The 243,793-nt window shown below is 37.3% G+C and overlaps 1 protein-coding gene and 1 pseudogene across 5 annotated transcripts; one reads left to right on the top strand and one right to left on the bottom strand.

Moving 5' to 3' along the window:
- Positions 1-2,324: 2,324 nt before the first annotated feature.
- Positions 2,325-202,509, bottom strand: RAP1GDS1 (Rap1 GTPase-GDP dissociation stimulator 1). Of its 5 annotated transcripts, none has more exons than XM_074228074.1 (15): positions 202,294-202,509; positions 151,030-151,137; positions 90,904-91,026; positions 86,367-86,492; positions 57,337-57,483; positions 45,698-45,826; positions 33,644-33,769; positions 28,261-28,404; positions 27,888-28,019; positions 26,891-27,025; positions 24,617-24,742; positions 23,490-23,626; positions 14,414-14,540; positions 10,398-10,526; positions 2,325-3,005 (listed from the first exon to the last, which is right to left on the bottom strand). In XM_074228074.1, the coding sequence occupies exons 1-15, from the start codon at positions 202,295-202,297 to the stop codon at positions 2,878-2,880; spliced, it is 1,821 nt and encodes a 606-aa protein (XP_074084175.1). In that variant the 5' UTR covers positions 202,298-202,509; the 3' UTR covers positions 2,325-2,877. The 5 variants fall into 5 exon arrangements, with proteins under 5 accessions (XP_074084175.1, XP_074084174.1, XP_074084177.1 ...); XM_074228073.1 differs by having other exon boundaries at positions 23,490-23,629; positions 202,294-202,508; XM_074228076.1 differs by lacking the exon at positions 57,337-57,483 and having other exon boundaries at positions 202,294-202,508.
- On the top strand, positions 159,024-159,438 carry LOC141517242 (cytochrome c oxidase subunit 5B, mitochondrial pseudogene; annotated as a pseudogene).
- Positions 202,510-243,793: the final 41,284 nt, after the last annotated feature.

Genomic DNA, 243,793 nt, shown 5'->3' with positions numbered 1-243,793 from the left:
AGCCCACTGAAGTATGTAATTCAATCAATCAGCACTGTCTGTAAAGGTGGCAGGATATAGAAACAAAACCAGAGTTCACACCTTGGCTTGCCACTTAGTCACCTTGTAACCCTGGGCTAATGTTTTCTTTTTGAGCTCGTTTTCCTTTAGAAAGCAACAGAAAAAAAAAAGCATTTATTATTTGCCAGGAACTCTGCTAAGTCCTTTTCAAGTATTATCTTACTTGCTCCTCACAACAATGTAAGGAAGTATTATCATCCCCATTTTGCATATGAGGAAACTGAGTCAGACAAACTAAGTGAACGGGGTTATACAGCTAAAAGTGTCTGAGATCACAGTGGAACTTGGGTCTTCTGATTACAAGGCCAGAGTCTTATTTACTTGTATCATCAGACTGGAATGGATTTGATGATCTCTTCTAACTCCTTTAGTTTCTGCATAATTTGACTCTATGACGATGGAATTAGTAAAATGGAGAAATAGATTAGGGTATGGATAGGACATGCATTGTAGAGATGTTGTATATGACTGAATGAGTAGATCACGTGATGCTAATCCAGTTCTGTAGCATTAATTTCTTGACATATTATCACTATAAATCACACTGATATAGTCTGCTTCTAAAGCAAGATTCTTTTTTAAAATTTTCAATTTACACATTACTTCTTGTTTAAGAGTAAACATAATCCCCCCTCCCCCACAAAAATATGAAACCTTATGAGAAACAAAATGAAAGAAAGAGAAAAACAATGCATTTCAGTCTGTGTTCCAATACCATCAGCTCTGTCTCAGATGGATCACATTCTTTATCCTAAGTCCAGCAGAGAAGTTCCTTCCATACTTTTCCACGGTTGCTGTTGCTGATTGCAATCCCTTCCCATCCATTCCTCCCCACCACCATCTATTATATTTTCTCTCTCCTTTCACTCTGTCTCTCTTCTAAAATGTGCTGTGAGGTGGGTCGAGTGGCACAGTGGACAGAGCACCCACCCTGGGGCCAAGAGACCCCAAGCCTATATCACATTCCAGAGATCCAGCAATGACCCAACAACTACTCGGCCCTGTGGCCCAGAGAGACCACCCAACCCCACCACCTTGCAAAAAGTAAAAATGAAAATGTGTTCTATTTGACGATCCTCTATGATCCAACCACTCCTCTGTCACCCACATGCCCCCTTCCTTTCCCCCGTCCCCCTTCTCTCCTTTTTCTTCTAGATGTCTATACCCTATTGAGTGTGTAGGTAAAGCAAGAATTCTAAACCAGAGGTCTATGAACTTGCTTTTTAAATATTCTGATAATTATTTAAATAGCATTGTTTATCTTTTTTAACCTATATATTTTATTTATTTAAAAATGTTATTGAGGGAAATCAAAGGAGTCGATGACAGCAAAAAGATTAAGGACCCCCACTGTATACTGATACCAACGTTACTAATACCTTCCCCAAAGGGCAATAAATGTTGCTATTGTTGCCTGACACAAGGGAAGGAAATAAAAGTTTTCCTCAAAGAAGTCACTTCTGCGGACATCAAAGAACAACCAAGAGACTTTTTCATCTTGTGTGGGACTTAACTTCTTTAAATTACCTTTATTTTAGAGCCAGAACCAAGGACTGCCCCTCCATCATCCCAGAGAGAAGTATGTATGCTATCCTCAGTATACTGTCTCCCCTCCTCCGATAGCCCATTCTGGGGCTTTACAACCACTTTTGGGGTAATCCTCCAGTTTGACCTTTGTATTTTCCAACCTATAGGAAGGCAATAGGAAAGGAGCCAGCTAGCATCAGGAGGGAAAAGGAGAACTACTAGGGTGTTTCTGAGTGACATGCAGGGGTTCCAGGGTCCTCTGCCAGTAACAGTGATGGAGAGTGGACAGAAGGAAAGAATCACCTGAGGGGCAAGTCTGCAAGGCTCCCCAGAGAAGGAAGGGTGGAGGAGGCTTATAAAATGAATCATGGGCTGTGTTTTATTATCTTTCTCACACCTCAAGTATTCTAGCTCTTACTGGCTGTTCTCCTCAGTCTTTATTCTTAATCCTATCAAGTTCTGTTCCAAGGGTATCCAGAAGGACACTGCGGGAGAGATGATTGGAGATGCTATGAATACATGAATAGCTAAGTGATAAAGATTAGCATAAGATGTTGTCATACATCAACAATGTGTTCTAATCAGAGCCCCTCAGAAAGCCAGTGGGGAAGCCACCTAGATGTTGAGCACCAGGCCATGGCTGGTATGATCCATTGGGGCACCACGAATCCCATGGGTAGCTTGGCCAAGTCAGTGCCAGGAGAGATTCTAAGAGGTCAAGAATGCAAGTCACAGGCTCAGGTGTGGACCACTTGGATTTTATTGGTTAGTTCTAGGTACCATGACTTTGACATTAAGAGGCAAGACCAGTGACTAAGCAGCAACACATTTCTTTTGTCATTGTGCTTCCAAAGCACCAAAAATGGAGCTATTTATTATATTATTATTATTTTTACTATTTCATCCTATCTTTCACATACTAGACAGATCTTGCTGTATACTGGATTGTTTCTAATTTATCATTAAATTATAATGCAGTTTATGGGGGTTGGGGGGCTGTCATGGAGTACCACATTGACATCATTAGAGGGTTTCAACATGCACTTTCTACTGATGGAACTCAAGCCACAAGAATACAAGTAGAACGGTTATGGGCAGACTGGTCTGGACAGGTTCACATTCACACCAACTATGGGTTGAGAAACCTCAATGGGAAGGTACCTATGGCAGTTCTTCCATTGGTGTGGGAACATTACACGCATGCACAAGTGATACAGTGGAGGACGTGGCAGGAGCTGGACGAAGGACGAAGGTGAGGGAAGGGCCGCTGGCAGTGGGCAGGGGCTGCTTTCAGCTATCCACAGTCAGTCTCTGCTCGGTGAGGGAGGCCTGCTGGGCGACCGTTTTATTCTCATGGCTGCGCAGTTTGGATACAACTTCTAGAAATGCCAAACTCTGTACCTCCTTGTGAAGGGTTTCTACAAGAGAGAATTCATATGAATTGGAAATGCATCTCCAAACCCCCAAAGACAAATACCTTTGGTTCTCCTTTTCCTTCCTTGGTACCCTAAGGTAATAGTCAGGAATGAACCTGGCCCCAAAGAAGCACACGAAGGAATCCTCCAGTTTTCTGTGGAATAAATGTTAACCTTCAGCTTGAGGTTGCAGATCTCCTATGTGGAAGTCAGAATGTACACCTAGATTCTATGACTCCAAATCTGGTTCTCTTTTTACAATTATGTACTGTCTCCCTTTGGTCGCCACATTCTCAATCATCGCCAGATAGCTGAGGTCAAGTGTGAGCCCTGATATGTGTATACAGGCTTCGCAACATGAAGACTCCATCCACAAAAGGTCTTGCCCAGATAAAGCCTGAGTAAGGAGGCAGTCCTGCCTTCTTAAAGACCAAGCTTAAGCTGGTAAAATGCCATTTCTGGCAAGTTCTCTATGAAGTCAAGATGACTGGGTTTGGTGTTTGAGGTCTAATTTCAGCAAACAGCTTGGCTGCTGGGAGTTGAATTCCTTGGCTACATGATCCAGATAAAAATGCAAAATGGCAATCAGTCTTGGCTGGCTACCTTCCACTTCTGCAATGATGGGGTTAGAGAGGTACCAAAAGGAATAGAGGCTGTTAAAAGTCATACATATTTGATTCTACTAGTAGGCATATACCTCAAAGGAAGCTGCTGATAAGAAAGTCCCCAAGATACCAAAATATATATAGTAGCACTTTTGTGGTAGCAAAGAATTGAAAACAAAGTGGATATCTATTGATTGGGGAATGGCTAAACAAATTGTGGTACATTAATATAATGGAATATTTCTGAGTAGTAAGAAAAGATGAATAGAGAGAAGCATGTAAAGATTTGTAAAATGGTGCAGAGTGAATTAAGCCAAGAAATCAATACAAACAGTGACTACAACAATGTAAATTAAAAGAACTACATAACAATCAAAAGTGAATGTTTTGAAAATATAAAGAAAAAGCATGGCTCCAAAGAAATGGCATGAGAAGATACTTCCAACTCCAACTCCACTTGTTTGAAGATCTCAAAGGTCCATGTTTATGGATGTGATATGGTGCATTTGCCCATATTTTCAGACTTTTTTTGATGTAGTGAACAATTTGGTGTTTTTTCTCTTTTTCTTTAAAAATTCTATTTGGTATATGGAATGGCTTTCAGGACTAGGCAAGAAAGGCTTATAAGAGGAAACTGTGATAATGGAAAAAACAGATAATAAAAATATTTTAAATATTCAGCTTTTAGGCCATGTACAAAAACCAAGCTGTTGGTCATCTAAAGGTAAGTAAGCACTGAACCATAGCCAAAGAGATATTATTTCGATAAAAGGAATCCAAAGACAGAAAGAAACTTCAGCTCGATGGAAGGCCAAATAGCTCCTACCCAAGATGACCCAAACACAACCACAAAAAAACTCCATTTCATCCTGAAGTCTCATGTCTGTATATCATTAATATTCTCATAAAGAAAGATTTAAAAGACACTGGAATTAGAAAACAAATCTGAAAATGAGTTTATCATATAAGAGAGGAAACAAGGGGTTACTAACATGGAAGACAATTCAGAATTAAACTGCAATCAGATCACTGACTGGTTAAAGCAAAAAAGTCAACAGGAACACCAAATACAAAACATAAAGAAAAAGGCACTGTATTTATACTAGCACCAAGCCAATTTATTTACATTATTAATCCTGAAAAACAAGAAATAAATAAAAGTAGACACCAACCCTAACCAATTTTTAGAGACCCTAATCATTATGAAGTTATCACAATAGGGAGACTTACAGAACACAAAAACTACCTTATGTGACAAATATTATTACTACTTTAAAAAAGTGGAGAGACAAGGTAGACAGCAGCAACACTTGTTTAGAACCTAATTTGCAAAAATATCATGGAAGAAAAGTATAAAGAGTTAAGAGGAGTATTATTTCACAAAACAGTAAGAAACAATTAAAGGGAAAATGAATCTAACCAAAAGAGATGCCAGTGTTCTCACAGTGTATAATCAATTGTTAGTAATAAAGGAGACATTGTTTGAGTTCTATGCTAGCACCTTAGCTCCTGATATAATATGTAAAGTAGAAATGGCTTGAAGATGAAGCTTAGCATAGACCTAACACTCCACACAGAAGAAATAGCTGGAGAAAATGACATAATATTAAAAGTATTCAAGGGGTGGCTAGGTGGCGCAGTGGACAGAGCACCGACCCTGGAGTCAGGAGTGCCGGAGTTCAAATCCAGTCTCAGACAACTAATATTACCTAGCTGTGTGGCCTTGGGCAAGCCACTTAACCCCATTGCCTTGCAAAAAAAACCCCCAAACCAAACAAATCTAAAAAAAAGTATTCAAAGATGAATTTCCAAAGTATCCTGAAGAGGAGAAAGATTCAAAAGAATGGAAAAGAATTACAGATGGCCTTATTATCCCTAAAAAGGTGACACCTCTCTACATTTAAAAAAAAAACCTCTATAAAATCTTGACCAATACAAATGTGAAAACAAAGGAAAATTTAAAATGGCCCTCAGCATTGTGTGACACCTTGTGGGACTGGGAATGATAGGTTGAGGCAAAAGCACAGAGGGTATTAAGGATCATACTTTTTTTTAGTCCAACTTTAATTTGACTTTTGGTACTTCAAAAGTGCTATCTATGTTCAAATACCAATGATAGGTTGATAGAATAAATTATATCAATCTCGACATTCTTACTATAAGCTAAACCAGAAGAAAGTTGCAGCTACAATGGAAGGACTGATTGCCCACAAATACTTCTGAGAGAAGCAGAGAAAGGAGTGGCAGAGAAGACTTTATTGTAAGCCCCAAAGATAGCAGAATTGGTATTTCTTGATTTTTATTGGTCGATTTTTACTGTAGTGCCAGTGATAAGTATTTGTACTGGACAGAGTACAGCAACATTACAAAGAATGAAAATGAACATATTTTAACTGCCAGTAAGACTTCTTATGGCTATGGAAATTATCATTGAGTCAGAACAGTCAACTCATTTATTCATCCCAGGTAAGATCAAATTTATAATAAAAAAGTAGAAACAACAATAATGAGAAAAAATAAGGTGCACAATTAGGAAGATTTGCTCAGACTACTGAAAGCAAATAAAGGGGAAATGCATAACAGAAATGATACTGACACTCATTTCAATAATTTCATTCATATATTAAACAGATTTAAATTATTTGCCACAACAAAGAGATCCAAAGACCCCAGGAAGCAAACACTTAAGATACTTTAACAAATGTAGAAAGAAGGTTGCCAAAGGGAACATAGGGTTAGAATAAAAAATTCCTCTATAAAATCTTACAAAGAATGCTGGAAGATCATAAACAATCTTGTCTCATAAATCAAAAGCAGATTAAAGAAAGCTTAGCAAGATAATATAACATGCAATGTGGTCTCAAGAGCATCTCTAAGATGAAAAGAGAAAAAGGAATATAAACAGAAGAAAAAAGAAAAAAATTTGCAAAAAATCTTTTCAACAAACTTACCTATTAGAGATGGTGGAATCAACTACTTGGAACCCCAATTTCACAGTCCCTAAGGTGAGAAGGCAAAAATGGCACCAAAAAGAATAAAGATGGGGAAAATAAAATAGATGGAATCAAATAGAAATAGAGAAGATCTGCTTGAAACAAATAATGATGGCATTGAAGGATTGATATACAAAGTATCTGAATAAAGGGAAGAAAACAAAGGCATGAGGAAAAAAATACCTCAAACCTTGCTAATATCTAAGAAAAAGTGACAGAAAATATCAGCCATTGAAGACCTATGTATTTATTCTCCCATCTATTCAGAATCATTATGAAGCCATGTTTATATAAGGACTGAAGGCAACACCCATGAAGTTATTAGGAGAAAGTAGGATTTTACAAGTGAGGTGTCTGCCTCTGTTCTGGAGGGCATTGAGCACAGAGGCAGGGTCAGGGAAAGATTCCCTATGGAGGGGGGAGTCTGGTGGTACAGAATACTGTGCTGATTAATCAAGTTCTGAGACACGACAGAGCCTCATGGCCAAGATCACTCAAAGGAGTTTAGCCTATCCATCTATGTCCATCCATAAAAAACAAAATGGATTAAAGATGTCTATTAAACCAGTTTCAATATGCATTTGAATGTATATCCCATAGAGCTTGTCCAATGGTATGGATGCTGAGAGTTGAGGAGGAAGAAAGGGTTAGATTGCTTTTCAGAAACTGCAAAACACCGCCCCCCCAATGGTTCCCATAATAACAAGATCAATTATACAAACATTACATGGAATTGTATGGCATTGAGACCTGAAATGCCACTGCTTCTGAAGAACCAAAGATGAGTATCATACAGAAAATAAGGGAGAAGTGGGCATGAGCAGACTACAACATGTCCCCAAAAAGGACTTCCTTAGAAGTACAGATTGTCAAGGATGGGATGACAGAATGAGCAGATGGACTGGTCATGTGTGAAAAAGTGAGAAAGACTTCCAGTAGCGGAGGACCCTATGGTAAATTTCTGGGAGCATATGAATGAAAATCAAACAAAATAGGCAGGAATGAAGAAGTTGAGGTCTGAATTTTCAGAGGTAATTTCAAATCAAAGAGATCACAGATCACTGAAATTTTAAGATATCCTTCATGAAAACATGAGAAGAAACAAGCAGGCTTCCACAGATGGTTTTCTGTGGCAGATCCTCTATGGAAGACTTATGGGAGGACATGGAAAGGTAGCAAGATGAGGTGTTGGGATGTGCATCAAAGGAGAAAGAGCCAAGCCAGAGGAGGTGGCAGAAACATGAAGCACTTGTATAAGCTTTAGTTGGATTTTACCATGTCAGGCAAAAGGGGAGAGTCTTGAAAATTTCAAGAAAATATTATGAAGAACGTAGGGATGGAAAAAAAAACATAGGATGCAAAAAAGACCTACATGCACAAAAATATGCATAGTAGCTCTTTTTGTGGTAGCGAAGGATCAGAAATTGAGGGGACACCCATCTACTGGGTAATGGTTTAACACTTGTGGAATATTATTGTGCTATAAGAAATGGGCAGGCAGATTTCAGAAAAACCTGGAAAAACTCATATGAACTGATGCTCAGTGAAATGAGGAGAATGAGCAAAATATGGAACACAGTATCAGAAACATTATATAATGATCGACTATGATCAACTTGGGACTTTAAGCAACACAATGATCCAAGACAAGTACAAAAGATTCACAAAGCAAAATGCTATCCATTTCCAGATAAAGAATTGATGGATTCTGAATGCACATCAAAGCATATTTTTTTCACTCTATTCTTTCTTGTGACTTTTTTTTTGAACTGTTTCTTCTTTCATGATTATGACTAATGTAGAAATAAGTTTTACATATGTTTTCACATTCAACCTTATCAAATTGAATACCATTTTAGGAGGAGGGGAGGAGGAGGAAGGGAGAAAAATTTGGAACTCAAAATCTTGTAAAAATGTATGATAAATGTATAACAGATATTAGATTAGATTGCTTTTTGACAGGAAGAGGGGAGGTAGAAAAAGATAAACCTCAAAACAAATGATTGTTGAAAACTACCATTGTATGTCATTGGAAAAATAAATAAAATATTTAATAAAAAAATTAAATAAATCACAATAAATGAGAAAAAAAGTATGACAAAAATTGTCTTGACATGAAATTGGGAAAAATACTAAAAAAGAATGCAAGGGAAACTATTAACATAATTGATTATATCATCAGATGCAAAAAAACACCTTTAGATAAAGTGTAAAACTTTCTAATTTAAAAAACTTAAAAGTGGGTGGCTAGGTGGCACAGTGGATAGAGCACCGGCCTTGGAGTCAGGAGTACCTGGGTTCAAATCCAGCCTCAGACACTTAATAATTACCTAGCTGTGTGGCCTTGGGCAAGCCACTTAGCCCCATTGCCTTGGGAAAAAAAAATCTAAAAAACTTAAAAGTATTGGTATAAATTAATTTTTCTTTAAATTGACAAAAAAGCATTTATATAACATCAAAGCATTATTTGTAATGGGTATGAGCTAGAAGAAATCTGAGTCTGTCTTAGATTAATCATATGATCACTAAACATTTCTATTTCATTTTTTGGGCTACATTGGTTTCCCTTCCAGTTTTTCTGTTTTAACTCTCAATAATATATAAACCAAAAACTGAAATTGGATCTTAACTTAAGATCCTATGGATACTAAGCCTATTATATCTTAGGATGTTGGAACAGAGTAAAATGAGCAGGGGTCAGGATTCAGGAAACCTGGGTTTTTATCATCTTTGCTACTTACTGACTCTTACTTTTCATGCCTGGGCTCCATGTCCTCATTTGTAAAATAAAGGGATTGGACTTGACATCTCTAGAATCCCTTTCAGGTCTAAATGTTCTCACTTGCTAGCCTAGATTCTGAAAGCAAGCCAATGCATCCAGTAGTTACTGATGCCAGTCACTCAACATGGGACATGCCACAGTTTTCTACAACTTGGATTTTTCCCCCTTCATATTAAATTCACCAAGTTTTTCCTCAGTATCTGCCCTATTCTAAGTGAGGCACTGAGGATATGAAGATGAGATGGGGCATGTTCCCATGGGTGCCTATTTAGTAAAAGGCACAATACAAATACTCAACTAACTATAATACAAGTATAAAATACATGAGAAGAAGTCCAAAGAGAATGGTAAGAGATTCCAGAAGGGACAGAGCTGGGAGGGGCTCACCCCTGGCTGTTCAAGAGCTACCTTTACTACCTGCCGGGAAGCAACCTCTTCTATGGGGAGAGACATAAAGCATCAACAACCTAGAAGGCGGGAGTCCAGTACTAAAAAAGGATCTTGGTGGCTGTAAATTCTAATCGTGGCCCTGCTGGCACCTCCCTGGATGGAAGTCTTCTCATGGACCCATCTGACCCTGTGTAACTAGGCCAAGTGTCCTGAGAGGGCAGCTCTGGGCAACACGACTATAAATGATAGGGAATATAGAAATGCTAATTGTGATTTCCAGTACAATATTCTCCCTGGATACTGGTATTTTAGATGGGTGCTGAACATTGTTTTTATATCAAAGAAACACATATTGGAGCTAGGCTATGTCAGTGAAAAGGTTGCTCATTATTTTTATTTAACATTGATTTTTTTTTTTTTTTACCTAGCTTTGGTTATTGACGAGACTTGTTCAGACTTCAGAATCATATTAAAAGTGTTCTGAGGACATTACCAAAACAAAAGTCACCCCATGTCAATCTCAAACCATCATTTAATGGATTTTACAATCCAAAGTCATTGCTCACTTCTCTGTATTTTATACTTAATTGTTAACCACAAATCAAACAGTAGAGAAAACACTCACCAGATCCCATGAGAGCACAGATCAAGACCATGGAGTTATATTTGATTTCAGGAGCACTTCTCTCATCTGCTAACAGTCTGTGTAGGATCTGCACAAGCTTCGCATTTTCTAGATCCTTCTCAGCAGTGACTGGAAGTGAATACAATTTATGCGTTAAGTCACATCCTTTAAATAGCTTTTCCCCAACCTCGCCGAATATTTTTCTTCCTCTAGAGTGGGTTTGTGAAACCTTCCAACACAATATGACAAATAAGGAGATGGATAATAGGGTATTTATCTCAGATTTAATGAACAGAAGAAGAATGGCTTAAACAAGTACCTCAGGAGTTGTTTCTGAATTCAGCATCAAAAAAAGGTCAATCTGAAGATTAAAATGTTTCTTTATGTGAAATATTATTTTGAAAGACATAAAGTACCTACTTAGTTAAAATGATCAATTCCATTTGAGAATTGAGGTGTACTGGAAGAAGACCATCTCATGAGAAAAAGACCTTATGATGGATTTAGACATTTAAAAAGGAATTTTAACATTTAATATATGAATAATAATAATAATAATAATAAAAAAGAACAGCCCAAATTTAGCTTGGTTTTAGGATTCTTGGAATTTTTCTATATAGAAAAACTTTATCCAGGACAAATATAGCATTGTGAAATACAGTTCCTCAAGCTTTCGAGGACTACATATTCTCCATAAGTCTTGGGAGATAGGTATGTGGCATCATTATACACATTTTAAGATGAGAAAGACTCAGAGAGAGTCATGGTGTGGTTGTATATAACCAATAGTGGTTGTCAGTGGTTGTTTCCTGTCTTCAGATTCAAAGCTCTTCTCATTGCACTTGACCCATCCCCTAAACTCCTGAATAGGCTCCTACTTTCTACCTGAATTTTTTTCTGGGGAGAGGTGAGGCAATCAGGGTGGTGACTTGTCCAGGACCACACAGTTGGTGAGCATCAGGTGTCTGAGGCCAGATTTAGATGCAGGTCCTCCTGACCCCAGGGCCAGTGCTCCATTCATTGAACCACCTCTCTGGCCCCCAAAGAGTTTAACAGTCCCTTTGTATCTGCCATTCCCAAACCTCTACATTTTAATGCAAGGTTCTTGATCTTTTTTTGTTTTGTGGATTTCTGGTGGAGTCTGGTGAAAATTATGGACCTTTCCTCAGAATAAAGTTTTGAAATGCATACAACAAAATACATAATCACAAAGAATACCAATTATGCTAAGTACAGGTAGCTATCTATAAAGCTCAAGTTCATAAATCTCATTTTTAAAAAAAAGCCTGTCTGCATTTTAAAAGTATCTCTCAAAAGTCTCATTTTCCAGAAATCAACTTAGATCCTAGCAATAGTGAAGTCTGCTATCTTCTGGGGTATGTAGCCAGGACCTGGGTGAAAGGCTACCCAGCATGACAAACACTAACTCTTTCTGTTAACTCTTAGAGAGATAACTCATATTACAGGAAAGAACCTGGAAAGCATCAGTAGGGATTATGAAATCTGGGCAAGAAACTAAAGACCCTCATTCATGGCTGCTGAATGAAGACAGTGGAGATTTGAAAAGTGAACATCTAACTAAATTATAGACGTTATTAACTTGTTTTTTTTTTTTAAACAAAGAAAATATTTTGCTACTTCTTTTTCTTTGGGCTGTGTGTGTGTGTGTGTGTGTGTGGCAATCAGGTTTAAGGGACTTGCCCAGGATCATATAGCTAGTAAACTTCTGAGATTGGATTTAAACTCAGGTCCTTCTGTTTCCAGGACAAGCAACTTTTCCACTGGTCTCCTAGCTCCTCTACTAACTGAATTTCCATATAATTGGTTTCCTTTATAATTAGAGACAGTTAATTGGCATTGTAGATAGAGAACTGTCCTTGAGTCAAAAGACCCAAGTTTAAATCCAATCTCACATCCTTATTAGTTTTTAGTCTAGATTTCCTCATCTGTAAAATGTGAATAACAATAGAATCTAGCTTCCAGGGTTATTGTGAGGAGAAAATAAAATTTGTTTAAATGAAACAATATTAATGTTAGTAACTATAAGATTTTGCAATGCTAGCTGTATAATACTGTGTACTTTTTTTACATTTAAAAATGTTATTCTGAGAATGAGATATTTATTGGACATGACTAATATGAAAATCTCTTTCATTTGAACATATGTCTAGTTATACTTCTTAGAAAGATTTTGTTTTCTTTTTTTTTTCCCCCTCAAAGGGAGAAGAGGGAGAGAGAGAAAATAGATTTTTGTTTATTGAAAAAAAATAAAAAGGTTTAGAGGTCTTCACCAGATTGTCAAAGGGCTCCCTTTCACAAGAGGGCAGAAAGCGTGATACAATGAACACTGGACTTGAAGTTCAGAGATCTGAGTTAGAACAGGAGCTCTAACATGATCATTTGTGTGATTACAACCAAATACGTTAACACCTCTGAGCTTGTTTTCTTGCCTAAAAAATGAGGATGACAATACTTGCATTACTTATCTCACAGAGTCGAAAGTCTATCAAGTTTTAGATGGACTAAAAACATGATATTTGAGATTGGAATATCAACTTCTGTACTACAGATTAGAATAAAACCATGGAAAGGAATGTCTATAAGGACTGTAAATTAAAATGGGGAGAGGCAAGACAATTTACTTAACTATATCCAATCCTGGGAGACCATCCTAAAGGATGGTAATTATATATATATATATATAGTAGAACAACCAAAAGGACGCTCAATACTATATAGGAGAAAAAAAAATCCAAGAAAAAAGCCAGTAATAAAATTCATGGCTTTAGATGATTATTCACAAGTGTATGATATGAGTAATAAGTAAAGTGAACTACAGATCCTAACATAAGAAGATAAAGGTGAATCCATGGCTATCACTAAGACAGATGGAATGGGACTCAGAACTCAAAGACAAATTTGCAAGAGCAGAGGTTATTCAAAGGAGCAGAATAAAGTCTGACAACAGAGGATTTATTTAGGAACATGAGCAGAGCAACATTATGAAGAGTATTTACCTGAAGATCAAAGGGGGAAGAAATGGAAGTAATGTTGACTGAATATTGATGAATTCAGAAAGCATCCCACCCAGGGAGGGCAGAATGATCTAGGAGGAATGAAAAGACTCCGAGTATTCTTAAGTCTTTTAGTGTTTTCTTTTTTCCAATGCAGACTAAGTAGGAAATGTCTAACTGGACTTAAATCCTTCAAAAGATAGAACTAAAGAAAAGAACCAAGAGATCCTAATTTTCATTAATAAGGAGGAATTGGCAGTTGAAGGAAAACTGGTGAGAGCCCTGAGGAAAGGGAATATTCCTCCCTTAGAATTTGTTCTAAGAACAACAAATCCTTAAGTTTTTGGAGAACAGCCCCAAGGGGTTCAAAGAGAAGGGATATCTAGGCCCTCATGGATTAATATTCTACAGAACCTGAGGGGCAAAGGATGGGAAAACTTCCATGGATAAAATCCTTAAGTTAGAAACAGAAACAATTCAAATCAAAATAAAGGGAAAGTGAAAAGACTAAATTTTTTGGCTGTTTTATCTTTTTTTACAGGTGGCCCCATTTGAGTTCATTTTGTTGACTAGCTTGTAAATGACTTTAATAAAATTGTATGTATTGTGTGCTGATCCATAAGAGAGCTCATAGATGTGGACTGCCAAATACCCAAGGACTTGTCAAATGATTTTTATCTAATTTTTCAGAGAGGGTTCCAAGGCAGATAGCTCAAGGGGGTGGGAGAGACATAGCTTACTTAAATTTTAGTCATTTGCCATTATCTCCTACACTTTCTAGTGGAGAAGACGAAGAAATGAAGGGGCTTGGAACCCATGAGATGACTGACCTTGAATGCCTCGAGGTCAACCCAAAGAAAGTGATTTTTCTTTTTTTTTTTGAAAGTGATTTTTCTTAAACATGGAAATGTTGGTTCAGATTCAGCAAAGTCCTACCTGTAGTCCAGTCCAGATTTTAGAAATAGGTGAGAGAAAAGTAGAATTTGCTACAGAGGTACTTACCTAATTCTAAAGCTGCTATAAGCGCCAGTGCAACAAGGGCTTCATTCTGCATTATTACATGTTCACTAGTTGCCATGGTTACTAGATGCTTTACACCACCATTCTGCACAATGGTTTTAATTACATCCTACAATTAAAAGTCACAGAAATATTAAAAAGATTCACATTTATACTTAATATAAATATATTACATTACTATATAAGTAAATATAAGCAGATTACATTATAATCAGTCAATTTATTGTTTAGTTGAATAGTTCTTTGACAGGGGTTCAATATGACTCATTGAATTTATCCATTTAAAAAATATTCTTGGCAGGAAGGAAGAGGCTTTTTAGCTATGAATAAGTTTATCAAATATGACAACTTAAATTATTTATATGGAAAAGTAAAATCTAACTTCAAGACTACTTATGTCAAGTATCCATTTTAAACAACAGACATGTCCAAAATATAAACCAAATAAATATGGCTGCTGATCTAAACTCTGATTTTCTTTTTGATCAACCAAGGAAAGAGTTGTGGAACAAAAGTTTCACCATTAATTTAATTAGTTGGTCATCTAACTTTCTCTCAAGTGATTCTGGGTAATGATCTCTTATTTAGTAACTTTACTGAGTGACTTTTGGACTGGGGTTGTATAATGTATATCATGTGTAGCTGAAATATAATTATGCACTTGAAATAAAACATATACGATTTTCCCCTGAACAACAAATAGGAGACTCACAACACAGAAGGGGAGAGGATCCAGATTTGTTTCTTCTACTGCTCATTATTTTACCCTCTTCCCAGAGAGATTTTCAAGGTTGTATTCATTTACTAAAGAAAAACTTTACCAACTGGAAGTGAATGTGACTCAATAAAAAAAAAAAATCTAAATTATAGAATAAATTGAAAACTTTGCAGTATTACTTTCAAATATTTTTAATTAGCTAAAATACTTATGATTGCCTTCCAATATGTTTATTTTATGACAAGATTTATGGTTTATAAGAAAAAAGAATCATGAGATCATAGCTTTAAATATAGAAGGGGTCTAAGAGGTCATCTATTTTACAAGATAAGAAAACTGAGGCCTGAGGGATGTTTGGTGGTCTGGCCAAGGTCATCTAGGTAGCAAACGATAAAGGCATGCTCTGAACACACAATCTCTGATTCCCAACCCAACCACCTTTCTGTTGCAGTTCCCCCCCAGCCCCCACTGCCTCCCTCATCCATACTTATGTTCTAAAAACAGTGTATTCTTTGGTGATTTCAATACGCCTCCATTTTGTTTACACTACTTAATGAGCAAATCTTTCTTCCTAAATAAAAGATAGGCTCTAGTCCATTGCACAGCAAAAGATTCTAACTTCCCAATTCTGGAGGCTCTGATGTAGTTCTATTCTAACACCTAAGGGTGGAAGCAAAAGCCCAGGCCTATCTCAGATATTTCTAGAGACTGACATTACTGCAAATGCCTACCCAGAAGAAAGCCTAGGGAAATATATTCCTATGGGAAAGAATGTCCCCAGGGAAGACAATGCTCCACCTGCAATGCTCTGTCACAGAATATTCTCATCACAACTTGGCCCTCTGTGTTTTGTTGATCATTACAACTTACCTTCATCTACCTCCTAACTTTGGACTTCCGTCTTGCAGCCTCATATTACCATCTATTCACTGTTCGATCCTCTAGAGTCCTGAATTTATCATTTGTCTTCTCAATTCAGAGGTAAGACTAGGAGGAAGTGACCAGCTATATTTCATTTGGGGATACTTTGGGGGAGAACATCATGACTGCAAAACCTGATTTTCCCTTTGTGTATACAAGCAATAAAAGGCTAAACTTGAAAGATGCACAGTATTGACTTAATTCTTCCACATTAAGTCTTTTCCCTTGTTAGCCTCTTTGAAAAGCTGAGAAAATGTTCATTTCTGATGAAAAGAAAGTATCCCAGGGTATTGTATCATAAATGACAAGTTCATTTAGTTGAAATTATAATACTGAAATCCTTAAATGTATAAATAAAGCAAGGGACTTAAAAAGGAAATCAGTGAAAAAGAAAATCAAGACAGACAACTATGAGAAGTTCAACCTGCAAATTATTTATGGATCCTTGAGTCCACATCTCATATTCCATGGTTTGTGGTATGTCCTGTAATGTCTTTGGGCACGAGAAAGGAGAAAAAAAATCTTCAAAAGCGCCTTACAGGTTTGGACATGGAGAGAAGCACAAGCCTAAACAAGTTTAGGTTCCTTTGGGAGAGATAAGGTATTTGGTTTGTATTGATGATATCTTAAAAAATTAACCTTTAAAATTTTCATTAAAAAAAATCTTAACAAGCATTGCTTTTCTTTCCTCCCTCTTCTGACTTCCCCCTTTTTGGGGGGGAAGGGGAAGGGGAGAAAAACAAAGCCCCTATAACAAATATACATCATACAAGCCTACTCTCCCCCTCCTCTACAATTTCATTAGCCCCGTACTTAACGTATTTGGTATTACCCAGGATGCTGTGATAGCAACAAAGATACAGAAGACTTGTGCTCAGGGAGCTTATGGTTTTGTGGAGTTCTACCCTGGAATACAGGTAAGTAAGACAAACTACAAACCACATATGCTATTGTTATGTCATCCATGTGACACACCTGCAAGAATCTAGGCCTGAATAGATAGGCAATCTCAAGAAAAACGAAAATGTTGGCATTCAATAGCAAACACCCTGATAAAGTAAACAATGTAAGGGTGTCTTTCTCCTCAACTTTCCCACTATAACTAGCAAGACTAGCCACAAACTGGGTTAGCTCCCTTTTCATTTGTCCACCTAATTATGAGACCCACAGTTTTAATCTAACATTTTTTTAAGGTTTTTGATTTTGCAAGGCAAATGAGGTTAAGTGGCTTGCCCAAGGCCACACAGCTAGGTGATTATGAAGTGTCTGAGACCGGATCTGAACCCAGGTACTCCTGACTCCAGGGCCGGTGCTTTATCCACTGCACCACCTAGCTGCCCCTTAATCTAACATCTTGAAAGTGAAGTAATAACGATAATACCTCAGAAGAAAAGACACTCAGAGACCAAGGCAGTCTCTGTGATGTACTCAGCATTGCTCAACACAGCCTTGGGAGATTAGAGAAATGCAAATTTAAGCCATTCTGAGACTCCATCCCAGACTCACCAAAGTGGCAAAAGAGCCACAAAAAAGAAATATGAGGGGCGGCTAGGTGCCATAGTGGATAAAGCACCGGCCCTGGAGTCAGGAGTACCTGGGTTCAGATCCGGTCTCAGACACTTCATAATCACCTAGCTGTGTGGCCTTGGGCAAGCCACTTAACCCTGTCTGCCTTGCAAAAACCTAAAAAAAAAGAAAAAAAAGAAACGTGAAAAGTGCTGAAGGGGCTGTGGGAAAACCAGGCACATTGATGCACTGTTGGTGGGCATGTGGACAGTTCTGGACTATCAACCAAACCAGAAAGCAATCTGGAGTTGGACCAAAAGTTCCCAAACTCTGGATGTCCTTTAGCCCAGTTTTAAACCTATATACCTGAATTGAAGAAAGGAAGAGGTTGCATACAAAAATATTTACAGCAGTTCCTTTTGTGATGACACAACATTGAAAACTAATGGGATGTTCTTCAGTGGCAAAATGACTGAATAAGCTGTGGTGAATGAATGTGATGGAGTAGAGTTGGACTAAAAAAATGAGGAAGTAGATGATTTTAAAAAGATGTGAAAAGACATCTGAACTGATGCACAGTAAAGGAATAAAAATCAGAACAATTTATACAATTATAACATCTAAGAAACACAACTTTGAAAGCTTTAAGAATAATGATCACTACAATGACCAGGATTCCAGAGGATTGATGATGAAATATACAACCTACTGCTAGGAGGTGACACATTGGGGGGGGGGGGGGGGGGGAGGAATAAGATTTATATTTTTGCACAAAGCCATTGAGGGAAATTTTTTGTTTGACTAAGCAAATTTCTTAAGAGAGAAATTCTTTCTTTTTTTTCTTCCCAAACAGCATACAATATTCCATATGGGGAAAGAAAATAGACTTCTACTATTTTTTTAAAAAAAGAGAGGTGGAGGCAGTGCCAAAGGTATAAAATGTTGCCAGCACAATCAAATGAGGTCATTATAGTCTTAGTTTTACTTTGCTATAAGAGGTCTCTCATAAAATGGGAATAATCTGAAAATATTTGTAATGGAAAAATAAAATATCAATAACATTTGAAGATTAAAAAAAAGAAACTGGAATAAGCAAAAGATGGAGGATAAGAAAGACCCCATCTCATTTTGGATTAATGATCATGCATCCTTGTAATTAATTATCACTAAATAAAAGTGGCATGAAGGCCCTGGAGTATGTGTGTTAATCTCCCTATAAAGGAAGTGTGTTTTTTTCACTGCTGTTTGGAGGAGACGGGGCCTGACTCTCCCCCACACCTTGGCAAGAGAGCTCGATCCATGCCCAGGGTGCAGGTCCTCCAGGGCAGGCCAACAGCCGCTTGCTAGACCAAAACCCCTTCCCAGCTCCTCCTGGGCTACAGCAAATGTGATTGGATGAATAAGATATTGAAAACAAGAATTGCTGTAAATCAGCCCAAGTGCAGGTGATCCACATGCAGATAATGAAAAGCTGGCTGACTGCACATCCAAACAATTCATTAGTTCTTGGGATATACATAATTTAACAGAGCTTGACTATTAAAGCTTGAGAGTTTCATTTCTGTTACTAATGTCTTTTCAGTAAAATATGGTGCCATTTCTATTCTTAATACAGATCATAACTCATTAAAAGAGACAAGAGTTCAGGACATCCAATCTTTAAAAACTCAGCCTTTGTATTAAGCTGTACAGAGGAAGGAAACAATTCCAACTGATTCTGGAACTTTGAAACCTTCTGGATAACACACACTCACTGATAATGCACAACTGAAAGAAAAGAAAGCCTCACTAGGCACTGCAGTTGAATGGGAACTTTGCAGTCTACAAACATTTTCAATTTAATGAAAAACAGGAACTTGAAAACAAGTGTAACCATTTTTTGGTTTTGCGGCATTGGACCTATTTTAATGAATCATCTTCCTTTAGTACTGTGAAACCTTAGCTGAAGTAATAGAGAAAATGGCCTTTCTAAGGCCTGGTTATCCTTAGGGACACTGATAAAATTAGGAACAAGTATTCTATATAAAGAGGAATGGGACCTAAGGTATGCAGAGGTACCTAAATGAGCAAAGGAGCCAGGTCCAGATTGTCTTTCTTTGGCCAGTTGTAGAAAGAGCTCGGTTATTTCCCTCTACTGTCAGTGGCATCATCATGGGAAAATGAAGAAGAGACCATGACCATTCACTTAGTGACATAAATATGCTTGTTTTAGAAAGGACTGCAAATATTTCCTTCTTTAATGGATAGGCATTTGTGATAATGAGTCGGAGAGGCAGAGTTGACAGGGGTCTGGCCTTGGCTTCAAGAGGAGCTGGGCCCAGGCCCTGTTTCATGCTGGTCTGTGACTCTGGAGGAAATCACTTAGTCTCAATGTTGGGTTGTTGCCTATCCAATGACGTTTCAGGTCATCTTTCCTGCTGAACCATCCCTCCCACTTAACTCATCTCCATTTTGATGGATGGCACTTCCATCTTCTCCATCAGCCTGGTCTGCTGCTCTCATTACCTTCCTCTTGCCTGCTCCACTGTCCTTCCATCTCGCTCCAAGTCTTCCCTCCTTCCAGTCTGTCCTTTGAGCTCTCATCCAAGTAACACTTGTAATGTACTAAAGTTTCCTGGGCTTTCTCCTGCCTTCCAAGTGGGGTGAAAAACCTTTTCCTTGGCAATCCAAGGCCTTCCCAGCCTGGCTCTAACCATATAACCTGTAACACAGGGTCTTAAGTCCCAGCTAGGTGGGCCAGCTCCCATCTTTCCTTCTCAGTATAACTTCGCCCATCTGGGGCACCTTACTCTCATCCCCCTCCCCACCCTTCCTTCCTCCCCCTCCAAGGCCAACATCTTTCTTAAGTCCTGCAAGGGCTGACCCTGATGCTACCTCCTCTGGGAAGGCCCCCCTGGAGGCCAGTAGGTGCTCAGTAACAGTGATGAGAGCCCATGGGTCAGTGGAAGGAGAAAGGAAGGGCTAGAGATGTGGAGACAAGGGTTCGACAAGAGAGGTTGCATGTGTGGTGAGAAGGGTGAGGTCTGGAAGATGAGGAGGTGTACAATGGAATAAGATCTGCAACAGAGCCCATAGACGATCTGTGCCTGGTCCATCTGATTAAATGAATTCTCCAGGAGTCAATGAGGATGTGTAAGTTTTAACCTTGATCAATGAGGAGTTTAGGAGAAGAAAAGCATTTTTACAGCTCTCTGTAAAGATAACAAGCTTTAACTGTCATCAGCAAAGAGAGTTTTTTTCCCTTGTTATGGTTGGAAGGAGACTGCAAGAGGACTAAGAGGAAGATCTCATTTCCTAAGGGAACTCAGTTTAACCTTTTAGCTAGTTAATAAATAAGAAAGGAATCCTTGAGAAGAGACTATAATTGGTATCCTGAATGGAATGAATGCTAAGACTTTAAGAAGTGAGAAACCAAGAGTAGAAGTGATGATTTGAAGTGATCTAGCTATTAGCTTTTTCACAGTTAAAATATTGTAAATAATTACGATGATGAACTTCTTCCTCCAAAGAAGGGCAGCACTTTATAATTTATAATCTTAAAGAATGACCAATGGCCCCAGGGGTCACTAAGCCTATAATATATCCATGTACATACAGTATAGAATTTCAAAATTGATCACACTCATTCTTGGCTTATATGGATGCAGTGGTCACTCCTTATTCACCTAGCTTAATTTATTACCATATCCATTCTCCAGAGTTCTAAGGTGTATATACACAAAGAGCTATGGAAAAGGAAAAGATTAATAAGGAATAGAGTAAACAGAGAATATTAGCACTGAAGACAGAATCTTAGTGAAGAAAAGAGGTAATCAGGAGACTATGTTGTGATGGAATCTGGGAGAGAAGTGTTTTTGTAGATATTTATAGCAATTCTTTCTATGGTGATTAAGAATTAGCAACTAAAAGGATGGCCATCAATTGGAGAATAGCTGAATGAGTTGCAGTAAATGACTGTAATGGAATATTGTTGTGCTGTAAGAAATGATAAGATGACTTCAGAAAAATGTGGAAAGACATATGAAAAGATGTAAAGTGAAGTGAGCAGAACACTGTACACAGGAACAGCAATATTGTATGATGAATGGTGAATGTCTTAGCTATTCTCAGCAATATAATGTTCTAAAACTGATATGGAAATGTTTTACATGCTTACACATAAATAACGTATAGCAGATAGTTACCATCTCAGGAAGGGGGAGTGGAAGAAAGAATTGGATGAAATTTGAAATTTAAAACTTAAAAAAAATTAATGTTAAAATTATTTTTACATGTAATTAAGGAAAAAATAAAAATACTATTTTAAAAAGTGTTTTTGTAAAGAAATAGGGATTAATAGTACCAGAGTTAGGCATGAGTTACAGAAGTGGTAGCATTGCATAAATGATCAAGTGTTTTTGAACAGCTGATGACGATCATCATGAGATCCAGACTATTTTATTTGACAATGAAAAGAAAAAGGACAGAGTGGTCAACAGGAGACTTATTATACTCTTGGTAAGGTATATAGCCTTTGCAGTTGCTTTCTTTGTTCTCTGCTAAATGAGGCAGAGAGAGAATTGAATTTCCTAACTAATTAGGCATACTAGAAAGGCAAATTAAGGCTGTCTCTTTAATTTATTCTAATAGTTTAAATACTGTGAATAGACTGTGACTGAGAAAGAGAGAAACCATAACAGTTGGAGACAATGATATCAAACAATCTTGAAACTTGGTGGAGTCTGACTCCAAGATATGATTCAAAATGGGGTAGAAAGGAACACTTAAGTGTAAGTGTATGAGAAAGACAAATGCTATAGGCAAGCTATGATTAACAACAAGGATGAGTGAGAAAGGTGCCATTTGAATCTGAGTAATTACTTCCTTGAAGAGCTTCCTTCACATGAATTTGTTGATTGATATTTATTTGCTATATTTAGGGGAATAAAACAGAATGAAAATATTTGTTAAGTACTTTAAAAAATAGCCTAGAAAAGTCTTGCTAATCTCAGGGGGAACTCTTCAACAAAGACTAAGAATATTAAGGCATCTGTCACTCAGTGGTGACACATACTAATTGCAAATGTGTACACACACACACACACACACACACACACACACCCCCCCCTTCCCCATGTGAAAACCTGCTTGGATGTTAAATCTTACTTCATATTACCAACAGATCACCAAATCCCCACAATTTATTTCCACACGCCATTTTCTAGTGTACTCCTCTATCCCTTAATGGGGTGACCAGGATGGGATCATGCTGAATTTCTCACATCCCCCTGCACCAGCACTAGTAAGTACAAGATGGACTGGCAGAAGGAAAGAGAAGATCCACTGATGATCCCAAGTCTCCAATCAGTCTTTGGTTCCGACTTTCTTTGCTGACTAACAATACTTGAAAGACAGAAGCTCGAGACTATCTTTCTTCCCTCGCCTTTATTCCCCATGCCAGGAAAGAACTAAAAAGGGGGATCCAGGAAGTAGGAGAAACACAAAAGAAGAACTAAGAACACCCCCCCCAATGGCCCAGCCTGTGCATTGCCATTTCCAAGTGTTTCTACAGTGAACAAATGATTGGCAAACCTCTCCCCTTCACACCTTTAACATTGCTTTTTTGGTTAGTGTGAGAGAAATTATAATAAATTTTGACAGACAATGGCAACAGGTCAGACAATTATGTAAAAGGCCTTGCTGGCTGCCATTTTCTTTTTTTTAAAACTGAAGCCCAAAGAAAGGTATTGGGATGACAGAAATAGACACTTGACATGACCTACTGGAGCCGCTCTGTCAGAGAACAATCACAAAGAGGCCCACTCTTTCAGGATCATTGATCCGGACTCTGCTTCTCTGCCGGGCTGGTCCGGCCCACACTGGGCTCCCAAAGTCCTGGCGCCCACAGCTTCAAAGTCCTCCTTTCACACTTACTTTTGATTTGCTGTGTCGGATGAGGGCAGAGAGGAGTCTGTTGGACTCCCCCATGACACCGGCATGATCTTTGGCTTCGCACCACTCCACCAAACGTTGGACTAACTTGACATTTTTCCCCAACTGCTCAGCAGCTTCTACTATAGAGAAAAGAAGGCAGAGGACAAAAGGGCAGAACACCTTCAGAGATACAGCTGAAACTATGCAAATAGCATGAAGCGGGAAGAAAGCCCAAGCTTAGAAAGCAGGACTATTTCATGAAAATGAGACCTCAGAACAATTGACCCAGTTGGGTTGTCTGGTCTGCATCAAAATAGCATGCCCTGAAATGCAAATGATTAGTAACTGATAATGTCTTCTGGGAGAAGTTCATGTCCCTGAGGTCCCTGGGCACCCTGGCCGTGAGGGAGACAAAAAGGCCTCTATTCAAGGAAATGTGCTCTTAGTTTAATTCTACATTCCAAAATATTACAAGTAATGTAGATTACTGAGTAGTGCACAAATACTAGTCCTTGGAAAAAAGAAAGTTATTTATTGTGCTTATAATAAGAACTTAGCAAGTTAGGCAGCTAGATGGCTTAGTAGATAAAGTACTGGCCCTGGAATCAGGAGGACCTGAGTTTAAATCTAGTCTCAGAGACTTAATTACCTAGCTGTGTGACCTTGGGCAAGTCATTTAACCCCATTGCCTTGCAAAAAAATACAAACAAAAAAAGATTTTAGCAAGTTTATCAAGTTTTAACCTATTTAATCAGGGTAGAAAGGAAAACAAAGTGAAAATTGACATAGTATAGGATAAAAAGAGTATTTTTCCTGATTTGCTTATAATGAATGTCTGATGGATTAATAGTTTAGTTATCTAAAGAAATGAAGTATAATATTGATCAAGAGAGTTTGATTTTAAAAACTCAGAATAATTGCTGGGAATATCCAAGGCAAAACAAAACTTACATTCAAGCATGGGGAATTTATTTAAGATAATTGTCTTTATCTTTCATTTGATATAGTTACCTCAATTCTTTTTAATAAATGTGAATATGGAATAAAATTCATTTTTTTCAACTAGAAACCACAATAAAAGATCACCAGGCCAAAAAGAGTTCTTTAAGTTGGAAACTAATTTTTACCTTGTGCATCTATTAACATTCTTAATGTTCCCAGGAGTTTGAACTGCACAGGAGGCATCTCAGATTTGAGGAATTTCAGTACTGCTTCTGCAACACCAGCTGACAACATCTTAGCTTTATTTACAACTAGGAAGAGGAAAAAAAAATTCTTTAATAAAAGTGGAATTTGGAATCTACATGACTAAATATATTATCCTATTTTCACTTCCAGAGGTAGTCCTGACCCTTTTCTATGACTTAAAATAATAAAGCATACTTAAAAAAACAAAACTATTTTAGGCAAATCATTTATCCTCTCAGACCCCCAAGAAACTCAAAGAGAACAGTTGCTACTATTTCTGAAGATCATTTCAGAGAAATAAAAATGAAACATATTTTTTGCTTCTTGGCAGATAGATGACAGATTAGACGGGCAAATCAAGACCTTTCCAGACAGGAAGAATATTGTTTGCTGGGCTATAATTAATTTTTACAGGGGAAGACTTCTAGTTCATGGGGAATAATTTAGTGGCTAGTGAGCAGAGAAGCAAAGAAAGAAAAGACTCAATTCAATATCAGAAAATATACAGAAGAGGGGTGGCTAGGTGGTGCAGTAGACAGAGTACCAGCCCTGGAGTTAGGAGTCCCTGAGTTCAAATCCGGCCTCAGACACTTAATTACTTAGCTGTGTGACCTTGGGCAAGTCATTTAACCCCATTGCCTTGCAAAACAAAAATAAAATAAAAAATAAGAAAACAAATTCAGAAGCAGACACAAACTGGGTAATTTTGTTTTTGTTTAGTTTAATAGTACTTTAGAAAAAATGCACCCAACATAAACTCCTGGCTTTATACCTAGTCCTCTATTTGGTTTTGGTTTTTTGGAATGTTTCTATTTGTTAATGATCAAATTCCTAATAGCAATGAAAATTCAAGTTCAAAAAAAAAAATTGTTGTCAATTTGCATTGGTCGAGGGAGCACCAATAAAATCAATCTGAAGTCTGTATGCTCACACCCCCCCCAAACCAAAATCAAAGAACTACAAGTTCATGTGAACTCATTCACATCCAGATAAATCCATGCAGAAATTTAAGAGAAAATAAATTTAAAACTCAAACTTGGTAGCTAGAAATCCTTTAGTCCCAAAGGACAGTACTAGTGAGTGTTTTTCCTCCTTGATTATTTTTTTTTCTTTTCTTGAGACCACGTCTTTCTATTTTCCTATCTAGTCCAGGTGGGAAGAATGAGGGCTACTCCTGAGCCTAACCCCATTATTGATGAACACAAGAGTTTCACCTCCCCCATTTATACTGACCTGGGCCAGTTTACTCCTCCTCAGGAAGTCTGGTGGTCCCTTGTTCTCAAGGATTCATGGGGACTTTCAAAGGTTGGGTGCTCATTATGTATAGAGTTGGTAAAAACCCATTATATTTCAACCCCAATTTTGTATCCTAATTTTTCTAGGATAACCTAGGATCTTATCAAAGAATAAACCCTGTAGGACATGAACATAGCCAAATCTCTAGCTTGTGTCTCTGTCGATGCTACCACAGCCAGTAACAAGAGCACAATATCAGGGTAGGGCATTCTTATAATTCACCTCAATATGCATTAACCAAGTGAGTACAAAACACTCTCCTAAACTAGGGGCACAAAGACAAGAAATATGGCCTGTAAGTAGAGAAGTAAATGCAAGGTAATCTGATGAGGGGAGCAGCATTAACAGTGCAGGGGCCAGAAGGGGAGCATTCCAATAAAATAAAGCTGAAAAAGCAGGTGAGGACTAGACTGTGAAGGGCTTTAAAAAAGCAGTCTGAAGAGATTAGACTTTATCCTTAGGATAATGGGCCATTAAAGGCTTTTGAGCAGAAGAGTAGACCAGATAGAACTGTGCTCTTTTGGGAAGCATTGTAGATAAGAGAAGCAGGAAGCAGGGGGCCCAGGAGGAGGTGAGGAAGGAGGATTCTGACTAAAACGGGGTCATGGAAGTGGACAGGAGATGTCAGATATAAATAATAAGTCAGATGCAAGGACACAGGGTTGGACAGTGAACGAGAGGGAAGAGGAGGTCCATGGAGGGATAGATTCATTGGGAGGAGGTCTGGGGATCTGAACCAAAGCCTGGCCAAGCACACACCCTTGGTCTGGGGTCCAAGCGGAGTCACTTCATGTAATGCCTCAGTTTCCCTTAGTGCATGTTAAGGAGAATCATGTGTATGTATTTGTTGAGGTAGGTGGTTCAATCAGTCCCACACAACAAGTGCCTTGCAAAGACTTCTTAAACCTGAGGCTTACCTGGAATTGCCAGGTTTCGCAGGGCACTCAGGGCTGCATGCTGAACGGTCACATTTCCATCTTCCACATGCCTATCTAAGAGGTCCATGAGTTTTTGCACAATTCCATTGTCTACCATATGAATGCAATTTCCATCTGAACAAAATGAAAGCATCATATTGTTTCATATCCTAGTAGAGTTCACATGCCTGACATTATGATCATATTTATAATCAAGGTATTTCCCCCAAAATAGGAAATGAAAATGGAATACATCACCCACCACTTATATTGCCACTTAAGCCAGAGCAAAACCAGAAGTGAACGCCTCAACCCTAGCCCCAAATTTCCTAAACACAGCATAAAAAAACAAACACACACCAGACTAATGACAAGTCCAATAGGTCCTTGGGCGGCTACAGAGTGTTGGATCTGGAAATCAGGAAGACCCAAGTTTGCATTCTGCCTCAGATGTTTCTATGATGTGTGATCCTAGGCAAATTATTTAACCTGTTTATCTCAATTTCTTCCTCTATAAAATGAGAATAATAACAGCACCTACTTTTCAGGGTGGTTGTAAGGATAAAAAGGGGTAGTATTTTTAAGTGCTTCACAATCCAGAGACCTGTAACCAAGTTGTAAAGATGGAACACAATACTTAGGTTCCAGTGATTTGCAATCTGGGAGTTTAACATCTGAAAGATGATTCTACTCTGACTATTGGGTCTCCCAAATCTGAGGATCCTAAACATAAAAGCCAAAGAATATTTCCCCTAAACCATCTATCTAAGCTCTCTCAGCAAAAAAAAGGCAAATCATCTATACAGCATGTCCTCAGGTTATGAAAAGAGTCTTGTTTAACATCCTGGTTCCCCTGGGAAAGTCATTGATTTAGAAACAATGCACAGAAATGTTGGGTCTTTCCTGAAGAGTGTCAAATTTCATGCTGGTAGGGAAATTCATTGAGACAGTGCGGATCCTCAACAAGTGAAAGTTAAAAAAAAATAGATCAACTCACCATTCCTGGCAAAATTTGCAATAGCCAAAGCTCCTGCCAGTTGTAACTGATGGTTATTGGAAGGAACCCAAGAAAGGACCCTTTGGAACACGCTGCCTTTTCCTCCTTCAAACAGTTTCTGCATGGACTCATCTGCACATACACAATTGAACAAGCGGAAAAGTTTTAATGGCTATCTCAGAGACTAGAGGAGCAGCTTAATTAGAAGCAGCCTATTTCTAGATGATGAGCAGCTCCTATTCTGATGCCAACATTTTTGCAGATCAGTAGGAGGGGCTGTGGGTTTAATAAACACCACTGGAGGAAAATCAAAGAAAGTCAACTGAAGCAAACCTCTTCTCTGGGGGGCATGGAAAGCCTCTTTGCCTCTCACCTCCAAGCAGGAGGAGAACCATCAGATCCGAGGCTGTCTTGAGCTCAGCCATGTCTTCTTCTCTCTCGCTGTCCACGGTCTGTTGAACGATCTCGAGGAGGCATTCTACGAGGCCTGCTTCGACCAGCTGCAGCTTAATAGCATCTGAGGAACAGGAGGAGTCAATGAATCCACAGGCACCTAACGAAGTGGGCCGACTGACTGGCAGCTGGCTAGCTGGGGGTGCAGGGGAGAGAGGGCCAGAAGACCCGGCAAGTGTGGGACCCGAGGCAAGGCTCTGAGCCCCAGTCTCCAGCTGCCTCAAAGGGTTGTGGGGAGGATGAAGTGAGGTAGTAATACAGTGTGCAACAATAAAAGCAGCATACAGATGCTGGGCTTGTGTGACTGGGCCAGGGGCTGGAGATATGAAGCTAAAGGGGCCAGTCTCTTCCTTCCATAAGCTCATATTCCAGTGGGGAAGTGTACTTATGTGGATGGATAGTAAAAATATACAAAGAAAATACAAGGTAGCTTTGGTGAGCTCAGGTGCCCGCACCAGTGGCTGGTGGAGAAAAGGGAGGAAGCCCCGCAGAAGAGGGTTTGAGCCAAGTCTGGGGGAGACCAGAGGCTTCAGAGGTGAAGGGCTACATGTTTGAGCTTGAGACCAAGAGTCTTATTAACAACTAATATGTATAGACCATTTAAGGTTTGCAAAAGTACTTTACAAATAGTATCTCTTTTTATCCTCACAACAACCCTGAGTGATAGATGCTATTATCATCATCCTCATTTTATAAGATGAGGAAACTGAGGCAGACAGGTTAAAGTGACTTGCCCAAGTCATCCAGCTGATAAGTGTTAGATTTGTGAGGTTAGATTTGAACTTGGGTCTTCCTGACTCAAGGGCCATAGATCCTCAAGTATCCACTGCACCACCTAGCTGCCTTGGGAAGAAAAAAGGGAAGTCCAGTACTTTGATAATAGCACTGTTGAAGAGATTTAAAGAACTCCCAAGAAGTGGACAGCTAGGTGGCACAGTGGATAGAGCACTGGCCCTGGAATCTGGAGGACCTGAGTTCAAATGCACATAATAATGGCCTAGCTGTGTGACCTTGGGCAAGTCACTTAACCCCACTGCCTCGGATAAAAACAAAAAAAAAAATTAAAGTACGCCTAGAAGAATAGGAAATAACAATTCCCTCCACATTTTTCCCATTAAAAATGTGTGTACATTTCTATTTCACCTCAATGTGATCCTAACCAAGTTTTTTTTTTACCTCTATTATTCAGAGATGGTTCAAAAGGACAATTTAACTCCTTAAAATCATTTTATGTAGACTAGAATTAAAAAATATCACTAATGAATACAAATTTGTATTTTTTAATCTGTTTTAAAGAAACTATGAAAGGGAAGCGACTATCTCTAAATTTCAATTTAGAACAATCTACCCAATCAGTTAATGGAGATTTCTGCTGCTAGGTGTTCTTCTAATCAAATAACAAATCCACCCATAAGCCTTCATTTGGCTCCTTGTGTGCACCAGGTCTGGGCTGGGCCATAGTTAGTAAATACAGAAGGGACAGTAGACATCCCATCCATCTAGCCATAGTTTGTCAGCACAAAGCTGGAGCTATAGTGTCTCTCTTCCATCAGACTGGGAGCTCCCCAAGATCAAGAACTGGTGGTTCACCTTTCACAGCTTAATACAATGTCTGGTCCATAGAAAGAGACTTAATCTGACTGACATTTGATTCACAGAGAAGTAAATACAAGAAACACAAAAAATTCAAAGTGACTTCAGGGGAGGTATTTACAACTATGGACCATCAGAAAAGGGATTTCCCACTGGGCCTTTAAAGCAGCCAGGTGATTCAAGAGAGTGGACAGAGAGTGGAACGGCAGGGACAAGGTCTGAAGACAGGAGATGGACCATGGATGGACTCTGGACTAGAGGAGAATATATCATCAGCCTAGAAAAGACAGAATCAGATTGGGAAAGGCTTGAAGTGCCACACAGAGGAGATGAAGTTTATTCCAGAGACAAATTAAAGCCCCCAGGGGCTTCTTAGAGATTAACATCGCCCATAGGATGATTAATTGGGGGGGGGCTGGTGTGGGTGCCTTAGAGGATGGGCTGGCAGCAAGATGGGAGGACCCACTACGTCTTTTTCTGAAAAGACAGAGAAACTCCTCCAGATTTAACAGGCTGAGGACTCAGGCTGGTTGAAGGAATACAAAAGCCACAAGGAGCTGGTACTAGGTACTGAGGAAGGAGGGGCAGAGGGGTGCAGAATCGAGGGAGCCTCTGTGAGCAGAGGCTAGGCTAGGCTGAAGGAAGGGCCATCACAGACTCCAAGGTCCTTTTAGTCTAGGATGGAGCCTGACCTGGTCAGCACTGGCCTGGCCCTCAGAGAAGGAAGAGGCTTGGAGAGTAGAGGGTAGCTACTCTGGGGAGCACAGCTGTGGGAGAGAAAGGGGAGCAAGTCAAAGGCTTCCAGTCAACAAAGTTCCTCATTTCTCCCAGGATTCTTCAGCTCCTCAGGAACAGGAAGAAGGAAGGTATGTGACAGCAATCATCCATGGTTAAGACTCGGCAAATAAAGGGAAAAGGGGGGCATTATTTTAAGTCCTGACCACAGGATAAAGACTGGGCAGGAAAGTAAGAGAAGAGAACAAGAACAAGGACCAATGGTTATACTTAAGGTAAAAAGCCCATTAACCTCAATGGGTTCTAAGGGGTCCTGGGCCATAGGAAGGGGTGGGGAGGGAAAAGAAAGGTGGAGGGGAACACTTGGTGGCTTCAAGGGTCATTCTGGGGGGAACTGGAGCTGGGGGAGGAAATGGGGGGAAGGCAAGGGATAAAGCTTGTCCTCATAATTACAGGTCTTCTGCCACCTAGTTGTCTAGGATTGGTTTTGAGTTGGGATTGGAAGGAAAGGAAGAAGGAAACTGAGGAAAATTATAGTTAGAAAGGAGAATGTCAACATTCGGGATCATAGAGCTTCTCTCTCTGTGTCTCCCCCGCCCCCCGTCCCATCTCTCTTGATCCTTGTTTCTGTCTCTCTCTCCCTCCCTCTGTCTTTCTGTTCTCTCTCTCTCTCTCTCTCTCTCTCTCACTTATCTGTTTCTATGTGTGCTGCATCCTCCCTCAGCAGCTTGTAACTTCCTTGGGGATATAAGCTGTCTTCCATTTCTGTTTTGCCCATGATGGGTGAGTTAATAAATCATGGCTGAATTCAAGATGTTGAATGCTTCCCCCACCCCCAAGAAGGCAGGAGGCTCCAGGAGCAGGGATGCATTGGCCTTTTCAATCTTTAAATCCTTAATGAAAGTCAGTCCTTAATGAACATTTGTGGAATCAAATGCTATGAATCCTACAACCCCTGTATTTGTGCTGAGTGAATCATGACACTCTATTCCACCCACAGATCCCCTTTGTCAGTTCCCTTCAAAAGAAAGACCAGCATTTCTGCTGATTTTCTAAGAGTTTCTCAAGTCACCAACATTTGTTGGGTAGGCAAGTCTTTAGAAGGAAGGGCAGGGCTCTTCATCGTGCTGAGCAATTCTGATCTCCCTCCTCAGCATCTTCTTCCCTACAGAAGGACCATGACTAAGGAAAATCATGAAGAGGGAACAGTTATTGATGCTTTTCACAGTTACCTACCTGGTTAGTTCCTGGTACAAAATTTCTGCCTTTCCTGCCCCCTAAATCAATGATTTAAAGTTCATATAAGAATGTGGAGAATGTTCAAGCAGGATAGTTTTTTAATAGGTGTGTTTGCTCCGAGTTGCACTGAAAGTAGGGCGTTTCCTTGGTTACAGAATACTGGACTGTAAAAGTGCTCTGACTCGAATTAAAATTTATGATGGGAGAGGTCTTTCTGAAATAAAATCTAGAATATACAAGTTATACATAATACTTTTTAGGCTGGTGATTGGACCACCTTCTGCCTACTTAAAGACTGTATCACAAGTAGTAATGTATTATAGGGGCCTAGAGATGGAGGTAGGATTCTTAACGAGTTTACAAATGCGCAGCCCATTGCAAAGCTGTAAAACAGGCCAGGACAAGATGATGACAAGGAAATGAAAATGTCATGATTCTAAAATATTCTAGGGAATGTTGGATGCAGTACATGTGCATGAAATTCAAATCTGGGAAAAATAATTTGTATATCCTAAGGTTATCAAATTAGCATCAGGTCTAAATCCAACAAGAAAAAGTCTTCATGCAATTAAAAACATAAAATGCTATCAATCTTTTTTTTCCTATAACCACATAAATAATATGGGAAAAAACTTGATTTGTTTATGAGTGATAGGATTAGTAAGAGATTTACATGAAGATATTACAGTGAAAATTATCCTATTTATCTTGCCCAAGAATTTTAGTCCTAATCAATATTTCAGGTCTTTTTTAAAGGAAAGAACATTTTTCCTTGCAAGTTTTCTTTTCATGAGCTATTCTTTTCATAGGTCAAACCCAATAAAGAAACTAATTTTCACTTGCAATGACAACAGAGTGGTTTCCAGGTCTGAAGGTCCTGATATATGATACTGCAAAGTGCAAACTTTGTTAAAAAGCAACATCCCAGGGGCAGCTAGGTGGCGCAGTGGATAAAGCACCGGCCCTGGAGTCAGGAGTTCAAATCTGGTCTCAGACACTTAATAATTACCTAGCTGTGTGACCTTGGGCAAGCCACTTAGCCCCATTGCCTTACAAAAACTTAAAAAAAGAAGTGAATAATCTACCAGAGGACCAAGAATTATGGGATAAACTAAAAATGATTAACCTGATGGTCTGTTTGACCGTCATGCAGTATGCTAACTGGGGGACCTTGGGCATGTTTCCATCTCTCTTGATCTGAGGCTTCTCATGGGTAAATTGAGGGGTTGGATTAGATTAACTCTAAGATCTCTCCCACCTCTGGATGACCCTGTGAATTCTTCTTACTCTCTAACATTAAGTATTCATTCTTGAAGCATGAAAAATATAGATTTATTCTGGCACAGATGAGACAAATGAACCAAAAGGCTGATCTAAAGTGGCTGCTCTATTTGTTCAGTCTAGAATAGCTAGTGCAGACCATCCTAGAAGTAAAGGGCAAGTGGAATACAGAGTAAAAAAGACCTTGCATTTGGTGCCAAAGAACTGAGTTCAAATCTTACCTTGGATAAATCACTTAACCTTTGCAGTCCACATGTGTCTGAACTAAAACAATGAAGGTTTGGCCTCAAATAGGCCTAATTATCACTTTTTAATTCTAAATTGATGGTGATATGGGAAATAAATCAAGATATTAATACAGCACAGAAGGCCTTAAATAATTGACAACTCAATCAGAATTTAGCAGAGAGACTGAAAAAGACCTGATCACCAAGGAAGGTTCATCTATTTCTCACCATTTTCTGCCAAAGGAGCCAAAACTTCAAAAATCATTTCCTTTTTGTCATGTTCTATCTGCTTCTTGAAGAGCTTTACCAACTCTTCGGCAACATTTGTATATGCAAACTGTTCTTTACTTGACTCTGCGAAATAAGAGAAGAAATGAAAGGACAATTAAATAAGTAAAGTTCTAAAACTGTTGACTTCATTCATTCATTCTCAGGTCATTCTGTACCATGAATCATAGACATACATGTTCTTTAAAAGACAGGAACAATTCAGTCTGCTACTGAATGCTGCTGAATGAAAGGGAAGATGTTTGAGGTTTCAGGGAAAAACGTACTGACCCAGATCATCATCTTCAAGGTTTAAGATTTCTACAGTCACATAACTATAGGTCATCAGAACCACAAAGAGATTATAAAGTCATAAATTCAAACTTTCAAGGCTTTCCATCAAAGAGGAAAAAATAAGCCATGCCTGAATTCCTTTTGCTTTGCTAAGATTCAAGATGAACACTCTTCTCTGGTGCCATTCATGGATAAGCTGCCAGGCCACGGTCATATGGATTCTAACCCCCTTACCTTCTGGGAACCCATTCCTCCAGGGAAAGAAGACAGAGCTCTGCTGTACCTTAAAAAGTACTGCTACTAATAGGAATCAACCAATCAACCAGCATTTATTAAGTGCTTAGTCATGTATCAGGGACTAAGAATAAAAAGTGGTCTTGGTGCCCCCAGGGAGACATACACATTAAAATACATGCACATACCTATACACAACTGATACAACAACTAGAGTAAGGGAAGGGATTGAGAGAAGGGACCAAGAAAAACCTTTGCTTTTAAAGTGAATCTCAAAGGAAGTCGGGGATTTTTGAGAGCACAAGTGGAGTGCTTTGCAAGGATGAGGAACCCTAGAACAGGTCTGAGCCTCATCACTGCTCCCCTGCTTTGAGTAGGCTGAAAAATTTGGCAAAAGAGGGTCAGTGTGATGAAAACTAGCTCCTTGTGTTCCTTTCCCAAATTGGGGTAAGAGGCAAAACTGAAGAGGGGGGGAGCTTTTTCAATAAATTTCCCCCACCCCAGCTTTCCAGTTTAAGCTCTTTAAAAACCACAATTTCTCTAAAGGAGACAGTTTGTTCCAGAGGAGGAAGATGTGAAGCCTACATATTGCCTACTGTTATTCTGTTTCTGGCAACTTCTGAAATGAAATTAATTTCAGAAGCATGGAATCAATTCTGACATGGCTGAAGGAATCTCATATGCAGTTAGGGGCTTTCACTCCTCTATCAAAACACAGCATTAACATCCTTGAATTCCTACATCTCCAATCGGTATCCTGGTGCCCCAAACACAGATCAAACTGAAACCCACATAAAAACTTCACAAGCTCCCCAGGGATTGTCACTTAGCTTGTGTCTGACAGCAGGGAGCCACAGGATTCTGTTATTTAATATGGGAGTTAAAGGATTTCATCTCCCACAGATCCTTCAGGGAAACTCAGGTGGGCAGAGTGATAGGACCAGCCTGGAACACAGCCAGGACATTCTGACATTTGAACAAAATGTCACTAGATTTTTACCAGTCCTTCAACAAGAAGCTTCATTTCTAACATGATTTCAAGGCTGAATGAAAAATAAGCATTTTAGGGGCCCTGTCTTGGAAAGGAAAAAGGATCTGTTTTCTAGGAATGAGCAACTTTGTATTTTCTTCAAATAATTGTTTCTTAACCTTAAAACAGTCTAATCAAAAACTTATTTATTTTTAAATGTATATATATATGTATACGTATGTATATTATTTCTATCAGCCATTTGAGATGACCTATCAACATAGATTTCTCTTAATTATCTAAAATTTCAAAATAAAAATGCACATCATTTTGAGCAGGACCAGTTTACATTAGATTCATATTTTATCTACCTGATCTTTAGAAAAGAGGAAGTTGCTTGGACAGATAGATATTCAGACTGAAAAGAGAGATGATCCAATGAAAAAGTAAATTATCTTATTGACCCAGCTTGTTTCAGACTCTAGGTCTATGCCTCGAGTGATTCATCACCACCGCAGTGCTTTGTAAAGAGAAACTGAAGAGTCACAGGGCTTGGATTTGAATCCTGAGTCTGACGTTTACTGTCTATGAGACTTCAGACAGATCATTAAACCCCTCTGGGTCTTAGTTTCCATCTCCAAATGAGGGAGCTGGACTAGCTGGCCTCTGGGGCCAGGGGCAGAACCCTGGATTCTCCCTTTCTCTCTCTTTCTTGAAAGAACAACTTTACTTTCTTAGTCCCACTCACCCTGGGAACCTTCTAATGTAGCATCCATTCAGATGGCCACCAGTAACCTTCTCTCGGCCAGATCCCAAAGCCTTTCCTCAGGCTCATTACCTTACTTCTTAGAGATGAAGTAAATTACTTGAATGACTCCTTTACTTCAGATAGAGTCAGATTTTTGTGAATAATCAAAGTTGGAAAGAACAGGTGATGAAAAGATTTAGGATGAAAAGGAGTTTGTTCAAAAGAAAGTAGGGACTCCACTAAGGGAGTGCCCTGCCCCCCCCCCCCAACTATGAGAGAAGTGCAGCAATTAAGTTCTGGAGGTCCGGGAGGATTGGGCTCATACTTGCCCACTGGGTCATATATGGAAGACAAGGAGGTGTTGAATAAAAGGCTCAGTGAATGTTAGCTTGTTTGAGGAGAACTATGAATTAAATCAGAAGTTCAGGACAGGAACAGGTTACCTTTATTCTCTGCATGAATTCATGACAACTTGTGTAGGGGAGGGCTTCTCAAAAACTTGGCAAAAGTCATAGAAAATAGGCTCATCCCTGCCTGAGGACAGACAGGTTCAAAGTCATCCCTGGCAAGAGTTAAGATTCTTTTCCCCATAACCCCTTTTTTTTTTTCCCCATTAACCAATCATAATGCTCAAAAAAGATAGCTCTGGGGGCAGCTAGGTGGTGCAGTGGATACAGCACCGGCCCTGGAGTCAGCAGTACCTGAGTACAAATCTAGCCTCAGACACTTAATAATTACCTAGCTGTGTGGCCTTGGGCAAGTCACTTAACCCCATTTGCCTTGCAAAAAACCTAAAAAAAAAAATCTAAAAAAAGATAGATCTGGAAATGATGGTAACAGATACACACCTTGCTTCCCCATCAATCACTACCATCACCACCCACAGAGACCTGGAAAAGTAAAGAAGGATCCCAAATATACACTGGAGACAGGACTTTCCCTGTATAAAAGGAGAATGGTAGGAAGTCATTTTAGGGGCTGCCACACTATTTTAATCTGGATACTTTTGGAGGATCATAGCATCCCTTCCTTCCCCCTATCATCAACTCTCCAGAAGCCTGAATTGGTGGAATGCATATAATTCCCTTTTACAATATCTCAAAAGGACAACAAAGTTGTTGTTGTTTTGTGTGTGTGCATGCGCGTGCACGTGTGCACATGTGTGTTTCTTTTCACTCCCCCTTACAGACCTTGATTTACTGCAAAAAATTCATTTAGGGAGGCCTTTGTCATCAAATGAAAGACTTGAAACAGACTGAGTTTTTTTCATTTTAGAAAGCCTAAAACTCACAGAAAATTGCCTTCGCTAAAACTGATACAATAGGTGGTTCTAATTTAGGGGTCCTAATACTGTACTAATAATTAAAAAGAAAAAGGAAGTGTATATGTTGGGAGGAGGGTGGGTGCATGTTCATGTTTTACATACTTCCTGCCCTCTTATTACCTGACTGAAGGGGTGAGAATTGAAGAATCACTAGTCTGAGTTGTAGGACTCTGAGTTAGACTTTCTAGTCTAGTCACTTAAATTTCTGCACCTGAATTTCCTTATTTGTAAAACTAATTAATTATACTTGCATTAACCATGAATATAGTGTTTTGTAAACCACTAGACACTCTATGAATATGACATTTTCGTATTTTTCTCACCACTTTCAGCATAAACTGAGAAGCCTAAAGTGGTGATAGCAACAGACTAACTCTTTGTAAAGGAAGGTAGTTTTTCCTTAAAAAATGCTGAGATCCCCCTGAGTCTTGGTTGGTTCAGGGGACTAAAGGGTTGGGGCTGCTGAATAGAAAACAGCCACAAAGACCTCCCTGAAATCTCTGAGCTTGAGCCACATGAGTCACATTGGGCAAGCCAGGTCAGGGGGCTTCTCTCAGCTCAATCAACCAGAGTATCCCCTCTATGCAAATCCCTATTGAATCTCCTTCTTCCACTTAGAGCTAAGTGAATTTCCCTTTGTTAACTTTGCTCAATGACCAACAAGTGTCTTAAATTGTTCTAAGATCAAATATCAACGATCAGGGACCTGAAGGAGCTCATTCACTGGAAGGATCGGTAGTGTGTACCTGTAGATTTGTAGACTAAACTACGGCCATTCGGCAAAGAGGGAGATTGAGGGGAAGCTCTGGAAGAATTTAAGATAATTGTGACGAACTGTTTTCAAATCCTTTAGCTATGTTGCCCTTGGGCCTCCTCTGTCTACTGAAAGAGGGCTCCTCCTAGTTTTAAAGGAGTCATATTTGTGTAAACTGCTTCGTTTTGAATGGCTTTGTGGAAATGACAATGGATCCAAACAAGTAGTATTAGTCTAATAACTATAGATAATAAAAATAAATATAGACTGACAGCTAAGAGGTAGCATAAGAGAATCCAACAGTGTTGGAAATGTGTTCAAACCTAAGGAGATCCTTGGAATTTTAGAACTAACAACTGTGCCAAGGGAACTGTTTCAGGGTTATTTTATTTTAATTTGGTATTTGAAGCACCAATTAGAATTGTATCTCATTGACTTGGTTATGATTCTTTTGTGCCAGTCATTGTGGAAGGCAGTTGGGAAGTCATGGAATCCAGGGATATTTCTGGGATTGAGGTTATGGACAATTGTGCCAATTGTACCCAGTTAAATGACTGGGCACAGGCAGAAGTGCTGCATCAGTTTAAAAAGGTTTCCCTGTCAATCTTGTTTCTGGTGAGGGACCCTTGCACAGCACAGACATCTTTCTGGACCCTGGTAGCAACAGCTTCCACTTGCACATGGACGGCAGACAGAACAAATGGATTGGCCTAGAGGTCTTTCGCTTTATGTCTTTCCTTGAACCTAGCTGTCAAATTGCAGCGGGAGGGTTACCACTAACAGGAAGGGGAACTGAGGCCCTGGATGCTTGGTCAGAGTTCTCTGGAGATGCCAAGTGTCTGGTGTGGCAGTTTGACATTATCAACTATGGTGGCCCAGGCAGGGCCAGGGATACTCTGGACAACCAGGCCCACGCCAGGAAGGTAGAATTAGGGTCCAGAAGTAGCAGCAAGTACAGGGCTCCTGTCAAGCACAGAAAGACAGGGACGAGGCAAGCTGGCGACAATTCCTCGCACAGAGGAAAACAATTCAGGCATGAGTATTTGGGGGGAAACTGGGTCTCCGCAAAGCAATAGGGTTCAAACTCAAGGCAATACTCTGTCCTAGCAGAGAGGACAGTCAGGCCCTGACAACAGAAAGGTATAGGCAGGGCAGTGAAGCTCAAGCCCCATAGATGGCAGTTGTCTTGCACTGACAGAAATGGAACAATGTCAGCACCCAAGACAGTATTCAAGACCTTGGCACAAGGACAGCAGGGTAGAAAGTGATCTGGGCCCTAGTGGTGGTAGTCAAAGAGCTGTGGACAGAGATGAGGGCTCTGGTGGCAGCTGGCAGAAGACTGGTGGCAACCCAGAGGTAGAAGCCTGGGCACAAAGAAGGGCAAGAGCAAGAGGCTGTTTATTATAGTCGAAGCCCCTGTACAGTTCCTCTCCATGAAGGTTTTTGAGCACCAAGGAGTGATGCTGTTGGCAGGGAACAGTGCTTTTTTGCAACAAGAAAGGAGGGTGGATCCTCCAAGACCACTCATGGGGTCCCTCTCCAACTGAGAAAGTCCTGGCCGGTGGTATAGGGCAATGCTCTCAGACCTGAAGGCATCAGTGTTGCTATTCCTAATGATGGTCACCAATTACAACAACAGAATACAATAATACAAAGATTTGGCATCACCCTATTGAGATGTAGGTCTTGTTCCAAGGGATAAAGGGAACTGGGGTGCAAAGACTGAGATTTCTAGTCTTTGTTCTTCCATTATTCATTCAATCACTCCTCAGAATGCCAATCTGTGTTTCTGCTATATCCCTGAAGAGTTTTTCTTTTCTTCCCTCAATGCTGTCTGTATCAGAATTCTTGAATACTTGAGGTCGGGCTGCCTAGTAACAGTCCTAAAAAAAACCAGTCCTATCATTTATATGGAAGAAGAACACTGGGGTCAAGCTCAAGGTCCTTTTATATATTTTGTTAAACATTTCTCTCAATTACATTTTCATCTGGTTTGGTTGTGATAGTTGGGGGGTCTGGCTGGACTCTAGAAAGCTTTAAAGACAAGGCATTGTGCACATGTAATATCCTAACTCTAGCTCCCACACAAGAGAGGCCAAATGTTCCTTAAAAGGTATTGAAAGCCCTCTGAGGAAACCTGATTAACTCAGCTGCAGATATCCATTTGAGGTATGGCTAGCAGACCACAAAGGGGGACTCAGGCCAGGGAGTTCAACTCACCCGAATCACCTCAGGTGTCCTCACTGTCAACCCCAGCTGGCCATCCCATTACTAGGGCTAAATAAATCTTCCTTTGTTAACTGCTGAGTGACCTACAAGGGTCTCATTTTGTTCCAATAAACTACCAGCTTGGAACACCTGGGTTGAATTGAGGAGTGTTAGATTCCTGCCTTCCAAATGAAGGCTGATATATCAATTCAGGCACCACCTAAAGGGAGCTCAGGAAATGATTTTCATTAGCACAGCAGCTACTATTAAGGCCCCAGATAAAACTGCAAAGCAGTCAAAGTTTATTTTTAGTATTCTCCTATTTCTTTTTCTCTGCCCCCAAGTATCCAGTATCCTTAAACTGTTTTCTAGCTAGCCATCCTGAGGTACCTTCTTTGTAGCCCAATCAAAACTCCTTTTATTTGGTCCTTATTGATCGACCTTACCTACCTGACCATCCATCCATTCATTCAATGACTTACTCTCTATGGTTAAAGCACTGTGTGAGGGATTTAAAAAAGAAATCACAAGCTTAAGAATAAAAATCATTTTAAGTATTTCATAAAAAGGCATGATTGGTCAGTTGGCCGTTTTCAGATGAAGAAATCAAAACCATCAATGGTCAAACGAAAAGAAAACTATTGATTAATGTAAATTAAATGGCTCTGAGGTACTGCCTCACACCTATCAGAAAAAGAAAAGGACAAATCTTGGAGAAGATGTGAAAAAAACTGGGACATCAATGCACTGTTGGAGTTGTGAACTGATCCAACCATTCCAGAGAGCAATGTGGAACTATAACCAAAGGGTTATAAAACTGTGCATGCCTTCTGACCCAGAAATACCACTTCTAGGTCTGTATCTTAAAGGCATCAAAGAAAAAGTAAAAGGACCTATATGTATAATAAGCAGCTCTTTTGTGGTGGCAAAAAACTGAAAATTGCAAATTGTGGCTAGGGAATGGCCAAGCAATTTGTGGCATATGATTGTGAAAGAATACCATTCATTGTGCTAAAAACAAATATGATGAACAAAATGGTTTCAGAAAAACCTGAAAACACTTGTATGATGATCCAAGACGAATCTGAAGGATTTATGATTAAAAAAAAAGTTATCCACCTTCAGAGAAGGGAATGATGCAGTCTGAATACAGACTGAAGCTTTTTTTAACTTTATTTTTTCTTCCTTTTTTCTTTTTGTGAATATGGAAATATATTTTGCATGATTTCACATGTATAACTGATATATTTCTTGCTTCCTTAATGAATAGGGAAATGGTTTGAATGAGGGAGTGAGAAAATTCAGAACTCAAAAATTTTTAAGAATGCTAAAAATAAATAAGTAATAAATTGTAAATACAATCAATTAAAAAAGGAAAAGCAGGGGTGGCTAGGTGGCACAGTGGATAAAGCACCAGCCCTGGAGTCAGGAGGACCTGAGTTCAAATCCAGCCTCAGACACTTAATAATTACCTAGCTGTGTGGCCTTGGGCAAGCTACTTAACCCTATTGCCTTGCAAAAAAAAAAAAAAAAGGAAAAGCTGTGAATGAAAAATAGGCTTAAATCTATTGAAAGGCAATATGATATAATCTAAAGAATACCGCACCTGGGAATCAGAATATTGAACCTGCTACTTATTATCTGTATGACCTCAAGAAAAAAAATTATACAAGCACTCATTCACAATTTCTTCATCTGTAAAATGAGAATAAGTCTACTTTCCCAAGGAATAACATTGTGAGGATCAAATAAGACATATGATAATTCAGGCAAAGCTCCTGCAACCCTATTTGAATGTACAAAATGTTTGGTGTGTTAAATCATTACCATACTATTATTAATCATCATCATTACAATGGAATTTGAAACATCCTCGATTATATGGTAGGAGCACTAATGCAAACTGTTGGTCTACCCTTCAAGAACTGAGGGTCATCACAAAAAGACATTGACTGTAGAGATCACCATCACTCTTCTCTAGGTTAGGGGTAAGTGGGAGTGGTATTTGAGTTTAAAAGAAGTTTTTAAATCTTAATGATTCATAAATGCTCTCCACCATCCCTAAAGTGTGTCAGGGAATACAAAACACAGAATAAGCCTATAGTCAGTCACACATCATTCTTTCACCTCCAGACTCACTGTTTGGGCAACACTCTGTATCAGTCAGTGCACATTTGAAACAAGAAGTCTTTTTCTTTCTTTCTTCCTTCCTTCCTTCCTTCCTTCCTTCCTTCCTTCCTTCCTTCCTTCCTTCCTTCCTTCCTTCCTTCCTTCCTTTTTTCCAGAAGGCTGTAGGTTGTTCCGGAATGCATTACAAATACCCTAAACCAAACTCGCAAATCTCAGATTGCATGGGGCCTCTTCTATTTTGGGGCTATTTTCTAGGCAAAGACCCTCTCAGAATAGTATAAGTAGTCAAATACTACAGGTGAATTCCTGCTATCTCTAATACATTTTTAAGTGCTGCTTTGAAGTCAGTGATGAGGACAACAGTAGTTGATTCCAAATTTTAGTTATATTCACAACAGAAAGATAAGCCATATATGATTATTCTCTACATAGAGTGTATAAGGATATGCTCACATAAAAAGTAAAAAAGAAACTTAAAAAATCATTAAGGGTCACTTACTGAGAGATAAGTGGGGGGAAAGTTTGTTTAAAAAATAATAAAAGTCATAATATATAGAAAATTTTCTGTAATTTCCCCAGATGCTGACTTGAAACTCGGGAGTTCCAGCTCCTTTCTCCCATTCTTCATATCCAGTTAATTACCCTGCATGCTCATTGATGTAACACTGAATTAGGCTCTCATTATCTCAAACCTGGACCATTAAAATAGTCTTCTAATAAGCCTCTCAGTCTACAGTCTCTTCCCTGATTCTCCCTGGTAAAAATGACTTCTCCCATCTCAAATTTTTAATATCACTCTGTTTTACTCTGTCTGATGCGCTTATTATTAAGCTATGGTTTTTTCCCCTCTATATTTATTTCTTTCATTAACCTCCCCTCCCTGAGACTGGATAGAGGGTTCCATGACAGAAGAAGTATGTCTTGTTTCAGGTTTATATAACCCTCACATTTAACATTCTACATTTCCTCTATAAGATGATTGAAATGTAATTTGAAATTATTTTCCACATATTAGACAAGGCTTTGTACTATATCAAACATGAGTGTAGGCTGGAAATGACTTATTTATATATTTTTATAACTATAATAATTACTCAATGAATCAATTGATTTGAATGAACTCAAGGCTATCAATGAGACCAATTTAATTCATCAATTCAGATCATCTATTAATTCAATAGATTTAGTAGATACTATCTACTAAAAATAGTTAATTCTCTTCTCAAACTTCTCCCAGGAAGCAGCTCATCTGTTCGAGCAACCAAATGTTTCAGATATAAAACGAAGTCTACTTTTAATGAGGTCTGCAAAAAAATGTCTTGCCAAACTGTCAGATAATTTTTAGTTGGGAATCCAATTGTCATATTTTTGTCCTTGCATCATCAATTACAAGTTTGGACTGGCCATGAAGGACTAGAAGGTGCTAATCATGGAAGAAGGAACTTGTAGAAGACCTGGGGCCTTTCTATGAAAGAGGAAAGGTGCCTCCAGTCAAATGCCCTTGGACCCACTGGCTTTGGATAGGGTCTGCCTTTGGTTCTTTTTCCTGGATTCTTAAATGAGAAAAGCAGTAGTTTTTGCTTGGGTCAAGAGAGGTATGAACTGTGATAGGATGCACCTGGAGCTGAAGGGAGGATGGCAGGCAGTCACCAAGTGCTATGGGCAGCTTTTCAATTTGGGTCATACATGGGGAAAAAGAAGCTCAGTATGCAATTGTGGAGACATGAGCTCTTAGGCATCATTGCTTCTTCAAGGGATTACTGTTATTTCCCTTCATATTTTTAAGGTGATAATTTTGAAAAAAAAATCATTCTACAGAATAAAAGGGTCGTGCTTTGTGAATTGGTGACAGAGGCAGAGGGCAGGAGCTGAACACAGAGGGACTAGAAACTTAGCTTCAGCAGTAGATACAAAGTCCCACTTTCCACCGTAATACTGAAGAATGGAAACTCTGCCTCACTGAAATGATGGACCAAGGATGGCTGGGGAAGTGAGAGGGGGCAGAGGAGGAAGGGACATATAGGCAAACTATTCACATATTAAACTTTAGGAGATGCCAAGAATCAATAATCTCCAGTTCTACCACTGAGACAAAATAAAAGTATTTTTTTTCTTTTTTAAAAGAATTCAATTTTTTAAAGGTTATTGTCTATTTGGGTGTACAGATTCATTTCCTACATAACAACAGTGTATGCAAAGAACAAATGTCTTAAATATCTAGCTAAAATTATAGCAATCACTTGCCTTTGGCTGTTCTCTATAATTAACTAGCTATTGTTACAACAGTAAAGTTTTAAGCTGCTTGTTTAAAAAAAAATGAATGCATCCCTAAAGGAATGCAATGGGACCAATGGGGTTTATCATTTAGAGAGAAGAAAACTGAGCTTCTATCATCTGTCTTTAAAAATCTTCAAACTCTTCAATTCTGTTCCATTCACTTAAATTCAATAATATTTTTAGAGTCTCTATCACATGAGGCATTGTGCTGAGCCCTGGGGAGAGGATGACAAAAAAGAAACAGTTACTGCCCTCAGAAAGCTTCCATGAACATCTATGGATGGAGAGGTGGGTGTCCATCACAAGAGATGCAGAGATGAAGAAGGATGCAGGAAGTCAGTAAAAGGGGGATCCAGGAGCTCTGAAGGAGGGTGGGGACTTTTAGAAGGGGAGGTGATTCCAGGACTAGACATCAGTCTGTGCAGATGCATTCAGGTGGAAGAGGCAAAGCCAAGGGGAGGGGGCATCCAGTAGGCAAGTATGGCCTAGAGGTTCTCTAGAGGTTAAGGATGACTGCTTAATCCTCTAAATTGGAAATAAGGAACAAAAAATTGGTGGAAGAAAGAGTACAAATAAACAACCCTGACCCAGGACCAATGATACTGAAGGTCAAATCAAATGATTCTTTTCAAGGACAGGATAAGGGAACTCAGAACATATTCTACAGGAATACTTATCTTTTGGTTTTGAGTGGTACTTTTCATCAGCTATCTCCTTTCTTTATGCTTTTTTATTTGAAATTTTAAAGCCTCATATTCTTAGCTGATAATTCAGATAGAGGTTTATTAGTAACATCTTTCTCTAATTTCTGGGAACAAAATTGCTGATTATAGGCTCAACCTTAAGTAGGAATGCTAAGGTAAATTATTTAAAATATAATGTCATTTAGAATGTAAAATATACCTCATGGCGAGTAAACAAGTACAAAGTGTAAGACAGTCAACTACTCAGTGTTAAAAATATACTATAATCATAAAAAAGGAATATTTACATACAATTACATGTTTAATCTAATACATGCATTTTCAATTCATCAATTCATTACTAAATGCTTTGACTTGTAACTAAAGACTTACCAAGTTCTGCTAAATTGCCAAATGCAACAAGGCACATCTCTGTAAGAGCTGAGTTTTGACAGTGGATGCCTAATAATTTCACTAATGTAGGAATAACACCCATATTGATAAGCTGAGCTTGCAGGGAATCTACAAAAAAGAAAATATAGTAAAAATCAGGGCAAGTTATTAAACAAAATGTTAAAAACATTGGGAACTGATTGAATAGTACAAACAATCTATAAGCTATGCAAAAATAGACAGTCTCCCATTTTTCCTACTGAGAATCCAATGTTATTTAATTTGAAATAGTATGCTGAAGCTCATATAGATATAAAGAGAAGCATCTGTATCTATATGACTCTGCCTTCAGAGTTTGAAGGTCACTGGCTCAAAAATCTCAAGCCCTGACTCTTGCCAAAAATAAATGGAAATTTAATTCAAGAAGGATGTCTATAGTAGACCCAATTACCATGCTAGTTTCATCAGGCTCTGTTAAGAAGCATTGGTGTGCAATGTTACCATTTGGGATGTAAATGAAATTGCAGGAAATCACGAAGAATATGAAAAGCTTAGAGAAAAAAATCAAGTTTAATAAAGGCCAGAGGAAAAAAAAAGAAAGAAAAGGAGAAAAGCTCTCAGAACCCTCCAAAGTAGTATTTTATAATGAGTAATGAAAAAGGCATAATAAAAAGGATTAAATTGTTTGTTCTGGGTGTCTGCAAGTAGAACTTTCAGGAATGTTAGGAAGAAGCATAATTTTGAAAAAGAAAACAAATGGGTTATTTACAAGTGTTTTCATATTGTCCATTTAATCCATTTACAATGACATCTTGGCAATAAGAGAAAAACAATGATATATAAGTGAGAAGAGTTAAAAGTCAATAGGGACCTGGTACATTTGTCAGTGGTCATCTTTTCCTATGCAACTAACTGGTTTAACATCCCAATATGTGGCTCACATTTCCACAGTGGCTCTTCCTTGAACAATGAGAGAATAAAGCACCTAGATTAAAGCAAAAGGGAGGGAAAAAAATCCAACAATGAAAAATCCAACACATTCTCCCCTAGAAAATGTTAAATGGAAGGAGGATCACATATCCAAGTTTACACAATATGCCTTCCTTCATTAGTGGCTACAATATTATTTTTCAAATAACTTAAATGCTATTTTAAAATTACTTTCTTGTTAACAGAAGGTAAAAATCTATGGTTCTTTTTTTTCAACAAAACAACTTCTCTTCACAGCATGCATTGCCTCAAAGAACATCACGGTCGATCTGTATTTGCAGATAAAGGATGGGACGGGAAGCAGGGATGTTCGACTGTGAAGAGGAATGGGTCCTTAGGATGCAGCATTGTTTGGAGGAAAGAGTACTGGGGTTCAGAATAGGAGGATATGAGGTCCAATCCAAGCTTTGCAGCTCACTACACATAGGACCTCAGACAAGTTGTCATTCTAGGTCTGTTTCCTTATGAGGGTTTTGGTCCCTTGCATTTCTAAATATATGACTTTAGGATCTTTCTGGTGTGAACTCTAGAGTAATGGGCTGGTTGTTCTTTTTCTGATTTTTTAGAAGGGGTTTCTAGAGAGAAGAGCAGTCAACCATTTCTGAAAACAACCAAATAGACCACTTACCCTAATGAGCTTCTGTGAAAATTTTTTAACCTTATTAGGTGAGTGTGAAGGAAGGGAAGTACTTGATTAAAAAGGAGTCCTTTATATAAAGATCTTAGATCAGAAAGAAGAGGAAAATTAGATTAGCATTAGCTCTAAACTCAAATTGTAAGATGGGATTAGACATTAGAATTAGAAATCTTTAAAAAGGAGTTCCAGAAAAAAAAGAACATAATATTAGTGGAAGTAAATTATTTAGGAGGTACGAGGGAAATAAAAGGAGTGATATATTAGGCATGGCTTTTCTTAATATAAAAACTGTAAAGTAAGGATAGGGGTTAGCCTTGAAGATGACCTAGGTTCAGTTCTACTACTGAAAATAGCTATCTGACCAAACAATAAATCATAGAACTGCTTCAGATCTGCCTTGGTAGGGAGTTTCCCATCCAACTCAACAACAAGCCTAGTTTAAAAAAAAAATTTAGGAAAATGAACACAAAATTGGCAAATGATTGAATTCAGCTACCATAGGATTCAGCATTTTCAGAAATCATGCACTATGTGGCTTTGCACATTGGAAAAAGATTCAGTTACTTACCAGTCACTAGAGTTCTTTCCTATTGGGTCATCTCTGCAGATCCTTGTTCTTAAGTAATATTTTTGTGGTTTTTGGTTTCTTTTAGATTTGGGGGGGGGGGACACCACCTCAAATATCACAGAGCTTTGAATCATCAAATTTCAAGTACGTAAGCGTGAGCACTAGCGCATGCATTGAGTGTCAGACTCCACCCTGTATGTGTGTGTGTGTTTGTGTGTGTGTGTGTGTTTGTTTTGTGTACAAGTGTGTGTAAGAGCATTGCATACCCCCTCAGTTCTGCTGGCACCACTTCTAAAAATTCACTGCTCCAGGAAAATCAAGGAGTACAAGTTCTTTGGGGGGGAAAAGTCCAAAAAGAGAATGCCATATATCAATGGTTCACTGTTCACCTTACCTTGGTATTTATTGCCAGCATAGATTCCTTACTCTCTTAAGATGAGATTTTGTTCCCAGGGAAAATGAGGACTAATGGATTAGGAAAAGCAGAAATGCTGCATACAGGTTCAAGCAGCAATGCTTATGGTTGTGGCAGGGGAAAAAAATTAACACAGCCACCTGCCAAATGCTATAAATGGCTGCAATCCAAAGAAATCAATTAGCTTTTAGAAAATAATGTGCTTTGGAGCCTCCTGGGAACCAGATTAGTTATATACTCACATACAACAAACATACCACACACAAGTAAAAAGGAAAAACAGGCAGTCATCCAGTTGGACAGACTCATGTCAGACCAGCTTTTATTCTGTCCACCTAAAACAACCCAATTCTACCCGACTCAAGTCCAGGACAGGGAGGATGGCTTTCTCCCTAAGGGACAAAAAGAACATGTTTCCTATCACATGAGTTAATTCTAGGCATCTTCAAAGATTATCTAATTTTTCTGGAAGCCAAGCACATCTTAGGAAAGAAATTCTGAGGTTTCATTTACTTCCTGGCAGATGAGGCAGTGAGCAATCAAATGAAGTCAGAGCAAATTGGGGCCACAGGTGTTGGTGCTCAACTGTTTCAAGGGAGATGGCAATGTTGGATACACCCCTCTAACATCCTTTACCTGGAGATCTCAATTTACTTATTGAGTCAGGACTCGAATCACCTCTAAGAAAAGTTTCCAGTATAAGGTCTTTACCCTGAATTATATACTTTAATACTATTGTCATTAAGCATTTTTATCAGAATGATTGCTGTGCACATTCATTTGCAAGAAAGACATTGACTCATAATTCAATAAGAAAAACAAATCTTTAATATTTTCCCCTGATATCCAACAAAACCACATTAATGGCAGTCAAATGGGTAACAACTGTCACCCACACTGGCACTATGATTTATTTTTAAGGGTCATCTCTGAACAAAAAACTCATTTACCTTAACCTATTTTATATATATTTTTGCAACATCTGAAGAGAAGGTGTTCTTCTCTCTCCTTGCTAATGATAAGGAGAATTCTTTTAGAACCAGAAACAGTTCATTATTGTCCTCAACACCACTGAAGGAGCCAATAAAATCATAGCAGCACTGAGACTCTTGGGCCAGTGAGGGCTGGCCAGAGAACTCAAGGTGGATGTATTTTGGAGCTCAACAAACACGATACTTCACAAATGCAACCCAGGCCCATACATAGCAAACACTTATTATGTATGTGAAAGACAGTCTCTGGACAGACAGCACAAGGTCATTAAAGTCTTAAGACTTGTTCTTGATCCTGACACACACCACACACAAATACTGACAAAAATACAGTATTACAGAATTACATGATGTCAAGATGACAAAGGCCCTACATGGTCTATGGGGAGGAAGAAAGGGGAAGGCACTGAGGGGGTGCAATACAGATGCATATACAGGGAGATAGAAGGCAATCAACACATGCGCTGGTGTGAACACTTACCTACCTACATTTGAATTTCAATGGTTCCATGTTCTTCAGGTGACACTCATGGAAACTCCAAAGAATGGGGATCTGGAGAGAAGATCCCAAGTTGAAGAACCCCTTTTTTTTTAAAAGTAAGTTCTAAGTTTAACACACTAATTTAGACTAGATCACAGTTCCAGGTAAAGATTTAGAGGTATTTCATAGCACCCTTGATATTATGCTGGTTAGCTACAAAAAAAAGAACAAATGGTTTGGAAATGCCAAAATATGTTTATTTCACCCACCCAAATAAGGTTATTAATAGGCAATGTTATGTTTAAATTACTGACATGTTATTAACTAGGATCTAGTGATCTAGGATCTACTTCAATTAATTTTTTAAAATATAGTTTTCTATTCAAATCTGGTATTAAAAATTCTAGGTTATTTTTATTATGTGTCAAAACAAAAAATATAGATATTAACTAGGATAAACTTAATTATTTATGAAAGAAAATTAATATAAAATTCATGGGTGATGCAACCACAAAAGTGAAAAACCAGGAAAGATGAGTCTTAGTGAGGGGACATCTTAATAACTGCTAATGTGATTACTTGGTTCTAATAAAGCCTGAAGAACATTTCTCTTGATAGTTGGCATACTTTTAAGTCTCCCAAAAGAAAAGTAAATCAACTCAAAGAATTCTAATCACAAAGTTTAAGAAAGATTCAGCTCATATATTAACAAAAACAATAAGAAAAAAAAAAAGAAAAACTTTGAGAAGCTCAAAATGAGGCAAAGATTAACAATAAAATGGATAGTAACTATAAAATGGATAGTAACTATAAAAGGGCAGGTAAGCACCTAAGCACCCTTCTCATTAGGTGTTATCTTTAACTTTCATTCTTCCCCCAAGCATAGAATTTTGCATAGAAATCCATTTACAAAGTCTTTGAAAATTAATTTAAAATAAATTTTCTTGAAGACCCTTCCAAAAAACATGCATATCACATGTATTTTGAATGACTAAATTATGCCAGTGATTTAGCACATTTCATTTCAGTGGTCTACAGGAAAAAACTGGACTACTAAGCTTTAATAGTTAAGCATTGAAAAGACCCATCCATGAAGCAAATTTTAAAAATTGTATTAGACTATGGGAACACTTTGAAGTCCATAAGTAATTACTATTCTCTAAATTAATAATTCACAGAAAGACAAAACTCAAGGTTTCTCTGTAGATTTGGAAAACACTTTATAAATGACTAAATTCATTTTATCCTTCATTAAGATAAATGGGTAATACTGGAGGGAGAGAGGGAGGATGAAGGAGAGAGAAAAAAGGAAGGTGGGGAGGTGCAGAGGGAAAAGGAAGTCATGGGGGGAGGAAGACAAAACAACAGTGAGGGAGGGAGGGGGAGAGAGAGAGAGAGGGAGAGGGAGAGAGAGAGTGCATGCGCACATGTGCACAGGGTAAGGGAGGGAGGATGACATCCATGTCAGATTCAATTATTCTAAGGCATATTCCATATAAAATTACGATTTACCAAAATTCATTTGAGGGAATTATTTATATAGAAATAATTCTTAGCTTTTTAAATGATTCCACACTATGGGGGTCCCTTAATATTATTATTATTATTATCATTCTATTTCAAATGATTCAATTTACAAGTTCTGTATTTCACAAACTTCTTAAGAATATACTCACTCTAAGCAGGAAATCTCTGTGTACAAATAATCAAAAAAGTCCAAGTTCTAGCCAGTGTCCTACTCATTTTAAACATGAAAAATTTCAGTAAACAACGTAGACTATTCAATATTCACAAAGGTTCACCTGCTCAAGACAGTTTTTCTGTTCAAAGCTTCTCTATGAAATGGCTTTTTTAAACGGCCAAGACATCAAATTCTCCATCTGCACATATATTGTCATCATCAATACAACCCAAGTAATCTAATCTGTTTGATTTATTAAATGGAGTAGAAAACATAAGAACAAATGCTCTACAGTAAAGTGTTTGCTTTCAAAAACATTTGTGGCAAGTCTCCATGTAGGCTATCTTATATTGTTTTAAATACTAACCACAAAGTTTGTTTCATGCACATGAGAAAAATCTAGAAATTGGCCAAAAAGATGCTACTTAGAAAAGAGAACACTCTACTTCTTTAAAAAAACAAATCCACAGTTTGGATGTCCCCCCAAAACAAAAGGCTTTTAATTTCTAATAGACAAGAATGAGCACACAACTTAGTATATTTCATTGTAAAAAGCTGTGTTCGAAAAACAAGATGGAAAGAGAGATGGAAAGTACTTCTACCTATGAACAGAAAAGATGAGGAGGGACTGAAAAAATTAAACATACTAGAGAAGGCATATTGATTAACACGAAGGACATTTGTGATGTGGAGGTATAGAAGACAAATATAAATATATCAATCAACAAATGATCTTGAGCACCAACTCTTTGCTAGACAGCATCATATTTAAAATGGATTATATAAGCTCACATCTTAGAGAATTATCTCTTTAACCCCTTTGTGTCACAAATGATGAAACTGGAGAGCAGGGGAGGTTAGTGATTGATCTGGGGTCACACACACATGGCTGCCTGCATTTTTTAAGTGGTTGTGGTGACATTTTTGGAGCAAAAACAGTTATAAAATGATGGAGGAAGTGTTAGGGTTGAAAGCTATCACAAAGGTTTTAAGGCACTGCTTCATTGGGGGAGTCAAAATAAGTTTGCCTCCCAGTCAATTTTAATGAAGCCATGGGTGCAGAGAAAGCTATCTCAGGACACCAGCACAAGAGATCCTCTCCTCACTGCACTGGCATGACCCACGGTTCCCCTCAAGGTGATGACCTTCTTGCCACCAACCCAGTGCCAAGACTACTTTGTATTTGCATGTCATGTAATCTCTTTGAGGAAGGTCCCCCTTCATCTCCCTCAGTCTCTGTCTCTCTGTCTCTTTATCTGAATTTTGAAATTCTTTTGAAGGTTGCAGAGAACTTTTTCCTCTCTTCTTTTTAGTCAGTTGCTTCTTTCAAAAGGTTTTATTTTTAACTTTAATGAGTGAACTTAATGAGTATCAAGTTTTTTTTCGAAATGAAGTCTTGCTTTATGCTGTTCCTTTTGATATGAGTTCCAATCAATCTCATTTGCACATATTCCTTTGCATGATGCTTCATTAGACTGTAAACTCCTTGAGGCATCCACAGCATTCTAGCACCTTGCTGGCCCATAACAGGCACTTAATACTTATTGATATGACGCACAGATTTAAAGCTGGGAGGGGACCTTAGAGTCCACCTCCCTCAAATTCTAGAGGAGGATCCGAGGCTGAGATGTCAGGGTGGAACATAAGTGTTTGAGGCAAGATTTGAACTTGGGTCTTACTGACCCAAAACCCAGCACTCCAACCACTGTACCAACTACATAAGAAAATCTTATTTTATCTGAACTTAAAGGATCTTGTTCTTCCTTTCTAGCCTATCGTATTCTATTTATCATAGATGTATTTATTACCTACATTTCACATCTTATCATTTCTACCAAATTATAAGGGCCAAGACTTTGCCTGACTTACCATCATATCTGCCCTAGGACAGAGCAGAGTGCTTCAACCTTGAATAAAATGTTGAAGAGAAACTGGAGATGATTACCTCCTTGAGAGGATTCAATATAGGATTCTTTTAAATAGCTGTCTTATTGCATTTTATTATGATTTAATTTACCAAAATATGACTTCCAAATCTGCAGAATGGTGCTGCATTTCTAGGACCACATCTATTGCCTCTATATAAGCTACAAAATGGCAGACAGTGTGTGATGTCCCTAGAACATATTCCTCATTTAATTATTTAAATATATGGAAAGAGTCTTGAAAGTATTGGAAAATAAATACTACAACACTACATTAGACTGAGACTTTTGGAGTGATCAAAAGCCTTAAAGCATATATGTTATATATTATTACTTTCACAACCTACTTCTCAAGTAGACTGGAGAATTAATATAATAAAGTTTCAGTTGACAGATTCAGAAATTAGATTTGCCCAAGTCATTAAGTCAACCCAGCCCAGACAACAACCTAGACCTAAATTGCTGCCTGGGGCTTATTTATTAAAGGGACAAACAGCCAAAGGGTAGAGGTGCTTTAGAAAAGCTATATTGAAGACTCTTCTGGTCAATTTTAATACTTTCATTTCCATAAGCATTTAACTGGTTCCACAGAGAACAACAGGGAATGACAGACAGTTCCTTAGCACCTGTAAGACTCTTGATAGTCTGTAGCAGAACAAATTTTCCATCTTGGAACAAGTAATTGTCATACAAATAATCTTTGCTTACACTAGTGCAAGCTAGACTAGTTCTCCAGGTCCTCTTCCTCAGGAGGAATTTCTGGCAATTCCCTCCCATAGAACTTCACTTTCTTTTCATCCTTCTGACTTTTCCACATTCCAGGCACCTTCCCTTTCTGGTTCCTTTTATGTGTGGTCTCCTTCCTTTCATTTGTATCCACAGTGCCTGTCACATAATGAGTCTTTGATAAGTGCCTTATTTTTTCTATCTATCTTTTGTATTGGAAGACAGTAATGAGTATATTTAAAGAGAAACTTCCTGAAGGAGAGAGAGCTAATTAAGATTAGGTCCTTAATTTCTGAGAGTTCCATTGGTAGAGAAATCTCCTCCAGGTACAAAGAATAATTTAATGACAGGTAAAGAAGGATAGATTTTGATTTGGAAAATCACTTTATCTAAAATCCTTTAGGTAAAATAGTAGGCCCTGGAGCAAAACTATTTAAATTATCTCACAAACTGCCAATCTACATATAAAAAGCATATTAGATCAAAGAAATGGAAAAGAGACAGGTGAATCAGGACTGGAGTACTTGATTTTGGGGACAATAAACTGAACATAAAAGTCTTTCTAAATCATCTTTATAAAATTCTGAATGCTGAACTTGAAATCAGCATTAATCCTTTCAGATCACATTACAATTTAAATATGATCTAATGCAACCTTTGAAATAAGGTTAAAATTATTTCAACAGAGGATCTTCTATATTGGAAAAAGCTGGTTTAAGGATAATTTATTAAAGCAGATTATGAACTTATGAATTCTCTACCTGGTGCTCAGCACACCGCTGTTTGAGCTCCTTTATTTCATGGGTGAAATGGCTCTCAGAAGTCATCAACTTGTCTTGTAGGCATGCGATCATTTGTGCACATCTCTATATTACATTCCAATTGGCATCTCTGTGAAAGTGTTCTAAATGGCTTTGAGGAACTCATCTTCATTTTAAATGTTGATCAAATGAGCCACTGTATGTTTTCTAAATAGGTTACTCAGTCACAGAGCAAAAATTTATCCTTCATGCAGAATAAGCCTATTTTCTCTCAATATTCCATTAGTTACCATGATGAATTTTTTGGTTTGTTCCCTTTCTTTCTTTCTTGTATTGGCAATTAACTGTTGTCTTATTTCTCCACATGCACCAATTCAAACGGAGTTCAAAGGAAATGGAAATAGCATGAATAATTGACTGCCAGTTTCTTATTTGTATCTCAGGTCCACATATTTTGTGGCCAGTTTTCAATTATTCATGGACCAATTATCCATTTTATGAATTATCTAGATTCTTGTTCATCTCTTGCTCAACATCAGGATAGAAGATAGAATTTTAAAAAGGAAGGTAAGTCTGTTAATGCTGCTAATTCTTCTATCAGATTTGGAAGGAGGGAGATAATCTTTGTGAATTATCTATGTGACTTTTCACTGAACTGGCAATATTTTATTATAAAAGGGGAAAATATTTTATGAAATTCAAAATTTAAACACACTGAATCTGAAAGTACTTCATTCAATAGCTAAGAAAGCAAGTACTTTTAGGGTGGGGAAAGTTATTATTGCCATTGGAAAATGTGGAAAAGAATCTGACAATTTTCCTACTATGTACATGTTTGATAAGTATATAACCAATCAATTAAGCATGTATCAAGTCCCTACTATGTATTAGGTATTGTGCTAGGTGCTGGAAATACAAAACCAAAAGTGAAATAAGCCCTTAATGGAGCTTCTGTTCCACTGGGGGGAAAATAACATGCATAGACAGACAGATACATATAATAGATATAGATAGATAGTTAAATAGAGAGATATATGAACTATAGATATAGATAGAACAAACATAGATAGGTTAGACAGATAATTAAACAGAAAGACAGATATGAACTGATACAGACAGAACAGATATGGATACAGTTAGATTAGACAGATAACTAAGCAGAAAGACAAGTATGAATTGATAGAGATAGATATAGATAGAACAGATATGGATATAGATAGGTTAGAAAGACAATTAAATAGAAAGACAGATATGAACTGATAGATTGATAGACAGACAGAAAGACATCCATTATAGATAAATTATATAAAGCAGATACAAAGTGACCCTGACTGGAAGTCACCAGCAGCTTGGGTAATGAAGAAAGGTCTACTTTCTGGAAGGTAGCCCCTGATGTGATTCTTAAGGAAGCCCCAGGTTCCTCAAAGCAGAGGTGAGGAGAAAGGGTTGGGAAACAGCCAGCACAAACACATGGAGTTTGAAAATAAAGTAAGTAGACCAGGATGATTGGAATGCAGCACATGTAGATGGGCAATGTGAAAGGAGACTGGGCCAGGCTATGAAGAGTTTTTATGTGAAAGGAGTACATTTTTGATCCTTGAGGTAATAATGGAGTTTATTTAGTTTATGTAGTGACATGATCAGAGCTGTGCTTTGAGAAAATCACTTTAGCAACTCTACAAAGGATAGATTTTTCTAGTTTTTTTTAAACAAAAGTTGGAAACACATACACACACAAGTGTGTGTGTGTGTGTGTGTATGAAATATAAATTTTACAAGGTTAACTTATATATTTACAAAATTTTCACTTCTTTCCTATTCTAATATCCTATTAAATCTGTGATTCTAATGTTCAATTAAATCTGTGATTTCATTGACAGATTCATCCCTTCCATAACTTCCAGGTATATAAATCACAACTGTGATAGTGCTAGTGAACTGACCAGAAAAATTCATCACCTAATGGTCATATTCCTAATTGGAATCATTCCCTAAGATCAATCATTTTACTCAGTTATAGAATACACATGTTTAAAAGTTGTTTATCAAAGAAATATGCTAAGTTAAGAAAACAACTTTTTAAATTTAGTAATTCCATAACCTTTCATGACCTTTCAACTGTTAGATGGAATGGATTCTATAACTTAGATGATGAAACTTTACTTTTGATTTTGTAAATTTGCATGTAAGAAAGTTCAAGATCACTGACTTTCTCTCACTGACTAGTAACAAAGTAAAATTTATTTTAAAAAGTCCATAATAAATGTAAGTCTATTTTTGCATTTTTGAAACATCATTTTATCTCTTATAGAAGTCTCCCAATTTTATAATATAGTCTATGAATTCTTGATTGCAAATCTAAATTATTTTGTTCAGATTTTCATTTGAATTTCATTTGAATAAGAATGATTCTTAATCTTTTTTCCCCCAGAGATAAAGCAAGTTTTCAGGAGTTTTGTTTACCATTCTCATTGCTATAGTTCATCAGCATGCCACAAAAGACAGTCAAGAGCTTCTCATTGGCGGGATCTGTGCTACTGCCCAGTGCCCTGAGATGGTCAACTACAATTTGGGCACCACCTGCATGCTCAACTGCACTCCTGCCCTCATCTGTAAAACAAAGAGTTAAATTAAAAATAAAAAGTAAAAAAAGAACCTTGTAATTCCAAACATAAAATATAGCAGTTATACATCAACACAATCTTTAAACAGTAAGAGGAAAACAGTCCTGAACTGGATACCAAATCTGCTTAAATGAATGAGTGATTTTAGTCAAAAGAGTTGAAATGGAGTAAGGAAACAAATTATACCATTTCTCTTGGAGGAAAAAAATATCATTTTCACTTGTTAGATGAAGGAGACTATGGTTCTACTGCAATTAAGGTTTTCCCTTCAACAATCTCAATCAGCATCATCATTAAAAAACTTTTATGCAGTGGAACAAGGTAAATTTTTATTAACAGTCTTCATTTTTTCTCAGATTGGCAAATAAACAATATACACCTAATCTATCATTAGTTTTCAAATATAGATTGCTAAGCAGCTGGACAGTCAATTCTCAAAAAAAACCGAAACTAAAACCAATCAAACAACTGATCAAAAAAACAGTTTAAGATCTAGTGAGATGACCTAGGTGATCATAAGCCATTCTTAAGTTTGACCTTGCCTGCTGTCATTATCTTAAAGTACAAAATTGGTACAAAAACTATCTTTGAAAATTACTTGCTGGGGCAGCTAGGTGATGCAGTGGATAGAGCACTGGCTCTGGAGTCAGGAGGACCTGAGTTCAAATTTTGTCTCAGACACACAATAATTACTTGCCTTGGGCAAGTCACTTAACCCTACTGTCTTGCAAAATTTTTTTAAAAATTACTTGTTACATTTTTCCATTTGAGAGTATAATTAAATTTTCACTTCAATGTTTTCTTCTTCACTACTACAAGGCCCAAATTATAAGTGCTTCCATTGAATTCCCACTGACTTTACTTAAAAAAGCATTTGGTATACATATTATTTCATTTAACAGATCCTCTAACTTTTTAACCTTTAAATTTTCACAAGAAAGGAAGATAGACATTTGCTTTTGTTTAAGGTGCTTTTTTTTTTTTTTTGCAAGGCAATGGGGTTAAGTGGCTTGCCCAAGGCCACACAGTTAGGTAATTATGAAGTGTCTGAGGCCGAATTTGAACTCAGGTCCTCCTGACTCCAGGGCCAGTGCTCTATCCACTGTGCCATCTAGCCGCCCCAGACATTTGCTTTTCAAGACAGCAAACACACTCCAAAAAATCAAATTATACAGTATTATATTATTTAGATTACATCTCGAATGCGTGCGGACACACAAATACACACACACACACAAGCCCATCCAGCTATCTATCATTAATCTACTTTTGATTACCTGCTCTTTTGGACTGCCTGAAAACTTAGTTCTACTGAATTATCATGGGTAATCAGAAGTAAGTTGAAGACTATTTCTTAAGTTTAAATCTCTTTTCAAAAGTTGTATTACCCCCCTCCAAATAAAAGAAAATCTGTAAAGAAAAGTTGTTAAAAAGAGAGAAGTTAAAATATATAATAAAACAATGAAATGAACAAAAAACCCATTGGAGTATTTGTAGTTTGTGTGCCTAATTTCACAATGGAAAAGAAAGGGGATCAATGACATTTTTTTAAATTTGTGGACTTCAAATGAAAATATATTCTTTTTTCTATATCAAAATCAATTACAATAAGATCTAGCACAGCATTGCAAATCAAATATTTCAAATGCTACAAGCCTAATAAATAAACATTTCACAGTGTCTCATTTTGAAAACAAATTGAACCATAAAGAATTGCATAAATATAAAGTTACTGAACAATTAAGATAGCTTTTTGGTTAGTTGATAGGGGAGTTTCACAGTATTATGATTGGAAATGTTTATTTTTAAAATATTTTCACGAGATTCATAAGTGTGTATTTCAGGCATAACTATGGCTGCAATGAACAGTTTTCACATTTCTGGATATAATTTTAATACCTATCACCATAATAAAACAGAACCTGTAAGAAGCATTCAACTGTTAACATGTGGAAACGAAGTTTTCACTGTTTTCTTGTAGTGACAAAACATTTCACCAGGAAATGGAATATGATTAATTGCTTTCTCATTACATTTATATTTTCCCTCACCCCAGCCCAATTCCTGTGTTCTTTAATCCTAATGTATTCTATTAGAGCAACTGGGCCTCTTCACTTATTTATCCCTTTTCATCTGCAAAATTAATTCTAAGGCTTTAAATCTAGTGAGAATTCAATACTTCCATCACTGTACAGCAGTTCCATGACAGATGAAGCAAAATTGTAAATAGCATGGTTATTAGATCTCTCAAGACAAAAAACAGAAAGCATTATCATAGAGTAACACAGGTACAGCTCTAGCTCCAAAACTCCATTCTGTCACACACAAATAACATACTAAAAGGGAAAAATAGATTACGGTCAAATAATAATTTTGGGATCTTTGGTTAGTTGGTCGAAAACGAATATTCTGGGTGCACTTCACCTTTGCAAAAATATCATGGGTTATCACTTCCCATGTCTTTAAAAGTATCCTTTCTCAATGAAGTCAATTATTAAATTAGCTTTTTCTGGCTGATATTTCACTATTGATTTTATTGCAATGTGACCCTTTTAGACCTTTCACATATGGCTATAAGATGCGTTAGTTACACCTTTCCCAGTCTGTACTTGTGAAAAAAAAAATCTGCACCAAGGAGTAGGATGTTACAATTAACCAAATTAAATTTTGTCTTGATAGATTTGGTCATAATTTTAACTTCATTAATAGGTCAATATTTTCATGCCATCCTCAAAACTAATTTTTAAAAATTGCCACCTCAGTCCTAATATATATAGATTGACAAATTACACAGGGCCATGGAGCCAGGCCTCTCATTCTCTTAATTTGAAATTCACTAAAGAGTCTCATCATTCGAGGTGGCTAGGTGGCAGAGTGGATAAAGCACCGGCCCTGGAGTCAGGAGTACCTGGGTTCAAATCCGGTCTCAGACACTTAATAATTACCTAGCTGTGTGGCCTTGGGCAAGCCACTTAACCCCGTTTGCCTTGCAAAAAAAAAAAAAGAAAAAGAAAAAGAAAGAAAGAAAAAGGAAAAAAAAAGAAAGAAAAAAAGAGTCTCATCATTCAACCAGCTAGATCCACGTGGCTATACTGTCAGGACCCAAAGATGGTCTGGAGGGTGTCATAGGCTGGGCTGAAATCTAGGTGCATTATGTCACAAATTCATAGAATTTGAGCACTGGAAGAGACCTGAGAGTACCTCTAAGTTAATCTGTATCTGAAAAATGATCCCTTCTAGCACACACCCAGCCTTTGAATGCACCTGCTTAAACAGCTATTTCTGTCATCCAGAATGCTATCTTCTAAGTACTAGTGTTGCCAGAAGGATTAACTGGAGATTATGGGAGTAAAAGATAGTTGGGGACTTTCCAGAAGTAGTTTAAAGCAGGACAAATAGCTGATGGAGATTGAATGTTAAACCTAAACAGCAGAAACACTTAAATAAAATAATCTAGCTTGTACCTCATACATTGTTATCCAACCATTAAAGTTATGTATCATATCCCCCAACTCAACTGTAAATAGGATTTATAAAAGGAGCAAATGATGCCTTATATCTTCTCTAGGGTCTAGCAGTATTCTGCATAGAGCATCTGATACATATATATGTGTATATGTGTGTATATATATATATATATATATATATGTATATCCTGTAATTTATACTCAGAAAAGTCCTTATTAATAAAAGTCTCTAATAAAATATATTTAAAAGCATGTTTTCCCCCAATTGCTCCAAACTTATCTCTATTATTATTAGTATTCTGTAAATAGAAATAATACAATAGAACCTTTGAGAAGGAACAAGGATGGAAACTGAAGGGGTTGAAAAATACTGTAAGCCAGAGGGTGAATTTACTGGAGAGAAGAAAGAATGACTAGAAGTTCCAGATGACAGCAATGAAGCTCTACAATAGATGGAATGGAATGAACTTTTAAAGTAGGAGAGGCGACAGTGGAATTCTAATGGTAAAAGAAGCCTATGAGAGTGTCAATGGGGAGCAAAGATGATGAAAACTCCTTTTTCTGGTCCTGTGTGCCAGGGTATGGGGGGGGGGCGGGGGGCAAAGGATGAGATATCTTCAGGACAAAGGCAGATTACAGTGAGCTGTTACTAGTTCTGGTTCTTATTATTTGTTATTGAAAAGATCAAAATGACATCACCATGTAAGAGATGAGTTACAGTGTGCCTGACTGTGGGCTGATCAGACCAATACCAGCTTGGAATGCTCCACCACAGGTAGGGCACAGATAGTCCAGGTGAACACCTGGGATGGGTACTCTAGACTCATGTATCTCACAGTTCTGTGCCAGTGTCTCCAGTGCTGCGACATCAATTCCTAAAACCAAGAGAGGCCTTCAAGATGTCCCTGTATCACTTCTTCTGACCCCCCCCCAGCCGGAGTTCTCCATACAATAGTCTTTTTTGGCAAGCCCATGTCTGACATTCTAACAACATGGCCAGCCCATTGAAGCTGTGCTCTCTGTAGTAACATCTGAAGGCTTGGCAGTTTAAGTCAAGTATGGACCTCAGTGTCTGGTATCCTGCCAGGTGATCTTCAGAATCTTCCTAAGACAATTTAAATGGAAGCGATGCAATTTCCTGACATGGCACCAGTAGACTGTCCAGGTTTCACAGGTATACAGCCATGAATGAAGTCAACAGAGAGCAGCAGAAGATGGAAGGAATGTGAAAGGAAGAGATTTAGGTTGAAGGGTAAGAGAAGAATGTTCCAGAGATCATAAAGGAATTGGAAGACAAAGGAAGATAGGGATTAGCCATGGCCAAGGCTGAGATGAATAGGTATCTGGGAAAAGATATTTTTTTGCCTAGGAAAAATGTGCAAAATGAATAGATTAAAGGAAAAGGAGCTAGGATTTGAGAGTCATAATGCATGAGAAATATGAAGAAGTATAGTCAACAAGTCAAAGAAAGTACTCATAAGTACAGTGGGCCTCTGCCGATCCTGATTCTGACATTTGGTAATCAGCCTACTTTTTTGTAGGAATTGTAGGAAAGTGTGGATTACTTGCTTGACAAGAAGCATCCATACTGGGGCGGCTAGGTGGCATAGTGGATAAAGCACCAGCACTGGAGTCAGGAGTACCTGGGTTCAAATCCGGCCTCAGACACTTAATAATTACCTAGCTGTGTGGCCTTGGGCAAGCCACTTAACCCCATTTGCCTTGCAAAAACCTAAAAAAAAAAAAAAAAAAAAGAGAGAGAGAGAGAGAGAGAGAGAGAGAGAAACATCCATACTGTCAAACATTTATTGAGTACTTATTTAATGTGTATAGAAGGCAGTGGTGTTCAGTACTGGAAAACCAAGAAGCTCCTTCCCTCAAGGAGTTACTAAAGGTGGGAGTGGCCAAGCATCACCCTTGCCACCGATTCACATTTTCCAGCCCCCATGACAGTAATGCTTCCTCTTCCCATCTCCACTTTAGCTTCCTGTGCTTCTTTCAAGTCTCAACTCTACTTTTTGCCCTAATTAGACTACTACATTCTTGATGTCAGGCATCTTTTTTTTTTTTTTTTGGCCTTTCTTTGGATCTCCAGTATTTTAGCCTGGCTCCCAGCAAGTTGATTTATTTGTTGATTCCCCTCACTTATCCCCAAATTGATCCTGGGTATAGGAAAAGAAAGGGTTTTAGGGGGGATACTTTTTTAATAGTATCTTTAAAAGTACCTTTCATTAGTAAATGTTATTTTTTTTTTGCAAGGCAATGGGGTTAAGTGACTTGTCCAAAGTCACACAGCTAGGTAATTATTAAGTGTCTGGAGACTGGATTTGAACTCAGGTCCTCCTGATTCCAGGGCCAGTGCTCTATCCACTGCCCTACTAAATGCTTTCTATTCAGTTTTTATAGTTTAACTATTACCTTTTAAAAAAGTGTTTCCCCAGAAACCCAACAAATTCCAAATATAAAATAAAAAAAACACTTTAAACAAATTATCTCTACTTATGCATAATGTTAATTTTCCTTCCTTTCAATCTTTTATTATTTGATCAATTACAGAAACTTGCTTCTGGATTCTTCTACTCCACTTGGTTATTTCCCATCACAAGTCATAATCCTTTGTGACAAGAGAAATGATTACAGTGTCAGTGATGAGGTGACACACAGAACATTATGATAACATGGAAGAAATAGGCAGCAGATGCTGATCACACATTATTGTGTATGTGACAGCAGCTAAAATCAAAGAATAATGAATACACAGAAGAGGAGTGAAATAAAACCAGGAAGCAATTAAATCCAGCAGTTACATGTTTAAGAAACCCAAGAACACAAACTACTAGGGAATGGATTCCTAATTCAAAAAGAATTTTGTGAAAGTTGGAAAATAATTGTTTTAGGGCAACATCTTATATCTTATAACAAAAAGAGCTCCAATCAGAATTGCAGTATAAATATAAAATGAGAGCGACAGAGAGAGAATGGAAGGAAAGGCTTTCCAGATACATGGTTAAAAAGGGAATTCTTAACCAATAAGAAATAGAAGTGATCTTAATCTTCAATTATAAAGCATAAAATTACAAAATTCTGTGAAAATATAATTAATGCAATTAGACCGAAGATAAAAATGGGGAAAGATCATCCAAAATCTATGATAAAAGCCTATGAGTCAGTGTTGCTTAGTGGAAAGAGAAGGGGAAAGAGTTTGTACTGAACTAGGGCTGATTTAAAGTCAAGAAGGTTTCAGATCAAATATTACTTCAGACATATCCCAGGGAAGTCACCTAATCTCTCCATGGATTAGGAAATTCTCTAGGATTAAAAATTGCAGTAAAGGTGCCTACTTGGATATGCAGAGGTAATTTCCTCTACCTGAAACCTCCTTGTCAATGAAATCATAAGTCCCTAACCCTAGCCCCTATTGTATGTATGTATGTATTATGTATGCATGCATGCATGTATGTATGTGAGTATAATTGATGCAAATGTAAAATCAAGAGATATTCTCCAAAAATGGTGGTCAAAAGGTAAGAGTAGTTGTCAGAAGAACTGTAAATTATCAACAACCATATGAAAAAGTGACCCATATCACTAGAGAAATGAAAAGTAAAACTCCAGAGATTTTCTTATTTCACATACATCAAACTGGAAAAGATTATGAAACTCTAAGATAGTCTTAGAGGGACATGGGAAGTCAGATGCACTATTTCACTGTGGGTGGAGCTATAAAGCTAAAATGAGTTCAACCATTTTTTTTTAAACTGAAATTATGTAGGAAAAATCACTGCTTGTATATTTTGATCCAGGCAACTGACTACTGAACATATAACCTTAAGGAAGATAAAAGCAGCAAGGAAAAAGTAGAGCTTCACATAACTCAAAATATTCATTGCAACAATTTTTGTAGTAGACTCAAACAAGAAATAACACAAGCATTCATCAAGTGGAGAATGATTAAAAAGGAAAGTGATGCATTAATACGATATACCACTAATTTGTATGAACAGTCACAGAATGAAATAAGAACCTAGAGAATTTGCACAATCAATAACATAAATATAAACTACACTAAAATGCAGCAGAGACCAAGGCTGATTATAAGGGTCAATCTTGGACCAAATGCTTTTCTTCTCACACACCTTGCACCACTTTTTCCCTCTTCTCTCATGGGACTCTTTCTCATACTTCACTTCATATGGAGGCCAATGATTCTCATCCCCAATTCCACCTTTCAAATCACCTTTACATTATAATTCATGCTGTCTCCTCAAGGAAGAGGTGCTCCTTCTCTTTGCTAATAAGGCCAAAGATATTATAAGATATAAGATGTACTCTGTACCCTTGATTCCCTTCCTGATATCTCCAACATTAGCATACTCTTTAAGGAAGAGGTGGTCCTTCTCTTTGCTAAGGCCAAAGATATTAAAAGATATAAGATGTATTCTCCCTATCTATCTCCCTAATTTTTAATCTCTCCTTATCTGCCTTCAAATAGGCCCATATTTCTACCATACTTTAATTTCTGTATTGCTAAATTCAACAGCCTACATTTAGCTCTCATCCCTGTTGAATTTTCTGAGGTATCAACACTCTTCTCCTATCTGCTTGCTCCTTTATGGGTTTTTGTGATTCTGGTTTAAGAGTCTCTTTATAACCTGTAAGAATAATATTTCTTAAGTTTTCTTTCAGGATCAAGGCCCATGTCCTGCCAACTATAGTTCTCTTCCCTATGACCCCTCTGTTCTCTCTTTTGATGATATAATCAGCTTCCATCTATCACCTCTACAATACACATCCAATTCTCATTCCTCCCCAGAGCTTCAGTCTTTACACTCCCAAATTCCTGCTGGACAGCTCCATCCCAAACAAAGAAAACTCATCTTTTCTCTTAAACCACCACTCTTAACTTTTCAGTTTTTCTCAGGAGTTAGTCCTCATGTTAGAAACTTTGAATACACATTTACCTTTGGGGGATCAGCTTCATCCACTGTATATCTTTTTATCTTTTTCAACATTCATGTTTGTAATCTTGTGAATTCCATATTTTTCTTCTCCCTCCCTCCCCATGACAGCAAGTAATCTGATATAGGTTATCATGGACAATCATGTTTACATGTTGGACTTTTAACCCCCACCCAATCTCTGCATCACACCAGTTGACAAGTCTTGCCCATTTCATTTCTTCAACATAGTTTGCATCTAGTAGTGAACCAGTAAATGTAACAACTGGCTCTCCAAAGCATCTACTCACGCATGTCACACTTTAATATAAAATAGTAATATGTTCTTTATGACTTCAGTCTATACAACCAACAAAACAATAAATTGAGCCTCGATGCATTTGCATTAACCAATTGCTGAGGCATAAATACTCACTCACACTGAAAAATCTGAACTTGAGAGTTGGTACAAGTGCTTCCCCACACCCCTGCTTACATCAATCCCTTCTCCACCAGCACTATCAACATCTTCATCTGATCTACTGCTGCTACAGCCTTCCTAGCTGGTCTCTTCTCCAACCTGTCCTTCAGAGGTGCCAAATTGACATTGCTAAAGCACAAGGCTAAACTTAGCACTCCCCTGCTCAAGAAGCTTTCTGGCTCCCCTATTATTTTTAGGAGAAAATACAAACTCTCTTTAGCATTTAAAGTATTTCATTATATGCTTCTAGTCTCTTTCCAGACTTATTATATATCCTCACCACTTCCTGCACTTGACCCTCCAGTCATAATAGAATATTTCCTGCTGTCCACATTTCATTTTCAACACTTATTAACTGTGTGACCTTGGGCATGTCATTTTACCATTTGTCTCAGTTTCTTCATCTGTAAAATGAGCTGGAGAAGAAAATAGCAAACTACTCCAGTATCTTTGTCAAGAAAACCTCATGCTGTTGATGACACACTTCTTATTTTGCACTAATGCATCCTCTGCTGGGCTGATAGGAAAAAACATCAGTGGAGCCTCATAAGCTATAGTTTTGTCTTGGCAAACCAAGGGTGGCTTTTGGGAGGACTATGTAAAAAGGAGGAAAAGCCCAAGGGCCCTATAAGCATCTTGCCCAAAAAGCCAATGGAGTTTGAAAAATCATTACTGATAACATCAGCTAATATTCATGTACCATCTACTGTGCAGATGGCAGTGTCACAAGCCTTAGAGTATATGTTATGGAGTAAAGTACAAGTTTTTATAGACTGATCATTAAGTCAAGGTTAATTACAAATACTGCAAATACACTGGCTTTCCAAAGAGCTCATCTTTTGAGTTTACAGAGCTAATCAATAAGTTATCTTTTCCATCTCAACATATTTTTTTTTTTTTGGTTTAAAGAAACCAGGATGGTTTAATAGCAGAATGAGTTCTACTGTACTTGAATTTGGGAAATGTAAGATATTTTTCTAAATCCGAAACTGTTTCAACTGAAAGACTTCAGAACAGGCATAGTCAGAGCCTTCTGTCATGGTGAAATTTTTTTCTAATGGTCGTATCTGTCTAATTTAAATTGTGAACATGTGACAAAGATCAGTTCTGAAAAAATTTTTATCTATTTCTTCCCACAAAAGGTTGTATTCAGGGTGGTCCTGAAGTGATGACACTGAAAACAGGAAGAACAACATAATAAAGCTGGCTTTAAAACCCATCAGCCATGAACTTTAACAGAAATCCCACTTAGTATTCAGCAGCTATGAGCCAACTGACAAAATATCCTTTACTGAGAAATGGTTTAGGTTTTAAAATGGCAAAACAACCTTGGGAGATTCTAGTATCCAGATGTGACTCCTCTAGAGAGCCATAGATCAACTTGATTAGTGATGCCAACACCAATGGAAGAATTCTAAAGTCCCATGATTAACAAGTATTCAATGGTGTTCTTTAAATAATGAATATTTAGAAACTCAAGGCAAGAAAATGTGCCCAAACTCTCTTGATTATAACGTTTCCTTCTGAAGTCAGGTCTTTTATCTTATCTCGGTATTGCTGGAAAGAGAGACATTATTTAAAGAATTACATTTCCCCCCAGGTAAACTTGATAACTTTCTTTTAAATGTATGGACACCTCCCTAAGGAAGTTAAAAACAATAAAAAAAATTATTATTTGAGATTCAAATGTAAAATGATTATTGTCGTGGTACTTCTCCCCAGTGCTCTCTTTCAGATTGGACTGGATCAAAGCACAAAGACATAGTCTGGAAACCTACTTAATAACCAAGGTTCATAAACACAAAATACCCAAAGGAGAGGATGGTCTGAAGCAATACTCAGGTTTCAATCAAAGCTACCTAAAGAGCAGCACAGAGGGCAGATTGCTGTCCTATACTGTGAGAAAAGAAACACTGTCATGCAATGGAAAGAGAGATGGCCTTGGAGTTAGGGAGATCTGGCTCAAGCCCTGCCCACATACTAGTTTTGGAGCCAAGGAGAAAAATGCCTTTATCAACATTTCATTTCCCAGGCAACTCTCATAAGACTGCAAGCTACAAATGAATTATTGATCTACTTTGGTAGAAGGAGATGCTACACTGGGAATCCCTTAAACCCAAGAAATGACAGATTTATCCCCTCACCCATTCTTATTACATTGGTGAAAATCAGTGAAACTCAAGTGCTTCCATAATCAAAGAAATCCCGTACCTTCAAGTGACGTCTCTGCCCACTCTCCCATTGGCTCCCGTCCTACTGGCCCTTCTGTATTTACTCACTTATTTCCTACTTACCACTCTATATGTGCTTATCTATGGTTTCTTCACCTTGTATAAATCAGCAAGGGCAGCTGAGGAGGGAGAGACAGAAGCTGTGGGGAGAAGAGCCAAAGCCTAGGTGCAGTACCAATGGCTCCTCTCCTCCATAAGCTGCCCACCTGCATAACTGGCCCTGCTGTGTCACCAGGGCCAGGTAGAAAATAGCCAGGTCTCCAAGGCTCAGGAAAAAGGGAATTGTGGGAGGGAAGGGAGGGCAGAGTCAATATTATCATTACAAATAAAGTCTCAGTTTTCTGCTTAAGCTTCTCTTTAAGCCATATAAAAAACAATCATAGCCCATGCCTCCTGTGGTATTGTCTCTTTTTATTGTTTCATGTTTTTTCAATACCAATGCATAAAGTTAGGTAGATATTATCACATACATATATACATATCACACACAAGCACAAATTCTACTGTAGCATCCCTAAGAAAATTATTTATATTTATAAACTGTAAGGAAAGTAGATTTTAGTTCAACTGAAATCAATACAATAGAAATGTGACTTGATAATGAAAACGAGTATATCATAGGATGCCAGAGATAAAAGGGCTTCCTTAGCAAACCCATTTAAGATCCTCAAACAACCACATTTATAACATAGTATAGTTGGGTAGCAAGGGTCAGAAGGCCCAAGTTCAAATCCAACCTCCACATAATTAACTGTGTGACCCCTGGAAAAGTCATTTGATCTCAGTCTGCCTTAGTTTCTTTCTCCACAAGACAGGGATAATAACATCTACTTCCCAAGGTGGCTGTGAAAACAAATGACATAATATTTGTAAAGTACTATAATATTGTTCAGTAGCATGTCAATACTGTTCATAAAGTGTTCCTGGCAAGGATACTAAAATAGTTCACCTTTCTCTCTCTAGTGGATTAAGGCAAAGAGAGGCCAAGAGCCCAGGGTCACACAGCTAATAAGTGGCTGGGGCTGAATTTGAACTCAGTGTTCTATCTACGGAACCACATAGTTGCCTATGTAAATGTAAGCCCTATTTAAATGTCAGCTATTATTATTAATCTATAAAAGAGTCTAGCCCTTCTATATTTCTTCAATTTTTTTCAATTATAAGATTCTACTCTATCCAAGTTTATTTCCCCACTATTCCTCACATACATCTTGCTTGTTTCCAGTTTGTAGACTCGGCTCAAGGTGAAATGCCCTCCATCATCCCAAATTCACTAATTCCTTTAAGGTCCATGCCAAGATTCCACTGATTTCAGTCAATCAATCTCTAATCATGCTTCACTTTGTGTTTCCTGAATACCCCAGTATTTAATTCTTCTCATATTATCAAACACTAGCCAGTCTCTTCTGGGTCTCATTTATGGTTATCTTACTTTTTCAACCAGCTTATAAGACTGAGAGCAAAGAGGCTTGAGAATTCTGCAACTATTTGGCTGTGTGACCATGGGCAGGCAAATCAAATCTCTCTGAGACTCAATTTCTTCACTTATAAAATGAGGAAGATTTGATAGAATGATGGTCTCCATTTTAAGTCATAATCCTCTGATAACCAGCATATTACCTAAAATGCATATAACTAAAGGAATTTTTTTTAAATTAAAGAATAAATGATCCTTATCGGTAATTCATTATCTCTAAAACTTTGGATTTACTTAAATCATTTCCCTTTAAAGGAATCTTGGTGGAAAAAATCTAACAAACTTGTGGCAAAAAAAAAATTTAGAAACATCTTTTTTTTAAGTGATGCTGAAAATTGACTTCTGAAACTGACTCTACTGAATCATGAAATACTTACTGCAAGGTCCAAAAATGGCTTTGAAGTACTGTGTTCTAAAGAACAGAGAAGTGATTTAGAAAACATCTTAAAAGTCAAAACAGTTACAATGAAAGTATTCATGAGTGTAATTTTAAAAAGAACACACAAGTCAATTGATGATACTTTTAGATTCCATTATTCTTGGGCTCTGAGAAACTAATTTTATGTTCATTAGGATAACAGAATTATAGATTTAGAGATGGAAGGAAACTTCTTAGAGGCCAGCTAATTTAAGACTCTCATTTTTAAACTGTTGAGAGCTAGGAACTGAATGAAGGCTCCTTGACTATATCTGGCACTTTTCCCACTGTATCTCTTAATACTTTTGCAACATATTTCTAAGTAATGAATTAAAACTTTGGACCTACATTAGTCAATTTTTACATAAGAAAAGGAAAAAAGACATGGATAATCCTGTCCTAATATCCTCAAAGTCAAGTTGCAATGAGTTGATGAGCACTCAAAACTCAGGATAGACTTAGCAAGATATTTGACATAGGGAAGGTTATAAAGTGTTAAGTGGAATGCTCTAACACAGCTCCCCTTGTGCCCCATCTAATTAGTATGTGAATTTAATAGACAATGCTAGATTTCTCATTTCCCTCCAGCATCTGATCTGATACAATGATTCTGGTTTTGACTATTTAAGCTAAATAGTGGTTCAGGGATTAGACCTTTAAAATATGAAATGTAAAAAACATTCAATAGTAAGTCCCAGGAAATGAGCTCCATCACTGTAACATGCACTGTTAAAAGCATGTGAGTACTGAGTTCAAATCCAGTCTAGCTGTGTGACCATGGGCAAGTTCCTAAATCTGTCTGCCTCAGTTTTCCTGTTTAAAAAAAAAGGAATAATAATAAAAGTAACAAAGCCAACCTCCTATCCCTAGGTGTTATGAGGATAATATTTGTGAACCATTCTGCAAACTTTAAAACAGCACATATAAATGGTATTGATACTGTTGTTATTGTCAAATGTGGCACAGGTAAAGAAGTAATTTCTTTCAGTCCATCAAAACCTAACAGCAGAAGGTACACTTTCACATAGTATTTAAGTTAAATTCTTACATCAAAAATTGTCTGCATAAAAGAAAAAACTCCAAACTTTCTTTAAAAAATATGCAATAATAATAATGATAATAATAATAACAACAACTACTCATGGAGCTCATCATGGCTTGGTCTTTCCAGCTGACCAGCTAACATCTTTTCTGCACAAGATGGCATTATTGATATAAATGTGAATGCTTTTGTAAAGGAAAAAATCATTTCTGTTCTCTACAAGCAATGTGGGAAGCAAAGCATTTGTTTGATTCACGATTTATGAAAGAAATGTTAGTGTCTGACATTTATATTTGACCTTTTATGTCATGAGCTACATTCTAAGTTTTGAGTATTCATAAAAAGTACACTTTATTAATAAGAGAGAATGAAATTTCTTACTAATAATTATCCAAGGGGCAAATATCTATCAGATATGTGCTGACTGGAAAACGTCAATTCAGAAATTGTGGATTTTTAATTAGCTCATGTAATGGATAGCACTTTGGTGGAATGAAGGAATGCTGAATTTAGCCAGAAAACATGGATTCAAATCTCACCTCTGCCATTTACCAGTGGTATGGTCTTAGCCAAGATGCTTTAGCACGGATCAAGTCCCTTACCTATACCACAGTATGGTGATCATTCTTCGTCTCTACCTTTCTACCTCACAGAATTGTAAAGATTAAATGAGATACCATCATATTTCAGAACATAAAAGCACATGGCAGCTGGGTAGTGCAGGAGAGAGAGCACCAGTCCTGGAGTCAGGAGGCCCTGAGTTTAAATCCTGATTCAGTCATGTACTAGTTATGAGACCCTGGGCAAATCACTTAACCTCGATTGCCTCCCCCTGCAACGCCCCTCCCCATGCCCCCAAGAATATAATAGTGTTTATCTACCAGAAATCCGCACTGAAAACTTGGTTATCTTTCATGTTCAGAAGCAACCTGGTAACACCCTACAGTTTCCATTTTCAGTTGACTGACAATAGTACCTACCCACCACTGTGACAACAGTCAAAACAGCCCTGCTCTTATGGGGCTTACAAGGAAATGCCCCATAAGCATATTGACCCGTGTGCTAAACTTTGGGAAAAAAAATAGGAAGGATTCTAAGAGGCTGAGATGAAAAGGGATTGCATGGTGCAAGGAACTCTCTATCAATTTAAGTCAGTACCTCCTCTGCAACTTATTGTCTGAAACTGCTGCCTAGGGCACCAATGTGTTAAAGAACTGGCCACAAATACAGAGCCAATATCTATGGAGGAAGTGGGATTTAAACCCAGGCCTTCCTGGCTTCTGCAGAAGCCTCTATCCACTATTGTCTTTTAACTAGCTAATTAAGACAATGATAAAAATGCATGAAAACATAAAGAGCTAAGAGGAACCTCAAAGGAAATGGGAGTCCAAGCAGCTTATTTTTGTGAAGAATCAGAGGCAAATTTCCAAATCTACAGCTCTTATTACTAGACCTCTAATTTGGGCATGTTGTTCAGTCATTTCAGTACTGTCAGTCTCCTGGAGACCCCAACTGGGTTTTCTTGGCTAAGACACTGGAGTGGTTTGCCATTTCCTTCTCCATTTCATTTTGACACATGAGAAAACTGAGGCAAACAGGATGAGGTGACTTGCTCAAGGTCATGCAGTGTCTGAGGCTAGATTTGAACTCAAGAAGAGGATTCTTCCTGACTACACTGTGCCACCTCTCTGCCATCTAGCCTGAGATAGGATTCATGGGGTAAAATTTTTAAATATTCACAGTACTTCAAGCACAGAGACCAAAATATTTAGTGCAGTTTGAAGTTGTATAACAGAATACAAATATATTTAGGTATACAAACATTAAAGTATTTAAAGAAATAGGAAAAAATCATTTTTTCTGTATTGAGGAAAAAATCTAAAATATTTCTCACATCTGGGGATAAAATGAGATCTCTGGTCCTGTTATATTTAAATTTATATACTCTAGCCATGTAAACAATGAAAAGACTGCCTTCTGTGGGGAGTGGGGAGAGGGAAGCAAGATTAGGGGGAAAATTGTAAAATTCAAAATAAATAAATTCTTAAAAAAAAAATATATATATATATATATATATATATATATGTATATACACACTCTAGCATTTGACCGATCTTTTCCTAATGTTCAATGTGTTTTCATCTTCTCTTGTATTTTCCTTCACATTCTTTCAATATAATTAATTTTTTTTCTATCCTTAAAGACCATTTTTCAGCAGAAATGATCATAGTTCTAGGCAAACTCTTCTTTTCTTGCCTTCCTGATTCTTGTTTCAAGTCGTAAGTGGTTGACAGTGCAGTGTGTGTATAGAGTGCCAGGCCTGGACTAGGGAGGATCTGTGTTCAAATATTGCATTTAGACACTTACTAGCTGTGGGACTCTGAGCAAGTCTTTTCCTCTGTTTGCCTCAGTTTCTTCATTGGTAAACTGGGGATAACAATACCAACTAGGGTTGCTGGATGATGATGATGATGATGATGTCTTCTGTTCAAAATTCTAATGCCACAAACTCTGAGGCTTATTAATGTTGACCTAATTTCCATTATTGTAGTCATTATATATCCTGGTTCTGTTTTCCTGGTTCAGTTCATTCAAGTTTTACCATGTTTCTTTGAAATACTTATATTCATTGTTCCACGTCACATAATATTCCATTTTTAAAACAAAGAGCACATACTTTGCTTCTAGAGTTGTTACTATATTCCAAAAAGTGCTGTCTTCAATATGTTGATATGTATGAGAGCTTCTCTTTTTTTCCCCCTTCCCTTGTCACTGACTTCATTTAGTGGACTAAACAGGTCAAAAATTTATGAATATTTTAGAGATATTTCTCATTTCTAAAAGTGTTCAATAGATTAACAGTTTAAACAGGAGTATATTAGTATGTCTATCTTACAATAACCCCTCCAATAAAGATTATTTACATTTTTTACATTCTTTGCCAATTTGATGTCCTATAGCATGTCAATAGCTCATTGATGTTTAAATTTGTACTTTTGTCATTAGTCATAATTTGGAGGATGTTTTCCTTTACATTTGAAGGTGTTTGCATATACTCTTTCAAAACCTCTTTGTATCTTTTGATCATGAATCTATTAGGGAACGACTTCTAGTCTTATTATACACTTGTATCAATTTGGATGTAGGCTCTTGACAGAAATGTTTGATACAATTCCTTTCTGCTCCCCACTCCAACCTATCTAGAGTTTCTCTTCTTATTCTAATTGTACAGATTTTGTTTTTTCGAGACTTTATTTTGTTTCATTTTTTTTATTGGCAGCTTGGTATAGAAAATAAAGAGCTAGTAGAAGAACCAGGAAGATCTGGATTCACACTGGTCACTGGTGCCACCCCCATCCCCACCCCCTGCAAGTTCTTTTTAAAAACATTTCCATTCTCTGGGCAGATCTTATAGATTCATACATAGCAGAGTCTTCAGTTAAGACTCTTAACTTGCACTGACTGTGGAAGTTCCTCATTAGAAACTATCCCTATCATCAAAATTATCCCTTATCGTCTGCATGATTTTGATTATTCCTAACTTGATTTTCTATTCTTCTCTAGAATCTTTTAAAAAATGAAATAATTTTTTATATTTAAACTGTTTATCCATTTGGAACTTATTGGAGCATACACAAACAGTGTTAGTTAATGATTGCAAGCTATTTTCTGCAAAATTTTTCCTAGTTTTCTCAGCAAATTTTGCTATAGAATATTACTCATTAATAACAGAAGGTTGATATAAATGATTTCTTAAATATTAAAAACTGCTAGCTACTGTAGGGTAGGGACAATGTCTTTTATTTTGATTGTGTGGTATTCATAGACATTTAAGTACAAAGCAAACATTGTGAAGATGACAACTGACTAAAGGGCATTGTGTCCTAAGTCAAAAGGATCATTTTTTTCCCTAAGCAGATGGTTCCTCTCTTTATTTAGACTTGAATGAAAAGGGTTTGTTTTTTTTTCCCTATTTGTCTGAAATTTACTGCTCTTTCAATTCATTTTGTTTTTGCCTGGCCTAGTTTTCAGCATTTCAGTCTTGAGAAGCCAAACATCTATCTACCCCTTGATAATATCAACTTCAGGGATTATTCCAATCCTAACAACAATAAAAAGTAAACTCTCATTCTTCTACTTCATACACAGTTTGCCATAATACTGTTCCAGGCCCTAAGATAAGCTATCTTGGGTACATCTCTTTAGGCATTCAAATGAAAAATTTAAATGCATCAATATTTTTCCTATAATTAACAAAATCAAACTTATTGTTCCAGATACAGGTAAAATCAATGGGAAACCAAAATAAGCAGAAGCTATAAATATTGCATTGATGAAATTATAAAAATGAGTCATAAAAAGCTGCCATTATTATTAAACATTCAAATAAGAAAAAAAGCTTAAAATCCCCAATTTTGAGACCTATCATTCAAATAGTGCTATTTACTCATGGGGAATATGGATATTGTGGAGAAGGAAGGAATTTTTCCAGTGGGAATTGCATAGCTGCTTATGAGGATAGGGCAGGTTAATGCCTAGTCCAGGAAGGGGGAAATGGGACCTACACAGTAAAAAGAAAGGACAGAGTTGGGATTGCTGGGGGATAATGACAGGAGGGCTTATAATAGAGATAAGCCCCACAAATGACTCTTTTGGGTAACTGTCATGGGAAATGGGTGGCCACTGAAGGATTCTGAGCATAGAGTATAACATGCCACAGAAACATTAGGGTGACTAATAGAAGGAAAATGGCAGCAGCTTGTTACACAGAACTGAGGAAATGAAAGATGAATTTTTAAATTAGTCCAGGTAATTGGCTCTTTTCTAGATCTTAACCAGTACAATATCAACAGACAGAACACATACATTGGCAATATACAATGGACAAAGGAAGGCCAGTTAAGATACCATCTCCTCTATTCCACATGAGGACAGTTAGGTGGTACCATAGTGCAAAGAGCCCCTAGGCCATGGCCAGAGTCAGGAAGGTTTATCTTCCCAAATTCAAATTAGCTCCAGACAACTAGTGAGCTGTGTAACTCCGAGGAAATCACTTCACCAGTTTCCCTCAGTTTCTTCATCTATGAAATGAACTGGAAAAGGAAATGGCAAACTCTAGTACCCTTGCCCAGGAAAACCCCCAAAGGAGTCAAGAAGAGTCCAACAAGTCTGATAATCAACTGAACAACTGCCCTTGTATTTTGAAAGACAAAATCCCTAGGAGTTTTTGGTAGTTGTGTTAATTAGGAAAGGGCACAGCTTTGGTCAGACATACACTTTAATGTACTTGAAGTTGTTGATTTTAAGTTCATTTGGTCAGCAAATTTAGCAAATTAGTCGAAAGTGGTAGACAGAGAATTTCAGTTCTATAAAATGATTTCCGTGATAAAATCATTCATAAACAACCACACATTACATTTTCTTTCTAAATCACTACAATTTATCTTTTGTCTGCCTTTTCATAATCCTTAACAAAAGACTCTCTTGATGCTCCCATTCAGCTACTACTGTCTCCTTTCTTGGTTCGTTTTCCTTAGATGGGCATCTACATCAGATGCCTTGTCTTCCAGTCCTTTTATTCTAAATTTTCTGCAAACTGGTCCCCAATCTTATCATTCAAGGGAAAATGTTCTCTAAAATTACTAGTTAACTTTAATTGCAAACATACCTTCTTGACCCTCAACCTGCTTAACTTCCCTATAGCTGTGGATTATTCTGTCGTTCTGGATCATCTATCTCCTCTCTGGATTTTTGTGAAATCACTCTCTTTTTATTTCCCACTTGTTTATCACCTAACCCTTACTTTCCCTCCTCTATCCTTTCCAATCCAGTCATACTGGCATACTGTCATTCTTTGAACATTCTATTTCAGAGTCTGATCACGGCTGACCCCCAGCCTGAAATGCTGACTTCTCTTCACCTTTGCTTCTGAATTTCCTCATTTCCTTCAGTTCATAAAACCTATATATGTTTAATGTACCCAATTACAAACTGTCTCCCCCAATTAGAATATGGGCTCTTTTGCAGGAGGGACTTTTATTTTTTGGCCTTCTTTTGCATCCTCAGCCTTTAGCATGGTGCCTAAGCACATGATTTGTCTAATCAATCAATTAGCAAAACAATGAGATATTTCTGACTAATCATGTTTTAAATGGGAAATAAAATAAATTATTGAATTCAACTATTTCTACAAATAACATCTAAAAACATCACCTGAACAACAAAAATATTTTTCATTTAAAAAGTGACAGATGCTCAAGGCCCAATTTAATTTTTATCTAAACTATGCCTTTAAATTTTAAAGATGCTTCTTTAACAGAAAATAAGTCATAAAGAAAAACTCATTTTACTAACAAATGTTATGATTTAGCATTTAATCTGAACTGAAGTACAAATGCTAATGATAACTGCTTATTCTTCCATGGAGTCTATGCATTTATCACACTCAGTGGGAGGTACATAGATTATTTGTCTTTAAGCAGTACTCATTCCCACTTCTGATCAGAACTGTGAGCATAGTTGGGTTATATTCATCTGTCAAGAGAAATAAACCAGCATACTTCAAAAGGGTATGACACTTTACTTAACGAGAAGCTGTGAAAATCCTGAATAGCTCAACTTGACTGGAAGCACGAAAATATATAAAACAAAAATGGTAAATTATGGCATGTTATAAAAAATAAAGATAGGTAATGATCACATTATATAAAAAAAGTTTCTAAAGAGAATAAAAGCTTCATCTTTAATATGGACAACTTCTCACTTCATCCCTAAATTCTTTTTTAGTCTAGACTTATGACATCATCTTTCATTTTAAAGTTAAATAATAAGTTTGGTATAAGGAGAAAGGGAAATAGAAATAAGAAAATAGAAATAGAAATAAGAAAAGGAAGCCTGTGTTATAACTCCTACCTTAAGATATTACCTGTCACTCATGAGCAGGTTATTCTGAAGGACATTAGGCACTGGAGGAGGTATCTATTAAAGAGGCTGCATTTCTCTGAATCTAAGAGGTGGGAAGCAGTTGGCAATTTTATCATGGGATCACGTCCCTTAGTAGAATTTTAGTTTGTCTTTGCTGTTCTTCCCACTTCTTTTCAAGCCTTATTACTGTTGTTCCCCAAATGGTCAGGTCACTTTGTCATACCATCCAGGCTCAACCAGTCATTTTCTTTGAGAAGACCATTCCATCCTCATCTTACTTCAAAGTTTACCTTCATTTCCATTCACTCAAGAGTTCAGTTAGGTGAAAAACAGTATTCCCAATAACCAAAACTAGCATATTACTTCCAAGTAAAACATGGGCATTTCATTGGGGAACTTATAGAGACAAACAAGGTCTTGAAACTAAAGAGGTGAATCTGATATTAGAAATGTTAAGCATCAGGATGGGCGATGAAGCTATTTTGGGTAAAATGGTAGCACCAAACAAAGACACATCTACTTTATTTAAACTGATGCAATGTGGCAAACAAATACCCTATGGCCCAGATCAGAGAAGACTGACCTTTCTGGTGCAGTAGCAGGAGGACTGGATACTAACTCTATTACTGAGCTCCCTGAACAAGTCACTTAACCTCTGGGTCTCAGTTTTCTTATCTGTAAAATAGAGAAGGCCATTTCTAATTCTTCTCTATGATCCAAACAAATGTTACCCAGCTCTAGAAAGAGAACCCATGAGTTCTGAGTGCTGATTGATAACGTTTTTAAATTTTTTTCTTTATTTTTTCTTAGTATGTGTTTTCTTTTGCAACAGAGTAATATGGAAATATGTTTTTCAAGACCTCTCAAATACAGTGAATAGAGCACTGACCCTGGAGACAGGAGGACCTGAGTTCAAATGCGGCCTCAGACATTTAATAATTACCTAGCTGTATGACCTTGGGCAAGACACTTAGCCCACTGCCTTGCAAAAACCTAAAACCTTTACTCTCAAGTAAAGGGTGGCCAGGGAGAGAATCTGAAACTCAAATTTTTAATGAGTGGATCAAAGAATGAATCTTTAGTACAATAAAGGAAGATATTAAAAATTGTAATAGCAAGACTAACAAAATTTATGAATGACAGCTAAAGTATTATTCAAAGAAAAATTTCTCTGAAAACATATACTAATAAAATAGAAACAAAGATTATTAATTTAATATTTAAAATCAGAAAATCATCAAATCCATGTCTGAAAAAGCACAAAAGTATTTAAAATTAAATAGTAAGTAACAAAAATGAAAAAAGATTACAGAACTGATAACTGTTTTTAAAAGACAAACAAAATTAATAAGCAATTAGCTAATCAAGTTTTTTAAAAAGAGTGAAAGGAAAACTACATTATCTAAAAGATTAAATCACAATAAATATAAATAAATTAAAATATTATAAATTATTGCAACCAATTTCTTGCTAACAAAACTGAGAATTTTTTTTCTTTTTCAGAAATATTCTTCTTACAAATTAAGTCTTTCCATGAGTCATATGTCACTACTAACTGACACCTGCTCCATTTGTGATCTGAACTAATTAGTTCCACATTTGATAATCAGGTGACTCCACAATCATGGAGTACTTATATGAAATGCTGAATTTATTGTGGATATCTGTTTATCCTGGCCAACTTCAGTTTGGAGCTCCCAAGCTAAAGCAATCCACTAGTTTCCATGATAGTAAAACTCAGAATATAAAGAAAATGCATAAATACAAAATAAATAATGTGTAAATTAATATTGAAACAAGGATCCTAAGCATTTTAATCTCATAAATATAAACTAATTCATATGTAAATTGTATCGGACATTTAAAGACAAATTAAATCTTTTGCTGCAACATTCCTGTATTACTAAATTTCCCAAACTGCTTTTCATCAATATAGTTATTTTTTTCTTTTTTTCATCAATAGTTATAACAAAAAAAGAGGAATCTATCTAATAAAGACTAGTGACTATTATCACTAATGAATATTAATGCAAAAATTCAAATAAAATTTTAGCAAAGAAACAATAATACAACCCCCAAACCAAGATGAATTTTTATCACAGATGCAAGGATGATTCAGCAATACTGAAATCAATCAACATTATTGATCACATAGTCAAACACTCCCATGATTACATCACTAGATACAGAACTTGCCTTATACAAAGTACAATAATCATTACCTTCCCACAATATTTACCAAAAACAGATATAACATGTGAGTTAAAGTAATTAAGACAGAAGAATGAAATTAAAATTAAGAGAATAAACATTGACAAAGATGAAGCACAAGTATCCTTTGCAGATAATATGCTGATTTACTTAGAAAATCCTAGAGAATCAATGAAGAAACTTATTAATATCATTAATAACCTCAATAAAGAAGCATAAATAAAATCAACAAAATCATCAGATTTCTATCTTATTAAGAAAAACTAAAAGGAAAAAGGAAAAACATATAAAACAAATACATAATATAATAAAATACCTGGCAACTGGTTAAGGCTGGCTCATAGGAACTGATGCAGAGAAAAAGTCATAACCAGAAGAATGCATACCCACTATGACTACAATGATACATGTAAAAACAGCATTAAAAGAAGAACAGAATTCAAGTGTAAAATGATAGCCAACACTGATTCCAGATGACTGATGTTTAAACACACTTTATACTAAATGCAATGTTCCAACTGAGTTCAGATCTAGCCTCAGACACTTAATTACATAGCTGTGTGACCCTGGGCAAGTCACTTAACTCCATTGCCTTAAATAAGTATGAAAAAAAAAAGATTCTGACCCTTCTGAATGTAACTGCTGCTCAAAAATATAAGCAAAGTATCTTGGTTCTTAAAATCAATAGTAACTTATATAACTTAGGTATATGAATGTATTTCACTAATGCATAATTACTTAGTCACTTTTTACATTAAAGTGGTTTAGAAATGCTATTGTTTGTAAGGTAATCATTTTATCTCAGAAATACTGATGCATATACCCAGATCTCTTCAGGCTCAGTTATTCTAGGAGAGGAGTATGGTACCAATTCCCTGGTTCCATGAATCCTTAGCATTAATTCATAAAATTAATAGCTATCTTGGGGGAAAACTACCAGCTTATGAAAGTCTCATCATTTTCTTGCTCTAAATATTGAACTGAAGTTATTTAAACTCAAAATTCCTTAAATGAATTAACTCATCCCTTTGAGTAGAAATACAACTTCATTCTAAATGGGAGTAACCACTCTATATGAGCTTTCAAAATGTTTAATATTATTTATGCATGTATTTGAGTTATAAATTATAGTAACATCTAATATAGTAAAAGGGAACATATCTTCTCTGATTTGTTTACTTTTTAATATTTATTAATTTAATTTACTCTTTCCATGAAGAAGGGATAAAAGAACAAGAAATTTTAATCCCATCCAATCTTTTTTCTTTTAGTCTCACTTGCATTATTTTGAATCAAACCTCCAAATTCAAACAGTAGAGAGATAATGGGGGAGTTGTGATTTTTTTTTACTTTTCTAAACATACTTAAGAAATTCAGTTCCCCATTATTTAGATTAAATTTTTCTCTTCATTAACCAACTAATTACTCAGATTGAATGAACCTTTCTCAAGACCCATTTGATAGAGTTGGTTAGAGATAAAGGCAACAAATGTGACCTCTCTGAACTGAACCTTCCTTATAAACAAAATCATCCAATAAGTGCAAGGAATCCCAAATTCTGTTAATATGTCAAATGGACTCACTTGATTCTGAGATTTACTTTCTTTTAAACTACAAAACTTAAACATCCGAAGGCATTATCCATTTTCTTTCTCCTATTTTAAGTTCAATTCCCCTTCTCCTTTGCTCTGAGAATAAACAAAAAGCCTCTCAACAGAAAGTCCATTGAGACAACAGTGCCCATTTAAGCAATCTGTTTAGATTCTTCTGTAATTTTGCAGCCTTGGAGATTCTCTGGAAAACAAGTATTTAAATGATAAATCCTAGGCAGAAATTCCTTCCCTCATCCCTACTGTACATTCAAGAGAGGGGGTGGAACTGTTAACAGCTCAGTAGCAACAATGCTGCTTATAATGTTCATCATACTCCTTGTATAGAAATGCGATCAGTTGGCTGTCCTGATGTTAGACTTATAGAAGATAAATTCTTTTCCTTAGTAAGAGGATTTATTTGGGCTCTGCCAAGGTCATTAACACTGAAGTCTCACATGCCTATAGATTTTCCAGAAACTATAATTCTTTGTAAAGTTTATAATTTCTCCCCTTCAAACTGCAGGCGGAGATGTTACTTTTAGTTACATTAAAAAAAAAATCAAACTCTGCCAAAGAAATATGACATTTCTTAAATAAATGACAATCCCAAGCCCCAATCTGCTTCTGTTTACATCCTTTCTTTACTCTATGGTGATCCTAGGATACCACGGTGGAAATCTGTTCATGTGGAGAACAGATAAGAAAACCAGTTAAAATGATTAAGAAAACATAGCTAAGTCTGAGGGGAAAATACACAGATATAATTTTTTTTCAAAGTTTCACTGGCTTTTCTATATTTCTTTAAAACAACCATCAAATTTGGAACCATGCTCCCAGAGTTACTTAGCATACTTTTTTGACCCAGTTATACCACTATTAAGCTTATATTTCCAAATAGATAAAACAAAACAAGGAAAAAGACCCATAGAAGGAAAGGTATTCATAACAGCTCTTTTTTGTAGTAGCCAAAAGCTTATAATTGAAGGGGCACCCATTATTGGAATGGCTAACCAAATTATAGTTTATGAATATAATGGAATACTATTATGTCACAAGACAAAAAGAACAGTTTCAGAGGAAAGTAGGAGGACCTTTATGAAGTGATGCAGTGTTATGAGCTGAACAAAGAGAAAAACTTAAATGACAACAAAGACATTATAGAGAAAATGACTTTAAAAAGACTTTTGAACTCTGATCGATGTGATGATAAACCTCAAGTCCAGAAGTCTTAGGGAAAAAAATCACTCTTATTAATCAGTTCTTATCAGAGAGGTGCAGAATGAGATAGACATTTTTGGACAAAGCCAATGGAATTATTTTGCAGGTTTATGCATATTTGTTATGAGAGTTTTCTTTTTAAAAACTCTTCAATAGGGAATAGGAGTGGTTCCTATTAAAAATTTCAACTGCTATAAATATTCTGCCACTGAAAATCATCTGAATTATCTCAGATAAATTTAATTATGAGGAAAAAAATTCTAGTCTTCTATTGAAGACTTCTATTGAAACAATAAAACCATTAGTTATTATTCTGTAGGTATTTCTAGCAATCAAAGCTTATATGCACAAATTGCATGTTTTAATGAACACATAACTTTGTAGGAATGTGTCACTGCTTTTTTTAAATTCTTTAATTTAATTCTTTAAAGTGCTATTATTTCAGCCTCTGTGTTAGATTAAAAAATAAAGGAAAACAGTATATAGTTTGGCTTAAAACTGCACTAAAACTTTTGTTACACTCTGTATATTCAACATGCACTAGATTTCATTAATTTGCTATCAATAAAATTTGTATAAGATTGTTCTCTGAATATTGTGATAAAATGAGTACAAATGTTTATGAAGATTAAAATAATTTAACTTGATATTACAGTCTGCATCTACAACATTTAAAGGTACAATATAAAGGACTATTAAAGTACATAGCACAGCTGTGATAAACGTGGTAATGGATTCCGGTTTAATCAAGAATGCTAATCTTATTAATTTGACATTTATTACTCTAATTTCATGACATTCCTTGGAGGAAATCAGACAGAATCACAGCAATATATGACAACAGATAATCAAGTGACTATGGATATCTTGTATTTTATATATGTTCATTAAGTATGGAAGAAAAGTCATTAAAGTCCTTCTCAAAGAAATCTTTTGATAGAAAAACATTAAGATTAATTTTACAGAACAAAATATAAGGATCCTTTTTTTGTAGCCTCATTTCCTGATCATAGACATGAGTGTAATGAATTTAGATGACAATGTTCTCAATACTCTGCACATTGAGTTTAAAAAAAAAACATTTTTCCATAGTGAGAATATGCTTTAATATATTACCCTGAAAAGTAATTATGTAAAATAAAAATGAGAATGAGTTAAGTTCATAAAATGAGCATAAAGTTCCCACTTAGTCAATGATATTCAGTAACAAAAAGACACTATACAAATACTGATAAAGAAGGAAGGAAATTACAATGATAAAACTCTATTCTTTTAAATGAAGCTAAATTGGGGGGGTAGGAAGGAAGAAGATATTTGGGGAGAAAAAGATGCAGCAAAATTACAAAAAAAGTCATTGGAGTAGAGGGGAGAAATTAAGGCCAGGAGCTATAAAATTTCAAGTTGAAATAAAAGATAATCAACTGTAATAGATTGTTTCAGACTGTGGTAAGCAAGAAGATGAACTTTGATGGCTAGCTCTCAATATTAATGCTTCAGATATATTACAGATGAAGATAATACTCCATTTCTATTCATATTTTGTGGCTCATTTTGTCTTTGGGTAACTCATATTTCTAAAATTAACCCTTCTTTGGGGCTGAGATAACATCTGAGAAGAAGCTAAATTAGGTGCTCAAAAAAGTAGAAGGAGCGAGTGTCGGACTTGAGTGCGAATCTCACCTCTGACATAAGCTGTGGGGCCACAGACAAGAAACCTAAACTCTTTAAATTATGAATTCTTCAGCTAATACCTATATACAGACCATAATGAGATCTTGTGCAGATCCAAATTAGATAATATATGTAAAACACATTTCAGTCTTAAAAGATATACAGCTAAAGTTTAAAATTGCCCCAATTATTTTGGGCCAACCTGCAGAAATGCATGTAATTATTAATATGAAAAGTTTCACTTCAAGTTTATCCTGATAAAATTTCCGTGAAACTCCTTAAGGCTGCTATCAATACATAAGCTAATGTTCAAGGTTCAAAAGAAATCAGGAGCTAGAGAGCATTAGGAAAAGCCTGTTATACCAAATATGGTATAGCTTGTACTTTTCTCTCTCTATATTAAGTTTTTATAGGTTTATGTATAGAAATATGATTTATACAAATGGATGTATATATTCTCTTAATTTAGGAACAAAGAGAAAAGAAGGTGATAGGAATAAGAAATAATAAATATGGTTTCAGTTCACGTAAACACAGTGGGCTGAATCAAACTTTTCCAATTATGATGTTTTAAAACTATTTGTATAGTTCATTTTAAATATATTTGGATGGATTTCCAACTGTGCAAGCATTCTTAGGAATACACAGGTAAGATAAAAAATGTAACCCATCTCAGAGACAGAGCCAATGGTATCTGAACACAGACTAAAGTACACTTTTTTTTTCCTTGCACTTCGCTTCTCTTGAGGTATCTCTATCTTTTTGGGGGGAACAGGAGTTTATGTTTACTTTCACAAAATAATTATAATAATGTGAAAACAAAAAAATAAATGATTAAAATTTTTTTAAAAAGAATACCTAAGAATGTTGGGTAAAAATCTAACCAGAGAGAGGACAAGATATAAGGGAAGTGAGTTTATAATTCAAACTTTTGAACAGCAAATTCCTTAAAAAGAGATTCACTATTATCTGAAAATATTGTCTACAGTCATATAAGTCAAAAAGAAATTTCCTGCATTTCTCACATAAGAAAATTTTCCCCTAATTTGGGTACTAACAAGTAGTCAAGATAACTCGAACTGATGTGGTTCGGTCAGCCTAAATAAAAAAATCAATTCCATGATGAGTCAACCCAAAAGTTGAAATTAATAATACTCAGACCAGATTTTCAAAGAACACTGTGGCTATCTCAACACTTACGGCTATCATAGCATATGTTGCCAAGGGCTCTGCCCGTCTGAAGTAGTACTTCCTGGTCTTTGCAGTTCAGCAGCTGCACCAATGGGGGAATCAAGCCAGCCTCCACACACGGCAGCCGCATAAACTCTGCAAAAGATAGTAAGAATTAAAATGGAAGAACTTTCAATTCATATAAGTCACTTCCCTTAGTAAGTTATTAAAATGCTTTGCTCCTGAAGATTACATTTCTATACCAAAATTACTCATTCTCACCCCAACAAATATCTTATAAAATATTTTATATAATGAAGACCATTGCCATATTTTTCTCTTGTTGATTGAAGTACCAGAACCAAGAGGGTCTTAATTAATTTTTCACTGCAGTTAATTTAAAATTCCCAAATAAAGCTTAAGTATGCAATGGTAGCAACATCTACAGCATAAATGAGGGGAAAATTGGCAATGTTCATTCTATGACCTTGGAAAATTAAATAAGAATTCAAAGTACACAAAGCCATCATACTGTCTCCCTTGTTCCACATGTACTCTTTTTATTTTTTTAGATTTTTCAAGGCAATGGGGTTAAGTGGCTTGCCCAAGGTCACACAGCTAGGTAATTTTTTTTAGGTTTTTTTTTTTTGCAAGGCAAACGGGGTTAAGTGGCTTGCCCAAGGCCACACAGCTAGGTAATTATTAAGTGTCTGAGACCGGATTTGAACCCAGGTACTCCTGACTCCAGGGCTGGTGCTTTATCCACTACACCACCTAGCCACCCCTAGCTAGGTAATTATTAAGTGTCTGAGGCCAGATTTGAACTCAGGTACTCCTGACTCCAAGGCCAGTGCTCTATCCACTGCGCCACTTAGCCACCCCTACATGTACTCTTAAGAAACCAAAACAAGTTAATAAAAAGTTATTCTAGCAAACCAGTTTTTGCAAAGTAATACTTATGATATGGGACTGTCCCCAAGTCCACACTCTTACTCCTTTTTTTCCCTGAATGCCTGCCATTAAAGTTCATATACAATCTATCACCTTTGTTCTCAAACTTAGAACATTTCATGAATGTAAGAAAAAGTCAACCAAAGAACTTCTTTATTCTATTCAAGTAATTTCTTTTAGTACTGCTCACATACTGTCTTCATATTTGACACTTCCATCTTCAATCTTTCATAGCGGACAGCAACAACCAAACAACAAACATATAAGCATCAGCTCTTGGAGGGTTGGATGGGGGAAAGGGAGGAAGGAATGCTCTATTAGTCAATTATTAGGGCAGGGGGGTCAATGCAGAAAAATTTCTGCAGAGGCCAAAATGTGGAGTCAAAGGACAGGAGGTTGAGTCCATGATTGTCTCTCTCTACTTGGCTTTAAAAAAAAGAAGAAGAAGAAGAACAGGACCTTCTCCCCCTCACTCTCCAACAGCTTCTTTCAGTAAATTTCATATGCACAGTTTCCGTCAGATTTGAGATGTAGATCATGTCATGGAAAGGGCATTAGAAGAAGAGTCAGTCAGTGTGTAAGAGTCACAGAGGAGTAAGGAGTAAGATGACTGTCAGAGACTGTGCTGTAAGAGCCATATGTAGGAATTTAGAGTTGATTCTAGAGATAACAGGAAGTAAATGAAATTTAGCGAGATGAGTACCATGATCAGATCTATACTTGTTGAAGTAAGGACTGGAGACAGTAGAGAAGGAGACCATTAGAGCTAATGCAATTATGTAGGTGAGAAGTGATGAAGGTTGAAATGTAAGAGGAGGATATAACTCTGGGATGTTAGAGAGAAAAAAATGATGAGATCTGTCAAGCAAATGGCTACATGGGGTGAGTGAGGATGAAGGGTCAAAGGTGATACCAAGGTTGAAATCAATAATAATAGGATAGGGGCAGCTAGGGGTTACAGTGGATAGAGCACCGGCCCTAAAATTCAAGAGGACCTGAGTTCAAATCCAGCCTCAGACAAATAATAATTGCCTAGCTGTGTGACCTTGGGCAAGTCAATTAATCCCATTGCCTTAAATAAATAAAACTTAAAAAAACAAAAAAAGTTATAGGATGGGAAAACTCATCACTCATTGGTGTAGACTTTGAGAACCCCGAGTTACTTCCATGATACAATGTTAATGGTTTTATCATTGTATCCCTTAAGGAGCTCCAAGTCAATGGGGGGAAGCAACATGTAAAGAACTATGTCTAGACAAGGCACATTCAGATTGGATGGCAGGGAACTTCAAAAGGAAGGCAGCTCCTAATGATGAGAAGCAAACATAAAAGGAACCAATGGACCCTCAAGTGAGATACTGAGAGGAGGGCCCAGGGCAGTCTTGGAGGACACTGATGGTCAGTGACTGGAACTTGGATGGAGAACCAGCAAAGGTGATTGAGAAGGAAAGTCAGACAAGTTAGAAGGAAAACCAGAGGAGGCAGAGTAATCATCATAAATACACAATTATAGTGTTTAGTCATCAACAGCTTCTTTTTTTTTTAAAAAAAGGTTTTTGCAAGGCAAACAGGGTTAAGTGGCTTGCCCAAGGCCACACAGCTAAGTAATTATTAAGTGTCTGAGACCGGATTTGAACCAACGCACTCCTGACTCTAGGGCCAGTGCTTTATCTGCTACGCCAGGTAGCCGCCCCCATCAACAGCCTTCTAATAGAGACCAGTCTTCAAGTAGTTCAATGGCTAAGTAATAAACACCTGAAGTTATCCAGCAGAGATCTGTTTGATCAAACTATGCATGATAATATTTTTAATGTTTCCAAAAGATAAATGTTCTCTGCTTTAAAACCAAAAATATTATGAAAATGTTAAGTTTTTAGTTCTGAGATTAAATAAAAGTCTTTGTTTGATGAAGGGCATAAGAGAATGATCAAAACCTTCCCCTAAAAAAAAAGTCTGTTTCGTTGCTTTTTCCTGAAATGCATGATTGCTAAAGGTATAAGAATCAACCAATTTTTATATTCTTGGACCTCTAATTAGCTATCTGAAGATACAAATTATAACTATAACATGATAGAATAAGAAACTAAGCAATAAGCATATGAATCATATGTCTTAATCCCTAGTCTGCTAATGATAAACTGTCATTTGGGAAAATGACTACACTTTCTTCACCCATAACATGAAGCCACTCATAGCACAGCTACAACTTGAGCTACAAAAATAATTCAGATTTGAGGACATTATTAAGTTTCAGATTCTGCAAAAAATATTCAAGGTAGGCCCAGCCCAGGAAACCTATAGTTATTTCCTTACTAGACCTGAAACAGTTCTAAGAGTCATTTAACTACTTTGAAGTAGTTCCAACTATCTCCAGAACTGCTCAAAACATCTCTTGAGGCTCTCAAATACCTTCAACCCACCAACAGTTTTATGAACTTTTAGGACCAATCTGGATTAACAAGTATTCAACACAATATTAAAATAATACCAGCAAAATAATGCAACTTGAGACTAACTTGCACTGATATTAGCCAATTTCAGCTACCAGTAGTAAAACCATGGCTTATAATGGCAGAATCTTTGAAAATCCTGAAAAATTACTCATAAATACCCTGAAAAGATTTAGGGACATAGGGAAAAAGCCAATTAGGAACTGGTACAGTTAGATACAGTGGATGCAGGTATTTCATCAGGTCATCTGCCATGGAATGTAAACTCTTTGAGTATAAAGGTCATTTCATTTTTGTTCTTGTATCCCTGGGGACTAGCAAGTTGCCTACCACATAGTAAGAATCAAATGCTTGTTGAGACTGTCAAAGTCTCCTCTTTGCTTTATAATGCTTTACTCAATGCAACTTCTTAAGTTAGGTTTTCTGAAGGTAATTATAGACCCTGTAACATTAAGGTTCATCAAAAGCTATCATTCTTGATGCCAATCCTTCCATGCAGGCTGGCTATGAAAACCAATCAAGTTGATTAAGTAAATATTTTAGGCCATTCATTCTACCCCAATATGACCTTTCTGAACAAGATTCTTACTACAGATCTAACCCATAAACACAACTAGATTAAGCATTAAATTATTTCTTTGAGATAAGTCTTTAGATCTGCATTAACCAGTGTTTTCTAAACTTGCTAGGAATAGAGAAGCAGAATGTAATTAGCAGTTTATGCAAAGAAGAGTTGCAGGATCAGCAGAATAAACCAAACTGGGAAAACAGGGAATTTAACTTAGTTTGCAGAGCAATCTAGCATATGATCTGAAAAGTAAGTCTTCATTTGAAAGGCAGTATTTCAGTGAAGAATTCAAATGATCCTTTGGTAAAAAAAAAAAAAAAAATTAGTAACTGACAAAATTCTCTCTCAAATCCTATTTCAATGCAATGAATTAATGAATGGGAACATGTGAATGGAATGACTATATAAATACAGCCATTCTAAACAACTGTATGAAAAAAAAGATTCAATGGAGAGGCAGAAAAGGAGACAGAGTGAGTGACAGATGGAAAAATTGTCTACTCTACTAAAGTAAAACATAAATAAAATAAAGCATACTGACAAGTGAGGTGCAAAACTGAAGATGTTCCAGCAGAAAATTTCTTGAGGAAAACCTCACCATTTTTGGCTACTTCTGCTATGATGTTCGCTACTTTGGCTGTGCAGGGTGAATGTGGCGTCAACAGACTGGCAAACAACTGAAGGATCCCACTTCCTTGGAGTTTTTCACTTGTCTCCATATCTGAAAAATAGACCGGACAAAAGAGTTTCAATGACAGATAATCTGCAAGGTCAAGTTTTATAATTGTCATTAAAAAGAAGATTAACATGACTTTCTGATTTGTATGCTCAATACTTAAGCACAGTTTATGGTGCATAGTAGGTGCTTCTTAAATGTTGTCTGAGATGAACTGAACATTCTTCTCCAAAATACCAGCAGTCTAAGCTCAACATTTTCAAAAGCCTGCCCTGTGTAAAATATATTCCGTGTGTATCCTGATTTATATGTTTACACTAAATCACATTCAGGGAGAACAGTTGTGATACATTCACCTAAAGATGAATAATAAATCATTTTAAGTATTTATAGTAAAAATAAATCAAAGCATTCTTTATTTATGTATATCACTCCTAAGAGAAACTTACTCTGCAGTGTAATTCTAGTCTTTATTACTCCCAGCTGAGTGTTTCCTGGCCTCTCTTCTTTCCATGCATACAATTATAATGGTATGCCACCCGTTGGGTAACTCTGTTCCTCTGTAATTGAGTGGCAGCCTTTCTGGAAACAAATGGCCATTCTAATGACGGATAGACTCACCCTGGGTCACTTTATAGGAATGAATGTTTTCTGATGAGACAAGGACCAAACATCACTGTAAGGACACACGACCTCTGCCTTTCTTCCTTTCTCTGTCTTTTTTGCATAATAACTCCCCATCCAGAAGGAGTTCCCTGAGAAAAGAGACTGTTCTCTCTGTTTTGGGCTGTCTTTGTATCTCCAATATTTAGCAGAACCTTGCAAACAATAGGGTTTAACAAACACCTGTTGACATAGGTCACCCAAAGAAAAAGCACCTGGTGTTTTAACTGAAGTAACAAAAAGATTCATGTCCCACATTCAGAATAAATCCTTGTCAAGAGGGAATCAGACTAGGGGATGTCTAAAGTCTCTTCAACTCAAAATCCATGATCATAACATGTCTACAATTCCTTCCAGATGAAGACAATGAGATAAAGAGACAAAAGCTGTGAATCAACAATTTAGTCCATTGACTAAAGACATATTCACCAACAAACAAGCCCAAATTTCATTTGGCAACCAAATAGTGAGAGTGGATGAAGAGTTAGACTTGGAATGAGGAAGACCTGAGTTCAAATCTGACCTCTACTTACTAGCTGCTTAGTTTTCCCATTTATGAAACCTACTAGGGTTGAGGTGAGGAGAAAATGCAGTCACATTTGTAAAGCACTTTGAAAACCTTAAACTAATATAGACACATGGATGTGCACAGATGTAGGGGTATGCAGATACCCATATAACCATATGCATACCTATATGCACTGATAGAGAGATTTATGTCGAAATGCCAACTATGTTCTTCTAAAACTGCCTTGCTCAGGACTGCAATAAGATGCATTTCAGCTTGATTAATGTAACTCCTCTTTCCAAATTAAATTCTGTTCATTTCACCTCCCACCTTCCTTTCTTAACAAATTGGCATCTTAAGTACTCTGAAGTGTTATGGAAAAACATGTGAAATGTAAATCAAACAATAGATTTAAAGATTTTAGTTATTATCTAACCTAGGAATTCTTTGTCTTTGTCTGATAAAAAACTATGTATCCCTTCTCAAAACAATGTCTTTAAAGGCAGAAAATAAAATATGTAGGACTGCAAAGTCAGGCAATTATATGGAAATACTGTAACAAAAATATAAAATATACATTTCGGGAAGTTTGATCTATTCAAATCCATTCATTTTTAAAGAAGCTCACTTAAATGACACCCAAGGTCAGAAGGAGGGAAGAAGAAAAGCTGAGATGTGAAACTAGTTTCTCTGGCTTCAAACTGAGTGTGCTTTCCACAACACCATGAAAACAAAGGAAAATAGCAGAATCTAAACTAAATATTGACATTTTCAGGACAAATAAGGAAAACAAGATATTTTTTTAAAAAAAATTTATTTATTGAAGGCAGTGGGGTTAAGTGACTTGCCCAAGGTCACATAGCTAGGTAATTATTAAGTGTCTGAAGTTAGATTTGAATTGACTCCAGGGCTGGTGCTCTATCCACTGTACCACCTAGTTACCACGGAAAAAAGATTATCTACTCAAGATTCCTTTAAAATGCACCTCAAATTATACTGTGTGATTATATTTTTTAGTTCCTTTAGGTAATTTATAAATATATATATATATATATAATTTATAATATTTATCTATATAATGTTTATTTATAATACAGAGATTGTTAATTAGATAGCTGGCATTTGGGTGGTGGCTTGTGATCAATGAAAAGGAAGTATAGCAAATCGCAGAAAAATAATAAGGAAAATGACCAACTGCTTAGACAACAATCAAAGCCTAAACTTAGGCATTAGATGCTATAAATCCAAAACTGATTATCTGATCAATCCTCTGTTTATAGAAAGGTAATTACATTAATTTTATTTGCTGCTGTATGACTTCCTGTTTAATTAAGCATTAAGAATTATATTTATTAATAGCTTAACTTTCATCAATTCCAAGGATTTTATGTTTGTTACTTTTAAATGAAAAGCTACTTCTTGGAAGTTCCATAAAACAAAATAAAAAGTTTCTCAGTATAAAAAAAAGCCCAGATAATATTTTTTACCTCTCTAATATGAATAATCCATTCACGTAAACACTCTTTTATTCACTTTCATGTGATTAGTAATAGTTCCAATTTCTACACTTATTCATTTTTGCTGGAGAGAGGTTCAACCATGGTTGATTGTGGTAGCTATGATGGTTGATTTTGATTAACTCTTTTCCTTTGGTACAAGAGAAAGTTCCCAGTTGTTGACAGTGTGAAAAGGAGACAATTTTGGAGTATCAGACTTAACTGATATGATGTTTGACTTAATTGATAAACTGATATGGAAATCTTCCCTAAAAAATGCAAATCACCACTTTCTCTGTAATTTACAGTTTTAGAGAATACTTTGGGCATCAGGATATGAAGGTACTTGTCCCAAGTTCCATGACCAGCATGGATCAGAGGCAGGACTTCAAGTCCAGGTCTTTCAATCTTCAAGGGAAGTTTTCTATCCATTACATCCCACTGACTGTCAGAAATTATTGTGAGATAAAGCAAAACATATAATTAAGATCTAAACTATTTCCTTAATTTATTTCATTTTTCACATATGTGAGGTTAGGTAGTGTGGGACAGGGGTAAAAGTACTAACTTTAGAGTCATCAGGCTGTCAACTTACAATCTATTTGAAATCAGGTAAATCACTCAATCTTTTTGATTCTGTTTTATCATCTGTAAAATAAGTAGTTTAGACTAGAGGGCTGATTCTGCTCCTAAATCTATTATACCTACCATATTTCTAGCATTTTAAATGAAAAAAATCAGCATCTATTTCACATGACTTCTATAGTTGCCTATTTGAACTCAAGGGACATCACACAAAGATGGCTTTTGTGTACACATTAAAGAGAGTGCATACCTATTTTTTTTTCTGAACTTGACAATAAATAAGATCATTTCTATATCAAAGAAAACAGAATGTGATCTCTACATGAACCATGAATTTCTGTTACAAATTAACTGTTTTTTTTATGTAGTGGTTCCAAAATGGTACTACTCCTCTATCTCTTTTTAAACATCCTTCTACTCTATTCAGCATATTTTTTAAAATGCTTCATCAATGGGCTTTTCTTTCTCTTTTTCCTTGGCATCAATATCATTCTCCCTCAACTCTGCTTTATACTCCCAAGGGATGGGTAACTCCTTGTTTTCAGTTCTTTGTTCCTTAAAAAAAGAACTGTAACTATTTTTATACATAAGGGTCCTTTCCTTTTTTTTTCTTGGTTTGAAATTTGTGGAGTAGAACTTCAGAGTTGTGTAATTTGCTTTTCACTTGTTATTCATGACCTGAAGCATTGTGTTCATATAGATGTTGATTATTTACTTTTTTTTTTGTGAACTGCCTGCTCATAGTCTTTGATCATTCTTTTACTGGAGAATAGGAAAACATAAACCTTTAAAAATTATTGAAATTTATTAATTGTACAATAGAGCTTAGGCATCTTTTTTTTAAGGATTTTGCAAGACAAACGGGGTTAAGTGGCTTGCCCAAGGCCACACAGCTAGGTAATTATCAAGTGTCTGAGACTGGATTTGAACCCAGGTACTCCTGACTCCAGGGCCGGTGCTTTATCCACTGCACCACCTAGATGCTCCTACCTTAGGCATCTTTATAAAACTTTAATTCACAATATGTCCTAGTTTTGTGGCAACAACTTGTTTTGCTTGTATTAGTATTGAGTTCTTAAGATTTAACACAGATTCTTTAATTCTTCATCATGAATTTACACATTTCATGGATAGTATAACTTTTAATGCATAGTATTTTCCTAACCCTAGACAGTAACTTTCTTTTATTAGAGCAACACTGTTTTACCATGAACAAAATTCCATTTCCTCCCCACCTCTCCTCATTGTGGGGGGCAGGGGAAATATGCAGAGTCAAGCAAAACAAATACCCAAATTGGCTTTGTCCAAAAAACAATTCTGAATCTGATTCTGAGTGTATTGTCTTTCGGTCAGGAGGTGGGTAACATGATGGTCACTGTTTGTAAGTCTCAGATTTCTCTTTACAATATGGCTGCAACTGCATAAACTGTTCTCCTGCTGTGACAGCTCATTTCACTCGGCACAGACTCATCTAAGCAAATGCCTTCAACAAAGATATTCTATTAAAAAAGGGGGGGAAAGACCAGCATGTACAGAAATATTCAGTCTTTTTTGTAGTGGCAAAGAATTGGAAATCAGTTGGAATGGCTGAATAAATTATGGTACATGAATGTGATGGATACCATTGCTCTGTGAGAAATCATGAATGCCAGACTCTAGAAAAGCCTGGAGAGACTTGATGATCTGTTACTGAGTGAAGTGAGCAGAACCAGGAAAGCATTGTGCATATTGACAGCAAGGCTGATGGACTCAGCTCCTCACAGTAGTTCAGTGATCAAGGATAATCCTGAGAGACTTGCTAAGGAAAATGCCCTTCAGATCCAAAGGAAGAAAAAACTATGGATTCTGAATGCAGAACAAAGCGCACTGTTTGCTTTTCAAATTTTCTTTTGTTTTTTTTTCTTTCTTTCTCATGATTCCCCCCCCCATAATTCTAATTCCTCTTTATAACATTACTAACCTGGAAATATGTTAAACATGATTCTATATCTAACAATCTATATAAGACTATATAAGACTGTTGCCATAGGGAAGGGGGAGTAAAGGGAGGGAGAAAGAAAACTGTGGAACTCAAAAGCTTGCAAAAGGATGAATGTAGAAAACTATCATGTATGTAATTGGAAAAAAAAATTTTCAAAAAAGATGTTCTAACTTTCCTTTATTTCATTTTTTTATCTGGGTACAAAACATCTAAGATCTAGGAATTTATGGTTGCTTGGCAGGAAGCAAAACAGAATTAACCACATTTGCTTTTAGATAATACTTCCTCACTACAAGATGAAGTGTGATCCTGAAACCCTGGGCTTATGCTGTCCTTGGTCTAAGATGTGACATCATCTACCTACAAGAATGGGAAGACAGGTAGCATCAGTCACAAGGGATCAGATGTGAAACTGGGACAATGGAGCATGTGTGAAGGGGAGCAGTTTATTGACAACCACCCAAGCACATCTTATTTTTATGGTAACTGAAAGAATAGGTTAAAAATAAAGGCGGAATGTCACAGGCAGTCTATGTATTTCAAAGGAAGGAAGCTAGAATTATTCAGCCTAGTAACTGAAGAAATTTTCCACAGAATAAAAATCATGAAAGATGGGAAAGTAATAACAAGCAGCACCATCCCCAAATAAGGTGATGATTATAGTAATAACTAGCACTTTCAGATTTTCAAAGTGCTTCATGACTATTATCTCCTTTTATCCTCTCAAAACCCTTAAGGGGAGGGTCCGTTGTCATCCTCATTTTACAGATAAGTTAATGCTAAGTTTTGAAAACTCCCAGTCTCTGTCCCCTGTAGGAACCAGTCATTTGGAGACACCTAACAGACCCGGAAATCCCAACCAGCTTCTCTTCCTCGAAGGCCAGTAGCACGGCATCCCAGGGAGCTGCAGACTTGGCTTGAAGACCACCAGCGAAGTACTAGCCCTCCCTCCCAGAGGGTGCACCACCCTGGGATGACTCTGATTGTCAAAGCTCTTCCTTCCATCAAGCCTGAGTCTCTTACTTCCACTTCTTACTGTAGTTCTGTCCTTCAAGACCAAACCAGATAAATATAATCCTTCTTCCATGTGGAGAGTCTAGAAAACCACCTTTTTTGTCTGCAGTTATCTCCCCCACTTAGATTGTAAGATCTTTGAGGGCAGGGCAGTCTTTCAACCTTTTTTTGTATCCACCACAGTGACTGGCATGCTGTGGTGCTTAATAAATGTTTACTGAATGATGAACTGAAAATGAACATCCTGATTGCTGTCCCTAGACAGTCTTGAGTTTAAATCTCTCCATATGATCATGGTCAAGCAATTTAATTTCTCTCTGTCTTAGTATCCTCAGCTATAAGATAGGGATTATTGTCTTAGACTTATTTAAGACTGCTCCTTGTCTCCTGATGATGACATTGTTTAGGGGGAACATCAGCATCTTCTCTCCATATTTCAGTGTAAGCAGTTTATCCTAGTTTGTTCCTTGAAGCTTTTTCATATTTCTCTTCATTTCTATCTCTGGTGCTTTCATCAGAATGCTTTGGAAGATCACTATTAAATGTCAATTTTTCCCCTTGTAGAATTAGATTCAGTTTTGCTGAGTTATTCTTGGCCTTTATCTTCTGCCTTCTGGAATACTGAATTCCAAGTTCTCTGATCCTTTTTAGTGGTGGCTGCTAAACCATGTGTTATTTTGACTGGGGCTTCTCAGTACCTGAATTCATCACTTCTGGCTGCTTCACTATTTTTTACTTTGATCTGAAAACTCTGGATTTTGGTCATGATTTTGGGATTTATTTCAGAAGGTGTTTGGTGGATTCTTTCAATTTCTACTTTGATGTCTGATTCTTAGAGATCTAGACAATTTTATTTTAAGATTTCTTGAAAAGGGATTTCCAGGTATTTTTTTTTCTTGGTCTAGGCATTCGGATTTTTACATTTTTTTTCTCTTCACTCTGTTTTTTCAGGTGAGTTGTTTTTGCCAAGAGATGTTTTTGCATTTTTTTCCTATAATTTCAGTGTTTTCATCTTGTTTTTTCATGTTGTCATTAGCATCTTTTTTTTGTCCATTCCAATTGTCAGGGTATTTGTTGCTTCTGCAAGCTTTTGTAATTCCTCTTCCAAGTTGTTAGTTTTTTCTTCCTAATTTTTTCTTCAACAGCTCTCATTTCTTTCCAATTTTTCCCTCAAGCACTCTCATTTCATTTATAAAAATAATTTTGATTATTTTTTTAAAAAATCTTGTTTTTATCTCTTCCAGAAATTCTACTTGGATTTTTGCCCAAGCTGTGTTTCTGAGACTTCACTTGTGGATGCTTTGGAGTCATTCTCTTTCTGGGTTTGTGCTTTGAGCATCCCAGATACCCTACTCTCTATGCTGGGATTTTTGTAGCCGCGGTTGCTCCTTCTTTCAGCCTCCTCTCCAGAAGCTGGGCTTTATGGCACTTCTGAGGAGAAAGTCCTAGTTATGTTGCTTTCTTGGGGTACTTGAGGATCTCAGGGTGGTGTGATCTGAAGCAAAATCCAAGTGCTGTGCTGCGGTCTGAGGGACCCACATTGTGTCTGAGCATGAGCATGCCTTTTGGTCCTGGGTCTTTCTGAGGGCTGAGTGGGGCCCTGGCAAGCTGTGCTCCCACGGTTAGCTTCTGGGTCTCCTTTCTTGCTCCAACCCCTCCCCAGGGCCCAACACTCTCCCTTCACCTGTGTGCTACAACTGTTGAGAGGCTACCTGGCCTCGTGTGAGGCCCAGAACAAATTTGGGGACAAGACTCCTTCTGATCTGGTGTCCAGCCCCATGTCCAGGGTCCCAAGACTCTATATCTGCTTTCCTCCCTGAACTGGGCGAGACATAAGACTCACTTTTTTTTACTTTCCCACTGGGATTCAGTCTGGCTCTTTAGCTTAATCTGGATTTTTGAAATTTATTTTAAAAATATTTTTGAGATTTGTAGGCAGAAGCTCACCATGCTGCATCTTACAACTTTGCCATGCTAGCTCTACCTCCTCCTACTGAAGATTTTTAGTGGCAAATCTTCATGTACAGGTTTGTAAATACATAAAATACAAGGGTCCGCTTTCAAATCATGAAAAGAGAATATAAAATTTCATTAAACAAATGAGTAATAAAGTACAGTTAAAGTAAAGTAGAGAAGGGGTGAGGGAGAGAACTAAAATTAAAAGGCAGAAGAGACAAAAGAGAAAATCAGAGATGGATAAAGAGAAATATTAGTATCAAGAAGGGAAACTGAGGGGCAGAGGGATAGAGACTCAAAGGCATGCAAACATCCCCAGGAACATAGAAAGAGAAAGATAGTTATTGCTAAGAGAAAGGGAACTGTCATGTAATAGCTCTCCCAAGGCCTCTTTGAAAAGCAGCTAAGTAACTGAATGCTAGGCTTGGAATTAGGAAGCTCTGAATTCAAATCCTGCCACAAACTCTAGTGATATGGTACTGGTAGGTGGGTCACCTAACCTCCCTGGGCCTCAGTTTCCTCATTTGTAATATGAGGACACTGGACCTGACATCCTGCTTCTAAGGTTCCTTCCAGTTTCGAATCTTTGATCCTATGATAAATGGTGCTAAAGACTTAATATTCTCCTGAATTTTTAAAAGCACAACTAACTCACTGCATGGACAGGCTTTTATCCTTAGTTGCTTTATATCAATTCATGTAAATGTAGATCACCAGATGTTTCTATTATGAACTTATTACTGATAGAGTGACAATAATATCAATTTATATTTTAAGATTACTTTGAAGTTACAAAATACTTCCATTCGTATTATCTCATTGAATCTTCTAAATTAAACAAACAAAACTTTGCCTAGAATGTAGTGAAATTTATCATTCCATTTTCAGAGGAGGATGCTGAGGCTCAGAGAGGTTTGGCACCTTGCCCAAGATCACAATGGTAAGCGGTCAAAACAGATTTTAAAACTTGCCTTTTTGAATAGAGCATTGGCCCTGGAGTCAGGAGGACCTGAGCTCAAATTTGGCCTCAGACTCTTAATAATTACCTAGCTGTGTGGCCTGGGGCAAGTCATTTAACCCCACTGCCTTAAATAAAATTTTTAAAAAATGTCTTTTGATTTAAAGTCCAGGGTTCTTTCTATGACTCCAAACTGCCTTCCAAAAAACCAGCTTTAACAACTGCAGTGTATGTCCATCCTCACTCAGTTTTAATATAAGACATCTTCCAAAGCAAAGGCTTGGCCATATTTGCAGATGGATAGAGCTTTTCTCTCCCTCTTCAGCTTCTTCTTCTGCCTTTTCCACCCACTCAAATTTATAGCTCCATAAGCTCTGGGCCATCTAATTTTGAAGCCCTATCTTGAAGGGCAAGTAAATGCCAATAGTCTACAAAACCAGAGAAGGCAGTTTGGAAAAGATGATACTGCAGATTCAGAAATAAAACCCCAACCAGTGGAGGTCTGAATATGTGCTTAGGATATCACTGACCTGGCATGGGGAGAGTGGACGAGGTAGTCAGCCTGGTAGTCATGGCCAACTCCAAAGTCCTGCAGTAGAACTAGATGTGGACCTTCCTCCACAGTAGGTCCCTTCAAATGCTATTTTGTGCCCAAATAATTTGAGGGAGTTGAAGCAACCATGCAATTTAGGGAAAGAAGCAAGACTTCACTTTCAGTCTGGCTGTTCAGCTGAGGTCTCACTGCTCGGCAACCAAACCACTTACTTTTAATTTGAAATCTGCTCTAATTTGGCAAATCAGCCAGAGCCCACAGCAGCAAACATCATGAAATCAAGCAACTGGAGCTGCTCCTCTGATTTCCCAAAGGATCTCTTTTGAATAAGAATAGGGGATTGTTCAGGAAAGAGGGAGGGAGAGGGAATGGGAAATAGAGAAAGGGAAGGAAAAAAAGAGAAGATGGAAAAAAGAAGATAAAAGGGAAGGAGGAAGGTGGGAAGGGAGGAAGAAGGAAGGAAATAGGGAAGGAGGGAGGGGGAGAGAAGGAAGGAGGGAAGGAAGGCAGAAGGGAGAGAGGAAGGAGGGAAGAAAAGAGGGAAGGAGGGAGTGCAGGAGGTAAGGAAGGAAGGAGGGGAAGGAGGGAGAAAGAAAGAAAGAGAGGGAGGAAGAAGAGCTCTATTGTGTTCAACATAGTTAAGTGCTGAAGACACATCAAGCAGAAAAAGAAAGATAACTTCTTTCAATGGGGTTACATTCAGGAAGGAAAATAAAGGTATTAGGTAGGAGGGCATAGTTTTGGAGTGTAGAGAAAGGCAGAATCGGAGCTGGGAGGGCAACTCCAAACTTCATGGTGCAGAGGCTCATTTGTTTGGAATTTGAAATGCATTTCCCCACCACAACTCCCCCAAAAATAGTATTAAGAGTGAGGGAGGCAGCTAGGTGGCACAGTGGACTGAACACTGGCCTTGGAGTCTGGAGTACCTGAGTTCCTTGGGCAAGCCACTTAACCCCATTGCCTTGCAAAAACAAAAACAAAAAACAAAAACAAAAACAAAAACAAAAACAAAAAGCAAATAAAACCACATATACTTGGGGGCAGCAGCTAGGTGGCATAGTGGATAAAGCACCGGCTTTGGAGTCAGGAGTACCTGGTTCAAATGTGGTCTCAGACACTTAATAACTACCTAGCTGTGTGGCCTTGGGAAAGCCATTTAACCCCATTCGCCTTGCAAAAAAAATAAAAAAAAAAACCCAAAAGAGTGAGGGAACTGTGACTGGAGGGAAGTTGATCTGAGAGCCTGTCAACTTCCAAATTCTTAGGTAATCATAAGATTAATTTAAACTTTAACCAAGTAAGATAAAACACTATATAGCATTTACTTTCATTTCAAAGTCAAAATACATGATGTAAAAATACAGAAAATGCCATAAACATGAGTACAGATAGGAAGGTAATATGGTATAGTGATGAAAGAGGGAGTCACAGAGTTGGGACAACTTAGACACACATTGACTGTGGGAGGTTGGGAAAAAACCACTCTACCTTTGAGAATCCCAGGACACTCTCTTTGGCTAAGTTAAAGAGCAGATGCCGATATGTGTTTCTTGGGGTCAGTCTAAATTCCCTGAATTTAAATTTGAGACAAGTCACCAAACAAATTACAACCAGAGATGACTCTATCTAACCCAAAATAATTAACACAAAGACCAACACATGCAATTACCTTTTTTCCCAATCTTTCTTGTTGAATAATTTTTTCCTGTTAAATCTATCAAGCCTGTCAAGCTTCCTCTGTGCCAGGTTCCCCTGTTTTTCCAACCCTTTTTGCCAGTAGCTAAGCAGCATAGGAAGGAAACAATGCTCTTGATTTTTTTCTTTGCACATTTGAACAAAATTTTCAAGCCTCACCTTCTAAAAAGCAATCACTGTGTGATCCAGTTTTATGTCAAAAACAGACTTTTTTAGGTCTCTTTGTGACTAGCACTTCTGCATCACAATCTCAACAGTGTTTCAGGTGTCTAGTCTGTAGACTGGGGGAGAGGACACAGACATGAACTAAGGCATACAGAAAACAAGAGTCAATATGTGCAAAGTAATTTATAAAATAGGGGAGTAGCAGGTGGAATGAGAAACACTAGAGGCTTCCCGAAGGATGCCTGGAAGCCCAAGGGAAGTGGAAAGCTGCAGGTCCCCCAGATGAGCACCCAGGTAGTGAATGGCTGACACTATACATGGAAAAGTGGGCTTGAAGTATCCTTCAGGTGTATATGCACACACACACACACACGCGCACACACTTTGCACATACATACTTCCACATTCCATGTCATCTTTAGACATAGGATTGTCTGTGATTGTTCTCTTGGTATAAACTTGCCTGGACAGTTAAAATCACAAGAATATCTTCTTTATTATAAAAGAATACTTTTAAATTCAAGTTTTTAAAGGCAAAGGCACCTGTTTTGTTGAGTAAGAACTGTCTAGCAGTCCTGCCCATGGGTCACACAACTAGTAGGTGATAAGAGGCAGAATTTGAACCCAGCTCTTTCTGAGTCTGACACTAATGCTCCATCAGAACAGATTGTCCACTTTAAAAAAGAAATTGTATATAATATAATTCTATTGTATTAATAATTTGTTTGAAAATGAGTCTCTGAATTAAATAATTAATAAAATCGAAACCAAAAAAACTATTGAATAAATAAAACCAAAAGTTGGTATTATGAAAAAAGCAATAAAACTGATAAACCTCTGGTCAATTTGATTTTAAAAAAAAGAAGAAAATGAAATTGCTAATATCAGAAATGGAAAAGGTGAACTCACCACCAATGAGGAGGAAATTAAATAATTCAAAATTATTTTGTCCAACTATGCCAATAAATTTTATAATCTAAGTGAAATGGATCAATGTTTACAAAAATATAAGTTGTCCAGGTTAAATAAAGAGGAGATTAAATACCTAAACAAACCTATCTCAGAAAAAGAAATTCGGGGCAGAGCCAAGATAGCTACATGAAGGGATCAAGTCTTAGGAGCTCTCTGATAAAAACTCATAAACTAAGGACTCTAACTAAACTTTCCAGAGACAGAACCCACAAAGGGACCCAGTGAGGCAGTTCTCCTACTCACGGTAACCTGGAAAAGAGCAGAAAGGCTCTGCTCCCCAGGGTCGGAGGGGTGGCCCGCCACCAGAGCCAAAGAACTTCAGCCTCCTAGAGGCAGCCCCAGGGCACTGGGAGCCATGGCTTACAGCAGCAGGGGAGTCTCCTGAGCTGCACCCCGGGGAGCACCGGGCACAAAGTGGGGGAACAGCTGGGGACCTCTGCCAGAGCAAGCACATGGAGCCCAGCCCTCAGGGCACGCAGCCAGCAGCTTGGTCTTTCTGCAGCCTAGACCCGGAAACAGAAGCAGGCTGAGCCATAAGCAGGAGCCCCCAGGGCATGAGCCCATTGAGCTGAGGGAGGGGAGTGAAAAGAGAGAGACTGTGAGCTCCATCCTCTGCCCCTGGAACAGGACTCTGGGGCTCTGACCACATTCGGATCCTGATCGCAGTCTAGGCACCCCCATAAAACAACAGGGCCCCCCCACCTCGGCCCCGTGGCAGAGGGGGGGCGCTTATGGTCATTCACAGACTAGGAGGGAGGACAGAACCTCACACACTGAGACCCTTGTGGGAGTGTCCCAAAAGCTCAGGAAGCACCCCAAAAAACAGGCTTAGGCTGGGAAAATGAACAAGCAAAGAAACAAGAGGAAGACCATTGAGAAATATTTTGGAAATGAGCCCAAGAAGGATCAAAACACTCAGTCTGAAGATGAGGAAGCACAAGCTCCTGCATCTAAAGACTCCAAGAAAAACAGAAATTGGGCTCAGGCTATGATAGAGCTCAAAAAAGACTTTGAAAATCAAATGAGGAAGTTGGAAGAAAAACTGGGAAAAAGAAGGAGAGATGCAGGAAAAACATGAAAATGAAGTCAGCAGCTTAGTCAAGGAAATCCAACAAAATGCTGAAGAAAATAGCATGCTAAAAACCAGCTTAGGTCAAATGGATAAAACAGTTCAAAAAAGTTATTAGGAGAAGAATGCTTTAAAAAGCAAAATTGGCCAGATGGAAAAAGAGATAAGAAAACTCTCTGAGGAGAACAAATCCTTCAGACAAAGAATAGAATTCAGGGAGATTGATGAATTTACCAGAAATCAGGAATCAATACTTCAAAACCAAAAAAGTGAAAAATTAGAAGAAAATGTGAAATATCTCATTGAAAAAAACAACTGATATGGAAAACAGACTTAGGAAAGATAATTTAAAAATTATTGGAATACCTGAAAGTCATGATCAGGAAAAGAGCCTTGACATCATTTTCAAAGAATTACTACAGGAAAATTGCCCTGATATTCTAGAAGCAGAGGGCAAAATAGAAATGGAGAGAATCCGCCCATCCCCCCCAAGAAAGATATCCCAAAAAACCAACCCCTAGGAATATTATATCCAAGTTCCAGAACTCCCAAGTCAAAGAGAAAATATTACAAGCAGCCAGAAGGACACAGTTCAAATATCGTGGAGCTGCAGTCAGGATCACACAGGACTTAGCAGAAACTACATTGGAAGCTCGTAGGGCTTGGAATACAATATACCGGAAGGCAAAAGAGCTTAGAATGCAGCCAAGAATGAACTACCCAGCAAGGATGAATGTCCTCTTCCAGGGAAAAAAGATGGACTTTCAATGAACCAAGGGAATTTCAAAGGTTCCTTTTGGAATGGCCAGAGCTGAACAGAAGGTTTGATCTTCAGATACAGGACTCAGGTGAAGCATGGAGATTGGAGGAGAGGGGGGAAATATGAGGGACTTAATGAAGATGAACTGCACGTATAGAAAAATGATACTGATAATATTCATATGAACCATCTCAGTTAATAGAGCAGGTAGAGGGAGCTTTTATAGTTGAAGCACAGGAGAAAGCTGAATTCGAAAATAAAATGTGGTGTAAAAATGGAGTCAATAGGAAAAAAGGGAAATGGAATGGGAGAAAGAAAAAGGAGAGGGGGAATAGTCCAAGCTATTTCACATAATAAGATTTTTTTTATTACAATGAGCTATTGCAATGATATGGAAGGGGGGAGGCAAGGGGGAATGAGGGAACCTTTGCTCTCATCAGAGGTGGCTAGGAGAGGAAACAGCAACTATACTCAATGGGGTATAGACAACTGGAGTAAGAAAGAGGGGGGAGCAGGAGGAAGGGGTGGGGATGTGAATAAAGGAGGAGAGGATGGACCATGGGGGGAGAGTGGTCAGATATAACACATTTTCTTTTTTACTTCTTGCAAGGGGCTGGGATTGGATGGTCTGCCCAGGACCATAGGGCCAGGCGGATTCTGGGCCTAAGGGGTGGTATGGGGGCTCAGGGCTTCTTGGCCCCAGGACCAGGGATCTGTCTGCTGCGCCACTCAGCGACCCTACAGCAGAGTCAGAGTGAAAGGAGAGAGAAAATATAGTACATGGTAGTGGAGAAATAAGAAAGGAGGGTGTTGCGATCAGCAATGGCAACATTGGAAAAATATGGAAGTAACTTCTGTGATGGACTTATCATAAAGAATGTGATCCACCCACGACAGAGTTGATGGTGTTGGAACAAAGACTGAAGCACATTTTTTGTTATTATTATTTGGGGTTCAGGGCAAGTGGGGCTGGGTGGCCTGCCTGGGGCCACATAGCAGGGTGATCTTTGGGTGTCTGGGGCTGGATTCGGACCCAGGTGCTCCTGGCTCAAGGGCCAATGCTCTGTCTGCCACCCCTACTATTATTACTATTTTATTTTATTTTGGGTCTTTTTTTTCCTTCTTTTTGGTTTTTGCAGGGCAGTGGGGATCTGGTGGCTTGCATGTCACATGGCTGGGTGATTATTGGGTTTACGAGGCTGGATATGGACTTGGGTGCTCGTTGCTCCAGAGCTGGTGCTTCGTCCATTGTGCCACCTGGCCATACCTACAATTATTACTATTATTTTTAATTTTAATTTCTTTTCTCTCCCCTTTACTTTTTCGCCCAAGCAAGTCTATCTATATTCATGGGGGGAGGGGTATTTTGTTTACTTGTAAACAAGTATATTTTATTAATGTAAAAAAAACATTTGTTCAAAATGAGAATAAAAAAAGAAATTAAAAAAAAGAAAAACAGAAAACTAATATATGTACACATATTAGTTTTCTGGTTTTTTTAAGAAAATGATGAAAAAAAAAGAAAAAGAAATTCAACAAGCCATCATTGAACTCCCCAAGAAAAAATCTCCAGGGCCTGATAGATTCACAAGTGAATTCTACCAAACATTTAAGAAACAATTGGTTCCAAATCTATATAAACTCTTTGGAAAAAATAGGGAAAGATGAAACTCGGCTTAACTCTTTCTATGAAACCAATATGGTGCTGTTACCTAAACCAGGAAGAGTTAAAACAGAAAAAGAAAATTATAGACCTATCTCCCTGATGAATATGGATGCAAAAATCTTAAATAAAATCTTAGCAAAATGATTACAAGTTATCACTAGGATAATACATTATGATCAAGTAGGATTTATCCCAGGAATGCAGCGTTGGATCAATATTAGGAAAATTGTTAGTATACTCAATTATATGAACAACAAACCTATCAGAAATTATATGATCCTATCAATAGATGCTGAAAAAGCTTTTGACAAAATACAGCATCCATGCCTACTAAAAACACTAGAGAGTGCAGGAATAAATGGACTGTTCCTTAGAATAATTAGCAGTATCTATCTGAAACCATCAACAAGCATTATATTCAATGGGGAGAGGCAAGAGGCATTCCCAATAAGATCAGGGGTGAAACAAGGGTGCTCATTATCACCACTACTATTCAATATTGTATTAGAAATGTTAGCGTCAGCAATTAGAGAAGAAAAAGAAAGTGAAGGAATTAGAATTGGGAAGGAAGAGACAAAAGTCACATTCTTTGCAGATGACATGATGGTCTACCTAGAGAATCCCAAGAAATCATCCAAAAAACTACTGGAAACAATTAGCAATCTTAGTAAAGTGGCAGGTTATAAAATAAACCCTCATAAATCCTCAACTTTCCTATATATGTCTAGCAAGATACACCAGGAAGAACTAGAAAGAGAAATCCCATTCAAAGTAACCTCAGACAATATAAAATACTTGGGAGTCTATTTGCCAAGACAGACTCAGAAACTTTTTGACAACAATTATAAAATACTTCTCACACAAATTAAATCAGATTTAAATAATTAGGCAAATATCAACTGCTCATGGATAGGTAGAGCTAATATAATAAAAATGACAATTCTACCAAAACTAAACTACCTGTTTAGTGCCCTACCAATCAAAATTCCAAAAAATTACTTTAATGAGTTTGAAAAAATTGTAAGTAAATTCATATGGAGAAATAAAAAGTCAAGAATTTCCAGGAACTTAATGAAAAAAAGTACAAAAGAAGGGGGTCTTAGCCCTACCTGATCTAAAATTATATTATAAAGCATCGGTCATCAAAACTGGTATTGGCTAAGAAATAGAGTGGTGGACCAGTGGAATAGACTAGGTGCAAAAGTAGGAGATGATTATAGTAATCTGCTGTTCGATAAACCCAAAGAGTCCAGCTATTGGGATAAAAACTCTCTCTTTGATAAAAACTGCTGGGGAAATTGGAAGTTAGTATGGAAGAAACTTAGATTAGACCAACACCTAACACCCTTTACTAAGATAAGATCCAAATGGTTACACGACTTAGACATAAAAAAAATACTATAAGCAAATTAGAAGATCAAGGACTAGTTTATCTGTTAGATCTATGGAAAGGGGAACAGTTTATGACTAAGGAAGAGTTGGAGAACATCACCAAAAACCAACTAGATGATTTCAATTACATTAAATTATAAAGCTTTGCACAGATAAAAACTACTGTAACCAAGATCAAAAGAAATGTAATAAATTGGAAAACAATCTTCACAACTAATGATTCTGACAAAGGATTCATTTCTAAAATATACAGAGAACTGAGTCATATTTTTAAAACCAAAAGCCATTCCCCAATTGGCAAATGGTCAAAGGATATGCAAAGGCAATTTACAGATGAGGAGATCAAAGCAATCCATAGCCATATGAAAAATTGCTCTAAATCATTAATTATTAGAGAAATGCAAAGTAAAGCTTCTCTGAGGTACAACCTCACACCTCTCAGACTGGCCAATATGATCAGAAAGGATAATGATCATTGTTGGAAGGGTTGTGGGGAATCTGGGACACTATTACACTGTTGGTGGAGCTGTGAACTCATCCAACCTTTTCTGGACAGAAATTCGGAACTATGCCCAAAGGGCAACAAAAATGAGCATACCCTTTTACCCAGCAATGCTACTGCTGGGTCTATACCCTGAGGAGATGATGAAAAAGGGTAAAGACATCATCTGTACAAAAATAATTATAGCAGCCCTGTTTGTAGTGGCAAAGAATTGGAAATCAAGTAAATGTCCTTCAGTTGGGGAATGGCTTAGCAAACCGTAAACCAGGAGGGACAGGATTTCAGGGAAGCCTGGAGGGATCTGCATGAAATGATGCTGAGCAAGATGAGCAGAACCAAAAAAAAAAAAACACTGTATACCCTAACAGCAACATGGGGGTGATGTTCAACCTTGAAGGACTCACTCATTCCATCAGTGCAACAATCGGGAACAGTTTTGGGCTGTCTGCAAAGGAGAGTGCCATCTGTATCCAGATAAAGAGCTGTGGTGTTTGAACAAAGTTCAAGGACTATTCCCTTTAATTTAGGGGAAAAAACACAGATATCTTATTGTCAGATCTCGTTTTTTCTTAGACGTTTTGTCTCTTCCTTAAGGATATGACCTCTCTCATCACACTCAATTTGGATCAATGTACAACATGGAAACAAAGTAAAGACTGACAGATTGCTTTCTGTGGGGGGGGGAGTAAGTTTGGGGGGGGGGAAATTGTAAAACTCAAATAATATCTTTAATAAAAATAAATAAAGTTTTAAAAAAAGGAAAATGAGTCTCTGAAAGTAATGTGAATGTAGTCAACATAAACATAATCCAAACTTTTTTTTAACTTAAAAGTGAAAATGACTGTTATTATTCACCTGCTCCTAGACTTTATATCATGGTGAAAGAGTTGGTCTCGAAGCCAGGAAAGAGGATCTAGGTTCAAATTCTGCTTCTCAGTGCTCCACATAAATTTCTACTAATACAGAGTGGAGAATGGGGGAATTGGGGGAAAGGGAACTCTCTGGTAAGGGAAGATCCAATCTCCTCCCTTTCCTGACCCTAGCCAACTCTACAATCACTATTGCTTTTCTGGATATTCAATATTCAGAATATTGGTAGCTATAAAAAGCTACTTAAAACTTCACTGTACTCTTTTTCAAATTTTCTTAATTGTCAAATAAAATTCAAGTCCCATTTAACACTAGTCATCTCTCCCCTTAAGAAAACCACTGAAGAGGGATTTATTTTTTGAATGGGACCTTCTTCACATTTACTGGGACCCAGGCCCTTCTTGTTTTTTTGAAATATAATAGAGGCTTGACCTAGCTGTGTGGCCTTGGGCAAGCCACTTAACCCCATTTGCCTTGCAAAAACCTAAAAAAAATTAATAATAGAGGCCTGGCTTAGTTATATAAGTTATAGACAGTTATAGGAGGGGCTTAGGATTGTACAACATTTCATTAAAATTTTTTTGATGCTTTTTTTGTCTTTACATCACAGGAAGGTCTACAAATAAAAACATTTCCTGCTCCTCTACACTAAAACTTCTTTGTGACAAATTATTGTTTGCAAAGGTGTGTGTGATTGTGTGTGTGTGTGTGTGCATGTGCGCGCATGCGCATGTGAGTGCACTACAACTCCCTAAGATACCCCCACTTTTTTTCTCCTGAATGTTCCTTGTTTCTTTCCCTATTGTTTCATTTAGAGACCAGATCATCACATATGGGGGTTCAGTTGTGATCTCTAGATAGATGATTCCCAGATCTAAAGATACCCAAGTCCTACTATCTCTTCTGAATTTCCAATCCTACATCTTTAATTGATGATTGGACATTTTAAACTGGATGCTCTGTGAATACTCACAACACATCCAAACAAATCATTTTTTTCATCCCAAACTCTTCTCAACTCCCAACTTCTCTCTCACAATGTGTTAAGATACCACTAGCCTCTCAGTCTTCATATAAGTATCCTCAACTACTCAATCTCACTCACCCACATATTTAATCTGTGCCAGATAATAATCATTTCTATCTTCACAACATGACTTAGATGTCTTGTCTTCACTGACACAGCTGACATCTAGATAAAGGATACCCTCCCCCTCATGATTGGACTTAGTGGAGTCTCTGCTTTAACTCTCCCAATTTCATTTTATTCTCCACAGAGCTGACAAAATAAATTTCCCAATGTGTAGCTCTGGATATGACAGTCCCCCCCACAAACACACACCCAATTCAAAAATCTCCAGGGACTCCCTATTGCTTCCATGATCCAACATTAAGTCCTCTTTATGACATTTAAGGTTCATCCCTACCTGGCCCTTTCCTACCTTATCTTCCAGGACTGTCTCATCTTACTCCCCGCCATGTGTTCTACTGATCCTTTCTCCATTTTCTGTCCCCTTTTGTCCTAGTTGCTCCCTATGTTTGGAATGCTCTTCCCTTCACCTCTGTCTCTTGATATCAAGACTCAACTCATTGGAAAGTGAGGGGATGTCCATTAAATTGGGGTGGCTGAACAAATTGTGGTATATGAATGTGATGGAATGCTATTGCTCTGTAAGAAATCATGAATGGGAGAACTTCAGCGAAGTCTGGAAAGACTTACATGAACTGATGCTGAGTATAGTGAGCAGAACCAGGAGAACATTGTACACATTAATAGCAACAATGTACAATGATCAACTATGAAAGACTTAGCTCTCCTCAGCAGTAAAATAATCAAAGATAATTCTAAAGGCCTTGGGATGGAAAATACTATCCTTATCCAGAGAAAGAACTATGAACTCTGAATGTAGACCAAAGCATACTATTTTCCATTTTTAGAATCTGTTTTATGTTTGATGGTTTTTTCCTTCCTCATGACTTTCTTTCCTTCTGTTCTTCTTCTTCTACAACATGGCTAACATAGAAATGTTTAACATAGTTATAAATGTACATCAGATTACCAGCTGTCAAGGGGAGGGGAGGGGAGAGGGAAGGGAGAAAAATGTGGAATTCAAAATTTTACCAAAAAATGAATGCTGAAAATTATCTTTGTGTGTTGCTGGAAAAACAAATAAATTTATATGAAATTTAAAAAAAAATAAAAAAAGACAATTCAAACATCATCTTCTTCTAGAAGAGGCCTTCCTGTCCATCTGGAGACTTCCACTTGTGTTCCTTTCTTTTTGTTGCTCAGGATTTGTCCCATGTGTATCTCTTCAATTCTCCTGGATTAGTGTGCAAGCTCCCTGGGGGCAATGACTATTTTTGAGTTTTTGTCTTTCTTTGTATCCTAAGCACTCAGTACAGTGCCTGGACCATAGGAAAAGTAGAATAAATAAATATTTGTTGTTGATTGGTTCAATTACTCAGAATTCTGCTTTTACTTGGAGAGATCTTTTCATTTACGTGGCTGTGTCTGGTCTGGGGTGTATATGTATGTGTATGTGTATGTGAGTATCTGTGTGTGTCTGTGTATCTATGTGTGTCTATCTATATTTGTGTGTGCCTCTGTTTGAGTCTGTGTCTGTGTATATGTCTGTGTGTGTGTGTGTGTGTGTGTGTGTGTGTGTGTGTGTCTGTACGTACTATGTCTATATTTGCTTTTGGTTAGATTGCATTAGTTTGAACAAATTTTTCCCATGTTTCTCTGAATTCTACATTCTTGTCATTTCCTCTTAGGCAACTTTCCATCACATCTTTCTACCACCATTGGTTTTCAGTCATTCCCCCATCAATGGGCAGTCTCTATGGTTTTACTTCCTTGGGGCCACAATGTGGTATGAACAGATTGTTCTACACTGGGCCTTGGCTTCTGTATTTGATTTCTTAGAAGCACAGGCACAAAAATGGGATCACTAAGTTAAGGACTAAGGAGTGCTGAATGACTTGCTCTTCCACTCTTTTTTTTTTATTAAAGATTTGATTTGAGTTTTACAATTTCCCCCCAGTCTTACTTCCTTCCCCCACCCCTACCCCCATGGAAAGCAATCTGTCAGTCTTTACTTTGTTTCCATGTTGTACCTTGATCCAAATTGGGTGTGATGAGAGAGAAACCATAAGGAAGAGACAAAAAGTCTAAGACGTGACAAGATCAGACAATAAGATATCTGGGTTTTTCTCAAAATGCTCTTCCAATCTTGACACAACTTCGCTATGACCAGAAACAGGATGGCCAAGTGTGGTCAAGTGGAAAGGATCAGAGCAGTATCAGAGTCAATCTCTCTCAAAGTCCCCGAGTTTCATGCCAATGATTCCTGCCTGTGATGAATAGTACCATTTTTATATAATGCAATTTAAAAAACTTTCACATGCATCATTTTAATGGGTCATTAAACAACACTATGCTACATAGGCAATTATTAGTATTATAGCCATTGTATAGATATGAAAGCTGAGATTCAAGTCAACCCTTAGTCTAATGTGCCATGTCTGACAGGTGGTAAAGCTGGATCCAGAACTGAGGCCATCTGACTCCTTTTTCTACTTATCATCATGACCATTTAATAATACCAAGGATGATTTTATCCTCTTAAATTTAAAATATTTTGTAGGAGTCAAGACTAAAACCAATGGCTGCACAAGAAAGGATAGGCAGAGGACTGGCCTTTGAAGGTGCGTTAAATTAAAAAAAAAGAAAAGAAAAAAGTTTAAGGAATGAGATTAGGTAATGAGGACTCTGAAGAACAGCATGAGAAAAATGGGAGTATGACAGAAGAAAGAACTTGATGAGACTGTAGAAATTTATGCCTGAAAAAAAGGATAAGGAAAGGACAGTGAAACCACAGAGAAAGAAAAGTTAAAGATGAGAATGAATACTTTTCCTGCTATATATTTCCTTAAGATTCTAAGAGAAGGAAAAGATCAGAAGAGAAGCTATTTGGGTCTGGAGGCAACAGGGGAGGAAAGACTGGAGAACAAAGACCATTTAAGGAAGAAGTCAGTTAAGTTCCTACATAAGAATTATTTACAATAGGAAAGATAAATAGCCAAACTCTGTCAAGGACTAAAGCTAAAACAGACCATCTACCAGAACCATTTACTCAGAATTTAGGCATGGTTACTAAAGATAAGCAGAGGATAAGAAGAAAAGTTCAAGGATAGGATTACAAAGAAATCTGCAAACATTTTCTTCTCAATTATAGGTCACAGATGAAAGATGTCTGAGATGAAGCAACTTTAGGATCATCCCTAAAATATTATAGAGAGAAAAGGAATCTGAGAATTTACAAGTCAAAACAAGTTCTTGAAAAACAAGAAAAAAATAAAGTTCTTAAAAAAAGGGATTCTCAAAAAAAGATAAATCCCATCAATGATATTTTTTAAAAATTCAAAAATTTTGTTAGTTTGGCAGAGATTCAAACAATTTATTACAAGTGAATATATTATACATATTGTGTTCCAAGAGTTGTAGACTAAAATTTTTATAGGAATGCTTTTACTAAGACTAACTATATGACAGGCAGAATGATGCACAATGTACCAGACTTGGGCAATAAAAGAAACAAAGACTGTTAAAACTCATCTGAAGAAATTATGATAAATGTCAGAAAGGAAAAAAAAAGGTCAGGAAAGAGAAGGTTTGGAAGGGATGAGGAATAACTTTTTTCATTTAAAACAAGCAGGAATTCTGATTGCCCTACAAGTTGGGGAAAGTTATAAGAATTTTTTTTTTTAGGTTTTTCAAGGCAATGGGGTTAAGTGGCTTGCCCAAGGCCACACAGCTAGGTAATTATTAAGTGTCTGAGGTTGGATTTGAACCCAGGTACTCCTGACTCCAAGGTTGGTGCTCTATCCACTGCGCCACCTAGCCACCCCAAGTTATAAGAATTCTAAATAGAAATGCATTGGGTTTTTCAACAATAAAGACATATAAAGAAGGAGAGGACGAGTGAGTGTTTGAGTGAGTGAGTGAGTGAGTGTGTGTGTGTGTGTGTGTGTGTGTGTGTGTGTGTGTAGGGAAGGATAGCAGGACAAAGCAGGGTTTCTATACTGTCTTCTTTTATACACTTTGGATAAAAACAAATTAAAAGTAAGACCAACTCCAACTCCACAAAATCATGAAAAGAGAACATGAATTTTAGGTACATGTAATGAATGATAAGAAGATAAAGTAAACCCACTGGTTATAATAGCTGATAATATTCCTGTTATAATAACTCTAAAAGCCATATGAAAATTCAAAGCTATCAGTAGGTCAGTGACTTTTTACAGAACAATGAATTTGGGTACATAGCATTGAATGAAAACCCAAGAAAAATCTGGAGCAATGCATTCTCTTTAAGGAATATCTTATTACTAGCATTATTTTATATGTTTACATTTGTAAATTCAATTTACAAATGCTTGTTTACCACTCAAGAGAACAAAACCTGCACAGGGTAAATACTGGCACAAGGTGGCAACAGAGTCTTAGTCATCTGGTTAGAATTAGCCATCTGAAGACGTGTAAATCAAAGGTTCAAACCACAGATTCTATCAAATGGGAGAGAGATCAACTACATTCCTATCCAGTCTCCTCTTTTTGACAAAGTTTTCTTAAAGCAGTTGAATTCAAACTCTAAGCTTAAAGATGACATATATTAAGTATGCTTTAAAAACGTTGGGTATCATTTTATACCTTTCTGACTAATCCTTAACTTTACTGATAACAGAAAAATCTAGTCAAACTTCATCCTCAGATTTAGATGTAATACTGTTGCAGTTCATCCTGCATTCTTGTCTTGGGAGTCCAAAATCCCTCTCTTAAGTTTTTTTCCAAAGACTTCAATTCTTCACACTAAAAGAGTTCTGTGCAGCAGCTGTAGCTTTGGATAATTTTATTTGAGAAATTTTTCCTGTGACTACCCTCTCTCCAATTTCCTGAAGATATCATAAACTTTTGGAGAATATGTTAATGTTTAAATAGAAATAATAAGTTGTCTTAATATAGCTGGAAAGTCAGATCTTACTAAGGCATTGAAAATAATGGAAGAATCACCTGTATAGATGACAATTTAATCTATGAGAACTAGTGAATTCATCAAGTGAAATAATATAGAGAGAAAAGGCCTAGAATAGAGTCTTGGGGGACCCTCAGGGTTAGCAAGCACAATCTGATTAAAGAGCCAACAAAGGAAATTAAGAATTATGGTCAGAGAAGTGAGAAAAGCCCAGAAAGGGCAATGACCTCAGAGTAGAGACAATCAGTTGGGTAGAGTATAAAATGAATGCTTTGCCACAATAAGAGTCCAGTTGAGACTATGTAACATAAATTTGACGTATGGAAACAGTCAGTATGGTTTAAAAACGTTGTACTTATTACAGTGAACAGTCAAAGATCCATAAAAAGGAGTCTTTAAAGGATAAGAGAATTTTAATAAATGGAGATGGATGGGAGGGAGGAACACTTTAGAGAGAGGAATTATATGAATAAATGCACTGAAGTATAGGATAACAGGTTGGGGGATAATGAGAGATAAGGCTAGAAATATAGTTTAGGGAAATATTATCCAAAAAAGTTTGAATACCATCCTAGGAGTATGAATTTTTTGACTAGTATACAATAAATATTTAATAAATGTTGTTTGTTCTTGATGGTGATGGGGCAGCCATTAATTTTTAGTGTTAAAATTAGGATAATTACATAATCAGAACTGAGCTAAATGAAAATCAACTTAGTAATTTATGTATAGAAGAGATTCAAGGAAGGATAGTAGTAAGCTCAGTCTCCCACTATTATATTACATAAACCTATCCCTTTCAGCCAGATTTCCTGCCTTTTTTCCCTACTTTTCTCACACTACTCATTCTGGAAATGCTTCTCCTTCTAACTACTTCATCTCTGGCTATCCCAGTCCACACTGCTTTCTTTAGCTCTTCCCTCATTTCCTAGCTCTTAATATCTGCACTACTCATTTCACATTTGTTACATGCAGAAAATCTTCCTGATTCAGTTTCAAAAATATTTGATAAATCCTACCATTCAAGGCAGAAAGTCTTGAATTCAAAGTTACAAAAACACAACCTTGTCAGGTTACCACAATATATTACAAGAGTGAACAATTTTTATATCCTTGGGGGATCTCAAGAATATAGCTCCTCTGAAAAGGGATCTCTTTTATTCTTATGTTCTATTAATTAATTTATTATAGGTATATACTTTCTCATCTGAAATATATTAAAAAGCAAAGACAACATTATTATTCTATTCTACTTACAAGACTATATTCCTCATTCTAACTAGCATTGTACAAATGCTTGAGTGAGGAAATGACTATAAATTGAATTTTTAAAAAAGTTTTAACTAAGGATATATTTTTAAAAAGATTAATTTACTAATAGAATTAACATTCTTAACTTTTTCATTATTATCATTATCTAGGATAAAACGGTTAATACTTTCTACAATTTGTTTTTTGGCCCACTCATTTTTTAAAATGAGGTTATTCAGTTTCCAATTTGTTCTGGGTCTATATTTCCTTGGCCCAGCATTGCATATGACTTTTATTGCATTGTGATCTGAGAAAGGTGTATTAACTATTTCTGCCTTTCTGCAGTTGATCATTAGGTTTTTATGTCCTAGTACATGGTCAATTTTTGTATAAGTTCCATGTACTGCAGAGAAAAAGGTATATTCCTTTCTATCCCCATTCAGTTTCCTCCATAAGTCTACCATATCTAATTTTTCTAACAATCTATTTACCTCCTTAACTTCTTTCTTGTTTATTTTATGATTCGATTTATCTAGATCTGATAGTGGGAGGTTGAGGTCTCCCACTAGTTGAGTTTTGCTATCTATGTCTTCCTGTAGTTCTTTCAGCTTCTCCTCTAAGAATTTGGGTGCTGTCCCACTGGGTACATATATATTCAATATTGAAATGTCTTTATTGTCTATGGTACCTTTTAGGAGGATAAAGTTTCCTTCCTTATCTCTTTTAACACTATCTATTTTTGCTGCTGCTTTGTCTGAAATAAGGATTGCTACCCATGCTTTTTTTACTTCAGCTGAAGCAAAATATATTTTGCTCCAACCTTTTACCTTTACTCTATATGTATCTCTCTGCTTCAAATGAGTTTCTTGTAAGCAGCATATTGTAGGATTCTGGTTTTTAATCCACTCTGCTATTTGCTTAAGTTTTAAGGGAGAGTTCATCCCATTCACATTCAAGGCTATGATTACTAATTCTTTATTGCCCTCCATGCTATCTTCCCTCTGTATTTTTCCCCCTTCCCCCCCCTTTATCCATATTCCCCAGTATTTTGTTTCTGAATACCATCCCCTTCAGTGTGTTTGCCCTCCTATATCATACCCTTCCCTTTCTTTCCCCTTTCCCTTTTTCCCTTCCCTTCCTTTTGTTATTTCCCCTTTCCCCCACTCCTCTTCCCTTTCTCCATCCCCCCTCCCGTTTTAACTGAGTATGTGTAGATTGACTTTAAGCCAAGTCTGATGAGAAGAAGATTCAGGTGTTTCTCCTCTGCTCCCTTCTTCCCCTCTATTACCATAGGTGTTTTGTACCTCTTAGTGTAATGAGATTTACCCCATTCAATCCCCTTCCTCCTCCGGTCTCTTTCCTGTCCCCCTTTTTAAGGAGGTAGTGTTTTTTTTTAAGATGATTCTATCTAAGTCATAGAAAATTCTGAGTGTCTGTCCCTTCTAGTTCAGTATATTCTATGCCTGAAATCAATGATAGGCTTTACCCTGGCCTGAGGTCATTCCTCAGCTGGGCTGGTTCTTCTGCTCATACACCGGGGCCTGAGGCAGAAATAGTTTGCATTTGTTTGTTTAGGAGGAGGTCTGAGTTGTAATGGGACCAGAGGAGCCCAGGATGGTGTCTGCAGCTCTCCTGCACCAGAACTCTCCCCCCAGCCCCATGCCCAAGCTCCAGGGGGACAGCCTCTGCTCCCCGGCGGACCCAAGCCCTTGTTGTCCAGCCCCACCGCTGATCCAGCAGGTCCTGCTCTTGGGCCCTCCAATTCAGCTGTTAATCTGGCTGATCCGGGGCTGATCCTCCCTCTGAGCCCAGACTCACCCTCCCTTCGGCCAAAGCTGCTGCCCGAGGCAAATCCTGAGGTAGATGTTCTTTCTCCTGGCTTTTCTTTCTGGGTTTTATGGGTTGGATTTCTTTTAAGAGGTTTGTTTCACGTGATAGATGGGGAAGAGATCAGGAGACTTTAGAACTGTGCCTGTCTTCTCTCTGCCATCTTGCCCAGAAGTCTATTCTTAACTTTTTTAATGTTAAAATCATAGTTGTTTTCCACTAATTTATCCCAGTAAAGCTTCTGAGTTACCACTGTCAGAAAATAACTGAATGTTAACTAATCTCCCTGAGACTCAGTTTCCTCATCTATAAAATTAAAGGACTGGAATAAATAATCTTTGAAGTTCCTTCCAACTCACCAGATAATGAATCGGAACCAGCACGACAATATATATAGTTCTCGTTCCTGCTCCCTTGAATATTAATTCTTTGAAGCAACATGAGTATTTGAGAACTCCTTAATCTGGGGTTCCCAAAATAAAATTCAAGAGCATCTGGGGGTCCCCATAGTTGATTGAGGTCAGAAAGACTCATCTTGAGTTCAAGTCTAGTCTCAGTATGTACTAGCTGCATGACCTTGGGCAAGTCACTTAAGCCTATTTGCATCAGTTTCCTCATCTGGACAAAAGAGTTGAATAAGGAAAATGGCAAACCATGACATTAAATCCTAATTGGGGTCATGAAGAGTTGGGACATGATGAAATGATTGAACAGCAGAGGAACATAGTGATAATGAATTAAAGATACAATTTTTACATCCAAGTTCACATTCCCTTCCCCCAAATAAATCCAAAGACCTATAATGGGTCCGAGAACCCAAGTTAAACATCCCCTGATCTAAGTTATATAAGGAATAGGAATCTCTTGTCAATGGATCAACCTCAGGGCCAGGATACAACCCTCAACACAGTCGGGCAACTTGGATCATCTTGACCTACTTGGGACAGCCCATTTAATGCTTTTCTTCTATGCTGAGCTTCATTTAGAAATCTGGTTACATTTCCAGTTCTGACTTTTGAGTGGCACAGAGGCAAAAATATTTTGGCTTATTAAAGGTTGAATGAACCCCAGTTAGAAGTAGAGACATAGCCATTATTAATGTGAGGTTCAATTTTTTTATGGTGTGGAATTAGAAATATGATGTAAACACCAGAAAACCTATGTTCTAACTCCATCTTCCTTATATCCCCATCCATGTTTTCTCAGAGTTTGCTTGGGCATAACATAGATTAATTCCTCTGCCTATTTAATGGAATGGTTATGCAGATCTAATGAGAGTGGCTCATCAGATGACAACATGTTGAACCTACTCATTTTAAAGTAGCAGACAACCTAGACCCAGTGAGATGTCCAAGATTTTGCAATTATCAGATGGCAGGATCAGAATTTGCATCCAGCTATTCTGACTCCAAATCTAGGTCTTTTCTACAGCATCAAGTATCTCTCAAAGCAAAACAGCAAATCATTATACAAGTGTAAAATATCATTACTATTATTTAAAAATTACTAGAGAAGAGGTAAAAGAATAAGCTTGAATAAACTAGACCATACAAATAAATGTAAGGCATTATTATTTAATTTTAACTGAAAATCAATTTAAGAATGAGCTTCAATGAAACTAATATAAATTTTTATATTTACAGAGGTAGGAGTATATTGTAAAATTATTCATCAATAGCTCATAGAGATTCAATATTTCACTTTGCACTGCACTAACCAGGTATCTGTTTTTTTTAACTGAACAAGCAAACATATGAAAAAATGTTCTCTAAAACTTTCAGAAACTACTTTAGAAAATTATCTTGGCTGAATAATATTCCTCCCACATACACTCATAAGAAAGGGAAAAAAGATCAGTCCATAAATAAGTTATTATGAGCCAAATGGAATATGATAGAAAACATTCTATTTGTTCCTTTAGTAAAACAAAAAGGATAAAAAGATTCACTGTCTATAATAAAAAATCCCTACCATATTAAAGAGATAAGTGCCTGCATCTACTGAATGAAGTCATCACACTGAACATTATGTTCCCCAATAAGTCTATTTTTTGTTGTTTAGTTGTTTTTCAGTTGTGTACTCATGACTCCATTTGGGGTTTTCTTGGGAAAGATACTAGAGTGGTTTGCCATTTCCTTCTCCAGCTCATTTTTACATATGAGCAAACTGAGGCAAACTGGGTTAAATGATTTGTCCAGGGTCACACAGCTAGAAAGTGTCGGAGGCTGGGTCTGAACCCAGATGGTGCTGTGCCATTATCAGGTCCCTCAGGTTTGAGTCTTTCAATCATTGTAATGGTCCTAATAGGGCCAGTATTATGTTGCTTAACAGATTGCTGAGAATGTTCTGGAGGACAGAGTCAAAAGCTTCAGGGAAGTCCAGCAGGAATTTCATCTCTTGAGTTGTTTTATCTCTAAGGCCTGACAGTGTCATAGAATATTTTTTATTAGGTTCATTAGCACTTTGCTTTTTCTTTAAAGAACTATATATTCAATGAAATCTAGGTAAGGTCTGACATCACCTAACTGCCCAAAAGTCTACCATACTACAAATATGTAGTTCCTCTAAAAAAATATTTATACTACCCTTGGACACTGTGTTTAGGGTCTAATTCAACAAGACAATGAGTATTTTAAAAGCACTTACTATCTGCCAACCATTGTGACCCAAGAGCAAAAATAAAACATGAAGGCAGGAGCTCACCCTAAGCTGAGACTCAGGTGAAAAGAGTAGCAGTGGCCTCCGGGGAGAGGAAGGCCAAGTCACCAGCTCCCTTCCCCTTTCCCACAGTCTCTCCTCATATCAGCAAGGGGGGAGGAATTAAAAGGGGAGAAGAGGTTTCCAGGCTGTACTTCTCTTCATCAACCTTCTCCAGTGTGTTTAAATGTCTAGTTGCATTTCTTCGCTAATTGCTACCATTATTAAATGAAAAGGCCATTATCAGTGATTCTGTCTAAGCCTGTAAATTCAGGGAGAGAAACCAGGCATCATTTCCCTGGTTTATTCTGGGGTGGAGTCCAAGACAATTAGATAGAGTTCATGCAATATTGGTGATTTTGGAGAATATTTCAGAGCATAGACACGGTGGAGGCAGAAGGATGAGGGATGAAGGATGAAGAAAGAGAGCTGCTGTGGCTGTCTAACCATACCTGAGAGGACCTTCACATGGGTCTTGAGTCTCTTTAGTTTGAAACTTGCAATATAGTCTTCTTTTGTAGGTCTAAGTTAATGATGACTGTCTTAGAATGGAAGCTCCCCTTGATTTCATTGCATATATTATTAGCAAAATGCTAATGACCTAAAAAAAAATACCCTATGGCCTTGTCAGGACTTAAAGATAATACAACCAGAGGTGAAATCTTTGCTCCACTTCCCCAATGCTTTTGATTTTATCCTCCAAAGATTCTCATCAATCTGTTAAGAGCCATAATACTGGCCCTATTAGGACCATTACACTGATTGAAAGATTCAAACCTGAGAAACCTGATAATGGCACAGCCCCATCTAGAAGGCCCCCCCCCCAAAGCACAGAGCAAATATTCATGCCGGTTTGCAAACCACTTACATGTATGATCTCATCCACTCTAATAACTTTATGAATAGTACCCACTTTTTACAGATAAGGAACATAAAAAATTTAAGAGAGATGAAGTGATCCACCCAGTCCCACAGCTCTCAAGGGTTTGAGCCAGAATTAAAATGCGGGTCATCCTGAAGCTAAAACTATCCACCTGATGGGATGATGACCATGGAGCAGCCCCAAATGGGTGACTCTCCTTTGCTCTCCCAGTCACAGACTATTCTCTAAAACAACCAGTACAAGGAAGATTTGTATACAACTCAAGCGCACATGCTCTGGTAAAAAAAAAAAAAAAGCATTTTCATATTCAAAGAGCAATATCATTCAATGCTTTATTCAATAAGTTAGAAAGTAAAAATAAACTATATTAAGTTCATAGATGATATCAAAGGAGGTAGGATATCCAACACTTGGAACAACTGGATCCAAAGTACCCTTATCCAGAAAAAAAAAGTGAAAACTTGAATGATCTATACAACTTAAAAAAAAAGGTGGTAATTCAACTGTTTTCAAGTAAACAAAGGAATTATGAGAAGGATGCTGATCCACCTTTCTCCAGGGTACAAAAGAAAGGATTCCTAATTTAAGTAAAGATTAAATGCTTAAATAATGTTACAGAATATTTATCCCTGAATATCTTTGATAAAAAAAAAAAAAAGCACAACTCTCTGAATAACCACCAAACAATGCTTCTAGAAGAGTTAAAGTGGTCCTTTAGGTTATTTACTTTTCCTCAAGGTATTATCAGTCCTCAATAATTTGCAAGCAGATAGTCCATGAAAGGATTCATTTACAGCAAGTCTTACTTTTCACAGAACTGTGGTAGCCATGTAAATCTCAGCTTCAGGGAAGGCAAGGAGAGACAGCAAATTTTTTATCAGTCTAAAGGAGAGCAGCTGGGAGGCAACAAGTGAAAACAGCACAATGACCCCGCCTCAGATTTCATTAAATTCAATAAGATGCACTTTAGAACCTATTCCCTGCAAGGCCCTAGGGAGAGGAAGACCAAAAACAAACAACCAAATCCGTGTCTTTCAATAGCTTCCATTCTATTGGAGAGATGGGATATTTAAACCAGAAGAGAGAATTCCCAGCAGAGGAACAGGAGGGTTCACAGTAGTCTTGAAGGGTCCTAAGGATTCCAAGGAATTTGAAATGAGAGGGGAATGAATTCTGGGCTTGGGAGGTCTGAAAATGCACAGAATCAAGAGATGAAGAGCCAAGTTCACAGCACAGGGACTAGTTCTGGTTGGCTGGAATACAGGAATAAGGGGGATGACTGCAATTCAGTCCACAAGTCGCTTGGGCGCGGAGGGTGAAGCTTTAAATGGCAAGCTGAGGAGGCTGCATTCTATCCCAGAAGCTTTGTGGGCAGGGAGTCAGATCTGTGTTCTAGGAAGATTTTACCAGCTTTAAGGAGGATGAATCAGCAAGGAGAGGCACCAGAAGCAGAGCCATCTAGAAGGATTGTTAGGCAGTCCAACAGTGGCCTGAATTTGCATGATGGCTCTGCTTCTGTTATGGAGGCATAACTGATAGGACTCGGCAAATGATCAAATAAGGGAAGTGAAGAGCTGGAGATGACTGAAGATGTGAACCTAGCCCATGGAAGGAGGGCAGAATTAGTTTGGAGGAAGGACAGCCTAACTGGAGAAAATGTATTTTAAACAAATGTTCAAAATGAATTCTGCTTTGAACATTTATTTGAATTATGTTCGAAGAAATCCAGGTGATTCACACTGATCTAACTAGCTAACAAGACAGGAAAGAAAAATGTCATATGCTGGAGGGATACAGAAATATTGGAACACCAATCCACTGGTGGAGTTGTGAACTGGTCCAAAGATTCTGAAGAGCAATTTTATTTTATTTTTATTATTTTATTTTATTTTCACCTTAGATTTTATTTATTTTTAATTTTACAATTTTTTTCCCCTAAATTTTACTCCCCCCCCCCCCCCGGAAAGCAATTTGCCAGTCTTTACATTGTTTCCATGGTGTACATTGATCCAAACTGAATGTGATGAGAGAGAAATCATATCCTTAAGGAAGAAACATAAAGTACAAGAGATAGCAAGATCAGACAATAAGATATCTAAATTAAAGGTAATAAATAGTCCTTGGTCTTTGTTCAAATTCCATGATTCTTTCTCTGGATACAGATGGTATTCTCCATTGCAGACTTCCCCAAATTGTCCCTGATTGTTGCACTGATGGAATGAGCTCAAGGTTGATCATCACCCCCATGTTGCTGTTGGGGTGTACAATGTTCTTCTGGTTTTGCTCATCTCACTCAGCATCAGTTCATGCAAATCCCTCCAGGCATTCCCATCCCTCCTTGTTTCTAATAGAACAATAGTGTTCCATGATATACATATACCACAGTTTGCTAAGCCATTCCCCAAGTGAAGGACATTTACTTGATTTCCCATTCTTTGCCACCACAAACAGGGCTGCTATGAATATTTTTGTTCAAGTGATGTTTTTACCCTTTTTCATCATCTCTTCAGGGTATAGACTCAGTAGTGATATTGCTGGATCAAAGGATAAGCAATTTTTGTTGTCCTTTGGATGTAGTTCCAGACTGCTTGGAGAGCAATTCTAACATTGCCCAAAGGATTTTAAAACTGAAGATATCTTTTGACCCAGCAAAGCCACTATTAGATATGTATCCCAAAGAGATCAATAGGAAAAAGGTCCTGTTATAGGCACAAAAAATTGGCAAAGAATTAGAAATTGAGGAGATGGTTCATTAATTGGAGAATGGCTGAACAAGCCAAGGAATACTACTGTGCTTTAAGAAATGATGAGCAGGAGAGCTTCAGAAAAACCTGGGAATTCTTAAATGAGAAGATGCAAAGTGAAGTGAACAGAACCAAGAGAACACTGTACCTAAGAATAGCATTGTTGCAAGGATGATCAGCTGGGAAAAACCCAGCTACAATGATCCAAGACAATTCTAAAGGGCTCGTGATGAAAAGTGCTATTCACTTCTGAGTACTAATTAAAGCATACTTTTGTATGTGTATGTTTTCTTTACTAACATGGAAAATATATTAGTGTGTTTTGTATGACCTCACAAATACAATCAATATCATATTGTTTGCCTTCTCAATGAGTAGGGGAGTGACAGAATTTTGAACTCAGTCTTTTTAAAAGTGAATGTTAAAAAACATAATTGGAAACTAAAAAAATTAAAAAATAAAAACATAATTGGGAGATATTTGATGAAATAATACATTTTTTAAAAAATAAAAAATTCTGGTATATGAATATTATGGATTACTATTATTCTATAAGAAACCATAAATGGTAGGTAGGGCAGCTAGGTGGCACAGTGAATAGAACACACTGACCTTGACATCAGGAGGACCTAAGTTCAAATCTGGCCTCAGGCACTTGACTCATACTAGCTGTGTGACTCTGGGCAAGTCACTTGGCTCTGACTGCCCCGTATGCAGGGCCATCCCCAGTCATCCTGATTCATATCTGGCCATTGGACCCATTGACTCTGGAGAAAAAAGTGAGACTGGTGACTTAGCACAACACTCCCTCATTCAAATCCACTCTGGCTCCCCTCAGCAGAGCCCTGTTTTGGGATCTTTCCCCATTTGTAGGACAGTAAGTTGAGACATCCAGTCCTGTTCAACAGAATTTTGTCTTAAACATTTCTTCCTAACACGAATGACCCATCATGATTGAAAATATGTCCTGTATAGTTTACCCTTGGTTACAGCTGCTGGTCATAATTCTACTGGGACTACCAAGGGAAACAAAAACCCCTGAAGCTGAAAAAAAAAATCTACCTCTGCTATAGGTACAAAGTAATAGAAAATAAGATAATCAAAGGGTAGGTATGTAAACAATGAAAGTCATTTTAAAAAAATTCTTATTTCTGTAGCCTACAGAAACTTATCTGTACCTAATTCTAAACATTAATTTAGAAAGAGATTACTCATGGACTGTAGGGCAAGCACCCACCACCAACAGATGAGTGAGGCTGTGGAGAAGCATGAAAATGAACCTACAAAACTCATCTCGAGCCTGGCTTTCATGTGCCTCCAGGGTCTGCTCCTTACATTCATGCTCTCTCCACAAACCAGCTCATTACCTGGTGCACCTGCTTAGCAACTAACTCCCTGAAGAACATGATTTTCATGCTATCCAAACACTTGTTGTCTCCATAATCTCAAGAGAGAGGTAAAGAAGGAATGAAAATTTAGGTGCAAAATCACAGATCTCAGGTATGGGGGTTAGATAGCTACCTTTGCTTTAATAATCTGACCATAAAAAACACACACATGCACACACAACAATGGGAATGCACAATCTACAACAACTATGCCTTTCTCAGGCTCACCACAGATACCAGGTGGAAGAAGGCAATCTCTTTTGGCTGCTCAGGGAATCAGGGATCAAAGTTCCCTGATAGCTGACTCTTATCACACTTTCAGCATTGAAATCATTTCAGTTTGTGATGAAAATATGTCTAAAATATGTTATTCGAGTATGGTTCTTAACCTTGGGTCTGTGAATTTGCTTTTTTTCTTCCTATCTTTTTTTTTGCAAGGCAATGGGGTTAAGTGACTTGCCCAAAGTGTCTGAGGCCAAATTTGAACTCAGATCTTCCTGACTCCAGAACCACTGCATTACCTATCTGCCCCTGTGAATTTGGTTTTGTTTTTTGTTTTTTTAGGTTTTTGCAAGGCAAACAGGGTTAAGTGGCTTGCCCAAGTCCACACAGCTAGGTAATTATTAAGTATCTGCAACTGGATTTGAACCCAGGTACTCCTGACTCCAGGGCCAGTGCTTTATCCACTACGCCACCTAGCTGCCCCTGTGAATTTGTTTTAAAATATATTTTGAAAATTTTGTTTTAATGTAATTAATTTCCTTTGTAATTCTAGTCTATGCATTTTAAAACTTTCTAACAAGGTTTACTGGAGCCAGCTCCATTCCAAGTCAGTTGTTAAATTTCCAGTGTAAGCAATTATCTCTCAAAAATTAGCAAACACTATAAATCAGTGTTTCATTTGTTGTTCTGTTGACTGAATAAGATTTATGAAAGCAATGGGTTAAATGTTAAGGCAAATTAAGCTGAAATATTTAATATGTATATACCCCCCATTTTGTGATGAGGGAGAGTTCTATGAAATTGGTGGGGTTAGGAAATACTAGAAAAGGTCGATGGTATTAGAAACAAAAATCACCCCCCAAATTTTTTTAATCATACAAAGTGGGAAAGAGGCATAGAATTACAGGATTTTCCTTCTAGAAGAGACAATGTCCCCATTTTACTTATGAGGAAAATGAGACCCAGAAAGTGCAAGGTTACAGGATTTTATTACAAAAGCAAAGATTTGAAACAGTTCAATGTCTCCAAATTTCCATTACACAGTAATTTCTTGTCCTCACTCCTTTGAAGGGAAACTGGAGACAGTTTCCCTAAGTAGAGCAACACAAAAGGAGAGGGAAAAAGAGATCACCACCACCTGAAGTGAGATGTGGACAGCAGGAAAATTAAAAGTTTCTGTTTTAATGTCAGTCTCAAGGAAAACATTTCTTGTATAAATGCCACATTTTACTCATTTTAATGAATTTAAGATCCTGGTATGTATATTACTTATTTTAATGAGACTCACAATATTAAATTAAAACAAAATTACTTCTTATCAATCTTAGGAAGCTGTTGGGATTTATTATGCACAAAGCTGCTGGCAATGAAGACCTAACCAATCATGTGATTGTATCTCATAAGACATGCTATTTTGGCATGTATTTATCAAAAGTTTCAGTGGAAGACAATAAACCTAATAGAGGTAAAAGACATTTAAAAAACTCAAAATACTGCCTGCTGATGAAAAAGTTTCAAGCTAATTAAAGGTCAGTCACATTCTCTTTTTTTTAAGGTTTTTGCAAGGCAATGGGGTTAAGTGGCTTGCCCAAAGGCCACACAGCTAGGTAATTAAGTGTCTGAGGCCGGATTTGAACTCAGGTACTCTTGACTCCAGGGCTATCCACTGTGCCACCTAGCCGCCCCCCAGTTAATTACATTCTTAATCCATTCTTTGGTACATGATTGATTTTCTTGTTCAAATCTCCCCTCATTTCGGAAAAAAAGTAATAATCAGCTATTTTAGCAGCTCAAGATTTCAAAGAATTATGTGTATATATGTAAATATATTTATATGCACTCACACACACATACAAATTATTTTGTCCAAGACTATACAACCAGTCTCAAGAGACATTAAGACCTCTAGTACAAGTCTCCCAAATCCAAATCCAGCACTCAATCTACTACACTAGAGGTGTAAACTCAAGGCAGTCTGAACTCGATGAAAAAATAAATGGGAAATGTTTAACAAAATAAATAAAAATACACTATAGCACAAATAATATTCATTTGTGGTTTTCTAGGTATGTACAGATCTTTTTCTAGTTGTTTTCTTCTTAGAATAAAATTATCTGAAAAATGTTTCCTAAGACATAACAACACTGTAAATAACTTTAGTGTTAGCCTAAGAGTACCATATTACAAATTCATTTCACCCAGCCTTTATTAGGGCCCTCACTATGGCAAGGTAGTAATTTTATTTCTCACTAATCTTGCTCTTCACCGACTAGTCTAAATATTCTCCTCTTTTCCCTTCTTCCTCCTCAGATAAAGATTTTACTGCTTACTGTAATGAAACCTCCCATTTTCTCTTTCCACTAATCTCTAATAAAGAGGTGGCCTTTCTTCTTGCCAAGAAACTTCTCTATATGTGCCTTAATCCCATTTCTACTTATTTTCTCCAGCAGGCTGAATTCATGTCATTCCCTCATTTCTTAAAAGTCCAACCTCTCCCTATTAACTCATTCCTTTTCTAAGTACCTAAGTCTTTAACAACTGAACATTATTACAATATTGTTGTTATTATGTATAATGTTCTGGTTCTGCTCACTTCACTTTGCATCAGTTCATTTAAGCCTACCTAGCTTTTCTGATAAGACACACTTTTTTGAGGCTTTGTTTGTAAATATTTTCAAGTTATTCTCTTCCTGGTTTGTGTTACCATAAAAGCCTTCAGCCTATTTCTTGACTTTGGGTTTTCTGTTAGTGCAGAGCTCAGTGCATTTAATGGGAGAGAGAAAGGAGGAGAGGAAAATATCTTCTGTCCTGTTTTCACAATTCAGGCAGAGTTCCTCCAAGATTTCAATATTCCTAAAATAGTGTTCTTTTGTTCCATTCATTACAAAGTTATGAACCAGGTCTGAGTCTGACAGATGGTCTCTGGTTAGAAATTTCAGTATCAGTTACTATTAACCTGCTGAAAGAATCAGCAGGTTCATAGAAAATGAACACTGACTCACTTTGGCTTCAGGTCTCCTGTCCTCGCTATTCCATTGCAAGTTTCCATGCTAGTCCAAAGGCTAGAACAGTCAATATTTTGTTCCTGGGATTCAAGTCTCACAAAAGTTTTGCATCTGGAACATGTTCCTTGCTCAGGACATACCTAGGGTTCATATTCACAATTACCTTTCTCTGCCCTGGATCTGGATGGCAGTTGAAAGAGCTTTCAGATGGCACTCCTCCCCACACCCAGCAGTGGTTCTCTTTCTGCTCTGCTGCTTCCTTGTCTGGTGACCTATCTCAGCCCTCTTTCAGTCCCTGGGTAATAGAATGTATAATACTACACATGACTATGGGCATACGCTAAACCCAGAGTCCTCACTCCTTTCTGCTATCTTCCTAAGCCATCCTGGGCTTGAAATACTATTTATGGTCTTTTTATTGGATTTCCCAATAAGAATTCAGTGTGGTACACTTTCATATAATAGTGGAGAAGGTTAAGTTGAGGTTAGGCCAGACTGTTTATTCTTACCTGTCATCTTGACTCTATCCCATTTTTCATTGGAAAAAAAATTTTATTTATTATCTAGGATGGCTCCCAGAAAGGCGAGATTAGGATACAGTCCTAATTTTAGGCAATAAAAAAAAATCTAAATAATTTTATAAAAGTTTTGAAGGAAATTAACATGAGGAAGTTATAAACTTTTCAAAAAAGCAAGCTATATTTAATAAAGATTCAGTTTCACATGTAATCTTTTTTTCCTCTGATCTACTCTACATATTAAAATGCTCTTTTTTTTAGTATTGGATTAATTCATATTTTTAAAAATTAAAAATAAAATTAAGAAGTTGAACTAGATAATCCTTAATTCTAAACTCTAAATTTACAGTTCTTTGACTTGTCCACAGTATGCTCTGACTTACCTATGCTAATTTGTATGGATACTAGATTCCAATTATAATGAATATGATCCATCTGGAATATAAATTCTTTGAAAGTACAAAAAATATTTATTTTTCATATTACTTTTTTGTATTTCATGATCTAAGAGATAGTTGATAAATGCTTCTGATCTCTAAATAATATTCAAAACTTTAAAATTAACGTGATACATGAATCTACTTAACACAAATGTAATAAGAAAACAGCTCTCTTTCACTGCTGAATGCAAAAGAAATGATTGATTTAATTGCCTAAAAACTGAAATTCATGGAAGCTGTTCAAGCAAAAGAAAAATAGGATTATGGTATTGATTAGAGACATGGGAAAGTATTAAAGAAATTACTTAGAATTTTTTTAAATTACACATTTTTCTTTTACAACACACAGCAACAGATTTCCTAAATGTCAGATACTGCAGAAAGATGTCTTCAGAGTAATCTGGATCATGACGGTCCATCCCACATCACAGAAATGATCTTCCCAAAATATATGTTCTCCACATTCAAGTAGCAGCTGTCACTGAAAGTTATACATCCTACAAGAGGAGGAGGCATTTCCAAGGGCAAAATCCATTTCTTTAAGAATCAGTTCCTTCCCAGCTAGTTGTCAGTTGATCACATGGGTTTTTAAGGACAAATTAATGAACAGAAGAATTCCAGAACAATGCATGCTACCTGTGAATAAGGACTGTTTCATCCCTGGTATTTGTGCCCCCAATACTTGGCAGAGCACTGGCATTAAATGCTGGCGGAAATAAAGAGGAAGTTTTTTAAAATTCACATCCTATTTACACATCATACTGGTTATTTTCAATACCTATACAGAAAGTTTCAAATCACAAGCAAAACCAGATTCTGGGTCTGGTATTTGGGGGAGAAAAAAAAAATCAAAGCAATATGAAAGAAACATTCTCTTTCTATCTATATATCTATAAATATATATGTGTGTGTATACATATAGTTATGTAATTCTATTATATGTGAACCAAATTGGTCAATTAAATTTCACAGGTGTAACAAAACATAATAATTGACATTTATGTGGTTGGCAAAATGTTTTATATGTCCTCATTCATTTAAGCTTCACAAAACCCCATGGGAACTATATCAACAGTTATTAAACTATTTTGTTACTTGGACTGGTGGTACAGGTGAATAGAGCACCACATTTAGAATCAGAAAGACAAAAATTCAAATCTGGCCCAGACACTTACAAGGCTGTGTGACCCCAGGCAAGTCACTTAACCTCTATCTCAGTTTCATCACCTTTATAATAGGAATAACAACACTCATCTTGCAAGATTGTTGTAAGGATTGAATGAGAAAATATTTGTAAAATCTCTTAGAACAGTGGCCGGCACACCTTATAGATATATAAAGAGTCCTTCCTATCCCCTGCCCTTTTTTCCACAGAGCATAGCAATCAATACTCTACAGTGAGGAACTGATACACACCACAAGATTAGCTATCAAACCTCTAAAATTTCTCTTTTCTAGTTGAAACATCACTGAATGTTTCATTCAATTGTAATAGATGGCTTTGAATATTGGTTTAATTTTTGCCACCTTCTAGCTTGTCATTGCCCTGTCACCTGGATGAAAACAAAACGTGATACAGTCTGACAAGAAATGAGGATAAGGTTTGTTATGGCTTTCTTTCTGAATTCTATGCTTCTTTTATAATGTTAACAGAAGTCAGGCTGAGCTGCTTCTATAACTAAGAAAGCTGAATAAACTAATTTCAGTTGAATATATTGGGTTTTTTGTTTGTTTTTAGGTTTTTGCAAGGCAATGGGTTTAAGTGGCCTGCCCAAGGCCACACAGCTAGGTAATTATTAAGTGTCTGAGGCCGGATTTGAACTCAGGTACTCCTGACTCCAGGGCCAGTGCTTTATCCAATGCACCACCTAACTGCCCAGTTGAATATATTTGTTAACCTTGATGAATTGTTAACATATGGATTCATCATAGCAGTAAAGAAATGTGCCACAATCACCACAGTTTCAGGGGATGAAGGTACCTCATGACAGTTGAGATCTGGTTGGCCAGCCTTGCTTTACTTACTAATAAAAACTTTCAGGCAAGACTGACTCGGATAAAGACAGAGATTACATGCTCCTGAAAAGTGCAGACGGGCCGGAGCCGGAAGAGAAAGCGCATATGCTGGCTGGAACACAAGCTTGGCTGACTCTCATAAAATGGAATTCAACAGGGACAAATTTAAAGTCTTAGACTTTAAAACTTCACAAATATAAGCCTGGATAATATGGAGGGCAGGCAATTCATATGAAAAAAAGAAAAGAATCTGGGGGTGTTAATTAATGGCCTGTGAGCTCAAATATGAGTCAACAGTGTGATATGGCAGCCAAAAAAAAAATGAATGTGATCTTCGGATTGCATTAAGAAAGGCATAGCTTCCAGTGATATGAAGGCAAGAATTGACTGCTCTTGAGAGGACATCTAGGGTACTTACTGTGGTCATTTCTAGGACCCACCACTTAGGAAAAGACCCTGATAATAGCAGCAAGAGGGGTCAAACTAGAACTACCTGAGATCACATTAGGTGAAACCCACCAGTGGGATGAAATTGATCCTATAAATCTAAGAAACCTATGAGAAATCAAAGGGTTAAAGTCTGGCCCTACTTAAAACAATGGTGAGACTAATGAGGACAGAGAGTGGTTTTCCTTTTGTATTATGCCCTCCATTCCCCCCATCTTCAGGGTAAAAGTACATTAAATAAATCAAAAATAAAATACTCCATTTGCCAAAAATGATTCTGTGCATACTGCACTGACAACTAAAGCAGACAAACCATAAATATAGATGAAATGAACTGAAGATATGAATACTTAATTTTACATCAATAAATCTTAACAAAACTGCAAACAGACCTCATTAATTATGATTAAAATTTCATACTGTTTTTTGTCAATGGTACCCTCAGCTCCAAGTCACAAAACAATATAACGGTTCCTGGTTCAGAGCAAACATTAAAAAATAACTTCATCTCTAAGCCTATATTAGATGAGGTAAGAGATGAATTGGGGAAGGGGAAAAGAATTCCTTTTGAATTTGAATTCAACTAGTGGACTAATTACATCATAAAGAGAATAATTTAAGAATCTGGTATCTGTGATAAATGCATCACGAAAGAACACTATCCCAAAGTATTGGACCAAAAAATAGAAAAACATTTGAGAACCTGCATATTTGGTAAATGTGGCATCTGCTTCTATAGTTACAAATTATAGGAGAAAAGGTCAAGCTATCAAAGAATACCCTCTGGGGAAAGGCATCAAAAACAACATGGCAGAAGCAACTGGAGAGAGTTACTGAAGAGCTGTGGAATGGGGCCTGAAGATGACATCAACATCCAGCTGACAGAAGCAAACACTTAACTGTTCTTTTACTCAATTAAGAGCAGCACCCTGATTCATACTGGGCCACCGGACCCAGATGGCACTAGAGGAGAAAGTAAGGATGGCACTTCCTCACTCAAATTCAATTCACTTGCTTGTCAAGTTATTAGCTCCTTGATATCATGATCTTCTTCAGGAGTAAAGAACAAACATCATATCATCATCATGATGTACAACATATAGATCCAAGTATAATGAAAATTCAAGTATTTGATATATACATGAAAAATATCCTTTTCATATCTATAAGGGAGGGGTTCATAGTCTAAAGAAGTGATAGATACAGGAGATCACAGAAGATAAAATGGACAATTTCGATTACATAAAATTTTAAAGCTTTTGTACAAAGCCAATGCAGATAACAATTAAAAGGGAAACAATTGGGAAAAAGTTGAGCTTCTCTAATAAAGGTTTCAATTCTAAGATATACAAGAAACATTAAAATTCATTGGTTTTAAAAAACATGATTCTTTAATATGTATGCAAAGTTACAGGAATAATTGGATTTCTAAAATCTCAACATTGCATGTCTTAGTCTTTACCTCCCAGTAATCAATTGCCAGCTTGCTCTCTAGATATCTCGAATGAAACATACAAGTTTATAAGAAAAGAGCTATTCCCCAAAGAAAGACATATAAGCTATCAATAGTTCTTGAAAAAATACTCCAAGTAATTAATATGAAAGACAAACTAAAGAAAAGATGAGTTTTATTTCACACTCTTGATTGGTAAAGAAAATGAAATAGCAAAATTACAATTTTTGAAGATTGGGTGGGGGAGAGGATAAAGAGGGAAAGGAACAATATTTCACTATTGGTGGAGCTATGAACTGGTCCATTTATTCTGGAAAACTCCTAAAATGTGTATATTCTTTGAACCAGCAAAATTACTACTAGGGTTACATCTCAAAAAAGAAAGAGTCAGTTCCACATGTAAAAAAAAAAAATTATGACAGTTCTTTGTATGATGGTGACTAAAGGGGTAACCATCAAATAGGGAATAACCAAACAAATTATGGAATAGGAATATAATAGAATACAATTATACTCTAAGATGAAAAGGCTAGAGAAACCTGGGGAGACCTAACCTGATGCAGAATGAAGTCAGCAGAATCTGGAGAATAATTTATAATGTAATTACATTGTAAAAACAAAAATCTTTGAACATCTCTGATTAGGCATCAATCAGTTTGAACCACATCTGATCAATGCAGCTATCAATCACGATCCCAAGAGATCAAAGTTAGTGCATGTTAACTAGGGCTATAATGTACAAAGGTTAAAGAGACATTTTTTTTTGAAATAACTAATGCAGGAATTTGTTTTGCTTAATTATGCATATTTATAACAAGGGCTTTGTTTTACTTTTTTAATGAATATTATAGAAGAGAAAACAAAATTTTGACAATTAAAAATAAATGTAACAATGACAATGATGACAATGATGATACAACAAATGATTGTCTCATATTGAATACTTTTTAAAAACTTCGGCTCTGTATTTTGAAAGGAGCAGTGAAATATAGCAGCAGAACTTTTGGCTCTAGCTTCAAATTTCACCTCTAAAATTGACTATTTAAGTGACCTTAGACCAAATATTTATCCTATCTGGATAATGAAGGAGCTGTAATAGAGGTACTCTGTAGTCACTACTAGATGAATGATCCCTGAGATATATGGTCTTCCCAAGAATGCTGGAAATTGTGCCATCAATACTATCTAATTTAGAAGAGAGCTGCTATGGGTGATAGGCAAGCCAATATCTGGGGGCATTCAAGCCCAGCTCCTGCTTTGTGTGACCACTATGCCCTCTTCCCCTTCTAGGAGAACAAACTGAAAGAATGTCTATTTTACCTGGTTGTTCAGAAGACTCATGATAAGGATGAGAGCTATCTTTGAGTATCTTAAAGGCTGTCATGGAGAAGAGGAAGGTGTCTATTTTTGGTTGGCCTCAGAAAGCAACACTAGGATCAACAGGTGTAAACTGTAAAGAGGCAACTCTAGGTGTGATTTAGGAGAAGATTCCTCATTATTTGAAGCATCTACAGGTAGAATGGACTGCCTCCCCTTCCCAAGTGGTTTTTAAGCAGAACTGGATGATCACTTATCAATTAATCTAAAAGAATTTAAGTGCCGGCTCTAGATCAGTCACTGCACTAGGATGCAAGGAAAAATGATGAAAAAAACCTCCATTTACATCGAGCTTATATTCTAGCTGAAGAGACAATAAATACAAAGAGGGTCAGCATTAAAATATTAATAAATATAAATACATACAGTAATTAAATACAAATAGTATATAAGAAAGTGTACCTGAGCAGTTGGGGGGTGGGGGAGAGTAGGCTTCTTTCAGAAGACAGTACCTGAGGTGCATCTTAAAGGAAGAAAAGGGAGGGAGCCAGGATTTATTAAATGTCTACTATGACCCAGGCAAATATTCTCTCATTAGATCCTTACAACAACCTGGGGAGCCAAGAAGATACAAAGGAGAGCTGGACAGAGAGAACTCTATGGGGTGGAGAGGCAAGGGGGGAATGGGCACAGGGATGCTCAATGCAAGGGAAGAGAGACTAGAGAGAAAAGACTAGTCTGGCTGGATCACAGGACATAGGAGAGGAGAAATGTCCAGGGAAGTTGGAAACTGAGATTGGATCAGGCTGTGTAGGGATCTAAAAGTTACTGAGAATATTTCATAGTTTATCCTAGGGACAACAGGAAGTCAGACACTGGTATCGGCGGAGTGGAAAAGATAAACAGTTGGAGCTGCACTTACTTTGACAGCATGCCTCGAGACAAGGTGACCGACAAGGAGCTCTTATCAATAATCTAGGTGAAAGTTGATGAGGGCCTGACCTATGGTAGTGGCTCCATCAATGGAGAGAGCATCAGGTGTGACACATGTGTTGAAGGTAAAGAAGGTATGAGGTAGAGGGGACTCCTTTTCAGAGATGGTTTGTTTCCTATAATTCTGAGTGAATGAAGAAGCACTGGATTGGAAAAAACATTTCTTTCTCCTCTTTCTCTCTTTTTCCCTCTCTCATTCTCTCTCAAGTACCCCCTCACTCAAATCCAATTTACTTGTTTGTCATGGCATCACCTCTCTGATGTCATGATCTTTTTTGAGAATGAAAGATAAACAATCAGTAGATATACAGATACACACATAGACACAAGAGATGTATGTATATTCTGCTAGAAAATTAAACAAAAAGCTCATATTGCTGTTTCTTCCTTTTCTGTATTGTCTTTTCTCCAAATTTGAAAAGATTTATTGATATGTAAGACTGAAACCTAACCATAAACTACAAGCATTAAAAAATGACAATAATAAAACTGCTTTTGTATTTATTATTAAAATCCCACTCCATGTACAAAATGATATGTAATGAAATAATAAGTTACTTATTATTTATTTATTTAGTGATCAGTTTTACTGCAGGAATCACATTTTAATGGATTTCTACAAGCTTTGTTTTCTATGGGTCTTTTTTTATGGTTATTCTTCTCTTCTAGTGACTTAATTTTACTACTTAGGTCTTTAACTCCCCATTCAGTCTATTCTATTCAATTCTACTGTAATTTGGAGATACGGAACAAGGGTGGAAACAGAATTGAAGGAAAGGTTTCATAGTTATAATATCAAACTTATAAAACTGTCAAAAATGTGAAAAGATGAACTTATCAATGTTGAAAGATTAGAAAGACAAGTACACTAATGCACAGTTGGTGGAACTATGAAGTGAGTCAACTCATCTGGCAATTTGGAATTATGCTTAAAAAGTGATAGCCATATCCTTTGACACATTACTAAGCATATTATATCCAAGGCAATCAAAGACAAAATAAAATGTCTCCAGTACACCACAATATTCACAATGGCCTTTTTGTATTACTAAAGGCCTGGAAACAAATCAATCTGGGGTACAGCAACTCAAATCATAGTATGTGGATATAATTGGAATATTACTGAATGATACAATGATATGAAGAATTTGGAAAAGCCTCTGAAGACATACTGAACTGATGAGAGGTAAAATAAATAGAATCTAAAAAGTATGTAGAGTGACAAAAATAATCTAAATGAAAATAATTTCAAATAAAATTGAACACTATATAATTATAATGACCTAAAAGGAATTAGAAAAAAAAAAGAATTGAGAAAATACACAACTTGATTTTACTTGTTTCTTTTCTTTTAAAAAAAAACTGTTTACAGAGGAGAGGGATATATTAATAAATGATGATGGTATAAAATTTATCAATAAATATTTTTTAAATTCTCCTTAAGGCTTCAAAATTAGTTGGTTTTCTCTTTAAAAGTAAACACAGTAACATTATTTCATTATTTTTTAGTGCTTGTAGTTTCTGGTTAGTTTTTAGTCTTACATATCAATAAATCTTTTCAAATTAGAAGAAAAGACAATACAGAAAAGGAAGAAACAGCAATGAGCTTTTTGTTTAATTTTCTAGCAGAATATACAAATAATTTAGCTCAACTCTAAGTTACTGAGTTAGTTGAAAATCTTTTAAGATCCTACAATGTTTCTCCTGGTTATGCATAATGAACTAAGTATAAAGATAAATACAAATTCACATTGCTTATGTAAAACCAAACTTGCACACTTAAACAAGTTTTTCTAGCTTGCCATTAAGTGGTATTATTTATAAAATCAGGGTCAGAAAGTAAAAAGTGCTCCAATTTTCATTCTTTACTCTCTACTCAAAAATGAAAGCTGGTAATGACAAAGACAAGAGAAAACCAATCAGAAAAACAGTGAAAGTGTGTGTGTTGGGGGAGGGGGTGTAAGTCCACTGTGTATCTGGGAAATAACAGGTCCCTGTGCCTCCACTACTTCTGGGAGCCTAAATGTACAAGCATAATGATCATTAAGTCTCAAAAGAAGGTTAGAGTATAGTTCCTATATTCCATGAGAGATAGCATGGCATAATGGATAGAGAAATGATTCAAGAAAGCCTGGTTCCCATCCCTGCCTCTGCCACATTGACACACACTGGCTGTGGGGTCCTGGACCAGTCACTAGATCTATCTTCACCCTTCACGGCATCTAAGATGAAAACTGTAGAACAACAAGAAGTTTTCATTGGTAGAATGTAAGCCCCTCCCTGGGGAGATTCCCCATTCCAATTAAATCACAAATCAGAACTAAAATGGATGTATGTGTTCACACATATACATATAGAGCATGGTATATAATAAATAGAGTTTGTGTATGTGTATGCATGAAGTGGTGAGTGAGTATTGAGTAGGCAGATCTGCCAATCACATAATTCCCCTTCATCTTTCTGTGAGCAGAGCTTTCTAGGAACTCACCTCTCCCTTGAAGAGCAACTTTCTCTCCAGCTACTCTTTGCCTCCCCCTGCTCCTTCCTTCTAAAGATATGGCTACCTTTCAAATCTGCCTCCTGGCTCAGAGCTACCCTCCCCCCCACCCCCCACCCCCAGGTAACCACCTCTGTGACTCATTGACTTGCTTTAATCCTAGGGTTTAATGTGGAGTTCGTATTATTTAACTATACATATTTACTGTAAGGATTTTGCTTTTCTTTTTCTTCTTTAATAGAAGAGAGTAGGAGAAAAAGAAAATAGGTTTTTTAATTGAAAAAATTAAACTTTAGAAAATCCTAAGGGTCATATTGGTTGAATATGTTCACTTTGCACTAATAAATTATTAAAATAATTTTAAAATTCTTTTTTAAATATCATCTGGTGGGTGCTAGCAAAACAGTAGTCTAAATTTCCATTCCTTCTGGAATTTCCCAAATGCCCCCTTAACATTATATCTAAGAAATGATTTGCATGGTTTTAATGGTAGAGGAATTAAGGCAAAACTTCAACTACTTCTAAACACTAGTGTCCTATTTACCAAGAGGGACAAGTGTGATTTTTCTTTCTTCTCAGAAGTTGTCAAGTGAGGAATTGGTTGAACAGGCAAGGAAATAGGGATGCGTACCCACTAAGATGGGAAAGAAAGGGATAGATATCATGTAAACTAGAATAAAGTTCCTAACTAGCAGAGACCAGTTGTTTCTACCCAGGTCACTGGACAAATTGGACGTCCATATTTTTTGGTTAGCCATACTTCCATCCTCTCCATCTTGGACTCATCACTGCTCTCTATAACAAGGTCAAAGGGCTGCTTACTTTTACCATAAGTTATCTAGTGCCCCACTCCAGCAAAGTCTCTCTCTCTCTTCTCCAGGGGCAAGGGCCCCGGCAAACAGAAGTAGGTGCAAACAAAAGCACCTTCACTATCTCTGATTCTTAATTAGACAATAGGAGATGTTTGCATAGACAGATTGTGTGTGTATGTGCATGTGTGTGTGTGCATCTACATGTATATATATGTACATGTATGTGTATAAAAATGAGCACATACACATGTTCTTTTCTTTATAAAAAAGCAGGTAAGTATTGAGTATATCATAAAAAGATAAACAATAGTTAAGAGAACTACATCAGCAATTTAAAGAATAAGCCTACATTATATGAAAATTTTATTTATTCAGGATATGTATTCCCTAATGCTGGCAGAAAAATGAACCAATACTATATCAAAACAGTAAGCTCACTATGGTATTTTAGAAAGTCTGTCTTCTCCTTCTTGGTGTCTCTTACTCTTCTAGAATCTTCCCTTCCAAGTCAATCCCATGTCACATTGCCTCTCCCTATGAAACCACTAATGCTCCTCTGCAGCACTGATCTGCCCTATCCTGGGAAGACAATGGATCCAGAAACACTTCCCACTGAAATGGGCAAGGCTAAATAAGCGTGTGGTCCCATGGTTAGCCAAGGATGGGGACACCTTCTCAAAAGACAGTCCTTCTGCCACTGCCTGGAAATCATCTTGCCCATGACTCTAGCAAAACAAACCCCTCTCGTATTGTCCTTCAAGCCCTCCTTTGCAGTGCTACCCAGGACAGGGGTGTGGGTGTTGCCTTCATTTCCTTCCCCAGTGCTCCTGTTGCCCCAGCCCGGCTCCCACTGCCCCTGCCCAGTTCCACTGTCCCTGTCCGGCTCTCACCACTGAGCAGCTCCCCTGGCACAGTACTCTCCCTGTGAGTACAACTGCAACAAACAGGGCTGTGAGTTCTTCCTGCCTGACCAGTTTAATTTTGTTCCCAACTGAAGGGACCCTCTTCATGACACTGACAGCAAGTCACAGATTGGATTCCCAGCTGGGTCACTAAGTCAAACCCCCAGAGGACGCTGGAGCCAGAGAGGTAAGGCTATTCCCTGTGACCAGGTCATGGGGGGCAGTAAGGAACCAGGCCAGAATTTACATGACCACTTGTCTAACAAAATGGGTGAGTATATCAAGTTTTACTGAGTGTGACTGATAGGTTTTAGAGGATGGGATCCAACCTAAGACATATCTCAATCATGTAACAAGAAGACATAATGAGATTGCACTGTATTTTTCCCTTTTAAGATGAGGTAACTATAAGCCCAATCAGGTTGGCTGATGGATTTATTGATATAGGTACCAAATTTATTATCAGAAGTAAGCCACTGTGCTGAAGAAGCTATTAATTCCATGGGAAGATAGATCCTCAGGCAGACACTACTACTACTACCGCATGTGAAAATCTGTGACAAAGCAATTGTTTGCTGCATTTATTATTCATTAATCCATGTACAGTAACTTGCAGCTGTCTGCTTTTCTCCATCACCAAGATTAGTTTTTGGCCACTGTCCTGAGGATAAAAAAATCTACATAGCAAATTTGCCATTCCATCATACAATTTATTTTACAAATGAAGACTAGCATGTTTCACTACTTGTTCCAACGAGAATCTGTTTTATAATTGGAGTAAAACAAACTCCTCTTACTCACAACTGATGCTGCCCACAGACCATGCATCAGAAGCTCTCTGAAAAAATCCAAAGCAAGAGAACCCAGCAACAAAGGCCAGATTCCCATTCCAGATCTCTTCCAGGCATGGAGGCTCCTGCTAATGCCAAAAGCAACTCAGCTCACAGAAGAGTAATGTGGTCTAAAGGGAAGGGAAGTCACCCCTACACACTGCTGTTATTTACCTCTCCACTTGGGCTCCCACTCAGGTTGGTTCAACATCATGATCACTGTTACAATTTAGCTTACAGAGATCCAAAAGACTGTCCCTATTTTGCAGGTGATGCCAATGAAGCAGAGAAGTTAATGGTTCATGCAAGATAATTCAGAAAAAAAGGTCAGTGACTACTCAAACATGTCCCAGAATTTTCTTTTTTAAATTTTTCAAGGCAATGGGGTTAAGTGGCTTGCCCAAGGCCACACAGCTAGGCAATTATTAAGTGTCTGAAGTCGGATTTGAACCCAGGTACTCCTGACTCCAAGGCCAGAATTTTCATTTAAGCAATAATTATGCTTTGTTCTCTCACCACTCTGTAAAGAAGGGAGCACTTTATTCAAGTTGTTCCTGTATTTAAGTATTTTTTTTAAAAAAAAGCAAATCTATACTCTGTTATTGTAGTTTTAGTTTAAAAAATATCTTCTAATTAAGAATATTTTCTCTCAGTTTCCTGCTTTCAATGTGTTTTGTTTTTATCTAGTCCCTAGACCTTTGATAGTTTATTATTGGCAACTTAAATGGTAGGCATTAACTAAGAGAAAACCAGAAAGAGAAAAGCACTTAAAGAAAAAAAGATATGTATTCTCATCATAGATGTGATGGATGTGACTGAGAAAGATGCTATTTTTCTGACATTTTTAAGACAGTCACAAATAAAATCTGAAGGCTAAGAAAAAAGACACAAAAAAAACAATTTTCAACTTCTCTTGAAGGAGAAGAAAATTACATACTTAAATAATTTTGTGTCTAATATGAGAATTCCAAAAAAAGAATGCATTAACAGAGTGGAAGCCCAATACCACAAGGCCTTCCACAGAAGTTCTCTTGCTACTGAGAAGTTATTTTTAGTAAGAAATGTGAGGGGTTAAAGAGCAAGCAGAATATATACACAGATGGTACTCTCAGGAAGGGAAGCATATGAAGAAACAAAGGTCAGCAATGCATCTATATAGGTGAGAGGGCGAGGTCTTTATGCAGAGAATCAGAACAAAGAATTTGGAATATAGCCACAGGGACAACATGATCTGCTTATAGACAGGGATTAGAAACTTGGGGCTAAAAATTTTCTTCTTTTTAAAATAAAAACTAAAAATATTTTCTCTCCTAGAGTTGATCCGAAGCATGAAAAATTAAGTCAAGAAATTATTAAATAAATATTAAGTATGATGATGGAAGCAGCTATGGTCAAGATTCATAAGGCCAAATAGACAAAGGGCATTACTCCAGAGGAAAGAAGCTTGGGGCCATATCGCAGCCAGGAACTACCAAGCTGCGAGGGTGATTCTGGGGTTCCCAAAGCAACCATAACATGATCACTTGGCTCTTGGAACACATTTTTATTAGAGATGAGATTTTAACTGCTTCTGTCCTTGGATATTTCTTGTCCTCAACAGGGATGACAGCCCTTCTCCATCCATAGATCTGAGATCAAAATTAGATGTTTAATATATATGCACACTAGGACAAACAGGTGAGGCATATAACATTTTAAGTTTCAAAAATAAAGATGAAAACTAGGTCTATACCCTTAAGAGTTGATGAAAAAGGGTAAAAACATCACTTGCACAAAAATATTCATAGCAGCCCTGTTTGTGGTAGCAAGGAATTGTAAATTAAGTGACTGTCCTTCAATTGGGGAATGGCTTAACAAACTGTGGGATATGTATGTGATGGAACACTACTACTCTATTAGAAACCAAGAGGGATGGGAATTCAGGGAAGCCTGGAGGGATTTGCATGAACTGATGCTGAGATGAGCAGAACCAGAAAAACACTGTGCACCCTAACAGCAACATGGGGGTGATGAGCAACCCTGATGGACTTGCTCATACCAACAGGGTAACACTCAGGGACGATTTGGAGCTGTCTGTAATGGAGAATACCATCTGTATCCAGAGAAACAACTGTGGAGTTTGAACAAAGACCAAGGACTATTACCTTTAATTTAGGGGGAAAAAAAACTGATGTTATTATCTGATCTTGTTATCTCTTATACTTTGTTTCTTCCTTAAGGATATGATTTCTCTCTCATCACACTCAATTTGGATCAATGTATACCATGGAAACAATGTAAAGACTGACAAATGGCCTTCTGTGGGGGTGGGGGAGGGAAATAAAATTAGGGGGAAAATTGTAAAACCCCAAATAAATGAAATCTTTAATATTAAAAAAATAAAGATGAAATCATTACAAGTCTGGTTTATTTGATGCTTAACTGAAGAGAGAAGAGCTAATGGCAGATAAGTGTATGCATTATTTTTTTACCCTAAATGTTGATTCCCTATCAAAATTGAATTTTTAAAAGGACAGGAATCAAGAAATTTGCATTTTCAATTTTTGTGAAAACCGCTCTTTTCCTCCCCATCCTTTAAGCACTTTACTTAGATCTGTAATCGGTGACTTTAATGGAATGTGAATCCATTTAATGGAATGTGAATTTTGATGTGAATCCATATGATAGCTCAAATGAAATGGATAGCAGTAAAATAGAGGACGTACATTTGCTTCCCACCCTCTTATCTATTGAAAGTATGCTCGTTGGTATGGCAGAAAGGACTGGCTCCTGTGTCAAAAAGGCCAGAGTTCGAATCCTGCCCTTAAATCTCCCATTTGTATGTTCCTACACTAGTAGATATTTGACTCTCCACACCTGTTTCCTCATCTGTAAAGTAGGGATAATAATGGCCCCTATTTCACAGGGCTGTTAAGTAAGAACCTATGTGAAACATGATGGAAACCTTCAAGTGCTACATAGGTTGGCTATTATTATTATGGATTCACATCAAAATTCACATTCCATTACATGGATTCACATTCCATTAAAGTCACTGATTACAGATCTAAGTAAAGTGCTTAAAGGATGGGGAGGAAAAGAGCGGTTTTCACAAAAATTGAAAATGCAAATTTCTTGATTCCTGTCCTTTTAAAAATTCAATTTTGATAGGGAATCAACATTTAAGGTAAAAAAATAATGCATACACTTATGCAGACACACATGAATTCTTCTATGCTTAAGTTGCAGTGACATTCTAATTTAAAAGACACATGGGATAGAGCATTTCCCAAAGAAGGCAAGCAATGATTCACTTGAATATACAGAAGTAGTACTGAATCAATTATTGTAGCTTTGGTCAAAAAAACTCAACAAGCTCAGTACCCTCCCTAGATTATTTTTAAATTCCTTTTCGGCTTTTCCGTTCTGACATGACTTTCAGAGTCAATGCTATATTGTACCTGTCAACAGTTTCTAGAAGTGACTAATTCTAAAGAAATGAAGGCATTACACATCTTCTCAGTGCAACTCACCCACTCCTTCATTAAGTATACCCCCTCCTTCAAGTAAGTGCTGCTCTAGAAGACCATTTTAAAGTAACAAGCTGGCATCTTGCCAGAGGAAAAACATGAAGTTTTAGGAGAGCATCAAAACTTCCAAGTGCAATAGAAGGTGTCCTAAAAGTCTTGGAGCAGCTTTAAGTTCTAACAGCTTAAAACTATACCAAGGGGACCCTCTGGATATAGAGGTCTCTGAGTGATTTTTTTATGCTTCCAGAGATCGCCCTCATTGGCTTCCAGGACACTGTTCTCTTCTGGGTCTCCTACATGTCTAATGTCTGATCATTCTTTCTCACTTTCCCAGGCAGTTTTCCTAGATCATCATCATCATCATCTAACTCCTCTGCCTTTAGAGTGAGAGCTCCTGAGGACTGTTACTTTTTCTTCTTCTCCTTTTCCTACAGATTCAAGCTTCATTTCTAGGAAGGTGACTTCCAAATCTAAATATTTAGCCCAAGTTTATTTCTCGAACTGAAGTTACATATTGTCAACTGTCTCCCGATATCTCCAAGCAGATGTTCCAAAAATATCTTTAGCTCAACATATTCAAAATGGAATTCATTCTCTTCCTACCTAAGTCTCTGATTATTCAAATCTTCCCTGTTTCTTTTTGAAGGTACCACCTTTCAGTTCACAGAGGTTGAGTGCTGCAGAATCATTCTTGCTTCTTCTCTTCTCCCTCACACCCCACATCTAATCTATTATGACAGTTAATGGATCCTACCTCCAGAAGAGTTCCTGCTTTTCTTCTTTGACTCACAGTCACCATCTTTTATTCTAGTCCTTCTTGCCTCCTACCCTGGACCACTTTAATAACTTCCTAATTGCTCTCCCTGCTTACATTCTCTTCTCTCACCAGTTCTCCCTCTATCCAGCTATCAAAATCATCTTCCTCCTACAGGTCTGGAGTTACATTTTACCTCCCTGTTCAAAAACATTCAGAGATTCTGCATTGCCTACAACCTGAAATATAAACTCTTTATTTAACCTGGCCTTTAAGATTCTCTGCAATTAAGTTGCCCATCTACTCTTTCAGCCTAATTTCATATCATACCTTTAAAACCTTATCTTCCAATCAAACTGGATTATGCCCAAAATTACAATCATTCATAGAGGTACAAAGGATGCTTCCACCATTATCTGAAATTCACAGCCTCCTCATTTCCACCTCTCAGAATCCTGGACTTCCTTCAAGGCTCAGGGATCAATTCTGCTTATCAACATACATATTTTATTTCCAACTTCCCAAAGCAGAGGTCCTTGAGAGCAAAGACTATTTGTCTCATTGTATCTTTATGGCACAGTGCCAAGCAATAAAGAGTCATTTAATCAATGTTGGTTGAATTGAATTGAAATATTGCTTCTTGAAATACAGCTTCAAATTTTAAAACCAGTAAAAACTGTGCAACTTATAGAATCTGATTTCTTGCTTATATAAAGCATTTATATAAAATAGGGTTTTTTCTCTATTACATGCCTTCTGAGACCATAAATGAAATCTTCTTACTAACTATTAATAAGACATGTTCGTTTTCTCTTTTCCTGAAGATAATTAGTAAACTGAGATAATGTATTGTTTTCATTAGCAATACAGACTACATATGACACTTCCTAGAATAAGATGTAACAACAATAATCAACTCATGTTTATATTGGGTTCTAAGGTTGACAAATTTTTCCTAGAACACCTGAGTGAAGTAGATAGTACAAGTATTATTATCCACATTTATCAGACAGTAAACTAAGGCTCAGAATATAAGTGACTTGCTAAGATCAAAGGATAAGTAACAGGATTTGAAATCTGGAACTACTATACTTTTAAGTTAATCAAGACTGTACTAACCCATTCCATGTCTGAAATGAAATTTTCATTCTAAAAATCATGCTTCTAAATATTTTTAACTACTCTGTCTAATATAAGTATTAATTTACTCTTTTTCTCTCTTTACAGAGGGCTTGAATTTTAGACTCCACCCCCAGTATTTCTAACTCCTGATTTATTTTTCTCTCCCTCTATACACTCTCCAGACAGATTTCAGAACTCTGAAGAGCAGTGTCCAAATATGGAGTCATGGCATAAGCTCAAGAAGCAAGGGATCAATATAAGCATGGGAAAAAAGTCACATGCCACTGTCCCCAAGATTGTGAATCATTGAGTCTTTGCCATCTTACATTTTGATATATTGACTGAACCACTGAAAAGTTTGTTTACTTTTTATCACATATTCTGGGTATGGTTATAAACAAAATGGATAATAATGCAGGATGAAATGACTTCATATGAATATTGGTGTTTGGATATAAACAAGTTTTTGTAAATGAATAGATGATGCAATTCTTGCAAATACTATCAGATACCTGTTATATAAAACAAAGAAAGAAACAAAGCAAAACCCATCAAATCCTTAAGGTCTTAGTTTTACATTAACATTAAGAAGATGGCCTAAGTAGAAATCAGTTTCTCATTAGAAAGACACTTTGTTATTTCATCATTCCTGAGTAGAAAATTTAAGCTAATTTGAAAATTGTAAATTTCTTCAGGAATCTTCCAAAAATACATAAGAAAGATCTGGAGAAGTGTAAGTCTTCTTCTGGATAAAATAAAGACAGCCTACTGACAGCTCATTTCAGACATTTTCAAAAGAAAATTTGATTGCTATTTTTTAACATTCTCTTAGGTTTTTTTCTATTAAGTTTTCTCTTTCACATCATCTAAAAATTAAACATAACTTGCCATCATTCGAAAATGCACATCACTTTCTATGGCAAAAGTAAGAGTCTTCTTGATAAATTTCAATGAAAAGAGATTTTTCTCAGAATGCATGATACAAATTACTGACTGAAGAATACAATTTTTAAAAGCTATACAACTAGTTCTTCTGTATGTTATTGACATATTTAATATTCTGAGAGAAGACAAGAGAGTTCAAGACAAAAATCCTGCTTGAGAATTCAACAGTCCAAAACCTCTAATGAACTCATTTGACAAGACAGGTACATCTACTATTATTAGGGGTTAAGCATATGAAAAACATGACCTTCACTCTGGGTAAGAATGTACTCTAACCAAGAAGAATAATGATTGACCTTTGAGAGAAATTAATATTATACCATTATATTAATAATTAATTATTAATTTGTGATCAACCCTTTCCCTTTCATTTCTATTAAAACCCAACTCCTGAAAGTTCAGTTAACTGCCAGGGTCATGGCTGAGTGATGAGATTTGCTCCTAATCCTCAAGCTACAAGTACCTTATCTAGGTGGGCAGGACTCCACCCAACTATGGGACCTACTTTTTGTTCAATATCAACAAAATCCAGTCTAGGTGGGCTACTGACTGGGGGAAAAAACCCTGACCTTGATTCCTACCATTATGCTGGACAATCTAGCTCCTGAAGGAGAAAGCAAGCTGGAAAGATCTGGATGGAAATGACTTCCCCTGCCTAGATAGCATGAAGCCCACTCCTCATTAAATGTCCACCAATCAGGGCTGAGTTTCACTTGTCAGAGAAGTTCCCTTCCAGAAAGTATTTAAGGCATTTCAGGGTCTTCAGGTACCTAGAAAAACGAATGACCATCAATTTGTTGATTACTGACTAGCCAAGTTAATAAATTATTAATTACTCAGAAATTCTGTCTCTCAAGGTTTTCATTCACAACTTTTTTTTTTAGTTTTTTGCAAGGCAAATGGGGTTAAGTGGCTTGCCCAAGGCCACACAGCTAGGTCTGAGTCTGAGGCCAGGTTTGAACACAGGTACTCCTGACTCCAGGGCCGGTGCTCTATCTACTGCGCCACCTAGCCGCCCCCACAACTTTTTTTAATATTTACTTCCCCCTGTCAGAAATAAGTGCACCACCATCAAGTAAGAGATGACCTTCTTCTCTGGGTAAATATCAATCAATATTTTTCAAATACTGGAGGGTGGTTTTAAGAACTACCAATAAAACAAACAAAACAGATTAACACATATTGGCTTCTGTGCTTCCTTCCAGTCTTTATGGTGAGACTGTAACTGATTCTTTAAACAACAACAAACTGTCTAATGTCAGCAGGTATTTTGCTATTCTGATTTTCCTTCATAGGTTGTTTTGCATTTCTACAGTCATTAGTCTAAGGATTTGATGACTCAAACCTGCCTACATAGACCTTAGGGCAGATGAACCAATGGGTCCATTCCTTCTCTTCTTTGTTCTTTCTATACTGAACCATTTAACAATGGTCCTTCCATAGAACCAAGATTTTAATCTTTATTCATCTGATGTGGGGAGCTCCCAGAAAGAAAACATCCTTTACCAAAGTAAATTAGAAACTGTTTAACAACTTAATAGTCTTGAGAATTTCTGGAGGCATTGTCCAGAAGCATGGGGCAAGTATGTGTCAGAGGGGCATCTTGAACACATCTTCCTGATGTGTTCTATATCTATAGAACACAGAATATCTATAATTTGTTAAGAAAACTAAAACTCAAATATCATGATGATAAAGCTATAGCTTCAAGCAGCAATAGCATCCCTAAGCAAGAAAAGCTAAATTAAAGTTACATTTTTGGAATGAAGTATTTTAATAGTAGTAATCAAGTCAAAATAAAGACTTGCAATCAAATCTAAATAAATTTTAGAATTTCTTTTGGGTGTTCAGTGAAAAAAACAAAAATCAGACAAGCTCTTGGAATACCTGAAAGCCTGTGAACAAAATATATAGTCTCTTTTCTGTACGTTAATTTTCTGCTCCATAATTATTTCTAAGATGAGACAAAAGTCCTTTAAATGGGGATAAAACTTACTTCAGCATTAAGTGAAAGTTAGTCTTAATCTGACAATCAACTACAAGCATTAAAGAAATGAGAAAAACAGAAATAAGACATCACACCACTCAATAAGAATGAGAAATTTCTTATTCTAGAATTATTTAAGGAAACACTGCATCTTTCTCCCTAGAATTAACAGATACCCTCTGGATTAAACCTTCTTTGACTACAGTGTACTGATTACGTCTAAGAGAGAGAAGTTTTCAGGAAGTTTCAGGGTATTGATGAAGTTCTGAGAGAGAAGCATTCAGGAAGTTTCTAAGTCTGAGACAGCAGACATACTTCAACTGAGTTACAACACTTTTTTAAACCACAGCTGTTAAAAGGAAAATAACTGTGAGGCTCATATGTTGTATTTGTGTCTGTGTGTTTGTAATTGGATAATGATCTCCCTCTAGGATGGGTATTAATTTCACTACCATCAGTAAACAGTTCCTTTCTTTTTGCTCTTCTGAAACAATTACAACTTTTTTTCATATATTTTAGAAACATAATAGTTAAAAATCTCAATGATATGGAGCAAAACTTAGGAGAAATTTCAGGGAGAAATTAAACTTTATCAACAGACTCCTCATGATCCATTGGCCACAGGTGGCAGTTCCATCAGACTTACTGTTCTGAGCCAGGGCCTGAAGCAGGCAGTCCAAGCATCCTTCCAAACTGTCCTCAGAGATGTCAATGGCTGTGATCTTCAGTTTCTTCAAGGCATCACTGAGATTATCTGTTTACACAAAGAAAAAAATCAATATTCATAATAGGATGGAGTAAAAATCACAACTTGCACGAAAAACACAGCTAATCACCTTTCCCACTGCAAAGGAGGTTAACTCTGCATATGTTCCAAGGTGAGAACAGAGTGCAAGACAGACAATTTTAAAATTAAAATTATGCCTACTTTCCTTGAATGTGAAATCTGTTCAAAGAGTATTTGTTAAGCTTTCCCAGAACATCTGTTTCAACATCCATGAAACATGAGCTACTTCACATATTCAATACTAACTCAGAAAACCAAAATTACATAAAGTGAAGTCTCCTTGAATAAAAAAAGGCTTAGTCAATGACATTTAGCTTTCTCTGACTTCCTTTGTCTATATGATAGAGGACTTATAAATTTATATTTCAGAGTAGTACATTTCAAGAGAATTATAATGATAAAGAATAACAAATCATGTAAACTGACATAATTAATCAACATAATGAATACTACCATTGAGGTGCTACCTCAATTCAGATCCTGGCTATGTGACTCTGAGCAAGTTATTCCATCCCTTGGTGCCCCATAAGATGCAGGTGCCAAACTACACTCATAAAATAAGTTCTTTCAGTAGGATTTCCGTAAATCAATGAAACCACAAGATTAATTCAAAAATCAAAGTTGTTTTGAGGCTGCACAAATAAAAACAAAATAGTTTCTCAAGAATATATATGACTGGGGCGGCTAGATGGCACAGTGGATAGAGCACTGGCCCTGGAGTCAGGAGTACCTGAGTTCAAATCTGGCCTCAGACACTTAATAATTACCTAGCTTGTGGCCTTGGGCAAGTCACTTAACCCCATTAGCCTTGCAAAAAAAAAAAAAAAAGAAGTGTATATCTATATATGACTGTTTAAAATGGGAAGCAAATTGTATATAGAAGTATATAAAGAAATGAGTTACCATTGGTAAAGCAACAACTATTTCTTCCCTTAAGAGTAAAGGAAAAAATGATTTTAAAGGACCTGAGGTATAAGTCAGATTCTTTTTACTTTAATTTTTAAAGGATTTGAGGTAATATTATAAAAATATAGATTTTTTTATTTGAAACCTCACTGGGGGATGGAAGAGACTAACCCATAGTCAATATTCCTAATCAATTAATAAATTATAATATGTATTAAGTCCTTATTATGTACCAATAAGTAAGCTGGGTGCTATTATATACAAAGACAGATACAGTCTTTGTCCCCAAGGAGTTTTCATTCTATTGGGCATTCTATAAAGCACCCCCTTGAAAGACTATTGAAGCCTATGGACCCCTTCTCAGAATAGTATTTTAAAATATATAAAATACATGAGATCAAAAAGAAAATGAATTATACCAAAATATAGGTACCAAAATATATTTTCAAAACAAGTTCACAGACTCCAGGTTAGGAACTCATGCTAGAGGAAGAGCAAGCAAATATACAAAAATGAATGATACATAAATGAAATAGATAAATGAATATGAAGTAATTTTAAGGTAAACCATTAACAATTGAGAGTATCGGGCAAGGCTTCCAAAACAAAGTGGTGTCTGAACTAAATGTAGGAAAATCAGGATTTCAAGAGGGAGAGATAAAAAAGGACTGCAACAGCAGAGATGAGAGACAATGTCCTAGGAAGGAGTAGTAGGTAAGATGACTGTTTGGCTGGAATTGTGTCCAAGGAGGGAAACACTGGCTGACTTCCCCCCCCCCAAAACACCTGGAAAGGATCTGTTATTTAAAGATTAACCTCATTTCATTCAGAATTCATTTGTCAGCAGACTGGTCACAAGGTAATGATACTTTTCTTTCTTTCTTCCCTTGTTTGGGGGGAGGCAGCTACAACAAATCATACAGATAAAGCAGAGAGGAGCTGTGATCTCTTGTCAGTGGAATACAGATTTTCGAATAGTGGAATTTGGGTATTCATCCAAATCAACAAAAATGCAGCTCCCATTTGTGTCTCTAAGTCAAAATCCCTTAAGCTGACCATCCTGAAGCTCCCTGAGGGGCCTCAGTGACCAGGACCTCCATCTAAAGGCCAAGGTCTCCCATTCTATCCAAAGCCCCCTCCCCCCCACACACTCACACATTACATATATATGTATAGATACCTATATATACATATACATACATACATACACATATGCATATATTTGCACTTTTAGTGCTAAAGCTTAGACAGTCCTAAGTCTAAATTAATGATGATAGCTTTAATGTTTACACAGTTTTTTATATCCATGATCTTCCCAGCCTCCCTTCTCTTGACCTCAGAGACCACTCTGGAGCCCTCACTCTCTAGCTCCTCTGTAACCCCTCCAAATAGATCCATCTACTTTCAGCCCTCCTTTCTGCTCTGTTATTCAGTTCTTTGACAATCACACTGGCTTCCATGCTGTCCAACAGTGATCTTATGTCACTGCTATGAAGACAACTCCCAGAACATGCTTAGTCTGCTGAGTTTGATCTGCTTGACCAACTGCCTCTCAAACACTTCTGGAGAATCAGTGAGGGGTTGTGGGGGGGGGGGGGGGGGGGAAGGGAAGACTTGGTCTTGGAAGACTCCCATCTCAGATTTCAAAAATCCAACCTACTACTAGCCCAGATAATGGCAGCATGACACTGGCAACTAACTCTCAAAGCCTCCATTTCCTCATTGGTAAATTGAAAATAACATCCACAGCACTTTTATGGAGATCAAAAGCACTTTGAAAACTCTCAATAACTACACAACTTCAACTGTGAGGATCGTTATCTACATGGGTTCCACTGCCACCTGAAACCAAACACACTCAAAGCCAAGCTTGTCTTCCCCCAAAAAACATCCTCCTCCATCTGACATCACTTTTTGTATTCATGCTTTTGCATCAACATCTGAAGCTCCTGCAGTCTCAAGTGATGCTTCCTCTGTCTTTTCTGCTGTCTTATCAGATACTGAATCATACTGATTTGACCTTAAAAATTTTTCTTACATCCATGCCCTACTTTAGTTCCAATATCCCACCTTCGGATGAGTCTCCCTCACAGCCCACCTGAGCTTTTGCACATGAGCTTTTTTTTAAAAAAGTGAATTCTACCATTTAGAAAATGCAAAGTAGCAAAAAAAATGATCTGCTTTATAATAACTCAGAACGGCAGCTAAGAAAATCTACCTATTGAAATTATAAATCAGGGGCGGCTAGGTGGCGTAGTGAATAAAGCACCGGCCTTGGAGTCAGGAGTACCTCGGTTCAAATCCGGTCTCAAGACACTTAATAATTGCCTAGCTGTGTGGCCTTGGGCAAACCACTTAACCCCATTTGCCTTGCAAAAACCTAAAAAAAAAATTATAAGTCAAAATTGTTTCAAGTTTTGGATTCTGTTTCTAAATTCCTATGGGTTTTTGGTTAAATGGGTGGCAATGATAAATGAGGATGAGACATGGCCTTTAGAAGACAGAACCTCTACAGAAGCTCCATATTAAAAGTAGATAAATTCGCCTGCCTAAAAAGATCTAAATGATTTTTCACTTCCTTACACAGGTTTAAATTTACAAAGAACAAAAGGGCTTCTAATGATACAAAGAAAGATTTCATCCCACAGTGATCAAATACAAATTCCTTGAGCATATTTCCACAACAGTTAAAATCTAAGAACAATGTAAATGTCCTTGAAGAAAGTTTAGGTTAATTGACTTCTTCGGTATGAAGGGAGAATTTAGTGAGGGGAAGGTAATAAAGGAGTGAAGTAATATATTGGATTTTTTTTAAAAGGCATCAATTTTTTTTAAAATTAGCCTATTTCTTAGCTTTATATTTTCTGATAGCTTATCAGTGATGGATATTGTATTTTAAATTATAATTCTTTGTTATAACTATATAAAAGCAAACATATCTCTAAATGTACTGGTACCATATCAACACATTTTAAAAGAATCATTGTCAATTATAAAATATTAGTAATAGATTCAAAATCAAAAACTAATTCTGACAAGATCAGATACTGTAATGAGCTCCTTAAGAAAACAAACAAACCCAGTTAATTATGACAGTTGTCATTTATATAACTTTACCACTTCAATAACATTTATATACAACTCTGTTAAGGGAGGAAGAGGTAATTTTCTAAAAACTCTTACAGATATCTTTTATCTATTAAAGCAATTCTTGCAAATTAATCAAACCAAGTCCAAAAATAATAAAATGTTCTAAATCTGTTCTAATTCTGCAAAGAAAGGAGAAGCAGCATACTGTTTCATCTCCTGTTCAGGGCTAAGTTTAAGCATTATAACTTTATAGTATTCAGTTTGGAGGATTTTGTTCTAATGTGAATAATGTCTTTCTGGCTCTGCTTACTTCATTGTATTAGTTCCCTGAAATCTTCATATCCATTATTACCTTCATGTACCATGATTTTTTTTTGTCATTAGTTAATTAATGAGCTATTTTGTAAAATTTCCTTTTTAGTCTAACTAATACATCATGAAATAAATATTTCTCTATTCCAAAATCCTTTCCAGACTTTTTTCCCTTTGGGAAAGGGGTTAGTAGATCAAGAATAAAAGATATTCTTGGGGAAACTGAAGTAAGGAAACAAAAAATACCTTATATCTAGTTAATTGGACAGGCCCTCCTTCTTCATCACCTGAATGAATGAATGAAGATATTAATCAGAAGGAGAGAGTTCTTTTGATTACTTCAGGTCACTTGTTACCAGTTGAGGCCCTTGAGGAGAGTAGTCAAAGAGGCATGCATAGATTTAAGCAGAGCTATTCTCCAGAGGCTTTAAGAATAAATGACTATCCTCCTGTTAGAAGTTAACGCAGAACTATGTTTTATCGTTTTGTGAAATTTCTCTTGTTCAAGATTCCTATAAAAGTTACCTCAAAATGTCCTGGTGACGTCTGAGGTCATTGAAAGAACTACTTCAGTTTGGCTATTTTTCTTTTTAAATGAGAAATACTTGGATTTAAATTAATATGAAATTAAATATTTTTTAAAGACTAGTGTCTAAAAGGGTACAGAATTGATATTTTTGGCATTTGTTATCACAAAAAGTACTACTATTAAATTTTGATGTTTATTGAGTCTTTTATTTCCTTTTACTTCTTTAAGACTAGAAATGGGATATGTTAAATTCTTAGTAAAATTTCAAAGTGCTTTCCAGAACAGTTGGACCAATTCATGGACTAATCAACAATATGCAGATTTTCTATAGGGAAGAGTTAATAATAATACCAATTATACAAATAAGGATGGTAGAACAAAATTACTTACCCCAAATCATACAATTGGTAAGTGATAGCACTAGGACTTAAAACCAGATCTCCTCACTACAGAAGCATATGTGTATTAAGTGTATTTATATATACACATACATATGTTGAGATCATTCTCTCTATATGTATATACAAAAACACACATATATACATATATACCTGTATATGATAACTTAATAACATGATATTCATCTCATTAGATGCTCTCCTATAGAAAAGTATAAGGAAAAGAAGTGTTAATATCAACTACCTCATCTATGAATCATTGCTGCTGCAAGTTCTCTGACAAAAGATTTGGGGCAAGGGGAGGGAGAGTGGAAGGCAGAGGGGAGGAAGCCTTGATGGTCTCAAGGTGCTTCAAAAAGCTTTTTAAAAAATTATTTTTCCTCTTCCTCTCTTCTAAAGACTGAAAAACATTTAGGTTAGCTTATTCACTGTGTCTTCTCTCATGGATAAAATAAGGACAGAAATGTTAACTGGTTTGAAAAGGTCTAGTGTTATGGAAATCCATTAAAATGACAATATTGCAATTCCAGATCAATTTTTCCCTTCTTCTGAATCCCGGGGTGGGAGGATGACTGAGACAAGAACAGGCATGAAATTTTATATTTAAATAAAGATTGAGAAAATTGCTTACAGTTTTCATCATCAAAGAAACTATATTTAACTTAGATCAAAAGGGACTTCCAAAAGACCAGCTTTGATCCACAGAAAACTTTATTTTAATAAGTTAATGAAGCTTTAGATCCTCACTTCATGTTAGACAACCAGCATATAAGTTCAAAGATCAAGAGATAGAAGGAACCTTTTTCCTGCCTATTTCTTGTTTGTACATAGTTGCAGGTATGTTGTTTTACCCAAGACAATGAACTCCTTGAAAGCAGGAACTGTCATCTCTTCCCTTTCTGTTATGACTTCAAGTCCTTTGAGTTAACCCTTTGATTTTACTATGAAGGAAAATGAGGCCAGGAGAGATGAGATGAGATTCCCTGGAGCAAAAGGGTGCTATTCCCAAGTGGAAATGTCAGGCTCCTAATGAGGGTTCTCCGGTTCCAAATCCTCTTTCTGCTGAACCATTTGTCAGAGTTACCTTTTACATTCTTTGCAGGCATCACCCAGAAATGTCTGCTATATTTGCAAGGTGACAAATTTTTTAAAAGGCAATATATATATATAGAACAGATGACATTCCATTCTGCTTGTTGTGCACCTGCTGCTGCAGAGACAAGCCCATGAAGGGAGGGCATGGGTAGAAACTGGTAATGGGGCAGCTGGAAATTTTGAGACCTTTTCATTTCTCCTTGAATTCCTGCCCAAGTTTTCCTAAATTTACTACCACTTGAGAATAGCAATATTTTGTTAAATGTGAGAAATCATTAGAGTTTCCTATAAGAACTGAGCTTTCATAGAAATGCCTGCAAAGACGGCTCTATCAGTAGTAACCTAGCACCTGTTACCAAAGGAGTAGGTCATATTATGACTTATCGAATAATTTTTCAAATATAGAATTCAACCAGATAAGGGCATCAGATTGATCTATCACTGATTTGAGGGTACATGGGTTAGGTGCTTTAAAGAAGTAAATTCTTGTAAGATTAAGTTTCATAGCTCAGAGTCTTAGCTTCTAATCAAATGGAAACTATTTTTAAACCTTGACTAACCAAATAGAAATAAGTAGTAGTTCCCTTGCTAACATAATGGGTAGAAAAACTTTGGATAGAGAGGAAAGACTGACTCAGACTAGCTATACCAAAGAAAAACATCTCCCACATTTTTGCTAAATGAAGAAAGAGGCTACTGCATCAACCAGTGTTTTATTCTTTTGCTGGTACTTCTCTTTTTTTCTTTGAGCAGGTAGGTTCCTGAATGAACAAAAATTGTCAAGTCCTTTACAAATAAAATGCTAAAACCAATTATGGCTCAAATCTTTAATAAATGAGTAAAAGCATAAAATGGGAAATTCAGTTTATTCCTGATTTTCCCCTTTCTAAAATCGTTCTTGGATGATGCCCTAAGTCAGGTCCTGATCCCTTCTCACCTGGACTACAGCAAACCATTTAGTTTGGAAACTTGCCTTGGAAACCATTTTTATTGCTAACTGGCTATCCATTCCAAGACCAATGTTGACCTCCTCTAGAGCCTAGCACATCCATCTTGCCATCTGGCAACCTTATTGACTAATTAACTGAAATGGTCTTCTCTCCAATAGTTCCCCTCATCAATCCATTTTCGCAGTACCCATATAATTATGTCACATCTGAACTTTAAAATCCTCAATGTCTCCCAAATGTCTATAGGATAAAATCCAGAAGGTCCAATTTTGCACTTAAAATCCTCCACATTATGGTTCCGAATAACTTCATAGTGTTCTTTTATATAACTTTCATTTACATACCATGTTCTAGTCAAATCACCCCTTTAGCTGTCCCCCATATACTATATAGATATATATGACATATGTGTATAATATATATATATATATATATATATATATATATATATATTCACACACTCTGCTCTCACTGCCATTCTGTTTGAAAAGCACATGAAGCTTTTCCCAATTCTTCTCATTAACATTTGCTCCCACAAGAAATTACTTTGAGGTCAAGGTTGTCTCAGTCATGATGGCTTAAAGATTACCACGGGACACCGGGGCCCTGGTGGTCCAGGCCCTGAGGGCCTCCAGTCCAGCCCCGGCAGCTGTGAGCTCAGTGTCGAGAAAAGGAGGTATCCCTTCTGATGAGGAGCAGGCCACTGGCTTGGAGAGAGATTATGATAGCTGCCAGGAATGATTTGGATCCATATAATATTCTAGCCCCAAAGGCAGCTCCAGGAACTAAGGAGGAGCCCAACCTGGTCCCTTCCATCACTGACAAGCGAATAGTGGGCTGTATCTGTGAAGAAGACAACAGTGTAGTCATCTGGTTCTGGCTTCACAAAGGCGAGACACAGTGTTGCCCAAACTGTGGAACTCACTACAAGCTGGTACCCCACCGGTTGAGCCACTGAGCCCCAGGACTGGTTACTTGAGATATATATTGTTTTCTTCCCTTGAATAAAAGGCTAGCCATTTCCCTGGCTCTCCCATTAAAAAAAAAAAAAGAAAAGAAATTACTTTGTATATAGACTAGAGGTGCTGAATGATATATACACACACACACAGAGAGAGAGATCGATCACTAATATGTAGATCTGTTTTGCTTAATTATGTTTGTTGTTATAAAGAAGGGACTTTTGCAGAGAGGGGATAAAGATACCCAAAAAAGTGAAAAAAAAAAAAAGAAAGAAAAGAACATCATGTGAAACAATTAAAAGAATGCACAGGAGGGAAGAGAAGGAGATTCAGAAGGAGACAGAGCAGGACAGTTTTGAAACAGCAGTGTTTATTAAATATTTTTAAAAAGAAAGTCAAATATAATGGAAATCTGCAGCTTCAAAATCCTTTCAGTCCTTTGTAAAAGAAAATATTTGTCTTTATTTTTGTGAAGTCCAGAATTATAAAAACATAATTTTAAAAAATTGCTTCATATTGCTTTTCATTTATTTAATTTTGGACATGTATTCCTCCAGAAGAAAGTAAGCTCCTTGGGGGAGAAATTGTTTCATTTGTCTTGTGGTCCTAGAGCCTAGCAGTGTCTGATTAGTAAGCATTTAATAAATGCATACTGAATTATTTGTCAATTCTCTCTTATATGAAGTTCTTATATTGACATTGAAAAATTCCTTTGTGCACTGCTTCACCATCCTCATAACCCCTTTCTTTGGAAAAGACTCGCTATGCCAATGGGGGCGGGGAGCTGTCGTTTCTTATTTGTAAGTAGAGAAAACAGAAAATCAAAATATACAGTCTGTTAACTGCTACTGCTATGACACAAAACTGTGTGTCAGCAAGCAAAAGAACTATAATCAAATCACTGGACAGAGAGAGCTTAAAGTACCAAAGATCTGTCATTCACTGTCCTCTTTGCAATTGGTGCAGACAACAACAAAAAAAATCCTATAAAAAGCAAAACAAATACAAAAACCAGATGAAATGAGCTATTCTCAGAACTACTTTCCAAAAAACAAATTCCAAAAGTGCAAAAGTTAGTAAAGTTGAATCAATATTAAATTTATTTAATGATAGTTTAGGCAAGTTATTTTGAGAAAGCACAGAGAAGATTTTTTTTAATGAGTGTGTTTAATTTATTTTTTGTACGTTTATTTTAAAGGACAATTCAGTTTACAGACAATAAATACTTAAATAACTTTGTTAAAAATTGGAATCCAACTCAATTCAGTTTTAGCTGCCTGCAAACCTTCCCACATTTTACCCACTTAAAAACAACAACAAAACCTTCCCTTGACCCTACCATCCCTACAAACTAGATTACTCTCCTCCCTTTCACAGCCAAACTCCTAGAAAAAGCTGTCTACACTGGTCTACACTTTCTCACCTCCCACTCTCTTCTCAAATACTTGCAATCTGGCTTCTATCACTGAAGGACTGAAAAGGCTCTCACCAAAGTTACCAATTAAATCTTAATTGCTAAATTCAATGGTCTATACTTAGTCATTATCCTTAAACTCGAAGTAATCTGATACTGTTGAACACCCCCTCTTTCTGGGTTCTCCACTTTCCTACATTTTCAGGACACTGACCTGTTCTTTTTTGATGTTAGAGCAATCCTTCTTGGTCTCCTTTGAAGAGACCTGTCCCTCTCATTCATATTATATGCTAGGGCATTGGCCTAAGTCTTCTCCTATATTTACTCTCTTGCTCTCTTGATGAAATTTTCTAACAAACACAAAAGGATTCAGTCATTTCTTTGTATATGATTCCCAAAAATCGACCAATCCAGCCCCAATACCTCTCCAGAGTTCCAATTCCACATTTCCTGTCTATCCTGCCTGCTAGACAATTCCCTGAAGGGTATCTCAATATATTTTAAAGCAGACCTCATTAGCTTTACCATCCTTCCCTCAAAAAAAAAAGTCCTTCCTCCTAAATCTCTAATTTTTTAAGGGCAACCCTATTTTCCCAAATCACCTATGGCTCTAAATTCTTCACTCTCCCTCACCTGGACAATCCCACCTCCTCAAATCCCTCACAATCCCATTCTCTCTACTTCCACTACAACCATTATAGTCCATACCCTTCTTCTTACTGGGTCTCCATGTCTTAACTCTATCTCCCCTCAAATATATTCCTCACACCACAATTCAAAGATCCAAAGTGGGTCTGATGATATCACTCCTGGTTTTGCTTTTCCCCCGCAATGATTTATTTTTTTGAATGTTATTTTATTTTTTTCCAATTAAGAGCTAAGCCAGTTTTTAACATTCATCTTTTTGTAAGCTTTTGAGTTCCATCCACATTTTTCTACCACCCTTCCCTTTAATCTGATATTGTTATACATGTACAATCATATTTAACATATTTCCATATTAGTTACATTGTGAAATTAGAATCAGAACTAAAGGCAAATGAACAAAAATACATGAGCAAGAAAAATTATAAAATAACTTAAAAATGAAAATAGAATGCTTTGGTCTGCATTAAGACTCAATAATTCAGGGTGGCTAGGTGGCACAGTGAATAGAGCACCGGCCCTGGAGTCAGGAGTCCCTGAATTCAAATCTGGCCTCAGACACTTAATAATTACCTAGCTGTGTGGCCTTGGGCAAGCCACTTAACCCCCTTTGCCTTGCAAAAAAACTAAAAAAAAAAAAAAGACTCAATAATTCTTTCACTGGATATAGATGGTTTTTCATCACAAATCTTTGAGAATTGTTCTTGATTACTGAACTGCTGAGAAGAGCTAAGTTCATCAACGTTGAAGATCACTCCTGTTGAATGTTAAGGGGTCATCCCTTGACCCTCTCTGAGTTGCCATATTTTTCAAAAACAATACCCAAGGGGCAGCTAGGTGGCGTAGTGGATAAAGCACCAGCCCTAGAGTTAGGAGGACCTGGGTTCAAATCCGATCTCAGACACTTAATAATGACCTAGCTGTGTGGCCTTGGGCAAGCCACTTAACCCCGTTTGCCTTGCAAAAACCTAAAAAAAAAATAAATAAAACAATACCCAGAAGATGCAGGAGGCTCTGAATGTGTTGAGGATGAAGGGCCTGCCCCTAGCCCCCAGCCCCAGCCAACCTAATGTACTATTTGTATCCCAACCTTGTGTTCTTTGGAAGTCAAGACAGGAGCCAGTCCAGTCTGCACTAGGCTGAGAAATTGCTGGTGCAGCTGGGACCCTTCCAGATCAGCAGACCATTCTATCTTCATGGTCTAGAGCAATTCCCAAGGCAAAAGAATGTCTTTTTGTCACCATCTTGCTCCTCCCCTTCCGGAAAGGTTTTGTACTTTTCCCAACTTTACTGCACCTTTCCCCTTCTCATAACACATCCCTTCAGATGGAGATTTCTGTTTTCTCCTTTTTCCTTTGTCTGTCTTACTGTTAAAGATATAAAAACCTCCGTAGGGACTTTGAACTCTTTGGGATCCACCTGCATGTTCACTTCTCTTGAAATAAACCTAGTTTTCATCTAAGTTTCATGAAGTTGTGATTACCTATTGTCACTCCCTTATTCCAAAAGCTTCAGGTTCTCCCCAATGCCTTTGTGAGCTTATTTTTCCTAATTTGTTACAAATCACCCCCTGTTAAGTTCCAGCCAAACTGGCTACACATGTGTATATACAAACATAATATAATCAAGTAAAATACTGAAAACGGGATAGTAGTCATCATCTTTTTCTGATAGAAAACTACAGTATAGTCATATTTGGAACACCACTGCATTTCAGAATAATAAGTTTTTTTGTAAAATCTGACATAACCAAGAAGAATATAATGCAAATAGATAAAGTTGAGAAAAGAGAAATTAAAATTAACTAAAGGTAAAGTGATCTGATGAATACTTTTTTTCAATCAGGAAAGGTAAAAGAATAAGATCAAAATCTACAGAATCTTGAATAAGGTAAATGTGAAATTGCTTGCCAAGTTACAAAATCCTAAGATATAGCTTTTAAGACAGGATCAATTAAAAAAAAAGTATTCCTTCAGATAGCAGGAAATAAATACATGGAATCTTTATCACAAGAATTTTAAAGAAATTGCTAGAAAAGACAAATGGGATTCAAAAAGGGGTTTGAACAAAGTAGTAGAGTCAAAACCAGCTATTAGGATCAGCTGAGATAGACCTCATTTTGAAAACTGCTATGGTGAAAGAAAGCTATGCCTTTCATGGAACATCCCTTAGGGATTCTTAGGGCAGTAGACAATTTGACAGAATAAGGGATGAGTTAAGACTAATATTATAATTTCCATTATCTTACTGAAGGGAACAATTGAGAACTTTCCACTCTACTTAGTAAATACTAACATCTATTTCTTCATTCAATAGTAAGTTTACTTTTATGGAAGCATAAACAAGACAGCTTTGAAACTTACATGTTAAAATTATTATATTTTTTAAAAGCATATGTAATAAAGATTCACATTTTCGCATATGATCCTCTTTTCCATTCTACTTTGTATATGAGAATATTCTTTTTGTTATGCATTATATTCAAAATTAAATTTAAACATACTTCAACTTTTCAATCAGAATACAGATTCATATTTTCTAATGAGAAAAAAACAAATGGAGAGTTTAATATAAAACCCGAGTTCAACCCAAGCACAATTGAAACAATTTTTTTCCTGGTAGCTACGTTAGTCAACAACAATTCCCCCAAGGAAACTAATGCCAAGTAAGAAATTCTCAAAGGAATCAGATTCATTAGACAAACTTCCAGAACTGTAATCTAAAATAGTTTTATTTGAAGCACAAAAGAAAATACTGTAAAAATTTTCTTCAACAGATTTTGTTTTGGGGAGTTCAATATCCACTCTAAACTGCTAGCTTTCAGGTACTTGATAATACAATTTTAGAGCAGTTACATCTTTAAACTGCTCTTCAGACTCTGGGAACACTTCTATATCACAGCAGAGAAAAAGTCAATAATACACAAAAAGCAATCTGAAGGTCTTTTGTGTTTGAGTCAAACTGGGTTAAAACCATTTTCCAAATTCAGTACTCCCTTCTCAAACTCCATAATTCATATTACAGTTCCAGGAAGACCTTCCCTCTAAGAGTCCTTTTTTACATTCCTTTGGGGTTTAATAAAGATACTGCTTACTTCTTCTTTGAAATGTTCAATGACCCACCTGATGTTAGCATCTTCTTCCCCCTAAATTTCTCTTTACTATATATTTATAGTCAATCTCCTAAAGAAATTGTAAGTTTCTTGAAAGCAGTAAAAATTTGTTTTTGTCTCTGAATCCCCAGGACCTATCTCAAACATAATGCATTTAATAAATATTTACTTTTTTTTAAACTAAGTTTTCAGCTTTTTAAAACTTAGAGGTCGGAGATTTGACCTTGAATGTCAATATTTTATACTTTCTTTGTGACATAACCATAAAGAAAAGACCACTACTGCAACAACTTTATTTGTTAATGCATGTAGATATACTGAAATGTAGACTAGGAGATTTCATGACTACAGAAATCTTCTAGATAAACTTCAAGTCAGTTCCTTCTCTACAGTAGAGAAGTGATCTTATTGTTCAAAGACCCAGATATCAAAATCAGGATTCAAATCTTGCTGTTCCTAACACCACAGCTGCTTGTCTATGCCAATCTGCCTCTTAAATAGAAATGTGCCAACCATATTTCACAGGAATCACTGGGAGAAGTTACGCAAAATGGCTGAAATGTCCACACCCCTTGAACCAGAGATGCCATTACTGGGCTTATATCCCAAAGAAGCCATTTATAAGAGAAAAGTATTTATAGCAAAACTTTTCTAAGCTAAGAATCAAAAACAAAGTTGATGCCCATCAGCTGGGCATAGCTAAAGAAATTGTGGTATAAGAATTTGATGGAATATTACTGTCCATAAGAAATGATATATTTTGTGATGAATAAAAAGATGCATGTGAAAATGTGAATACTTATTACATATGCCTTTTAAAAAGTATAATAATTTTAACATGAAATTTTCAAAACTCTCTTGTTGTCTATGCTTCCATAAAAATATACTTATTAATGAAGAAATAGATGCTATTATTTACTAAGTATAGGGGAAAGTTCTCAACTGTTCACAAATATATACAGTAACTACAGAAATATAAATGGAAAATATTATAGATCAAAAAATTAAAAAAAATGTAATAAAATTATCAAGATCAAGCAGGACTTGAATGAAGGCTATGGGAAGACCCACTATCAATCTACACCCCTCCCCTCCTGCCCCCAATGAAGGTGGAAAGTCCACAGGTTTTACACCCGGCATGTCTTTGGACTTTTTAAATATATTATCAGTTTTGTTATTTTTTTTTTCCTTTCCAAAAGATGTTTTTGTCATAAGATTTGACTCTCTAAGAGGCAACTATGGTGACATAAGAAACAGAAAATATCAATAAAATGAGTAAATTCAAAGATGCCAGAGAGGAAAAAGTTTGGTTTTCCTAATGGACAAGAACTTCTCTGAAAACTGTAAAGCAGTTTGACAGAAAAATCTATACTATATAACACAATAAATTCAAAAATATACATGTAATTTGAATGTTAAATATTATGCCACTAAAAATGAGAAGAGAAACAATCAGGTAAATTCCACAAATATGGCAAGGGGTAGAATAAATGGAGGTAAATGGTAATTCCAAAAACTAAAAGATAAGTTTTATTAAATGAAATTGAAAAGTTTTAACAAAAACAAAATCAATGCAACTAGGATCAACTGTTTTTTTGAGGGGCAAGTTTTTATTCACTATATCTGATAAAGTCTAACATCCAAATTGTAAAAGGAACCAGTCATTTGCCAATAGAGAAATGATCAGAGGATATTAACAAACAGTTCTCAAAATCATAATTGCAAATTATTAATAAGCATATAAAATATTGCTTTAAATCATGAGAATGCAAATCAAAACTCAGGTTTTGCCTTATACCTAGGAAACTGGCAAATTTGACAAAAGATAGGAATGTCAATATTCTCTGTGCTTTGAAAAAAAGTAAAAAAAAAGAAGAAAAGAAAAAAAGTCACACTCAAGCACTGATGATTCAGTTGTGAATGGGTCCAACAGTTCTAAAAAGAAATTTTAGGTTATGCTGAGGAAGTAAAAAGTAAAAAAACAAAAACAAAAACCCACAATGATAGTAAAAACATAAAACCAAAAACCTAAAACTAATATCAAATACATTATGTTTTCCAAACATGTATTTGGTGAAATATTTGTTTATAATTAATTGTTTATAATTAATTTTTTCTACCATATTTAGAAATTTCAGATTTTTCCTTATGTGATCATGATGTTATTGGGAATAAAACAGCAAGCTAAGGAAATGTCAAGAGAACAACTAATTTGGTGACCTGTAAAGAGTTCTATCTTCTTCACTTTTTTAAAATATGAGAATGATGATGACTCAGTAGAGCCATCCACCTCAGCTGCATGCAAACCAAATAGGTACATGATGTGGCATCTGTTCAGACAGATAGACTAGATGATAAAGGGTTGACTTCTAAGTCCCTTCCAGCTCTACAGCTATTGTCCTAGGATATCTCTTAACTCAGATTCTCTCATTCCTTTTTTTTTTTTTTTTTTTTTTTTTTTTTTTTTAGGTTTTTGCAAGGCAAATGGGGTTAAGTGGCTTGCCCAAGGCCTCACAGCTAGGTAATTATTAAGTGTCTGAGACCAGATTTGAACCCAGGTACTCCTGACTCCAGGGCCAGTGCTTTATCCACTCTTACTACTTCTTAATTTAAGAGTCATATAATTCAGCCAAAGAAATATTCTGGGGCAGAATTTTTGAGAATAATTTTTATCCAGTCCAACTTTTCAATAATGTCAACTTTGAGACATTCAACTGATTTCCTTTCTTTGATTTGGCTTAAATGGAAATGTCCTGTATAATATATGTGAGGAAAGGGAATAAGATGATTTTTTTCCAAGAAGATAAGGTACTTAACCAACATATAGCCAGTGGTTGTGGGCAGCATATTACATGATTGACCAGAGCCATTTGCAGAATTAACCTGAACTTGGAATAAACACAGTCTACCTAGATTTAATCAGGAATTAAGTGTATCCTTATCTTTTATCACAGGAAGACCTGGAAAGCTTTCTTGACCTTTCATTTTGAAGGCAACCACTAAAATAACTTTTTTTTCTTAAAAAAAAAGCAGCATCCAGTATGACTTTAGGAATAAATGGGGCATGCAGTTGAAATCCACCCATGAACTAATATCAGTCCTAAGCACTGTGTGGGTTAGAATGTTCGATTATTCATGGTTCATGAGCCCCCATCAATTAAAGCAGTTAGTCACAGGATATACAGTTCATAATAAAGGCATTAATCTATTAAAGCACCCTAAAATCTGAGTTGGATCTAATCCCTACTTGAAGAACTAGTATGCACGTTTGTACTTATTCACAAAAATTCTGCCCCAAAGTATTTCTGCTGCTGTATTATGTGGCTCTTGAATTACTTTAAGAAGGAATTAAGAGTCTGAGTTAAGAGACATCCTAGGACAACAATAGAGAACTGGAAGGAACTATCATCTAGTCCAACTGTCTGCATCACATACCTGCTGGATTTGCATGCAACTGAGGGGGATGGTTCTACCAAAGGTCATCATCAATCTCATATGTTAAAAAGTGAAGTAGATAGAACTCTTTACAGGTCTGTCTCAGTCTGTCTCTGTCTCTCTGTCTGTCTCTGTCTCTGTCTCTGTCTCTCTCTCTCTCTCTCTCTCTCTCTCTCTCTCCCCTCTCTCTCACCCCCTCCCCCCTCCCCCCATCAAAAACAAGAGATATTTGGCAAATTATCATCATCATCATCATCATCATCATCATCATCATCATCATCTTAGTTTTTTCAAGGCAATGGGGTTAAATGACTTGCCCAAAGTCACCAGCTAGGTAATTATTGAGTGTCTGAGGCCAGATTTGAACTCAGGTCCTCCTGGCTCCAGGGCCGGTGTTCTATCTACTGCACCACCTAGATGCCCATAGCAAATTATTTTTTAAAATTCTTCAAAAGCAGTTTTTTCCTCATAGTGGAAATGAGGATTAAGCTGATGTTTAGGGAATTCCAATCACTTCTTAAAAAAATAGTACAAATCTTTTCCAAGACACTTACCAGTTGCATGTCCAAGTCAATCTCTCTTAAACTATTTCCAGATCTGTAAATTTACTTCAGAGCATGACTGTGAAAATCAATAGAAGTAATAAATACAAATGCTTTACCGATCGTGGTGTGCAACACGAATGTTAGCTGTCATTCTAATAGCCAGGGGCTAGAGTAATTAGAGAAGCTTGAAGGATGTGCTGGGACTTGAACTGGACCTTGAATGATGGTGGCCTTTGGAAGAAAAGTATTCTAGATAGGGGAAATATTATGAGCAAAACCAGTGGGAAGACCAATACAGATAGATAGTAGGAAATAAAATTGGATGGGATGGGTGGAGTGAGAACAAATTATGGAGGAGGAATTCAAGCAGACAAATTTGAAGGATATCATGGGATATCAAACTACTGGGTCAATGGATGAGGTATCTGAAATAGTCCTTTTAAAAAGATCCTTCTAGGGGCAGCTAGGTGGTGTAGTGGATAAAGCACCGGCCCTGGAGTCAGGAGTACCTGGATTCAAATCTGGCCTCAGACACTTAATAATTACCTAGCTGTGTGGCCTTGGGCAAGCCACTTAACCCCGTTTGCCTAGCAAAAAAAATAAAAAATAAAAAGATGCTTCTGCCATTTTCCCGAGCACAAGTAGTATTTCTCTCCATCCTCCCATCCTGAGTCAGAAGGGAAGCAGTCACACTCCTTCTTTCACACCTCCCATCCCCTTCCATCAGCCACCATTCCTCCTGAGGTTCATTTCATCTAGAAATACCCCTAATCCAGACCAAGGGCCAGGTTATTCTTCTGGCTTTCTCAAGGAGTCCATATTTGACTCCAGATCCTCATCACTTCCTTCCTGAACAGTCTTCCTGCTTCCAGGCTCTCCTCTTTAAGAGGCATTCTCTACAAAGCTCAGCTCTGACCATATCCCTCATGAAACATGAGTGGTTTCCCACTGCTTGTGAGATAAAAGTCAAGATTCCTGTTTGGTCTCTGGACCCTTCAGAATCTGGCTGGACCCTCTCTTCCTGGGCAAGATGCCAAATACTTTCTCCTTCAGCTACATCAACCTATTTGCTCAATCTGATGCACAATATTCTATCTCCTGTCTCCATGACTCTTGTCAGACTGTCGTCCCCAAACTCCCTTCTCCTCTTTTGTCTCTCAGAACCCTTCAAGACTCAGCTGCAGCATCATTTCTGATGATTTCCTACCCCACAAATAAAGGTAGGGAATGTAAAGATACCATAGATTTATTTTGTAATAAAGTTAACAATAGTATTGATTGCAATAGTATTGATTGCAAAGTGTTTTGTGTATATTGTTTTATTTGATACTCACAACATGCCCAAGAAGTAGATACTATTATTACTGCCATTTTCCAGGAGATAACTGAGGCACCAGCTGGTAAATGACTGGCCCAATGTCACCTAACTAGAGTCAGAGACAGGATTAAAACTCAGGTCTTCCTCATTCCAAGTCCAGCAATCTACCCACTTTGCCACCTAACTGCTATTTTCCTTTATGTACTTTTTGTCCTTTATTTACTTATTTGGAAGACGTTATGGAGATATAACTTCTTAAGACCAAGCACTAGTTTCCTTTTATATTTAGGTTGAACAATATTCTTTTTCTCACTCAAATTCTCTTTCTTAAAATCATCCACTGATTGGCCTTGGTATGCAAGGTGGTGGCAGTAGTGATGGAGAGGAAAGGGTAACTCCAAGAGACATTTTAAAGAAAACATGATGAAATTGTAAAACTCAAATAATATCTTTAATAAAAATTAAAAAAAAAAAAAAAAGAAAACATGATGGTCTATAGCCAAAGTTGCTGCTTTTAATAAATAATGATTGGCTTACAAACTTTCTCTGAAAAAAAGTAGAACACAGAATACAGCAGGAAAAACAATCTGGTTAATATATTTGAACTGTTTGGGTTACAAATAAACTGAAATTTAGTATATTATGAACAAGAGAAGGTTAACAGGAAGGTCTATTCCACATCAGAACTGGGAAATGAAAAGAGGGCAAATTGTATTGAGAAAGAATAAGAAATGTTGACTTCTTGGTTTAAAGTTTTTTTCAATTTTTTTTTCTTTTCCACAATTTATTTTTGCCTAATTCCTACATCTTTTCCCCTTAAGGAAAAAAAGACAAGAAAAATAAAAATAAAAATTCTTGTAACAAATATACATGGTCAAGCAAAACAAATTCCCATACTGTAACATCAGAAATTGTATGTCATTCTGCATATTAGTCCATTCCCCCTTTGTCAGAAGGTAGTTAGCATTAGTCCTCTAGAATTGTGGTGGATGATTACACTGATCAAAGCCCTTAAGTCTTTCAAATTTTTCCTTTTTTTATGTTTTTATATATTAAATTGTTCTCTTGGTCCTACATACTTCATTCAGCATTATTTCATACAAACCATCTGAGGTTTCTCTGAAACTGTGTCTTTCATCATTTTTTTTTAACTTTTTAGTCTTTAACTTTTTATGTATTTTTAATTTAAATTTATTTATTTTTCCAAATATATGCAAAGAAAGCTTTCAACATTCACCTTTTTGGGGCAGCTAGGTAGAGCAGTGTATACAGCACTGGTCCTGGAGTCAGGAGGACCTGAGTTCAAATCAGGCCTCAGACACTTAAAAATTACCTAGTTGTGTGACTTTGGGCAAGTCATTTAACCCTATTGCCTTGCAAAAAAAAACAGAAACAAAACATTTACCTTTTTGTAAGATTTTTGAGTTCTCTATTTTTCTCCCTTTTTCCTTTCCCTCCCTTCCTCTTGACAGTAAACAATCTGATCTGAGTTTTACATGTGAAACTAAGTTAAACATATTTCCATATTAGTCATGTTTTGAAAGATGAATCAGAAAGACAAAAAACTATGAGAATTAAAAAAATCATAAAGCACAAAACAAATTTTTAAAATTGAAAATAGTATGCTTTGGTCTGCATAGCTCCTTCTCTGGATGTGTATAGTATTTTCCATATTAGATTTGTCTTTGATCATTGTACTGCTAAGGAGAGCTAAGTCTCTCATATTTGATCATCATACAATGTTGCTCTTAAAATGTACAATGTTTTCCAGGTTCTGTTCACTTTACTCAATATCAGTCCATGTAAGTCTTTCCATACTTTTAAACAATTTTTTTTACCCCAGCTACATGCAAAAACAGGTTTCAAGATTTACTTTCAAAACTTTGAGTTTCAAATTTTCTTTGGGAAAGATCACATTCATTATCTTAAGTCCATCAAAGAAATTGCTTCAATAGTTTTTTTCCCCCACACTTACCATTGCTAGTAAGATAGATTTCTATATCCAACTGGTGTAGTCAACCACCAGCAAGAATGAAGGCTCACTCACTCCCCTTCACCTTCCTCCTCTTCCATTCCATTGCAGAAACTTTTTCTTGCCTCCCAGTACATTCCTTTCTTCCCCATTAACTTTTATCTTTTTAATAGCTTTTACCTTCATATTCAGCTCCCTACTGTGCCCCATACATGTTCCCTCTAACTGCCCTAATAAGGTTCATAAGAGTATTATCAATATCTTCTTTCCATGCAAAAATACACTCAAGTCAACATAATTAAATCCCTCATAATTAGTCCTTCCCGTTCACCCTCTCTATGCTTCACTCAAGTCCTCTACTTGAAGATCAAACTTTCTGTTCAGCTCTGACTGTTTCATCACGAAAGTTTGAAATTCCCATTTCATTGAAAGTACATCTTTTCCCCTGAAAGAGGATGCTCAGTTTTGCTGGGGAGTGGATTCTCGGTTGCATTCCAAGCTCTTGCTTTCCAGAATATCATATCAAGCCTTCAATTCAGAAGCTGCTAAATCTTGTGTAAACCTGTCTCTAGCTACATGGTACTTGCTTCTTTCTGACTGACTGAAATATTTTCTCTTTAACTTGGAATTTCTGAATTTTGGCTAAAAAATTCCTTGGACTTTTCATTTTGGGATCTCTTTCAGAAGGTGATCAGTGGATTCTTTCAGTTTCTATGTTATTACCCTCTGCTTCTAGGATTTCAGGGTAGTTTTCCTGGATTATTTCTTGAAAAAAAGAAGTCTAGGTTTTTTGTTAGGTTTTTTTTTTTGGTCATGACTTTCAGTCCAATAATTTTTAAATTATCGCTCCTGGATGTTTTCCAGTTCAGTTGCTTTTCCAATGAGATATTTCACATTTTCTTCTAATTTTTTCTTTTGGTATTGTTTTATTGATTATTTATTGATTTCTCACCAACTCATCAACTTCCCTTAGCTTCATTCTACATTTTAAAGAATTATTTTCTTCAGAGTTGTTGTATCTTCTTTAACTGGTCGATTCTTTTTTAGGGCATTCTTCTCCTCATTGGTCTTTTGGACTGCTTTTTCCATTTGATCCAAATTGGTTTTAAAGATGATGTTTTCTTCACTATTTTTTGGCAATTCCTTCACCAAACTGCTGACTTGGTATTCATGATTTTCCCCATTGTTCTCATTTCTCTTCCCAATTTTCCCTCTACCTCACTTCCTTGATTTTCAAAATCCTTTTTGAGTTCTTCCATAGCCTAAGAACAATTCATTTTCTTTTAGAGGCTTTAGATTCAGAAGTTTTGCTCATTTCCTCAACCTATGACCTGATTTTAACTCTGTTAAAGGTGGTGCTCTGTTCCCAAGGAGGACACACTGTCCTAAGCTTTTGAGGAATTTTGCGGCTGTTTTCAGGGACACCCCCCCCCCCAAGGACAGCAATGACTTCAAGGTATTATGAGAGGCTCTGATTGCTCTGATCTGTGGATGACCACAGGCCCTCCCCTCTGCTAGAGCTGTGAGGAGGGTCCTTGCTCAGCTATGGCTCCTTTTCCTGAGATTAGGACCAGACTGCGACCTGGAATTGAGTATTGGCAAAGGCACAGAATCCTGCTTCAGAGACCTCTGCGGTCTCCCCCGGCCTCCTTACCCCTCCATGTGCTGAGTGGTCTAGAAGTAACTGCCAGGGGACTCCCTGCCAGGGGGCTCCCCAGCCTGTTCCTGGCCCTTGGGGCTGGGTCTGTGCTGAGGCCTGCAGTAGACTGGGCTCCCCTCTCACTCTGATGTGGCACTTCTGCTGACCTTCCTAACTGTCCTTGGCAATCCCTGGGCTGAGAGGTCTGGAAACCACCACCACTGCCAAGGACCCAGGCACCCTTGAAACCCAGGCACCCCACAGGCTGTTCCTGGATTGCTGGAGCTGGTTAGCTCTGGTGGGGCCAGAGCTGCATTGCAGTCCTTTCTATCCCTGGTGCAACAGACTCTTCTGGTGGATCTTCCAAGTTGCCATTGGCTAGAAAATTGTTTCAGTCTTTTTGAGAATCTGTCACTCTAGAATTTGGTTAGCATCATTATTTAAAGTTATTTGGAGTGGTCTGGGGGGTAGAGTGTGTGGGAATTCCTGCCTTTATTCTGCCTTCTTGGCTCCACCCTCACTCTTTCAACATTTTATAAAGCAGAACAGTATACAATTTATATTGAACATTTATACAATCACAAATATTTAGCTATTCTACAAATGATGAACATCCACTTTTTTCTAGTATTCTGCTACTATAAAAAGATCTGATATACATATTTTTCTAAGAAAGAACTTATTTTCTTTCTTTGATCTCTTTGAGGTAGAGTGCTATAACTGGGTCAAACAGAACACACAACTTTTCAAAATAGTTTTAGACCAGTTCACAGTCTGTCGACTGTGCATCAACATTTTCTATTTTCTTCTAATCCCTCCAATATTTGCAATTCTCCTTTTTTTTTGGTCAATCTGATAGGTAAGAGGTGAGAGAATTGCTTTCCTTTGCATTTCTCTGTTTATTAGATTGGAAGATACCATTCTAATAACTCACCACTACTTTCTGTTGAAACTAAGTAAAAAGTATGATTCTGAAAAACAATTTGGAACAATTTGGAATTTATAGCCCAAAGGGCTATAAACAATCTACATTTGATTCAGCAATACCACTTACACTCCTAGGTCTGTACCCCAAAAAGATAAAAGAAAAAGTATCTATTAATTCAAAAATATTTATAGTAATTATTGTTGTGGTAGTAAAGAATTAGAAATTGAAGGAATGCCTATTAATTGAAGAGGAGTTAAACAAGTTGTTTCATATGATCGTGATGGAATACAATTGTGCTATAAAAAATTATGAGGTCCAAGATAGTTTCAGAAAACCATGGGAAGACCTATCTGAACTGAGGCAAAGTGAACAGAACCAGGTACATAGTAACAACAACATAGTCATGATTATCAACTATGAAAGATTTAACTACTCTGATCAAGATAATATCCAAATAATTCCAAAATCCTATCCATCTCCAGAGAGAGATCCAATGAACTCTGAGTGGAAACTGAAGCATAGTTTTCTCGCTTTGTTTTTCTTGCTTTTCTGTATTATATTAAATATGGAAATGTTTTGCTGATTTCACAAATATAACTGATATCATATTGCTTGCCTTCTCAATGGGAGGGTGAGGGGCAAGAAGGAGGGAGAGAATTTGAAAGTTAAAATTGATTTTTAAAAAAGAATGTTAAAAATTGATAAAAAAAAAACAAACTTTTTTTAAAAAGAAAGAAAAATTAAGGTAATGAGGTTTATCAGTTAAGAACTCAAGGAAACATCCTGTATTTGCCTAGATGAACTGGAATCTTTCAATAACAAAAATACAATAGGCCTCTTAATTTTTAGGATATATGTAGCTTCTCTGAGAATAAAGAAATCTTCTGTACTATTTAAAAAAAACTTTATTTTCCCTTAATCTCACATAAAAATTATTTATAACATTTAAAAAAAATCTATCCCTCTCTTCTAAGGTCATCCCCACCTCCCTGAGATGGTAAGTCATCTGATATAGGTATACATTTGCAATCATGTAAAACATCTCCATAATAATCATATGGGAAGCGAGGAAGAGAGAGAGAAAGGGAGGGAGAAGGATTAAAATAGTATGTCTCAGTCTGTATTCAGACCTCAGTTTTTTTTCCTAGAGACTGATAGCGTTTTTCATCATGAATCCTTTGGTATTGTCTTGGATTGTTGTATTACTGAGAATAGTCAAGTCATTCACAGTTCTTCTTTGGATCATATTGCTGTTCCTGGGTAAAATGTTCTCCGGGTTCTGCTCATATCATTTACATTGGTTCATATAAGTTTTTCCAGGTTTTTCTCAAATCATCCTGCTTGTGATTTCTTATAGCACAATATTCCATTACAATCATATACCACAACTTGTTCAGTCATTCAGTAACACTTCCTTTTTAAATTAATAGAAAATATATAGGATAATTACTTAAAATACTAATGATAAAACTTGAAAATCTATGAATTAAAGCCATAAATAAAGTATTAAATATTTCACAAACACTGGTTTTGTTATGGGTATTGGGGGGGGGAATAGGAGAGGACAAATATTCTTTGGAGGTTTTGACTTATGCTTCAGACCAAAGTTAGTTAATGAACATGCTAATTAATCAAAGAACATAAAGAACAAAAAAGACACAACACAGACTTTACAACTCGGAAATACACATGTTTTTTCCCTCTTCTTTCTTTTTCTCTTTTTTTGTATCTATAAGCTATAAGACAGAACTATGAATTTTGGAACTCAGAAAAGAAATTCAGTTTTGAAAAATGAAAAGTAAAATCATGATCTTTAAATTATATTCATTCCCTTGGTTTCTTTCTAAAATCTACCTACTTATAGTCACCTCTTCCCTTTCATTTAATCAGTGGCATTCTATCTCCTCGAGGCTCCTTATCCTGAATCTTCCTTTGCCTATATTCTGAACAGAGAGGGAATATGCAGAAGCTTCTAACTGCCCATAACTGCCCTTCTGGGAAGCACTATTCTTTGTCATTGTTTTGTTCCCAGACTGAAGCTAATAAAAAATAAATCTCAATCTCTCTCTCTCTCTCTCTCTCTCTCTCTCTCATTTCCTCTCTGTCTTTCTCTCCCCATCTCTCTCTCTTTCTCACACACACACAATCTTTTCCAATTTTCATGATCAAATATAAAACCTTCTTTTTGGCATTCAAAGTCCTTTATAATTTGCCCCTTCCTATCTTTCCAGTCTTCTTCCACCTGCTTCTTCAATCTAGTCACAAAGGTCTCCTGGCTTTTTCACCAACAAGATATTCCATCTCAGCTGCTGGCACTTTCACTGGCTATCATGCCTAGAAAACTCTCAGACCTCCTTTGCTCTTATCTCTGACCTCCCTGGTTTTCTTTAATCCCAACTAAAATCTCATCTTCTACAGGAAATACCTCCCAGTATCTCTTGATTCCAGTGTCTTCCCTCTCTTAACTATTTGCTATTGATTGTGTATATACCTTTGTACATATTTGTTTGCTTGCTGTCTCTGCCATTAGCTGGTGAGGTCCTTTAGGTCAGGGACCAACTTTTGCCTCTTTTTCTATTTCCAGTGCTTAACATAGCACCTGAGACAGGTACATCTGTAAGTTGTTGTCATTTCAGTCAGGTTTGAATCTTCATGAGCCCAGTTGGGAGTTTTCTTGGCACAGATACTGGAAGGGTGGCCATTTCCTTCTCCAACTCATTTTACAGATTGAGGAAACTGAGGCAAACAGGGTGAAGTGACTTATCCAGGGTCTCACAGCTAGTGTTTGAGGCCACATTTGAACTCAGGTCTTCCTGACTTAAAGCTCAAATGTCTTAATAAATGTTTATTGATTGAAAAATGTCTTAGGTAGAAACCTTGAGCAGCATTAAGCCAGCTCTAAATATACATTCTACCCTTTTCCACTTTCTGGAAAGTACAGATAACTCCAGAAAGCATTCTGCTTAGTAATCTGACAACTAACTTAAAAGGTGGCAAGGAATAGTGGCTGGACCATTAGAGTCAGAAAGATCTGAGTTCAGTTCCTGCCTTGTACTACCCCTCCTAGCTGTGAGATCTTGGTCATGTCTGTTAATTTCTCTCGGCCTCAATTGCCTAATATGGAAAATGGTGACAATACAAGAGATAATGTATGTAAAGTGTTTTGCATATATTTAAGCACTAGAGCCATAGATTATTATTATTAAGAAAGTTTTCCAGAAAATGGGAAGGAAGGCAATAACTTAGAAGTTTTGAAGTTGCCAAGCCACTGGCTTGGCCTGCATTATGAAGATGGAGGTTATAGATCTAGAGCTAAAAAAATCGCCTGGGGTCTTCTAGACCAACCCCCATATTTTACAAATAAGGAAACTGAGATCTAACCAAGTTTGAGGTTTGTTATTTTTACATTTTTTTCATAGATTGATTCATTGAATTTGACTATATATTTAAATTATAGGGAAATTACCATTTATATTAGATGATAAAAGACTTTATCAAATAGAAGCCTTGTCTTTTGATGATCAAGCAATTTTTTGTATGTAGCAGTTCTCTCAAAAATATTCATATATATATATCTTCATGATATTTAAATTAGATTTTTTTTTTGAAAAAAAGATTATTCGCAAAAGTCCTTTTAAAAGCCTTAGATCACTGGAAACTAGTTTGGAATCACTGAAGGAAACTGAGGGAGAATTTTGTTTTCACGTAATTATAAAATAATCTTTAAATTAGAAAGATTTTTTAAAAACCTTTTTCTTCAGTATTGTAAAATTCTATAATATTTATCTTTTATCTCCCTGTTGGAAACTTGAAAACCAACTTAATAAAAACTCTTCAAGTATTGCTATAGTAGAAAATCCCTTTATTAAAAATGTATCTTTAGAGACACATGAAAAGACTTGAATGAATTGATGCTGAGTGAAATAAGGAAAATCAAGAGAACACGTATACATTAAAAACAACAGTGTGAGATGATCAAATAGGATGGATGAAGCTCCTTTCAATAGTTCAGTGATCAAAGGCAATTCTGAGAGATGTTATGGAAAATTCTATTCACATCCAGAGGAAAAAATAATGGAGTCTGAATGCAAAAAAGCAAAGCATATTATGTTAACTTTTTAAAACTTCTTTTATGTTTTTTCTTTCTTAGTTCTAATTCCTCTTTCACAACATGGAGATATGAAAATATGTTAAACATGATTATACATGTACAACTTTTACCAGATTGTTCACCCTCAAGGGGAGGGGGGAAGTGAAGGGAGGGTGCTGGAAAAATGTGGAACTCATAAACTTTCAAATGGATGAATGTTGAAAACTACCTTTGCACGTAACTAGAAAATAATTTTTTTTTAAATGTGTAGTATGTTATGAATTCTATAAGCAATTTTCAACATGCACAAGGATATTCATTCAAAAATGATCTAATTGTCTTTTCTTAGTAATTAATCACTACTGCATTATCTAGAAAACAGCACTATTTTATAGAACAACAAAAACTCCAAACATACCAGTTCTTTCTCCCTCTCTACAATTTGTTACATTTCCTGAGTCTATTTTCTAATAGAAAAAGAGTTTTTGGAGACAGGAAAGAAGTATGTGAGATTTGAGATACCATCATATTTAATTGCTATCAAATGGAAAATTTGGTTTTCCCTTTCAAAATTCACCTATTTAAATTTACTCTAAATTCAGATTCTTAAATGAGAACTAAATATAAAATCCTTTAATCTTCCTTCAGAATGTACTAGAACTCAATGTAATCTGTCTCATAAACCTGTATATCCTGGTGTATTTTTTACTTAGAAGAATTAGCTTTCCTATTGTACTTAGGGTAGGCTGCATACCTGAAACATAGCATGGACTCTTATTTTATAGGAACAGTCACATTTACATGATAGCTGAGAAAATTCTGAGTTGAACTTAATTACCATTAGGGCAGCTAGGTGACACAGTGGATAGGGCAGCAGACAGGAGTCAGGAGGACCTGAGTTCAAATCCAGATTCATTCACTTAATAATTACCTGTGTGACCTTGGCCAAGTCATTTAACCTCACTGCCTTGCAAAAAAAACACACAAAAAAGAATTTAATTATCATCTACCTGATGATAATTCTCAAATCTACCTATTATTCCCCTCTGCTGATCTCCAATCTCCTATATGCATCATCTTTCAGATATCTTACAATGAATATTCAGTAGGCACCTTAAACTCAATCAAACATAAACTCTCCTCTCCTAACTTTCCTATTACATCAAGAGCAACATAATCCTTTCAGTCCCTCAGACTCCTTACTATCTATCTCTCTTCCCTTAAAACTAAGCAGTTGCCAAGGCCGTCAATTTTACCGTTTAACAACTCTTGAATATCTCTCTTCTCATCTCTAACACTGTCACCATTTCTAGCAGGTCGCCATCATCTCATGTCTTGATTATAGCAATAAGTTGTTGATGGGCTTGCTGGCCTCAAGTCTCTCCCTACTCCAATCAATTTTTCAGTTATTAAAGTGATTTTCCTGAAGTCCAGGTCTCACCATTTCAATCCCCTCCTAAGTAATCTCGAGCGACTCACTACTGCCTCCAATAGAAATTCTGCTGTCATTCAAAGTCCTTCATAACCTAGCCCCCTCCTCTTTTTCCAGACTTTCTTGTTGTCTTCCTTTGTTTCTGAGGAGGACAAATGACATCACACAGTGATATATTTGTTAGTGAACTGGATTTAAATGAGGCAGAGTTGCACAAAGTCTTCAGTCAGTCTCATCCTACCTTCCAGAGTCACAGAAATCCACTGGCAAGGCATAAGTCAGGATGACTAACAATGACTTTGGATGGCACAGATGACCAACGAATGACCAAGCTCTAATCACTCCACAATGCCAACTTCAGTCATCTTCATGGACATTGGAACAAATTGCTCTTATCTGCCCATTTCATTCCCCTAACTCATCTACAGGTTTGCAGTCCATCCGTTACCTTCCACCTCATTTGGCCAAGTCTACTAGTCTTAGACCTCATTCCTTCACACGTACCCTTTGATCCAATGACACTGGCCTCTTGGCTATTCCATGAATGAAATACTCCATTTATCAATGCTGGGCATTTTTTCTGACTGTCCCTCATGTCTGGAATGTTTTCCCTCTTCCACTTTGACCACTGCCCTCCCTTGCTTCCTCTACAACCCAGCTAAAATTGCACCTTCTACAGGAAGCCTTCTTTAACCCCTCTTAATTGCAGGGCCTTGCCTTTCTTGATGATTTCATATTTACCTTGCATATAGCTTGCTTGTACATTTTTCTTTGCTTGCTATCTCCTCATTACAGTGAAAGGTAGGGAGACTGGCTTTTGTCTCTTACACCCAAGCTGGCCCATATCAGAGATTTCCCAAATATTGATTGTTTGAAATCTCATCTCAGCTCCTAACCTTAGTGATTTGGGGCAAGTGATTTTTACCTCTTTGGGTCTCAGTTTTCTCATCTCTAAAACAAGGGAGTTAAATTTGATGGCCCTTTCAGTTCTAAACCTGGTATCTCATAAATCCTTTAGCAGTTCCTTTTTTTGTTAGAATATTTTCTTAATAAATCCTAGAATCTAAGTCATATTGTTTCTGAAATTTCTGAGGATTTCTGAACTGCTACTGTAATTCCCTTCCTATATTATTATTGTTATTGCTGTTGCTACTGAGTAAGCAAAATAGTCCTTTTACTGAGGAAAATTTTTTTTAAATCTCTGCAAAATATTGACCTAAAAGATGAAAAACCTGTTTTAATATCAAGTACCCTTTGTCAAGTCAACTTTAATTTCAAATCATTTTGAGGTAAAGGTCTAGAGTAAGAAAATAACATTCTTTGAAATGACCCAGAAATTACTTCTGGAATAACGCATAAGCACTTCATCTAATTTTTATTATTGAACTTTACTTTTAATTGCTAGAAAGGAACATATTTTTAACAATGAAAAATTAAATCTTGAGTTTCAAGTTTTACAAAATGCTTTCATATATAAGTTCCCCAGTGGTTACCACAACCTCTCAGTTGGACTCAACTTTAACCCATCCTTAAGACTTGCCAAAGGGATTTGTCTAATGTCATCTCCCTTGCCTTCCTCCACCTTCTTCAAATAAACTCCAATGTCTTCCTTTTAGCTCCAGAATCAAATATAAAGTTCCTCCCTTTTTTGGCATTTAAAACTCTTTATGACCTTGCCCTGTCCTGCCTTTTCAATCTTGTTATATTTTACTCCCCTAAATGTACTTTTAAAGGTAGCATGGTATAATGATAAGTTACTTGACCTGACGTCTACAAGATCTGTGCTCGAATCTCACCCCCAGACACTTACTGGCTATATAACCCTGGGACACTTACTTAAACTCTCTCTTCCTCAGTAACCTAATCTATAAAAAGTAGAGGATGGACTTAATGACCTTGAAGGTCCCTTCTGGCTCAACATCTATGACAGTAGGAGTTCAGTTCCAGCTTTACAGAATTCAACATTTAATTTTTCTCTAATTATTAGTCTAGCCAGGTTTCTTCTCATGAACTAGACAAAGTTCCTCGAAAGTAAAGATCATATCTTATATTTCTTATAATCTCCACAGTGATTAGTATAAAGCTAAGTATATAGCAGGATTATTATCAAACAAGGATTTCATAGCAGTCTGAACTTATGTCTCAAACACCTGTAAGTGCCTTATATTATGCACTTAAGTTTTAAAAAGGAAAACATTGGCAAATTGACCCTATAAACTATAAATTTACTATAAGAGATAACCTTAAGTCTTTTTGATGCTCAATAAATATTTTTCGATTGATAAATTCTTTTATAGTGCTAGCTTATGAAGGATATATACATAAGCATCAATCAATCAATTAACAAATGAAGAAATAAATTTTGGGGGAAACAGATCTGTGGTTTCATTAATATTGGGAACTTCTCTACCAATGCACCTACTCTGGCAAATTAACCCTATGTAACTATAAATTAAGTGCTGGAGATAACCTTAGGAGTCTTTGATGCTCAGTAAATATTTGTGATTGATTTCCTAACATCAGTTTTAATTCAATCTTCTAAATTTTATAATCTTATTATTTATAAACTTAGAACAGGATCTCTCACCTTTTTTTGAGTCGTCAATCCCTCTGACTATCCAGTGAAACCTACAGGTTACAGATCCCTTCTCAGAATAATGTTTTAAGTCCACTTTTTAAAATGTGAAGGATTACAAAGAAATACAATTATATCTAAGTAAGAGTTATCATTTCTGTAAAGTGCTTCAACTACAAATTAAGAACTCTTGTTTTAGAAACAATGATGTCACAAAGTAACTTGCCCAGGGGCACAAAGTCACTGTGTGTCAAAGGTTAAATTTGAATCCAGATCTTTCCAATTCCAAGGACAGCCAGCTATAGCAACTAGATCATGACACCTCTCAATCCCTGCTATCTCTCACTGTTCCCTTACAATCTAGGCAAATTAGTCTCTCTTCCTTGTTCCTTGAAGATCATGTTCATTGTCTTTGATTCTGACTATGCTTTTTCCTTTGCCCAAAATATCTTTTTGGAACGATGGAAGGGATCAGGTGTAAGAGAGCTTTAAAAGTCAAAGAGAAAAGTTATAGTAAATCAGTGTTGTGAGGGAACTATCATAATAGAAGAACCTCAATGGCATAATGGCTAAAAGGCTGGAGATGGAATGAGAAAAGAATAATTCAAATCTGATCATAGACACCTACTAGCTATAAGACCCTGGACAAATCACTTAACCACTGCTGAATGGTTTCCTCATCTCTAAAATAAGGATAATGTGAGACAATATTTGAAATACATTCTGCAAACCTTAGGGCACTGGATAAATGCTAAGTATTATCTTTGTTATTATTAGGTACTCATCCCATGCAGGTTAAGCTAGAGGTTTTTTTTTTTCTTTCTTTAAAAGTTTTTTATATTGTCCTTAAGACTTAATTGACTGGCTGGTGGCATTAATGAAGCTTTTCTGATCACAGCAAGAAGTAAAGGCTCTTTCTTCAGCTTCTGACCACAACTAGCAGTATGACTTTCAAGTACACCAGAAATTTGCACTCAAGGTTGTGCTGTCTGTATGGCCTTTGAATCATATTTCAGATGAAATCTACCTCTTCTATTCTGAATATCCTTCCTTGATATGACTAGTAGTATTAAGAATTAGTATTTTAAGTGTTATATGGACCATATTCTGTTCAATATGATAGCTTTCTATTTTTCTTATGGATGTATCATATTCATTTTCAAATATTCATCCAAGATGTATGATTTGCTCCACCAAGAGAAGATGGCCTACTTTTTGCTTGCTAAGACCTTGTTAGGTCTTCTCTGAGAGTTGCCTAAGGCTCAGAGTGGTTTAGTGACTTGTCTATGTCACACAATTAGTACCTGTCAGAAAGAATTTGAAATCAAGCCTTCCTAACTCCAAGTCAAGTGCTCCTTCTAATTTCAATCTAATCCTGAACCTGATCAGTTTGCTTATACCTAAATTGGCATGGAGAGACCCATACAACCACAATCCTGGAGGACAGAGGGACTCTGAAAATTACTGAGGAGAGTAGTGACATGGTTAGATCTAGACTTTAGGTAAATGACTTTGGCAACCAACTGTGTGAGAGATGGCCTGAAATAGGCAGAGGTCTGAGATAAGGAAACCAAAAAGGAAGCTATCATAATAGTCCAAACAAGAGAAGGGGGAGGTCTAAATTAAAGGAGTGACTGTGAGGAAGGGGAAAGATGAGAAAAAAATAATAATAATAAATACCATTTCTATATTAATATATCACAGACACTGGGTCAAGCACTTTATAACAATTATCTCATTTGACTGCACAACAACCTGGGAAAGAAGATATTATTATCCCCATTTTACAGATGAATAAACTGAGGCAAGCTACTAAGTGTCTGAAGTCAGATTTGAATTCAGGTACTTAAGACCCCTTGGAGGCAGATGATTCAGTGAATAGAGCTCTGGGCCTGAAGTCAAGAGGGTCTGAAGTCAGGAAGACCTGAGTTCAAATTTGAATTGACTTATGAGCTGGGGGAGCCTGGGCAAGTCAATCTCAGTTTCCCTCAGAGGTAGCCAAGTGGCTCAGTGCATAAGTGCACTGGTTAAGGCTGGCTGAGCAAACTGCAGTACATAAATAAAATGAAATATTATTGTGTAGTAAGAAATGACACACATGATGCACTATCTGATTATGAATGAAATAAGCAGAACTAAAATAATATATATATGGACTAAAATAATGTAAATGAAAAGATTACAAATGGAAGGCCCCACCTGGTTGGTTGGTTCTTGCCCTCTGTTACCAAAGACCAAAATGACATCACTATGTTTAAGACAAATGACAGCATGTCTGACTGTGGCTGATCAGATCAATATGAGCTCAGAATGCTCTACCCCATGTGGGGCACAAATAGTCCATGTAAACACCTGGGGTTGGTAACTCTAAACTTACAAATGTCATGTTTCCTTTGAACTGCTTCCATTCTGTCTTCCTCATAGAGGGCAGCCTCCTCACTGATGAGGGCACACCATGCTGGGTGGTCCTGTGCCATTGTCTCCCATGTTGTACAGTCGATTCTAAAGTTCTTAAATGAGACTTTCAGGGTGTCTCGGTTTCTTATTGACCCCCTTGTGAGCACTTGCCCTGTGTGGGTTCTCCATAAAAGTTGGTTTTTTGTTTTGTTTTTTTTTTTTTTTTGCAAATGTACATCTGGCATTCTAACAATGTGTCCAGCCCATCATAGTTGCACTCTCTGTAGTAATGTTGGAATGCTGGGTAGTTTAACTTGAGAAAGGATCCAAATGTCTGGTAACTTCTCCTGCCAGGTGATCTTCAGAATCTTCTTAAGACAATTTAAATGAAGTGATCCAGTTTCCTAACATGGCGCTGGTAGACTGTCCAAGTGTCACAGGCATACAGCAATGAGGTCACCATAACAACTCTGTAGACCTTCTGTTTGACAGTCAGGCTAATATCTCTTCTCTCCTATACTTTCTATGGAAGCCTTCCAAATACTGAGCTAGCTTCAGCAATAGGTATGTCAACTTCATTGTCAATGTATACCTCCCTGGAAAGGACACTGCCAAGGGAAGTGAACTTGTGCACAGTACTCCAAATTTCTCCATTCCACATACAGATGGTGTGGTGCTGACTGAAGGAGCAAGTTGGGTTTTCTTTCTTTTTTTTTTTTAAAGGTTTTTACAAGACAAACGGGGTTAAGTGGCTTGCCCAAGGCCACACAGCTAGGTCATTATTAAGTGCCTGAGGCCAGATTTGAACTCAGGTACTCTTGACTCCAGGACCGGTGCTCTATCCACTGCGCCACCTAGCCACCCCAAGCTAGATTTTCTTGGTGTTAATTGTTAGACCAAAATTAGCACAGGCAGCAAAGAATCGATCTGTACTTTGTGGCATCTCACCTTCAGAGGCTGCACTGAGTGAACAATCATATGCAACAGAAGATCCTTCACCAGAATTCCCTCCTCTTTGGTCTTCGCCTGTAGCCTTTCCAAGGTAAAGAATTTGCCATCAGTGTGGTAGCTGACTTTGAGGCCATGTTCATTCTCAGTGAAGGCATTTGATATCATGGCTGAAAACATCATGCCAAAAAGGATGGAAGATGCAGGATTCTTGGCTCAGTAAGAAGGCAGATGAAATTCAATTTTAAGCAGACAGGAACAAACCAAAATGCTTTCATGATGCCCTGAAGGCTATTTTTGGGCCAAAGACATATGGTATATCACAACTACTCAAGCCCCTATCTATGTAAGTGAAAGACACCTGACTCTTTTCTAGGTCTGGTTTTGTTTTTATTGTATTTTGTCTTATTTTACTTATTTTTTGTCTATTACGAAGGATAAAGGAGGATGATATTCAGAAATGAAATCAATATGAAAACAAATGTTTATAAAGTAGGGAAGGGGTGAATTTATTTATGAAGCAAAAAAGTCACTGGTATCAGGAAGTCCTTAGTTAGCACTAACAAGAGCCACACTATTAACAGTCTGGGAGGTCCTTTGCTGGCTTCTCAAATGGAAACTCCATGTCCTCTCACTCTCATGCTACAAAGTTTCTACAAATCCTTATATCTTCAACTCTGAAAAAAAATCCTACCTTCTCTCTAAATGTCAAAATGTAGAGCTGCCTATACATCAATACACCTTAGACCCTTCTCTGAGTTTATATACATGTGCATATACCCGGTATACATTTACTAATTTTATTTCATTCTGTGTTTTTAAAAAAAATCTTCTTTATGGGGAGGCTAGGTGGCACAGTGGATAGAGCACCGGCCCTGGAGTCCGGAGGACCTGAGTTCAAATCCGTCCTCAGACACTTAATAATGACCTAGCTGTGTGGCCTTGGGCAAGTCACTTAACCCCATTTGCCTTGCAAAAACCTTAAAAAAAAGTCTTCTTTAGCTCAGTCTTCCTCCATATTATCTAATACTATTCAGCATTTTTCCATCATAGGTATCCACACATCTCAATTCATCTAGTATGATATTAGTCCTTTCCCTTAAGGAGATTTTTCGTTTCATCCTAATCTCATTGATTTTTCACTTTATTCTATCTACTACAGCTCTCCCTATGTATAAACACCACTCCTTAAATACTTGTCAGGAGAATGAAGAAATTTAGAAGCTGACAGGGAGAAAGGTAGACAGGTGATACTGTCTAGAATGTGAGAAAGTTCCCTCTAATGCTGTTCCTACTTTGTAAAATTAACATATACATTTAAAATAAACCAACTGCACCTCTTTCATAGTCAATCTTCTTTTCCATTCTTTGTAGTAGTTATGTTCGTCTGTTTATGACTAAGTTCATAATTTTATTTATATATAAATAAATATATCTATATGCATAGATATATTTAGTTTTCTCCATACATCTCATTGATACAAGAAAAGCTAGGTAAAGATGTGATCAATAATTAATTCTACTTCACTAAGCTACATCATTTACCACATCGATGTGATGGAGAAAATTCAATTCTCTTTGATTTGGTACCAATCTCCAAACTTATGATTTTTTTCATTCTATTCAGAACACACAGAGATTGTAGTTTTTGCTAAGGTCATTAACTGTATAGACTATAACTTTATAGAATATAAAAACTTTATATAATAATGGTATAGATGCAGAAGGATCTTCACCACTGAAAGTAAACAAATATCCCTGTAGAAAAAGCAAATACCAAAATTGTTTCTAAAGCTAGAATTGATTGGTTAAACTTTATTTTTGGAGTGATTTCTATTTAAAGAGATCTATGACCCCGGGGAATGATATGGGGGTACCCAAACTTCCTGGGCTCAAAATTGTCTTCTTTCCCCCCAAAGCACAGGACACATGCTGGCCTAGAGTACTTCCTGGTTCTCTCTCACAGCACTTTTACCAGTTTAGGGATAGTCACAGCTTCTGATACTAGCTAGGTGGTATAGTGGATAGAGTACCAAACCTGGAGTCAGGAAGATTCATTTTCCTGAGTTTAAATTTCACCTCAGACACGACTAGCTGTGTGACCCTGATCAAGTCACACCACCCAGTTTGCCTCAGCTCCTCATCTGTAAAATCAGTTGGAAAAGGAAATGGCAAACCACTCAGTGTCACTGCCAAGACAGGATCATGAAGAGATTGAAATGACTGAAAAAAAGACTTAACAGATATTGATAAAATTCTCTTTCATTTTCTGCCCTGGCAAACCAAATGAATTAAAAGGAGGCAATAACAGGAACTACTACTTGGTGTCCTTGCTGTCATTCCCTACCCTCTACCCCTTCCCCATTAATCAATTTGACCTTTCAGGGTTATCTCAGCACAATCTAAGCAGAGCAAGCAGGTTTTTGTCCCATTTGGCTACTTTCCTTTCCACTGTTTTGACACTCTCTCTCATTTTGGAATTATTCAAACATTCCTTTTCTAGACATTTCACCCTAGAGCCACTAAAGCCAGCTTGTTGAGAAATTCTATTGCTATACTTGTGGAAGAGTGTCCACTTTTCTTTTTATTTTTTAATAGATTTGGGGGGGATTTTTTGTAAGGGTTAAGTGACTTGCCCAAGGTCACACAATTAAGTAAGTGTCTGAGGCCGAATTTGAACTTAGGTCCTCCTGACTCCAGGGCCAGTGCTCTATCCACTGCACCACCTAGTTGCCCCAAGTGTCCACTTTTCGCTGGATGTTTGGACGAAAATTAAGAATGGCTGTTATTGAAACATACATTATTGAAAGCCCCATTCTAAATAAGGTATTTCAAATGTAGGTTGATGGACAACAGTGGTAGAAAAGAAGAATGGGACAAAAAAACCTTTTACCTGACTATGGTCCTTAGAATTTTAAGCAGAATTAAACTAAATAACAACCCTTTTTCCTCATAAAAGGAAGTCAAGTATTATGATCATCTAATTCTATCACTAGAAGCAAACTGAAACAAGAACTGCTCTCCTACTGTCATTCATGATTCTTGGCTTTCTTTTTGCCTTTCATACAAGAGTAAACAAAGGACCATTGTCTGATCTGAGATAGTTTATTCTTTGCTTCAGAAATTTGTTTTTAATCAAATACAGTCTGGATCTTGCCTTGCATAAATGGAGTACTTGACACCAGTCTCTGCCTCACCACCAAAGACTAAGTGACCTATATAGTCAGTCACTTCCTCAGGAAGAAATCCATTTAATAAGCAAAAAAAACATCACCAACAACAAAAATCATAAAGACTTTAAGGGTTCATAAATGTTCACCCAAGGTAAAAGCCAAGTTTTAACGGCTTTAATATATGTCAATCCTAGGCTGCTCATGCTAGAATTGCCTGCCCTTCATATAGAAGATGGCTACTTTGCCCACGGGAAAATGTACATAGAAAACATTCACCTGCATCCCACGTCCTGTTGCTATGTCACTGCCAGTTTAAAGAGAGGCTCCTCAAAGCCATCTGTTCACCTTCTTCTATAGCAAGAAGAGCCAATGTTACCTTCTGGCTCAAATCCTGTATCTGTCTTTTCAAATAAGGATTACACCAGAAACAATTTTTAAAATTCAATTTATCAAGCATAAATCAAGGACTTTGAGCAACTTAATCTCCACTTATTTTTCCTGTTTACAAAAGTGGGCCAGTGCTGTTTACTGGCTTAAGAGGATAGAGAAGTATTTTAATTAAAAAAAAACAAATAATTCTCCTCCATGTGCATTCATCAGTTAATCTGGATTTTCAGTTAGCTACAAGAGCAGTGGATGGGTTAGGGTACTGATGAATTGGCTACTGAAGTAGTTTCAGACCCAAAGACACAAATAAAAAGTCATCTTCTGGGACCCACCACACAGCAGCTACAGAAAGTTTCCCCAAGGAATTCCTGAAAGGTGTTGGCAAACCTTGGAAAGGAATTCTGTAAACATGGGGTGGTCACTGTGGTCTACACTTTTCAACTACTGAAGTGATATGCTCTTTCTTGACCCTGTTCCTAAAAGAAAAGAAATACAGTAGAAGGGAGGGGGACCCTATTCAAGGCCTCCAATATCTAAAATTTTAATTTATACAAACCATATATGTCATTTCAATAAGGGAGAAGCTAATTATGATTGAATACTCATTACAATTTTATAAGAAGCATTCCCTAAGACCTTTAAAATGCTATATATTGGGGCGGAGCCAAGATGATGACATGAAGGGATCAAGTCTTAGGAGCTCTCTGATAAAAACTCATAAACTAAGGACTCTAACTAAATTTTCGAGAGACAGAACCCACAAAGGGACCCAGTGAGGCAGTTCTCCTACTCAAGGTGACCTGGAAAAGAGCAGAAAGGCTCTGCTCCCCAGGGTCGGAGGGGCAGCCCGGAAAAGGGGTGGCCCGCCAGAGCCAAAGAGCCTCCAGGAGGCAGCCCCAAGGCGCTGGGAGCCTCAGCTCACAGCAGCAGGGAAGTCTCCTGGGCTGCACCCTGGGGAGCACCAGCACCGAGTCGGGGAGCAGCAGAGGACCTCCGCCAGAGAGAGCACACGGAGCCCAGCCCTCAGGGCACACAGCCAGCAGCCTGGTCTTTCAGCAGCCCAGACCCAGAAACAGAAGCAGGTGGAGCCATAAGCAGGAGCCCCCAGGGCATGAGCCCATTGAGCTGAGGGAGGGGAGTGAAGAGAGACTGCAGAGCTCTGTCCTCTGTCCCTGGAACAGGACTCTGGAGCTCTGACCACATTCAGATCCTGATCACAGTCTAGGCCCCCCCCATAGAACAGCAGGGCTCCCCCACCTCAGCCCCGTGGCAGAGGGGGGTGCTTATGGTCATTCACAGACCAAGAGGGAGGACAGAGCCTCACACACTGAGACCCTTGTGGGAGTGTCCCAAAAGCTCAGGAAGCACCCCAAAAAACAGGCTTAGGCTGGGAAAATGAACAAAGAAACAAGAGGAAGACCATTGAGAAATATTTTGCAAATGAGCCCAAGAAGGATCAAAATACTCAGTCTGAAGATGAGGAAGCACAAGCTCCTGCATCTAAAGACTCCAAGAAAAACAGAAATTGGGCTCAGGCTATGATAGAGCTCAAAAAAGACTTTGAAAATCTAATGAGGGAGTTAGAAGAAAAACTGGGAAAAGAAAGGAGAGAGATGCCAGGAAAAACATGAAAATGAAGTCAGCAGCTTAGTCAAGGAAATCCAAAAAAATGCTGAAGAAAATAGCATGCTAAAAACCAGCTTAGGTCAAATGGATCAAACAGTTCAAAAAGTTATTGAGGAGAAGAATGCTTTAAAAAGCAAAATTGGCCAGATGGAAAAAAGAGATAAGAAAACTCTCTGAGGAGAATAAATCCTTCAGACAAAGAATAGAATTCAGGGAGATTGATGAATTTAACAGAAATCAGGAATCAATACTTCAAAACCAAAAAAATGAAAAATTAGAAGAAAATGTGAAATATCTCATTGAAAAAAAACAACTGATATGGAAAACAGATTTAGGAAAGATAATTTGAAAATTATTAGAATACCTGAAAGTCATGATCAGGAAAAGAGCCTTGACATCATTTTCAAAGAATCACTACAGGAAAATTGCCCTGATGTTCTAGAAGCAGAGGGCAAAATAGAAATGGAGAGAATCCACCGATCCCCCCCCCCCCCGAGAAAGAGATCGCAAAAAAACCAACCCCCAGGAATATTATAGCCAAGTTCCAGAACTCCCAAGTCAAAGAGAAAATATTACAAGCAGCCAGAAGGACACAGTTCAAATATCGTGGAGCTGCAGTCAGGATCACACAGGACTTAGCAGAAACTACACTGGAAGCTCGTAGGGCTTGGAATACAATATACCGGAAGGCAAAAGAGCTTAGAATGCAGCCAAGAATGAACTACCCAGCAAGGATGAATGTCCTCTTCCAGGGAAAAAGATGGACTTTCAATGAACCAGGGGAATTTCAAAGGTTCCTTTTGGAATGGCCAGAGCTGAACAGAAGGTTTGATCTTCAGATACAGGACTCAGGTGAAGCATGGAGATTGGAGGAGAGGGGGGAAATATGAGGGACTTAATGAGGATGAACTGCACATATAGAAAAATGATACTGATAATATTCATATGAACCATCTCAGTTAATAGAGCAGGTAGAGGGAGCTTTTATAGTTGAAGCACAGGAGAAAGCTGAATTCGAAGATAAAATGTGGTGTAAAAATGGAGTCAATAGGAAAAAAGGGAAATGGAATGGGAGAAAGAAAAAGGAGAGGGGGAATAGTCCAAGCTATTTCACATAATAAGATTTTTTTTATTACAATGAGCTATTGCAATGATATGGAAGGGGGGAGGCAAGGGGGAATGAGGGAACCTTTGCTCTCATTGGAGGTGGCTAGGAGAGGAAACAGCAGGTATACTCAATGGGGTATAGACAACTGGAGTAAGAAGGAGGGGGGGGGAGCAGGAGGAAGGGGTGGGGATGTGAATAAAGGAGGAGAGGATGGACCATGGGGGGAGAGTGGTCAGATATAACACATTTTCTTTTTTACTTCTTGCAAGGGGCTGGGATTGGATGGTCTGCCCAGGACCATAGGGCCAGGTGGATTCTGGGCCTAAGGGGTGGTATGGGGGCTCAGGGCTTCTTGGCCCCAGGACCAGGGATCTGTCTGCTGCGCCACTCAGCAGCCCTACAGCGGAGTCAGAGTGAAAGGAGAGAGAAAATATAGTACATGGTAGTGGAGAAATAAGAAAGGAGGGCGTTGCGATCAGCAATGGCAACATTGGAAAAATATGGAAGTAACTTCTGTGATGGACTTATCATAAAGAATGTGATCCACCCACGACAGAGTTGATGGTGTTGAAACAAAGACTGAAACACATTTTTTTGTTATTATTATTTGGGGGAGGGTGCAGGGCAAGTGGGGCTGGGTGGCCTGCCTGGGGCCACATAGCAGGGTGATCATTGGGTGTCTGGGGCCGGATTCGGACCCGGTGCTCCTGGCTCAAGGGCCAATGCTCTGTCTGCCACCCAGCCACCCCTACTATTATTACTATTTTATTTTATTTTGGGTCTTTTTTTCCCCTCTTCTTTTTGGTTTTTGCAATGCAGTGGGGATCGGGTGGCTTGCATGTCACATGGCTGGGTGATTATTGGGTTTACTAGGCAGGATATGGACTCGGGTGCTCATGGCTCTAGGGCTGATGCTTCGTCCATTGCACCACCTGGCCATACCTACAATTATTACTATTATTTTTTTTTACTTTAATTTTTTTCTCCCCCCTTTACTTTTTTGCCCAAGCAAGTCTATGGATATTCAATGGGGGGAGGGGTATTTTGTTTACTTGTAAACAAGTGTATCTTATTAATGTAAAGAAAAACATTTGTACAAAATGAGAATAAAAAAATAAAGTAAAATGCTATATATTATCATCATAATTGATCTTAACTGCCTTACAAAAACTCTTTACCATACCCCACCTTACAAAAGATTTCAGTTGATAACAGCAAGTGTTTATGAAAACATGGTGAGGGAAAAGGCAGGAAGGATGCTTATAATTATAGGGTCTTATATGCCTAAAGTAATTTATAGACATGAGTGGAGATATACTACCTGGCAATGAGAAAATCCAGAAATTCATAAAATTAATCCTTATGGATTTTAAATTTCTAGAGGAATAATCCTTAGTACAGCATTCTTCATACAAAATACTATTCAGAACATTGGCCATCATTTGGATGCAATCTACATGAAAGACTTAAAATAAACCCCAAAAATTTAATTTGCCACTCTAAGTCCTAAAGTCCTAAGAAAATGTAATGCCTTTGAAACATTAAGCTTTCTGGTAAAGTAACAAAAGTGCATCCCAAGGTAACATACTGTCAGATTTCCAAAAATGATTAAGGAAACCCTACATTCAAAATTCTTGCTTACCTCTAAATCTATTGACCTGGAATTTGTCAAGAACTGTTTGATGATGAATTACAAAGTAATAACTATATACATTTATCATCTCCACTGTGGTGTTATAGATTAGTAGTAAGAGTTACAGTAGCGGGTACTACTGAACTAACAATACAAGGCTCACCATTGAACTCAGAAGATATTAGAAAACACCACTCTCTGAAATAAATGTTAACCAGAATCAACATACAGGGCAAGAGATTAACCAGCTCTAGACAGAAAAGAGACGGTAAATATTCCTCAAAAAGCCTGGGGGTGCCTCCTTAACAAAGGAAACAATTTAAATTTTAAAATTTGACTTTAAGATTAGACCAATTCACAGTTCTACCTAGAGGGCATTAACTACCTTTCTATTCACAAACTCTCTAGCACTGACTAGTCCCATTCTTGCAGCTGAAACAACACAGCACCCTACAAGAGAGCATGAACCAGGCAAGTCAAATCACCACCACTATCTCCCCTCAGATCCTTATGGAGATAGCCCAGAAGGCTGAACCCAAAAGACTTGGGAATAGCAAAGCTTCCAACCCAGTGATTACAGACCATCATCCTGGGAAACAATCCCTGTGGAGATGTAGCCTGGCAACTTATTCCTGCAGATGCTACAGTAAAACTGCTAAAAATTCAGAAAGGAAAGTTCTTGTAACCTAAAGGATCATGGGGCTTTTCCATTGGACTTGCACCTGAAATCTTCCATACAGGTAGTCCCCCTCATTAGAGTGAGCTCTGTGAAAGCAGGGGCTAGGTTACTTTTCTCTTCATATCACTAGCACGAAGTACAAGGTTTTGCACACAGGAAGCACTATTAAATGCTCTCCATTATTTGTCACCTTTGTCAATTTGCTAGTCACGAGGTAATATTTCAAGGTGGTTTTGATTTACATTTTTTATTACTAGTGATTTGGAGCACTCTTTCATGGAGTTGCAACTTTTTAAATGGATTTTATTAGAAATTTTTCTTTTACACCAATTACATTTACCAATCCAATCTCAGAAAATAATTTTTTTATATAAAAGAAATTTTTCAAAGGCAAAATTAACCAATACATTAAAAAATCTGACATATGAATGTTGCCATTCCCAAAGACCCTCACAATTAAAGAAGGAAGTGTCTTCTCAAATCTCTTTTTGGGGGCCAAGTTTGAGCATTTTAATTTTATAGCATTTGGTTAAAATTGTTGTTATTTTTATTCTACATAGCTTTCATTGCATACACTGGTTTTTTGTATACATCGTTATCCTGATTCTGCCAACTTCATTTTGCATTCTTTAATTCATAGGTCTTCCCATGCTTCTTTCACATCTTCCATCAATATATAGGCCTTCACTTTGTTTCTAGTTCTTTGGTACTACAAAACTTAGTTCTATTAAAAAAAAAAAAAGCCCATGTATATGGATCTACTGGTACAGCAGAACCTTGAAGTTATTTTGGGTTTTTTTTTTGTATTTCTATCTTTAGTGATTTGAAGTTCCCTTAAGGTGATCATTTATGGCTTGCAATTCTTTTGAAAAATGTCAACTTACTAATAAATGGCTTTTGGACCTAGATAGTTCTGTTAGTTGTCTATAAAGAACATCCCAAAAATCCTAGTGCAATTTAAAGCTTTCATAACTTAAAGCTTTCATACTTTCACATGATCTGAAACTTTGGGGACATTCTGTACATCTTCCATATTTATTGGGGCAACTTGGTAGAAAGATGTTTCCCCACTCAAGTTCTTCTCTTCTTATCCTAATTAAGTTGATTTTGTTCATGTCAAAGTTTTTCAGTTTCTTGTCTTAGAATGGAGTCACAAAGACTTGAGTTTGAATCTTGCTTCAGATATTTAAAAGCTTTCTGGACAAGTCACTTAACTTCTCTCCACCTGAATTTCCCATTCTGTAAAAAATGGAGATTAATGGCAGCACATAATTTACAGTGTTATTATAAGCACTAAATGAGAAAATACATATAAAGCATTTGACAAAACTGAAAGTGACATATAAATGTTAGCTCTTTTATCTTTTGAGATTAAAAACTAACCATAGCTGTGAAAGGGATCAGATCTGGTTGTTTTTCCAATTTCTTTTTTTATGGCTTGATGTTGAATATTTAGGTCACATATAGATTATGAGTTTATATACTCTATGGTTGTGTAAGCTGTACATCTAAAACCAATTTCTACCAAATTACTTTCCAGTCTTCCTAGCAATTCTTGTCAAATAGAGCTCTACCTCAGATTAACTGGTATTTTCAAATTTATTGAACACTAGGTTATTGAGTTCAGCCAATTCCAATGCACAGAATCACAGGGTAGTTGGAAGGGACCTCGACAACCACCTAGTCATCACTTTACAGGAAAGGAATCTACACTCTACCATATTTGACAAACAGCCATCCAGTCTCTTCTTGCAGACTTCCATGCATGGGGCTGGCCACTTTGCCCCAGCTCATTGTGAGCACGTTATTTTTGACATCAAGCTTCTTGGCAATTTTCATCCATTGATCCTACTTCTACTTTTCAGAGCCAAATAGCACAAATATGATTCCTTCTCCATAGGATACTTGCAGAGAGTGATATCCCCTCTGAATCATCCAAGTCAGAAATGCCCTTCAAGGGCTTAAGGTCCAATTATCCTCTTCTTTACAGATTATTCATGTTCATCTTAAAATTGAACACATAGGGAGAAGTCCCTACAACTATCATTTCTGTGTTCCTAGAAGTGATACATCCCAAGACTGAATTAGCTTTTTTTGGCTACTACATCCCAATGCTGACTCATGTGGGGCTTTCAATGAGCTACAACTTCAGACCTCAGCCAGAACAAAGGCTGTCTAATCAGGGCTCTCCCCTCAGGCTTCACTTTCATAGATGATTTTTTAAACATTCAAATATAAGACTTTACATTTTTTTCCTGCTTAATTTCATCTTATTAAATTCAACCAAATATACCACATCTAAAGAAACTTGAATCTTGTCACTTAGTGTTTCTTTCCCTCCCAGTCTGATGTCATGCCACATCTTTGTTTTAATTCAAGTCACTCAGAAAAATGTTCAACAACAGAGTCAAGTATAAATCCCTAGAGTACTACACCGAAGACCTGCCATGATGATATCAAGTTATTAACAACCACAGTGAGTCCAGCCATATAACAGTTTTGAATATACCTGATTACATTCTCATATAAACCATATCATCTCTACCTTCTCCACAGAAGTGGTGTGATGCTTTTATCAAAAGTTCTGCTAAAATCTAGGTAAGCAACATTGACAGCATTCCTTTTACTTAGTAGTTTAGGGATCTAAAAAAAAGTTCAACATTCACAAAAAAGAAATAAAAGTCTGGGGGCAGCTAGGTGGCACAGTGAATAGAGCACAGGCCTTGGAGTCAGGAGTACCTGGGTTCAAATCCGACCTCAGACACTTGATAATTACCTAGCTGTGTGGCCTTGGGCAAGCCACTGAACCCCATTGCCTTGAAAAATCTTAAAAAAAAAGTCTGATATGACTTGTCAAAAATGACGTCATGATGGCTCTCTGGAATCACAACTTTCCTTTCTAGATATTCAAAGAATGTGATTCTTAGAGAAATTCTAGAATGAACCAATCAAGCTAAATTGCCTATAATTTGCAGTGTTTTCTTTCCTTTTTTATAAACTGGGATATATTAAATATTTAATAAATAAATGTGCTTTTCACCAATAAATTCATCAAGAGAAAGCTAGGTATTTTCTTGATATCTCCTTATTATTTGATCTTCTACTTTTTTAAGCAGTACTAGAATTGTTGACTATAATGATTAATAATAATAACAACAACAACGATAGGTAACATTTATATGACACTATTTGCCAGGCACTGTGATAAATGTTTTACAATATTATCTCATATGACTCTCACAACCACCACAGTGCTATTATTACCTTGATTTACTTGATTTACTGATGGTGGGGGGGGGGGGGAGCGGATGTGAAGGATTGAATACACTGGGGCAAATAGGGCAAATAGCCTAGTTATTAAGTGTCAACAGCTATTAAGTATCTGGAATCCATATACCCCAAATATCTGTAGCATCACTTTTTGAATTAGCAAAAGACATGAAAACAACATACATACTCATCATCTAGAGAGTGGTTAAACAAGTTGTAGTACATGAATGGAATATTACTGTAATGTAAGAAATGCAAATACAAAATGAAAAAAAGGCAAAATTTCTATGAAATGATACAAAAGGAAATAAACAAAACCAAAAAAACAATATATTCCATGACTATAATAAATTGGGAATAACAACAAAACAACACTATAAAATTATAATAACAAAATTGTCCCCCAAAGAAAAGATATGAGAAAATACTTCCTTCCCTTCTGTAACAAGGTGGGCTACTGTGACTATAGAAAACTGTATCTAAATTTTTTATGAGCTTGTTAGTTTTGCTGAATTTTGTTTCCCTTTTTTTATTATTATTATAAAAAAATGGTTCTCTGACAGTGAAGAAAAGAATGAATTGGAAAACATTAATACTGTTTTAAAAAGCTGGTAATAAAATTTTACAAAAAAATAAAAATGAAGGGGGCAGCTAGGTCACGCAGTGGATAGAGCACTGGCCCTGGAGTCAGGAGGCTCTGAGTTCAAATCCAGACTCAGGTCCTTAATAATTACCTAGTGTGTGACCTTGGGGAAGTCACTTAACCCCATTGCCTTGAGTAAAATAAATAAATGAATGAACATAAGGAAAAATGTTAATATAAGTTATAATATGTTTGTCATAAAGTTTGTAATACTAATTAAAGTTTTGGGTGACATTAAGAAATATGAATGCAATGGAATAAAACATCTTTACAATGTATGGGAAGAAAAACAAAGAGTATAGAAAGAGTTCAGAGAATCATGCAAAGATCTGCACAAGGATGCAATGGATATAGTCATATAAATGCATGCAACTGTATTCTGAATGAATATACAATAGCACTATAAATGGAGACAAGCAAAAAAACATACAATGCTGATGCCACAATACTAAAGTTAAAATAAATTTTTATAAAATAAAGTTAATACTATATTTTTTTTTTTGCCTTTCTTTGTATGCTGAATACTTGGCACAAGGTAGGCCCTTAATACAAGATGACTAATTGAAATTAGGTATTATAAAAAAATAATCTGGGCTCTCAATGATTCAGTCCTTTAACTGCAGAGAAATGCCCTTCAGAATCTCAAATGCCTCTAGCTATACCTCAGTAATTTCTTTTAATTAAACATGCTCAAACCCTAAGCATTCAGGATAAATAAAAAAATGAGCTTTTGCTGATGTTTTTCTTTTTTTTTGTTTAATACTGTAAGGAATTTCTTTTCTATGACTACTTGTGTGATTTTGGGCAAGGCTGGCTCAAGTTTCTATGAAGGTCTTGGACCAGATTAGGTCCCTTCAGGCTGTAAATCTATGCATAACATTTCAGCTACATTACAAATTAAGTAGTCTTCTATAGGGTAGCTTGGGAATCCAGTCACTATCTATAGGAAAAGATTATCTGAATTTTGAGTAATCAACCTTAAACAAACTTTTGTTGCATTTCTAAATTGGAGATATCTGAAATTTTGGGGATAAATAAAAGGCGAAATTATCATCCTTCCACTTAGTATTTCTTGAATACTAAACTATACTCATTTATTAACAAACTGTTCTCCTTTTCCTATAGAAATCTAACCATCATTCTACAATCATTACATTAAAAAAAAGGAAACAGCTAACAATTTGCAAAGAATTAGACAAGTCTCTAGATTTACATCCTATTCTCAGATCACCTCCTGCTTCAAAAGGGAGGCAAACTTGGCTTAATTCAAAAGTTAGAGCTTTTACTTATAATTGTAATCTCTATCCACACCATTTCCAGATTTTGCTACTTTCTTGAGGACTTACCATTTTTATGCTACCATTGCTAACCTCTCCACTTAGTAAGAATTTTAAGTGCAGATAATGAAAACTAAGCTGTGCTCAAACTGGAAGTAAATTACACACTAAGTTCTAGAGATGCTCTATGGCAGACAACAACAGAACAGATTAGGAAAATAGAAAGGAGACTGTTGGACAAGAGTTTAAAAGCATACTGAGCAACATGGAATAGATTATAGCAAGTATCTTAGTGCAGTTCTTTACTATAGAGGAAAAACATACTGGTTTGTAGTCAAAGGACCTTCTGCCTCTGCCATTGACTACCCATGTGCTGTTCTAACAAGTCACCTGGAAAATGGATGGGTTACACTTAACTTCCAAAGCATCTTATGACTGAGAATTATGATCCTAGTATTCAAAGAAACCAGGCTGATCTCTGCAATATAGTCATTATTATGATATTATATTAATGGCATATATTATTATTGCATATTATACTATTATGTATGGATATATGTTTCTCTATAAAAGGATGTAAAATAATTTGTTTTTGCATCATTTAAAATGATGCCTCAAATCATGAACAAGAAACTTTGTAATATTTTTGCATGTTATAAAAATTGAAGAAAAAATATCCTGCAGATTTGGAAGAGAGGAAGCTAAGGAAAGACAACTAACATAGGTACACTCAGAAATAACATGCTACAGCATGCACTACTTCCTAGTTTGGAATAAAACTGAAGGAATCCATAAAGTGAATCCATCCCAGCCAAGTGTCCATTGGCAAGTACCCACACTCATAGCCCTGTGCCAATGCCAAAGCAGCTTTGATGCTGTGCTTTCTTCCTACTCATTCCTCATGGCCTCCTTCAGGCAGCTATTGAAGCCTGTGAAAGACTGTCCACTCTTTGCTACTCCTCTTCCTTTTAAAAAATCATAGGTGCCCCCTTGAAGCTGTAAACCTGATTACCACCTATGTGCCCACCCCTCCTATGTGTGACCTAGGCAGTGCCCACCAAGAAGTGAGTAGATTGTGGATAAGGAAGCTGAAAGAAGTCACCTTCCTTCTAACAGAAGCATGGAGAAGGAAAGCCTAGAGAAAAGGCAAGACAGGGAAAGGCAAAGAAAGGGGAGGCTAGGAGAGGAAAGGCAGGGGGAGAGAAGCAGAGCAAGCTGAGGGGAGAGGAGGGAAGGGAGAGCAAAGAGAGGTAGTCCGGGGAGGGGAGGAGAAGGGACACCCGGAGGGAAAAGGAGCTGGGGAGGGCAGGGGAAGCAAAGGAGAGAGAAGAGGAGCCAAGAGAAGGGAGAAGCCAAGGGAGGAGAGGAGAAGCCAGGGGAGGAGAGGGGAAGGAAAAGGAGGAGAGGGGAAGGAAGAGGGAGGAGAGGGGAAGGAAGAGGAGGAGAGGGGAAGGAAGAGGAGGAGAGGGGAAGGAAGAGGAGGAGGAGAGGGGAAGGAAAAGGAGGAGAGGGGAAGGAAGAGGAGGAGGAGAGGGAAGGAAGGAGGAGAGGGGAAGGAGGAGGAGGAGAGGGGAAGGAAAAGGAGGAGAGGGGAAGGAAGAGGAGGAGAGGGGAAGGAGGGAGGAGGAGAGGGGAAGGAAGAGGAGGAGGAGAGGGGAAGGAAGAGGAGGAGGAGGAGAGGGGAAGGAAGAGGAGGAGAGGGGAAGGAGGAGGAGGAGAGGGGAAGGGAGGAGGAGGAGAGGGGAAGGAAGAGGAGGAGGAGGAGAGGGGAAGGAAGAGGAGGAGAGGGGAAGGAAGAGGAGGAGGAGGAGAGGGGAAGGAGGAGGAGGAGAGGGGAAGGAAGAGGAGGAGGAGAGGGGAAGGAAGAGGAGGAGGAGGAGAGGGGGAAGGAAGAGGAGGAGGAGGAGAGGGGAAGGAAGAGGAGGAGGAGGAGAGGGGAAGGAAGAGGAGGAGGAGGAGGAGAGGGGAAGGAAGAGGAGGAGGAGGAGAGGGGAAGGAAGAGGAGGAGGAGGAGAGGGGAAGGAAGAGGAGGAGGAGGAGAGGGGAAGGAAGAGGAGGAGGAGGAGGAGAGGGGAAGGAAGAGGAGGAGGAGGAGAGGGGAAGGAAGAGGAGGAGGAGGAGAGGGGAAGGAAGAGGAGGAGGAGGAGAGGGGAAGGAAGAGGAGGAGGAGGAGAGGGGAAGGAAGAGGAGGAGGAGGAGGAGAGGGGAAGGAAGAGGAGGAGGAGGAGGAGAGGGGAAGGAAGAGGAGGAGGAGGAGGAGAGGGGAAGGAAGAGGAGGAGGAGGAGGAGGAGAGGGGAAGGAAGAGGAGGAGGAGGAGGAGAGGGGAAGGAAGAGGAGGAGGAGGAGGAGGAGAGGGGAAGGAAAGGGAAAGAAGTTGGAATGGAAGAGGAGGAGGAGAGGGGGCAAAGGGGGGAGAGGCTGGGAGGGGAGAGGCGGGGGAGGGAGGAGGAAGCCGAGGCGGCGGGGGGCGCGGGGGCACGGGGGGCGCGGTGGCACGGGGGGCACGGGGCACGGGGGACACGGGGCGCGGGGGGCACGAGGGGCGCGGGGGGGCACGGGGCGCGGGGGCGCGGGGGGCAGCGGCCGCGGAGGGCGGGGCCGGAGCAGCCCCCCGGCTGCGGGGCGCGGACTCACCCATGGCTCCGAGGGGGCGCGGGCGCGGCCCGGAGGGATCCCCGAAGAGGAGGCGCCGCCGCCGGCGGGCGGGTGCGGGGGGCGGCCGGGGCGGAGCTGTGCCGGCGGCCGGGGCGCCCCGCTCCCGACGTGCCACGGAAAATAAAGAAGTGAGGAACCCCCCCAAGCCTGTCGCCCGGCTCTACGCACTGAGCATGCCCGAGGAGGGGGCGGGGGCGCCCGGGGCTCCGGGGGGCGCGGGGGGCGCGGGTCCTGCGCGTGCCGGGGGTGCGCGCGTGTGCGCCCGCGCGAGAAGAGCCGGAGGCGCCGGAGCGCAGGACCGGGCGCTTCCTCCTTCCTGGCTTTAGCTGCAGCCCGGCTCGCCGGGAAGGGCGGGGCCGGGGCGGGGCCGGGGCCGAGCGCGACGCCCAATCGGCTCCTTCCGTTGGACTCCAGGGGGCGGGCTGTCGGCGGGGCGGGGCGGGAAGGATTCGCTCCTTCTGCTGGTCCAAGGGGCGGGAGAGGAAGGAGGGGAGAAGAGGCCGGAGGGGGCGGGACGTAGACAGGATCCGCTCCTTCCATTAGACGAGGGGACCGCCGAGGCGGGGGGCGGGGCTAAGAGAAGACTCCGCGCCTTGCATTGGGTGAGCTCGCCCCGCCCCCGCCCCGAGGCGGGCGCCTGGGGCTGGGCCACGCCCCCGCGGCGTCGGAGGCGGGCTCCTTTCAGGAAGAGGCGGGGCCTGACGGACAGCCCGGAGGCTGCGGCTGCAGAGGCGCCTCCGGGAAGCCTGGGGAGCCCGGGCTCCGGGGCCGGGCCAGAGCTTCGCCCTTGTCACCCGCTGAGGGGAGCGGGTGGCTGTTCGGTCACCCCCTAAGAGGAGCGCCCCCCCCCCGCCCCTAGCCCCGCCCCCGAGGCCCTGGCTCCGCCCCGCCTCGCGGCCCCGCCCAGCTCTCCAGAAAACCCGGAAAAGACAGCGCCGCTTCCCCGCCCAGCCCCCAAGTGCGGCCGCACTGGGCATGCGCACTGGGCCGGAGCCCGGGGCTGGGCTCTCCGGGCCGTGCCGGGCCGCCCCTCGGGGCCCGCCGGGGGAGCCGAAGCCGGCCGGCCCCGCGCCGCCGCCCCCCTCTCCCGAGGCAGAGGAAGGGGTGCCTTGCGTTTTCCTCGGCCCGCAGTGAGGCCGTCTTCGTGCTTCTCGGGAGCCAGACGGGAAGGCGCGCGAACGCGGCCTCGGGGGTGGGCAGGGAGGCCCGGGCCACGCAGGAGGGGGCAGGGAGGCCCGGGCCCCGGAGCCGGGCCACGCAGGAGTGGGCAGGGAGGCCCGAGCCCCGGAGCCGGGCCACGCAGGAGGGGGCAGGGAGGCCCGGGCCCCGGAGCCGGGCCACGCAGGAGTGGGCAGGGAGGCCCGAGCCCCGGAGCCGGGCCACGCAGGAGTGGGCAGGGAGGCCCGGGCCACGCAGGAGGGGGCAGGGAGGCCCGGGCCACGCAGGAGTGGGCAGGGAGGCCCGAGCCCCGGAGCCGGGCCACGCAGGAGGGGGCAGGGAGGCCCGGGCCCCGGAGCCGGGGCACGCAGGAGGGGGCAGGGAGGCCCGGGCCCCGGAGCCGGGCCACGCAGGAGTGGGCAGGGAGGCCCGAGCCCCGGAGCCGGGCCACGCAGGAGTGGGCAGGGAGGCCCGGGCCACGCAGGAGGGGGCAGGGAGGCCCGGGCCACGCAGGAGTGGGCAGGGAGGCCCGAGCCCCGGAGCCGGGCCACGCAGGAGGGGGCAGGGAGGCCCGGGCCACGCAGGAGTGGGCAGGGAGGCCCGAGCCCCGGAGCCGGGCCACGCAGGAGGGGGCAGGGAGGCCCGGGCCCCGGAGCCGGGGCACGCAGGAGGGGGCAGGGAGGCCCGGGCCCCGGAGCCGGGCCACGCAGGAGGGGGCAGGGAGGCCCGGGCCACGCAGGAGTGGGCAGGGAGGCCCGGGCCCCGAAGCACGGCCGCCTCTGCGGAATGCCTTCCTGCCCGGGGCGTCATCTCTGTTCCCGGAATGCCTCCTGCAGACGCAAACAAGCGGAGATGGCAGAAAAGCCAAGCGTGTGAACTTGGAAAAGAGACTGAACCCTCGTTGTGGTAGTATTTGCCCAGCACGGCCCGGGAGGACCGGGCCCGGGAGGACCGGGCCGGGATGCGGCAGTCGCTGTTTGCTGGTTTGGGCTTCAGATCCCTAGTGCAATATCTGCCCTTTTTCGTAATTGACTCGTCAAATAGGGGCCAGTTTGGGAACTGTATTTCTTAAAAGGAAAATAAATCCCAAATCCCAAGAGTCTAGCAAATTGTACCGGAATACAGCCTCTAGGATTCATCCCTTCTGATATCACAGACATGACTGAAGAACTAAAATTATAACAGCCTCTCATTATTCCCTCTTTTGTTCTTAGGTTGTGTTTCAAGGTTCCTGGAGGTCAAGATACCTTTGTATCTCCAATGCCAACCACCGTGCTTTTTCCCAGTAGGCATTTAATAAATGCTTACTGATTTGGATTCAATACATTCTTTTTTTTTAAAGAAAGATTTGATTGATTTTGAGTTTTGCAATTCCCCCCCCCATTGTTGCTTCCCCCCCCCCACTCCACCCCCACAGAAGGCAGTCTGTTAGTCTTTACATTGGTTCCAGGGTATACATTGATGTCAGCTGAATGTGATGACAGAGAAATCACAATATATCCTTAATCTAAGAATGGTACTCTTCAGTTAGTGAAGTAGCCACTTTAGAGGAACAGGGCGTTTTCAGGAAGCTCAGGCATGGAATGGCAAAAGAAAAAGGATTCTAAACTATCAGCTTAAACTATCTCAAGGAACCCTAATGACCCATAAAGTGACATAAATCATAGATTTCCTTCATCTATATGTGTGTGTGTATATACATATATATATATATATATATTTTTCATTCAAAGTTCATGAAGTCAAATTATCTGGTATTTAGAATAATTTCTTTTAGTCATGGAACCCTATTCTATCAGGAGGGATGGAAATTCAGGGAAGCCTGGAGGGATTTGCACAAACTGATGCTGAGCAAGATGAATAGAACTAGAAGAACATTGTACACCCTACACGACTCCCTCGTTCTATCGGGGCAACAATCAGGGACAATTTGGGGCTCTCTGCAATGGAGAATGCCACCTGTATCCAGAGCTTGAACAAAGTTCAAGGACTACTACCTTCAATTTAGAAAAAAAAAGATATCTTATTGTCCGATCTTGATATCTCTTATACTTTGTTTCTTCCTTAAGGATGTGATTTCTCATCACACTCAATTTGTATCAATATGTATCAATGTATACCATGGAAACAATGTATAGACTGGGGAATTGCCTTCTGTGGGGGGGTGGGGGAGGGAAGTAAGATTAGGGGAAAAATTGTAAGACTCAAAATCTAAGTTAAAAAAAAGAAAACCTTCTTTTAGACTTAATATGGTAAGAGATAGAGAGCCATTGAAAAGTTTTTGAGTGGGAGAAAGATAATGAAAACATTTAGAGAAGATTGATATGGCAGTAACATACTGATATATGTATAATGAAGAAAATGTGTATAGATGAAAGGAAATAGTGTATAATGGGAAGAAAGGTAATAGTTCTAGTTTATTAGCAAAAAATATTAATAATTCATATCATCTAAAGATAGTATGTCTGTACTTGACAAGATAAACAAATAGGATTATCTTTTGATAGCTATTCATTATAATGGAAAGAATTCAAAACACAGGTGCAAATCTAAATTCACTTATCAAACAAGATTTTAAAATAGAGGTAAACTTCCTTTTCCTAGCCTTCATTCAGCTCCTATAACGTTTTGGTTTTGTTTTAAGTAAAAATAAAAAAAAATGGGTTTTAGGAATAAAGGAGTCCAAACATGAATATACAGAAAGTAAGGGAGTTTTTCTAGCCTCAAGTCAGCTAGTTGTCTGAAACCAAGGGCTATAAATTTGAACCAAGAAAAAAAATAGACAAAAGAAGAACTTAATCTTAACCTGAAAGAATTTTCATGACTGAGTGACTACAGGCACAGATAGATATTAGAGGAATCAACCTGCCCTTTTTAGGGGGGAGGCTGCCTGGCCATGGCACTTTATTACATGGAAACAGAGGGCAAATTGAATGACCATGAGATCAGTGGAGATATATAGTAAAGACCACTAATAGCACTGATATCACCAGAGAAAATGTCTCTTGCTCTTCAACATTATAGGCTTGAGTTGCCAGAACCTGGTTGCCCTAATAGTTTATGTCTAATATTGTGACAAAACAGAACACCCATGGATCACTCAGCAGTTAATAAAGGGAGATTTATTTAGCCTAAGTAGGAAAGATATATACAAGGGTTTTACTTAAGAAAAGTAGAACTCCCTCCCCCACCTTCCCCTCCATCTACAGATGACCAGCTGGATGTAGTGACTATTGCCTTGTGAAGCCTTATATTTTCCAAGTCTGAAGGACCCTGACTCCATATGAACCAGCCTGGGGGCGGCTAGGTGGTGCAGTGGATAAAGCACCTGCCCTGGAGTCAGGAGTACCTGGGTTCAAATCCAGTCTCAGACACTTCATAATTACCTAGCTGTGTGGCCTTGGGCAAGCCACTTAACCCCATTTGCCTTGCAAAAAAAAAAAAAAAAAAACAAAAAAAAACATATGAACCAGCCTCCTCTTGATGATGACTGTGATGTTTGTCCTTTGTTTTTGAAGGTCATGCTATCAGGGAAGAATTGTCATGACATGCATGAGAATTGGAATTGAGTGTGCATTATTAAGTCACCAGGCCCATTCTCACTTTCTCATCCAGAGCCAACTGGGTCCAGTGGCCATATATGAATCAGGATAACTGGAGGCCTTGGATGCAAGGCAATCAGGGTTAAGTGACTTGTCCAAGATCATATAACTAGTAAGTATCTGAGTTCAGATTTGAACTCAGGTTCTCCTGACTTCAGAGCTCTGTTCTATCCACTGAGCCATCTAGTTGTCTTCTCCTCTGAGGCAGCCAGAAAACTACATGACCTTTGGAAGCTGTATCAATAGCTAGACAGCTTGAACCTTAGTCCTCTGGACCAATCAGATCTTTGGAACAGCTTCTTTGCCTTCTGGGGGAAAAAACTATCCTAATCTATATTGTGGGGGGATAGGATTGATTTTTTTTTTAGTTTTTTGCAAGGCAAACGGGGTTAAGTGGCTTGCCAAAGGCCACACAGCTAGGTAATTTTAAGTGTCTGAGACCGGATTTGAACCCAAGTACTCCTGACTCCAGGGCCAGTGCTTTACCCACTATGCCACCTAGCTACTCCTAGGGATTGATATTGATCCTATAGCAACACATAAGCCTTGGAGAAAAAAGTTCCTGATGAATATAATTATTTCCTGGATTTCCTTCTATTTATCTGACTATTCTTTGTCAATCTCCTTTACTGTATCCTCATCATGCTTATGTACTCTTCTAGGATTCTATCCTGGGCCCTCTTTTCTCTCTATACTATTTCACTTGGTGATTTTTATCCACTCTCAAGGTTTTTTGTTTTTGTTTTTTTTTAGGGGTTTTTTTTTGCAAGGCAAATGGGGTTAAGTGGCTTGCCCAAGGCCACACAGCTAGGTAATTATTAAATGTCTGAGGCTGCATTTGAACTCAGGTCGTCCTGACTCCAGGGCCAGTACTCTATCCATTGGGCCACCTAGCCACCCCGCACTCTCAAGGTTTTAATTACCATCTCCATGCTGATAATTCTCAAATCTACCTTTCTCCTTGCCTCAATTTCTCTTTTGATCTCCAATCTCTCTTCTCCAGCTGCCTTTTGGATATCTCAGACTGGATGTCCAGTAAATACTTTAAATTCAACATACCCCAAATTGGGGCAACATGCCTTTCTCCTTAACCCTTCTCCCCATTTCTTCTCTACTGCAGTCAAGAGCTACACCATCTTCCCAGTTCCTCAAGCTGGAAACCTGGGTGTCATCCTTGATGCTTCACTACCTTTCACCTCCCCACATTCAATCTGTTGATTTTTACTTTTACATTTTTCAAATATGCTCCCTTCTCTCCTCTGAAACTGTTACCACTTTAGTGAAGATCCTCATCACCTCATTCCTGAATTTTTAAACAGCCTGCTGATGAATCTGAGCCTCAAGTCTCTTGAAACTACAATCCAACCTCCATCCAGCCATCAAGTGATTTTTCTAAAGCCCAAGTCCAACCATGCCACCCCATCTCTCACACATTCAATAAACTCCAGGAATTCCTATTTCCTGCAGGATCATATACAAATCTTCTATTTGGTATTCAAAATCCTTCATAATATAGCCTCCTACTTTTCAATCTTATTTCCCCCAGTATTCTTTGATCCAGTAATACCAACCTCTTTGCTGTTCCATGAATAAGACACTTATCTCATAGCCCTGGACATTTTCTCTGTTCTCCCTTACCTGAATGCTTTCCCTCCCCTTCTCTGTCTACTGGTTTCTTTTGAGAACTAACTAAAACCCCATCTTTTACAGAAAACCTTTCCAAATCCCTCTTAATTCCAGTGTTCTTTTTCTCTCTTAATTATTTCATATATATATATATATATATATATATATATATATATATTTTACATAACTTGTTCATACATATTTGCTTATTTTCTCCCTTATTAAAGAATGAGTTCCTTGAGGACAGTGACAGTTTTTTGCCTCTTTCTGTATCTCTAGTGCTTAGCACAATAGTTGGAACACATTAATAAATGATTACTGACTGACAGACACTGTGGTTTAAACTTGTGGTAGTATTTATAAGGACCTACACATGAAGGGAAAGAAAGGGAAGGGAAGGCTATTTCATATTGAAATGATAACATTTCTTCCAATTTAAAATGTTGTCTTTTTCTTCTCTTTCTAAAACTTTACATGTATAAATTTTAAATCCTCACTATTTCCATAATAGTGCATCATTTTATGACTCTAACATTTTCCATAGACAAAGTCTTGAATTGGTATCTAGTTTCTGTCAGTTTTAGAATAATGTTATTCTATTTTAGATTCATTTAGCTTTGACATTCTATCACAGGAATAAAAAGACAAGAATTAAAAGCTTGCTGTGTACCCAATATTTTGAATCATAATGTGGAGGGATTCATCAAGCTATTATGCATTCAGAGCATCTACTAATCAGAAGCACAGGAAACTACATGTTTCTTTTCTTCCATTATACAGCATAAATCCTAACAATCTTAAAAAAAAAAAGAAAGGAGGAGAAGAAAGGCTTTATACACAACACAGAAAGAAATAGCACTAATAGACTAGTGGGATGTTAAGCCTCCCCAGTAGGATATTCTTTGTTGTCCATAAATCATATAACCTGGTTGGCTAGGTGGCGTAATGGATAAAGCACCAGCCCTGGAGTCAGGAGTACCTGGGTTCAAATCCGGCATCAGACACTTAATAATTACCTAGCTGTGTGGCCTTGGGCAAAAACCTAAAAAAAAAATTTTAAAAAAATAAATCATATAACCAAGTCACATAGGGGGAAAAAAAGTCATTGACCAAGAAAACTAGAATTACCTAGTAGACAGGAACTTGACAATTAAGCACATAATAACATATTCCAGGTAATGTACTAAACTCTAGGGATACCAAAAAAAAAAGGATAAAACAATGTCTGCCCTCAAGCATCTCATATTCTAATAAGGGAGACAACATGTAAATAATTACATGCATACAAACCATATACAGAATAGGTGGAATATAATATATTTGAAATGATCTTGTTCCCTTCTCAATATTTTTAATGATAACTAGAAAAAATAGACAGTCTTTCTTTCCATGCAGGAAGAAAGGAAATCATTTTGCTAAGTAGTTAAAATTCTGATACATTTTCTAAACAACTAAGTCCTTAGACCTTGAAAATTAAGACATATTTATTTTTTAAATGAATTATTTAACCACCCCTGGTTAATTATTTTTTTAGGCTAACATTAAACTTTGTGCTTACATTTCATGGCCTGAGGACATGCTGGGTAGAAGAGAAAACAGATTCCTGATGAGGAATTTGCCTCTGGTAACACCAAAAATGTAATAATATTCTCATGTCAAATTTTCCCAGAGTGAGACTGTCTATATTTCTCCCACAAGGTCCTAAGGATACACCTAAGGGGCTAAGGTTTCTCATCTAGGTATCAGCTTGATCCCACTTTTGGAGTGTTTTTCCTACCATTAGCCACCAGTGAATAGCACACCACTTCCATGAAACTAGTTATCAATTAGTTTTTGCAAAAGACAATTTATTTCAAAGACATATCAAGAACAAAAGCACAAACATCTCTCTGCTCCTTATGCTTGAACTCTCCCTAGAAGAGCCTGGTGTTGGAAGAGCAGACCCACACTTAAGACAGTTTCTATGTATCATCGGTTTTGCAGAAGTTCCTAAGAAAATGCAGCATTGCTACTGAGTGGGTTCTTATTGCAGCTTCTGCCTGACTGGGCCTGAAGGTCATTCCTTATTCCTTGTTCCTCAGGACTAGACTAGCTGACTGATAACCTGATAATCCCAGGTCTTTCAAAATTTACAACTCCTTTACCTACAATGAAAGACTAAAGGCAAAGAACCAAAGTGTGGGTCACATGCCAACTTTGGATGGAGAAGACCCCTTCACTTCATCATATCTCTCCCTTCCCCCGATGCTGTTATGTTAGGTAGGAAGAACTCACTCAAAGGGGGTCAAGTCAAAAGTGAGAGATGAACCTGGCCAGTGCCTTCTGAATGGATACCCTTACCAATCAAAAAGGTTTTTCCTTACCACACGGTTAATAGACTGGAATGAGTTATAGAGTTATGCCCATGCTCCAAAGCCTCTGTAAGTCACTTGTATTACATGTTATGACAGCATCCCAGTCCATTCCAAGTAACTGCATCAGTTACATGCTGGGTCTTATCCATAAGAACTGGGGTCATTTTGGCCCACATACCCATCAATCAAGAATTGGCTGGACATGAGGAAGCCACAGAACATTCTAAATCTTATAGAAAACATGCATTAACAACTTTCTGCAGGCACAATAAAACTGTTAGCAATCTTATTTTTTATTCAAATAATTGACAACTAAGACAGTGGACTAGACTCAAGTGTCTTCCTATAACCTTCAATTTTTAAGTGGCAGTGGTGGGGGACATTATTTAGAGTAGGATATGGCAACTAAGGCATAATGAATGGGAAAATGCCTTTAAACAATTTTTTGTTTTGTTTTTTTCTTAAGTGGTCATAACACTTCTTGTCTGTTTTAAGAACTTATAGTCTAAGGTTATAATCTATATAATATTAATGAAGGAGAGCAGATTAGAGGAACCTGGTAAAAAGATAGGAAATATTTTAGGAGCCTTTCCTCAAACATTCATGATTTAAAATCTATTTAGAAAATCAAAAACCTCAGCAGAGCCAAGATGGTGGTGTGAAGGCAGCATTTCCCAGGAACTCCTTCCTCCCCAACTCCAAAAGCCAACAAATTATGACTCTAGTCAAAATTTAGAGGGCAGAACCCACAGAAAAACTGAGTGATACATTTTCCCAGTCCAAGACAATTTAGAAGTTCTGCAGGAAAGGTGTGTTTCACCAGGACCTAGGGTTGGAAAAACAGCTGCAGCCACAGCACAGCTCAGTGCAGCACAACCTAGCCCAGCCCAACCCAGAGATCCCCTGCAACAGCTTGAAGGGGAGGGGAAAGAAATCCGCTACACCAGAATGCGTGTGGAATGAGGAGCACAGGCTGCAGAATCTACAGCAAGAATCTGGAGAAAGCAGCCTGCACCCCCAGAGATGGTAAGGGAATTCTGCAGAGATTTCTCTGCTCTCCCTCTGGTAGGATTCTGCTGCTAGCCTACACTCAGATCCAGGTTGCAGTTTGGGTTTCCATACTAAGTAGCCAAGCTGGATCCCTCCTTATAACTCCAGGGCAGAGGGAAGTAGGGGGGCATCTACATATCAAAGCACAGGCAAAAGAGCATAAGACCTTGGAGGAATAAAGGTCCCAGTGGGGTGTCCCCCAACCCCAAAGCCTTGGAGGTGTTGTCTTGGGCTGAGGAAATGAGTAAACAACAGAAAAAGAAGAATCTGACCATAGAGAATTACTTTAGTCCCATGGAAGATCAAAACACATACTCAGATGATAACAAAACAGAAGCTTTGGTATCCAAAACCTCCAAGAGAAATAGAAAATGGGCTCAGACTATGGATGAGCTCAAAAAAGACTTTGAAAAGCAATTAAAGGAAATGGAGAAAAAATTGGGAGGAGAAATAAGAGTGATAGAGAAATAGCATGAAAACCAAATCAACAACTTAGTGAAAGATATACAAAAAAGTACTGAGGAAAATATTGTTAAAAACCAGTTTAAGCCTAATGGGAAAAGGAAAACAAAAGGCAAATGAGAAGAATGTCTTAAAAAGCAGCACTGACCAACTGGAAAAGGAGATTAAAAAGCTCCCTGAAGAAAATAATTCCTTCAAATGCAGAATGGACTTTGCAGGAAATCAGGAAGAAATAAAACTCTTCCCAAAAAAAAGCCAAAAATTAGAAGAAAATGTGAAATATCTCATTGGAAAAACAACCAACCTCGAAAACAGATCCAGAAGAAATAATTTAAAAATTATTGGACTCTCTGAAAGCCATGATCAGGAGAAGAGACTAGACTTCATTTTTCAAGAAATAATACAGCAAAATTTCCCTGAGATCCTAGAAGCAGAGGGTAAAATAGAAATTGAGAGAATTCACAGGTCACCTCCTGAATGAGATTCCAAAAGAAAAACTTCCAGGAATATTATAGCCAAATTCCAAAACTCCCAAATCAAAGAGAAAATTCTAAAAGCTACCAGGAACAAACAATTCAACTACTGAGGCTCCATAGTCAGGATTACACAGGATCTGACAGCATCAACATTAAGGGCTCATAGGGATTGGAATATGATATTCTGGAAGGTAAAACATCTTAGTTTACAACAGAGAATCAACTACCCAGCAAAACTGAACATCCTCTTTCAGGGGAAAAAGATGGACTTTCAATGAAACAGGGGACTTTCAAACTTTCCCAATGAAACAACCAGAGTTGAACAGAAAGTTTGATCTCCAAGTATAGGACTCTGCTGAACCATAGAGGGGGTGGATGGGAAGACCTAACTATGAGGAACTTAATGATATTGAACTCTTTGTATTCTTGCATGGGAAGAAGATATTGATACCTCATATGAACTTCCTCATTTATAAGAGCTGTTAGAAGGAGCATATATAGACAGGACATAGGAAGAAGCAGAATATAATGGCATAATATAGTAAAAAGATGGAGTCAGTGGGTGATAAAGTACTGGGAGGAAGAGAAAGGAGATGAAGAAGAAGCTAAGAAATTTCACATGAGTCAAGAAAACTTTTTCAATGGAGTGGAAAGGGGGAAGGCAAGGGGGAATGAGTGAGCCTTCATTCTCATCAGAAATGGCTCAGAGAAGGAAATAACATACACACTTAATAGGGTGAGTAAATCTATCTTACCCTAGAGAAAAATGAGAAGAAAGGGATGGGATAAGGGGGAATGGGGGGGAAGGAAGGGAGGGGAATAGGTCATAGAAGAGAGGAAAGATTGTGGGAGAGGGTACCCAGATATAACACACTTTTGGACAGGACCAGGATGAAAGGAGAGAGAGAATAGAATAAATGAGAGTGGGGAGGAATGGAGTGGAGGTACAGCTAATAATAGCAACTGTGGGAAAAATATTGAAGCAACAATTTCTCTGGTGGATTTATGATAAAGAAAGCAACTCACGCCAGAGACAGAGCCATTGGAATCTGAACACAGACGGAAGTACATTTCTCTCTCTCTCTCTCTCTCTCTCTCTCTCTCTCTCTCTCTCTCTCTCTCCTTGCGGTTTCTCATCTTCTTGGGTGGAGGGGTTATGTTTACTCTTAGAATGCATTCAATTTACATCAATGTATAGCATGGAAACAATGTAAAGACTATCAGACAGCCTTTAGTGGTGGGGAGGGAGGGAAGGGAAGGTGGGGGGAAAACTGTAAAATTCAAAACCTTACAAAAATGATAGGTAGATGTTACTATTGTATATAATTGGAAAACAAATAAAATGTTGACAAAGTAAAAAAAGAAAATAAAAAACCTTGATAAGTTATTTTAGTTAGCATTATTTAATTTTTTAAAAAAAACACTTAGAAAATCTACAGTTGAATCAGGTAATTCGCAAATAAAGAGAAAGGAGAAAAATAATAGGTTTAATTCACAAATTGAAAGTACTAAGAATCTTTTGTAACTATTAATTCTATTTCTCTGCATGCAAAAGGGGGAGAGAAACCAGTCTCTAATGGACATTGATTGGTCTTTTTCATGCTCTTCAGGAACTCCTATTCATTTACTTTGAATCAAGTCAATTAACATTTATTAATTCATTATATATGGATCAGCCACTGTATTAAGCACTGGTAATACCAATGCAAATACAAAGAAAGATAGACCCTGCCCTCAAAGAGCTTACATTCTAATGATGGAAGACAACTCGTAAAAAGAAGCTGAAAATGAGTACTGAAGAATGGGTGAAAGTATGGGAAGAGGAACATGATGGAGAAAGAAGTTTGGATAATGGAGAGTGAAGGCTATTTGATTTGATTTCTCAACTGAAAAATGATGAGTATCTTCTAATAGATCCCGGGTTTTTAATCCCTGGGGAAAGAGTCCCACATGTGAATCTATGTGGATTAGGTTTTCTTTCTGAAACTTCTTCCTGTAAGTTTGGGATAGTATACAATCTATGCACATGGACTTTTCAGAGATTCTTTAGTATGAGACATTTTCCACCCAAGTGAAAAACTTTGGTTTTGTGATTTACAGACATAAGTGACTCAGGGATTAATACGGTTTGAATTCTTATTGGTTGAGGAGTTAGAAAAACTGATGAAGCAGCAGATGTCTTATCATTAGACTTCAATGACTCTGGAAGGGAGAGGATGATGGCTTTGTGCAACTCTCCCACTTAAATGCAGTTTATGGATGAATCAAAAGATACTATTTTCACATTTTTTACCTACCTTGAAGTCCAGTGGAGACAGACAAGTAATAAGAGTGGGTGTGGATACTCTGGGAGCTATTATCACAATCCTGCACACAGGCAGCCCAGACTGGAGGGTGATTTCAACAGCTCCTTGAGTATCTGAGCATTCTTTTTTTAGGACTACATTGCTCATCTTCAGATGTGAGGAAGGGGATAGAAGAGTTGCCTTAAAAATTGTCCACATCACCTAACCTAACCCTGGCCTGTTTACTGTGGCAAACGAAGATCCTCCTGCTCATAAAAGTGTATTAAAACTTTGCAAGGATGATTCTAGTCAACATTTGTATATAGATTGTGTGCACTCTTATGGACAAGAAATCCAGTGGACCTGAAAGAAACAGCTCATCCAAATAGCAGTCTTGAATGAAATAAAGCTGGTAAAGGAAGATTAGCTTATCAAAGTTGGAGTTGGATGTTTTGTTTTGTTTTGGAGAGATCATAGTGATGCAGAATGCTTAAGGAGAGCACAGGTTTCACAATCAAAACTAATCTAGTCAATGAGGTTGAATACCTTCAAAAAAAATGAACAATAGCTCATGACAATGCTATTGCAACTTGCATGAAAATGCCATGTCACCATCATCAGTGTGTAGCATCTCTGGTTGCCCTGATTCATAGCTGACTACTGGACCCAGATGGCTCTAGAGGAGACTGGTGACTTAGCACAGCACCCCCTCACTCAAATCCAATTTATGTGCTTGTCATGGCATCACCTCCTTGATATCATGGATTTGTTGGAGAATGAAAGAGAAAAAAAATCATCAAAGTATGTTTCCACCATGACAAACTCTAATGAGGTTTAAAAAAAATTATGAAGACATGGAGATCCCCTTCATCAATGTACCAAAAAAGGACAAGCATGTAATTCTGGGTGACTTTAATGCCAGACTATCACATGACTATTAAAAATGACAACGACTCCTTGGGAGATATGTAGTCAGAAATAGCTACAGCAATTGGCACTTAGTACTGAAGTCTTGTGTATCTCTTTTACCTTTTCATCCCCAACACTTTTTAACTAAATGCAATAAAACTTTGTGGATGCACCCTCACAACAAACATTGGCATTAATAGACTATATCACTGTAAGGATGAGACAGGCAGGATGTGAGTGGCCAAGGTGCACAATGTTGAACTAATCATAGACTTATTACCTCCAAGCTAAACACTTGCATTCAACAAAAGAGGTGGCCTCAATGCAAGACAATTACCAGAAGACTTAACCTTTATCAGATTAGAATGCTTCCCTAAGCATCTAATAACTTGTTGCTAACTTGGAGGGAAAGGTGAGCCAACACACAGTTAGCAACAGAGGAGCAGAAAAGGAGTGGACAGCTTCCAGAGATTTGGGACACTCACAAACATCAAGACTATTTGATAAAAATGGTGAGGAAATTCAGAAGCTGCTAAATAAAAAAAAAATGAGAACTCTATAGGGTTTACTAGCAGGATTTGACTTGTCTTTAAGAAGTTAACATTTAACTAATCAAAAATAAAGTTAAAGCAAAACTTAGAGAGATACAGGATTCTTGACTCAGTAAAATGGCAGATAAAATTCAGTTTTAGGCTGTTAGCAACACTCTAAAGCACTTTTAGCACTTTTAGCCCTAGAGGCTATGGGCTAAAAACTTGAGGTGTGTCTCCACTGCAGTTGGAGCCACATCAGTTAGTGATAAGGATAAGATCCTGGAGGGATGGGCTGAACACTTCCATAACATTCTCAATAGACTTGTCATCAACCAATGCTGAAGCTATTGACTGTTTATTTCAGGTTGAATCAGACCCTCTCTAGCTGAACTTCCAACTGAAGAAGAGGTTTTGAATGTCATTAGATTCCTCTTGTGGGCAGGGGGCAAGGAGACAGCTAGGTGGTACAGTGGATAGAACACCTGCCCTGGACTCAGGAGGACCTGAGTTCAGACATATAACAATTACCTAGCTGTGTGACCTTGGGCAGGTCACTTAACCCCAATGCCTTTCAAAAAAAACAAAAACAAACAAACAAAGATTCCTCTTGTGTGGCAAATCATTTGGTGCTGATTCCATTCCATCTGAGATTTAACAAGTAGGGAGTCCTGCTCCAATAAAAGCTGACTGAAATCTTCTTAGCTATATGGCAAGAAAAGGTTATCCTTCAGGAGTTCAAAGACACCTCCATTGTTTATCTCCAGAAAGGAAAAGGAAATAAACTGTTCTGTAATAATCATAGGAAGGTCTCTCTCTTAGTCATTGCTAGCAAGATTCTTGCCAGATCCGTCCCCTGGAAAAATAGTCATTTACCTGAGACCCAGTGTGGCTTCAGAATGGACTGAGAAATGATCAATCTAGTATTTATTACCTGACAACTCCAGAAGAAGTACAAGAGCTGAATAGAGGTCTGTACATAATGTTTCTAGATCTGACCAAGGCTTTTTCAACTGTCAGTCAACAGGTTTAGTGTAAGATTATGGCAAAATTTGATTACCCAGAGAAAATTATTAGTATTTTACATCAGTTTCATGATAGCTCACTTGCACAGATTCTGGATAATGGATGAAATTCTCATCCTTTCCCAGTCATCAGTGGAATGAAGCAGGACTGTGTGCTTGCTCCCATGATTTTTTGATGCTTTCTACAATATCATCAGATGCCTTCAGTGTAAATGAAAATAGATCCAAAGTCAGCTGCCACACTGACAGGACATGATTTAATTTGAAAAGGTTACAAACCAAGACTTAAATGGAAGGAGAGCTGGAGCTTGACTTTTTATTTTCAGGCTCTTGTTCATTCAATGCAGTCTCTAAGGTTGATATGCAACCCAGTATGGATTGTTTCGTGGATGCTATTTGCAGTAATTTTGGCTTAACAATCAACACCAAGAAAACAGAGGTTCTCCACCAGGCCAGTATTGTACCATCCATATATGGAACCATCCATTACAGCAAATAGAGAAATTTTGAATGCTGTGGTTAAGTTCACTTACCTTGGCAGTATACTTTCCAGGGATGTACATACACATGAATTTCCAGAACCAGCTCAGAAACATTCCAAAGGGAAGTATTGGGAGAAGAGGTATTAGGTTGCCTACTAAACTGCAGAACCTCTGTAGTGTGCTCAAAAGAGAAATTGTGCTGACTTCATTGTTGGAAACCTGGGCAAAATTCCAGCAATATGTCAGGAAACTGAATCACTTCCATTTGAATTGTCTTAGAAAGATTCTGAAGATCACCTGATAAGACAGGGTACTAACACTATGGTTCTTTTTTGAATACTGCCAAGTATTCAAACTCTACTGGCCATGTGGTTTGAATATCAAACACATTTTTGCCCAAAGCCTATTTTATAGGAAACTCACACAAAGCAAATACTAAACTTGAGGTCAGAAGAAGCAATACAAAGATACTTTCAAGGTTTCTCTGAAGAACTTTGGAATCAATTATGAGACTTGGGAGTATAGGAATAATCACTAGAAGGGACAGATGTAAGAACTGGTGGTGGAGGAATGAATAAGTAGAATTGAGAGGTGAAGGGAAGAGCCTGAGTTACCCCAAAGACTCTGAATTTGGAAACCTGGATAAATTTTGATGTCACAAACTAAAAAAAAAATTTTAGAGATAGGTTACAGGTTTAGAGGAAAAGATGAGTTTGTTTTGGAACATATAGAGTTTGAGATACTAATAGGACATCCTGATGGAGAAGTGCCACAGATAATTGTAAATGCAGAATATATGACAAAATATGAGTAAATTAAAGTTTAAATAAATGGTGCAACATTGTGTTTCCTGGTGGTACTTGCTTCTCTTTGCATTGGTTTATATCTATCTTTTTTTACTTCTCTATAATTTCATGTTTGTTGTTTCTTATAGTTTAATAATAATAATCTATTGCAATAATTTGCAATAATTTGTTTAGCCCTTTTCCATTGATTGATTAAGGCATGTGTACTAAGGTCCATATGGTCCCCCCATGTGTAACCTTTAAGAGTACAATTGCTGTAAGTCCTCTGTGAGTATTCCTGATACTTTGGCAGAGATTGAGCTCTCTATATATACAATGTCTGTGTATAGTCTGGCAACAGGAAGTGAAGTTGGGAAAACTTTTTCTTGGAACTTCCTTACATCTTTGGGGAGTTGGGTTGCCTGATGACATCAGCCTGAATCTTCTCCAAAATCTCTGTAATTCTCCTGGCCCTCCTTGATATCTCCCTCCTCTGCCACAGCTCAGTCTTTTTTTTTTTTTTCCTTTTGCTGGTTGCCCCTTGGGCTGCTGGATCTTTCTGGTTCAGTTCTATATATGACCTCCTCTTTTCTCTTAACTGTCAGAACTATCAAAATCTTCTTTTTCCAACATAGAACCTTCTTTTTGTTCAAATTCCTCAGGGAATTTCTCATGGAATGGCTTTGATTGATTCAAGGACATATACACATTTTGTTCTCACTCAATTTTTTATTGATTAATTCTATCAAGAAGTATTTTTACCCAACAAGGTAATTTTTTCAGTGTGGTAGGATAATCAATGGATCCCTCCAATTACTGAGATAAATCTAGTAGAAAAAATAAAACAAAACAAAACTAAATGACACCTATTTTTAGAAATTCATTTTTTAAAACTTCAACTCAAGAAACAAATTCTAATAATAATAGCTAAAAATATTATGCTCTTTAAAATTTTCAGAATGCCTTACACATATCATTTCATTTGATCTTTAGGACAATCCTGTGAAGTTGTTTTTATTATTATTCCCATTTTTATAGATGAGCAAAATATCACATAGCTAATAAATATCTGGGGTAAGATTCAAACATAATTCCTTCTGAATCTAGCACTCTAAATCTAGCGTTCTATCTACAAATCACCCTGCCTGCCCTGAAACTGCCATAATTTAAATACTAAGAATAAATTTTTTTGTTTCAATTAATACAATTACGTTATATTTCATTTTTGAAACAAGTGGGAAGGATAACAGTTTCATTGTTCAATATAAAAGCTCACATGTATAATGGGGTTTTTTTGTGTGTTTTTTTTTGTTTTTAGGTTTTTGCAAGGCAAACGGGGTTAAGTGGCTTGCCCAAGGCCATACAGCTAGGTAATTATTAAGTATCTGAGACCAGATTTGACTCCAAGGCCGGTGCTTTATCCACTAGGCCACCTAGCCGCCCTCAACTACGCCACCTAGCCGCCCTCATGTATAATGTTTTACAATTGATAAGGCACTTTTCTTAAGACAATCCAGAGAAATAATATCAGTATTTAGATCTCTATTTTACAGATGATGAAATTGAGACCCAGATGTTTAGCAAATACTTGACTATGTTAGACACTTAGGAGATATTGGACTCAGAACTTGAATACAGATTTCTGACTCCAGGTTCTTTCCTTCCTATTGGATAAAGAGGAACACAGTCACAATGGTAAAAAATTATTTATATGGGAAAATGTATTCTGGTTAGTCCAGATTACATAGGTATTATTACTATGGGAATTTTATGATTTGCATTTGGTTAGATCCTTTGTACTTGCAGTTAGATCCTTTACTTACACTTGTGGTATTGTAGAAAGAACCCTGATTCAAATTCTGGTTTTGTTATTTCCTGTTTAATTTCGCCATTTATTTTCCTTATTTTCACTTATTTTCCTATCTGTAAAATGAAGGTCCCTTCCAGTTCTAAAATTATGGTTATGGCTATGAAACCTTCTGAATACAATATTCAAATAGCTAAAATCAAAGGTTAAAAAAATTCCTTAAAAAAAACCCTTAGGAATACAACAAAATTAGTTTATACCCTTCAGCCTGAGGTAAAGAAGTAGAAAATACCAATTCTGCTCCAACAACTTAATTCTCTTTCAATTCCATTTTTTTTACTGGACTTGTGATGCTATCCTTATTGAGAAACTCCTGCTAATAATACACATTAGGACATTTCCATCAATTAATATCTTGGAGAATTGCCTGGGAATCTGAGAGAAAATAATTTATCCAGGACCACACAGACAATAACAGTGAATAGAATATTTAAAAAGAAATATTTTCACTTGAAAAATTAGCAAAATATTACATTTATTTTGACTTTAAATCTGTGTAGACCCTGGGTAAGGGTCTAAGAACTATTGATTTTAAAGTCTGGGGAAGAGAAGAGCTGATATAGCCTATGTCTATTTTTTTCAGTCAGGCAATAAGTATTTATCAAATACTTTATACTGGTATTGTGCAAAGGAACAGGAAAAGAAAAGATAGTCACAAAGAAAAATATATATGAACAAACTGGGTACAGAATTAAGAGGGGTTTCCTGAAAAGTAATCAAGTCAGACTCACATAAAAATGGAGCCACCAAACTGTATCTAAGGTTCCTTGCTGAATGCATAATGACCTAGAAAATCACATATTAACATTATGTATATTTTGGTGCATTTTTATTTATTTTGTTAAATATTTCCCAATTTGATTATCTAAAAAAAAAAATGGAGGGATTTGAAAGATGAATGTACTGGAAGAAGGGAAAAGGGAGAAGTAGGATGGGGTAAAAGAGTCTTGAAAGAGGTTTTTCAGTAGAGGGGAAGACGGGGAAGTAGGGGGAAGCACATAAATTTACTCTCATAGGTATTGATTCAAATAGGGAATAATTTCACACTCATTTGAGAATAAAACCTATCTTACCTACAGGAAAGTAGGAGAGGAAGGGAATAAAAGAAGGAGGGAGGGGTTGATAGAAAGGAGGATTGATTAGGGAAGCAAAAGTCAGATGCAAAACACTTTTGAGAATGGACAAGGTGAAAAAGAAAATAAGATAAATAGGGGGAAATAGGATGGAGGGAAATATATAGTGATCATAATTGTAAAAAAATTACAGTAAGTTTCTTTGATAAAGAATTCATTTGTCAAATATATATAAAGAAGTGAGTCAAATTTATAGAAAAAAAGAGCCATTTCCCAATTGATAAAATGGTCAAAGGATGTGACAAAGTAATCAAAGTTGTCTATAGTTATAAAAGTTTTAAATCACTATTTTGTTTTAGACTTTTTTGCAAGGCAATGGGGTTAAGTGGCTTGCCTGAGGCCACACAGCTAAGGTAATTATATTAAGTGTCTGAGGTCACATTTGAACTCCTAACTCCAGGGTCAGTGCTCTATCCACTGTGCCACCTAGCCTCCCCTTTTAAATCACTATTAATTAAATAAATGCAAATTAAAACACCCACCCAATTATCAGATTGGCTAATATGACAAAAAAGGAAAATGACAAATGTTGGAGGGGATGTGGGAAAATTGAAACACTAATACAATGTTGATGAAGTTATATGCTGATTCAACCATAGTGTATTATTATGGTTTGAACTATGTCCAAGGAATATAAAACCATGCATATTCTTTGACCAAGCAATACTACTCCAAACCTATATCCCAAACAGATAAAAACAAAAAGGAAAACAACCTGTATATACAAAAATATTTACAGCAGTTGTTTTAGTGGTAGCAAAGAATTGGCCATCGAGGGGATGTTCATCAATGGGGAATGGTTAAACAAATTGTTGTATATGATTGTAATGGAATACTGTTAGGCTATAAAAAGTGATTAGTGGTATGCTTTCAGAGAAACTTGGAAGCATTTTCATGAACTGAGGCAAAGTGAAATGAGCAGGACCAGGAGAACATTCTAAATAATAACAATAATATCATATGATGATCAACTGGGAATGATTTAAGTATCCTCAGCAATATAGTAATGTGAGGAGGGAAAGCATTCCAGACAAGGGAACAAATTCCCAGAGCTGACAGAGTATTTTGTTTGTAGAACAGTCAATCAATGTAACTGGATTGAAGAGAATGTCAATAAATAAGAAGACTGGAAAGCTAGGAAGAGACTAGATTATAAGGGACTTTGAATACTAGAGGATTTTGTATTTGATTATGATGGCAATAGAGAGTACATAGAGTTCATTTAGGGCTTTAGGAAAATCATTTTGTGGTTGAATGGGGGATGAATTGGGAGGAACCTAAGGCTAACAGACCCACTAGAAGTTTATTGCAATAGTCTAAGCATAAGATAAAGAGGGTCTACATGAGAGTGGTGGCCATGACAGAGGAGAAAAGGGAGCCATTCAAGATGTTTCAAAGGTGAAGTCAACAGATGCTGACAGCAGATCAGATGAAGATAGGAGGAGGGGGAAAGAGAGGAATCAATGATGACACCTAGTATGTGAACCTGGGAGAATGGGAGATGATGTTGCCTTTTGGTAATAAGGAAGCGGAGCAGGAAGAGGATTTCGGAGAAACGATAATGAGCTTGGTTTTGGATATGAGTTTAATATATTTATTGGACACCCAGTTTGAGATGTCTGAAAGGCAGCTGAAGATGTGAGACTAGAAGTCATCAGAGAGTTAGAGACAGGATAGTGAGATTTAAAAATCATCAGTAGAGAGACACTATTTAAATCTGTGTGATTTAATTTTTTTTGCATCACTGGGAAGAAATAGCTTCAAATGAATTTTAATATGATAAATAATTTTATTTCAAATTTTAACAGTAAAATCAAGATTTTAATTTTCATATATCATGACATATATGTGTGTAGATGTGTATATGTATGTATATGTATATATACACATTCACTTTAATTTTTTTAAAAAATCTTTTCCTAGAAAATATATTATTTTTTTAAAGATTTTATTTATTTTGAGTTTTACAATTTTCCCACTAATCTTACTTCCCTACCCCCACCCCCCACAGAAGGCAATATGCCAGTCTTTACATTGTTTCCATGGCATACATTGATCCAAATTGATTATGATGAGAGAGAAATCATATCCTTAAGGAAGAAACAAAGTATAAGAGATAGCAAGATCAGACAATAAGATATCAGTTTTTTCCCCCTAAATTAAAGGTAATAGTCCTTGGTCTTTGTCAATCTCCACAGTTCTTTCTCTGGATACAGATGGTATTCTCCATTGCAGACAGCCCAAAACTGTCCCTGATTGTTGCACTGATGGAATGAGGAAGTCCATCAAGGTTGCTCATCACTCCCATGTTGCTGTTTGGGTGCACAATGTTTTTGAAAATATATTATTGAAGATATGTTTCATACTTTCATATTCCCAGTTGTAATCTTTATATAAAAGGTCAGGAACAAGAACACGTTTTATTTATGTTAATATTGAGAAGAGAAGATGGTGTTGGAACAGGTCCTATGGGTGCCATCTCTGCAGAAGCCATGTGCTATGACTCCAAGTTCCGTTTCTCTGTTCACGCACAGACAAGATCTTGAAAGGCTACCCTGTTAATCCCTCTGCAAATGTATATGCTTATAGGAGAACTACCTTTTCATTTACTAAATACCTCAACATGGTCTGGTTCTGTTTTAAGGGCATGCAAGAGTAATTCATAATGTATTTGGATCATTTATCCCCATCCCACTGAAACTCTAATCCTCTTTGGAACTTTATGTCAACTAAAAGAATTGCTCATATATAGATTGAATGCACTTCAACAAAACAAAACAAAATTATTAAAGAACTAAGGTTAGAAGTCTATAGCAGTAGAACTGCTTCTGGGCAGAGTCTGCTATCTCAACTTCCTCTGGACTTTTTTTTATTGAAGAGAAAATGAAACAAACAATGTCAACTATAAAACTAATAATACTGCTCACTAAGGTTTGAAATCTCAGCAATCTATTCCTCTATACTTGATTTTTCATGAATCTTCTCACAAACAATTAGCAAAGGGAGCATTCCCCAAGCATTTTCTTTTTTACTTACTTATTTTTTTGTTTCTTCATTTAGTTTGTTTGTTACATTTTGAGTACATTTCCAATCTTACCTTAGAAAAGAACACCAATATATAACTATATTTATAACTATAGTTATTGTGATAGCTCTCTCTCTCTCTCTCTCTGGAACCATACAATACAGACTTTCATATATCTGTTCTTTCCCTGGAGGTGGATAACATTTTCCTTCATAAGTCCTTCATGGTTCATTTGAAAGATCATATTATTCAGAATATGTTAATCAATTATTTTTTGAAGAATATTGCTATTACTGTATACAATGTTCTCTTGGTTCTTCTCATTTAACTTTGTATTATTTCATGCAAGTGTTTTCCTGTTTTTCTAAAATCAACCTGATCATCATTTCTTACAATACAATAGTAGTCCAACACAATCATATTCCACATCCTCCAAGCATTCAACTAATCCCCAATTGATGAGCATCCTTTCAATTTCCAGTTCTTTGCCACCACAAAAAGAGCTGGTATAAATATTTTAAAACCAATAGATTCTTTTCCTTTTTCCTTGATCACCTTGGGAAACAGACCTAAGAGTGGTATTGCTGGGTCAACGGGTTTTATAACTTTTGGGGCATAATTCCAGATTGTTTTCCAAATTGGTTGGATCAGTATATATTTCCTCCAACACAGTGTATGTGTCCCAATTTTTCCATAGCTCCTCTATTTGTCATTTTCCTCTTTATCATGTTAGCCAGTCTTTTAGTTGTAAAATGATACTTCATTTTTTAAATTTGCATTTCTCTAATCAATAAGGATTTAGAGCATTTTTATGTGACTATATATAAATTTGATGTCTTCATATAAAAAAACTTCCTGTTCATATACTTTGACCACTAATCAATTGGAAAATGACTAATATTCATTTTTTCATAGGTTGGTTCTTTTGATTTTTGGTTCTTTTTAAATTTTAAAGAAATTATATAAATATTTTATTTGTTTTCCAATTATACATAATAGTAGTTTCTACCAATCATTTTTGCAAGGTTTTGAATTTAACAATTTTCCCCTTCCTTCTCCCCCAACAGAAAGCAATCTGACATAATTTTTACATTTTTTCCATGATATTCATAGATCAAAATTGAATGTACTGAGAGAAAAAATTATATCCATAAGGAGAAAAGAAATGTAATATATAAGACAACTTTATAAAAATGGAAGATAACAATCCTTGGTCTTTGTTTAAATTCCACAGATCCTTCTCTGGATACAGATGGTATTCTTGATCACAGATCCCCTAAAATTGAAAGATTCATTCTTATAAACTTGATTCAGTTCTCCATATATTTGAGATTTGAGGCCGTTATCTCAGAAACTATCTATTAATTCTTCCCCCTCCTCCCCAGTTTTCTGCTTTCGTTCTAATCTTGGCTACATTGGTTTTATTTGTACAAAACCCTTTTAATTTTATGTAATCAAAATCTCCCAAATTCTATCCCATAATGTTCTCTCTTATTTATTTCTCTCCTATCTATATATTCAATAGGTAATAGGTTCTATCTTATTCTAATTTACTTGTGATATCTCCTTTTATTTTAGGTCATGTATCCATTTTGACCTTATCTTGGCAAATGGTATATAAGATATTGGCCTGTAACTAGTTTATATTGAATCACTTTCCAGTTTTCCCAGCAAAAATTCTCCAAAATATTTTCATCTCAAGTGAAGGGTGCTCTTGAATTTTACTCACTAGATTTGTGTCATCCTTCTATTTTGACTTGTAAAGACCACCATGGGAATTTTTGAAACAAGTCATTTTAACCCTTTACGGTCTCTTAATAGATAAAGGTCAAAGAAAAATATATAATTTTATATATCACGGTGCCAGGTTATACAGTAATAGCACATATATAATGACCTTTTAAGATTTTTAAAGTAATTTATTTCGATAGAACAATAAAAAGAAGGTAGAATTGAAGGAAAGATCTGGGGTTTCTGTGTTGCTCTATTGTTATTTGGAGATGAGGAATCACTATAATTAGTCAACCACAGGGCTCTTTCTCATCTGAATAAATAAGCTTAGAGTTTCACAATGGTAGAGGACAGAGAAAGTTGCTTAAAATTGTCTGAGATTGAGCCAAGATTCATAAACAGCAGAGTTAGGCTAAATCTTTTTATTTTAAAATTGATATTTTATTTTTCCAAATAAATGTTATGAAAGGTTTACAACATTCATCTATATGCATGTATATATTTTTAAGGGACAAAATTTCCTTCCATCCTCCCTTCCCCCTCCCCCTCCCCTCAGTGGCGAACAGTCAATAGAATATTGTACATATAGATTTGTGTTAAACATGCTTACAGATTGGTCATTTTCAGTATGAGGAATTAGGATTAAAGGGAAGTACATAAGAAAAATGTTTTAGAAAGAGAATGCTGTGTTCTCCGGATTCTGAAGGGTTTTTTGGTTGTTGTTTTGTTTTGTTTTGTTTTTCTTCCTCTGGATGGAGATAGCATTGTCCATAGCCAATCTAATAGGGTTGTCCTAAATCTCAAAACTGCTGAGAGGGCCAATAGTAATTATCCAATAGGCTAATAGGAAGTATGTAGAAAGGTGAACATGAGAGCCTACAATCAAACAGAGCAGAATGGAGATCCTTTTGCCAATTCTCTATCAACTATAATCTGACCAGATCCCATCAACTGCCTGTTTTGATATTGTCTGAGAGCTAAAGAATGGTTTTTACATTTTAAAATAAAGTTTTATTGTATTAAAAAAAATAAAAAAAAAAACAACCTAACAAGGGTGGCTAGGTGGCGTAGTGGATAAAGCACCTGCCTTGGAGTCAGGAGTTCCTGGGTTCAAATTCGGTCTCAGACACTTAATAATTACCTAGCTGTGTGGCCTTGGGCAAGTCACTTAACCCCATTTGCCTTGCAAAAACCTAAAAAAGGAAACAAAAAACAACCCAACAGTCTTAGCTCTTGTTCATATAAAAATGGGTAAGTTTGGCTGTTGTTTGTCCTTAGTTTTTAAAGAGAACCAATGATATCAGAAGGGTGGTGTCTTAGCTTGCAAGTGAATTGGATTTAAGAGGGGCAGGCTTTGTAAAGTCACCAGCCTCATTCTTTCTTCCAAAGTCATCTGAGTCCAGTGGCAAGACACAGGTCAGGACAACTATAGATGGCCCTAAGTACAATGGGAGACTGACTTTTTCAAGTCAAGATTTTTATCTGGTCTCAGTTTGTCTGAGTCAACATCCATTTAGTGATTTAAGACTTGATTAAAAAATGAGGCCAAAAATGGCCTAGTTTACCTACTCAAAAAAAAAATCAATCTGGAAGGGTAAGACCCTAAGGGTTTCTCATTTGGCTGGCAGGCTGCAGTTTGCAGACCTTCCCATCTGATACCAGGCTATATCTGTAGAGTCCATCACCTATCTTTACCTTTCCATTTACTCAGGAACAGAAACAATATGGAAGGTGTTAAAAACTTTATAAACAAAAATACTTTGCCTGCTACAAGGCAGGTGAGTGTAGACAAGAGAATACATTTAAAAAGCAACAGCTTTACTTGAACTGCTGCTGTTTATCTGGAGAACCTGAGAGGATGAGAACAGAATTGGAACAGAGACTGGATAATTTCATAGTTCTGCTTAGCCCTGGTTTTATGAGGTGACTTTATTATTTTTCTCAGAGGATTAATAGTGCTTATAACTTCAGGTACACCAATGTTTGAATGCAACAGTAAGAAGGCAATAAAAAGGACTTTGAATTTTTTGCAATATCATTGTGTCATTAGACTTACTATTCAAAAGTTGCCTATGTTTGTCCATCAAATTTGTGTTCACTTTATTTTATTTTGCCCAGGTTTCAGTGACACACACTACTTCCAACTGGGTTGAGATTTTCCTCAATCAATTTAGATGTTGAGTAGATTGAAATTTCAGTCTTGTTCATCTTTCATGAGAATGAGATTTCTTTTCTAATAATGCAAGATCAAGTAAGCATTTCAACTATTGATATGACTATGTATTCAAATGTATAGTCTGGTTCAGGGGAGACAAGTTGTCAGGAGATTCATTTAAAAACTGAAGCCAAAGGCCACAATGATAATTTTCAGCTATTGGTAACAACCCTATTGTGGCTTATTAGTAGCTCTCTTAGGTAAAACTTGCTATTAGTTTTAGTGATCTCAATAACATTTTAAAAATTAAAAATGTTTTATTTTGTGCTGGTGGTAAATGAGAATTTTTTTTTTTTAGATTTTTGCAAGGCAAATGGGGTTAAGTGGCTTGCCCAAGGCCACACAGCTAGGTAAATTATTAAGTGTCTGAGACCGGATTTGAACCCAGGTACTCCTGACTCCAGGGCCGGTGCTTTATCCACTGTGCCATCTAGCCGCCCCATAGCAGTTACAATTTAAGCAAATATTTTTAAGTGTCATTTGAACAATTCTGCAATCGCTCACTAAGGATCATATTAGTTCTTGCTCTTTTTAGACTAAGACTAAAAGACAAATTTCTCTCACTGGAGTGGTGGTCTTTGTAAACATAAGGTTGTATAATGAGCAGAGGCCTGAACAAAATAAGACACTTTTATAAACCCAAGATTTGGTTACTCTTTCCATTGGTAAGGCCTTCATCCCATTCATACCTTAGAATATAGAATGATTTAATTCAATTTAAATTTCATTTATTAAAGACCAACAAAGGATATGCAATAAGTGCACCTTAGTAGATTGGAAATAACCCTGGTATTGGAAGACATAGATTCAAGTTTCATCTCCAAGATTTTCTGTTTGTGTGAATTTGGGCATATCCATTTACATCCCTAGGCCTTAGATTTTTAATCTGTAAAACGAAGACATTGGAGTAAATGGCTTCTGAGATCTTTTCCAACTCTTGATCTATAAATGTCCTAGACCTTGGAGATACAAAGTTCCAGCCCTCAAGAGGCTTTCACTCTGCTGGGGTAGGATACAGTATGTAGATAAGTAAGTAAATAAGTAAAAAATATATATATGATAATTTCATGAGAGAGAGAAGAGAAGAGAAGAGAAGAGAAGAGAAGAGAAGAGAAGAGAAGAGAAGAGAAGAGAAGAGAAGAGAAGAGAAGAGAAGAGAAGAGAAGAGAAGAGAAGAGAAGAGAAGAGAAGAGAATTCTTTTGGAATGTGACACCCTTAAAGGAGATATGGATTCTAAGAGTGGGGAGGGAAGGCATTTCATTCATGGGGGAAAGCCCGTATAAAAGCATATAGGATAGAACAGGCTAAGTTCACAAGACATAGTAGTAAATGACAATAATAATCTATTTTTTGATAAACTCAAAGGCTCCAACTTCTGGGATAAGAACCCACTAACAAAAATTGCTGGCAAAACTGAAAAAGAGAATGGCAGAAACTAGTCACAGACCAACATCTCATACCCTATACTAAGATAAAGTTGAAATGGGTACATGATTTTGACATATAGGGTGATACCATAAGTCAATTTAAAAGAGCAAGGAATTTTTATCTGTCAGATCTATGGAGAGTAGAATTTGTGACCATATCAGAGATAAAGAGCACTATGAAATGCAAAGTAGATAACTGTGATTACATTAGATTAAAAAGGTTTTGCACAAACAAAACTAATACAACAAAGATTAGAAAGAATACAGAAAACTGGGAGACAATTATATTAGTCAGTGTTTTGGATAAATGCCTCATTCCCCAATGGATAAATGGTCAAAGAGTATGGGATAGGCAGTTTTCAGATGAGGAAATCAAAGTTGTCTATAGTGACATGAAAATATGCTCCAAGTCTATTAATTAGAGAAATGCAAATAAAACAATTCTGAGATACCACCTCATTCCCATCAGATTGACTAATAAAACAGAAAAGGGAAATGATCAATGTTGAAGGGGATATGGGGAAACTGAGACACTAATTCACTTTTGGTGGAGTTGTGAACTGATCCAACCATTCTGAATAGCAATTTGGAAATTATACCCAAAGAGATATAAAATTGTGCAAACTCTCTGATCCAGAAATACCACTATTGGTATGTATCACAAAGAGATCATAAAAAAAGGGCAAAAGACCCACATGTGCAAAAATATTCAAAGAAGCTTTTTTTTGTGATGGCAAAGAATTGGAAGTTAAGGGGATGCCCATCACTTGAGGAATGACTGAACAAGCTGTGACATATAAATGTAAAGGAATATTATTATTCTAAAAGAAAAAATGAGCAGGCGGATTTCAGAAAAATCTGGAAACACACAAACTGACACTGACTGAAGGGAACAAAACCAAAAAACCCTATACACATAAATGACATTTTGTGATGATCAACTATGATAGACTAAACTCTTCTCAGCAATACAGTGATCAATGACAATTCTAAAAGACTTGTCATAGAAAATGACATCCACCTCCAGAGAAAGAATTATGGAGTCTGAATGTAGATCAAAGCATAATATTTTCACTTCTTTAAATTTGTTTTTTTTTTCCTTTTCATGGTTTTCCCCTTTTGTTCTGATTTTTCTTTGACCACACAACTAATATGGAACTATGGGTAGCATGATTGTGCATGTAGAACCTATATCAAATTTCTTGCTATCTTAGGGTAGAGGGAAGGATGGAAAAGAGAAAACTTTGTAAAAATAAATGTTGAAAATCATCTTTACATATAATTGGAAAAAATAAATAATTAAAAAAAGCCATATAGGCAGAAGACTGAATTCCAAATTCAGGGAATAGCAAATGGAATGTTCTAGATTGCATAAAAAAATTCTGTGAAATGAAGTTTTCTAGAAATAGGATACAAATGAGACTTGATCAAGATTTCTTTAATTTTATTTTTCAAAGCAACATTCTATTTTTCCCCTAGATATTTTTAAATTTCAGGTTGGGAGTGGAGAGGATTTCTTATATAAGAAGTAAAGTTCACAAGTATTTATTAAATCTTTCGTGGGCAATTGGAGAGACTTTGGTAAGACCATCATACACTCCCCCCCTTTGAATGGCTGCTGAAATAGATCATTCTTGGTGGGAAAATTCTATGTAAACCCCCCCCCCCCCCCCCCCCGGCCCCCTATTAACTGAAGATAAAGTGACACCTTGTCTTCTTTTGGACTTAAGAAAGGCAGCTAATGAGCTGGTGGAAGCTACTTAGCTACTGTGGTCCCCCAGCTGTCACTTGAGGCATCCACAAAGGGGCATGGATAAACTCGACAACGGTCTCATGGTTTGGAGAAGAAATGATTAGAATCTCATTTAACTAGTCACACATGATGGGGAGTATGCTTAGGGATTTAAATGAGTCATCAAAGCCCATTTCCCACACTAGATCAAGTTAGTTAAATATTTTCCATAAGGTCATCCTGTTCAGAAATCAAAAGGGAAATGATGTAAAGAAGACACCAGCAGACCTCCTATTAGATATGCAGTTATTCCAGCTTGTTCAGAATTGTAATTAAAATAGAATAATAGTGACGGCTTATCTCTTTATGCATAAATGATATTTCTGCTTCTTCTAAAGAATTCTTGGCATGTTACTACACATCTTCCACTCATTTCCTAATTAGACATCTGTACAGTAAAAAGAAATAAAGTTCCAGAGTACTTCTTTCCAGATGTTACAAACATTCTCAGCTCTGCAGACAGAAGAAGAAAATAACTGCAATTCAATCAGAAAAAGGAGTATGCGACTAACATTATCTGATCCAATATGGTCCCTTTCTTCCCTGAAAACAAAACTCTGCAATTAAACTCCAATTCCAAAATCCTCCTCCCCTTTCCAGACTGCATTGCTAGAGAGGGCAATCAGGTATACTCACTGTCAGCTGAAAAGCACAATGCATTTGACTTTTCCTTTCCAGCTGTGACAGTATTTTCCAACTGAGAAAGGATTGCTTATATTATAGTTTTGAAATATCAAAGGTAGCATCATATATATATATATATTATATAATATATATGACAAGGCACATAGTAGGTATTTAATAAATACTTATTGATTGTCTAGCCTATCTGTCTTCCCCTGCATCTTAAAAATGAAGACACTGAGACCCAGAGAGGTTCAAGAACACAACCCCGCTCTCCAATCCCCCCTACTCTAACTCCAAAGATTTTCTTTTTTCTTTTTTCTTTTTGCAAGTTAACAGGGTTAAGTGACTTGCCCAAGGTCACACAGCTAGGCCATTATTAAGTGTCTGAAGCCAGATTTGAACTCAGGTTCTCCTGATTCCAGGGTGGGTATTCTGTCCACTGCGATACCTAGCCACCCCCAAAGATTTTCTTATTGAACCATATTGCCAGAGGGGGAACTCCCAGGTATTAAAGCTACTTTTCTCTGAAATTTGGATTATAATATTTGTTCAAGGATATTTAATACAGTTCGACACTAACTAAATTCAAATTGCTCAAACTAAAGTAAAATTTTTGTAGAACATTTTGTTAATCTGAATTTTCTCTTTATTTTGGCTGAAAAGACAAGACTGTGCTGGATTTGTTTGAAAAAATTCAGTGATTCACATGGGCAGATTTTTCAAATGTGAGTTATTAAGTAGTATTGAATTATGCAGTAAAATATTTAAAACTGAAATACAGAAATAGGAGATGGAGAACATAATATTTCTTCCTTCCCTTGTTTTAACCATACTACTTATGGCCTATACCGTGCACACACAAAAATTACATATGGTTCTATGATTAATCATTTTGCACAGTCTGTTGCTATAAAATTGAATTATTCTGGTTACTGGTGTAGAAACTATCTTCCCGGGTAGGTGCCTGACCTATCTTTAGATCACCATGACAAATCCTATATCTGGAGTCAGAGGATTAGAATCTCAGTTCTGCTTCTTGCCACCTATAATCTTGGCAAAGTCAATTAAACTGTCTAACCTCAGTTTAATCATCCCAATATAACCAGTCCTTGACCCTCTTCAGGCGTGGAGGGAAAGAGTGATTAAACAGGGAAGCAGACCAATTTAAGGGGTGGACAGGTTACTCACCATTTCAAGTTCTAGGGTCCATGACTTACCTCAATCAGGAAAAGGGCTTGTGAGGAGAAGAAAAATGCTAGGAGTCATCATGGTGAATTTTAGACTGAGGTTGGACTAGTATGAATATAGTGAAAGTTCAAAGCTGTGAGGATGGGGATATTCTGGACCTGAACTACTGTTTTTTTTTTTTTTTTAGGGTTTTTGTAAGGCAAATAGGGTTAAGTGGCTTGCCCAAGGCCACACAGCTAGGTCATTATTAAGTATCTGAGCCACATTTGAACCCAGGTACTCCTGACTCCAGGGGCAGTGCTTTATCCACTGCTCCACCTAGCAGCCCCTGAACTACTGTTTTGATAATTAAATTGCCTCTGGAGGAGTGGGAGAGGAGCGACTAGCTCACTTATCCCTTCTAAAGTGGGTGGGCTGGGCTGAGTATGGGTATGTAAAGCCAACTCAGTCCAATTGTTAAATTTTTCAGTGTGAGCATTTACACCTTGGATATTGGTACAAGCTACAAATTGGGATTCAATTTAATGTTTTGTTGCTGACTCAGAGTTATGAAAGTGATGGAGGAAATAATAATGCTGATTAAATTTTCAAGTGCGCTATGTGTTTTAGAGAGCCCATTGCTAAGTACCAGGTACCAGGTACCTGGTACCAGGTACCAGGTACCAGGTACCAGGTACCAGGTACCAGGGTACCTCAGGCTGAATGTCTCTACTATTTATTCACTTTCACTTTCTTTTATTTATTTACTTTCTAATTACATGCAAAGATAGTTTTTGCAAATGTTTGAGTTCCACATTTTCCTACGATCCCCCCCTTTCTACCCCCTTCCTATAGAAGCATTTAACATATTTCTACATTAGTTAACCTGTAAATGAAGAACTGGGGGGGGGGGAAGGAAATATTGTTTTTTTTAAAAAGTAAGCAAAATATATTTTGCTCTATATTCCATAGTTTTGGGGGTTTTTTCTCTTCATGTGGATGGCATTTTCCTTAACAGGTTTTTTTCAGGTTGTTCTTGATCTCTGAACTGCTGAGAAGAGCTGTATTCATTATAGTTAATCATCTCACAATGTTAGTGTGTATAATGTCCTCCTGGTTCTACTTATTTCATTCAGCATCAGTTTGTGCAAGTTTTTCTACGTTTTTTGAAGTCAGACAATTCATAATTTTTTTTTTAAGTTTTTGCAAGGCAATGGGGTTAAGTGGCTTGCCCATGGACACATGGCTAGGTAATTATTAAGTGTCTGAGGGCTGGATTTGAACTCAGGTACTCCTGACTCCAGGACCATCTATCCACTGTGCCAGCCACCTAGCCACCACACCATTCATGATTTCTTACAAAACAAAAATATTCCATAACATTCATATACCAAAGCTTATTCAGGCATTCCCCACTTGATGGTCAATTACCAATTCTTTGCCACCACAAAAAATCTCCTATAAATATTTTTGTATACATGGGTCCTTTCCCCTCTTTTAAGATCTGTTTGAGATATAGTGTATCTCAAAATAGTGTATTACTGGATCAAAGGGTATGCAGGGGTTTATTGTCCTTTGGGTATACCACTCTTCTAATATTCCAATAATATTCTAAATTACTTTTCAGAATACTTGGATCAGATAACAACTCCACCATCAATGCATTAATGTCCCAGACAATCTCTACAACATTGATCATTTTCTTTTTTTTTATCACTTTAGCCAATCTGATAGGTGTGAGGTTTTTAAATGTATTTGTCTAATAAATAATGATTTTGAGCATTTTTATATGATTATAGATCATTTTAATTTCTTTATCTGAAAATCATTTATTCTTTTGACCATCTATCAATTGGAGAATGACTTGTTTTCTTATAAATTTGACTCAGTTTCTCTGTATTTTAGAAACGAGTTCTTTATCAGAAATACTAACTGTAAAATCAATTCCCATCTTCTGCATTCATTTTAATCTTAGTTGCATTGGCTTTATTTGTGCAAAACTTTTAAATTTAATGTAGTCAGATTATCTATTTTGCAATTTATTATGTTTCCTATCTCTTGGTGGATCATAAACCTCTCTCCATTCCATAGATCTGCCAGATAGACTATTCCTTATTTTCTCAATTGGCTTATGGTATCACCTTTTATGTTTAAATCCTGTACTCATTTTGATCTTATCCTAATTCATGGCATTTAATTCCATTTTGTGTTCCTATCTAGTTTCCTAGGCTGTTTGGGGAAAAAGTAATCTAGGATTTTTTCTGAATATTCACTTTTGCCTCAAAATGTGATTAAAAACCTTTTCACCAACCACACATGTAGTTCATTATATTTGATTAGCACATAAATGTAGATACAGTGGAAGAGTGAGAATACCTTTTTTCAGAGAGAAGGATAGTTTTTGCCTTTTGAGGCTAGGCTGAGAGTCAGAAAGGGGTGAGTTTTAATTATCATAATTCTTAGTTATTTTTGCTTTGTTAGGGCAGAGTAAACTTTCTTTTGTTAAATCTTCAGTGACTTGTGAATATCTCATTTTGATCTCAACACTGAACTTGAACTAAGACTGCTGGTGTAAATATTGCCTCTGAAAAGAGTGTTTATAGCTATCATGAGAGAGATGGAGTACTAGGTTTGCTCTTGAATGCTTAAAGAGATTCTATTGAAAATTTCTATAGAATGTGTAACTTACTTGGGAGTTCAGTTACCAAGACACATATAAAGTACTTTATGAATACAACTACTAAAGACTCTTTGTGGAAATACAAATATAAATAATTGGATAGATAATAATTGCTCATAGTTGAGTGATATTAGCTCAATGGTATAGCTTTGATGATACTAAGTTAATTTACCTATTTAGTAGTATTTCAGTCAAGCTACCAAAAAATAACTTTGTAGAGCTAGAAAAAATAATGACCAGATTTATTTGGGAGAGCAAAAGGACAAGAATATCAAATGAAAGGATGACAAAATTTGGAAAGGAAGGAGGATTCACCCTCCATAGTAGATCTCAAAATTTACTACAGATTCAAATCAAGGAAGATACTATCTATCTGCAGCCAGAAGAACTGAGAAATAGAAGTATGTATAATTTCTGATAAACCCTAAGATTCCAGCTACTCAATATTTGATCAAAACTTCAAGAAACAGTCTGGGAAAAAAAAAACTAGATATATTATATACCAAGATACTCTAAGTGTTTGCTGTTGATCAGTCATGTCCAACTCTTTGTGACTCCATGGACCAATACTGTCCATGAAGTCTTCTTGGTAAAGATACTAGAGTGCTTTGCCATTTTCTTCTCCAGTAAATTAAAATGAATAGTTTAAGAGACAGAGTCACACAGCTAATAAGTATCTGAGGTCAGATTTGAATTTAGAGCTTCCTGACTCCAGGTCCAGTTGTCTATCCACTGAGCCTGCTTCTAAGTGAACATGATTTAAACCTAAAGGGCAACAGCATAAACAAATTAGTGGATCATGGAAGAGCCAGTCAGATCTGAGAATAAGGGAAGAATTCATTACCAAATGAGAGATAGAAAGGACTACAGAAGATAAAATGGGAAATTTTGATTTTATAAAACTGAAGTTTTTCTTTTGCAATACCATTGCAATTAAAATTAGAAAACAGTTAACTGGAGAAAAAATGTTTTCAACAAGTGTCTATAATTAAGGTCTCATTTCTAAGGTATATAAGGAATTGATTCAAACTTGTAAGAGTAAGAATCATTTCCCTACTATCAACAAAAAACAGGTGCATATTTTATTTTATTTCATTATTTATTAACATTCATTGTTTTAAAAAAATTCTGAGTTCTGAATTCTCTCTCAAACCCTCCCCCCCAACTTATTGAGAAGATAAGAAATGTGATATCTATTATACATGTAAAACCATGAAAAATGTATTTCCATATTAACCATTTTACCAAAAACATAAGAAAAAACAAAGTGTAAAAACTATAGTTCAATTTGCACTCAAAGTTTTTCAGTTCTCTCATCATGAATCCTTTGGAATTGTCTTGGAACATTATATTGATCAAAGCAGCTAAATCTTTTGCAATAGATCATTGTTATGATATTGCTGCTACTATGTACAATGTTCTCCTGGTTTTGTTTATTTCTCTCTGCCTCACTTCATTTAAGTCTTCCCAGGTTTTTCTGAAACCATCTCCTTCATCAATACTTAAAGCATAATAGTATTTAATCACAATCACATAACACAAATTGTTCAGCCATTCTCTAATTCAGTTATTCCCCTCAATTTTGAAATCTTTGCCCACAAAAAGAGCTGCTATATTTATTTTTGTACATTTAGTCCTTTATCTTTTTCTTTGATCCCTTTGGGAAATAGACCACTATGGTTGGTACTGCTTAGTATAAAGGATATGCACAGTTTTATCACCCTTTCAGTATTGGTATTGCTGAGTATAAAGGATATGCACAGTTTTATCACCTTTCAGTATAACCCCAAATGAACATGAAGTTTTCAAAGGAAATGATCCAAGCTATTAATTATGACTTGGAAAAAATGCTTTGAATAGTTAATTATCAGAGAAATGTAAATTAGAGCATCCTAGATTCATCAGATGACAAAGACACAAAAAAAGGAAGATGACACATGTTGGAGGACCTTCTTTTCTTCCTTTCTTTCTTCTCTCCTTCCTTTTTTCTCCCTTCTTCCTTTCCTCCATCTTTCCTTCCTCTTTCCTTCTCTCCTCTCATTCTTTCTTTCTTTCTCTCTCACATTCCTTCTTTTCTCCTTTTATTCCTTCCTTTCTTCCCTTCTTTTCCCTCTCCCTTTTCCTTTCCTTACTTTTTCCTTTTATCCTCCTTCCTTTCTTCCTCCTTCCTTTCCTTTCTTATTTCCTTCCTTTCTTCCTTCTACCTTGAATCCCCATCCTTTGAATGAATATCCCATCCTCTGAATGAATCTATAACCATTTCCCATCTTTCTGAGTTCTTGTGAATTTCTTACTGCTCCCCTGTTATTTTTATTCTCACATTAGAACCAGTCCACCTTTCCTTTCTCTGATACCATCTTTTATTCCTGTTTTTCAAAGTTCCTGTTGATTGCCACCTACCATGTTTTACTCCATTACCCTTTCTCCACTGAATGATGCTTACAGATGATTGGGCTTAAGTTTCATAGATAATAAAACTGCGTAAGACATGTTCTCTTGCCTCAAAAAGTTTCCAGTGAAGTAGAGGAGATAAGGTAGATATACAAATAACTACAGCATAAAGTAGACTTTGAAACTTTAAGGGGAGGAATATAAAGCCTTTTGATAACTCAAAAGAAAGACTTTTTCTTCCCTGACTCCCTGAGTCAGCTGGACCTCTCTCTTTAATTCTAATTTTAAAATGCCCACACAAATATGAAAGCTTGATGCTTTTCCAGCCTAGCATGCTGACATTGTTCTTTGTCCTTGTGTATGATTTAAAATCAGAACATACATTTTGTAATTTATTAATAGAAAAAATTATATTGACAGATTAAGAAATGTTCTTTTTTCTATTAATATTATTTGAATGTGGGGTACATTATATCAGGAAGTTTTAAAGTGATGACTGTTGTATTAAAATGTGAAATATGGAAATTTTTCAAACACTTCAAATTTCTGATAACTTATATAAGTTGTGCAAATGTTGGACTATGACTATGTGGGTTATGAGTGTCCACACGGATCAGATTAAATATAACTCAAAGGGAAGCAAAATTAGGTATCTCTATAGTCTCCTTCTTCATCTATTCTCTGAGAGATACTTTGATTCCTGCTAGGAAGTAGGTGGCAGAGGCTGACCATTCTGTTTTCCTCAGAAAGAGGGAGTACAAGGTTAGAATTATATCTGCTCCCTTAAATACTGTTGGTCTGGGAGGAAATAATTTTTGGGTTCAAGATGTGTTCTTGATCACATTCCATCATGAGAAAGTGGTGTGTCCCAAGATACACATCCAAGGCTTAATTACCTTCCATCAAATGTTAATTCCCTAGTAAACACAAGTAGCAAATAGAAAATAAGTCAATTTATCAAAATAAATAGTAAATAGAAATCAGAGAAAGTGTATGTATGAGAACATATACTAAGCAATACATAAAATGAATGAGTTCTCCCAATAGGAGCAAAGAAATTTGGTTCCACTGGCACAAAATCCCAGATCTGACCCAAGGGACATGATAGGGATTTTTGCTCCTCTCATGTGAGCTTCTTCTTCAAATCTTTCTCACCCTTCAGGGACTCCAAGAGAGTTTGGAATATCATTTCTCTCTATAAGATGGAAGTCAGAATATCTCTTTCCTCAAGCTCTCACCACTTTCCTCTATCCCTCATGCTGATGGAAAGCATTAAACAATCAATTCACCAAGGAGGAGTTTCCCATCCAACTGGACTTAGAGGTTTGGGTTTTACTTGATCCACAATTACTTGGGTTTAGAAGGGGTTGGTAGTATAGTATATAGATTGCTAGACTGAGTTCAAGTATGTCATCTGCTTGCTAATTGTGTGATTCTGAGCAAATAATTTAACCTCTCATTTCCACAACTGTAAAATGGGAATAAGAATAATAGTCTCTACCTCACAGGGTTGTTGTAAAATAAGCTAATATTTATAAAGCAGTCAGCACAGTGCCTTCCACATTAATCATTCTTGTTGCCTTCTGCTTGTTATTTGTTAAGTGACTACAAAGTTAGTATTCTTAGAGATTCCAAATCAGAAATGCAAGAATGCTAGGAACTTGCTCAGAAGAATGAAATTCTGTTTTATGGAAACTTCTTTGCTTTTTTTTTTTTTGGTTTGATTTAGATGTCAAAACAACTTTGATTTTTGCTGCAAAAGAAATCTACAGGATGGGTAACCTTTGGGTCATATGAGAGCTATAAATGTGAAAGTATAAAGAATAGAAAGGTGATGATATTTTGTAGATCTAAAATCTGCTCTGACTCCTAGATTTCACAATCTAATGCTGGGAAAACAGAAATGTTGATGGGGAAACAGTTAATTATAATCAAATTATGAATGAATGTAGCAAAAATCACACCTCTCTTGTGATATTAAATAATCTCATAGCATTTTAGACCAACTAAAATGCCATTGTGCCATATAAGGTCTCTTTAGACCTGGAAGGGTGTTTAGAAATCATTTAGTTCACCTCCTACTTTTTCTGGTGAGGAAACCGAGCCATTTAACTGAGTTACCCAAGGTCACAAAAATATTAAACTTCCCCTAAGGACAAATAATTGAAAATGTCTGAGGTTTTCCTATAGCATTAGCACATGATTACCAGTGTCTTGATGGTGAAAGGAATGCCCTTTTCTGAACACCTTTGTGTTGTCCTTGTCTGCACCATTCTTTGAGTTCCTGTGGTTTGTATCCTGTTCTCTTTGGCTCTGCCCTTTTGGTTTTTCCCCATATTTGTTAGCTTTTGTTTTCATATAACATTCATTTCCAAATATGTGTCTCTTTAACTCAGCAATCTTTCCCTTGTAATGAATATTAAGTAAGAGAAAGAAATATAATCAAACAAAACAATTAGACATATAGTCTGGGTCTGGCCACATGTGTAACAATCCCCTCTCTTTCCAGCAGATTCTCAATTTACTTCTTTAGCCAACCTTGATAACTTTATTCATTCATTTGTTCATTTATTTATTTATATTTATCTATTTATCTATTTATTTGTTTGTTTATTTATTGGTTGATTGATTTTTAGGCTTTTTGCAAGGCAAATGGGGTTAAGTGACTTACCCAAGGCCACACAGGTAGGAAATTATTAAGTGTCTGAGGTCAGATTTGAACCCAGGTACTCCTGACTCCAGGGCCGGTGCTCTATCCACTGTTCTACCTAGCTGCCCAATAATTATATTTAAACAGTCTACTTTGTTGTTGGTCAGTCACTTCAGAGTTATGCTATTCCTCTTGTTTATTTGTTGCAGTTTATTGTTTACATTATTTTCGCTAATCTGTTCACTTTTCAGAATATCTCTTAGATGCTATCTTTTCTTTCCATTTCCTTATAGAAATACCTACTCTGGTCCAACCTTTCATGGACCCTTCCTGGACTTTTCAATTGTCTCCTCTATCCAGTCTCATTTTCCTTTAAGTTATCTTAAACACCTTAATTTTTTTGTAGTAATTTTTATTAAGTCAGTTCTTGTCTTAAAGAGCTAACATGGTTCCCTTGGACCAAAGAATAAAATTTCAATCAGGTCAATTCTACAGATATTTATTAAACACAATGCCTTCATTGTGCTCCATACAAAGACAAAAACAAAAGCAAAAGGTTATGGATGTCAAAGAGCTTACTGTTTATTGAGTGTATGAGAGGATGTGGAGGGGTTGCAATATGCAGTAAATACAAATGTAGGGTGGGCTTGAAGCCTTAGCAAATTTGCTAAGGAGCTTCTATATAGATAATGTTTAGATGTAGCTAATCCACTAGGAAATGGCAGAGAATTAATTTTAGCTTAAAAATTTTTTTTGTTATTCTGAGTTTGACAAATGTGAACAAATGTGAACCCTACCTGTAAAACTGAATTGTTTTACATATAAGGGTGGGCATTTTCAATTCTACCTGATACAATCAGAGAATGTGGCAGAAATCTGGACTGAACCAATCAAAAGTAAACTATGCATAAATAAGTTCTTCATCAATCTGAAAGGATAAGAGAGCTTTACTATTATTAGATGACAATAGCTAATATCACCTAGGAATTATCTTAGGTTTGACTAAAATAATAATAGTAGTGATAATAGCAAAAAATTATATAACTCTATGCAGCAGGCACTATACTAAATTGCTTTACACTTATTTTCTCAAATGATTAGACATAAAACTCACAGGTAGTGACCAAACTTCTTTAGCCAATCCCAAAATACCTCCTGTATAAATGTGACTCCATTCATTCCAATAGCTTTCAAGGAGGTCTCTCACCCTAAGGGTGGGTATAAATGGGAATCACATAGGATGGACAGAAATGCCCTGCTGCAGGGAATGCCAACATATACCCATTGGTATATTAGAATATGGGAACAGGCTCAAATGTGACCTCAGATTCTTTCTATTTGTGATACACAGGGAAAGTTATTTAACCTTGTTTGCCTCACTTTCCTCATCTGTATGAAGGAGGAGAAGGAAATGGCAAATCACAACAGTATTTTTTTTCTAGAAAATCCCAAATGGGATTATGCAAAGTTGGTCACAATTGAACAACAATAGCAAAATATTAAAGCATATACAGTCAATGTTAATGCTCTTTTAGGAAAACTCATATATAGTTAGTGAAATTGCTCATTCTAGGGGCGGCTAGGTGGCACAGTGGATAGAGCACCGGCCCCGGAGTCAGGAGTACCTGGGTTCAAATCAGATCTCAGACACTTAATAATTACCTAGCTGTGTGGCCTTAGGCAAGGCACTTAACCCCATTGCCTAGCAAAAACCTAAAAAAAAAATTAAAAAAAAAAGAAATTGCTCATTCTTAAATTCTAATTGTGTAAATTTTGGGGAAGTAATTTATTTTTACAATTCAGCTCCACACAAACAGAAAGTCATGAGTTACTTAAAATTTGTCTTTCATTTAAATATCAAGCTAGAATGTACATAGCTACTCTCGTTTGTGGGAGCTCTGTCTTGATAAGAATATAAATGGCATCTATTTTCAATGACAACAAAAATCATATTCTAGTCTCACAAATTGCTCTAGGCATCTTGCTTCCTTCGGATTTAGACATTACATAAGCATACATTAAAGGAACT

Source organism: Macrotis lagotis, chromosome 3 (genome assembly GCF_037893015.1).
Source record: "Macrotis lagotis isolate mMagLag1 chromosome 3, bilby.v1.9.chrom.fasta, whole genome shotgun sequence".
NCBI classification, from domain to species: domain Eukaryota; kingdom Metazoa; phylum Chordata; class Mammalia; order Peramelemorphia; family Peramelidae; genus Macrotis; species Macrotis lagotis.
Note: the sequence above shows the minus strand (reverse complement) of the source record. Positions and strands in the feature narration are given on the sequence as shown.

What these genes read in the sequence shown, in the direction of transcription:
- RAP1GDS1 (XM_074228073.1), bottom strand. An exon ending in AATGTTAATAGATGCACAAG is followed by an intron (nt 23,630 to 24,616) that starts GTAAAAATTAGT and finishes TTTTCTCTATAG; the next exon opens with TAGAAGCTGCTGAGCAGTTG. An exon ending in CTGTGCTCTCATGGGATCTG is followed by an intron (nt 3,006 to 10,397) that starts GTGAGTGTTTTC and finishes TCTCTCTTGTAG; the next exon opens with AAACCCTTCACAAGGAGGTA.